The 284,897-nt window shown below is 33.4% G+C and overlaps 17 protein-coding genes across 37 annotated transcripts; 7 read left to right on the top strand and 10 right to left on the bottom strand.

The window, feature by feature from the left end:
- Positions 1 to 22,653: 22,653 nt before the first annotated feature.
- On the bottom strand, positions 22,654 to 53,241 carry LOC149482272 (LIM domain only protein 3-like). The gene is made up of 7 exons (XM_089704418.1): positions 52,908 to 53,241; positions 31,699 to 31,785; positions 25,855 to 26,092; positions 25,424 to 25,549; positions 25,183 to 25,324; positions 23,573 to 23,752; positions 22,654 to 23,391 (listed from the first exon to the last, which is right to left on the bottom strand). The coding sequence occupies exons 2-6, from the start codon at positions 31,742 to 31,744 to the stop codon at positions 23,603 to 23,605; spliced, it is 702 nt and encodes a 233-aa protein (XP_089560544.1). The 5' UTR covers positions 31,745 to 31,785; positions 52,908 to 53,241; the 3' UTR covers positions 22,654 to 23,391; positions 23,573 to 23,602.
- Positions 53,242 to 69,315: 16,074 nt separating this feature from the next.
- Positions 69,316 to 80,982, top strand: Xpc (DNA repair protein complementing XP-C cells homolog). Its single transcript, XM_089703881.1, has 10 exons — positions 69,316 to 69,896; positions 70,386 to 70,504; positions 71,180 to 71,447; positions 71,551 to 73,077; positions 74,565 to 74,839; positions 75,806 to 76,047; positions 76,665 to 76,890; positions 77,329 to 77,497; positions 77,846 to 78,000; positions 80,160 to 80,982. The coding sequence occupies exons 1-10, from the start codon at positions 69,500 to 69,502 to the stop codon at positions 80,349 to 80,351; spliced, it is 3,570 nt and encodes a 1,189-aa protein (XP_089560007.1). The 5' UTR covers positions 69,316 to 69,499; the 3' UTR covers positions 80,352 to 80,982.
- Positions 80,983 to 82,137: 1,155 nt separating this feature from the next.
- LOC149482269 (muscle LIM protein 1-like) lies at positions 82,138 to 90,225 on the bottom strand. 3 transcript variants are annotated; one of them, XM_089703882.1, is made up of 11 exons: positions 90,110 to 90,225; positions 89,386 to 89,519; positions 88,043 to 88,208; positions 86,877 to 87,003; positions 86,340 to 86,436; positions 86,046 to 86,130; positions 85,011 to 85,307; positions 84,779 to 84,911; positions 84,373 to 84,560; positions 84,053 to 84,209; positions 82,138 to 83,032 (listed from the first exon to the last, which is right to left on the bottom strand). In XM_089703882.1, the coding sequence occupies exons 2-11, from the start codon at positions 89,498 to 89,500 to the stop codon at positions 82,910 to 82,912; spliced, it is 1,488 nt and encodes a 495-aa protein (XP_089560008.1). In that variant the 5' UTR covers positions 89,501 to 89,519; positions 90,110 to 90,225; the 3' UTR covers positions 82,138 to 82,909. The 3 variants fall into 3 exon arrangements, with proteins under 3 accessions (XP_089560008.1, XP_089560009.1, XP_089560010.1); XM_089703883.1 differs by lacking the exon at positions 90,110 to 90,225 and adding an exon at positions 89,859 to 89,974; XM_089703884.1 differs by lacking the exons at positions 82,138 to 83,032; positions 84,053 to 84,209; positions 84,373 to 84,560; ... (3 more) ...; positions 86,340 to 86,436; positions 86,877 to 87,003 and having other exon boundaries at positions 88,039 to 88,208.
- Positions 83,244 to 83,865, top strand: LOC149482270 (selenoprotein F). The gene has a single exon (XM_089703886.1). The coding sequence runs from the start codon at positions 83,327 to 83,329 to the stop codon at positions 83,834 to 83,836; it is 510 nt and encodes a 169-aa protein (XP_089560012.1). The 5' UTR covers positions 83,244 to 83,326; the 3' UTR covers positions 83,837 to 83,865.
- Positions 90,226 to 100,497: 10,272 nt separating the features above from the next.
- Mp20 (muscle-specific protein 20 transgelin) lies at positions 100,498 to 102,571 on the bottom strand. The gene is made up of 4 exons (XM_089703972.1): positions 102,460 to 102,571; positions 101,961 to 102,172; positions 101,506 to 101,626; positions 100,498 to 100,986 (listed from the first exon to the last, which is right to left on the bottom strand). Exons 1-4 carry the CDS (start codon positions 102,487 to 102,489, stop codon positions 100,795 to 100,797), a joined length of 555 nt encoding a protein of 184 aa, XP_089560098.1. The 5' UTR covers positions 102,490 to 102,571; the 3' UTR covers positions 100,498 to 100,794.
- Positions 102,572 to 105,909: 3,338 nt separating this feature from the next.
- On the bottom strand, positions 105,910 to 144,381 carry LOC149482267 (uncharacterized). Its single transcript, XM_089703885.1, has 4 exons — positions 144,153 to 144,381; positions 135,895 to 136,091; positions 120,037 to 120,244; positions 105,910 to 106,806 (listed from the first exon to the last, which is right to left on the bottom strand). Exons 1-4 carry the CDS (start codon positions 144,379 to 144,381, stop codon positions 106,604 to 106,606), a joined length of 837 nt encoding a protein of 278 aa, XP_089560011.1. The 3' UTR covers positions 105,910 to 106,603.
- Positions 144,382 to 152,679: 8,298 nt separating this feature from the next.
- Positions 152,680 to 164,255, bottom strand: LOC149482266 (G1/S-specific cyclin-D2-like). The gene is made up of 4 exons (XM_089704075.1): positions 163,841 to 164,255; positions 162,190 to 162,405; positions 160,106 to 160,262; positions 152,680 to 154,765 (listed from the first exon to the last, which is right to left on the bottom strand). Exons 1-4 carry the CDS (start codon positions 164,138 to 164,140, stop codon positions 154,482 to 154,484), a joined length of 957 nt encoding a protein of 318 aa, XP_089560201.1. The 5' UTR covers positions 164,141 to 164,255; the 3' UTR covers positions 152,680 to 154,481.
- Positions 164,256 to 169,265: 5,010 nt separating this feature from the next.
- On the top strand, positions 169,266 to 170,215 carry APC10 (anaphase-promoting complex subunit 10). Its single transcript, XM_089703826.1, has 3 exons — positions 169,266 to 169,474; positions 169,566 to 169,802; positions 170,001 to 170,215. Exons 1-3 carry the CDS (start codon positions 169,378 to 169,380, stop codon positions 170,210 to 170,212), a joined length of 546 nt encoding a protein of 181 aa, XP_089559952.1. The 5' UTR covers positions 169,266 to 169,377; the 3' UTR covers positions 170,213 to 170,215.
- Positions 170,216 to 170,402: 187 nt separating this feature from the next.
- Positions 170,403 to 174,046, bottom strand: eIF2Bepsilon (eukaryotic translation initiation factor 2B subunit epsilon). Its single transcript, XM_089703825.1, has 10 exons — positions 173,822 to 174,046; positions 173,622 to 173,746; positions 173,347 to 173,538; positions 172,963 to 173,146; positions 172,627 to 172,871; positions 172,397 to 172,516; positions 171,992 to 172,302; positions 171,729 to 171,911; positions 170,991 to 171,271; positions 170,403 to 170,722 (listed from the first exon to the last, which is right to left on the bottom strand). The coding sequence occupies exons 1-10, from the start codon at positions 173,918 to 173,920 to the stop codon at positions 170,513 to 170,515; spliced, it is 1,950 nt and encodes a 649-aa protein (XP_089559951.1). The 5' UTR covers positions 173,921 to 174,046; the 3' UTR covers positions 170,403 to 170,512.
- Positions 174,047 to 174,312: 266 nt separating this feature from the next.
- Positions 174,313 to 178,891, top strand: LOC149482263 (BBSome complex member BBS7-like). Of its 6 annotated transcripts, none has more exons than XM_089703839.1 (15): positions 174,313 to 174,432; positions 174,949 to 175,072; positions 175,164 to 175,278; positions 175,369 to 175,498; positions 175,577 to 175,770; positions 175,864 to 176,044; positions 176,130 to 176,311; positions 176,468 to 176,585; positions 176,688 to 176,828; positions 176,913 to 177,142; positions 177,286 to 177,444; positions 177,520 to 177,629; positions 178,187 to 178,289; positions 178,378 to 178,499; positions 178,673 to 178,890. In XM_089703839.1, coding segments are annotated over exons 3-15 (1,824 nt in total). In that variant the 5' UTR covers positions 174,313 to 174,432; positions 174,949 to 175,072; positions 175,164 to 175,276; the 3' UTR covers positions 178,825 to 178,890. The 6 variants fall into 6 exon arrangements, 5 of the variants coding, with proteins under 5 accessions (XP_089559965.1, XP_089559966.1, XP_089559964.1 ...); XM_089703840.1 differs by having other exon boundaries at positions 174,370 to 174,517; positions 175,164 to 175,204; XM_089703838.1 differs by having other exon boundaries at positions 174,370 to 174,517.
- Positions 178,892 to 178,949: 58 nt separating this feature from the next.
- mRpS6 (mitochondrial ribosomal protein S6) lies at positions 178,950 to 179,552 on the bottom strand. The gene has a single exon (XM_089703841.1). The coding sequence runs from the start codon at positions 179,492 to 179,494 to the stop codon at positions 179,042 to 179,044; it is 453 nt and encodes a 150-aa protein (XP_089559967.1). The 5' UTR covers positions 179,495 to 179,552; the 3' UTR covers positions 178,950 to 179,041.
- Positions 179,553 to 179,898: 346 nt separating this feature from the next.
- tho2 (THO complex subunit 2-like protein) lies at positions 179,899 to 197,179 on the top strand. 4 transcript variants are annotated; one of them, XM_089703910.1, is made up of 30 exons: positions 179,899 to 180,043; positions 180,253 to 180,418; positions 180,495 to 180,736; positions 180,943 to 181,076; positions 181,156 to 181,412; positions 181,488 to 181,637; positions 181,868 to 182,037; positions 182,500 to 182,665; positions 182,747 to 182,916; positions 183,260 to 183,458; positions 183,747 to 183,994; positions 184,154 to 184,271; positions 184,535 to 184,667; positions 184,833 to 184,990; positions 185,170 to 185,426; positions 185,572 to 185,731; positions 186,444 to 186,692; positions 187,231 to 187,451; positions 188,608 to 188,776; positions 188,968 to 189,081; positions 189,242 to 189,347; positions 189,674 to 189,758; positions 189,939 to 190,008; positions 190,141 to 190,210; positions 190,635 to 190,675; positions 192,171 to 192,269; positions 193,162 to 193,219; positions 193,318 to 193,388; positions 193,613 to 193,662; positions 197,011 to 197,179. In XM_089703910.1, the coding sequence occupies exons 1-30, from the start codon at positions 179,976 to 179,978 to the stop codon at positions 197,042 to 197,044; spliced, it is 4,233 nt and encodes a 1,410-aa protein (XP_089560036.1). In that variant the 5' UTR covers positions 179,899 to 179,975; the 3' UTR covers positions 197,045 to 197,179. The 4 variants fall into 4 exon arrangements, 2 of the variants coding, with proteins under 2 accessions (XP_089560036.1, XP_089560037.1); XM_089703911.1 differs by having other exon boundaries at positions 193,613 to 193,667; positions 197,016 to 197,179; XR_016316690.1 differs by lacking the exons at positions 193,162 to 193,219; positions 193,318 to 193,388; positions 193,613 to 193,662; positions 197,011 to 197,179 and having other exon boundaries at positions 190,635 to 191,144; positions 192,171 to 192,261.
- Positions 197,180 to 198,657: 1,478 nt separating this feature from the next.
- ocm (over compensating males) lies at positions 198,658 to 209,104 on the top strand. Of its 4 annotated transcripts, none has more exons than XM_089704400.1 (7): positions 198,658 to 198,986; positions 201,872 to 202,171; positions 202,472 to 202,682; positions 203,262 to 207,180; positions 207,255 to 207,375; positions 207,498 to 207,599; positions 208,330 to 209,104. In XM_089704400.1, exons 2-7 carry the CDS (start codon positions 201,983 to 201,985, stop codon positions 208,519 to 208,521), a joined length of 4,734 nt encoding a protein of 1,577 aa, XP_089560526.1. In that variant the 5' UTR covers positions 198,658 to 198,986; positions 201,872 to 201,982; the 3' UTR covers positions 208,522 to 209,104. The 4 variants fall into 4 exon arrangements, with proteins under 4 accessions (XP_089560526.1, XP_089560529.1, XP_089560527.1 ...); XM_089704401.1 differs by lacking the exon at positions 198,658 to 198,986 and adding an exon at positions 199,016 to 199,724; XM_089704403.1 differs by lacking the exons at positions 201,872 to 202,171; positions 202,472 to 202,682 and having other exon boundaries at positions 198,659 to 198,986.
- Positions 209,105 to 211,712: 2,608 nt separating this feature from the next.
- Positions 211,713 to 246,119, bottom strand: Rab3-GEF (Rab3 GDP-GTP exchange factor). 6 transcript variants are annotated; one of them, XM_089703945.1, is made up of 38 exons: positions 245,792 to 246,118; positions 242,609 to 242,811; positions 241,704 to 241,884; positions 241,385 to 241,526; positions 239,630 to 239,762; positions 238,957 to 239,114; positions 238,230 to 238,480; positions 237,751 to 238,003; positions 237,364 to 237,490; positions 235,727 to 235,818; positions 235,159 to 235,378; positions 234,882 to 235,040; positions 234,388 to 234,598; positions 232,695 to 232,796; positions 232,498 to 232,583; positions 232,188 to 232,373; positions 231,598 to 231,717; positions 231,292 to 231,426; positions 230,362 to 230,562; positions 229,286 to 229,457; positions 228,257 to 228,444; positions 227,156 to 227,314; positions 226,810 to 227,074; positions 226,569 to 226,696; positions 225,905 to 225,967; positions 225,150 to 225,309; positions 224,587 to 224,924; positions 224,131 to 224,272; positions 223,727 to 223,854; positions 223,406 to 223,531; positions 223,066 to 223,107; positions 221,040 to 221,112; positions 220,828 to 220,874; positions 220,137 to 220,310; positions 219,527 to 219,778; positions 218,896 to 219,180; positions 215,981 to 216,096; positions 211,713 to 214,492 (listed from the first exon to the last, which is right to left on the bottom strand). In XM_089703945.1, exons 2-38 carry the CDS (start codon positions 242,708 to 242,710, stop codon positions 214,363 to 214,365), a joined length of 5,847 nt encoding a protein of 1,948 aa, XP_089560071.1. In that variant the 5' UTR covers positions 242,711 to 242,811; positions 245,792 to 246,118; the 3' UTR covers positions 211,713 to 214,362. The 6 variants fall into 6 exon arrangements, with proteins under 6 accessions (XP_089560071.1, XP_089560074.1, XP_089560072.1 ...); XM_089703948.1 differs by lacking the exon at positions 215,981 to 216,096; XM_089703946.1 differs by lacking the exon at positions 225,905 to 225,967.
- A 1,420-nt stretch (positions 246,120 to 247,539) lies between these two features.
- GlnRS (Glutaminyl-tRNA synthetase) lies at positions 247,540 to 254,592 on the bottom strand. Its single transcript, XM_089703844.1, has 12 exons — positions 254,392 to 254,592; positions 253,909 to 254,307; positions 253,689 to 253,806; positions 253,230 to 253,595; positions 252,860 to 253,047; positions 252,374 to 252,600; positions 251,973 to 252,109; positions 251,010 to 251,181; positions 250,461 to 250,698; positions 249,620 to 249,765; positions 248,287 to 248,476; positions 247,540 to 247,665 (listed from the first exon to the last, which is right to left on the bottom strand). Exons 1-12 carry the CDS (start codon positions 254,506 to 254,508, stop codon positions 247,618 to 247,620), a joined length of 2,346 nt encoding a protein of 781 aa, XP_089559970.1. The 5' UTR covers positions 254,509 to 254,592; the 3' UTR covers positions 247,540 to 247,617.
- Positions 254,593 to 257,126: 2,534 nt separating this feature from the next.
- On the bottom strand, positions 257,127 to 259,441 carry LOC149482257 (uncharacterized). Its single transcript, XM_089704105.1, has 4 exons — positions 259,390 to 259,441; positions 257,837 to 258,050; positions 257,649 to 257,710; positions 257,127 to 257,573 (listed from the first exon to the last, which is right to left on the bottom strand). The coding sequence occupies exons 1-4, from the start codon at positions 259,439 to 259,441 to the stop codon at positions 257,533 to 257,535; spliced, it is 369 nt and encodes a 122-aa protein (XP_089560231.1). The 3' UTR covers positions 257,127 to 257,532.
- Positions 259,442 to 263,334: 3,893 nt separating this feature from the next.
- LOC149482256 (ras-related and estrogen-regulated growth inhibitor) lies at positions 263,335 to 276,943 on the top strand. Of its 3 annotated transcripts, XM_089703912.1 has the most exons (8): positions 263,343 to 263,494; positions 263,665 to 263,773; positions 265,896 to 266,034; positions 266,117 to 266,253; positions 266,516 to 266,674; positions 268,990 to 269,142; positions 273,888 to 274,047; positions 276,304 to 276,943. In XM_089703912.1, the coding sequence occupies exons 2-8, from the start codon at positions 263,735 to 263,737 to the stop codon at positions 276,537 to 276,539; spliced, it is 1,023 nt and encodes a 340-aa protein (XP_089560038.1). In that variant the 5' UTR covers positions 263,343 to 263,494; positions 263,665 to 263,734; the 3' UTR covers positions 276,540 to 276,943. The 3 variants fall into 3 exon arrangements, with proteins under 3 accessions (XP_089560040.1, XP_089560038.1, XP_089560039.1); XM_089703914.1 differs by lacking the exon at positions 263,665 to 263,773 and having other exon boundaries at positions 263,335 to 263,494; positions 265,892 to 266,034; XM_089703913.1 differs by lacking the exon at positions 263,665 to 263,773.
- The last annotated feature ends 7,954 nt before the right edge of the window (positions 276,944 to 284,897 follow it).

Below are 284,897 nucleotides of genomic sequence, written 5' to 3'. Positions count from 1 at the left end.
AACAATTTAATTGATGATAAAATACATTTTAATAGATTTTTATATGTAAGATAATAAGTCTCATTTTAACAATTTTATTAATTCAACTGAATAAGCACTAATGGCAATTATTTAGTAGATGTAGTCTGTTGGTGGTCACAAAAAGGAATCGAAGAAGAAATGAGCCGTATCAATTTCTGAACAAACCACAACGAAAAAAGATAAACACGTAATACGTATCATGTATGCTTGTTTGTGTTTCTTTAAACAACTCTATATTTGGAGACAATGTCTTATTTTAATTTTAATTAATAGTTTGATTCTCACTTAAAGTTTCACGATGCAAATGTTACATAGTTGATAGTGTGTTAAGCGCCAAGCCACTGTATTGTTGTGTATTAATCGAATAACTCGGACTAGATGTGTTTGCAGACGAGTAGCAGGGTTCGAAGTTGTAAGCTTTTGAGTTTAATTCAAAACTGTAATTTGAAGGTTTCATATTTTTAAATACAAATCGAAATACTTTATTAATTCCTGCGGTGAGCTGTAACGTTTAAAGAGTACAAGTTAAATTATATTTGCTCTCGCTTTGCAGCTCTATAAATAAAAATTCAACATTTTGTTTATGAATGTGTATTAATTTTTTTCGAATGATGTGGTGATAGTGAGACATGACATAGTCATTCGTAAGTCAATTTCAATCATGATCGTTGTATTCATCATAAACTATATATGATCATATTATACAAACAGTGTAACTACACTGTTTGTCCCTAAATAGGCACATTTTTTTAGTTAAAATATATGTACATATTTAGTTTTAAGTACGGTACTATCATTGAAGAATATTACTATAACGGAACTTTTTTCTTAAATCGTCCATATCGTATTCGTGTAGTCTATAAAGGCAGCTCGTACTTATTGACCAGTTTAGAGATTAATTGTAATTTAAAACCGTAATTTGAAATCATGGAAATATAATATGTCCTACAATGCACTGGGTCGTTTTGTAAAAAAGAAAGATATGAGAATGATTTATATCGTATGTGTGGTGAGGTATCGCTTTACCGCTATGCGTTAATACGTCGTCTCGGATAGGTCGACCAAGTGAGTTAATTAACTGGGAGCGTGTAAGGCGACGCTCACGGCCGCTCTAATTGCGCGATTATTCCTCCGCGACGCCTAACTGCTGGATGAAATTTAATTAAAGTTTGTTGTTCAAATAGATTTAATTAAAGTAATGTTGTAGCGAGTGGCGCGCCGACGCCGAGCGGCTCAATCCGCGTGAGTGCTGCGCAACTTTTCTAATTCATTACTTCTGAAAGCGTTCCCGTGATGCCGAGCACTCTTAATAATTTGTATTGTGTAGTTATAGTCGTTTTAGTGAGATCCCGAGGAACTTGAGTGCGACGACTGTATCGCGACTCGTTGCCGGGCGCTTCTTTGATATCTCCCCGGTCTCGTGAGATCGGAGCGAACACTCTCGCTAATGGAATCAATTTCATAATTACCTATATTAAATCGTTTTCATAATCTATGCTAAGTAGCTTAGTAAGTAACGGTATCAGCTGAATTATTCATATTACATGATATTTCTCCATTAGGCAGACAGTCGGGCCGTTGAAAATTATATCGAAATGGTCTCTCGAATACAAATGCACGTTAAAAGCCACATTAAGATAAAAGCAATGTGCCATAATTCTTATTAATTATTAATAGGATTGTCAATTAAGGGTATATAAGGTTTAGGAGATCGTTCGAAAATAGGAAATATTTATCTATCCAAAAATAACAATCGTAGCAGCGATTCCGAGTGGCCGTAAGCGAGGAACGATGTTCGCGTCAATTACGGCTAATGGAAAACTTGAATTATGATAAAAGCTAAGCGGACGTTTGATGCTGCGTATCCGTGCTCGTATCGGCTCCGACGCTAATGACGGCCCCGCGGCGGCCGACTCTCCGCGGGCTTGTTCAATCGTCACGCCTCTAATTGCTTTTTAACTTAAATGTTACAAGTGCTCCAATGGATGTGATTTAAATTGCCATGCGTTATTTAATACAATAAAAGTTAACGATTTAACTAGCTGATAATTGAACACATTATTAGATATAGGTAATGCAGTTTAACAGTTTTCTAATTTGTCAAGTTTAGCAATGATGATCATTAAGCAGAAGAATCTATGTTTTTGTATTTTATAGCATTAAAAATGGAAAAATTGTTGCGATGCGATGTTATTAATGAAATAAAATATTTTAGGAGGTAATGATAATGTCTTCATACACAGCAATATTTTTTCATATAGCCACGACGCAAAAAAATGTTTGGTATAAATTAAATATTTTACGAAATTGTATAACAAGTCAACGGCAGCGCTGTGCCGATGTCCCGGCGCCCCGCCGACCCACAAAAGCTCTCTGTCGGGCAGCTTTCAGCCGATTACCCGCGACGCGAAGCCTAATTTGATTGCCGCTCGCCATCAATTACCTTACGACCACCGCAGCTTTTTATTTAGTTGGCCGTTTTCGCACGACGGCGACTTTTGCTTATAAAACGATTTATTGTACATGTTTCGGACGGCTTTATTGGCATTGTTCTCATTTGATTGTTCATTGTTCTAGACGGGGCACGCGGTAGAACAATTATTAAAAATTCTGCTGTTAGCAACGCACCATTTGAATTAAATAAACCTTTCATCAATTACGATAAAGTTGTTTTATAGCAAAAGGTAGGTCAGAGTATCCTTTTAAATTTGCCACACTTTTATAAATCATTATTTTTAATTGAGCACAGTGTAGCATACTTAATATCGATTTATTGTTGCAGGTAAAATAGCAAATATTTTGTTATAGAAACGGATACTTAAAGGTATCGATATTTTTTAACAAAGTATTATATGACAACTTCCTCGGGTATTAAAAAAGATATGACAACATGAACACAATTTTAATTAAGCTCGCGTAACGCTTCGTTGAATCGACGTCAATTAAGTTCTTGTGTGACTAGGTTTCCATTTCAAAAGTTATACTAATGAGACGCATGTGGAACAGTTAACTAATCCCTCATATTATATTTACAATTATTATATTTGATTGACTGATTAGTTACGTGCCTTTCAAAGTTAACTTAACATAAAGACGGTTCGTGAAATCTTTAAAGGTTCCATTCTCAATTTGAGCGTCCTTGCAAGTTTACGCATCTCTTTCACAAGTAAATTGCTCTGTTCCGTCGGAGGAGTCATAAAGAAAATTGCTATACAGTTGATAAATAATTTATCTGAAAGCCCACTCCAGTCACCGAAACATGCCCGGGGTAGCACTGCGTCTACTTCCACCTAATATTACTTTCCTTTTGTACAATTTTGCAACGGTGCCGTTCGCACGTTTCCTTCCTTTTATGGGCAATAAGTGGATGGCAATTATATTTATGGAGGAGGTATGGTTACGAAAACTAATTTCATTGAATGCTATTTTGGCGAAGTACATTTTATGTAATGAACTACAAGACTGTGGTTTTCGGTTGAGGGGTGAATTATGGCTTGCAATTGCAGACCATTCTTATTCCCGCTGGGATTTATGTTGCTAAAAATAAATAAAATAAGTACAAGTAGCTGATATTGTGATTATTATTTTTATTTTGTATATTAATATAGTTTTGTATATTTTAGTATGTGTGTTATAACTTATACACAGTGATAAGTTTATAACATATTTGTAGCAAATAGAGATGTAGAGTTAATATTCGTAGCATTTTTCATTCAAAGTATAAACTGCGAATACTAAAAATATACGAACGATCAAAATTGTACGTTGTGAAAAGAGTACACAGCGTAGGTATCCATATATAACTATTGTTAATTGGAAGAGTTAGGTGTGTGTATAGTTTCTGGAGCACTGGTGCCTAATTAGTGTGCACAACGGCTTCTCATTATGTTACGCTTGCCTTTAATTACCCGCACGAACGAACTCTCTGTACTTACCTATTATTTGATTCTTTATAATCTCATTTTTATCGCCCATTTATGTATCTGCGTTTCAAATTCGTATAATTAAAATGTGTAAAGCAATTATTTGTACATATTAGAAAACCTTACTACTTATTACTTAACACTATAATATTATTAATGTAATTATATCGAGCCGCAATAAGAAAGTTTAATGATAAATTCCTTAAAACAAATGTTAAATAAAGCTTTGTCACTAAGAACATAATTCACTAATTCACACTTGTGTTGATGAAACGTTAGAGAAACTGCATTGTATGAAATATAGTTGAATAACACAGTACGCGGAATTAGCAAGCCGGAGCCGGTGCTTGTTTATTCAGCTGTATTAATTAGCAGACAGGTGGATTACAGGGTAGATGAAACGTGGGCTAATTAAAGGGAAGGATATACCTCGCTACACTCGCTGCTGTGCAAACTAACGCGCGTGTGTATCGTTTTAATATTAGAAATGGGGAACGTTAAGTCACTATTATTATACATTCATATTAAAGTGTTTTTCATCACATGCCCACATTATTTTAATGAAAATATTTATTTATAAAAATGCGATTCTCTATCGTCTTCCGAATGGGTACTGTAAGTTCTTGCACATTATTGATACTTCTTAAAAGTCTATTGATGTATGGCCTCATTATTTAAAAATAAATATCTATACATGTATTTAAAAAAAATCATGTAATTTAAAGCAAAAAGTAAACTTTTATTAAAATTACTGTACACTCTACAGTACTGATGCTATTTCCAGCTATCAAAATCAAATAATATTTTCAATTATAATTTTATAAGCGTTATTGTACATAAATATAACGAACACAACGGCTAAAACAATAACAGTGTAATTGAATAATGATTGAGGGACAGTAAACATTCATCGCATCCCGTCTACGTAGAAGTCAGCGCAGCGAAATCAATTAGGTTCGTTTGCGAACTGCTCCAATAAATACTGCTATCGTTAATTAGAATCAATCGTGGGATTGCGTCCGACTCTATACTGAAATCACTTTGCTGTCGTGTAGGCGGCCTAAGCGTTGACAGCTATTGGCTTATTAACAAAGAAGCTAACAAACTTAATTGATACAATCTTTGTCAGATTGATTTATTTCGCCTATTCTGATTCGTTACAATGTGTGCTCGTATACAGAAATAGCTATTTACTTGCAAAGTTCGTGTGAATGTTAATTTGGAAATTTACTTGATGTTTAATTATAATTTGAACGGTGCGTATTATTATAAATATTAATAGCTTTTCTTTATGTAGGTAGTTAAAAGAAAATTATGTAGAGCTAGATAGCTCTACATAATTAACCACCAATATTAATGCATAGATATGCATTTATATTGGTGTAAATGTCATTGAATATTGTCTGTAATTGATTTATTATTTATTTATGCAATTCTTTTCCACTCTAAAATTTTTAAGGGATTCTGAAAATACCTACTTAAAATTATTATATAAATGATCATTAATTAGGCATTGCAAGAAATTTCAAGCTAATAAAATAGAAATAAGCAGACATTCGATACTCAAGAATAGTCGAAGCTATTTACAAACATCGACAAGAATAGCCTTAATGATTGTTAGTACTGACTTAGCTTAATTAAACAAGCCAGGAGTCGACACTCAGACGCATAATACTGCTAATTAAACGCGGGTTTACAGAGATCCGAAAAAGAGCCACTCAAACACGCTTAGCCGCTATTATTACAGTGTATTCAGGAGGCTCGGCAAACAGGCCCTCGTCGCTGAGGGTGCTACTCTCAAGTTTCGCGTTTAATTAGACAGATAGAAGCGCGGACGGGCCTTATTAGTATTGTCTACGGGGGCCCAATTAACACCCGGGTGGTTGTGGGTGGTTCCAAGTTCATTTTAATAATCAAGGGATACCCTCACCTTCGTTAGCCGAATAACAGGATCGGGTTCTCATCAGAAAAACGAACATGAACAACCCTACACCGTCGTTATCTGCTCATATTAATAAGCAAGAAAATTGTCCCGTCCAGTCCATATTTACCAACAATGTATTATTTATAAACAAAGCTAATTACGTGTATTAAATTGAAACTTTATATCCCTTTGTTCAATTAGTGGATTATGTTTGTTATTGCTAATAGGCTCACCACCTAATTTTCGCTGACAATCGCGAGGGAAACAATAATTAATTAGAGCTCTAGTGATTTCCTTTTGTTGAAAGCTAATGGCTTTATTCATTATTCCTCGCTTTTAATTATGATACAGAGGCTGTTGTTAATTAATTTGTGTGTGGGTACCGGGTAGTGAGCACTACCCATGAGTAGCTCGATCGTAAACTCCAGGCTAGTTGCTCTGATATTCGAAACATTGCAACGTATGCTACGTCTCTCTTGTACTTCTCCCTTTATAAAATACGAGAATATGTTTTGGAGTATTTCTTCCTTATTTCTAGTGAATATTACTTAATTATTATTCTGTTTTATTGTGTAATACCTAGCTTGTGTTCTTGAATTTGTTTTACACGATATCAATGTATTTTTTTTAAATAATGTCAATTAAATTAAAAATTTATAAAAGTTCCGTGTGAACTTATTGTAACAAAAGAAACACAAATAAAAAAAAATATAATATTTTTTTCTAAATATTTAAATGTAACTAGCAGTCCGCCCCGGCTTCGCCCGTGGTACATATTTACGTTTTCTCTACGTAAGAACCATCCTCGTACTTCAAGGAATATAATAAAAAAAGAATTAACGAAATCGGTTCAGCCGTTCTCAAGTTATGCGCTTACCAACACATTTTGGGATTCATTTTTATATATAAGATTATTAATATTGGATGTTTTACTACTTTTTAAAATCATTCTAAAGGTACCTATGTAGTATGTACCTATGTAATATGTTTCTAATAAAATAAAAATAGCCATTCTATCCTTTAGATGTCGCTAATATTAAATTCAACTGTAAAAATACAAGATCGTCGTTTTAAACTAAACTACACGATGTAAAAACTAATTAGTGAAACTCGCAGTTACTTGTCCAAATGCGTCATCATTAAACGCGACCGGAGCTAAGCTAAAGTGCGGATTAACCGTACTTGACCGACAACTTTGTAAATTAAATTGGTTCTGGGCTACGAATCAGGAGAAGTTCAGTTCTTATGATACGACTGATCACTAACTCTATATATAAACCGTTAAAACTTGTATTAATTACTTTTATACCTTTTACGTATTACGTTTATTACAAACCTCTCGGAATAAGAATTAAATGTCACTTTACCTTATCCAGCCTATGTGACTTGAACCACAAGTACATCGGAAAGGAAATAAAGTGCCCATTACGTATTTTGTAATCAGCAATTTTACAGCAGATTTCACTTCATTACTGAGTTATACAATTTCATTTAGCATTTTACAATACGTACCTTAATTAATTTGTTCTGACTATAAAATAATTATTTCAATTATATAAACTAAATTGAAACTCGTAAACTAACACTTTATATATAGGTGTAAAGGAAATACATATATTAATAACAAGATATCTAGGTAACAATAGGTAATACTAGGCTTACATAGTCAGTGCGCACTGTGAATAAATTTATTATGTTCAGATTTTATTTTATTTTATTAAGGCTCATTAGCAGCTGTACATAGATTGTTTTATATAAAAAAATACACAAAAAATATGGGACATGATGGACAACTAATAAAAAATGAGCACTGCTCAGATCAGCAGATTGCTCTCTACGAAAGAAAATGATTTGGAAATGCATTGCGTATATATAAAAAGTAAAAGATTAGATGGAAGCATACATGAATTTATGTGAGCTTGTCTGTTTGTCTTATAAAAAGAGCAATTTACATATTGCAACGTACATGTGTGCAAAAAAATAACAAATTATACGTGTAACGTGATTTTATGGTACATTCTTATAACACGCTACGGATGAGGCTTGGAGAGGCGAAACGTGCTTAGTAATAAGAAGCAAGTTACTCATTAAAGTTTTAAGAAAAGTTTTAATAGAGCCGACGAGCTTGCGCCTGCGCTTGCATAAGGTTCTTCATTTCTGTAATGATCTTAAAAATTATAATATATTTTAGTTTTAGCGAAAATGAATATTTAATAAATTATGCATAGTGTTGTGTATAGATAATAATATGTAAAGTATGTGTTTGAAAATATACCTATCCAATATCCATTAAAAATTGCGAACTTATAAATAGGTACAGATAAGCAAGAGAAAAGAGTTCAGTGATAAATCATATCACGATAGCAAGTGAAACGAACGAAGTAGCCTGAAGGTATAACATTTAAATATTATTAATATTAACGTGACCAATTTTCTATATAATAATCTTTATTTATGGCCCGCATCGAAAATATGATAATGTATCAGAACAAGATATTAATACATTTTTATATCCATTGCATTGAACAGGAAATATGATACATGTTAGCTTTAATATTGTAATATGCGATAAAAATGCACGAGCGCATAAAATTTTATGACAAAACCATCAACGAATCTTGCTTGTGAAAAAGCCAGGCATTATGTGTATGGCTTGTTTAATTGAATTTATTATCGTATAATAATAAAATACTACCTAACTGCCAAATATCAGGTTCTTTGGTATTACTTCGAAAACATGAAATTATACGAAACGATCATTTCAATTTTAATAGAGGCCGATCTGTGAGAGAATATTGTATAATTTTCTTATCCACGCACCATAAAAATAATATTAACATACTTATTTGTTTTCCTTTTTGAAATTGTATGAATATACCTAATAAGTAAGCATTTTATATTATTTCATAAAATAAAAGTATGCCTTGTTACATTACTTTATACTTAGTTCCTGAGATTAGCGCGATCATCCAAAGAAACAAACTCTTCAGATTTTTATATATTATTAGTATAGATTCACCATTATATTCACCAATTTACTAAAAAGTAATTGTATCAAAATTGATTATAAAGGCGCCGTAATAGTTTTTTGTCTTCTATTTATCAAGTCTATTAATTTTTGTGCAGAGATAGAAACCACTTCCCACTGCAGAGGGGAAAATATATTTAGTCAGACAGTATTAGGAAGATACATATTTATTCAACTTAGAAAATGAAGCACTTAGAGCTGATGCGCAACTGACATATCTGTTAATGTATTTTCCATTTTCCCATCATATCTTGTTCCCGCTCAACGTTCAGGGTGACCGATACCAAATACGTATATTTTAAGTGATATAAAAAATTAAGTATGTTATGGTGATACGAAAGATAAAAGGAGTTTGTTTTAACACGCTTTTTTAATAAAGTTTTTATGCGCACCTGAGACAATTAATGTATTTATAAATATTTTCTTTGGAAAAAATAGTAATCTATAATTTTAACGATTACTGCTTCTAATTAAATCAAATAAATAAATGTAGAGCAATGCTCAGATTATTAACTATTTTTATTGCATAATAATACATTTATTTCACAGAATTCTGCATCACACACTGCACACACGATCACAGAATTCTAAACGGAAATAATATTAAAATAGGCATGCTTTAAAATAACAATATGGATTATGGTGTCAATTATTTAGTAGAATCAAAACTTTAAAAATGAATGGTTAAAGACTAGTATTCTTTATATTATCTGTGGTTAAGTAACGATTTAATAGCAATTAGATAAGAGCCATAAAAAGATATTACCGTAACCGGTTTATTCAGAAATAGTTTTCTGTATAAATAAGATTGATTTTCTTCTATATAGATTCCAGATTATAATTCTAATACTTGAAGGTAAAAACAGTAAAAATAGGTTTTTTCTATTGTACAATAAAAAAAACCTAGTGTGTTATTACGAAATGCGTTTTGAGCTAACCTAGAAAAGAATAAGGTAGGTAGTTATCAAAGCCATATTATAAACTCTTATCCGTTGATATTATCTTATTGTTGATATATTTTATCCGTAAACTGAAATGGAATGAGTTGGTAGCAATTAAAATTTTATTTCATTATTTCATAAAGGTGCTAATTACAATTCACAGTTTTCACACAATTACAGTGCGAAACAACAGATTCACTAAATGTAAATTACAATAAAGGAACAAATTGACTTTGTAAGCTCAAAGCAAAAAGATGATTAAAATGGACGCAAAATGGAAAATAAGCAGTTGTTATTTAAAAAGTAATTAAAACTAATATTCGAAATGGGGTGGTGGGGTCCGGTCCCCACTGCATCGCCCCAGAGCGGTTGGCCGCTGCCCTTTTGATTGCGCATTATTCGCGTGTTTATACAGTTAGATCGCTTCCTAGATTGTTGCTATTGTGATAACGTTTTTTTGATCGCATGGTTCTGAAGGGAGCTTTAATTAAAAATGTTTGCTTAAACGAGTAAGTGGATCCCCGCGATTTTTCTGCCCTGCGTCTGTCATCCATTTATAGAAGGATGATTTGCATTTTTTATGAAGTAATAGTAGGCTAGGAATAAAAATAATACTTGAAAGTAAGTGATAAATCGCGAGGCTAAAGTGGATACCTACTGAGAGATAATATATCTATTAAATCTTTACTTAAGCTTTCTTAACTTGTCCCTTAAGTTAACTTAAAACTGACTTGGGCGGTAGAGATTAAATATTTTATTTAAGTTTCCGTAATCGAAAAAATTGCCATTTTATATCTGTACGTCCACCCACAATGTCGTCCATTCATCTCCCCGACGCATTTATACATTACTCACGGCTCAAGTATCCGATTATATAACACGCAAAATTTCAATTACAACTTGTAATTAGTTTTTCGAGAGTTTTTCTTTCAGAGAGGGTGAGAGTGGAGGTGCTGGTGTGGGAACGAGACAAAGGATTCAATCTCTCGTTTTCACACGTGCGTTGTGCTTTGAGTAATGTCCATGCCACTTATTTGATTATTTTTATGCAATCTGCGCAGAAAAATGAAGGATTTATTTACTGCAACTCATACAATGTTAATTAATTTTGCAAAGTCTGAAAAGGGTTTAATCAACTGTTATTGGCATTCTAGTAGGTACTATGAACTAATGTATAATGTGCATAACATCGATAATATGTAAGATAAAATGTGTTGTTTATGTTGCTAATTGCACGGAGTGGGCAATATTGTTCGTGACCCCTCATGGATTGGCAGTCTCCTTGCCCACTAATGCACGGAAGCCGGGCTATGCGAATTAATGGCAAGAATAATGGCGATCCCATTATGGATTGCCGCCAACATACTTTAGCCATGAAAAGAACCGAAAGTTACATTTGCGATACTCTGAATACTGAGAGCTTGGACGTTTCCCTCCCATGCGGGGGCAGCACAAGGATTGCAGTGGAGGTGATTTATGATTTTAAATATCTATATATACATATTTTTATTTAACAAAGTAGACACTTAATCTTCATGTTTTACCAACTCTGTCGTTGATTTTTTCTTATGTGATTATTATTGCTTTGCTTGTACTTTATTAATTTTATGAATTAAGGGTTATTTAAATAATAATTCGGTGAAATAGTTCATTAATGAACAGCGCAAGGTAATAAAATATATTGAATAAACATATAATAAAATTTGCGCTCAAGTTGACTCTACAGATTTAGCTGTCCATTGTCACAATATTCCATGTAGAAGTTTTAGAATAGGAAACTCTTTTGAAACAGCTTTTAAGAAAATTAAAGCATTAATAGTAATGATACCGATTGTATGCTTTAGGAAGGGAAGTGGGTTCGAAGAGTTTAGCGTAAAGATTAAAATCACTGACAATAATAGTGTAACATTAGTGTTAGTCTACAGTTTTGTTTTCTATTTGTAGGTATTTTCATTTTTTTTAAATAATCATACCTATTTTAATTTAATATATAATATACATAATATTACATATGCAAAAAAAAAGATTATACCAAATAAAAACGCCACTTATTTTACACTTAAGAGTTCAGCTTATAAGCTCTACATAATCTCAAATATCGATAGAAAATAATATTTTCTTCCCACCTGTTTCATAGCTTCCTCTTATTATGTTTAGAATAAATTAGATTATGTTTATTTGTCAGTTACGAAAACTCTAATATCTAATCTACTCTTCAAAAGCTATCATTTGGATTTGTTTTTATAAAACAACTGTTTCAAACAATACCAAAATAAACATAGGTATATATCATATTTTATATGTTATATTTGTCTAAATAAGCCAACACAAAATAACAAACGTATGATCATAAGTACCGGCGTCATTGTAAGAAGAAAGGTTCACTAAAGGTAGGTACGTCATCTCAACAATTCTTACATCCACCATCGACTCAGAGCTCGAAGGCCAGCCAACGCGCCTCTAATTGGCAATTTGTTCGAACCTTAGATCTGACATAATGATGCGACTTCGTTTATTTAAATGATTAGACGAAAAGTTCTTTGCAACTTTATAATACACCCTTAACGTAGCGTCTTATGTGAAGAACGGAGTGTCGTCTCATTATGCTTACGTCACTGTATTTTACAAAATCAATGCATCGTCTTTGTGAAGGAATAATAAAATATAATATTACGTTTAACACATAACTTTAAAAATTGCTGTGAGTTGTTAATTTTATTTACAACTATCTCTATATCATTCCTGTTATAATCCAACACGAAATTTATGTAAATTGTTAATAGGTATTATGCTAATAAAAAAAATGTTATTGTTTTCAAATTTGTTTGGCGATTATACAAAACTTGCATTCGACTTATATTAATAAAATTCCAAGACTTATAAATTATGATGGATTTATAATAATTTTAAGGGCCGATTTTTCAATGCTTGGATAAAACTTATTCGTCGAATAATGTATAAAACTACCATTTTAAAAACGTATTCTAATTGCCCTTATTTGACAGTTTACGTGACATTTTAATATTATCGTGTAATACTTTATTGGACGGATAAGTTTTATCCAAGCATTGAAAAATCGGCCCTTAATGGTATTCTAGGTTTATTTGTCAGTTACGTCCATCCATCTATTGGTAAATATATATTTTTGAATATTTTAAATATCTATTATGTCTGTATTATCAATTTGGGTTTATGACTAAGTATTGAACACAATATGTATTTGTTTCAGTTGTTGACTAAAGGACTCTACCACAGGACTCTACCCACTATAACGGTATATACAGGGTGTCCCAAAAAGTAGTGATGAACGGAAGCTGGGAGGTAGAGGACCTAGAGGGCTATCCGAATCACCCCCATGTGTGTTATGCAATTTTTCGTATTTTCGGAGTTATGACTCTTTTTTCAATTTTTCACCTATCGCCGAGTACGACGATATTTTCACTCATGGTGACATCAATTATTGCGGAAGATGCTTGATTTTTTTTTGTGTGCTACGCTGAAAGATAGGCCAATTCAGGATGGTAATATTTACTATCGTTAGATCTTTGAATGGAATAAAAAAAAGGATGAAATGCCAAGAAAGGTAAAATTTCCCGGTATGTTCACCACTTCAAGGGTCCGTAAAAAAATAAAATCACATAAAAAATGTTTTCCGTTTGGCTTTTAAAAACTTGCTCTATCTATCAGGTAGCTACCCTGAAAATTTCATTTTATTATTCAGAAGGCTTCAATCGAAAAATTGAAATCTAAATGTGGTAAGTGCAAAAATTTTATTAACATGATGATCATTAAAACCAATAAATAGGTGTTTAATTACCAGAATTTTTTAAAATGACCCCGCTGTTGCTCAGTGCAAGTGCGACATCACCGTAAAAAGTTGTCTTTTAAATGTCTGAATGCCCTTTTATCATTTTTAATGGTTTCTTCTGCTACTATGAATTTCCGGGTTATTTCGTCCAAATTGTAGCAGTCTCTCGTCTTTGTAGTATCCCCACGGAAAAAAATCAATATGGTTTATGTCCGGAGACCGTTCAGGCCAGGCTAAAGGGTAAAGATACCCTGAAAGATGGATTGGTCGTTGCAGCCTGCGCATGCGCCGGTGACGCTTGTCTTAAAACCTGGCCTCCACGGTCCCTCGACCTAAACCCAATTGATTTGTTTCAATGGGGATACTAAATAGACCTCGGCTACTTGAGAGAATGCCACAATTTGGACGAAATAGCCCGGAAATTCATAGTAGCAGAAGAAACCATTTAAAATTATAAAAGGGCATAAAGACATTTAATAGACAACTTTTTACGGTGATGTCGCACTTGCATTGAGCAACAGCGGGGTTATTTTAAAAAAAATTCTGGTAACTAAACACCTATTTATTGGTTTTAATGATCATCATGTTAATAAAATTTTTGCACTTACCACATTTAGATTTCAATTTTTCGATTGAAGCCTTCTGAATAATAAAATGAAATTTTCAGGGTAGCTACCTGATAGATAGAGCAAGTTTTTAAAAGCCAAACGGAAAACTTTTCTTATGTGATTTTATTTTTTTATGGGCCCTTGAAGTTGTGAACATACTGGGTAATTTTATCTTTCTTGGCATTTAATTCTTTTTTTTATTCCATTCGAAGATCTAACGATAGTAAGTGTTACCATACTGAATTGGCCTATCTTTCAGCTTAGCACACAAAAAAAATCAAGCATCTAGCGCAATAGTTGACGTCACCATGAGTGAAAATATCATCGTACTTGGCGATAGGTGAAAAATTGAAAAAAGAGTCATAACTCCGAAACTACGAAAAATCGCATAACACACATGGGGGTGATTCGGATAGCCCTCTAGGTCCTCTACCTCCTGGCTTCAGTTCATCCATACTTCTTGGGACACCCTGTATATTATATAACGGTATATAACCTATAGGTAGGACCGTAATGAGAAACTTTATTTCTCAAATACATACTTATCATGATATTTTGTTTTAATAAGGATATTTTCATTCAACTTTTAAATATGTAAAATTTGATGAAAGAATATTGCACGCCTCATAAGCGAAGCGTTGAGGTGGGTACTACTGTCACTTCGCGCAAAACATCTGATTTTTCAAACTTAAAATGTCTTTATGTATCATACATTGCACTTGTAAGATAATACATACACACACATATTAAGAAAAAACACTATTTTTAACGTTCATGATATTTTTGATGTCATTTTTGTTATTTAAACTAGTTAAAAAACAGTTTTAAAAAGTTCTGTCTTGGACGTCCGTGTGTCTGTATGTGCGGATCCTTTTTCTTGTTAACACGATAGCGACCGAAATACTTTACTAATCGAGTCTTTTTTTTTCTCTTACGCTTGAGTATGCTCAGGAATAGAACCCTTTCATTTTTCAGGGTCTGATTCGATGTGGTTTAATTGTTATTAAATAAACAAAAATAATAAGTAATCAATAAATATTTATTAAAAAAAAATTATGAGGCGTGCACTTTTGGATTTTCCAAATTATTTTAATTTTTCTCTTTATTTTCTTAAAACTCCATATGGTGAAAAAACAAACAAGAGATTGAAAATCTTTACATTAGAAATTTTATATTATACAAAAAAAATATAACGAAGGTATATTGCTACAAACCTACATATTCGCCAACATACTCAAATGGTAGAATGACCCATTAATCTTATAAACGATTTTTTTTCAATTTATTGTTTAAATATTTTAGTAAAATTCTAGATGGCATTTATTAAAATAACTTATTTTATTAGTTTATTTATGTTTCCATGCTATTGAATGAAGCGATCTACTAATCTAAGAACACAAATTTAAATAAATTAAGATTTTATTATCTTCATTTGCATCATCTGCTAAGTATTTAGAACAACGTTGTAAACACGCATAAATTATGTAAAATTTTTAAATTATGGACTTCTTTGACGTGGTCATCAATTTCGTTGCATCATAAAGCCGTGCGAATAATATTCGTATGTAATTGGATGTGCAAATTAAGTTTCAACTTTCTATTAATATCCTGCTAATATTCTTTTGAATTTAAATTATATGTATGAGTATACAGTGGAGTCAGAAGTGGTTTAGTTCGGTGTCGTAGCGCGAAAGTCGATTACACCGGTCATTAGCTGTCAGCACACGGACTAATAATAATTAATACAACGTTTTCAATAAAGCCTCGGGATAAGATTCTTTACAGCGTAGAGAAAAATCTGAAATTTAATTAAAAAGTTTAAGTGAGTTTTCACGGGCGGGCGTGCTTCTCGTGTTATAATAACTCAAGCGAATTCTATTATTTTTACGCGGCAATATTGCTTAGGATCTCTCATGATCTATATTATACATTTTAATTCTCACGACACTTAATATAATTTTTAAAATATATGCAAAAATACAGCTCTGTAACATCTAAATATACTGTAAAGAGATTGAATTTATTTATTTTTACACTTCTTATTTCACACATAGTATTAAATATATTATGCTCTGTTTAAAATAAAGCAAATAAAACATATGGACGACTGGCGTCATTATGGTGTGCGCCGGCGTCGCTTGTTACACAGAAATACGCACACATTTTTGTGAGCTCATTAAAATTACATTACTGCTCTTATTTAAACAGCAAACAACTAAACGACGCTCGTTAATGCGTCTCGTTGTTGGGAATTTTATGGACATTCCCAACGAGCGCGGTAAGCAATAAAAACATGTTAGCGACCTAATTATGAAGAATAAAACACACATGTTTGAATTTGTGTTCTCAAATGTATTCCAAACATCAGGCCGTTTAAACATCCCTAGCATTCTTCATTCCTTTGTATTTAAATGAAATTAAGGCTTCTTGAAATCCGTGGTACATTAATTTAGTGGAAATTGTTGTACATATCGAATAAACTTTTTGCATCAAATGAAGCATTTTAAAACGATAAATTATGTCTTTTATAACATACTCCTACCATTTTTATAAACACTCCAAACGGTTTACGTGTTTTAATCATGTTATTTTTGGACGAGAGAGTCGCCAAAACGACCAAATAAACGGAACCAATTATAAACTGATAATTTATATTATTTTCTGTGTCATGTCAATATGTTTCTTTAGGTAGGTTAAAACGCGTTTGCTTAACAACTTGATGTATTTTTAAGTGTTTTAAAAGATTATTGTTGTCAGACTCTTCGAACATTTTAGCCAATTAGCACAGTGCGCAAAGCCCAAAGTGCGTTTAACTTTTCAAACCCCAAATAACTTAAGTGTACGTGAGAGTTTCTGTTAAAGAATTAAGTGAGATTCTTTATTTGATAGGTAATTTACTGTTAAGAGCTTTATTACTCAGACTTTTTTCCGCAAACAAGCCATTTGCTACATGGCTTCATAACCTTGAACATAATTTCCAATTATCCTGGCACTTATTAAATAAGAACAAAGTGATATTTTTAAATATTTTAATTAAAGCCGTATAAAAATCAAATAAAAACACATTTTACTTTAAATAAATATATTTATTTACAGAATAACGGCGAAATGAAATTGTATCGGTCGATGTTTGAGAAAGTTTTTATATATTTACTCTCTATATTGTTAAGTGATAGACAAAACGTTTTAACCTAATTATTACATCTAAATAACGACAGCTCCATTTTTACATAAATTACATCATTCATTGTAGAAATTTTAACTTCCATCAATCTCTATACGTAGAGTTATTACGTACTGATTCTCAACGTATATGAGCAAACATCTGCGATTTAATTGTTTGGCTTTTTTATTTATTTGTCATTTAAATAATTATTTTGATCTGAAATACTTTCTATAAATCAAATGATATAAAGTAAGTTAATATTATATGTATAGCATTTCAATATTTTCAACTGCATCCGCTTGCTCACATTGAAACATGCAGATTTGAAAAACAAATGTTTATGTATTTACATTTACGACAGCAAATGTCATTTCTGTTTATTAACATTCTTAACATTTATAAAGCGACGGCGCAAGAAACGGAAATTATAGTCGACCTATTATTTCTAATTATAATATTTATACAATTATACTTATCTACATACCATTGCACCACGTCAGAGTACCAATACAGGTATTATCTAATAAACAAATAAAATATCTTACACGTGAAGATATAAATCCTTGCAAGGACAAATTATCTTTGGCAAAAATAACATTAACATAATATCTACGTAACCAATTTATAATGAAACTAGCTGTTGCCCGCGACTTCGTCCGCGATTACGTCGTTTTTCGTCATTCGTCGTTTAAAAAAATACGTGACACTTTATTTTCGAATGTTCTTAATTGTCTCTTATAAAATTTAACTAAATTAAAATTGAACACTGATAAGAAAATCTTAAAATCGGAGGAAATCGAAAATCTGAGGAAAACATGAATGAATGTGATTTAAATTCTACATTACTTAGTATTTCAAATAATAATCTAAATTAAATGTAGATTAACAGTTTGAGCGCACCGTTATAGAATATATTGTACCTAAGTATTAAATTACGTTAGTTTACATAGTAACAAAACAAAAACACGATGACTTTCTTTCGCGCTCGGTACCACAAACTAAGCATGTTAATGGTACGTGGCCCGCGTCACTTGTCCCCCCGCGAGTTCCCCTCCGTTGCTATGCGAAAATACATTCGTCGCCCTGCTGTAGAAAAAATTGTAATACTGTGGCCTGGGCGTTATAACACGCCCAGGAAGTTCCTGAGTGCCGATAGACGTCCGTCTATCGGCATTTATAACAATTTTATATTAATATCACCATTCACCATCTTGAGGAAAAGAACGAATTAACCTGATGAAACATGTTCTAAAATTGTCCTTACTCCACTTTAAAGCATTACAAAAATAACATACTACGTTAATATCGCCTATACAGAAGATGATCTGTAATCAATTGTGAGGTTATAAGCAAACCCACTTTTATATTTGTCGGACCCCACCACCGAATTCGTAGATTGATCTTCTATGTTTACCTCTAATCTAAGTCATTAAGACTATGTCGAAATCTGTCTGCAGTAAGAGGGGCCTCTCGCTATTCGTCCGTTTCCAGAGACCGAATAGTTTCAATTCTTAATCTTTCATTAAACAAACTTATTAATCGTTTTTGGTTCAATTAATTGTAATATTCGCGTCCTTACTCTAGTCATTGCTTATGCTCATGTTCATCTTCAAGAGATCGAATAATATTATGGTGCACCCTATCATTTGTCAAACGGTCTTCATATTGAGTAAAAGTTTCAGATTCTCGAGATAAAATATGACGGCCGTGATCAGCTGTGAGACATTATACCCTCTCAGTGAAGGTTTCGGTCTCACGGGATAGTACATGCCGTTCGCGGTCAGCTGTGAGCCGCAATTCTCGTTGTGAAGCGGTTTCAGGTTCTCGGCATAACACATGTTGTTTTCGGCCTATAGTAAGCCTCTTACCTCTAACGATTCTTGAGAACTCTTATTTCTCATTTTCTTAGCTTTGCTCGATTTTCGAGATAAAGATTTTTTAGGTGGCACTGATGCATGAAAATAAAAATTGAGTTGAAACGGACTGAGAGTGTTATAGACAAATATAATCAGAAAGCTTCGAACTCCTAAGCTATCGGAAGTTACACGTGTTATTGTGAGTCAAACATAAAAGATATATACATTTATGATGTCGGGAGATATTTTTTATATAATAAGGAGAACATTTCTTTCATACAATATGATTTCTGTGTAGCTTTAACTCTACTTTTACTGCTCTGCTCAGGAATATGTTAAATAATTGTACCAAGTTTCGTTTAAATCCGTCGAGTAGTTTTTGTTTCTATAACGGTTATACGGACAGACAGACGGACAAAAATTTTACTGTTTGCTTCGTTGGCATCAGTGTCGATCCCTAATCACCCCGTGATAGTTATTTAGGAAATATATTTCATGTACAGATTTAATATAAGTATACATAATATACATATTTAGATTCCAATTTCCATGTAACGTTAAATTCGACTATACAATAACTAACAGACAACGCAGGTTACTCTCGTTTCCGTTAGTTGAGGCGGCTACATATTCGGTCCTCATAACATCACTTTTAGTGAACGAAACGACAGCGCGGTTTAATTCGATGCCAATACCATCAGAAAAAAGGAAATATTTTTAATTGTGAAAAAATATTATGATTTACACTATTAACACTATTTTAATATAAAATATATGGCTGTGAGTGTGTAAAAATAAATCCAGCTAGTTTCACATCACACTTATGTTTATAATTAGCTATACGACATGAAAATATACATATTAATTACCAAGCAATAATCATACAGGTAAATACTGAACAAAAGTATTAACAGTCAAAGTTTATTTTTACTAACATTTAACAACATGTAAATGATGAAGAAATAATAATTATCAACGAACTAACCTTTTCTATAATACTTAACACAGCACATTTTTTAAATTATCTTGCTCAACTCTGCTCAAAAATTTGAGGGTTTTGTTGGAACTTTAATGTGTCAAAACTATGATATATCTAAACTACGATACAACTTGCATGCGGAAATGCTCATTACAATCTGCGAATTTAAAGAATAACTAATAACATACTATTCAATTTTATTGAGCTGATGAATATCTTTTGCCTGGAAAATCACCGCCGCCTAATAAATATACTGTGTTTTCTTATAAAATCGTAACATAATTTCTTTTATCTACTAAATTTTAATAAATAAGTTCTCTTTGTTATTTTCATCTAAAAATGAGCTTGAACTTATATTAGGCAAAAGTATACATTAAAATTTCAGGACCGCACCTTAAATGGGGCGCTTGGAAAATATGCCTACGGGTTATTAATAGAGAAATGATACACAACAAAGTTATGTTGGTTCCATTTTATTTATAAAATATAATGAAAATGGGCAAATATAAAACATATTATGTAAAATGATTAAAAATAAATAAATGAAGCAACTACGATTCAAAGAAAACATCTTTTTCAGTGTGAAAATGCTCTATGCAATCCTGGATGATGAGTATATCATGTACTCTCATCCCAGTACGGTCGATAGCCATAACGATAAATATTATAATCAGATAACAGCAAAGTCAGAATAAAAATCATAACTTGTACAGTTGTGAGTGCAAAATTTATGTTTCATTTGGCAATAACATTTTTTTCGGTACTAAAACGTAGTACTTTGATATGTGGTTGGCTGCCCCTTCTCTCCTTCCTAAAAATATCCTCCAAAATTACCCGAGATACTTCCAATGATTGAACCATACGTTGGACATTAACTTCAGTCAAAAATTGACGAAGCGGATGATTACTAATTTCCACTTAATCCTCGCTGCCACTATCTTCATCATCAAATCATCAATTTTCAAGTGGTGTTGTAAAATTGTCAGCAGAAATCGTCTTCCAAAGGCGATATAATTTTATGAACATTGAATCTGTAAATAAAAAATCAAAAGTTAACTGTAAATCTATAAAAAAAGCTACTTACAAATAAAATTTTATCAACAAACTACTGTTCCCAACGCACCTCAAAATCTTGTAAAAGTCAAAAAGAATTCATCATTTTATTATTTCATTCTAAAAGTGAAATATAAAACATTTATAAAACCAATAAAAATGTTGTGTGGTTTTATGAAACCACGGTAAAAGTGAAACTTAGGCACAAAATTATCGTATTTGTACGATAATTATCGTACGGTTCGACCGTCACGCGACATGCGCTACACAGACCAAAAAGTTTGAGACGATGTAATAAAAGTTTCACTTTAAAAAACATGAATTGCTATCATTATAAATAATAAATACCTATAAAAGTAACAACTTACCTTTTGTGGGAACGCATGGTGAAAATTCACAAAACACAAAGATTGAATTTGATATTTTTGGTTTTATGACATTCAAATGCTTTTTAAATATAAATTTATAAATAATAAATTTATAAAGAATAGAAACATTCGATCACGAAATTATGTGGGTTCGAGTCCCGCCTCGTGATCGAATTTTTTCTATTCTTTATAAATTTATAAAACACGAAGATTTTAAAAATGTAACCAATGAACACAATCAATATTAGATTAATTGTAATATTGCTCTGAGATTGTAATGGTGTCTAGTTTGACTTAAAATAATAAACATCTACCCTCACTTTTAAAAATGTAGTATATTCACACGAAATATAAGCGCACCTTATAGGGAAGGGAAGATATGGGTTAAAGAGTTAAATAAATAACATGATTATATTTAAATTATTAATTTTCAACAGTATTTTCAGTAGTGTTAACATGTAAATTGATTTGATTTTTACGAAATCTCATAGATGGCGCTGTTTCAGATTTGTCTTTATACTACTAAATTCATTAAACTGTTTCTCTGCCCAAATTACGTAAATGACATAGTTTTTATTTTGTAAAGCTAGATAATAGCATGGCTTACTCGAAACCAACATTTAAACATGAGTCTTTAGATTGTACGCTGTCGTAGTACACGGAATATGTAAGAAAAATAAAGGTTCACAGCTCCTCCCCCGAAGGTGATATCATGATAATATGTTTAAACTATCCTCACCCGACCTCTTAGGAATATTCATGCAAAATTTGAAGTAAATCTATGCAGTACTTTTCGAGATTAGCTCGGTCAAACATACAGACAAACAGACAAACAGACAAACAGACAAACAGACAAAAATTCTAAAAACTATATTTTTGGCTTCTATATCGATTATAGATCATGGATTATGTATTCTTTTAAAAAAATATTCAATGTACAGTTTTGACTTTCCTACGATTTTATTATATGTATAGATAAAAGTAAATTATATCCACAATAAAAGTTCATACCTTGTATGATAACAACATTAGGTACACTAGTGTACATAAATTTCATAACAATGAGATCGATTTCATCAATTAATTACATTTTGTGGACCTGACTCGTTGTATGAAAGTTCACTATTATGAAGATAAGGTATCTTAACTTAAACCATAAAAATATATGCATCTAATTATTTCTGTATTATAGATAAATACTCAGAGTGGATAAGAGGCTAAGCGCGAGACGTATTATGTTACAATCCATACAAGCAAGAGTTCGCGTCCTACCCACGCGAAGCTATCTTAACATGTAGACTCAAATCGTATACATAATGGAAATATCGTGTTCTGACAACGTTATCGCGACTCATCCCGGACATTTTCTAAAGTGGCCGGATCCATGGCCCGACTCTAGCCTAATGTACCTACTCCTGCGGTGCTTTTAAAGCATGTTCGTCGAAATACTATGATGTAATTTTGCACTTAGCCGGTTTTACAAATATCTCATACATCTAAAGTTTATCATTTGTCTTTAATACGAAATGCAGTTATTGAAGGAACGAAGTTGAATAATTGAAAATAAACGTGATGTATGGGTTTAATTACATGTTGGGGTTGTTACTATTTTAATGTAATAAAATTGCAACAAATTTCTTCAATTGGCTGATGATGTAATTGTATTGCGGAATTCGTACAGCAGTGCGCCGTCCCAATCTCTCAGTGCGGTTTCACCTGTTGAAAAAAGATACGCATTTGAAAATTAACACCACCTGAGCGATTTATTTATTAAAAGTACCTACTAGTTACAAAAATGAGACACCTAGCTATATCAATAACTATTTTAGATAAATATTTAGCATTAATTTAATATCTATCCCAATTGTTATCAGTAAGTGCAGGTGCAACAACCAACCGAGGCAAGATGTCGGCGCGGCATCGTCGGTCATCGCGCCGCGTCGCACACGTCGGGGTCGGGCGGGCTGCCGTAGCCGCTGGACGCGTCGTCCGCGCCCGCGCACCCGCCGTTGTCCTTCTCGACTATCGCCACATTGCCTGCGCACGCGGCGCCGCCTACATAACCACCGCTCGGTGACTGAAAAAGAGATTACGTTATTTTCTCCTGAAAATTTTTGCCCTTTTATTGCATTTAATGCAAATAATTTACATTTAATCTTATCTGCTTCATATTTAAAGCAATCCAAACAAAAATGTTATAAATAACAATTTTAATTTTACATCGACTTCTTAAACTTAAAGAACAATTCCTTTAGAATTAGTCATTTTATTATCCCTTAAGGAATTGCGGAATTTATTAAACAGACACGCTATTTGCTGGTAAAGGCATAATAGGCAACTCCTTTGTCGATGCTTGCCACATCGAGCGGACCACTACCTTCACTAAGCATTATTACAAATCGATTCCTTTTATAGATCCTCCCGGTGTATCTTGCTAGTAAAGCTCTACATCGATACAATGTTCCGTCAAATATTGTATTCGAAACTTTTGCAGTTTCCTACAAACAGTGTATCTCAAAGAATAAGTATTAGTAACGATAAAATACTTATGAAAACAGAATACTACTCTATTACATCCAAGTTCTAAGTATGGTGAGCGCAATCAAAAAGTCGATTAGAAATGTCGTGCGGCTGAATGGGTCCCCCTCCACTCACGCGGCTCATAAAATGAAATAGATTCCCCCACATTCGCATTCCGACAAGCGTTCGTACGAGAAAGATTAATGATCACAAAAGAAACATAATAAAGTGGAGATAGAATCTCCCACTAACAGTGTCCTTGCGGGAGGGGAGTTATTTACTTCACGGGCCTATTTTTTCACGTGCCCTTTATTCAGTATGAGACGTTTTATGCGTCAAAACATATAACTTCTTCGATTACATTTAGCTCGTCCAAATAAACAACATGGTGTAATCTGTAATGCTCGTAAATTGCAAACCGCGTAATAACTGAATGCGTATTAAATCGATAAATATGCATATAATAACGTTAATAATTGTCGAATGTTCCGTTCCAGAGATAATAACGTTGGTTATCGACTATTAAATTCACAATATTAATCTTACACCAATAGGCTCCGGCTGTTTCGAGTCTCACAAACAATATTGTTCCACGTAAGCGCTAAAGCACTAATAATTGCTCGGACCCCAGCGGGTGGTCGATTCGTGAGAATTGACAGCATGGTATTGTCTGTGTATCATTTATATATTTATTTGTCTACTCCAAGTTGCTACAGGCCATAAAAGTAATACAGGTGCAATTATTTTTTCCTTGAAAATATACATCATAATTGTTTATTTTAAAACGTAGCCGTGTAAAGTAGCAGAGGTAGAGAGTATTAAAAACTATCACATAATAAATAATATAAGTTAGTAGGCACCTGTCGCAATTCCTTACATAATCTATGAATTTAATCTTATTATAAGCGAACCACCGATAGCGATGATGTTCGCCTCTAGTCTCTTAATTTATGGAAGAGGATAAATAATGTTTGTTTGTGTAATCACCTGGAGTCCGCTGACTTGTCGCCGGATGTGAGCTAAGCCGCTAGGATTAGCGGCCATGCTGGCAAAAACTAGCCTCTCTTCATAATCATATTCGCAAAGTATTTTGTTGTCACATAGATAAAATCTGTCGCCAACGCAGAACCTGTAAAAATATTCAACGTTAGTCCACGCGAAATTTTTAAAATTGTCAATTCATAATAAATTGCAGTTATAAATTTTAGTAAGATATATGGCCAATTACCTGTGATTGCATTGTTGACAAGCGAAACACTCTAAATGGTAAACAAAACTCTTCGCTCGCATAACCATTTCAAAGGCGGGAATTACTTTATTGCACGCCACACAATTGCCAGTAGCACCGAATAACCTGAATCAAATATAATTATTTTAGTATTAAGAAACTTTAGCGAGTATGCGGGTTGTGGGCGAATCTTGATGGCAGGAGAAGATAAGATGAACATTTAGAGATTGGGGACAATTTTATGAAAGTTTACAGGTTTTTTATATCAGAGAATTGGACTTCATTATGTTAAATTTATTCAAAATCATTAAGCATCTTTTACAGTTATTAATTTAAATTTTATATATTTTTTAATGTATTTAAAAAAAGTATCAGAATGATTTTTATAATTAGGGACAAGAGTAATAATTAATAATAGTTTAAAAATTTACCTAAGATAATCTCTTTTGCAGAGCATGAGATCGGCTTTATAGTACAATTTGGAGCCAACTTCGCCGAGGCGACAGTCGCAGCAGCCGCATTTGAGACAGTCTTCGTGCCAGAACCGTTCCATCGCCTTCAGGAGGAACCTCTCGGTGATGACTTTGCCGCACTGCGCGCACAATCTCGCCCCGCCAGTGCTCCCCGTGACGCTGCTGTTGAGTCCATATTTGTTTTCTTCTTGCTGACCTATTAAAAAATGCCAATCAGTTGTTTTCAAACTAAAATTTTACTTGCGATTCATGTGCCCTACCGAGTTTCAGAACTTATATTTTAAGGAAAAAAATGGATACTCTATTTTGTAATAAATAAACATAGTCGTGGGCGTATGAACATTTTAATTACTGTAGCAATGAGGAAATAAATTAACTTTAGGTCATAATTCTTATCTAATTGCAACATCATAGCTAAGATTCGCAAAGCAGTAACTCATTAATTTAGATGTCTAAGAGGTCGAGGAGGTATCTAATGCATTCTGTTTCGCTACCAACTGGGATATAATAATTGTTCATAATACGCGGCTCATTATTGCATTTATGTGAGCACAAACGTTTTATGCTACGTAATTGCGTCAATTAATTCGAGCAGACGCGCACGGCGTGACGTTGTTAGTAGTTGTTGACGTCATTTAGATGCATATTTTTCTCATGCAAGAAAAAGTTGTAAGACTGAAATACGCTTAACTATATAGTCTGAACAGAAAGCGGCCTCAAATTTACCTTGAATGGCAACTATTATTAGTCAGAGCTATAATTACTTCAGCAACTTCACTACACCAATGATTGTAATACCTACCTATATCTGCAAATTAATATGATATCATTAACATTTAGTAATGGAAACGACAATGTAAATGAACATTTCAATGCTAATCAAAGCCATTAAAGTGTTTAAATGGCATCTGTTGGTATAAAATATAACACGACGTATATTATTACACGGAGATTATTAAAATCAATATAATTTGATTGCAAATAGCGACTGAACTTTCTTTTCCATTAGCGTGTATCTTGCGTATGTTTATTGAAATTACGAAGGAATACGTGCCGCCGCGCCGTGCTAGTAGTGCTGAATACAAATAATGTACAAAATAAATACGCCGTTAGTAAACAATCATTTCCAATTTATCGACGCACCGTCCTCATAATAATGGTGTGCACGTCAAACCAATCAAGGATCCAATTGAAAGGGTAACTAAGTGGACATAACTCATCGCAATCGATCACTTGCGCATCGTCCACCGCCGATACATCGCGTTTATTTGAGCCGACGTCGTGACAATAAAGTTAATTGGAGTATATTAATGACGGATCTTTAATAATAAAATAATAAAGATGACTTAGAGCCTTAGGGTGTCGCAACTCGCAATTAGTAAGCCGCGGGGAGCGAACGAACGACCGCCCACACGCTAGCACTGGCTTATTTTGTAGCCGTTTTAATTTATATCTCTTTAATTAGCAAACGTAAACAAAGAATATCTTACAAAAAATTACGTTGTACACCATATATCTTTCTCTTTAAATTAATTATGTATGAAATCATGTTTTTAGCTTATTCGCAGTGAGATTATGCGCACGTACTTGGAAGAAAAGTAATTATTATTAAATAGTTTATGTAGCTAATAAATGAGTCGTATTAACATTTCGTTCTCGGAAATGTGTTAATACCGCGAGATTGCTTGGATTTAAACGGGTAATTTTTTCACGACAGTGTTGGAATCCGTATCGAAGGAATGCTGGGGTTGGCTCCGTTTGATGCACTTGTTGGCGTGTTATGTCCATTTCGGGCCACGCATGTTGTTAATTCTGTAATTATGGATCGGCACGTTATTCTAACGACTACATCAGTAATGGTGCTGCGCAAACTCGTTCATGCTTAGGAGTTGTGATACTTACATATCGATAGTATTATTATGTTATACTAGATTTCCGCCCGCGGCTTCGCCCGCGTTTTCAAAGGAAAACCCGCTGCATAGTTCCCGTTCCCGTGGGATTTCCGGGATAAAACTTATCCTATGTGTTAATCCAAGTTACCCTCTATATGTGTGATAAATTTCATTGTAATCAGTTCAGTAGTTTTTACGTGAAAGAGTAACAAACATCCATACATCCATACATCCATACTTACAAACTTTCGCCTTTATAATAGTATAGAGTTAGTGGTATTCATACCAATTATGTTTATCACATTAAAGATGTTTCTGAATGTTTTCGTTATACTCGTGCTACTTTTTATTCATCTTGTTTACTGTAGGAATGCGAAACTATTTAATAAAAAAAAGTAGCTTATATAATGCATTGGAAAAAATGATTGTTATAACGTGATACATATATATCACTTATATGAGTATCAATTACTGAAAGAAGTTATATAGGTACCATATTTCAAAATACAAAAAAGTAAGTTGTATTAAGTTTCCGTTTCGTCACCATTAATTATATAATAAAAACATCTAAAGCTCTTTCAATGGGAAAGACGTAATAAAATAAATTACAATAGCTATGCACCTGTGAATATTAGCAACAGTGATGTATCGAAATGGCAATACATGCGTGTCTCCACAGTGGGTAACATTCCTTGGATTCAATTAAATGCCAGGTTATTGTAATGAACCCGCATCACGACCACTCCACAATCATTCCGTGCAATTTACAATCGTTTATTGCGTTTCGCAATTAACTTCGCCTTCCCATACTGGCACGTATGTGATGAATAGTCAATGTACGTTTATAACGGAGATATTTTCTACGCATGTATGGTATGAAATGTGTTTAAACCACAAAAGGCATCTATGGGAAATATTTACACTATGATAATGCATATCGGACAATGCGCGCTGCAAGAACACAAACATGCATTTCTTGAAACTAATTAGTTTTTTTCATCGTTCGTAATTCTATTATGTTACAAAGTTACACTCTTACAGTACTTATCCATTGTTATTAATTGTGTGCGCTTACACATTTTTTATCCTGCGTTACATTTATTATTTACTTAATGATTATTTTTTAATTGACTATTTCTTTTGTTCTAGGAATATTTACGTTCATTATTCTATTTCAATTATTTATAGCTAAATTAGTTATGTCTGTTAACGTTTTAAGAATCTTATTTAATTACTTGCAATTACTACGAGCAGTGGTGGCTCAGTGGTGAGACCTCGGACTTCGAATCGATAAGTCCGGGGTTAGAGACCGGGCGAGCGCGCAGGAAATAAATTGATTTTTCAATTTATCTGCGCATGTTGTAACATCACCACTGCTCGAACGGTGAAGAAAAACATCGTGAGGAAACCGACATGTCGAAGAATTAAAAAAAAAAGTTCGACGACATGTGTCATCCGCCAACACGCACTTGGCCAGCGTGGTGGATTATGGCCTGTACCCTCATAGGAGGCCCGTGTCCCAGCAGTGGGAACGTATATGGGCTGATGATGATGATGATGAAATTACTTGAGTATTAACTACAATTTTCCAAATATAATATCAGCAGATACAAATAAATAAATAAGTAAATATACGCAAAGTCCTTGACAAGCATAATTTATACTATTAGTTAACCCAACACAATTAAGAGCTGTCACATACAATTATCTAAAACAAACTAATATAATAACGGCATTACAATAATTATGCGGTCAGAGTTTAATATCAAATGCGTTCATGGTATATTTAGTTTCACTTGTCGGTCACTCATTAAACAATGGAGTTGATTGCGTTGTTGCGATATCCATTATGCGGGCTGTAATTAGATTTAACCAAATGCGGGTTTTGCCTTTATAATGAGTTGAACGTAAAAACATAACACGATGCTCGTTCTGAATAATATTAAGTACACTTTCTACAAAGAAGGAACGGATACTTCTGTGAATGAGTTTCCATCAAAGATAAGTTAACTCTTAGCGAAATAAATTTAAATAGGTAAATTTATAGATTAAACCCTTTATAAAGTTTTTAAAAGATCCCTTAGATACATGCTGATTTATTGACATAAATATGTTGATTGTGACAAAGAAAAATCACAGTCAATAATAATAATTTTTTTACCAAATAATAAACTTAATTCTGTTTTCTCTTGTATATTCCAATCTACCCCGATTCCCCGTTGGTAATATTTTTTGTCATTAAAAAGTACGAGACTGTCATCAGAGAAGTTTTTTTTAATTAAAATTATGAAATTGATATTGCCTTTACGCCAAGCTCGCTTCCCGGTTCAACCTTGTGAAAGTTTAAATTAATTTTTGAATTAAGCCTAATAGCAATGGTAAATGATTTCTAAGGAAAGAGTATTATGTTTGAGCAATTAAATTTTTAATTTTCTAACGACGCAAAACTCTGGGAATTGCTTTTGATTACATTTGTAAATGATGAAGGTTGTATTCGAATATTTCAGTGATTTGAAACAAAAAAGCTTACAGTAACTTCAGTTAATTTTGACAAAACAGTTACTTTAACCGATTTTATTTCAGCATTGGAACGCATACGTTATTGAAGGTGAGCTCAATCAAACGTTGAGTAAGTCAAAACAATCAACGTCATATATTATTTTCCGAGAGAAAAAGCTCCGAGCGCAACTTAAGCCTGACATAAGTGGGCAATAAACTTCAGCCAATTTGGAGATTCGCATCTGGAGGCTCTTATTAAAGCCCGAAAGTTAGTCCTTTTCATCCATCACTCGTAATACGTATGTGAGTTATTGTATGAAAAATTGAAGAATAAATTGAGTCGCTGCAGCAGCGGCGAGACATAAATCCCAACTGAGCCCTCAATATTGTTTTAAAGGGGAAGTGGCCATAAATTTTATCAGGGCAGGCCAGAGCCGCGGGCGCCACGTTTGCGCTCCGCATCATGCCCGCTCTGCTTATTCTCGTACCGATGTCTCCGTAATTTTCCGCTATTGCTTCTGCATCCGGCGCTCATGTGAACTCGATGCATTATTATTGCGAACAAATTGGACTCTTTCTCTTGGGCATATAATATTTCCATCCCCAAAACTTCATCTTCCGTTACCTAAAAACATTTTATATTATCTTGATGTATAAAATTGGCTATATTATTCAGAAGTTGATATCCAGAAAATATAATGCTTCGCTAAGATATTCGATTTTCCATCTCGACGAATAGCTTAATAGCTGTAGTAACGCAAAACACGATTTTGATTACGATAAGGCCGTAATAAAGTGCGGCGGATTTGAATCGCGGAGCTTTTTAATACGTAAATCATATTTTAAAATGCATAGGAATTGGGAAGTTAATTCCGTATTTATTAGAGTTATTCCATAAGACATATTTTAAGGAACAAGAAAAGTTATGATAAATTAGCTGAGGGTACGTCGTGGACCACAATAAAATTTCGCTTATTTTTATCAATACGATCTGGGTGTCGGACATTTCGCATAAATGTGATATTGCAATATCGTTCGTCCCCTTTTTAATATCGCGACGGACGTTCCTGGGCGGTTTATGGCACAACCCTTCCCGTTTTATTCACGACCTGTTTGTCCTAATATTATAAAAAAATTACGTCAGCGAAATTGGAAAAGTTGTTTCTTGTTATTTGAATTTCGCAATTGTCATTCACATAAAATGTAAAACAGAATGCAAGATTGCTTGGTTTATAATTTTATTATTATTTATTTATGTGCAAATTAAAACGTTTGGTTTAGACGAAAGTAAGTTCAATTATTATTATACGATACTTCATACTATCGATGTAGATAGTCGTTGGAACGAATTCGAAAATGATAAAAAATATGTTTTATTTCTTTTCGTTTGTGGTACATTTAATTTACTTACTTGTGGAATTATCAGGTTTATGCATGGCAGGCGGATCACGAATCATGATGGAACCGTCACTCGGACATTACACAGGCGAATTTTATTCTGAAACAATAGATTATTTCTTTAGAAATAATGAATCTTAATAATCAAAACTACTTTTAACAACATAACATATAATATAATTGACAAAGTCATGTGATCGTAATTCTTAAAAGAGAATTTGAGCCCTATACAAGTACAACAGCAACGAGCGACGGACACGGCGAGCACGCGTCTCGCAGTGAAACCTCATTAGAATAAACGATATCCTCTCCTTACGTCCACTCCATGCGAGACCTTATTACTCCGACAAAATGCCGTCAAACGGCAACAGCGGTCGCAGAAAATCATTCAAAATTGAATTCTCTGTACTAACATCAAGGTTTCTTTTAAATAAAACAGTCACGAATAAGCCGATATGCAGATTCATTGTTCTGTATATCAAGGATACAAGGTCCATTTTCAAATGATATGTAAATAACAAGCAAGAGCTAGAAGTAACTCCCTTAAAGGTTGAAACGTCCATGCAAGCTGTAAATTGAAACTCGAAGGAGGCACTAATAACTCTTGTGAGTTGATAGTTCAGCTGCTATCTAGTGAGGTTATCTATCCCACTTATTGTTCCTTGTATTTTATGATGACGGATACGTGCTTTTAATAATGCTGCTTATATTAAAACAATGAATAATAAATACCATGTCGAGATTACTGTTATATATGAATCATGGAAGTAAAATTATCACGTAACAGCATTTCAAAGGGGATATGTCAAATATAATGAAGTTTATTGCCAAATCGAAAATCCCATCAGCACCTGTTACAAAGGCAGCTATCAAATTACTCGCGACATATCCGCGGCGAAGCGAGCGCGCCTCAATCCATAAATATGGTATTCGTTATGCATTTCTCATATTCATGAATCCGTTTTATTGGCCTCAATAAAATATGAACATCTCAGAATGGATATGAGAGAGCGAGCAAATCTAATATGGATTGCTGTGCGCCGGATTCTGTCCGATTGGTGGGCGAAGATATAACCAGCTGCGCCGTGTGCCAGAGTGCCAAGTAAATTTTATTATTTTATGATTACTTAACACTTTTATTATTAATTATATTGTAGCAATATAATAGAATAATAAAAAAATATTTTATTGATAAATTGTAGAAACGTCCTGAGTTTTCACGTAGATATACATTTCATCAAGTAGAAAAAGATATAATTCCTGTGCGAGTGACAAGTTCTTTTCAAGACACAATCCCCTTTAATCCATAATACGAATTTAAAGGCAACTGTCACACTAAACCAGGGGTTAAAAAAGGACAGCTTTTCGTCGACGTGTCAAAAATTCAACAGAGCGCCAGGATAAGTGGAATGGATGGCAGCGTCCCAAGCCCGAATAAAATATTCTATGTCAAATCGTACATCACCGGCTCTCGACTTGTTCTCACCGAGAGTGCTTCGCGGAAGTCTCTTATTTATTCGCTTTTATGTCAGATACAACACGGTTCTTTTGTGCCCTTTCGATTTATCAACATCCATTAAGGCATTTTATGATAATACTATTTAGTTTAAATACATGAGGCCATAGAGTTCACCAGAATGCCGTGATCTTTAAATATCAATGTAGTTTATAGAAGTTGGAACTTATGCAAAATATATCGCAACGTGTGCTTAATAATCCTACCTAATTAATTAAATTAACCGGAATGTATACAAAAAAACACATGCAATTTGGGGAGTGCGGTAGAAGCCCATTTAGTCATTACGGAGGGGCCTGTGGCGACTATCTACATCTAGGTACATTCAGCAACCGCGTTATCAACGTGATCAATTAAGCAACATTACGTTAAAATTCACCCCAGCCATCAATTACGTGGTCGCTCATCGCGTGGCATATAATGGACATTACCGTTGCAGAAAATCATATTTAAATTTTAAATATTTAATTACCAGTAACGTGTTTATTTACATGAAATCGAATACTTTCGCCTGATAATGAAAAACTAATTTGTTAGGCGCTCCCTTCTGACTTTCCACTGATCGAATTCATTATTCAACGGTAGCGAGCAATTAAACCTCCACTAATCAATCTCAAACTTCAGCGAGAGCTGAACTCTAATCAAGAAAACTCCCATTCCGTGAAAGCTTTTCCAACAAAATTTAACGTAATTAAAAATGTAAATTAAATTCCTAGACGCTTCCACAAGCATCACGTCGGCTCGCGTCGCGTTGAGCGCTCCGGGCTTTTGATTGCAGCTAAAAGGTTTGGGATTAGTGCGCGAAAGAGCTTTCAGTGCATTTGTAGAGCTTTTAAGTGGGAAGCTTTCGCTTAAGATACTTACATACAATGTAAATTTTATGTACCACTTCGTAAATGTGTGGCATTGATTTGAAATAGCTTGTGTTATAATGTCGAATGTGTTGTTCTTACAAACATTTGCAAGCCTAGTTTTGTTATTAATAATGTAAATGTTAATAGAAATGAATTCTATAAAAGCGAAAGATATTTGAGTATAAAATTACGAAAAGGGTTGCAGATGGGGAGGTTGTATGGGTCAAACCAAGCAAGGAAGTTCGGTGTCCGGAAATAAACCGTCCGTAAAATTATCAATTTCAGGAGTTTCAGCGCTTGGTTTAGACAGTTTTGAATAGTTTAGCTTCATGTAACTCATGATATTTAAATGGATATTAACATACTTTAGCACGAAATTATGTTTAAGTGTCGTATTAACAATTATTATTAGTGCTTAAAGCACTGCTTGTTACTTATTTTATACTGCAAGGGGTGTGCTGGTTAATTTTAAAATGGTATATCCGAACTCAAATGAACGTTTAAATCGTGCTCTTTATAAAACAAAACAATCGCGTGTCAGCAAAATACGCAATGCCATCTGGGTGGGCGCCAAAACAATCACTGTTATTCAGTACTTAGTTGTACACTATGCACAATACGGTATAATAACACTTTGATATTTCTTTTTTATTTCCTTTTATTATATTGTAAGCGCTTTGTACTCCAATTTTAGATGTTGGCTCTTAATTTACACTCAAACAATATTTAGTGCTTGGGTCGAATTGTCCTAGCTATTACTTGTTTCTGAACACTTAATGAAACGTTTAAAACACCCTAGTAAAAAAAAGTAGTTTAACTATATTTACGCGCGATTTATAGATTTGAGAAAACATCTACCTACTTAAAAAACAATTACGTTAAGTAACTTAACACTATATCGTTGATATAATATTTTCCGATAGAGCTTTGATAAAGGTTCATATTATATAAGGAAAGGTGATCTCTATAAAAAAGATCAAAACATCGAGCTATATATTTAGTTTCCATATCACGCTCATCTTATAATGAACGATCGTTGCTCCCGAGTGTTGAATCTTGACCCTCCTTGGACTGCACACGAACACATTTAAACCCTCGCGCTTTTTGAACTGAGATCATCGCGACGCTCATCCGTGAAATTGATTCTCGACGAAAGAAAAGACGAAAAGATAAATAAAAAGGAAATAGGAAAACACAAGCCAAGATTTGGCGTGAAATTGTTTTTCAGCGCCCGCCCACCGCCGACGCGTCTATGGCTCCCGCCTCGAGAATTTCCCAATTACACAGTGTAAATGTATTTACTTCATTATGTAGGTTATGCGTTTATCTATTACGTAAAATGAGTTTCGCTAATGTGATGGATCTCTGTATTGTATACAAACAAAATCATTTTATAGAAATTTATTGTGTATTTAATTAATTTTCGATATAACCGATATTATTAAATAGAACAACAGCGTCAATAATAATATTGCCATAAAATATGTTATATTGATGTGTTTGTAAAGGGACTAGCATGCGGCTCCACCGATTTTGTCGGATCTTAAAACACTGTGACATCTCATCCACTACGTGATCCATTTGCCGAAGTAAGAAGCAATCTCATTCAATACCCGGCCTCCCTCCCCTCGCCTCGTACCCAATGCTATTAGGGTTACTAACAATGCGATACTTTGTGTGCGACGTATCACGAAACGCTATAAAACTTCACATTTCTCGTTAACAAGTTTTATAAACATGTTATTATGCCGCGGAATAGCTTATAAGCTTACCGGTATTCAATGTTTATTATTTTTGAACCTCAGTGTTATAAGATCTTTATACAGTTGAGATATGAATATAAAAAGCTAGAGAGAAAACTTTTATAAATCGTAATTTATATTCCTTAATATTAAAAACAATAATACAAAACATGACGCTATGCAAACGTATGTACGTTTTTAGGGTTCCGTACCTCAAAAGGAAAAAACGGAACCCTTATAGGATCACTTTGTTGTCCGTCTGTCCGTCCGTCCGTCCGTCCGTCTGTCAAGACCCTTTTTCTCAGGAACGCGTGGAGGTATGAAGCTGAAATTTATATCAATTACTCAGGTCTACTGTCCCTTGAAGCTGTGAAAAAATCAAACTTCTAAGCCAACGCAATCAAAAGATACAGCCGTTTATGCCGCAAATTTTCGACACTTGCAAGGGAATCAAAACCTACAGGGTGCTTCCCGTGAACTCAGAATCTTGAAATTTGGTACCTACGAAGCAACGTCTTATAGCATAGATAAAGGAAAAATTACGAAAACCATAAAAAACCTTGCAGGTTTGTACGGAACCCTCGGTGCGCGAGTCCGACTCGCACTTGGCCGGTTTTTATTTTTTACATTATTATTTTACTTGAAATGCCATCATCAATAATTAACAAGAACTAAAAATTAATTAAAGATAGACGTTTACTTAGTGATTGTTCAATAACGCTGCAAATATGAAAACGGAAAGTACAATGAAAGTCAGCTTTTGACAACCCTAGTTGCTATTCTGTTACGGTCGGTAGTATCGCTTTCCTCGATTGTATTACATTCAGCTGCCCTTTTCATCTACATATCGTTTTGTAACCGTCAAGACAATCACCGGCATGTGATACGGTGCTAGTACCTAGGTATCATTTTATATTGACTTAAGTGCTTATATTTATTCCAATATAAAAGTCATCACACTAGTCAAGACTACATTTATGAAGTTTTAATTAAAAAATAATTTATTAACAATCGTTTCTAGCCTGCAAATCTAATTTAAATTTAATTAAGACCAACGAATACCTATATACAAATGAAGTTATAGTAATTAACAAAAGTAATGCCAAAGGTAAATTGGATTAACGCGAATAATTAAGACTGAACATTTGTTTTTAAACATTGCTTTGAACTGTTTTAATGATGACTAAAGAAACTTTATTTAAAACTAAATAACATATAACTTTTATAGTCTACATATTGCCATATAACTGATAAACAATGTGTTATTTAAATATATAAACGTATTTCCTATATAATATAACGTGATACAACGACGACAAATTCGATCGAATGGAGTGCAAAAATACTCGTTGTCAAGTCGCGAAACTATGAATATGATTATCCATACCATTCCAAAGGCTATCATCCAATAACGCTAGCAGGTACCAACGGTTTCAAATCTTTTTCGTCCGTACCGAAATTGAATATTTATCCGGGTAGTATCTCTATCCGGGAACAATTTTTATGTAGGGGGAACACAATCTCGAGATATTTGGGAGGACCACTCCACGACGATATTGGCAAATACCTTGCCTACATTACCTTTATTGCCTCGCGAGGTCGCGTGCCCGGATTGATCTTATCTACAATCGTTCGCGTATTATTCAATGTTCTCGTATAATCCAACGCAAGACAATCATTATTCAATCTTTTTATTATCCTCTATGAAGACACTGGAACATATTTCCTATTTTTACGGCTTGATTTACATAGGTACTAGATTCGACATCAAATTCTTATAAACAAAACTTTTACTTTGCTTTTTTACTTTGCTTTAAATACATAAGCATAACATTTAGATTTAAGATTATTTAGATAGATATATTTTGTGTTAATATTATATCCATGCTGTATTAAAAATGGAAAACTAAACTATAAAGTATTATTTTTATATTAATGTAATAAAAAAACCTATTTATTTTAATATTTTCCCAATTATACGATACATAATTTATGTAGGTTACCGACTCAAGAGTCTGCCATAAGGTTGAAACTACAACGATATCGCAATGCTTTTCTCAACAATTTGAGTGCAATTTACGGATAATTGAACTCTACAATAAGCACAATTTATCGCATAGACCTGTCACTATGAATAGGTATGATTGTACCGCTGTGTTATTAATTACGCAGGTGTGATTGGTATTGTATTAATACAATATTTATTATCTAGCCTCATATTTATTCATTAACAAATTTGCCATTATTATTGTAAGAACATAGTATGTAACATTTAATTAAATAAATGGAAATCTGCATGAAATTGCCTAATATATATTATATATATAAAAGATTTAAGAAACATTCTGTAAATCGCATAAAATTATATTTTATATTCGCACGGCTTTTCACGCAGCCGAAGAAGGTTATTGAACAAATAGCTTCATCAACGTGCAGTCCCGAAAATGAATATTTATGCGCCGAGATAAAAATTCGATTATTTCGTTGCGGATACCAAATAAAGGTAGCGTGTAAACAAGCCAATCATTTAAAATAATGACTACAACGGCGGTGAAGCCCTATTAATAACTTGCATGCAATGAATCACAAATTATACATAACACGGAAGTAGGCCATATGCTTTTTAAATTAAAATTTGAAAATCTGTGGTCAATCTTTATAATTACTTGTTTTGCTACCGAAGTTGATTCCACGAACCACCAAAAAGCTGCGCATAACATTAGTTTCTGCAATTAAATTCAAATGGGCTCTAAAGCAATTTAATAATGGTGCAGCCACAGCGTTGATTGCAGTGCTATTCTTAATACATTGATATGGTATGGACCACAATAAGTCAAGTAGGGTTACATAAATGAGCATGCGTGACCATTACCAGTTAAGTATTTTAATGAGATTTAATAGTGTGGGCTTAAAGCTAACATTCCCTTGCTGTAGTGTAACATTGTCGGCACTTAAAGCCTTAATTGGTTTCCTGTATGTTTAATCCGATTAATGCTGAACATTTATAGAATAAAAAGTCCGGTTTCTATAACGTTAATTCTGATTGATGTGAAACGTGTCGCGTTGTCTTTGCCCATAAGTGTTTTGCTCATTATGATAAATATTATTATATACGTTTATGGTTCCTTATTAGCTAGCACTAATGGAATAGCCAATAGGGTTTTAATTCATGATGTGTTTGGCAACGAAATCGGTAGGTATGTAAATATTACATAAATTCCACTTGCGTAGTAGCGAAAAAATTTTAATGGCTTGGTTCGATGAGGTGAATAGGCTATTAGTTGTTATTTATAGACAGTAATTTGTTGTTTTCTGTGTGGTCAATGCGGAGGGCGCATAAATTCCGCGCGCTAGTGGTCGGCTGACACCTGTGATTGCATTTACAATGCTAATTCATGGCACAATATCACGTCATCAGCCGACGACACACTCGCCGTTTTCACAATCCCGGCCCGTGTGAAATAAACAGTAGCCATATTGTACACGTGACAAAATAAGCTTAAGTAGGAACGATTTTCTTAAATATCAAAATAAAAATAATTGCAAAGTATCTATATGCACCGTTAATTGATGTGATAAGCTGCTAATCGAGTTATCGGACAGTTAATTAAAAATTTACTTCCTTGGTTGCTGAACGAAAAACGAGCGTCGAATCAGAATCACTTAACGACTTAGTGCTACAAAGGGCCGGTTGTCGTTCAATTAAAAAGCTTTGTTAAATGTCGACTTCACACAGAAATGGAATCGACGCTGACTCAATGTCGTATACGTAGAATAAGGAATTACTCGCGTGCGGAAAGTTTTTAATTAAATATTCATCCGTTTTGTAATTAAGACGTGATTCAATTGGACTCAATGGAGGTTCGTGACTAACTTTCGAAAGAAATTCAAGGCGACTTACGCCCTCTGTAATTTATGTACAAATTCGTTTATACAACGGGATATAAATTTTGTGATTACTATTAAAATTATATACCTACTACTTACTAAAAAACGATTTTATTAATGACTTTTTAATTTATGAAAATACGGTCTATCAATTTTGTCAAGCTTATAATAGCCAATACTTAGTGATAATCACGGAAGTCGTTATCCGCATTTATGAATAAGCTGGCAATTAATATGATTCAAATATATTATTTATGGCGGTATATTCCAAGATCTGTGAATGTTTTGAAACATAACTCATGAGTTAATTAAAGTATATGATGTTAAATAACTTATTTCAAAGATAAAGTAGCGTTCATAAAGTGTGAATGTCTCCGCTTTGTATAAGCTCCTTATATTCATGTCGACTGCAATACGAAGTGGTTTCATGAGTTCACTTTCATCGCTATTGTAGCGCCTCTCGGATTCCGCGTTATGTTAATCCCATAACAAAGCATACCCTCAGTCGCTACCCAAGTGTCAATTATTGTAGAATAACATTTTTTTTATGTATGTACATCAAACAACACCACGTATCCATTGCATAAAATATGAACGTAGATGCTGGTCATAAGTTATGGTGAGAAGATTACTTAATTAATGAAATTATGAATATGCGAATGCCATTTAAACTTCGGTGTTATAGTTTTTCATAAATCAATATATTACCTATAATTTTACCTATAATTTTTAAATAGTAAGTTAACACATAGGTACACATTATGTTAATTATAATTATAGTAGTACTAGGCACTAGCTTTCCACCCGCGGCATCGCCCGCGCAGTCAAAGAAAAACCCGCATAGTTCCCGTAGGGTCTATGTCCCGGGGTAAAAAGTAGCCTATGTCCTTTCTCGGGTATCAAAATATATACCAAATTTCATGCAAATTGGTTCAAGTAACAGACAGACAGAGTTACTTTCGCATTTATAATATTAAGTATGGATTTGTCACTGAAAATATGTCATGGCCCAGACTAGAAAACCAAATTTGAGACTCTAGCAAACAGACCAATAATAAAATAAACATTGTACATTCAGGTATACCAAAACAATGTATTTTATAATGGAAAAGATAAGAAATAAAGAGATTCAAATATGATTAATAGTCATAGCGCTGATATGCGTTTAATAGAAGTTCGCCAAGGCATGTTCAATATACGTCTTGGTTATCTGTAAGTAATCCCAGTACGGTCTCGCTGTAATCTCCTAGACATTTAATTTCAGCGTTTTAAATGAATCGCTGAGCTCATATCCCGTCCGAAATCCTTGCCACGATTGGCTCGTTTCGCAGTTCGTATAAATTCTGAAGGAAAGTCATCTGCAGAATTCCAATAGCAGAATGCTGATGTCCAAATTTGTGATATATCGATACGAGGGCCGTATCTTGCGCGCCGCTGTTTATGAGATATTTCATAACGTACATAATTCCTGAGTCAAACATCATTTATTCGGAATCGTATAGAAACGTTTAACTGCGACACATGGTAACATAAACGAATTTTCCAATTGCATTGAAAACTATCTAAAAAATCTTTTCATTTCATATGACCAAGTCGAAATAAACTAATAATGATAGGTAGGTATGTGAAGCAATCTTCGAAGGACGAAGAAGTCTAAGCAGAAAATATTAAAACGTTTGAATAAAAATAGTAGATGTGATGTAATATAACGGTAAAAACTTGTCAAGAACACACTTTTCACAAGTCCCAATACTTTTGTTCATTCAATAACAATATATTTTAACACACTGATTGTCACCATTTAACATGAACCAAATGCAGAGTCCATTAAATGCTTCAAAGGCTCGAAGAATATAATTTGTATCCAATTCACACGGTTAAGAAAAGCAATTATCGTGTAAATGCTAATGACTCGTACAAAATTTTGAGATGTCGCTAATGAATTTTAAACGCCGGTCGTAGTAGTTGACTCTTGACGGTTTCATCAGAATTGCTAGAAGCAATTTACCAATAACAGCATCATATACTATCAGTTCTTAAAATAACCTTGCACTACCTATTTTTATTAAATGAGCTTTTTACTAAGATCTTGTGAGTTACAGTGCATTCAATCAAAATATATTTCTTACCTTTGTTGGCTTGAATATTACAATGGCATTTCTAACTTTAAAATAAAAATAAAAGAGTTAAAACAAATTCATATTATGTCGAAATAATTAGACACATGCTTGGAGTTTAGGCGCGCACCGAAAGCTCACTTGCTCCATAAACAGCCTTCCGTATTTTTCAATCAGAGAGCTGTCAAAGCGTTCTGACACCCTCATCCTATTGGCTCGCATTCGCCGAGCACCGAAATTGGTTTTCTACATTCAATCCATACAAAGTTTAATGTTATTCGTTTGCGATATCACCGGGATGCCGCCGATGTTTACCGACGCGCCAAATCATATTGGATTTGCAAACTTTTGTTTGCGGACTTTATTTCATTTCGCTGTTAGTTCAGGCTAGAGAATGTAATTTTAGATCGTCCTTTCGGCTCGCCAGCGGACTCCAAGACGTGCACGCTTTCGTCGTAGACGGCTCGGTTAGGTGTAGGTTACAAATTAACTTTGCCGGATATCGGCAGGAGCAGCTCAGCAACAGTAGCGCTGCGAGTGTTTATAAATTGAAGGGCTGCTACCTGCGGCTTAATACACCGCTGTTTCCGCTTCATTTCCGGACGCCGCGCGCTTTGCCGGATATTGCTTTTAAGGTTGCGCTGCAAGCCAGTGCTTTGCAAATCGCTATCCTCAGAGCAGCACCCCACGATATTACACTTTTCGCACTCCCGTTTAGGGAAAACGCACTCTATCCACGAATAGAAGCAAGCGTTTCTTTCTTAATTCGAAATGTTTATAAGAAACAATCCTGCCACATATCATTATTATTCAGTATCCCTAGAAGTATGAATGTAAGTCAATGTGTGTAATTGAATAAGAAATCGTGTAATCTACAGAACGAGATCTTACTCCGTATCGTCTTATTGTTATTGGTTACGGTGATTAAATAAATGAATGAACAACATTTTATAGAACAGTTTAACGCGAGAGTTATTACAAAAATTAATGTTCTCTACCCTAACCATTTTGAAATGTAATTTGCGTTGGCGTTTATAGCTTTATAATAGCAATAAAACAGATAATATCCATAAACATTAATTTTGTATCCCCACTTCGTATAAAAAGAATAAATCATGAATAGCTAAACAGATCAATATTGATTATAAATTGGAAAAATACATCGAATGCATTAGGTATGTAGTAACCGAAATAAAGCACTCACAATCATCAATGTATGTTACACATCCACTTTATTCTCTCTCACTCAGTGGTTACGCTGGAAATGAAATCATATGGAAACACGCTTTGATGGACAGTCAATTTAAAATGGAACACCAAGCGATGACATGCGCACTTAAATTTCAGCTTCAACCCAACGCTTTTACTAACATTATTTTGAAAACATGGAGTTAATATCGATTTTTTTTACTTATTTTATTGTCTAAGAGAATCGATTTATTAAACATAATCTTACTAAAGTATGTATATTTATCTAAGATAGTAATTTTTAATGAACAAAAAACAGAATTTCGTTTGTTGTTAAAGTGATAATGATGAGATTCTTTTGCATTATTTTATTTCCATTGATCTTTAATTAAATATAATGGATCGTTTGTGAAGATATACTGCGGCATATTATGTTAATGGAATGATTTCAAAAAGGCTGTTATCGAGTTATTACAATAACAAGAAAATAACGTGTAAAGTATGTTTATTTTTCTCGGATCCCTATATTCATTAACAAAATAAACATAAACCATTAATGTAAGCAACATGTTCAATGTTTTTCTGTTACTGGTGTTGCCCATATGTTTTTTTGTGTCGTGAATGTAATATTAATGAGCAAAAACATTTTATACTCGCATTAAGCATACGGTTTTAATTAGTGGCATTCAACTATTTTTACAGCGACTTTATTATCAAGGGAACTTGAAAGAAATCTGAAAGTAGGTAATTGCGCAACTGTTAATTTGATAGTAATTGGTCTCGATATAACTGGTTCTACGAAAGTTATTTTTCTTTAATACGTTTCGATGAATTTAATTATTATGTCTCACATTTATTATAAACTTTGTTGTGTGTACTTCCTTTAATATAAATGTAATTGTTGATTGTTTAGTATCTACTAATAAACGGTAGCAATTAGTGATACTTAAATATTTAAATACATCGCTTAAACGTTTTTTATTTGCTGGCTAATAACAAAATATTAGCTGGAAACGTAGTCTACAAACTCGTCTTATCGTTGTCGGCCTGATTCTGCCCGCCGGTACATACATTAAATCGTTTCCATTACTTAAAGTAGATTTCGATGTTTATGTCAAACGCAGAAGCGATAATATGGCAATTTATTATATTTATACATTAAACTAATGGGCGTAGGTCGACGATGCGTCGAGTAAAATTAATAAAGATAGAGCTTTTTATGCGTCCATTATTGCCGTGATAATTTTGATATTGTAGCCATTAATAATGTTGATTGTTCGATGTTTACAGTAAATTTAATTAAATTTTAACGATTTGAAAACATCAGCGCTTCTAAATGTAATAGTTATTGCCTAATTAAATTTATCTCCATTGTAACTGTAAAATTGATCCAAACCCTAATTATTATTTCCTCTATGTTGTTTATTTTATGATTCTAAAATTATAGTTATCAAAACACACAAAATAACCTACTAATATTTAAATTAAAAAAGATACTTATTAAATTTTCCGTAAAAAAAGTTTACTTTAAATAAAGAGTAAAAAACAAACAATAAAATAATCGCTTTATGAAGCCGCCATCACATGAATTAAATACCACATTGTGGGTTCTAATGAAAGCAGAGAATCATTAATTTATGCTCAGTCAAGCAGCGATTGTCATGTTACTTCCCACGTATTCGAAATCTAATTAACTTTACATGTATCTCTTCTATCTTAAAAACAGCGCATCAATAAATGTTTCATTATAAGTCGATTTCCTTGTCAAGATTATAAGGACAACTTTAATATCAAATTATAGACTAACAACATTAATGTATTCCAAGTTAACTGCATTTTCAATTTAAATTCTTCATTAATATTAATTTTGCAATTCGATTAAAATTAAAGCAACATTTCTGCAATATTATCCTGCATATCTTTACTGCTTATGGTAATTAATTTAAAGTAATAATGTTTCTTTTTTACTGCATATTTAAATTGTGATCATACAATTACAAACTCATAGCATCGAGTATATTGTTATTATTTGTATCTTTAGAACAGAGAAATCAAGTTTACATAGGTTTAATATATGGACCTATAAAAATCTACATTTTACAGAAACTAAAAGCATATTTATAATTTCAACGTAACAAAAGCAGGGTAAGTAATTAATAAGTAAGTATATGTTGAGGGATTTTCTCATTTGAATGAATTCTGGCTGATTATAAATCCTACGACTTACGAGCTAGTAGAGTACAATAACTTGGAGTTATGATTACGAAGGGTTATATCCCTTTAACAAAATAAAACCCACGGATCCCTTTTAATACGATAATGTGCCTCTATCTTGCTTCTGCAGTCACACACGACCCTCGTGTGCTAATTGAATTTAAGGAATAAAATCCAATCGCCCCGATTCTTTATTATTCAAGATCCAATTTGGATAAGGTCTGATCGGTCCGCGGGGGGCGGGCAGGCGGGGCAGTCGAGAATAAAATTGGATTTGTCACTCAAAACATAAGACTACCTTTAACTTTTGCAAGAAAGTATTGTGTATCGAACTGAGAATTAGAGATACTGGTATTGAATAGCATGCTACGTTTAAATTGAGGAAGTTTTTCTGTAGCATTATAGCTCTTAGGCCCGGTTCACACTGGTTTCTCTAGGGAATTGGAACGAGTCGAACTTTGTAGCTCGGAAGTGTTGGATCATTATAATTTTCGTTGAATGTAGTATCAATATATTTATTATTTATTATGTTATTTGCATTATTAAGAAAACCTTTTTTTAATATGGACAATTTTGCATAGTGAAAGATTTATCTAATAAATACTTAATAGAAATAAAAATAATAATTTATCGAATAAAAGAAGTAAATTAAATAAATAATAAATAATATTAATTTAAAAAGAAAGATTAATATTTTTTAATGAGATATTATTATAATAAGTAGCTGCACAGATGAATATAAAACGATCATTGAAGGCGCGGAAATTAAATAGCCGCTCATATCCGCCTTGTGAAGTGTTCTGACGCGTAACTCCCGAGTGCTGGCTGAGTTACTGATCAAGAGAAATGTGTTTGTTGTTCATTATGCAGTTTTAAATTAAGCAATATATTATTCAATAATTTTAATCCATAAGAAAATATGTTATAAAAAGGAAAGTTATCTTTTTATTTATAGTGTATAGTTAAATCTTAGAGAAGGTACTCTTGAAAACCAAACAGGCAATATTTTTTATAGCGACTCTACACAAACGACAGCTTCGTTTGTGTAGAAGCGGAAATTAATCATCGTAAAATATCATATTTTAAATTACCTACATTTAAAATATTTTATAATGCAATAGTTGTCCTTACAAGTTCAAAATCCTCCTTCCAAAATCCATTACATTTAAAATAATAATTATTATTATTGCTTCTTATGAAACTTCCTGATACACGAGAAAATTCCTTGAAAAGTTTTTAAATTGTTAATTTTAAATTTTTGAAGCAGATAAATTGGTCATTGTTTTACATGTTTTTTTCTTACAAAATCGTTTAACAGACAACTATATAAATATTAAAAGCACGTTCAACGAATATAAATAACGATAACGAATCAAGTAATACGTGTTCATTACTGTTTTAATTTGAATAATTGCTCATTAGTGTTACAATTACTTACAATATTTGCATTTTAAATACCCTTACATTGTTTTGTTCTATTTTTTAAGTAGTTATTTAAGTTAATAACCACATAACTTTCTCAGGTCTATTAACATATTTTTTTAATGTGAATTATATGGTAACCTATTAAAAACTCGAATTTCTATTACCCGAATCTTAAAACCCCGAAAACGGTTGTTAGAACTTTTAAAAGACAGATGTAATGAATGACAAATTTTTAAAATTCCTTTTTTAATTTCCCAGATGAATCAATTTCCAGATGCACCAAAACCAGATTTTTAAAAAGTATTTTTTTGTTTCCCGTATTCTCATAATCCAGATATAGTTATACCAGATTCTCAAAATACTTTTTTTTGTTTCCCATCGTACCATTTTCCAAATAAACTATTGCCAAATTTTCATAATCTTTTTATTTGGTTCCCATATAATCGTATAACAGATAAACTATTGCCAGATTTTCATAATATTTTTATTTGATTTCCATACAATCGTGATTATACCTTTACTATCGACTGAAAATAAACATTGTCAGTAAGTAAATTTATTGTTTTACTTGTCTATTACAGACCGGTTTTAGTGTCAAAGTCGACTCAGTAGGTTAGGTTTGAACTACGACCCCCACGCTAGAACTGACTCGCTATTGTTTTACTTACCTATTACAGAAAGGTATAAGTATCAAATTCGACTCAGTAGGTTAGGTTAGGTTTGAACTGTGACCCCCCATGCACGAGCCGAGCGAGCGAAGCGAGCGTGCCGCGGCAGCGGCCGGCGAGTGCCAGAACCGACTCGCTATTGTTTTACCTGCCCATTTCAGAACGGTTTAAGTGTCAAATTCGACTTAGTAGGTTAGGTTAGGTTTGAACTGTGACCCCCTACGCACGAGCCGAGCGAGCGAAGCGAGCGTGCCGCGGCAGCGGCCGGCGAGTGCCAGAACCGACTCGCTATTGTTTTACTTGCCCATTACAGAAATGTTAAAGTGTTAAAATCTATTCAGAAGGTTAGGTTAGGTTCGTGCTGCGTCCCCCTGGAAGGATTACGTTTTGCTGGATATCGTTTATTTGAATTTCAAAAATCTGGATATTGTTTGTCTGGATATCAATTAACTGTATTTCCAAAATTTGTGTTTTAAAAATCTGGCTTTCGTGCATATGGATTACGGTCATCTGGATTTTGTGCATTTAGATTTCGTATGTCTGGAACTCATTCGTCTGGATTGTAAAACGTCGTACAAATAAAGAAGTGGACAAATGAAATTCGGAGTTGCGATTATATGGCAAACAAAACTTCGAAATTTTAAAATTCGGGATTATGAACAAATGTCCAAACGTTTTCTGGATTATGATATTCGGAATATTAAAATTCGAGATTAAGATAGGTAACCGAATTATATTAATGAAAACTAGTTAATAAAAAGTTTAAAACGTTTTTCTATAATTAATATTTAAATATTTTACGATTAATGAAATATTATTTAAAAAAGTCTCTATAAATTTAATTTTATTACATGTAATTGAAAACAATACCTATAGAATTATAGATCCTTCATACTCATAATACTCGTGCCTATAATATAGTCCCTAAATCTAAAACAAATTAAACGGCGAGCAGGTGTCGCGTCGTTGAGAATTGGATCCCTATTATAAGTAATGACGATGAGTAAACATTTTAGAGAAAAGCACTCTTGTTAGTGTTGGCGAGCCAATTAGAAGTGTTAGGGACGAACACCGGAGCCTGCGCCACTCGCTTCTCGGTCGTCCAATTAAACTCACGCCCGCCATAGCGCCAGCGTCGTACAAAACGGAGTACCTTCGCGTAATTGTGTAAACCACTTCAAACAAACCTTCAGTTTTTACAACGCACCATAACAATGGATTCATGTCAGAAGCCACCGGAACTCTTACCCCCTTCGTTGGGTCTATACTCAGTGTAATCATTGACTTGTTAATTAAATTCGAGCAATTTTATCGCCAGTCACGATACAAAATTAACAAAGCGCTATTGCGACTGGATAGAGGTGATTTCGCGTCGATAAGAGCGCTCCGATCCGTACCGCACTTAGTTGTTGTTTAATTACAACAATAGTGGCCTCTAATGAGTGTTTGCGCTAATAAGCGCTGCAAAATGTAATCAACATGCCTCGTCGCTCTAATGAGCCGGGTTCCTGGCAAAAACAAGCGGTGTCGACATTTTACTGAAGATTAATTAGGCGCTCTGCCTATACGGGGACCCGGTACTGCCCGCGACGGAAACTCATGTGTTTCTAAGTCTAACTCATTACTTATTTACATACCCCTTTAATGGCGTGAGCTCGTCTCGTAACAATTAATATTCCCATACTATGTATACGAAGACTTCTTTCTTCGTTTTTAATGAAGTATCTAGTTAGCGACGACAAAGACATAACTTCTATTGACAACAAAGTACACAAACCTGTAAACGTCGTTAACTTAAATAAGCACGTTTGATTACGTCGTAGCTAGCTACCCCATTAAAACTTAACGAGGGGCAACCCCGGGGAAAATAACTAACCCAATTTCCCTTTGCCGGGAAATCATTAAAAGTCTTAAAAGGGTCTTTTCATATATTTTTTAGCCGGGAGCGTACGGGCAAATAAACACATTTTACATAGGCGGACAAACAATTCTTAACGAGCGGGAAAGTAACGAGCTTGGTCGAGCGGAGTGTCCAGGTTCCTCCGAGGGCATCCTGCGCGGGCCGCGGACGACATTCGCCATAATTGGGCGCACATTGGGAGTATTGCCGGAATTGCGCTCGTTACATGCGCCTTCCCGGCTCCCGCTGACATCACACCTCTGATTTATCGCGCAGTATATAGCTGCGACTCACCTATATTCCTTTTATCAATATGCCCTTGACGTCTTCATTGTTATAAACGACGATCAGATAGTTTATAATAATTTGAACATAAGATACAGGTTCATAGAAACTGCTAATTAGGAATATGAATGCTACTTTAATACCGAATGTTATTACACACAATAGGTACAAGGAAAAAATAATAATTTTCCGATCGGTTTGAAATCGGGTCCGCGGTATTAGCAGCATAAGACTAATGAACGCTACATGAATCTGCTATCCTTGACCTGATATTGCATCAAACTCAATGAAATAAGCGAAGTACTCACCCATTTCCTAACTTGAAATTTATTAACTTCTCAATTAATATTTTTATCATGATGTAGAATAGGTGTATAATATTATGTACTAAGTATAAAGCCTAAAATTAAAAAAAATGTAGGTATTCTCTACCATGAAAGTGTAAAATCTACAATTTTTGCCATCGTATGGATTTGGATATTCTTAATCGACAAGAAAGATTTATTCTTTATTTCTTACCAAGAAGTAAAATGGATAATTTTGATATGTTTATTTTAGGAGTCCTATTTTACAAATAGCCTTAAAAAATGTTAGTCTTATTTTAAGTTTTATTTTTAGGAGTATTTACTTACACTCAATGATCATTAATTACACATTAATTAATTATTATTGAGTCAAGAATTACGCTGAAGAATATTTGCTGAGGACATACAATTGTAGGAAAAATAAAAAAAATATGTAGGAAAAACTTTTAAGGCTTCTCTTTAGTCCTTATGGGACAGGCAAATTAAGATTTTTATTTTTTACTGTCAAAATCGTAAGTATATAATTAAATAAAAAATAAAAACTGAAGTCAGGTATTGTATGTACCTTTCCAGTTTATTAATAAGTTTTATAAATGCAAAGTTGTGTAATGATCTTGCGCATCTTTAATTAGCATGTAAATTATTTTCCATATTGTACACAAGAATTGTTTATGATTACTCAAGAATATATTTATTACATGAGATAAACATTAATCGACTTCTGTATCAGGCTTCTTAATTAATTATTACATTTTCCAATTAGCCCGTTGTTTGCGTTCACTGTTTAATTAATGGATGTGTGCTGTATTAGTGTCGGATACAATCTGATTCGAGACTCGTCGGCAATTACCGACGACTACAAAATACATCGAATTCCACGTAATTGCTGAGAATATTACGGCACTGAACTTAATTGTTCTCGACTTAATTAATTAAGCTTTTGTTTCAAACTAACAGCAAAGTGTAGAGTTGGCAATTCTAAATTGGATCTTGTAATTACCTTATCCTCTATTGTATAGAAACAGTCTACTTTCAATTATATTTGAAGCTTATTTAATGAAGCCAATTACACTCAGTTTCATGTTAATCTTTGTTACTTTTAAGACCTTTAATGTGCTGCTTTATTTAATATGTTTCTATTGATAGATATTAAATACTGATACGACTAACATCGGTAAATAAATATGTATGTGTAAAACAAACAAATGGGTAGGTACTCTTTAGCCTTATATTCATTATAAAAATGAAATCAATAACTTAAAAAATATACTTTTATTGAAAATTAAGTATAAGTATACATAGTGTATAAAATCCAAATTGTTAATCTTTATTTTTTAATTGTTTTCTTAAAATAACCCAAATTACTTTGAGACCTCGCTTAAATGTGATACTCAATATGGGACTACCTTTAATTAATGCGCTGTCAATTAATTTAAAAAAGTAACCATCGTACTGGTTAATTGGAAGGTATCATTATGTCGTTGCTTAATGACGTAATATCATTAAATTGATAAATTTGATCATTGTTACTTGTATGACATTTAAATTGTATTTCAAGAACGATAATTTTTTATTGTTTTGTCATTCTCTATAAGATTTACGGACTTGTTTTCAATTAATACTCGTTATACCTACGTACAAAACATTGTTGTAAAAACAAAGCGAATTAAAATTATTTTAATGACCTTTCTGCGCGTTATCTGTCCGATGTTATGTTCATCCCGGTTGCTTTTGCTGTATTTTGTTCTCATTAAAAGTATTCTCGTCTGCACCTGTACGATAGCTAGTAAACCCTGGCTTTAATTAAGGTACAATAAGTAACATAACAAGAGGCAGACGTGGCGGTGCATCATTATACAGTGACATGGGATCGCATACGACACCTCGCTAATCCCCTACTACCGTGTACATGCGAACAGTATATTTTTTTTGTTTTTACTAACAAGGGCTGTTGTTTTGGTACAGCAAAGATGTCAATCTTGACAATGTAATTGGTTTTTATGGAATTGTTATAGGATTAAAGCTTTTGAAAATTATAATCACATTTGTGATATTTTGAGATATTCCTAAATAAAATTCAAATAATCATGTGTAAATTTGAAGGACATGCAAATTCTATGTAGGTATGTATGTATATAAAACATAATAATCTTTGAGAAAATAACAGTTTTTATGCCATCTGTAAATTATAATTTTGGCCATTAAATTCATAAATTATCTGCAGATATGATGATTTGGATAAATGTTGGATATAATGAATGTTTTATATATCTTCGTTATAATATTTACGGGTGAATTTTAATTAATTTCTTTTTACATCAATATTTAAAACAGCATTTAAAGTTGAATGAATAAAAATAGAGCTTTCTTTGAATATACATATTTTAATTTATATGGAATATCATATAAAATATTATTATTTGAAATGCTGATAAATAGCGAAAAATAGAGAATGTATGTGATACCTGATAAGTGATAACTTATTTTAAGCATCAGGCTAACTGCTAAGGAGCTTTTAAGAAACGAAGCGAAAAGTATTCGGCTCTCGTTCTCTATGACGAACAGAGTAATTTTACGCGAGTTCAATTTATTAGCGCTCCCATAGTGATGTGATTTAACCATTTAATGGTGGCTATAAAAAATTAAGCAAGTGGCACTCAAGGTGACAGCTTCTTTACACAAGCATTTAAATGTGACGCATACGGCATACACATCACATAAAGTAGGTATGTTTTACATTTTTTTGTGAAGTTTCTACGTATTAATTTATGATTTTAAAGCTTCTTAAATGTTCCTCATATTCATCAATACATTCATAACAATATAAAATGTTTTAATTACTTAACATTTTTTTTCAGGTCCTCACCTATGGGTGATCGAATATAGGAAATTGGCAATCCATCCATAAAGTACATAAAAATATCACAAAATATTAAATTTCAATTCTTTCGAAAAGTTTTAAGTACTTTTAAAACTATGAAGATTTTTTTCAGTACATATGCAGGTTACATTAAAAAAATCAGTTATGTACTTATAACAACTAACTAAATATAACGATAATTTTTTCGTAATATTAAATCAGATAAAAATATTATAACATATAATTAAAAACATACATACCTCTAATAATTCTGTCTTGCGTTATTAACCCACAAGTAAGGTAATAAAAAATCCAATCTGTCTTTAACACCAAACAATCACGAAATACAAATACACAAAACTTTTTATTTATCAATCAGTTATCAGTAGAGTCACGTAGGGCTCACGCTCTACACGGCAAATATTAACAGTCCCAAAGAGTTAAAATAGTTTGTAAATGCTTTCGTGAAGCGTGGAAAATGTTTACAGCGAACTGAGCGAACGATGAAAGTTTGCGGACCGAAATGAGCGAAACACACGTGCTCACTGATCAACGACTAGCAGCGGAATGTCGGCCGGAGTCGCCGTCGACTGGCGAATGCAGGCGCCCAGAGCGCCGTGGTGTGGGCCGGAGGGCGGGCGACCGAACGCGGGGTGGAATGGAACAACACTCTAATCTAATGATGGGGTCGAAACACTTTAATGCTTTAATTTGAAAAGTACACTAACAATGCCTTTCAAGTGCTTTATATTATGCTTTTATTACAGATCCGTAACGTGATACTCGAATAAATATTGACCGTTGAATTTATATTATCTATAAAGCTGTAGAATAATAACGTACCTAACTCGTTTATATTATAAATATAACAATAGCCGACGAAGTTGTTTATGTTGTCAAATAAACAAGCCAGATATAACAGAATTCTAAGAATTGCTATCTAAATTCAATTCCACCTTTTTCTTCATACCCCTTGTGGAAAAGCAATCTTCTTTACTTTACCGTCTACAAATTTATGCTGGTTCATATGTCCCCCCGTCGCACACCTCTAGAGAAATGGATTCGATACTGTGATCCGTGTAAATTTTTAAGCAACCGGTGGTCAGCAGGATTCTTAAGACGAGCGAACGTCAGAATGTTCGTTCACCGTCGTTGAGAATTTAATTTCCACGGGTGGGCCGCCCTCACCGCCATTGTCCGCTCAGTATTTCATTATGGCTCGAGCTTTTCTATTAATAAATCACTCTTCGCTTGCGCCGTTTAATTACGTCCCGGATCCGACCATCGTCTGATTACAGTTTCATCGAACATCTAATTGGGAGTGCAGTCTGGTCGGGAAGGGTACGTGTGTATTCTTTGTTCGAAAGATATTACACTGCGGCTATTACATCGGTTCAGGCGAAGATTGCTGAATTAAGCTTTTATTGCTGACTTTAAACTACGTCTGTTGATTAAAATTGTCGGACTTCACATATTAGTTAGTTATATACTGTTGCGTGCAATCTTAATCAATCTTAACGATTTACTCATAAGCAATAAAGTTTAAGCCATGTACAACGGCACTTTCAAATGTTTTTATAGAACTCTCTCAACGTTTCTTGCCCTTACTAATAATGAAAAAAACTAAGAATGTGCTTATTAAAATACATATTATCATTCATAATTCGTTACATTATTAATTGTACGTTATTAAAATGCACGTCTTATTTTCGATGAGAAAAGCAATTATGAACTTAATAAAATAAGAAATGGTTCATAATGTCCTTCCTAGTCCCTTAGTCTCCGTAATTAGTGAATTCCACGAACAATAGCGATTATACATAATTCAGATAGTATTTTATATTAACCGGTTTTGTTAAGAGAATGTCAATTTACATTCCTCGTGCAATGTAGAGCTATCTACTGTTTAACCTAACAATAAATCTAATATTTGAAATCCAGCTTATTACCAAGAAGGAGAAAAATAACAAGTACGTTTTTTTGCAAGTCATAAAATTAAATTGAATTATTCCAATAAAAACGTCGCCTTCCATTAAAATGTACAGGGATTCGATGCGGTTGTAACAGCGAATAGAGCGCGTGATACCGAGAGTCGTTATTCCATTTCAACGTTACATGCGGGGTAATTAGTGTCTCGAATTTAATGTAGAATACGTGACGTCGAAACTGGCGGTTCGACATAGTGCCTCAAGACCTTTTTTAATTTCCTGAAACGCGAAACGCGGGCGCGGCGGCCGCGCGGGTACCGGGCCGCCAGTTTAACTTATTGCCACGGTTAACGAGAATACGCCGCTGTGTGCCGGCGAAATTGAAGGATTTACTTCGTGTCCCTCCTTTATTAAACGAATTGCACACTCGTTCGCTTCTTGTGTGCGTACACTATACGCAGTATGCCGAAATTACATTTCACATGAGTCGTAATAACAAGGGCGGACGTAAATCACGGCCATTATTAGTTTCTCCTGTTGCCCGCGCCATTTGTCATTTTATTGATGCATCAGACGTGACATAACATAAATAAAACTGTGGGTTTCATATTAAAATATCACAAAAATTGTCATGCGCGTGATATGAAAAGAAAATCGCAGTAATTATTTTCATATTAAAATGTAGAGCAAGATTGCAAGCGAAGCTCAAGCGTAGGTCCGAGCCCAAGACGCAATATCACCGGACTTCCTGTAAGCTAAGCGTATCGCTTAAAGTTTCGCAATATACGCGCTCCGAGCCCGTCCTTTATTAAAAACTATTCTCACATTTTTAATTAAAACTTGTGTTCCCCCACTAAAACTTTATTTAAGCAATAAAGGCGGCGCAATTAGCGGCGCTGTCCCCGCCGGCGACTTTACCTACTTTTTCTCTGCTTTAATGAGTGTTTTTTAATAAAGCCAGAGACTGGTGCAAGTTTATTAATTTAGTTTAACTCGTGTCACGGCACCGCTCCAACACTCCTGGCCTGCAGCGCACGCTATATCCCTTTTCGCTTATTTAAATCTGGCTTGTAATAAAGTGCAAAAAGAAACGAATATTGTTGTTTTATTATTTATTAAATCTTTGTTTAATATTTGTTTACTATTAACGAACTAAAATCATAAATGCGGATGAATGTACGGATTCATATTAATACTCTAATAAAAAACAGATTTCAAATTTGGAATAGTTTTCGAATGTGCTCATATTGTATAATTTCTGAAACTTTTATTCAATGGTTTGAATTGTCTTTATCATTGACTGTAAAAATAAAGCCAGAATGATAAACGATCGATTTATAAACTAAAATAGTATCGCTCTAAATATCAAATCAAAAGTCACATCCTAAAATACATTATGAGTCTAAAGTAACAATCGTTGTCGAGCAAACTAAAAGCCTGAATGACGTGCGCCCGGTGCAACCCCCGCCCCGCGAAGTGTTCCGGCCATAATTACATTCCCGTGTCTAACAAATGGAGAATCGGTGTTGATTTGTGTATAGACTTCGTGATCCGCTCGGACTACGCCCGGCTCCAGCTTCATACTGTACATCTTCATCGATATTCTTTACGGATTTTTTTATCTCTACCTATTCAATTGGTAGATGGCAGGACAAAAAAGTAGTAATCGAACAAAATTATCCCACATTCGAACCTAAATATTTTTGTTATTTGTTTTAACTATTAAGTTATAGGTAATAATTGTACATTGTAAAGTTTTTAAATTACATTAAAAATTAATATGATTAAAAACTTCTCTAATTATTTTCCGTACCGGCTAATTTCACTTTAATAAAAGAGCGTTTCAACTGACGCATTAAAATAATGAATGCATAAACACTGTTTCTAATGGAAAACGGTGTTAAAAATGAAATGCTAAAGAGCGTTATTGTGAGGGCGTTGCATGCGGGGTCAGTAATTGTTCGTGTATGAACCAAGTGTAAAACGAAACACTCAGCTAGTCGGCCTAAAAGCTTCGCGGCAGATTGGATCAGCACACGAGTTTTCCATTACGTTCTTTATAAGCTTTAGAAATTATATTACCTTATTTAGTTGCCCTGAATACTAGACTCTGGAAATAATTATAGCTGCTAGGGCTGTTAAATTAATAAATAGCCAATGAAACATAGGTATACGTGGTGTGGTATTGATTACCTTTCATTGTTTAGATTTTTGATAGTAATTAATATTGTGTTCATTTCAATTAAATAAATCACAATTTTATGTATTCCTTTCATATTCTTTACAAATTAATTCGTAATTTATTCAAATCATGACTATAATATTGATGGATAAGTTGATTGTTTGTAATATGTACATGATCCTTGCGAGGAGTTTGGGTTTTCCATCGATAGCTCTCTTCGGGGAGCCGCGAATATTGGGTCCACTAACAATGTGCGTCTTTATAAGTTTTTAACGAGCACGGACGGTATAAATTATGTGCGGTGCGGGCATTCGGTCTCGTTATCTCGCTAACGGCGCAATAGCGGAAGCTTAATGTAGCGAAGCCTTTATTGTAGCCACTTACGAGTAACGCGCTACTATTCGATGTGCCTTAATTCATTTAAGTAAATTATGACATCATTTTACATTCATATTAACGCGTGTAATTGACGTTTACGGTAGTTAAGTATACATGGAAGAGCTTTTGTTGTATTCATAATGCTTTGTATTTAAAGTAATTAAATTTAGCGTAAAGAATATTTGAACATTATAAGTGAGGTTCCGAAGAACTTGATATACACTGTTCCATACAGTTGAATTAATTTTAACTGGCAAATTATTATATAAAATAGATTTATAATTAAGTTTTGTAAAAGGAAGTGGCCTTGGTTATCATAAACTGAAAACAGATTACATATTAAGATAACAGTTACTCTCAATTTGAAAGGGAAAAAACTGACATTTTATTAATTAGCTTGACAACTGGTTCTGACTTTGAAGGAAAAGAAATGTTTTTCGTTTTAATAATCAGACCGAAATAACACATTTAATATTATAAATGGTAATTTCATTAAGCGTAAACAGGATTATTGCATGATTCTAGAGCAACATTCAACTTTTGCTTTAATACGGAAACCATTAAGGGCGGTTGAAAGTTAATAAGTAATTGGTACTGTAATTGCTTGCCAGGCCCGTATTTTATATGTGATTATAAAAGCATTAATGATATTTTTCGATGAAATAAATAGCTCATGCTATCTGTATAACAATTTATTTGAAATAGTCATACATATTTAGCTCTATATATTTTGAAGTGTTTCAATTAATTGTTTTATGTAAAATTATACATATATTTAAGCGTTCATTAAGAAAAATTTATCACAAATAACCTTAGAGTAAATGTTAACTCTACCATGACTACCTTCCGATCAGACCGGGCTCATAGGTAATAAACATATCTACATATAGGTACGTTAGATCGCTTAATAAGTAGATCGTATATTTGTGGTTAAGTTTCTGCTGTAATTTATGAGTGTTCTTAATTACATTGTTGGTACATTATTACGGGGGCTACATACGGCCCTGGCCGGCCTCCAGCGGGGGCGTCACGACTAAATGAAGGTTACCTACCCTGCAATTAGTGCTCCGTAGTATTAATAAAGAAATCCCTTAATTCTTCTTTTAATAAGAAAATTCTCAACGTGTTTGAACCAACGAGAAATCATTAGCGCAACTTAACATTAAGAGCATAACACTTTACTAATTGATGTAGGTGCGATATTTATATTTAATGACAAGTCTGATTGAATAAGCCGTTAATGAATCGAGTGCGAATTGGTTAATTACTCATTTGCGTTCATCAGTGATCAGTATATATAATTGCTGTAACGTTTATAATTCTTGCAATCTTACGTATATTTTAACTAACGTCAAGTTTTTGTTAGTTAATATAAGAGATAAGTAGAATAAATCAAACACAAGAAAAGACTATATAGGGATTTTTTTTTTACTATTTTGTCTCTTAGGTCATTACCTACTTTTGCATTACATTACATACGCAAATAATAGTCATAAATAATAGATCTATAAAATAATTTTGTCTGGCAGCGTTCAAGTTTGATTAAAAATACCAATTAAGATTACGAGGTTTTTATTTCGTTTCTAATCAAGTAGTTAATTAGGATTTAAGTTAGCCGGCCCGCCGCGTGCCGCGCCCGGCACTGCTGTTACTTTTTGATGTTACTGTGTTACTGTTGTTACCCGGCACTGCTGTTACTGTGTATCTTACACTGATAACTCAGTTTCTTGATAAAATCTTGAAATTCAATTAGACAAGAGACTATTTAATTATGATAAACATTATTACCAATAGAATCGTGCAATTTTAAGACTACTTTTAAACCAAACGTGAAAAAAAGGCTTAACTAATCTAATCCAGTCTTTGCTTGTTGCTACCCAATAAATACAACATCAAAATGTGAGTATTGGATAAAAAAAAATAGTATCAACAAAACTTACAATAAAAATAATAAGTACCTACATAATAAAACGGTTAGTACCATCATATCATGAAACGGCTAAAGGGAATAACAATTCCATAAAATGTTAGTTACAAACTTAACCATCACCCGCGTAAGGCTTGGTAAAAAGCAACAAACCAGCATATTATGTATCCCGTTTTAGTAGCGGCGAAGTAACAAATCAATATTTGGAGTGAGTGCTTTTTCGTGCAATGGAGAAGCTTTTATCTGGACAAGGGCCGCGCGGTAACGCAAACACTCAAAGACAGAGACATTCACTTTAACATAACGCGATTCCTCCACGTGCCTCCACTCTCTTGCGTATTGAGAAAAAGTGCCTGATTCAACATTGAAATCATTCGTACCTTTTAAGGACGATGTTTAAATTTTTATTATACTTAAAGTTATTTTTGCTTGTGGACATTCATCGATCATCTTGTATAGAATATTAAGAACTACAATTTATATTTTTTTTATAGAATTAAATAATTCATTAATTACAGTTTTTATTTTTATTTTTAGGACTGGTTTTATATTTGGGTTTCTTATTATATTAATGAAATGGCTTTAATTAACATGACAGTCTTATTCGGAGTTTTTAATTAAAACTTGAAGGTTATTTAAATTTATCAACAAACATATAATTAATACTGATTCGGAAATTCATTGTCTATTTAATAATCACGAACCGGAAAAAATATTTAATTAACTCTTTCGATGGCGTGGTGAGGTTTAGCCAGTACAGACTTAGTGGAACTTTACCGCAAGCGTTAATTATTATCTGCGAGAAGTGCTCTTTGTTTAGTTGCCAACTCTAAATTAGTTTTCGAAATGGATCATTCGCACCCCCTTGTGTCCCCGCACCCGTCCTCGCCCGTAGCCGGTAATTGGAACGTTCTGAGATGACACCACTCGGCTGCCTCTAATCAGTTAACAAGATACCCACTACATGCTATTGTTATTCCTAAGACTGCATTTAATATAGAATATACGATTTTGCCAATTACTTCAATTGGTCGTGAATTAGGGCATATTTACATAATCCATTATGTAAGCTTACGAGCTTTACGTGACATATGGTTCATGCAACTGATGAACAAACAACATAAGATCATTGCTTTTAAAACGTATATGTTAATAAATGGTAAAGTGAGGTTTCTACATTTGAACGCATTAGAATAACAAAACCTTTTAGCACCGTAATCCTATTAGATGCTCACATACGAAATGCTTTACGATTCCAAAAGTGAATGGAGTTACTTTAGCATCGTGCTTTATTTGTTTTTTGTCGCTCATAGATGGGTATGGGCACTTATCTCTGGAGTCTCTTCATTAAGTCTTTGGTGATTAAGGCTCATTAAATTTCATTATAGCAATGGTCCCGCAGAGCGCGGCCGGCCCGTCGGCGCTTAGACGGATAATCTCCAGCTGTCAGGGGCTAATGCGTTTTAGAGTACGTAATTTGAACCGGCGAGATCGACGGTAATTAAAGCCAGTAATTAAGCTAAGTGATTATTGTAACGATTATAATGGAACATAGCCCAACTTAATTATTCACATAATATCATAGAAAATGGAATAATAAATTTTTAATTTAGCAAATGGCTGATAATAATTAACAGTACCTAGTTCATTTTCTTTAAATTAATTATTTGCACAGTTGCAGTTGAAAATGTTTACTTAAATAAACATGTTTTGATTTTTTGATTCTATTTAAGGTTTTCGGTTGAAGATGAAAAAAGCTATTACATATAAAATAATCCCTACATTAAGCTTATAAAATAATACATTAGGAAGTGATTATAATGTGCACAAAAATAATATTATACAGTATGTTAGAAACTAAGTATTACACTTTAGTAGCCATATAAATAAAAATTTATAAATTAGGGTTCTTTCAGATTCGAAGAAAACGTAATTGAATACACCAGAGACCCAGTCTAAACTGAAAGCTTTATGTCACTTCAATTTTGTGTTAAAAATAAGTGTGCGCTCCTCAAGTAACCCGGAGGCAGGGTAATGTATTCCCACATATACATAAGTGAAAACATTTTAAGAAGCTCCACGGACCCACTGCATCACCCCCGGGGTTAGGGCCTAAAAGCACTATCTCGGAGCCAAAGCCTTACAACTCTTCTCAAATTCAACTTACTTTGCTCTATGTGAAGGTGCTTGTGCTAACGCTAATATACATCGTTCGACACTTTTTGATAGTTGATTGTTAGTGTAGAATAATCTTACATGAATATATTTTATTGTTATTATATTATACTCTTTAATTATTCGGATAATTTATAAGGATCTGTTTGAAATTATTATTTTATTACTGCTACTAGATAAAACAATAAAAAAAATCCGCAGTAGAAATGAATGAAAGATTGGTTACTGTTATATTAAAATAAAAACTATATTAATTGAAATGTAGGTACCTTTTCTAATTAAAAATTATATTATTTTTATATTGTGCTTATAATCTATCAGCCTCTTTTTATTAGTATTGTATAGAGGTCCGCGCCGCAGTCCAAAAGCCCAGCGGCGGCGCGCCGGGTGCGGCACCCGGCGTGGCGCGGCGTCGCCGGCGTGGGCTAGTTATTTTTAAAGTTATTAGGGGGTGGGCGGGCAGTAGAAAAATCTCTCTTTAAGTTTAATAAAAAAATATTTTTATTAAAATCAAGTAGCTTAACTATTTAGTGATGAACATGATAATTATAAACATTGTCAATAATTTTATTGGCAATGTTATGTCAGAGCAAGCAAAGGAGCAGGTGGGCCACCTGATGTTAAGTGGTCACCACCGCCCATAAACACTTGTAACACTAGAAGTGTTACAGGTGCTTTGCCGGCCTTTTATGGACAAATAAGCTCTTTTCTTGAAGGCCCCAATGTCGTAGTTGTTCGGGAACACCGCAGGTGGCAAATCGTTCCATAGTTTCACCGTACGCGGAAGGAAGTTGCGGGTGAAGCGGACAGTGGTTGAGCGCCAACCATCCAGATGGTGCGGATGGAACTGGTTTTTACGGCGTGTGGTCCGGTGGTGGAACTGTGCGGCTGGTAAAAGGTGGAACAATTCCTCAGAGCACTCCCCATAGTAGATTCTGTACAGTATACAGAGAGACGCAACGTCTCTTCGCACTGACAGTGGATCGAGCCTATCGGAAAGCCTACGGTCATCGACAATTCGAGCTGCTCGACGTTGGATGCGGTCAAGAGGAAGGAGTTGATACTGTGGGGCTCCGGCCCAGAGATGAGAACAGTACTCCATATGCGGTCGCACCTGAGACTTGTACAGCTGAAGTCGTTGGGCCGGCTTGAAGTACTGTCTCGATCTACTGAGCACACCAAGTTTTTTCGAGTCTAATTTAGCCTTCGCTTCCAAATGACTGCGGAATTGAAAACATCACTCGAGATTTCAACTCCGAGGATTCCGATTTTCAGCGATATACTAAGGGGAGTACTCTTAAACCGATGTTCTACGACAAATGGGGTCTTTTTAGCGGTGAACGCGCAAACCTGTGTCTTTAGGGGATTGAACTCGACAAGATTAAGTTCGCCCCAATCCGAGACTTCTTGGAGAGAAGACTCGACTTCAGATACAAGTTTGTTTCGACTCTCATTGAGGCTTTCCTTTGAGGTGTTTGCACGGCCGGGATAAAGAGCATCCCCCGTACTGTCGTCTGCATAGCAATGAATGTTACTGATTTGTAACAAATCAATGGATAAAAATAATTTTGTTAACTTTTGAAGGATTTAGACGCGATCTCTTCGCAGTTAAGACTAGCCCAGCTACAGAAAAACGCCTTTCATTTGGCGTGCTTGTAGCTGAGATAGATAGAAGCGATCGCGCTAATCCGGCAAGCCAAGGAAAAACAACTTTATTTGTTCCCAGAACTTAAGAATGTTGTCCTCTACATCTCCTAAATCTGAAGGGTTAGCCGTAGCCAAATATCTCCAACACTCTTGAGCGACGTCGTCATCCTCATCAATAAATCTATTGAAGTGTTTTTTGGCTAGCTTTTGGAGTAAAACATCTGGCATCGATATTGAAGACATTGTCTACTATATCGATGCGACGTTGCCGTGTTGTAGACAACAATGCGTGCGTGACACATGGTTCGCGCGCAAAATTTGAACTCGGCGCCAATTTTTCTGAGACCCGGCGGCGGCGGCGGCGCGCCGGGGTCTCTCGGCGGCGGCACGCCGGCGTGGCGCGGACCTCTAGTATTGTATAAAGTGATAAGGATGTATTAATGGTCTGGAATACTTCGATTAAAACACTTCGTTCGCAGTAGGTACATATGAATTCACATAACGAATTCAAGTTTAGCGTCCCACACGGTGGCAGAGGTTTTCACTGGGGCGAGTGGTGGCCCGATTTAAATCACTCAAATCTTAGCACGATGTTGGATGCAATTAGAATATGATAATTAATAGTGTCATGATAATTTCATTTGATTATTGATTATTTCATGTGTAGGGTGATTAGGTAGGTAATTGAGTATTTATCGTGATTTTCAATAAATTCTCGCTTTGAAAATCACGTTTGGATGAAAATAACCGGCTAAGCAATATCGACGAAAACTTTGAACGTGGTCACATAAGTAACCAATAAGACGTAAGTATCATAACTAATGATGAATCCTACACCACCAACTTGACCTTTGGATCAATCTTGGAAATGTATGTATGGCAAAATCACGTGGCATTGTACGCAAATTCGAAAATGGCTCTAGCCGACTGGCTTATACTTACAGATATTTATATCATTTACAGAACAATATATTCTCTTTCCTTTTTTTTGTCTAAAATGAGAAATTAACATAAATTTAGATACCTATCTAATAACAAACTAATTTTATTTGTCACGTACAAAAGATATGAATGTTAAGTCATAATATCAAACTCTCTTTGAACATTTATGCCTACATATAAATACAGGTTGTTTTCGAATTGTGGTTTTAACGAGAAATATAAAGTCCGGGCCTAATTCAGATCACACCGTTAAAACGTTAGGTATGTTAGCGACGTCGGTGTGGCGGAAGCGAATCTCGATGTTTTGTAATGGAGCTTTTTAAAATTGAACTCGAACTTTTGTCAGACACTTTTAGCCATGCTGAGATACATTTAAGCTTTTTAACTTTTCCACTCCGGTAATGTATCCTACTCTCCTACCGTAGGGTTGACAGAAATACTTTTTATTTCAATGAGTTGCCTACATTTTTGGGTATACGTATAGATACATACAATGATGTATATATATTTGATAATGACTTCTAATAAAAAGGCAACTTTAAGCGACTTTTTTCCTGTTGTCGACAAAGTAAACATTTTGCTTGCAAACCATTAAGTAAATGCACTCAGCAGTGCATTAATATTGCATTTCTAACTCCCCTTGTCTCATATATTTGAAATCAATAGTGTCCATTGCCTGCAAAAATATATAATATTATTATAAGAATAAGGCCATTTTCGTTGTAAATGATAGAAAAAAATATTTGCAAAAATGTTATTTGTCACTTAGTAAAGATGTAGCAGAACATTCATTTTCAAATATTTATAATTCATACTTACTTTACACGAAGACGGCAAATAGAAAACGTTATTAAGTTTGGAATCTCTTTGTTTTATAACTGCTTTGCGTTTTTCCAATAAATTACTGTTGAAAATCAATACGAAAATGTAAGTAATGTAGGCGCTTAACGGGCCGCGAGCAGGACTCCTGAGCGGATCAGCAAATGGAGTGCTTCATGCATAATGTAGCACCAACAGAGTGTTGTTTTGAAGCATAGTGAATTCGTTATTTTCATCACGCCAGGTGATGTTCACGCATCTCATGTAACATTTAACGACATATCAATAACTCCACAATACGGCCTTGATATCCGAAGACAGTATGCCCCGCAGATATTTATACGTCCTTACAGAACTTTAATAAATGATAACAGGAGATAACTGGCACCTCAGAATTAATTAATCCACTAAGAGATTGCATCTAAAAGCCTTCTCTACCCCACCTCACCCCAGTGCGGGGTCGATCCGTTTCCAGCCACTTAAACTTCACGCGCCGCGCTCTAGCTTCCGTTTTAATTACAAAATTAATTCAAAATGTAATTAAAGTTAACAATAAGGCAGCAAACAATTGAAGTTATTTATGTTAGTTTATGCTTTATGTTGGATACTACTTTCAGAACGGTTTGAAAAGCGACCTAAAGTGCTCAAATATAAGAATTATTTTTCGACTGCCACCTTGCCAAATATGTAGGTAGTAGGTATGTAGTGCTAATTGCAAAAATTCAAATTTGGTGGGTATCTTAGTATTATCAATATAAAAAAATATATTTATTTCCTAGCTCGGTTGCTCATAGATACAAATAATATCTACTATTGATTTATATTTACCTATAAAATTACTAATTTTAGGCCCACTCACGTGGTCTCAAAAAAACAGTTGTTGTTAACAGTTATAATTACCTACTGTCATATACTTAAACTTAATATTATGTCACATTTTTTAATAGCGCCTATCTATTGGAATTGATAAGTTTCGGATCGATTCAAATATTATCTTCCTGTGGTCAAATGATATATTTTACTGGGATATTAAGGAGCTTATGCCATTTTCTATCTTCCTAATAGAAACTAAAATCATATAACAAAATCGCTGCGTTGCGCCCGCGCCGTGAATGAAATTCATACAAACAAACATACCTACTTACTTTCGCATTTATAGTATTTGTTAGGAATCAAGGAAGATTCTGAAGAGGCTTCCATATATTCTTAGTGAAAAGTTTAATTATGGACACATAATATTATCACTACTTATTAGAAAAAGAACCTACCGCTTCTGTCTTTTATATATAGGTAACTTCTATCTATTCATCTAATTCATCCACTCAACATTGCAAGATATACAAGCTATAAAGCTCCGTTGAAAAGCACTTAACGGAATTGATTCAGACAATTTACTATTCTTCAAACAAACACAAAACAGTTTTCCATTAGTGAAATTTAGATATATTTTTTTATTAATTTACATAGAAAAGTTCTAAAGCTCCATCACAAAGTTTCGGCCTTTAGATTGCAATTATCTTAGGCAATTATAATAAGACCTGATAATGAGTAAATTATGTGAGAACTCTCTTATGTGTGAGTTGTGATAATATTTTTGTAACTAGGTTTAATATAGGCTTAGAATACCCAAATTACCCATCCTATTACTATTATAAAGGCGAAAGTTTGTATGGATGTTTGTTACTCTTTCACGCAAATACTACTGAACCGATTACAATGAAATTTAGCACACATATAGAGGGTAACTTGGATTAACACATAGGATAGGTTTTATCCCGGAAATCCTACGGGAACGGGAACTATGCGGGTTTTTCTTTGAAAACGCGGGCGAAGCCGCGGGCGGAAAGCTAGTAGGAATATATTTTGTTAGGCTGCCTTTCCATCTGCAAGAAAATTTGCGCAAGAAATGTCCGACAGTCTGTCTGACAGCAGCTTGCAAGTCTACTTGCAGGTGGATATCGTCCAATTTTGTTACCTGAATTTAAATTTTTGACATGCTCAACATTAGCTTAACATGACCAAAAATAAGATATATCATCGTAATAAATAATCGGAATCGTTACCAAAAATTTCTATAATATCTTGATTGATTAAAACAGGGATTTTAAAGAGTAATAATTGCTATAATCGGTGAAGGAAAACATCGTGAGACGTGAGGAAACCGGCATGTTGAAGTGACCATAGTACTCATTATTATCAGGACATTGGGTTTAACATTAAGCTAGATTTATTCAAAAAAAATAATAGGGATGTTTATTTAATATTCATAAAGGGAAACAAATAAATTCGACAGTCAGTCTTTAAAAATGAAATAACCTCTATTACTCTTAGATAGATAGCATCTTTCCTTTTTATAATATTGGTGATAGGTAGGTACCTACTGCAAGCCAACAAAACGAGTGAGAGAATTCAAAATTAGGTCTTCCTATTATCTAATGCTGTCGCGCTATGCCTCAAGCCGCAAATTCGACGTTCCGTAGTCCCCTGTTTCCTCCTCCAATACTGGACCAATTTAATTATTTTTTTTATAATTTAGTAGAGAAAAGTATGATAGTCTATGTTCCTACGTTTTGCTTTTTTTATATAATGTTCAAAAATTAGTTTTATGGTAGACGGAACATAACGGACGGACGGAAAATTTGTCCTATTTCTTACGTTTTGAAAGATTCATATCTTTTTTAATAATTAACATATGACAAAAAGGAAAACGTAGGAACAAGGATACCTAAAGTTACCAAAGATTAATAGTAAAAAATATATTGCTCTAGTGGCATAATCCAGGGAGGAAACAGGGGACTACGTTTGTAATTTATTACATGGAAAAACATTGAGGTATTATTATAGAGAGGACACCACGAACAAAATCTGTGTAATAAGCGCGGCGGCGCGGGCCGGCTAGTGAGTCATACACTTTGTAGATATTCTGCCTCTTATTACTTATAAATTAAAACCAATCAATGTAACAAATAAATATTGTTTATCTTATTAAAAAAATATGTATAAAATTATCAATTAAAACCAAACAATGTAACAAAAAAATATGGTTTGAGACGATTGACTCTAACTCGTGTTAGAAATAGTGTAGTAGCGATGCCCTCTCTAGTACGTAGTACATAGTACCTCAATGTGGAAAAACGGCTCTTTTGTTTGCTCTTAAGACAAGATACTATCTTTTCTCTTCTACAAAAATCTACGCCCTACGGAGTTAAACATTTTGTAGTCCACGTGAACAAAGCCGTGGGTGGAATTCTCGTGTTAAATTAATAAAATTTAAGTTTAAGTGATAGGGATACTGCATTCGATCCCGTTATTATATTAATTAATATTAACTGTTCATAATACCTATAATATTAAAATATGTAAAGTAGACTTCAGCAACAACTAACAAGGATGCTCGTCATAGACCGTAGGTACGAGGTAGGTATTATAGTAGGTAGCAATGAAGAATGTTACTAGGTATGCCAAATCCCTTGAAATTGTGTCTCAGTAAAGCCTGTATGTATACAAATACACTAGTTTTTGTCGTAGTCAAAAATACCAAGTAGTTTTGATTTTATACGCATTCAAAGTTTCGAAAAATATCGAGTCCCGCTAATAGTCACGTGACCGCTTGTGACGTCACGTGACCGCTTGTGACGTCACGTCACAACGCGCCGCGCGGCCGCACCTCCGCGCTTAGTATCAAGTCGGCAGCGCTGTAGTAGGTGTTATAGCTTGCGCAGTATTTTGATGGGTTTTCGTCCGCGAATTTCGTTAATAGTCCAATAATTGTAATTATTCTTCGTTTAATAAAATAACAGTCATGCCAAAGTTTCATCTTTATTTAATAGTTTCTCAAAATATTCTATACGATTGCGTTTTTGCACTGCTGATCTCTGAGGTTTATCTTCATTTTCCTGCTGACATTTGAATTTGTGTGGAACTTAGATACCCGGTCCTTCCCCCGACCAACTTATATTTTAGTATAGTTCTCCATATCATTCTCAACTTAAAACAAGAAAAAATCTTACTAGCCATCTACCTATACTTAGCCCATACGAGCAGAGCAGAAGCACAGTCTAGTATAGATTAAATCTTGTATAGAAAACAAAGGATAACGCAAAACAGCTGCAATGTTCTCAAAATATTATAATATGTAGTACTATGTAAGAACACGGAAAATTCTGACACCAAAGGTTTTGCACCTCTGACCATTTTTTGTTTACGTCCTTTGCAACTATAAAAAACAGCTTGTTGTATTTTTACATTTAGGAACAACACATGATTTTCTGGTATTTGGATTGGACATTTTTAAAAGTATTTAATTATAATATTCGACGGCACGGGCGCGCGATCGCTAGCGGACTGAGTGAGCCAGATTGAGCGTGTTGTGGTGTGACGTCACACCATCACCGGGCGTTTACAACTTGTTTTACTTCAATCGGAAACTAATTGACGTATCGAAGTAATTTTTTCACTAGTATTTTTTATTTTTGACAGAGAATATGGAGGGCTAATAATCAAAATTAGTGAACATTCTCCATTATAGGTGCCGAGTAGTCTAAAAATGTACATTGACATTTACATTGACACGTCTTTGGTTATCTGTATTAACATAGGAAGATAAAACAAGAATTCTGTTATTTCGTAGGTAGTAACACTATTGCGTTAATGTCATAATATGTCAAAAATATAACAAGTTCCATAACGTTTTGCTCCAATCAAATTTTATATAATTTTATCAACAGAAATGCTATTGGCTGAAGGTTTAAGCTCACATTGTACAATATTTCACAACAATATTTAAATTCGATCAGTTCTGAAAATTAAAAATATTGTACATCCCTCTAATTTAATTAAAATACCATTGTTGAAATGCCTTCAACAAGGAAAAAAGTTATAAAAACTGTATACAAAGACGAAGATGATAGTGACGCAGACGCGGGAGATTTTAGTGACTCTGGTTCCGAAGCCATTATTTCAGAACATTCAAGCTCGGACGAAGAAGAAGAAGAGGACTACCATAATGCTTCAGAATCCGCGGATGAATTTAAAAATAATAAGAGAAAAACGAATAATGTTCGTTCATGTTCAAATAAAATGTCCAAAAAACCCAATAAACTTAAGTTTACAAAATCGCTTCTCAATGCTATTGAAAAACAAACTGAAAATAACACTGAGACGGATATGAGTGATATTCCAACATTTACGGTAAAAGATTTAACTGATGCTGATAAACTGCTACCTTCAGTTCTCAATCTCTCTGAAAGTGGTATGCATTTTAATCTTTATATGAAATTATTAAAGTAAACTACAGTAGCATAGTATACCTAACTAGCACTAAGCTACTGAAGTTTTCAAGATCTCAAAATCTAAGCATTTTTATACTAATAAAACCACTTTATTGATTTATAAGTTAAAACTAAATAAGTAATAGGTTATTTTAAAATGTAATCAATCACTGATAAGTAGGTAGATTTTAAATGTTTTTACAGTTATAATTAGCAAAAAAACAATGTGAAGGTATTTTCTTAATTGGATCCAACTATACTAACAGGATAAGAATTATCATTTAAACCCCTTATTTATTTTCAATGATTGTATTGAACCGAAACTTACAATTATTACAACCCTGTAAAACAAAAATTCTGACAATAAAGGGAGCGACAAGAGGAGAAATCTGGTAGCATTGTGTACCTTTGAGTATGTTTCACTTTAATATGTAAATAATTAAAACAAAGTCTATTATTATGACTTTCAGATAGCAGCGATGATGATGAACCCAAAAAACGCATACAAAAGAACATTCCAAAAACAATATTTACCAAAGAAAATGAAGATTCAGATGATGACAAAAATTCAAATGTGGAATATAAAGATGTTAGTATAATTTATTTATAACTAGCTGTGCTCCGCGGTTTCACCTGCATTGCTCTGCACCTGTTGGTCTTATATATCCATGATGATAATTTCTTGCCTGCCTTGCCTTGCCTTCCTTGATAACTGGGCTATCTAACACCGAAATAATTTTTCAAATCGGACCAGTGGTTCCTGAGATTAGCGCATTTAAACAAACAAACAAACTCTTCAACTTTATAATATTAGTATAGACTAATGACCTGTCACCTGAGTATTCTTCACACAAGTATGCAGTATGTGCAATGAAGATTGTAAAGCTATAGGATATCATTATTTGCAAGTCTGTGGTAGTAAGTTAAATTTATACTTCAAAATAAGCATATAGCTCGACATCAACATTACATCTATCTGAATATTAGAGTACTCAGTCTGTTTGTAAAGCGGCCACTCACAGGAACTATATTCTATTGTTTATATGCAATCGATTATATTATATGCAATAGATTATAGTTCCTGTGAGTTTTGTCCGTCATGACTTTCTATAAAATAAAATATCAATGATAATTAACAAATAGTTAGCTCATTTCATCAAGATAGTTAAGTTTATTGACTGAATTTTAAACTTAATCTAATGAAAATTTATAGCTTACAGGTTTTTATGAAATTTTGATACAGTTGAGTTTATGATTGTTTTAGGTGTGGTCAAATAATGAAAAGCAAGAAAGTGAAGATATTGCTAAAAAGACATTTTTAGAACTGGAGAAACATAAAAATAAAATTGAGGAAACTAAGATGTCAATTGAAAATTATACTATGAAACAAGACAAGAATGAATCAAATGTTAAGGATCTTCTGGCTCTCGGAGAGGAAGTTCTGCCAGGAAAAGCAGTAAAATCTAAGAAAAAAACAAAGAAAGTGTTAGATGACAGTGAGTCAGAAATGGAGGATTGGGAAGAAGTAAAAGGTAAAAATTTTGTTCTTAATACTGATGCGAACCTGTTTTTTTATATGTGTGGTCATGTATTTATGTATTATTTTACTATTAAAAACCTGTCAAAATTTTTCAGAAAGCAAATCTACAATACCACAGCAAGGATTACAACTTGTAGTAGATATACCAGATTTAGTATGTAGGAAGTCAAAAAAGGTTGATGTAGAAATGATGATGAAAAGAAAAATAAATAGAGTAAAAAAAGAACAACAAGTTTTTATGCACAAAGTACATGTGTTGTGCTGGCTTGGACATGGAAATTATGTTAGCAAAGTATTAAATGATCAGTCAATGTTGGCAGCTGCCTTATCTTTGGTACCTTCAAAGGAATGCTATCCTGGTGAAAGAGTTGATATGAAATATGTTGAACAAATAACATCATGGTATCATGACAAAGTCACAATAAATCAAGACAAGCATGAAAACAAATTCCGTCCGAAAGCCCCCGCATTGATTAAAATTTTATTAGAACAAATTAAAAAGAGAGTATTCACTACAAAGAAATATATGGTTTATGTTTTTGTAGCTATGCTCAGATCACTTGGGTTACAGTGTCGAGTTATTTTCAATTTTGTTACATTGCCCATTAGGCCTCCCAATTCTGAATTATGTTCATTATCATTGAAAAATAAAGATGCACCAGAGACAAAAGATAAAGAAAAAGAGCCACAAAATAAAGTTACAAAGTCAAAGAAAACAGGAAAGAAAAATATACCTCAATTGGATGGTACCTATGATAGTAGTGACAGTGATATTGAAATGGAAGATATTATGCAAGTGGATGGTAATGATGATTTGCCATCAAGTAGAACTAGAAGAACAAAAAATGTTGCAAAAAATAATAATAAACATACTATTGAGGATAATGAAGAAAATAAGGATGTCTCACCTCCTAAAAGATCCAGGAGAACAAATACAAAAAATACAAATAAAGTTGAACCCACTATTGACACTCCTCAGAACACAGAACAACAAAGGGCTAGTACAAGATTAAAAGAGCAAAAACCAGAAGCAAATACTAGTGCCAGTAGCAATCCAGTAAAGCCAAGAAAGTCATTAAGTCTTAATCGCCAAAAACAGGATTGTGACAATATTGAGGAAAGCAATACCACCAAAAAACCAAGTCGAACTACTAGAAATACTAAAAAAGCGCCCGTGTCAACAGAAAATAGTAATTCTGTAGATCCTCCAAAAATTGTTGTTACAAATGAAAAAAACGAAACCGTATCCAGCAAATATTTTGAAAATAGTGACACAACATCAAAAGAAACATTGCAAAAGAGAAAAAGAAATAAAACGTCAGATCCGCCCACCAATAAAAATGAGATTGAGAAAGTCAAAACAAGAACAAAAAGTGCTCCAGGATCTACAATTAAAAGTAAATATTTTGATACAACTGGTTCACCTAAGGAACAGAAAAAGACCACAATAGGCCGAAATAAAAAATCGGCAGAATTATTAGAAGACTGTCAAAGGATTAGCCATAGAGATATCAAACAAGAAAAACCAAACCCTAAAAATGATGTTACTAAAGATTTGGTCAATATCATCAAAAAAAGGGTCAGAGCAGTAAAGGAAGAATCTAAAGTAGGAAAAGTCAAAGGTACTGTTTAGCATAATTTACCATTTAAAAATAAGTTGTTGAATTCAAATTAATAAAAACTGCAACAATTCAAATACTTGCAGTAGACTTCTCATTTATGTATTGAATACCGACATTCTTTTCTTTATTACTATTCGTAAAATGGCTACTTGCCCTGGTTGTTGCATTTACTGCTATAAAAAACAATTAATCAGTTTCAGTGGTTACCTATCTTAATCTCGAATTTTAATATTCCGAATATCATAATCCAGAAAACGTTTGGACATTTTTTCATAACCCCGAATTTTAAAATTTCGAAGTTTTGTTTGCCATATAATCGCAACTCCGAATTTCATTTGCCCATTTGTTTATTTGTACGACGTTTTACAATCCAGACGAATGAGTTCCAGACATACGAAATCTAAATGCACAAAATCCAGATGACCGTAATCCATATGCACGAAAGCCAGATTTTTAAAACACAAATTTTTGAAATACAGTTAATTGATATCCAGACAAACAATGTCCAGATTTTTTAAATTCAAATAAACGATATCCAGCAAAACGTAATCCTTCCAGGGGGACGCCGCACGAACCTAACCTAACCTTCTGAATAGATTAATGGGCAAGTAAAACAATAGCGAGTCGGTTCTGGGGGTCACAGTTCAAACCTAACCTAACCTACTGAGTCGAATTTGACACTTAAACCTTTCTGTAATGGGCAAGTAAAACAATAGCGAGTCGGTTCTGGCACTCGCCGGCCGCTGCCGCGGCACGCTCGCTTCGCTCGCTCGGCTCGTGCGTAGGGGGTCACAGTTCAAACCTAACCTAACCTACTGAGTCGAATTTGACACTTAAACCTTTCTGTAATGGGCAAGTAAAACAATAGCGAGTCGGTTCTAGCGTGGGGGTCGTAGTTCAAACCTAACCTACTGAGTCGACTTTGACACTAAAACCGGTTAATGGACAAGTAAAACAATAAATTTACTTACTGACAATGTTTATTTTCAGTCGATAGTAAAGGTATAATCACGATTGTATGGAAATCAAATAAAAAGATTATGAAAATCTGGCAATAGTTTATCTGTTATACGATTATATGGGAACCAAATAAAAAGATTATGAAAATTTGGCAATAGTTTATTTGGAAAATGGTACGATGGGAAACAAAAAAAAGTATTCTGAGAATCTGGTATAATGAGATCTGGATTATAAGAATACGGGAAACAAAAAAATACTTTTTAAAAATCTGGTTTTTGTGCATCTGGAAATTGATTCATCTGGGAAATTAAAAAAAGGAATTTTAAAAATTTGTCATTCATTACATCTGTCTTTTAAAAGTTCTAACAACCGTTTTCGGGGTTTTAAGATTCGGGTAATAGAAATTCGAGTTTTTAATAGGTTACCGTTTCGGTAATACCAATAATATGTGAATGCTATTATATCAATTTAATTATCTTTATTCAATGTAAGAACTATTTCTATTTAATCTTCTCAACATTATTCAGGAAAAATAAAGCAGGAATCAGATGAAGACAGTGATTACTTACCAGTTGAGTCACCAAATAAAAAAGATTGTGACAGTGATGAAGATTTCAAACCAACTAAAATAAGTCCAAAACCAAGTAGTAGTCGTAAAATGGATCGTCGTATTGTTTCCACCAATGACGAATTACCTGCAGACCGTATAGATGTCTGGTGTGAAGTATTTGTAGAAGAATTAGAAGAGTGGATAGCGGTTGATGTCGTTCGCGGCAAAGTTCATTGTACCAATGAAATTTATGTAAGTATTAAATATGTGCCTAATAAGTATGTCATTACTAAAAACATGCAATTACAATAAAGAGCGCTTATTCAATTTAACGCAAGTCAAAATCTACTCGATCTATCGTAGCTTGCGCTATCCTTTTACTATGAACAGCAAAGGTCAACAGGAGAGCGCCCAGAAACGTGTCCTCTCTCTGGAAAGGCTCGCTGCCGACTGATTTGAATCAGGTCGCGCGCAGTGTTTTAAAAAAATTGTAGAAAAATAATAGAGATACCTTAGTTGATTTTGTAAATTTTATCTTATAAAGAAGACATTCTTTTATTGCAATATGTATAAATTATATTCAATTAAGTCAAATATCTTGGTGAAAACAATCATTTTGTCGACTATAATTTCTAAGAAAATTCATATTGTTCGGATTTTAATTTCATAAGTTAGGAGTCCAAAATAAAAAAAATCTTTTAACTAACAACTTTAATAAAGATTTTTGCAGTTAGTTAAAAAAAATTGTTTGTTAGATCTGTCAGCAATTTCAGATATTTTTAGCTTCGAAATTGACACTAAAAGTGAAATCAGCAATCATCGGCTCAGTTATCTTGATGTTATTCAGAAATACTGTATTAATTGAAAAAAACTCCTAACAACATAGACGATAATATTTCCTAAAATTATTAGTAATTCAAATGTTTGTAAGATAAGTGGTTGATGGACAATCTGGTTTGAAAAATCACATATTTGAGCCAAACAGCGCACGGACCGCGTGCACGGTCTTAACCTGACTCTTCTTACTTTGCTATTATTTTATGTAAGAGAAATTATGAAGTTAGGTACCTACTTTAATAAATATTCATATTATTAAAGTCTCTGGATGATTTGTGCTATCTGCTTAACTGCAGTTGGTTAGCATGCAGGATTATGGCATAATCCTTCAGGAAATTAAGTTTGAGTAGAAGACTTGAATTGATTTGTTTTAAATTACAGAGCAAAGCCACACACCCAGTGAACTATGTTGTTGGTTGGGACAATAATAATTATCTCAAAGATTTAACGCGAAGATATGTACCGCACTGGAACACGGTGACGCGGAAACAGCGCGTCGAAGCAGATTGGTGGAATACTGCTGTTAAACCATGGTTGGGACCGAAATCTGCTCGAGATAGGGAAGAAGACGAGAGACTAGATAGAATGCAGCTAGAAGCACCGTTGCCGAAGAGTATAGCAGAGTATGTATTGTTGACGTGACAACGTCTTATAAATTGGTTTGCCGGGTGACACTTCAAGAAACTGCGTTACGCTCCGTTCACGTTATGCGCTCACAATGTGAGGGAGTGAGAGGCACGCGTCCCTTCCACTCGGGCATGGTTAGCCCGCCTAAGAGCGAGAGAGACAGACATAAAAAGTCGTTGTCACGTAAAACTTTCGCCCGTATACCGACTTTACAGGCAACCAATTTTTTTTGAAGTGAAACTTTTTTAGGCATGTTGAGAGTAAAATTCCAAGGTCGCGTCATGGCAATACCATCACACCATGGAGTAAGGCGGCGATTTTGATATCTATCAATCTTGCCAAAGAAGTTTCACTTCTGACACGTGTGCTCGGCACACACTTTTTTTAAGTAGGTGTATAATAATAACAAATAGCATTGCAACAAGCATAAAGTTTAGAAGTTTAGAATAGAAGATAAACAGGCAATTCCATACTTCTTTCTCTCTCCTTTTTTTCCATACTGTCTCTCTGTAGCTTAACAACATATGACTTTGTTATTTTTGTTCTGTTTATCTTCTTTTTAATCATGAGTTTTCGGTTTAATTTACTTATTTACGTATAAAAAATCTTACAGGTACAAAAACCATCCACTATACGCGCTCAAGCGACATCTACTTAAGTTTGAAGCCATCTACCCTCCCGATGCGGCCGTATTAGGTTTCGTACGAAGCGAGCCGGTGTATGCGCGCGAGTGTGTGTATGTGTGCCGGTCGAGGGACACGTGGGTGAAGGAGGCGAAAGTTGTACGCTTGGGAGAGAAGCCGTACAAAGTTGTTAAGGCCAGGCCTAAGTGGGATAAGGTAATGACTAACAAAAAATAATATTAAAGTGAAACTTTTATTACATCGTCTCAAGCTTTTGTAACTTTGTGTAGCGCATGTCGCGTGACGGTCGAACCGAACGATAATTATCGTACAAATACGATAATTTTGTGCCTAAGTTTCCACTTTTACCGTGGTTTCATAAAACCACACAACATTTTTTTTAAATAGATAGATAATTAAGCATATTAAGTTGACTTTTATATGTACAGAATTTGGAAGATTAGTTCTAACTTCTAACAAAATTATCGAATTATCTTACCATACAATAGTTAATGTAATAGTCAAGAAATAAATAAACTTTCAAGTTCATTTGAAAATGTTCAGATATTGCTTCTTATATTATTCTTAATTTTTTTTTTGTTAGTTTGCTATTATGGACAAGTTTGGTTTAATATTTTTTGTTTACTTTTCCAGCTTTCCAATAAAATGATAACTGATAAACCACTTGAGATATTTGGACCTTGGCAAGTGCAGGACTATGAACCACCTACGGCTGAAAATGGAATAGTACCAAGAAATCCATATGGAAATGTGGAGCTTTTCAAAGCGTGCATGTTACCTAAAGGGACAGTTCACATTAAATGTAAGCATGAATTAATATTATTTCATCCACACACACACTTCTAATTATCCACATACACACTTCTAATTATTTAGAACACTAACTGCAACCAACCAACTTCATATTATATTTCCATGGAAATATTGACACAGCAGGAAGTCAGAAAGATGTCCAATCTAATTAATTTCCAATAGATCTTCAGCACCGTTTTATTATTTTATCTATATTTTACAACTAAAACATCATTTATTAGTTTTGCATGAAAGTTAAGTTTCTTATCACAGCTTACAAGTATTTTTTTTTAATTATTAATTAATAATGACATAGTGGTTCTTGCTTAATTTTACATTATTTTTTATCCGATTTTAGTGCCTGGGCTGAATAAAGTGGCGAAAAAATTGAACATTGACTGTGCTCCCGCCATGACTGGCTTCGATTTTAATGGCGGATATTCACATCCTGTGTATGATGGTTTTGTTGTGTGCAAAGAGTTTGAAGAGATTATAACTGAAGCCTGGATAAAGGTATGATCACTAGACTTTAATATTTTTTATTTGATTTGGTTATGGTAAACTCCAGCTCTTCACCAAAATTTGGCTATCTACCACTATTTTTAATTTATGTCTTAATTGGCCGGAATATGAGGCTAAGGGGGCGTCCATAAATTACGTGAGTTGTTTTAGGGGGGGAGGGGGTCGAGTAAAATCTCATCTAACCTTACGTTGGGGAGAGGGGGGGTGTCGGCAAATATCACGCATTTTTTTTTAATAGGCTATTTGACAGTATAAAAAATAAATTACTTTTTTGTGTAATCCATATATATATAAGGTTTTTGAAGCGATTTAAATTAATAAATGATATAAATAATAACTTATTTATTTATAAATCGTCGAGAAAAAACATCATATTTTTTTAAATTACCACGTGACCGAAAACATCCATGATTGGCTGCATCTGCCATGACGTCACAGCGGCGTAAATAACAAGTGATCCCAACGTTTACTCTCGTCGTTGCTGAATTTCGCTTTTGGTTTTGTTTCTTGTATAACTTATTTCTTGTGATTCAAGGTGTCTGTAATCAGTTTTGTTCTTTATATGTTATTTTTGTTTGTCATGGAACCAAATTTCGAAAAAGCAGACAGTAGAAATCTACCTAATGTGGACGCTATAATGGTTGGCATGTTTAAAAACAACCCAGATTTTTACGCTCCTGAATTGAGAAATGTGAAAACAGCTACGTAAGTTAATATTTCAGTCGTCATTCATTACCTTTTTAGTTAAATTTACCTACAAACATGAATCACAATAGCACAATAATTATGAAGTATACATTTTTTAGGTTATGCCCTTTGTTTTCATTTCAGCCCTCCAGTTTATAGGATTGACGTGTTTGTATTGATTATTTTCAATATCAATACAAACACGTCATCATCAATTTATATAATATATCATTATCTAACCTCAAGCAGGTAAGAATGAGACGATTTATACTATGTATTGCAAATAAAATAAACTGCCTACCTAGGTATTCAACACCATACTTACATCGAAGTGGTCTTCACAAAAAAATATAACTGTTTTAATTGATATATCTAATATCACTTGGATTTCTGCGAGCTAACTGAAACTACTTTCTACGCATTTTTATATCTTTTGGAGCACATATAAATAGTTTGTCAGGGATTTTAATAGTTGTATTTCTTCATCCAGGAATTACACACTATCTATAAGAACTCATTTTCTGGTTTTTAAACAGATTAACTTAATTATACTATAATTAAAACAAAAACGAACAATAAGTACTAGGAGCAAGTTGATGTTTACGCCGCTGTGACGTCACCATGGTCGCGAGACGCCATATTCTTCAAAATTGTGTTTTGGCGGCATATTTGAATATCATGTTTTTATTTTCCATTTTCTCAATTAATAACTACAAAAAATTAAGAAACATGTGTTTTGTGTGCTCTATAAACGTATCTTAATAATTTGAGACAGTTTTCAAAACCTTGTCAAATAGCCTATTGAAACGAAACAAATTATACTCTTTTGGTCCATTTAATCCAAATAACATGCTTACGATTTTAATGTTACGGTTAAGATTTAAATATTCTATTGTTACCTTGTTATAACACTAAGGGCCGATTTTTCAATGCTTGGATAAAACTTATTCGTCGAATAATGTATAAAACTACCATTTTAAAAACGTATTCTAATTGCCCGTATTTGACAGTTTACGTGACATTTTAATATTATCGTGTAATACTTTATTTGACGGATAAGTTTTATCCAAGCATTGAAAAATCGGCCCTTATTATAACTTTCAGCAATATTAATTACTATTTTTAACTAGTCGTAAACAAAAGCACGAAGCAATTTTTTTTTCTTTTTAAAATGACAAATAAACATAAGAAACCCACATTTTGAAAAACCTCACGTGAGATGGGGAGATGGGGGAGGGGGTTCAATAAAATCTCATGATATCTCACCGGATGGGGAGGGAGGGTCAAAAAATGGACAAAAACACCTCACGTAATTTATGGACGCTCCCTAATTGATTTCATAAAATATTAATCCAATATTAAAAAAGAAGATTTATAAATTTATAGAATATTGTATACTATAAATCTATTAATATTCTATATAGAATATTAATAGATTTATAGAAAGTTGTTTATAATTTTAGGACCAGGAAGAGACAGAAAGAAGAGAACAGGAAAGAATGGAGGCGAGGGTGTACGGCAATTGGAGACGCCTTATAAAAGGATTGTTCATACGGGAAAGACTTAAGGCTAAGTATGGATTTGAAGATCCCAGCACATCACAAGTTAAAAAGAAGTCTAAAGGACCGCGTTTCGTGATCAAGAAAGGGATTTAAGTAAAAGTACAAAAGTTTTTTTTAATATGGATTTACATGTTTTATTGTTAACATCACATAGTTTCTAGATCTTTTCGCTTTAAAACTTAATTTTAGTACTAGTGATAAATGTGATAAAATCACATTTTTTAAATGTCCAAGTGGCTATTTGTTATTGTTTTTTTTTATAATTATGTCCAAAATATTTTATCCTTGAAGCAATTTATATCTGTGATTCCTCTTAAAATATACCTGTTTTGTAATGCTGTGCATAATTTTAAGTATTAAGATTTAAAATAAGTCGATCGTAGTTAGATATAATATGGCCATATTTTAGGCTTAGATTATATTGAGGTTTGCATACTATCGTTTATTTAGTTTAACACAATCATATTATTAATAATAAAAATGAGTTCAATGTATGACTATGATTCAGTGTCTAAAAAACTATCACTGCATGCATCATGATGCTGAGGAGGTCGAAAAGTGAAGAATGAGAATCGTAATCGTATGTTATTTTTTATCTACTGAAATAATGCTTTTAAGAGAAAAAATAGCTATATTCGGAGCTGCGCTCTCACGCGACGTTGCGCGTTATCGCAACCGCATCGCATGACAGCAGCAATTGCGTGCGACGTTGCCACTCCTATATTATAAACAAACACTGAATACGCGCGTGAATGCAAATAGATTTTCTAATTATTAATTGATAATGATAATAATCATGGAATTGGTTTTGAAATAGACTGTACTGTATAATTTTTAGTGTTTTTAAAATTATAAATTAATTTTTTGTTATAAATTATCGCGCTAACGCTATTATTGTATTTTCGTTGTTATGTGAACAGCCATACAATTTTGTCACGAGCCGCCTCTGCTCACATGCAATGTTGTAGCTCGCAGCTCTTGGTGGTCGTCATATACACGTCCTTAAGTATATTTAAAATCATTGTATTGTAATTGTAATTACGGGTAAATATCAAGAATATTGAAACTGAATAAACGGTAGTACATAATATGATCCCGAAAAGTATTCTATATCGTAATATTAAACCGCCTAAATATTTGTTTTTGAAACTATTGGTTATTTCAAAAATATAAAACCAGTACAATCTTTCGTGTGATAAGTTGAAGAAGTGGAGATTTATTTTTACTATAATATTGAATCTTTTTTTAATGTAAGTATTTTATTTTAACGTATTATTTCCTGTGTCTGTATTTTTATGTTTTAGATTATAACCATTGGCTTAGCGTGCATTACATTTATCTGTTCGTCGGGAGATAAGATTATAGGTTGTTATTATTTCGTAACAGAAAATGCTGCGCGGTTTGGTGGTGGCCCAGACGAACCCGCGGGCAAAATCAAGTATATGTTCTATAGATCATGTGTTATAGGTTGTAACCCATATAATCTTCCTCGGGTACAGTGGGCACCTAACTAACGACCTTTATGTTACATAAATGAATTAATTTTGCTAATTTTTACTTCTACACGTTAAGGGGTCCCTGTAGGCTCCTTACATACCTAGACTGCTAATGCCGCGAAAGCAGCTACGCCACTGATTGTAAATTTATGCCTATGTTGGATTGAAATAATTGAATTGTTGTGAAAAAAAATTGTTAATGATTTATCTTAATGTATTTTCAAACAACGTTATTTTGAATAAAAATAAATGTTTGCATGGTACTTGAAGAATTTATTGTCACTGGTAATACATACATTTTATCAGTGGCGTGAAAAATTGCCCAAGATATATAAAACAAGGAATACACATTCAGTTCCTAAAGGTGTCAAATAAATAAAAGATTTGTTTTTTATGCGAGTTTATTTAATAAAAAATGATACAATTATGTTTTATAGCCGCTTAATAATAATTGCAATAAGCTGTCTTAACTTTAATTTACATTATTGTAATGTGCAAAAGCGTCAAGCAGTTGTTATTAGATATAGCACAGCTTATTGCTGTATAACAATAAAGTAATGAAAGACGATAGTATGTACAAATCTTTGGTATAATAATATACTAATGATGATGTGTCACTTCAGATCTTCACAGTGAGATCTGGTCGGTCGAAACGATTGCACAGTGCAATCTTATCCGCGTATACAGGATAGTTCACCTCATATCAAAAGCGATAATAAGGTACAATCACAATGCCGTCAACTAATTTATTTTTTTATTTTTTATATATTTTTTTAATAATAGTATATTATTATTTATAATAACCTTAGTTACTTATTAAATACTTAAATACCTATGCATTTTATATAGTCTAAAATATTTTATGACGAATTTATAAACTAAGGGCCCAGACACATTCATCCCAGTTTGTACATTAGGAAAGGAATGTAACCTTTAATTTATATTTTCTTTCCATAAAATATTTGGTCTTATACAATAAAATACATAATTATATCTATTTATTAAAATAGTCTCATATTGTTTTATCAACCATTATTAAAACCAGTTTAATACATGGTATGATGAAAAGGTAGCCACATGACCCAGATTATATTCCTTTCATGCTACCTATACCGTTCACACTTAAATCCTATAAAGTCCAGCTTCATAGTTTATTTAGGCCATGGTTAATGTGCCTGCGCCCAGACCGAAACCTACACCCTTAGGTCCGAAGTTCCGACCGTAGCATCCGCGGCAGTAAATTTCACCATTGGGCCCATCATTCAAATTCGTCGAATCCTAAAAAGAAAAAAAGATGGTTGTAATATATTAATGAATAATATTTTAATCTTCATTCTAAAATGAATGAGGTATTTAATACTTTTCGATTCAATATTTTATTCTTTGAACCTAAATAATACGATTAGTGAAATTATTTAGATTTTAGCAATAATGTATCTGTATTTGACATCTGTCACTGTCACAAATGTTGGTCGTGGTTTTAAGCTTGATTGATGATAAATGTTTGATTCGTGAATGTAAATGTTATCGTGTGACTATTTTTACTAAACTTTTAAGTTCTAAATTATAAAAATGATACCGAGTGCTTTTAAATACTTTATATTCACAGCCACTGTGTTATGTATCGTTCAAAGTGGAATTGCAGAGTTTTCTACTGAAGATTGTGCATCACTTGGTTTTATTAAATCAAATCTTTTATGTTCATCTTGTGATCAGTTAAAAGATTTTAGCTTAGAGCAATTAGTAGAACACTGCAAGCAATGTTGTCACAATGATGAATCTGCACCTAAAGAAAAGAAATACGCACGAGCTATTCTCGAGGTGTGTACATGTAAATTCCCGGCTTATCCACAAATTCAAGCATTCGTTAAAAGTGACAGACCAGCGAAGTTCCCTAACCTTCAAATAAAATATGTACGAGGGCTGGATCCAATTATTAAACTGCTTGATAAAGATGGTATTGTTAAGGACACAGTTGCAATTGAAAAGTGGAACACTGACTCAGTTGAAGAATTCTTAAATACTCATTTAGTCAAAGAAGAAGATGAGGATAAGGGTTACTTAAAAACAAATTTAATTTAATATCAATATACAACTTTATATAACTTGAATTGTCTTATTATTCCCTGCCAGCTATTTAGGTATTAGGTACTTAAATGTATTAAAATTTAGTCTATGATAAGATTTAAAAAAAAAATATTTTTAATATTTTATGGTTCAAAGTTGTTGTCCTAATCAAAGTCCTAATACTTTTTTCTAAAATGTTGTAAATAGTTCTTTTATTCTGAGAACACTTACAAGAGATCTGTGGCAGTCTGCACATGAGAAGCACCGTTTGTGCCATGTGCCATTCTTGGAGTTCATTTGTTCAGCAGCATACACTGGGAATCCACAGCGAGCGCAGCCTGTCTGTCCTTTAACTGCTTTAGCTCCAGTGAATGGGAGTTGCTCAGTGCTATAAAATGAATATTACATTTAGTACCTACCCATAGTTAATAATATTAAAAACTTGTGTTATCTTCTAACAAACATATCCAAACTAAATTCATAAATACATACATAAAACAACATTCAATATTCTTATACAAATCTTTAAAATTTTCAAAGTAGTTACTTACTATGTAGTGGTGGGTTCAGAGTCAGTTGATACAAGAGTAGGGGCATGGCCGTAGCCAAATCCTTTAGGTCCAAAGAGTTTAGCGTAGCAAGACCGACAGTGGATTTCTTTGTCAGGACCGTCACAAGCTAGCATGGAATCCAATGGACGGTGGCACTCAGCACAGTTGAAGCATTTCTTGTGCCACATCTGTAAAAATAAAAAGTGTTGAATCTTTTCATTCAAAAGCATTTTTTAATATTATGTAATGTAAAGAAATGATAATCCTTTAAATTTGAAATTAAATTTATAAGGATAAAGTTCAATGACACTTGAATAAGACTAAAGTTTCGTAAGCTTAAAATATCTCAATGATGTATTATAATTGTAAATCCACTTTATCATACTACATATGTATTAATACTTACAGTGCCCTTGGCCAATTGTTGTTCAGCGGCAAATACCATTCCACCGCAACGTGGGCATCCTTGTCCCTTGGGGGCTTTGATTGATGTTGTGTCAGGATTGTAGAACGGGCGGTTGGACGAAATCTCTTCCTCACTATAAAATTGTTTAATTTTAGTAAATATTTCATAGGTAGGTACACTTTAAGAGCATAAAAGTTAAGTTATAGTTGTGCTTAAAACTTTCAAGACTTACGATAGTCCGTCAGTTTGAAGGAAGCCAGATCCGCAAGCAAATCCATATCCGTGAGGTCCCCAACGCTTTCCGTAGCAGGTCTTGCAGTAAACGTCTGAGTCTGGTCCATCGCAAGCGATAATCGAGTCTAGTGTCTTCATACAATCGTGACACTTGAAACATTTGCGATGCCATTCACGTCCCTTGGCCAGAACTTGTTCTGCTGCGTAGACCACGCCACCACATCGCGGGCAACCCTTGCCTGGTGGTGCCTGGATAGCGGCAGTATCAATCACCGTTGTCTTGGGTGCGTGATCGCTATAAATAAAACAAACTTGTTAGTATTTTTTATTTCTTTATTTTAGGCAACAAAAACAAAATTTTAATTTTGAAGTAATTATTAACTTTATCTACTTAAATAAAACTAAGTATGTATGGCCCCGTATGCATAATTCATATTGTCTAATCACTATGTAATGTTTAATATATGTAATTACAATTAAATCGCTAGTTCCAATCCTAAAAATAATTTTGTACGATTACTGAATGACCGCTCTGCGTATATTACGTAAATAAGTATGCAATGGAAACAAAGGTCGTGTGTGACCTAATAATAAAGAAAATAAATCGGTGGAATCTGCATCGGATTAAATATGTTGTAAGCGCGTGGCAAGTCGTCCATATTAAAATTAGTCGGTTCGAGAACGGACAGGGTGTTCTATTTTAATATTGGCACGTTGCCATCTCTTGTTTGTATTATAAGCTGTTTTTATGAAAGTGACTATGCGATGGAAATATCCTAAACCTGTCTGTAACCTGAGAATTCTTAGGTACCTACAGTCTTGTTGCCATTCAAACAATCTATAAATAAACTCCTTATTTTACAATATTTTTCAGGAAAAATACAGTATGTATTTGAGCAATCTTAAGCAACTGTGAATTTAAAACCCCAGTTTACCTTTTCATAATCTAATTGTCAAATAAACTCAATTGTAAAGAAAGTTGATTAACCTTATGAGTCATTTTATTATTATCTATTCTAAAAAAAATCCTTACCCATTGGCGTAAGGGTCGCTCTGAAGAACACCGGCACCTTTACCATAGCCGTATCCCTTAGGACCGAACTTCTTTCCGTAGCACACTGCAAAGAAAAATATTCTTATATATTTATCTTGAAAAACTTTATCTTTATCATTACAAACATTGACAATCATGTAACCTTGTAACATTGATTCTGTTATGAAATTGAACTTAAAATAAAACATATTCATGAAATATTATCGACGCTCAGAAAGACGTTATTTTTAAATAATTAGGGTAGTTAGTAGATAAGTCAATGAAGGAACAAACCTTTGCAGTAAATGTCTTTATCAGGACCCTCGCAACAGTTCGTGGAGTCCAGCCGCTTCAAGCAATCGGCACACTTGAAACACTCCCTGTGCCACGCCTGGACAAACAGTGAAGACAAAAGGAGTAAACAGGGGCATCATCACAAGGAACATGCGGGCAAGTTACATATAAAAAATACGCTTGCGGTTATTATTACATCGCTTGGGTAAACCATATCCAGGTGTCAAAATCATGAAATACCTCGACAATATATCTCTTTATCTGGCCCGTCACAATGGATCATTGAATCAAGTTGTTTGTGGCAAGTTACGCATTTGAAGCATTTTTTGTGATAAGCCTACGACGAAATGTTCTATTTTAGATGAACTCACAACTCAATTATTAGGTATGGTTCAAATATTGTGACTCGTTTATAAAAAGAAGAATTAATTTTAAACAACTTAGGTATGTAGTTGAAATGAGTAGACGCAACATCCCATTAGCAAGTAGAAATAATTAAATAATATTTAAAATTAATAAGTAAATATTATATCTTACCTTTCCGCGAGCCAACATCTGTTCTGCAGCATATACACAGCCGCCACATCTTGGGCATCCTTCACCAGGTGGAGCTTTGGCAATAACGCGTGATTCTAAGCACGCTCCATTGGTTCTTACGCCCCCTCTGTATATATTGTTTTAGAGTTATTATGTGTTCACAATTGGCAAAAGTGGAGATTGAGCAATTATGACGGAAGAGATGTTAAAAGGCTAACGGGCTCCAGAGCTCTCCAGTAGCCCCTACATATAAATTCATTTTTTAAATTCATCAAACGAATGACGGCGAAGCAGATGAATTCGGCGGCGCACCTCCGCCGTAATGGGAGAAGGTAAGGGCTCCCGGCCACCCGCTCCGCATCGGCCCATTTAATTCGGCCACTCCGTACAACAACAGCTATGCTTAACGATTTAGAGGGCGCTTTCCTTATCCCATCACATACATTGATCAGTTTAAGAACATAGTAAGCGTTAGCAATTATTAATAAGTGTCAATTTGTAGCAAAAGGTTAATAAGAAGAGATAGTGTGACTTTCTAACATGCTCTATTGGTGCGTAACGAGCGTTTCGATGTCGTGCTGAGGCGTTACATATTGGTATTCTCACCGTTGCTCCACTGTGTCGGGGTCACCCCGATTGTAAGGGAGGGAAGGTTTCGAATAGGAATGCGCTCGTGCTGGCGGGAGCCCTCCAAGGGTCGGTTAGGACCGACGCCAGGCACGGCCGTACTCCCACTCATTTCAAAATTTCAAGCAATACACAGAGTTGGTAGTCGACTCTTTTATTTTTTTTCTCTTATAAATTAAAATATACCGATTAACAAAATAAATTAAGCGAAGGCGAATAAATAATCCTAACTAATTTATATTAAGAATGACGGTGACAAGGTGCCGCTGGTGGGCCGAGATGTGTGTCGGCGATCCGCTAGCACTGCTGGACGACTGCTCACGATCAATTCCTGTTGCGACATAAACGGAGACTGATCATGCACGTGTAAGGCAGCGCAAAATTTACAGCCGAGCGCGCGCTTTCTACTTTTATGAGTTTATGTACACGCTGTTAATGTTGTTACGTACGGGCCTATAGGCCGGTCGTCTAGCGACCATAGATAAGGAAAGACCCTCAGTGGCGCGGGCGGCGGGAGTGTGAATAAAATTATTACTCACGCGTTCTCGCCCTTCAGGTGGTCTCCGCTGTCCATGGACAGGCAGCCAGCGCCACCACCGAAGCCGTATCCTTTTGGTCCGAATTTGCGCGCATGGCAAACTTTGCAGAAAAGTTCACCTTCGTGTTCTGTACAGTTTGTGGAGTCCAACAACTTCTGGCAGAGACCTAATTGTAAACAATAGACACCTTGTTATTATCTATTATAGAATAAATAGCATGGGTCATGGTCAATCACTCATGTGGGAATTTCGAAAAATAAAATGAAAATGTTAGGTAGTATTGGGATTTGAAACTTTATCTTGCTGCTGGTGACGTCAGTAAAACAATTAACACAATTACTATACAGCCTAGTGCGATGCAATAGGTATAATATCTTCTAATACAATGAATGAATTAATGAAAATAATTATAATCAATATATTATATCATTTTTATTTTGCGGTGTTAGAAGTTAAAGTCCTCCGTAATTCATTAAATTCTGTGCATATCGGGTCTAAGGTCTAAGAATCGAACAACATCTAGGTGTTTTTCATACCCCTGAGTAATAAGAGAAAGGCAGAACAACGTTTGCCGGGACAGCAAGAATGATAGGTATAATATATAATTGCTAATATAAAATATTGTAGTAACGTTAATGAAAAGAAATGTTGGTACTTTCTTAGAATGTTGGATAATTAGGGACCTAATAGAGTGACTCTAGTTGACTCTAGATAGAGTGCCAATAAGCTTTACTATTATTGCGGTTAAAGTATTACGGAACGGAAATCTGAGATCGTGAGTTGAGATGAAATATATTACTATTTCATAAAATTACATTGTAGCTGCTATGGACATTTTTTTTTTCAAATTGTTTGCAATTTTAATATCAACATCTTTAACTAAAACTACGTTTTAGCGAAATTTTATGTAACCATTCGATGCATATTTCGCAACACAGGATATTAGGTATAAAGACTATCCTTCTTTTATTTACAGAAATGACATGTAGGTTTCGTATCTAAGATAAGATTTTTTTCTCATTGTCTTTTTAAAATGATTAATTTAGGTAATTTAGGTAATATCTGTTTCAAATGTCTCTTTCAACTTTCTGTGATCATTAAAATCTTGGGATCTTGGGACTCAATAAATGTCTAAAATCCTGTGTGCTTTATGTGTGCTATGTACCATATTATATTATACTTTCATTCTATTTCTTCATATAGGTACTTACTACATTTATTTTGATACTTTGTGTGCTTAATAGTTTTCGTAATTCAACCATCGTAAACTTCGATCTGATTTTTATTTTTTGTCCATTTTTCTTTTGAATTAAAGAAAATTAAAGTAATGAAAGTAGTCATACCGCATTTGAAGCACATTTTGTGCCACTTGAGGCCACCGGCGACGCGCTCTTCCGCCGCGTATACGGACTTGCCGCATTTCGGACACTTGGGGTTATCTGCTGGTTTGAAAGGCATTGTGCTCGCTTAACTTATCCTGGAAAACAAAGTACATTATTAGCGATTTGCCTTGTGCTTTTGATTTTATAGCCTTGCGTTTAAGGATGGCGAGCTTTTAGTTTTCAGTTAAGATTGAAGTAGTACAGGCGATATTGATCGAATTGTTTACGTTGGTTTAAATGCAATACTTTATATTTTTATTTCGAATGCTATGTGTGTCAAAGTATTTCAGTGGCAATAGGAATGATCGTAGGCATCATTGAACAGATGACAAAATCCATTCCGAATAATGCAATGTTCGTTGGCTTATCTCCAAGTCGCCTGCACCACATCCATCGTATCCAAACTGACACTATTGCTCAACAAGCACATGTACCGAACGATATGCTAGCTCCACGGGCCCCCTTAGAATGCTACTAATATTTTACGTAAAGAACACGTGAAACGTAAGGCGGGCGGCGCGTGGGCTGCGGTTACAACGCTCCTAATTTGGGCCGTCCAGGTAAAGTTACGCCACTGGAGCGGCAATGCATCGTTATTAATAGACCGCATTAGGAAGAAGCAAAGTCACTCGCGATAATGCTATGTTATGATTAGGTTTTGATATCACTTTCACGAATCACGGACCTGTTCGTCGTGTCGCTACGAGAGTCGAGCTCCCGAACGCGTGTACAGTGCAGGGCGTTGTTGCCTAGACTGTTGTGCGCGGAGGTCGAATGATGCGCGAGGGCAGAGCTCCACCGTAGTCTATGCGCGGGTTGCACACGGCCCCAGTGGTGGGGAAGAGCACCGCCCTCACAAACAGTCATCACCACCCTCACACCCACCCTAACACTAAGCATCCAGAGGATACTTCATACTATCTCAAACGAATATTCAAGAAGTCATCTTTCATATAATTCTCTTTTATGGAAGTAAATAGACAAGTAGTTAGTTACTTCCTTTTCAGGTGAAAATTATCTTAGTCAATCGATATCGCGAAATATGTTCGAAAGAGAATAAGTAAGTCGTATAAGTTCTAAGATGAAAATTTATTGGGGATCCGTAAAAATAACGCATCTTCAACAACAATTGAGTATTCATATTACGTTTAGTTAGTCATTATATTGAATTGATTCAATTAACTATAAGATGTCTAGCCAAACATACAAATAAACATCAAGATCCATCATCCAAGTTCCAAGGATGGCATCGCTAGTGCATGCAGTAGTACGGTATGGTAGTGTGGTAGGTATGATGGTATAATGTAATCATGGAGAGATTATTGATACTTGACCAATTTATACAGTTTTGAGATTCAATACAACCCTTTTATGAACATTGTACATAAATATTGTAAAATATTGAGTTTGTTTATATTTACAGTAAAATGGCCATTCTATTATATACAGATCTCAGACTGCATCGTCATTATTCACTATGAAGATGTGTGAAAGAGTTTTAGTATTCCCACATTTTTTAATTCTGATTCAATCATTTGCATAATTTATTCCGATATAGGTCAGTGAAATAAAGCAAACTGTGGTAGAGTTTGCAAGAATACCTATGCGTTAAGATATATCGCTTCACATTGCTGAAAATCTTTATAGTCAGACCAATGCCCACTTATATTTATCACGTAATTCGTTACATATGAAACCGATATTTATTGACTGAAATTTTTAACATAATGATTTGATTGTATTTATATTATTTATATGTTGATTAAATCTTTATAAAGCTTTGTAATATAATTAAGTTATAATTAACGATCCGCCCAGACTTCGTGATTCAGCATCTGTATTTTTCAAAATTTTAAAATAAATTTCATATTTTGATTAAGTACCTACCTAAGGAAACAAAAGGTAGATGGTATGTTATGTTAACGCTTGTCTTAATCTTATTATTACATACTAGCGGTCCGCCCTGGCTTCGCTCGTGGTACATGTTTACGTTTTCTCTACATAAGAACCATCCTCGTACTTCAAGGAATATAATAAAAAAAGAATTATCGAAATCAATTCAGCCGTTCTCGAGTTATGCGCATAACCTTGAAGTACGAGGATGGTTCTTATGTAGAGAAAACGTAAACATGTACCACGGGCGAAGCCGGGGCGGACCGCTAGTCTTATACAGGGTGTCCCACTGTTGGTATACTAAGCTCAAAGGAGGTTATAGTTTTGAATACGCTGAGTACGTAAAAAATAATTGAAAAATTCCTGACGCATTTTTTTTTCAAAAAGATGAATTCTTAAAACTCTATGTGTACACCCATAACAAGCAACCCACCCAACTTTGCCACCAGCACGTGAGCTATCGTTTAAGATTATGTTTTCATAGACAAAATGCTCACATTAGAGGAGCGATATATGCCGGCTGCGCGAAGCTAGAGAAGAAAACATAGATTTTCAGGAAAAATTTAGCGAAAAATTTTTGATGTAATTTTCTTTTTTATTCAATTATAATTATTAGGCTACATAATATTTAATTTGGTTTGAAGACGCAGGTACCATACATATAGGTACTTGTATAGGTATTTAGTGTAGGTTACCTACACACCAATTTGATTAGTACTCATATTAATTCCAGTGTCTTTATTTCGGGACATTTATGAGATTTTTCATTTTTGTCTATATAAGGCCATTAATTAATTGGTTATTCAATGGATTAAATTAGATATACAAAATATTGATGACTCAGATGCCTAAAACAGTTACATGTTACGAAAATAAATATACAATCTATTATTGTTTGAGTCATAATTTTGGCAAGACATATCATACACAAATCAACAGTGAGCAATTGTCACAATGAACATTGTCATTTTTCGATTAGACAAAACGATATTATCACAGTGCAGTCATCGTGGTGATGCCTAGAACTTGCACTCATCACGACAGAAATAAACAACAAAATATACTCTTTATTACGCACACAATTAGTCCAGTACTATGTCACATCTTATAATGCCCCTGCCAACTTCAGCACACCTGCCTTACTATTAATATTTTTTAAACAAAAATAACTTCTTACGTGCATTTTGCAGATACATTGTAAATTTAAGGTAGATTATATAAATACTTATTATACCTATATTCTCATTAAACAAATAGGTACTTACTATTTCTAACTGAGGTAGGTACTAGGTATGATCTCCGAACCGATTATTCTTTATATTTCTTCATAAATATTATAAATGTATAATTGATTTAGGGAAATGCCTACGAAATATATTATGTACTCATCTAAAACAACACTACCTAGTATAGTATTATATTATAATCTATCTGTGATAATACTATATTTTCTTAGAGAAATCAAAAAGAATCCAAATATAGGTACTATATAGTCAAGTGCAGTCAAGTTATTACGTAAGTAGATTCACAGTCGTGTCATGGTGAAATTCCTTATATGTGACGTGTAGCCGGCACAATCTGTGACCATATTTGTTCAATAGGTAGGTTATAAGGTATTGTCACATGGCATGAACAGCTGTTATTTCATATAAGTGCATCATTCATTCGTTTAAAATTCCTTAAATCACAACAGGCAGCAGAACTTTCGGCCATAGTTCTATTATGTTTTAACTAAGAAATCATTATAATCAAGAATAATAAATCATTATCAAATAAGAAATCATTATAATAATTTCAAATGCATACAACATTATATATTTTCATCTTGCTGTAGGAATCTACAAGTAACTATAATCTTCAGTTAGTTGACCAGACCATTGACCAGTTAACCAGGCAAGACCTTAGATCAGAACGACTAAAAATGTCCATAAAATTAAATTAATTATAATCCGCCATGGAGTGGCAACTTGCAAGATGTAGCAAAAGGCAATTAATATAACTATGAATAGATGATTATATGATATACATAATATATAGAAACTATCGATTTTTCTTGTTATTTTACCGGATTGATTGCCGGCTCCTTGTTACTGGAGTTAACGCATAGCAAGCGCAACGCAAGCGTACCATCAAGGAGTCATCGGAGACTGCATTCCGACATTATACAATATACCTATATGTCTTTCACGACATAGTAGGCTGAAAATATTTTTGTCCTTAAAAAAATCGGACAGTAAAACATGTAAGAGACAGGAGTCACAGGACTGCGCTCAAATCTTACTACTTATTTGCCCATTTGTCCCCGTAGCGAATGAGGAATCACTTTAAAAACCGTAGCTAGAGGCAGGAAATCTTAGTTATTAGTATTTCGAAACAATCTATTTAGTTTGCTTCGGAGTTCAGTACTGAACGGGCCAGTATTACTACTGTATAATTTTGTGGTACTATTTAGCCCTTTCGTATTTAAACTTTGTAATTTTTTCCAGCGATATATTTTTTTAAATTATCTTGGATGAAAAAATATTTTGTAAAATATACCTACTATCAATTTACATGTTTATAATGTGACCAAAAATATATGAAAATTTTTATATTTGGCACAAATTCAAGTTGTCAGTCTCGATGGTATCCTTTGTAAATTGGCGTTTAGATAATTTCCTCGGATCACATAAACATACAAATTGTGATTTATTTTAGAGTGTGATGAAACACGCATGTTAAATTTATAACTATAATCCTATATAATGTTATTTATTATTGTAACTTCTTGCAAAATTTAATCAGTAAGTAGAAGTAGGTACATACTTAGATAGTCATTCACGTATTTAATGAAACATGATAAATGTATCCCGGTTAAACATTTTTTTATATGAATTTAATAAAAAAATATGTTCTTATATTGTTGCATAGCACAAACCAGCTTCCATGATTGAATGATTGTCGATGGATTTCTGCTCAAATAACCGTACCGTATATAATAATCGATTACGCCTCTACGCGAGGAATGTTGTAGAATCGAGATTAAATAACATTCAGGTGTTTACGGCTCACTTCGCAGGTGTGGTGGATCTCTGTGCAAAAGCGTGTGGGCAGAAGCAAAAATAACATGGGAACCCTCTGTTACTCAACGTACACTGAAACTCTTCAGAGTATTACTCATACTTCGGTAGGTAGAGTCACACCTACGCTGTATCAAAATTTTCAGACACTGCTTTTAGACTCTACTATTTAATGCGTGAAGTTTAAGGTGATTACAGCAGTAAAATAACATTTTAATTACAATGACGGCTGATTCCGTTTATTGTGGATAATATATTTTAAAATTTATGGTGTTGTCAAAAATAAATTCGTGTAGGTCATGTGTAGTCCAGTATAGCACTGGTTAAAAAATTTATATTAAATCACCAAAACAACATTAGTTTTTTAGCAATTGTATACCTATTTTAAAATTACAAACATTTAAAATATAACTGAGAAATTTTAAATTATTATTAAATATCTTCCTTTATAACGTATGTATTTACTATTTACTTTAATACTATGATCATTTCAATCAAAGATACAAATCGTTACTCGACAACATTAAAAACAAGCATCGAAAATTTATTATTTTGCGCTGGCACCTCTTGTTGTTTTCAATTTCTATAATTTATCTTGTTTACACTAGTATACAAAATATCTGCTTTTTAACGATTTATTAACTCTATCTATCTACCAAAGATATAAAGATAGTATACCTATTGGTTTGATACGTGTGATAATATCTGGATCGTATTTTTGAATCTTTGGTTTTATTTTCCTATAATAGATCCAAGGAGAATTAAAATTCCACGAGACAAATCTGCCTTGGAAAAAGCTGATGGAATTTTACCTGGCTTGAACTCGCTGACACGCTCAGCGCGTGCGTCATATTTAAAATTCAAATTACGGCTCAAAGAATACTTTGGAGTATGCCAAAAATCTATAGCTATTACGATGTCTACGTTTAGGGTATGGAAATCTATCAACGCAAGCGTAGGTATAAAAACCAGTTGCAAATAATAATATTATTACTGCTTGCTTTTTCTCATCGATAAGTGCCTGAGTCATTGTAACATGACGCCTGGAGTTGTGGCATTTATATCTTTATGTAAATTTAGATGCCAAAATGAAATTTGTTCTTTGAAGACGAAATTGCTATATTTTTATGAAATCTATGAACATTTCTAAAAGTTTCGTTTCCTAGTAAGCTTAATAAATAGCTTAAAAGCTTTAATCAAAAACGCACTTACTTACTACTTATCTGGAGTCGGCTTTAATTCAGTTAGAAGAAGTTTCATACTATACCTATACAAAGTAACTTTTACATTGCATAAACGAGAAAGGATCCCAGTATATCGCTTGACGATTAATAATAATTAGGTAAAGTTCTTCACATAGAACGTAGATATAGAAAATTACAACAATGTAGGTACTGTCTTAACCTGTTTAAGAAAATTTCTAGGTATCCTTTGAAATATGTAATCAATAACTTTTTCACAGGAAATCCTTATTTTTCGATTATTACGCATTATTCAACAATGTGTCATTTAGTTGTTAAGAATTAAATAATGGATGTATACCTTAGGTTAAGGTACTAATAATTATAAAATGAGCTTTCGATGTTTATTGAAACCGTTGCGCCATAAAATTGCCTAATAAAATCCAATGTTCATTATTTTTAAGAAAAATCGACGTCGACGTCGTCTGAAGTTTGTTCTATTTTCAGCAGAGGATTATAAATATACCTTCACATATTATAAAATCGAAGATGTCGTCAAGATCTTCTCGTTATTTTGGATAATGATTACATGACTATTTACTAATGTCTGCTATTATTAGTCAGTCATGTCAAGCAAGATAAAATGGTGCTCATTAATCTATTTATAAACTTACTTTCATATAATATATAGTGTGTAGTAATGGTCGATTAATCAAGTGGCTGATAGCTAAATAGCTAAACATGTAATGAAGCGCAACGTCTTTTCTATCTATATTTGTGAATGTATCCCTTGAAAACATCTAGGGCAGAGCAACTAGGATTATGAAACCAAGGAGCTGAGTGTGTATCTGGGAATTTCTTATTTTTTATTTAGTAGGATGACTTGAAGAAAAGTAGAAGAGGCAAAATAATGATCAACGTTTACATACTTTTATTTCATTTGTACAAAATTAAAAATGTATATTTCAGTTCGAAAACATCCTGCCCCCCTAGACAAGTGGCTTTCTATTAGCGTAAAGTTCAATAGAATAGATTATGAATGTATGAGATTGACGTTTGATTACGACGACGACGACGATTGATTACGTCAATCTCAATCTAGGGGGGCTGGTTGTCCACTCACTCTATAATTTAACAAGGAAGTATATAAAATATAGGTACAAATTGAGCGCATTATATGTCAGAGGAAAATATTTTGTTAAAACAAAGTTATTTTTTTCCATATTTTTAATGTATGTATTACAAAAGTCGAATCTTATTTATCAAGAATGAAAAGTGGCAGCGAGTTGCTAGTAACGGTAGGTATAATGTCCATCTTTCCGCAATCGGAGCTATAATTAACCCGCATGTGTTCCTACTACGGACAACCAACACGCTGACACGCATCAATTTAGTTTTCATGTGAATTCCTTAAAATAGATGCAACATAATATGTAATCGTATTGAGTTTCCATATTTTAGTTGTGTAGACAAATGGAAAAAAGAAAATTTAGATTTCTTTTGTTAAATGAAATGCATGGTTCAAAAAATACCTTAACGTGAAAATTCGGTGTGTTCACTGTTGGTATGTACTAGTGTTTTAGAAACTCTTCCTAAACGACTGGACCGATTTCAATGAACTTTTCATCAATTGGATCGAGAATGGTTAAGATTTACAAGTCTAACGCGAGAAAAGAAGTAGATATTAAACGTCATTAGTTGATATTATAGAGGGAACAATATGAAAATGTCTAATTGCATTATTAAAAAAATAATATTATAAGTACTAAGTTTATGTTCAAACGATCAAACTCTATTTGCAAAACGTTTTTAATGTATACAAATTATTTTACCTCTTCGCCCATAGGCTATTAAACTAAAAGAATAATATATATTTTTCTCTTCTTGTAACCAAAATTCTACTTAAAAGGATTTTTTTTTGTATATTCGGTTGGTATAATCTGTTGGTAACTTCTTTATATACTCCTAAGTGGTAAATAATATAACCCATCTCAAAAAAATATAAACATAGTATAGCAAAACAACGTTCACAAAGTCATCTAGATACTGAAGTTGGCATTATATACCGCTCTATATTTTGCCGGTAAACAAAAATAATTTGACAGGTAACAAAACAAAAGACATACACATTTTCCAAAATACTTACTTGTGTCTCCATCTCGTTTCTAACACTAAAACTATTTACAGTCTAGTAGGGCCAGCCCTTGCACAACTCCATCTCACGGCAGCCAAGAGAATTAAATACTCTTGGACGAACCCATGCGCCATCTGTGAGCAGAGTGATCAGTGCGAAAGGCTCCGCGGCTGGCACCCGACTGGCAGGCTTCAACATCGCCGTTTCTATTAATACCTTCCCACGCTGAAATCGAGAACGGCAGGCTCAATCCTATTTTCAGGTTTCGGAGCGCTATAACGAGAGTAACGGGATCGTTGTACTAGATTCTTAACGATTTACGTCGTAACGACGCTCGTCGTTATTTCGAGATATAGAGCACGTTGTTTGATTTCGGCACCAGATGGCGGGCTAATATTAGCTAAGCGTTCATGTTTACTTGTTCAACTAATTTAGTTTTTCCAGAACGAATAGCTTTCTGGACTATTTGAAATATTAATGTGTCTAGAATAATAATTGCTTGGTAATAATTTTGCATCGTTTTCTGGCACTATATAGTTATAATTGAAGTAAATATCGACACGAGGCCACTTTGTCGCCAAAAGCTAATTGGTTTCGTAAATATTTTTTTTTTACTATTTCCGACATTTCCTTTTTAATAGAAAGATAGAAATGAAAAATATTTATATAGCATATTTAAAACTAGCATCACATTCCTAACATATTTAAACACCAATCTTAACATGTAGAGTTTTATTATTCACTAGATTAGGCTCTATCATACCAACATTTTATTTGGTTTTTTTACAGATAAACATAAGTTGAAATAAATAAAATTTTAATAATAGATATTTTAAAGGTCAAGGTAAAATAAGATATTTTGATGATCAAAAAATTGAATTTTAGTTGATGAAAAATATAACATAATGTAGGATATAGTTATACCTAGTTTATATGGAAGATGAAAATCCATGGAAAGTTATCGCCATATAGTTATACAATCTGCTTATTATGTAAAATTAAAATGTTTTATTGGCGTGATTTTATAAGAGCAACCAATAGATTTGCTGTGTTACATTGTGTTATAAATATTATTACACTTTTTATATAAAATTAATGTTATGTTCAATTCACTAGCTAAAACACGTCTACAATAATTCTACCTTGCTATTATGACAACTCTACAACACTTTATATTTATGACTCTATAATAATATTGTACATGTTCGTAGTTTATTATACACGACATAAAAACACCACGGCAGCATTATCGGTATTTATAATATTTATTTACCTATGTAAACTATCAATTAACGTTAAAATTTATTTTCAAACTTTACTTTTTTCTAAGGTGTAACTTTTATATGCGCCTTTAAATGTTTAAAAAAATCTTTTAAATGCATATATATTTTTTAACCTGTCACTTTAGAACATTTATTACTTGCAACTATTTTAAATACTTCAAATTAGTGCCAATTTGTAAAATATATTAGAGTTTTAAACACAGCGCGTGCAGTGATTTAAGAAGGCGCCCTCTAGTAGATGTATTAAAACAACATCTTGCCTAATTAATTAGTATGGTGTAGAATATAGATAGGACAAAAATAAAAAATAATTAATATGTAAATCAGTATGATATGTGCTTATAATTTTCAGATATCTTTGATTTGCTTTAAAAAAGAGGTAAAGAGCCATGTTTGATTAATCTACTCAGCATTAACATAATTGTAGAGTCTTATTATTTTCGAGTATAACACAGTATCTTATGTGACCTCTTCTTGATATCTTTCACGATTACATAACTTTACCATAATGCAATATTATTAACTATTTTATTTCTCCTATTGAAGGGTTTTATTTGTCAAATACTAATTAATTACCATTTATCTTACCGTATTTGTCAAATAATGATAAAAATGAAGATACTAAGAATAATCAATAAAATGTTATTTTTCAGCGGGACATCATTACATTACAATAAATAATTGTTAATAAATAAATAAACATTGTGTACGGAAAGTACTTTTTATTTTTTAAGATCTTTACAGCCTGTTTGATAGGAGAATCTATTACGAATATAATACGAAGAACCTCGAAGAACTTATAAAGAAACAACATTTGTTTAGAATACTCTGCTTTTATTTTTCTTATAAGTGTGACTTGATTTTAGATATTAATCAAAGTTTCAGCAATAATTGCCAACCTTTTTATTTATGTATATTTATAATGTATTCAACAAAATCTACTAGAACAATTTGAAAAATTCTTTCATCAGCAGAAAGCCTTATATTTTTCCTGAGACACATAGGCTATATTTTATTTTATATTGTTATCAGTCCAGGCGGAGACAGTCCGAGCGGTTTGTAAATAACATAATATATTGTAACTACGTACTTATTTTATAGAAATAGTTTTTAAATTATGGATGTCTATTGTCTACTGGCTACTTAGCTAGTCCATATAGTTATAAATATTAAAAAAATAAAGCAATCTCGATGTATTATGTTATACCCACATTTATTTTATTGTACTCTAGTCTGCATTTACTCTATGTATATTCTTGTTTAGGTTCTTGTATTATATAATTGAATTTATTTTTCGTCATTACATTTTTTTTCAATGTATACACGTAATTATAATATATCTAAATTCACTTTGTTGGTCATGTTTTTCCGTTTTCATAAAATAGATTCATTTACTATAAGCAAGAGCATTTTATAATGTAATATTGTGTTGGATGTATTTTAAATTGTATTTGTAATTTTTTTTTACTATACAGCCAATTAAATATTTTGGTATAATTTGTATATTCAATAAAAAGTCAAAGTAAATAAATAGTGTTTTATTAAAAAATGATATCATATTATTATAATGGAAATCATATAATTTCTTAATTCTAAATACGAAACCAATTTTGCGCAATATGGAAGTATAAGACGTAATTACCAGGTAATTTTGGTAATATTCAGGTCATCTTGTCCACAAACAAGAGAACTCACAATCTTACACATCACGCTTGACTAGTATTTAGATACATGATCCAACAGTCTTATCATAGCGTCCACGTTCACACAATGTTGTAAAATTTTCTTAAAACTAGTATCACTTTGTCCCTGCGCAATGTTCACTTGCCGAGGAGGATCTTGCGGCCAGCGCCAAGGTTCTGGCCGGCCTGGGTGGCGCCCTTGTTGCTTCCAGCCTGGAGACCGATCACGGTCTGACCAGCCCTAAGCACTTCTTCAGAGAAGTCACGCTTGCACTCGTCAGAGGGCTTGGGGCCTAGGGAAGGACCGGTGAACTCAGGGTGTCTGTAAGTCTACAAAAAAAAATCACGTTAAAGGAAAATTCCAATAATATTTATGTAATAACCTCGATCAACCTCGGTTCACACACGTGACCTTGGATATTTGTGAAAAGTGAGGTAATGTTGCAAAAAGGTCGTAAATCTCGGTTGTTGGCAACGATTCAACTTCTCAAATTCTAAACATGTCTTGAAAGAAAACATTTTGTAAACGCGTCGTTTGAGTATTATGATTCAACATACTAATGCGGGTTTATGGCAGGATATGAATTTAGTAGTTTAAATATTTACATTAACATTATCGTACTGAAATAACTGACTCGGTCTTTTATACTTCCTATGATATTGTGATGCTTTGCTTATATGACCTCTTCTAGATATCTCTCACGATTACATAACATTACCATAATGCAATATTATTAACTATTTTATTTTTCCTATTGAAGGGTTTTATTTGCCAAATACTAATCCATTACCATTTATCTTACCGTATTTGTTAAATAATTTTAAATAAAAAAATAAATCCATATTTACCTCACGGCCCAAAGCGAAGAGTGTGCTGACTACTTGAGCGATGTCCTTCTTCTCCCAAAGGTCCACAGTTTGGAAGACGTCTATGTCAGCGACGCCGTAGGCTTTGATTGCGGCTTGGAAGCTGAAATATAAGAAAAAAATATGAAATTTCTGCTTCTTTAATCTCTATTTTTAGGCTGTAGTAAAAACTACTAAAACTTTACTTTTAAAAAAAAAAGAAAAGGAAAAGTTATGTCTATTCCATTCTCGTATGAGTTTTCTTTGTAATATTTAGTACTACATCATATAAAGATAGTAGAGCACAATAGTAATGTCGGCATTGAAATAATTTTTGGTGGAATTTGAAATTTTTTTATGAGGTTGCGTTCCTCATAAAAAATATCCTAAAGAAAAACCTCACCTCCAGGTGAGGTTTTTATTTCTGGCTAGTCTTGAGGACAATCTTATTAACTTACTTGGTGATGTTCTCCATCATTTTGAATTGTCCACCAGAGGTGTTGATTTTGTTGACGGATCCAGGCTTGATCTTGTTGATAAGCTGGCAGAGGACAGTTCCGTCCTTAAGGACATCTTCGAACGCCTCGCCAGGGGGGAATTTAGCACCAAGAATGGTTTCGATCCACTCCTGGCATTCTTTCTCTTGTTCAGGGCTGCGCTTGGAAGCGAGCTGTAAAATTTCCAGTGTTATTAAGCTTGTAAATTATTAATTAAAGAATTTTTAAACTAATTTGTAACTAACTGCATTTGTATTAGGTTCCTTTTATTATTTACTGATTTTAATGACTTCGGAACAAAGAAATAATTTTCTCTAAATTATTACAAACGCTGGCACTTGGCATGGTATATGCGGTTAAAAAATTGTAGTAAATAACAATACATGAGCGTAAAGATCGTAAAGATGTCAAGGCGAATTATTAAAATAAATTATTGTAGTTTTCTAAAAAATTTTCTCACCTTAGCGCGTACTTGACGTTCGAGAGACATTTTCTGGTTTGTTGTTGCTTGGCTTCTAAATGTGTTAGTTCGCCGCAAAAAGCACCGATAGACTGAACTCCTGAAAGCTAATGCCACGTATTTATAGAGCGTGAGGCTGCGCCCTTCTGGAAAACTCTTATGAATACTTTACGCCATCCGATGTCGAATCCGCTACAAATATGATTCTGACTCAACAGCCTCTAGCTGAAGGCGTTACACATGAATTATCTTATGAAAATAGTTCCAATATTCACAATCAACATATTTATGATACCTACTTGGAATAAAGAGTTGAAGACCTACGAGTAAAAAGTTTTAAAATGTAATCAAAATTTTTTTTTTTTTTATTTTTCATCAAAAATGATTATTATAATGTTTTTATTTGGAGTGATATTCCATTATTGTTAACTCAGTTCCTAGGTAGGGACTGATACATAACACGCTTCAAGACTGAAATTAACTGTTAACTTTTTCGAGGCACTGAATTCTCCAACAGGTATAATATCTACTGTTCCAACTTAAAAGTTTTCACTATTTTCGTAGATTCTTCTATCGATCATTTTAAAGGTATATTTTTAATTTATTTTAATTTTATATTGGAAATAGATGCAATGTCTTATCAGTGTAACACAATTCGTTATGTGTATAGATAAGTAACTTTCATAGATACCTATGGGTAGGCAAACTTAACAACGGCCAATGATCTATATACCTATTATTATTTTTATTGTAATAAATATTTCTATTTTATTATTAAAATTTTAAAAGGTGCCGGTATCTTCCATCATTTCGATGATAAAGCTATAGTCATAATGATATACCTACAGCTTCAACAATATCTTTAACCGCAATAGACAATGTAACTATGGTTAAAGCTCTTGAAAAAATATTTGTTTAAAAGATTTTTTATAGAAACACTGATGACTAAAATTTGAAGCGTTACGAGAATTTTTATGACCCACCGACTATATTATTAAGTTTCAGAGTACTTGACCAATTTTTACTAAAACGATCATTCTATTCCTTGTTTTGGAAATAAATCTATATTCGATACTATTCTTCCACTTTTGCTTATTCATCAAATAACTTACAAACAATATCTACAATAGTAATATAATATAGTAGGTATAATATATATAAGCGTATATATATTCGACAACACCTGTAAATAAAGGAATGTACCTTTTGTGCCCAACCTCCTACGCGTTTATTTACTGCCATAATTTAATTAGATCGCCACTGTTAGCATTTGTCACGTTGTCATATCCACATGTTTTAAGATTTACATATATTTGTTACGACAAAATGCTTATATGTATGTCTTCATACATTAACGTCAGGGGAACATGAAATTGCAAGGGAGTCTTGAAATAAGTGCCTATGACTTTCCTCCTAATTTGACAAACTGTTATATTTAAATTAGCTTTATTTCACAGTTCCATTCATCACCAATTTTTTATATTTTTTTTTATAATGAAAGCTCTCTCCTTATTTATTATATGTTTGGGATACTTTATAATGAATTTCAAGTAGCTACTAAGATAATAGACATTGCAAAAAAACATCATCACTGATCGCATGTCACGAAATATGAAGATATCTGGCTATAATAGCATGAGGCTAGTACAAAAAAAGAAATTATATTTAAAGGTACTAAAAAGAAATAAAGGTAAATTTAAAAGTATAAGTGTTGCGTGGTGTTGCTAGTTGCTATACCCTACTACCTTACTCTATTGTATGTTTGTCAGCTTTTACGCCTGAACCAAAGCACATTTTCATTACAAATTTCATCCATGATGAAATTTGGTAAACGTGAACTACGCAGCTAGAAATCAAACATATTATAGTACTGCTATGAATAATCTAATAAGCAATAACCATTTTCCTGTAGCTGTTAAATTGTTTATATATTTTAAAGAAATTACGCCATGGCGCTAAAATAGATAAATGTTTATACCTAGGTATCTGTGTTCGATAATGTTCGTCGATGTAAACAAAGAGTTTAAAAATAATTTCTTGGTTACGAAGCAATGCAATCTGTGGAATTATTTTAAAATCTAACACTAATAATAATTCTTATCGTACTATTTGATGGCAATACGAGATTAAACTATTCCTAATATGTAATTGCTTATATCGCATCCTTCACTTTATAATATTCATTCCATGACGAGCCATTATGTACTTGCTTTTTTCTGTATTCAGCACTTAATATAATACGATAACCAGCGACCATTCGATCCATAAAAATAATTTCTTTATCTTTTATTATTTGCTTTTTTCTTTCCGATCCTACGCAAGCAAAACAAATAAATATATTCCATCTATCTCTCTAAGTATGAAGTTTCTGTAAAACCTAGGTAATATTGATAAATGAACAATTTTCACGCAACATCGTGAAAGATTGCTCAGAACTGAAAACCATAAGCATTACAAAGTGTTACATATTCGGTAAATAAGGGCTATTTTTAGAAGGTCATAATAATGTTGGTGCGCCCCGGCACGCGTTACTGAAGAATGCCAAACGCCAGTCGCCGCCCACAGCAGCTTTTTTCAGTAGTCGTTGACTTATCATTGTCGCCCGAACCCACGCGCTATACGGGACGGCTTTATGCACACGGTTCTAATCACACCGATATCAATCATGTCACATGGTTTTTCTCCACAATCAGCCATTATAGTATTCTTGACATTGGGTTCATGATAACAAATTTAATTTATTTATTAAATTAAATTTAGTTTTACAGGTTTTTAGTCCTAATTTGAAAAGCTTGTATGTTATTTCTTATTTCGGACTTTCATTTAAATACCTAAGTACTTGATAGTCATGATTGCAAAAAAAACATGTTAAAAAATATTTAAGCGCAGTATTTGTATTCAATTTATATAAAAAAAAATGTTAGAAAACAGCTACATTTAATCTATTTTAGTGTTGAATACTAACTAAATACTTAAAACATTATAATCCTATTGAAATCAAGTTTGAACTCTACAATGTTTGAATCAGAATATGTGACAACCAATGTTTTTAATCTACAGTAATGTGATAATTAAATGTATATAGAATATAATCTGACATCGCATAGTATGATTTGTAGTTTTATTTCATACACTACAAATCATACTATATGCTTGGAATGTTAATTAAAACAGTAATCTCTAATAATATGTATAAGAAACAGCGTCGGAATGTGATTCTTTAGACATACCGAAGGAAATCGAGTTGGTATAACAAAACATATAAAATGTAAATTAAATTAAATTCAAAGACATTTTATTAATTTCTTTATTAAAACACCCTCCACAATTTTCTTGTTAACGTTACACTCATAGTACAATTCTATGTACTAATATGCACAAGTACTTATATACAATGACTTAATATACACAATATTTACAACATTGTTTATTATAAGTTCACATTTTTACACAATTTCTGTGAACATCTATAAGTAGTAGTAGGTTAATAAAATTTCAAAAGAGTTTGGCATTTATAAATAAATCTCTGATAAATAAATAGTTATGCAATAACGAAAGCCTCTACAAAGATTGACTAATTTGATTATAATTAAAATGACTAGAGTATTGTTTAAATACTTTAACTTATCACATATAATTTATTTGGAATGATTTCGCTTTAGTTTAGAAGTATACAAGAGCGTATACAATGCAATTCAATATAATATTTACATCTACTTATCACACAAAATTCGAATTCCTTATATCATCCCTAACACCGTCTTTCATAAAAACTACAATAGAGAGATTTATTTCATTTAACATGATTTATATTTCGAAAAGACGATGTAAAGAGATAACTAAACTACTTAAATATATGTAAGTATGTGATCCTAGAGAACTGCACTTCAATCAAAACCTTTACGTACTTGGAATCGATTTATCTCACGTTAACTTATACTACAAATTAAATAATTTTAATTAACTACAATTTAATGGACACGAATGTTTGGCACTTCAATATTTTCATTCAATTCGCAGTCTTTTCGAAATTCACTTTAAAATTCACGTTACTTTTAGTTTTTACCACATTTGTGAGAGTCTTCGTTCATGAATTATATTGTTCGTGGCATCGTGATGCATTCATTTAGAAGTAAAACGCGGATTAGAAAAGATGGTTGTTAGATTTGGCCAATGTCCCGAGGTGGTCCGAGAGTAGATAGTTGGGTGGTGCGACTCCTAGGAGCGGGAAGCCCGAAGGCTGCCGGAGGAGGCCGCAGCCTCCAGCCCACTTACTGCCGCCCACGCCGCTCACAGGCGGCTCGGCGCCACCGCCTACGCCGTTCAGTTCCTCACATAACTTGTTTGCTGGAACAAAATCACATGCTCTATGTTTAAAAATAATCCTATGTGTTGGAAGTAGTTAAGTTTTTTCTAGTCGTTACAATAATCATGAAAATATTAATAAGTAACTTATGCAGTATGCAGTTGAAAGTATAATTCATTAAAGATTGAAAATATGGAACCTATTTAGATAGAAAATAATATATTCGTTGAAATTTCATTCGGGTGCACCTTTAAACTGTGTTCTTTGTTTTTAAACGATTATTTATAAACTAGCTGTGCCCGCGACTTCGTCCGCGTGGAATAGTGACTGCATAGTAGTTACTACTTAACACACAATTATTGAGTAAACACGTCTTGAAACACGTACTATCATATACAACTAAATTATAAGTACATACTTACACATTATTATAAAGTTAAGAAATAAAATAAAAAATAACACAAAAGAACTGTTAGTAAAATTTATTACTAAACTGAGCTATAAAACTTAGGTACAGAAGAGTTCAAAATTTCCAGGATGTGGTTAGTCTCCCGCTCCCATATTCCTTCTACTTTCACAGACTTTCAACTTTTCCCTTTCATCCCTAGTAAATGGCAGAACCGATTTTGATCTAAACCATGTCTAATCATACCTATATATTATGTACATGTCATATCCTTTCGTTTGGTACTCCATTTGGATTATTTATCCCCACTATCACCCCTAAGGTGCCCTATACGTAATAAACAGATTAACCAATTTTGATAAAACATGACTAATTGTAATTCACACGTCATTTGATATGCCGCTTGATTATATTATTTGACCACATTCGATTATTCATTCCCACTTTTACCGCTATAAATCAATAAATGGATGAACCGATTTTGATTAAATATGCCTCATCATACTTCTCACGTCAGGTCATGCCCTTTCATTTGATATGCCACTTGGGTATATTATTTGACAACTTTTATTCCCACTTTTATACCTATATCCAATAAATGGATGAACCAATTTTGATAAAATATGTCTTATTGTACTTTACACGTCATGTCTTTCATTAGATAAGTCACTTGAGTATATTTGATAAAATTTATTTATTTATTCCCACTTTTACCCCTATATCAAATAAATGGATGAACCGATTTTGATAACATTGGACTACTTAATTGTTTCTGACAGGTCGTCTTTTTTCATTTGATATATCACTTGGGTATAACAGACAGCATTCGTTTTTCTCATTCCCACTTTTGCCCTACATATAATTATTGGATGAACCGATTTTGATTAAATATGCCTCATTATACTTCTCACGTCAGGTCATGCCCTTTCATTTGATATGCCACTTGGGTATATTCGACAACTTTTATTCCCACTTTTATACCTACATATTATATCCAATAAATGGATGAACCAATTTTGATAAAATATTATGTCTTATTGTACTTTACACGTCATGTCTTTCATTAGATACGTCACTTGAGTATATTTGATAAAATTTATTTATTTATTCCCACTTTAACCCCTATATCAAATAAATTGATAAACCAATTTTGATATAATTTGACTTGTTGTTTCTGACAGGTCGTCTTTTTTCATTTGATATATCACTTGGGTATAACAGACAACATTCGTTTTTTTCATTCCCACTTTTACCCCTCTATGTATAATAAATGGATGAACCGATTTTGATTAAATACCTATGCCTCATTACACTTCTCACGTCAGGTCATGCCCTTTCATTTGATATGCCACTTAGGTATATTTGACAACTTTTATTGTCACTTTTATCCAATAAATGGATGAACCAATTTTGATAAAATATGTCTTATTGTACTTTACACGTCATGTCTTTCATTAGATACGTCACTTGAGTATATTTGATAAAATTCATTTATTTATTCCCACTTTTACCCCTATATCAAATAAATGGATGAACCGATTTTCATAAAATTTGACTAATTGTTTCTGACATGTCGTCTATTTTCATTTGATATATCACTTGGGTATAACCTACATTAACAACTTACATTAACAACTAACATGCGTTTTTTTCACCCCTATATAATATAATAAACAACTAATGTAACAAAAAAACGCATCTAATTCGTATTACCCGTTAGCGAGCTACGGTGGCACAGACAGACACGCAATACACACATAGCGGTCATAACACCCCTCTTTTTGCGTCGGGGGTTAAAAATATAATACCTACGACATAATTTCAAAGACCTTTTATATAGAAAATTTACCTAGAAGTAACCATAATGCTATTTGTGCAGGTTTTAGACTTATGAGCAAAAATCTAAATAAAGGTCCTTTGACCCCCCCTACTACCCCCTCAGCATAACCCCCCCCCCACGCTTGGGGACTTTCGATATGATCATCTGGACATGTCAAGGAATAACTTTAGCGTATAATTTACGTAATAAAGTAATTCATGTATAGAATGCCTTAGCAAATGTTCGCTGTGATTACTTAAATGGTCATAACTTTTTTATTTATGAACCGATTGACATGAAATAAACACTAAATGTTAAATGAAGCTTACCACAATATATTAGTGAAAACCGCATCTAAATCGGATAAGCCGTTTCTGAGATTAGCGTGTTCAAACATACAGACAAACAGACAAACAGACAAACAGACAAACAGACAAAAATTTTTTTAACAACAGTTTTGGGTTTGGGATCGATTTAGTAATAACCCCTGCTAATTTTTTTTTACATATTTTCATTGTACAGACACCACTTTTCTAGAATTTTATTATATGTATTGATAGCTGTGCCCGCGACTTCGTCCGCGTGGAATAGTGACTGCATAGTAGTTACTACTTAACACACAATTATTGAGTAAACACGTCTTGAAACACGTACTATCATATACAACTAAATTATAAGTACATACTTACACATTATTATAAAGTTAAGAAATAAAATAAAAAATAACACAAAAGAACTGTTAGTAAAATTTATTACTAAACTGAGCTATAAAACTTAGGTACAGAAGAGTTCAAAATTTCCAGGATGTGGTTAGTCTCCCGCTCCCATATTCCTTCTACTTTCACAGACTTTCAACTTTTCCCTTTCACCCCTAGTAAATGGCAGAACCGATTTTGATCTAAACCATGTCTAATCATACCTATATATTATGTACATGTCATATCCTTTCGTTTGGTACTCCATTTGGATTATTTATCCCCACTATCACCCCTAAGGTGCCCTATACGTAATAAACAGATTAACCAATTTTGATAAAACATGACTAATTGTAATTCACACGTCATTTGATATGCCGCTTGATTATATTATTTGACCACATTCGATTATTCATTCCCACTTTTACCGCTATAAATCAATAAATGGATGAACCGATTTTGATTAAATATGCCTCATCATACTTCTCACGTCAGGTCATGCCCTTTCATTTGATATGCCACTTGGGTATATTATTTGACAACTTTTATTCCCACTTTTATACCTATATCCAATAAATGGATGAACCAATTTTGATAAAATATGTCTTATTGTACTTTACACGTCATGTCTTTCATTAGATAAGTCACTTGAGTATATTTGATAAAATTTATTTATTTATTCCCACTTTTACCCCTATATCAAATAAATGGATGAACCGATTTTGATAACATTGGACTACTTAATTGTTTCTGACAGGTCGTCTTTTTTCATTTGATATATCACTTGGGTATAACAGACAGCATTCGTTTTTCTCATTCCCACTTTTGCCCTACATATAATTATTGGATGAACCGATTTTGATTAAATATGCCTCATTATACTTCTCACGTCAGGTCATGCCCTTTCATTTGATATGCCACTTGGGTATATTCGACAACTTTTATTCCCACTTTTATACCTACACTAGCTGTTGCCCGCGACTTCGTCCGCGATTACGTCGTTTTTCGTCATTCGTCGTTTAAAAAAAATACGTGACACTTTATTTTTGAATGTTCTTAATTGTCTCTTATAAAAATTAACTACATTAAAATTGAATACTCTGATAAGAAAATCTTAAAATCGGAGGACATCGAAAATCTGAGGAAAACATGAGTGAATTTGATTTAAATTCTACATTACTTAGTAATTCAAATAATAATCTAAATTAAATGTAGATTAACAGTTTGAGCGCATCATTATATAATATGTGCCTAAGTATTAAATTACGTTAGTTTACATAGTAATTTTACTAAAAACACGATGACTTTCTTTCGCGCTCGGTACAACAAACTAAGCATGTTTGTAGATGTTTGTGGTACGTGGCCCGCGTCACTCGACCCCCCGTGAGTTCCCCTCCGTTACTATGCGAAAATACATTCGTCGCCCTACCGTAGGAAAAATTGTAATATTTTAAATTCGAGAAATATTGATTTCTTGTATTCGACTATTCGTTGTAGTCGAATACAAAATATATTTGAAGAAACTTAGGTTGGCCTTCAGGCAAAAGGGATCCTATCAAATGATAAACTTGACCTTGTATCTTAAAAGTAAGCATGAAAGGATCCTCTGATAATTGTTGAGCACCAAAGGATCATTTAAAACGCACTACTATAAGAGCGAATATTGTCTAAGAACTGTTTAGATTGCACATGTTCCTCTAAAAGTAGTGATTTCAAAGGTTCTGGTGTATCTTCAAACGAAAGCCGACTCCTTACTCCTCTTTAAAGCATTACAAAAAGAACATACTACGTTAATATCGCCTATACAGAAGATGATCTGTAATCAATTGTGAGGTTATAAGCAAACCCACTTTTATATTTGTCGGACCACACCACCGAATTCGTAGATTGATCTTCTATGTTTACCTCTAAGTCATTAAGACTCGAAATCTGTCTACAGTAAGACGGGCCTCTCGCTATTCGTCCGTTTCAAGAGACCAAATAGTTTCAATTCTTAATCTTTCATTAAACAAACTTATTAATCGTACTTGTCTCAAATAATGGTAATATTCGCGTCCCTACTCTAGTCATTGCTTATGCTCATGTTCATCTTCAAGAGATCGAATAATATTATGGTGCACCCTATCATTTGTCAAACGGTCTTCATATTGAGTAAAAATTTCAGATTATCGAGATAAAATATGTCATTTGCGGTCAGCTGTGAGACGTTATACCCTCTCAGTGAAGGTTTCGGTCTCACAGGATAGTACATGCCGTTCGCGGTCAGTTGTGAGCCGCAATTCTCGTTGTGAAGCGGTTTCAAGTTCTCGGCATAACACATGTTGTTTTCGGTCAATAGTAAGCCTCTTACCTCTAACGATCCTTGAGAACTCTTATTTCTCATTTTCTTATCTTTGCTCGAATTTCGATATAAAGATTTTTTAGGTGGCACTGATGCGAGTGAATAAAAATTAAGTTGAAACGGACTGAGAGTGTTATAATCATCAATCATCATCATCATCAATACATATAATAAAATTGTGGAAAAGCGATGTCTGTACAATGAAAATATGTAGAAAAAAATTAGCAGGTGTTATTATTAAATCGATCTTGAACCCAAAACTGTAGTTAAAAATTTTTTTGTCTGTTTGTATGTATGTTTGTGCACGCTAATCTCAGAAACGGCTTATCCGATTTAGATGCGGTTTTCACTAATGTATTGTGGTAATCTTCATTTAACATTTAGTGTTTAATTCATGTCAATCGGTTCATAAATAAAAAAGTTATGACAATTTATAAGTAATCACGGCGAACATTTGCTAAGGCATTCTATTGTACACTGTACAGTGTACGATAAAACGTAATTTATCTGTTATACGCTACAGTTATTCCTTTACATGTCCAGATGATCATATCAAAATTCCCCAAGGGTTTGGGGGTAAGCTGAGGTAGTAGGGGGGGGCGGGGTCAAATTAACATTATGGTTACTTCTAATAGGTAAATTTTCCACATAAAATGTCCTTTAAATTATGTCGTATTATATTTTTAACCCCCGACGCAAAACGACGGGTGTTATGTGTTTGACTGCTATGTATTTCTGTGTGTGCGTGTGTGTGTGTCTGTCTATGGCACCGTAGCTGGCTAACAGGTAAACCGAATTAGATGCGGCTTTTTTTTTGTTAGGCAGCATATTTTCCGACGCTGGTTTTTAGATAAATTGTATCAAAATCGGTTCATCCACTTATTATACCTACATAGGGGTAAAAGTGGGAATGAAAAAAATGATATAATAATTTATTTTTAAAGATCGTCGGGAAGTTTATGAAATTATTTATTCCTTTTTCTATACACTTTTCTTCGATTAAACGGTTTAGTTACGTGCTCCCTCTCTCTCTCTTCAGCCTTTAGTTACGTGCGTGAGACAGGAAACATCTAATTTGGATTTGTTGCTGGATTTGATAAAAATTGAGTATCGATTAAGCTGATCAGTGGCTACACCATACATTATTAAAAACATCCATTTAAGAAAGGAAGGAAATAGAATATGCTCCTCTCCCCTCCTGGTTCCTAAAAAATAATATGACATAATTTAAAATAAATTTTACGTAGAATTAGTTAGGCATTTCTTTTTTGATTTTCGATATTATATACTAATCATAATTTTTAATTACAATATTATGTAGTAACTATTTGGTATAGGTTAGGCATTTCATTTCTTGATTTTCTTTAATAAGTTGGTACGTAAGTTTTTTAGCTCAGTTTAGTATAAATTTTAATAACAATTCTTTTAATTATTTATGGTAGTACGTATTTACTCAATAATTGTATGTTAAGTAGTAATTCAGCATGGGCGTAGCCACGGTGGGGCTGGGTGGGGCGCTTACCCTGGCTTTGATCTGGTAGGTACCAATTGTGAAGTGTAGGAAGAGTGGGCGTGGGCGTTGGCGTGGGCCTGGGAGTGGGCGTGGGAGTGGAAGCATGAAAATAAAAACAATTATTCTTGCCCCACCCTGAGCCCATGGTCATAGGTCCCATAGTCACTATTCCACGCGGACGAAGTCGCGGGCACAGCTAGTAGACAAATATAATCAGAAAGCTTTGAACTCCTAAGCTCAACCATAAAAGATAGACATTTATGATGTCGGGAGATATTTTTTATATAATATGGAGAACATTTCTTTCATACTTGATTTCTGTGTAGCTTTAACCCGTAGGTTGCACACGCGACGAAAGCTTAAAAATGGAGTTACTGCTCTGCTCACGAATATGAAAAATAATTGTACCAAGTTTCGTTTAAATCCGTCGAGTAGTTTTTGGTTCTATAACGGTTATACAGACAGACAGACGGAAAAATTTTTGGCGTCAGTGTCGATCCCTAATCATCTCGTGATAGTTATTTAGGAAATATATTTCATGTACAGAATTGACCTCTACAGATTTAATATAAGTATATAAGTATACATATAATTAGATTCCAATTTCCATGTAACGTTAAATTCGACTATACAATAACTAACAGACAACGCAGGTTACTCTCGTTTCCGTAAGTTGAGGCGGCTACATCCTCATAACTTCATTTTTTGTGAACGAAACGACAGCGCGGTTTAATTCGATGCCAACACCATCAAAAAAAAGGAAATATTTTTAATTGTGAAAAAATATTATGATTTGTACACTATTAATACTATTTTAACATTAACACAAAATATAAGACTGTGAGTGTGTAAAAATAAATCCAGCTAGTTTCACATCAAACTTATGTTTTTAATTAGGTATACGACATGAAAATATATTAATTACCAAGCAATAATCATACAGGTAAATACTGAACAAAAGTATTAACAGTCAAAGTATATTTTTACTTACAACATGTAAATGATGAAGGAATAATAATTATCAACAAACTAACCTTTTTGTATTATTGTTTATAAATATAAATTCATAAACAATAAATTTATAAAGAATAGAAAAAATTCGACCACTAAAGAATGCTGGTTCGAGTCCCGCCTCGTTATCGAATTTTTAAAATACGAAGATTTTTAAAAATGTAACCAATGAACACAATCAATATTAGATTAACTGTAATGGTGTCTAGTTTGACTTAAAATAATAAACATCTACCCTCACTTTTAAAAATGTAGTATATTCACAGTTCACACGAATTATAAGCCTTATAGGGAAGGGAAGATATGGGTTAAAGAGTTAAATAAATAAATAACATAATTATATTTAAATTATTAATTTTTAACATTGTGTCCAGTAGTGTTAACATGTAAATTGATTTGATTTTTACGAAATCTCATAGATGGCGCTGTTTCAAATTTGTATACTAATAAATTCATTAAACTGATTCTCTGCCCAAATTACGTAAATGACATAGTTTTTATTGTGTAAAGCTAGATAATAGCATGGCTTACCCGAAACCAACATTTAAACATGAGTCTTTAGATTGTACGCTGTCGTAATACACGGAATACGTAAGAAAAAAAAAGGTTCACAGCTCCTCCCCCGGAGGTGATAGCATGATAATATGTTTAAAAAAGCCTCACTCGACCTGTTAGTAATATTCATGCAAAATTTGAAGTCAATCTATGCAGTACTTTTCGAGATTAGCCTGGACAAACATACAGACAAACAGACAAACAGACAAACAGACAAACAGACAAAAATTCTAAAAACTATGTTTTTGGCTTCTATATCGATTATAGATCATGGATTATGTATTCTTTTAAAAAAATATTCAATGTACAGTTTTGACTTTCCTACGATTTTATTATATGTATAGATATTATATCCAATAAATGGATGAACCAATTTTGATAAAATATTATGTCTTATTGTACTTTACACGTCATGTCTTTCATTAGATACGTCACTTGAGTATATTTGATAAAATTTATTTATTTATTCCCACTTTAACCCCTATATCAAATAAATTGATAAACCAATTTTGATATAATTTGACTTGTTGTTTCTGACAGGTCGTCTTTTTTCATTTGATATATCACTTGGGTATAACAGACAACATTCGTTTTTTTCATTCCCACTTTTACCCCTCTATGTATAATAAATGGATGAACCGATTTTGATTAAATACCTATGCCTCATTACACTTCTCACGTCAGGTCATGCCCTTTCATTTGATATGCCACTTAGGTATATTTGACAACTTTTATTGTCACTTTTATCCAATAAATGGATGAACCAATTTTGATAAAATATGTCTTATTGTACTTTACACGTCATGTCTTTCATTAGATACGTCACTTGAGTATATTTGATAAAATTCATTTATTTATTCCCACTTTTACCCCTATATCAAATAAATGGATGAACCGATTTTCATAAAATTTGACTAATTGTTTCTGACATGTCGTCTATTTTCATTTGATATATCACTTGGGTATAACCTACATTAACAACTTACATTAACAACTAACATGCGTTTTTTTCACCCCTATATAATATAATAAACAACTAATGTAACAAAAAAACGCATCTAATTCGTATTACCCGTTAGCGAGCTACGGTGGCACAGACAGACACGCAATACACACATAGCGGTCATAACACCCCTCTTTTTGCGTCGGGGGTTAAAAATATAATACCTACGACATAATTTCAAAGACCTTTTATATAGAAAATTTACCTAGAAGTAACCATAATGCTATTTGTGCAGGTTTTAGACTTATGAGCAAAAATCTAAATAAAGGTCCTTTGACCCCCCCTACTACCCCCTCAGCATAACCCCCCCCCCCACGCTTGGGGACTTTCGATATGATCATCTGGACATGTCAAGGAATAACTTTAGCGTATAATTTACGTAATAAAGTAATTCATGTATAGAATGCCTTAGCAAATGTTCGCTGTGATTACTTAAATGGTCATAACTTTTTTATTTATGAACCGATTGACATGAAATAAACACTAAATGTTAAATGAAGCTTACCACAATATATTAGTGAAAACCGCATCTAAATCGGATAAGCCGTTTCTGAGATTAGCGTGTTCAAACATACAGACAAACAGACAAACAGACAAACAGACAAACAGACAAACAGACAAAAATTTTTTTAACAACAGTTTTGGGTTTGGGATCGATTTAGTAATAACCCCTGCTAATTTTTTTTTACATATTTTCATTGTACAGACACCACTTTTCTAGAATTTTATTATATGTATTGATGATAAGAGTACTAAGAATATTTCTGCAGTATTATTTGCTTAAAAGTGCAATCTTGCTAGTTCATGTATATTTACAAATTTAGGCAGAAAATTAGTAAGGATATACAATAAGAAATCCTATTAAAAGAAATATTCATATATGTATTAATAAAAAAATGAACAAGACCCAGACACAACTAATCGTTAGGGCGCGTTCCCACTATGTCGTAACGACTAATTTATCGTTCGACGACTGTCGTCTCTACCTGTTCCCATTATAACGATTGTTTGTCGTCAACAATTTTTATCGTTTAGCGACTGTCGTATCTAGCTGTTCCCATTGGATCGCGACCACATTTTATCGTTTCCTGGGAGTCGCTTTGTCGTTTACACATCATATCTAGTCGCCTCTGCGTTCGCTTGGTGATTACTAGTGCGTTTACTCTCCTGAGTTCAATGGACGTTATAGAGTTGCCGTCCACGATTTTTTATCGTTTTACGACTGTCGTGCTTGCGTTCCCACTGTCACGACAAAGTGTCGTCACTGCAAAAACTGTCGTAGACGACAGTAAATTGTGTCGTTCTAAATGTGAACACCTCCATTTAAACATATAAGCCACGACACTTAAAACTACACGATTATCTGTCGTCACGACACGGTGGGAACGCGCCCTTAGTGATTAAATATGTAGAGACTAGAGACATAAACTATTAGTTAACTAGTGTGTACTATAAATCAGAATAGTGCTATACAAATAAAACAGTCGATGCATTCAATCTGTCCGAATATGAAATCAGGTTGCAGTCGGAGTGGTAAACACGAAATAATCGTGTTAACACAATTAGGCTCTAATCACCTAATCCTTGCTATGCGGCTCCGTTGTTTATTCAAGCCTGAGTGACAATCGCGCGAACAATTAGCGCAAATGAGCCGAAGTGAAAATCTGGCGCGGGTGGTGGCGTGGCGGGGTGGTAATGTGATTAATGCCACAAGTCCGCCATTATACGCCGCAAACTCTCTGTTCTAGCCCGCTGCCTACCGCTCTAATTCAAAATAACACTCGGTACTACCATGCTGCAAAACTCAGGTACCTACATTGCCTTACTTGGATGCAGAATTAAAATGGTTAAGAGTGTTGCCACATTGTCTTTTAGAATTTGTAGAAAGCTAAGATGTTATGCTTAAGATGTTATCATGATCATAAAAATAACGTTAAGTATGAATTTCGTGAAGATATGAATGTAAAATAAAAACGTTAATGTTTAAGTAAACTGAAATTTCAATTCATTCATTAATAATATATCTACTTCGTCTTAACATTCACATGTAATTCAACTAATCGCTCAATGAACGCTCATTGTTTCTAATTAAATTTACGCATCGATTTACAATTAAAATGTTTCAACAATGATTAAAATACCGTCGCTGCGTCAAATGGCAATCGAACTTGACCCAGATTCCTTTGTTCTATTTTCACAAATTGTGATACCATTATCATTGAAGAAGTCGCCTTTTCAATGCATCGTCTAAATTTAAAATCTATTTTGAGGACTTATATTTATATCGTTGTAATCAGCCTTGTTATTTTCTCCCACGCGAGTCTTGTGTTCAACGTTGCTATTGGTTGAGTACATTCAAATGTTATGCGTGATTCATCCGTCTATAATTTCAACAATCAATGTTTATAAAGACGTAAAAATCGCTGCTCAAAATATCTCACACTATTATAGAGTGTTTAGGTTTAAAGAATCATTTATTCTCATTTAAAGACTTAAAGCTAACTACATGAGAATAACATAACAAAGTAAATAAATAATCTAACAGTCGTCCGGGCACAGCTATTCCAAAGGTAGGTGTTTTATTCCAGAAGTGATTGGTCAGTGTTTAACTGAACTGTTCGCTAATATAATTCCCATTAAATTTGTGAATTATGCTCTAATAACTTATTATAATTCTGTAATGTTTAACGCTGTTACGCTGACGATGTAAATCGCTAAAGACTAGAAAATATTATAGAATAAGTATCAATTTTTATTTCGAATTTAATATCTATTAGACACTAACATTAGTCAATGATTTGAAATTAAAATTCGGAAATGAAAAAAAATGTTACGATTTTTATTTGACCAAAAAAACTAACATAAAACTTCTTAAACCTATCATCACTACCTAATCTAAATATTAGTAAATAAATATTTAAGAATTATCTACGCAAAGCATAAGCCGTTATGAAGAGGTATATTTTCCACTAAAAATAGAAGCGGGTAATGACGATGATGATGAACACAAACCGCAAAGGTCATTTAACTCTTACATATTATAAACTCATCGCAATTTATACATGACAGAAACGAAGAGAATTCAGCTCAACTCACATACTTTTTATATTTTTAGCTTGAGAAAATAATATTTCTCAAGAACACCGAATAGCGAGGATTTCCACGAAATTCATCAGCAACATTTTAATTGTCCAACGTTATAAATGACCGTTCATGAAAATGTTAGCGCAAGACAAGAGATAGAAAGTTAATCACAATTAATGGTTCATTGTACATTCTATACTCACGGAATGCGTTGATTTTATTAGTAGGTACGTATGTTAATAATGAGTATTTTTAATAAATGTGAGCTTATAAATGAGACAAAATTTGGAACTCTAAGTATAATGTAAAGGTTTCCAAACCGAGGCCTAGGTTGAGATAATAAAATTAATCGAAACCAAATTTTTTAAATTATTTTTAACAAAAAAGCAGTTTTCAAAATAAAATTAAATGTTTTGTCTTCTTTCTTTCAAAACGCCAAAAAACCGAATAATAATTATTTACAACTCGTTCGGAAAGCAATTGCTACAAAAAGCTGTAGCTCTACAACGTTTCTTGCCCGATCTTCTTAAACATTGCTCCTTTAAATACAATGCAATATGTAACAACATTAATTCACATACTATGAACTGTCCTCTTGTTCTTAAACAAAGTTATAAGTCTACGTTTGAGTGTATTTTTTTTTTAATTCCGAAACAATTCCAATATCATTATTTTGATTGAGTGCTACGAGCTACGACTTCCTGCAACTTATTTGATATTATAAAATTGGGGATGCACTATTTTCCTGCGCTTTTTTACGCGGGTGAAATACTTATTGCTCCATGGAAAAAAAATAAGTGCATAAGGTTTCAGTCAAGAATCAGTATAGAAAGGGGAAAATTACCTGCAGAAGTAATAGGCTTCAGATCAGGCGGTGAGAGGTGTGGTAAGGAGTGGTGGGTTGTTTGCGAGGGTGGTGGAGGATGCGGTGATGACGCTGGTGATCCCGGCTTATCCCTCTTCCCCTCCGCCTTCACTGGCGTCTCCCCGGCTTTCTGCTGCGCCAGCCGCTCCTGCTTGCGGAACTTTGCGCGCCGGTTTTGAAACCATACCTGAAAAATAGATGTGTTTGAGGTTAATAAATTCTCGTTCTTTTGGTGCTTATCGTTTATCCAATTTCCGAATGTGCGTATTGTGTGTATTATGAATTATGATAATGATTTAAAGTTGATGAAATTACTATTAATACTTTTTCGCCTATATTAAATGATCAACAAGCATTCAATCTATTAACAAGCATTCAATCTATTATAATATAGTTCTAACTATGAGATATTTATCATAACTGGGCAGTTAGCGCGTCACACTGTTAGAATTTAGAATATCCTCGTAAACATTTTGGCTATGAATATCTTCTGAGTTCTGATTTACAAAGCAACCGAAGTAATTATCTTACCGTGCACAGACTATTAAATGAGATTTGGTACATTAACATTGAATAGTCCGTTAAATTCAAAGGTCTGTCTATTAGTGCATGCTTAAATTAACCAACGTAATTTTATGTGGAATACATAACACATACTAAAAAAAAATCAAAACAGTTGAAGTAAGATTTACATACAAAATCTCGAAACAGACAGCTATAAAAACTTGAATCCGAACGGGCTTGCAGAAACGCATCCTCATAGCACGAATTTTAATGCAAACCGTTTTATATTCGTTCCAATGCGCGCAAATCCGAATTGATCGTAATTCAATTTCATGCGAGAGATAATTGCAACTGCCACTGGCGCTGATTGGGCAATGTTCGAGTAAAAAACGCCTCGTCACGAGTATCCCACTGTCGACAATCATACGCACGCACTGTTTGTTCATCCACGTCCTCTCTGATGATGTTTGCTCGCTTTTATGTTTTTTTACTTAATTTAATTTATTCGTCTCCCTTACTAATAAAGTAATGATACATTTTAATACAAAATATATGAAAAATTAGATAATAGATATTCTTAAACACGTTTAACGTTAATACACGTGACGCATACGTACAATCTGCGTAATTCTTGGCAGTGATATTGACCGACGTTAATGAACTTTACTGTTCTAGAAGCCGAATAAATACTTCATTATTATACCAATTCGTCATATCCAACATTTGGCCATACATCATGAATACCTTTCATCAGACGTCTTCAAAACTCGTGTTAGTCATGTAACTATTAGTTATCCACTACAAGTTCATCAAATGACTTAACAATTGTATTTAGACTTTCTCATCTATTTAATTTGTTACTTATTTATGTTTATACCAAATTTTTCAATATTGGTCCATAATTTTTTTCATTTTAGCAGCAGCAATACATAAAATATAATATGTAACAAAATTAGCAGTAATGAGTAACACATTTCCTAATTACAAGGAAACTTGCAGCCATTTCAATATCCATAGGTAACGGACACTTTATGAGACGTTTGACATTGGAATCGAAATATATCGGTAGCAGTAGGTAAAACGAAGGGTATAGTTTGTCTTGTGTCACAGCGACCGGCACCTGCTATGCATCTTGTGAAGGTGCATCCGCACTACATCATGCACTATGACATATGGCAATCACAATTATGATGCGAATACTTGGCAGTTGGCTCGAGTCTCCCCACATCTCCCAAACCCACATATGCAAATATACATTAGAACAACAATATAGCTGGAAATTGTTCTGGGATTGTTAAATTTGTTAAAAGCAGAATATAAACACACAAATTATTATAATTTATGGTGTGGTTAATTTAGTTGACTTCCATTTGCTCACTATGTAAGAAATTTTATGTAGGTAATCTGTAGAGTTCACAATCACGACTATCATTTAACCTTTATTTTAATTCGTTCAGTTGATCCGTTCTGTTACATTTTACATAATTCAGTATTAAATATATTATGTATCTTTAAACATGCTACGAGAAGAACAAGATGATTACAATGTGTTAACGTAAATGACAATGTTTTAGCTGAAAATTGTACAAAATATTTCAGAAAAGAAAATAGACTCATTAATCATTATCATAACAGTGTAGTTCACTGATCATCTCAAGCTTTGTTCACGAAAAAAATAGTGTTATTATGTGGTTTGCTGGCAAATGAGTTAAAGTATCGATGGATAGGTTTAATTTATTACATATTAGATTCAGTATGAAGCATAACTGATGTATTCAACGGATTTATTAGCGTATTTTATTACACAAGTACACATGGCATTTTTGGGGTAATTGTTTTACTAGTTTTATTGTGATTAAGGAACACAATATGTAATCTCCTAAATATATACATATATAACACAAGTTATTTATGCTTTGAATATTTTCAACCGACTTCAAAAATGTTTTGAAACGATGTTGATGATTCTTTCTTTATTTGCAAGATGTGATTTCCGTGATTCCATACAATTTGAAGTCAGTTAAGGTTTTGTCAAAATATTTATAAAGAATATAGATCCACTTTTTGTTTTTTGCACATATTATGATACCTAGCGTTCTAACATACGAACGGCAAGTTGTGAACGGCAGAGGCCGTTGCTTGCCGTTCGTCTGTAAGAACTCTAAACAGCTAGTCAGTTTTTGTAATAAATTATCGGAAATCCTGATATCCCTAATATTCCTTATGTATTAATATAATATTATAAATATCTCTATGTATCTCTTCTTTACGCCGAAATTGCTGAACTGATTTCCATGAAATTTGGTATAAAAATAGTTTGAGATCTGAGGTTTTATCGCGGAAATCGCATGGAAAAGAGAGATATGTGGTATTTAATTTGACTACGCGGGTGAAGCCCCAACTAAATCTTGTAGATTATAAAGATTAAATAATGTGACATTACAGGCTTGTTTCTTCAATTACTTCTATTATTTAAAATATTGAAGAAAGATAGCAACAATTCGCCCACCTGTACCGGATCAAATTGAGCTCATGGTTGATTCGATCACGAAATAAAAGATTTCTAAAGTTGATCATTTCCCTGAAATCTAAGAGAAAATCAGTTCTTCCAAGTGTAAAGGTCCCACGTACGTGCCCAGGTTAACCAAGCGGGAAGGCTCGCCGGCGTCGACTAACGAACGCGCCTCGCTTGATTGGAGCTCGCGGGTCACGGACTCACGGAGCGATCGCCCAGAGCACCACGCCTTCCGCATTATTTCCGAATTGGAAAAAATCAAAGCTCCAACGTATGCGGCATCCGCAAACAAACAAATAATACAGAACCACCGCCAATACAAATGAGTAGCGATACGATATACGGCGAGCGGAATGCGAAGTCGCTGTGGATCCGAGCGTGGGCTCGACGCAAATAAACGTCCGCCGATGTGTTTGTAGAAATTTGTTGCGATGTTTATCGAATGAGATGCGTGCCTCTAATGTAAATATTGCGTTACAATTTACTGGTATTATTTCCAATCATTTTATCAAACAAAGCTGACATTTTAAGAACAAAATGTTATGATCCTACGATGTAGCTTAAACCCACATAGCTGATTCATAATAGTTAATTAATAATGCTAACCAATACACAAGATAAACTACACATAATATCTCAATCAAACGTCCTTTAACGCAAACTATATTCCAACAAATGCCAATAATAAATAATGGCAATGGGCAATTAAGCTCGGGGTCAGAACAATCGGCTGGGCATCGAAATGCACTTTGCAAATGAACCAAATAGGGCGGGGGCGGTGCGGGCCAGTGAAATGTAATTAAACACGAGATGCACGCGCTCAGATGCAGCCTCCGATCTGTGCCAGATGCGATGCTGATAAGCGATTGTATCATCATTAATGAAATGAAATTGATTAGTGTTGCGTTCTATTATTTTAGAATGTTATTGGGTAGACTAAACTAGTGGTAACCAAGAAACAAACAAAAATAAACATGAAAAAAAACAATTCATCTAGATTTTGTTTTAACAGATAAAAATAAGGAGAGAGAATAATTAACAGTATATATCAATGTTTAATTCAAAAGAAAGAGAAACATATGATGTTAAGTGATTAAATGCACGTAGTAGGCTTTTGCAAGTAGGACTTATAAACCGTGTTTAAAAACGTTTTTTCAATGGCACTTCATTTCATTTACAGAAAAACCCATTGATTAAACACACTTATTTCTCGTATATGACTTATTTCCCGCAAACAAAATGTATTGTCACAGAAACAACGTGTGTTGACAGTTCAACCGTGGACACCTAACACAAACCGCGAGGGTAGTTTGTGCAAACAATGGCGAACAACGGTTTAGTATTAAAATAAACAGAGTTTCGCATCGCCATGTGCGCTCTGACGGGCGAACTGTAAACAGCGGCTAATGTATTCAACGGAACCTTGCTGCCAAACTTCACCAGTCCTCGCCGAAACTCAAGCCTGTTAACAGTTGAACGTACCGCTTTATCTGAATATCATAAATGTTTCAAATGCTACTGACATACCCGAAATACAAGTACCAAAAACGTAATTTTCTATTCAATAAGCTCCATTTCTATCCAAGAAATACAGCTTTATCATTTAAGGAAGCATTTGCTCAATACAAAATGGGATAAGTATTTGCTTAATAGTAAAATATAGGCACGATTACAAAATAATCCGTAAAAGTAGTGAATACTCTCACCGTTTTTCTAGTTGCAAGACATGAATAAATTTAAAAAATAATATTTAACTATAGTACTAAAAATATACTTTAATACAATTTTAAACACATAACAAGGTTACGTTAAGTTACAGAACCGCAACTGTGAAAACGTTTGCACAGTCTATCTGTACATAGAGGTCGGGTCGAGCGTCTTTATTTGACACGTTGTAACCATCGAGGCGTATGAAAAACGAGAGGCCGCGCGGAATGATCTAATTGTATTCATTAGCCGGGACCGGGCGCGCAAATATTGGCTGAAGCCGGCATAGACTCGCCTGGGGCTCTCCGCACTCCGCCCTGAACCAACGCCTTTCATCTATATCTGTAGAACTCTCTAGATTAAACTCTAGGAAGGTGCTTTTAAATCTTTATTTTATGTGCGGTTTAAGGAACAGCGTGTTCTTTTCTCGTTGACTTTTTCATTTATTCGTCTGGAAACGTTATAATTTTCTCTAAGTAATTATTGCTATTTATACTTTAACTAATTGTTACGATTTTTCATCACAATATATTCATCTTTAAGAATATATTGATTTTTCAACTAGGTACTAACTATTACCTAGTTGAAAAATCAGAAACATATAAATAACTAAAATGTAGCATATATCAATAAGATCTAAGAATGTGAAGTAAAAATATAGTAATTTACAAGCAATGTCGGTAAAGATTAAAAACCAGTAACAAAGTACAATTTAATAAACTATTTATCCAATAAAAGATAGCAAAAAGTTAATCAGTCGTCAGCAGAGCGGCCGAGCGATCAAACACCAAACACACCCTCCTGTTTATACTTAGCGGATGAAAAGGCAACATCGAACGCCCCGGAATAATATTAGCTACCCTCAATAATCCATCCAACTTCAACATCATAATTTCGACTGCCAAAATAATCTCTATCACCATCAATATAGCCTACATTTTAGCTTGCGCAAATGTAACTTGTTAAGCCATTCTATGATCGTAAGTTTTTTTTACTAACCGGTAACATGTGTTAACATTTGCTTATAATCCAAGATTAACACATCATAATAAAGAGATGAATACGTAGTTTACTTAGTCCGTATGTCGACGCTATTCAACAGTATTTAGTGAACAGGTCTGTGCGATTAATAAATACAGTGTTAAATAAATAAATAAAAAATCAAAACTAAAGTTACATCTTTATTCTAAATATCACGGACCTAGTAATTTCTCTATTCTCATTCGTTTGAAAATAATGCCACTAATGAGACGAGAACATCAAATTAATATTTACAAAGAATAACTAACAATATTCCGTCAAGGGTAAATGATCATAATCATAAACATTATTATTTCAAATTAATTTCTGTACGAAAAGCTCTTATCAAAAGTGTAAAAATCTTTAAACCAACTTTGATCTCTTATAGATATCAATTGATAAAGATAAGCTGTAGTCTTACCACATACCTACCACAGAAAATATATTACTAGTAGTCTGACTGTTAGTCTACACTGGTTAGGTAGAGTCGCTACAAAAGACAATTCCACCTAAAAAAACATTCTCAAATTTAATTTCATCAGATCACGTGACGCAGCTCCTTTTTTGTAGCAAGTCAATGAATTTTTAATGTTCCTATGTCCTGGTTGCAAATAGTTGGCCAGTGTAAGCCCGCGACAGATGTGACCCTCGTGAAACACGCTCCATTACCTACAGAACTGTATCCGTGGACCGATCCTTTCATAAACATTTTTATTTATGTTACTCAAATGTGCACTATCACTTCTATTATCACCAATATTTTTTTACGCTTGATGTAAAATAACATCATTTCATTGATGCATTGATTGAATTTTATTAAGTTTACTTGTTCACTTGTCCTTAGCATTTGTATAGTAAAATTTGGGAAATGTATGTGATATTTTAAACTAGTTACCTATGAAATCATATTATTCTATATCACTTAGCAAAGATTTTATCTACGCCTCTTCTTTAGAAATTAAAAAGATAATTAACTAGAGCTGATAACTAAAATCCATATAAAGCTCTATCCATAAAAATCTATAACCTACACCAATTTCAAACACAATAAATCATTCGCTGATTAACCCGGCACTTCCATGTTCGACATTGAAATTAAAAATGGTACAGATTCGAATCAAATTGACAGATCACCGTGATCATGCGTGCACGCTTCCGAGACAATACGCTAATCAGTTGATCTAACGGCACGTGACACGGCAAATAAGCGATACAGATCGGCAGATGTTACCTACAATCATTGAATACACCCTTGTACTAATTTCTCGTCGCACTTAAAATTAAGGTCAAAATTTGTACTATTAACTAGATGATATTATGAACTGGCTTCATAGATTTTTAATTCGTACAGAGTTACAATGTAGCTCTACATTTTTAGGGCTAGATATAATTTTTTGTATATAAATAGTATTTTATTTTTATGATATAATAATTTGAAACATACGCTTTTAGCACTTTACACATTTCACCATAAATACATGAACCTATTTTAAACTGTTGTTTTTTTTTTTTAAATAAATGAGTTTTATTTTTAGTCTTGAAGTAAGTATAAGGTATGTAGCCGGATAAAAAATGAATTTATATAAAAAAAAAATCTCATGTATTTATTACCCATGCAATCATCCATGGCTTTCAAATTTTAATTCATGTTTTTGAAGGTACTTAAACAACCAACAGATGGATATCTCATATTTTGATAGACTCTCAGTTTATTATATGAACGGAGTGAGCGTTAAATGATTCGAGAACTGGTTGATTAATGTACTACGTGGGGAAGAAAAATGAAATAATGTATTGTTAATGCGCAGACAATATCGGCACTTGTCCCTCGCACTAAATGGTTTGTGAACGAAGCCATCGTTACGAAGGGGTCAGAATCACTTTAAATAACGATTCGACTACGATTTTTTTAATAAATGTGATATTATAATACTCTTGATATAATATACTAACTACAATAATATATTAATCCATCAGTCCTCGGAATCACAGACACAATAGAAAATCTATTGTGTCGCGCCCCGATCGGGGCTTACGGTGGTCAATGGGTTAAAGTGCAAAATTGTAGAGCTCAGTTGCCAATTGTAAATTTTGTTTTTATGTAGGTTTTGAATACCTTGTATTAGATAATATTTTCTGTTGAAACTACCGCAGTACCTTACCCTTCTAGCTCCTTAAAGATTTCCGCAAAACAATTCGGCCATAATAGCCATATATTCATATCGTACGATAGTTTTTGACATTTCGCCTATGTTCCCCTCCTATCCATTTGGGTAAGTTATGTGACATTGCTATTTTATCTTTTACATATTTGTGTGTATCTTAGTGTATTCGTGTAATAATACCGACCGAAGTAATAAGGAACCAAGTGAATATCTATTTGATTAGTTTAAACCATGTCTAAACCTACAAAATCTTTATAAACTTCTTAATTGTATACTTTGTTACCAACTAAAATTAATATCAATTTAATTAACTTCAAAATTTAAGAGTACATAACATTTTCATCTTTAAAATTAAAATAAAAGGACCTTTCCTTTTATTTTAATTTTATCTGTTAAAAAAATACTTCTACCTATAAGTAACTAATAGACTACAGGCCCGTGTTGAAAAAATTATGGGTCATTTGACCCACCAGGTGACCTATCTAGAACGATATAAGAGCATAAAATAATAAGATTCAGCACTATGACGTCACTTGTAAGCTGTCCACCTGAGTGCAGATGAGAATTCGAAGGTTCAGGTAGAGATTTTCTCCCCTTGTCTCCATGATTTTTGTACGGCGTTGCGGAATAATTGATTAAAAGTAGTATAGAAATAGTATGACACAGATGCCGTACAAAATCAAATGACCAAATTTACCCCGGCAACTGTCGAAAAATAAAAATAAATTCCGACTTTGTGGACCACCATTTTTGTACGGCATCTGTGTCATACTATTTCTATACTGCCATTATTCCGCAACGCCGTACAAAAATCATGGAGACAAGGGGAGAAAATCTCTACCTGAACTTTCGAATTCTCATCTGCACTCAGGTGGACAGCTTACGAGTGACGTCATAGTGCTTAATCTTATTATTTTATGCTCTTATATCATTCTAGATAGGTCAGGTGGTGGGTCAAATGACCCATAATTTTTTCAACATGGGCCTGTAGTCTATAACTGAATACTTTACCATGAACACAAACTATAAATAATTTTCATAACGTGTGAAAGTAACGCATAAGGGTGCACTCACACACATCAGTCACCGTCACGGCACCGATGACTGATCGGTGACGGTTTGTGTACGTATCCACAAACACCAGTCACCGTCATGTTGTCCGTCAGTCACGTCGCCGGTTTGACTGAATCATTGAACACATACATCAGGTTAGTCAGTGATTAGACGTGTGTCACGCTAGAGAACATGTAGCAATTATTGACGGTAGCACGACGCTGACTGAACTGAGACGTGACGGCACCGGGTGAGTGGGGATAAAAGTATGATACATGTATGGAAAGATTATTTGACGTGCCTGACCGGTGACGTCACTGATAGATTTCGTGCCGGCGACTGTCGTGTGGGAACAGAGTCATACTAGAACTATTGATACATATTTTTTTTTAATCCTGTCCGGTGACGTGCCGTGACGGTGACTGATGTGTGTGAGTGCACCCTAAATATTACTATAACTCCCTTGACACTCTAAAAGTAATTCCATGCCGTATAACAATTTTCTCCATTGAAATTGTAGTTTTATTTTATAAGGGATGCACTTGATCCCATGGCGTCTCCAGGGACTGCGCAAATCGCGAGCTAAATGAAAAATAATTGTGGGAATGTAACATGTCTGATGTCCCTCTTGAAAATAATCATAACTGATAAAAAGATTTTCTCACGTTTAATGACAAGGCTATAAATATAACTTTATTGTGGGTTAAACCAAAACATAATACTGTGGTTTTATATCCTACTAATATTGAAAACGCGAAAGTCTGTGAGGATCGAGGGATGAATTATGCTGTCACGTAAAAACTACTGAATCGATAACAATAAAATTTGGTTTGTAGATATCTGAAGACCCAAAATAAAACATCTAAGGCTACTTGTTATCCACTATAGTTATTCATTTAAAACGCGGGTGAAGTCGCGTGCGGAAATCTAGTACAAATTAATGATATTATCGATCGAATACAGTCCTTTTTTATTTTATACATTTTATCTTTATAATAATTTAGTAACTTAACGTAATAATATATTATATAAGTCCTAGAAGAAGGTTGACGCCTTTTTTTAATAAACTTTTAATATCAGATAAATTACATTTTTTATATCTTGATAATTTTAACAAATAACAAATACATGCTTATTTTTAATGCTGCTACAGCATGAGACTATGAGATGCACTAGAGTATATCTACCTATATCTACCCTAATAATACTGTTGTTGATGTTGCAGTGTTTATAATATAATGAAACCGATGAAGAAATGTAGAATAAAGTAAAGCTTTTTGTACAATAGTATGTATCATGTTACCTATATTTAACCGTGTATTGTGTATTGCCTAGTATTGAATTGATAGTATAGAATATAGATAGCCAGAGGCGGCTCGCCCTAAGGAGCGCTGGTGCAGTGAACTCCCATAAATAATTATAATAAAATCATACTCCTTAATTTAATTATTAACATTAATTATTACTATTTAAAATCAATCGTAATCTTTAAAACTACTGTTAATATCAATGAATATATCCATCATTCCATCATCCCATACACCTGTATAATACCTACTGTATTATGTAACGCGCGAAGCGGTGCGCTCACGATTGCGCTCCAATGAAAAAAGATTTAGTACATTTCCTAATACGAAATCCAATAGGAGTGAAAGAGAGGGTTTTGCCAGAGCCCTGCGCGTGAAACAAAAGATTTTCTATGGAAAAGTAGCAAAATTCGGTGCGCCGCACCCGCAAACGTTGCCGGTTCGTTTTTACCGCCCGGCAGGACAGCGATTGCGACGTTGCCAGTTGCTACGTCTATAATATAAACAAACACTCGACTCTCGAGTCAACTTCAATGCACGCGCGCGATTCATGCAATTTTCTAATTAAAATTATAAAATACGTGTTGAAATAGCCTGTACTTATCAGTATTACTTGTGAGTGTTAAAATGAACAATAATTATAATGTGGCGTTCATTAAAAAGTGTGATAAAACGTTACAAATTCGGCTTGAATGTAAAGCTAAGGGACCGCCACGGCCTGAACTTGATCTTACGCAAAAATGTACGACAAAAACGAAAACATAATATGCGCGTGTGTTTAAATCTGAACAATATGTAAAAAAAACCGTGGTTGTGTGGTTGTGATGAAAGCAACAACAGATATTTACGAATGTCTTGTCGCTTTAAGTTATAGATATTTTTGCACACCAAAAAGAAAGACGTATGTAGGTATTTCCTTTATAGGTAATTTTTTTGATAAATGTACTGCTTTACACCATGTATTTTCAGTGTTTTATTTCAAGTGAACACCCATAAAATTTTGTCACGAGCCGCCTCTGTAGATAGCCAAATAGAAATATTTTATTTTAATTCTATTTTATAAATATGAATATTTATATTATGAATTGCAATACGAAAATCACTAAATTCGCTACGTATTTGTGTATCTATTATAGATTATTTTACTGTCGCGGAATATTCATTCAAACTGTAAAAAGATGAGGGTAATAACTTTTGAGGGTAGAATCGTATTAAGATAATAAGTTAATGATAAATGCATTGGGAAGTGCGGAATGACACCTCGTATCGTCTCCGCATTAGCAAGCCCTCTATTTCCATTTTAATAATTTTAAGTGCTCTCTGCTCTATATTCGAATGAGCTTATTTATGGATACTTTTCTAACGATTTAAACAAAAATGTACCATTGACATTATTTATGGCATTTTACTACGAGATAGTACTATATAAAAAAACTTTCAATTGAGGTCTATACTTTCTACGGTGATAATAGGTACTAATTCATGCAAAAATATTGTCTTTATTCTTAAAATAAATTCATTATTTTCTTCCATATTCTTGACCAGACATTAACTATTTAGCTTCCCAGTACAAGGACCGCCGAAGTCAATAATGTGACAGCGGAATAAACAGAATAATATTGCAACAAACGTCATGTAGGATCGCACGCATCCCGTGGGAGACACAGGTCACGGGCTAGGACGTAATCGTGCGTACGATCGCAGCTTCCCACGATACGATATACTGAGCTACCGTATCGAATGTCACGCCCTTCATGTGTATTAACGCACGAGCCGTGCTTTGACATCCTCATTACATTATCAACAAGCTTTTTCCACGATAGTACCGAGCAGATAAGGAACTGTGTTAAATTTGATTATTGGTAAGAGATAAATTATATAATGTGCTTATGTGTACACACCAATATATGAATCTATTTTTATCCTACAGCGAAGCTTTTAAAAGAATTAGGATTTTAACATGCTTTTGTCTTCAACTTCTATATATCTCCTATAAGAAATATAATATCTGCAATGCTTTTTAGAATTTTAAGTAACAATTTAGGTAACATTTATTTTCTTTTGAACGAGCAACGGAACCTATTCTAATATCCCCGCTAATTGTAAAGAATATATATTCACAGTGTCTCTTTGCTACTTATTTCAATCTCTAACACCCAAAATGTAATCTACATAATATCTCATATAGGATGAAAACGTCAAGCCAACGTTAAGTGATTACTAAGCCTGCCGCGAACCGCAATCAACGCTATTAACTACGGGTCCTAGTTTCATTTAGAGGTCATTACGTTTGACAAACATTCAAATAAAACCACAAATCATTTTGGTAGAACTTGGCACAGTCTTCGTGTAATAATTAGGGCAAATTGTGCTCATTTATGACATACGAAATGAAGAAATATAATGTGTGAGTTTGGAATTAATTGTTTCTGAAAGTCGACTATGCTTTGCACTTTTTACGAGAAAGTAATGAGATTTTGATCTGTACTTTTATGTAAAAACATAAAAATAAACTATAAACATCGTGAAAAGTAAAAACTAGATAAAAGAGATGTATGTTTGTACCCTGTGTTTGTACCAATAAAATAAGAAAATCAAAACGTATTAACAAAACATATATATAATATACATAGGTATAAACTTGTAATCCTACTAATCCGGTGCGATCAGATCACATCACAAACAATGCAGTGCATTAATAAAATTTCATACCCCATTAAAGCAAGTTATAACAAACAATTTGTGGCAAGTGCGTCGAATCGCACGCGCAAGCTCTCGAGGCCGCGTGGCAGGCACGCGCGCGCGCCACCTGCGCGGCTGAGGGCTGAGGGAATCATTGTCGCATGTCATGGGCCTATATACAAATATATGAAATGTTGTTTGATATCACGGAGGAGATAATATTAAAATATTTATAATTTATTATCTAAATATTAATCAGAATATTGAAAAGCGTTGGCACTATGTAGAGCTAATTCATTGTAATAATTTCTTTGAATTGCCACGTATACCAAAAAATATGAACGAATTTTAGAACCAGTAGAATTTTATCAAAAGAGTGAGTCATCAAAATAGATAGATATCTCCTAGATTAACCAATTACAAGAAAGTAATTTTGTGCCATTTCATTTCATAGTTGAGCTTCCATGAAAGAAGAATACTTATTGCATTTCAGCTAATTATTTTGTATTAATGAGATAACATTCAATGTTACTAAACAAAACAAAGAAACAACCAAATCTAATACTGCAAAAGGTGCAACGTTATTCCAAGCAGCCTTTCGGTCCCCAGGGTTCCTGAGGTAAGATCTAAGACATGGAGCTGGATTGACATTTTGCTGGCATTCCCGCCGGTGGCTGTGTCAATCTTTATTGCATAGCTGGGGCATACAGGCCGCCGTCAAGTGTCATATTGTAGATGACCAGCACTCAGACTATTGGGACAAACCCCTATAACTCGAGTGAGATTATAAGATGAGAAATCGTATTGCAACAAGACATTTTTGTTTGATCGTAAAAATGAATATGGATAGAGCAATAATCACGAATTGGTTTTTGAGGCGAATTTATAATTTATATTTTGAGTAGTGGGTGAACCTATAATAGAGGTATAAAGTTTATTGTTTCCAAAAACCAAATCTTTTAATTTGAAATCTTTGCCCAATAAGAATAATTTGTATCTGAGAAAATTTATTGTATGTAGGTATGTAAAGCAGTAGAAATGAATGAATTAAAGTAAAACATTGTATTACATTGTTCAATGTTTTAGTTCTACGTTACAAAAGTAAATTATAATCGTTACTACAATTCTCCCAAACCATCTAACCTGCAGCAATGAAACCAAAACATTTGTAATCACATAGATATTTATCGACTCGGACGGAACCGTATCGTGATGGATTAAATTGCCCTGTCCCTATGACAACGTGGGCACGGAAAAAACACCTCGTGTATTATATACCATCTGGTCATTTTTCAAGTGATTCCTTTTGCTCTCCATTCGCAGGTGGCCTTGCTTTTATTATCTACTTTTATATCAGAATTTTATGAAATCACGATAAATAGGTAGGTTGGATATTTGGGCTCCTACTTACTAAATATACGTATATCTGTACGATTCTGTACACAAAAAATATCATACTTAAAGATATATTTTAATGTTTCAATTGAAAAACCACTATAATTAAGTTTATGTTCAATAGAGAGTTGCTCATGCATTCATAAACCCAAATAAAATTGACCAATTGTTTAAATTAAACAAATTAATTGGAAATTATTCCATTGAAACTTAACCAAAAACAAAATCACAAACAACAATCAGCTCACGGTTGTCGAATAAATAAAAATTATTTTATTACGAATATATTTCCATCGTACACTACAATGAATACTGTATTTACCGCGGGTCGCATCCCAATTTTAATTGTAATATGTGAATTCGTATTTTGCAGGCGAGTTTTAATTATCAGGAGTCGCGCTCGCTTGAGTTACGCGACCGCTCACAATATTTATGGCAACTCCCGACCATTCCGATACACTTTTTAACGTAATGAGCGCTTGTTGCTAGCAACATTCTACGGGGGTGCGGGTGGCGCGTGTATATTGCTTTACGATTGTTTTTCCATTATGTATTATGTGTTTGCGGTACTTTTGTTTACTTTGCTTTACGTGGGCTTCTGAATATTGAATATACGGCAGTTCGTTACAGATATTATCATCTGCGATATTATAGCCGTTTGTTCTTCTAATTGCAACATTAACAATTCAGTTGTAAGAAAATTACCAAAAGGTATAAATAATTTCTTCAGTTTAGCAAGCAAAATAAATACCATCCTAATTATTTATTTACGTCAGTACAGCAATAGTTTCCGTAGACATCGTCAAAAGAAATATAAGATTAGGATCGGCGAGTCACAAGCTAAATCTATGTGATCAGTTGTACAGGAAGGCGCGCAAGTAACCCGGATCCGTTTAAATATTCAAAAGGAGAACACGTCGCAGTCGAAGCGCCTTAAATAAAAATGAGCGCCTATTATGAAATTAACAAATGCCGCGGAATGTCTGCTACATTTTTTTCCACCGTTCCCGTCAGCCGCGGCCGAATTACCGGACACTAATTGGACTGTGGAAATGCAGTGACGGACGGAAAAGCAATATTTTTTTATTGCTCAACGTGAATATATCCTAAGTGGTTTGATTATTATGGCCACATTTACGCCTACTGTAGAGCTATGAAGGGACTTGTCCCGCAATACTACAATTAATAGAAAACAAATGATGATTTACGTTAAATATTATGACGTTATATTATATTATGTTGCTTTTATAATATTATTTTACTATTTTTGGGATACTTTGCGCCATTTTTTTTTATAAATTCCAGTTACAAACTATTATAGTGGAATGTTTCAACTTATGCATTTTTAAAACGTAGATATTAAACTATTATCGTCATATAATCTTAAAAAAAATTGAACCCCCTGAATATACATTCCTCCAATCAATCACTGTAGAAAAACAGAGTAGTCCCTTCCTTAATATATGTATATATAAATATTTTTTATTACCTGTACTCTCGCTTCTGTTAAGTCTATTTTCATCGCAATCTCCTCTCTCGTGTAGATATCTGGATAGTGTGTTTCTTGGAATGCTCTCTCTAGTTCTTTTAGTTGTGCTGATGTGAACGTTGTCCTGATTCGACGCTGTTTCCTTTTTTCGGTTAAGGATCCCTCGTGGCCGCCATATACTTTGTACGGTAAGCCGGCTGTTGACAAAAAACATATTTAGACATACAGCCAACATTGAGAAATCGGTGTATTACACGACTCATAATGCTAGGCATTAGAGAGTGCACTACCACAGTATTACAATAGGAAATATATTGTAATACTTTAACTCTACCATTGAAAAACTATTTATACCCTGCTTTAGCTACTTGTACTAACTGTTTAGTGTATTATACGATTGATAATACACGTAATTTAGTTTAGGGCCGATTTTTCAATGCTTGGATAAAACTTATTCGTCGAATAATGTATAAAACTACCATTTTAAAACCGTATTCTAATTGCCCGTATTTGACAGTTTACAGGTGGCATTTTAATATTATCGTGTAATACTTTATTGGACGGGTAAGTTTTATCCAAGCATTGAAAAATCGGCCCTTAATGTAAATACATTATGATGAATTAACCTTCAATTAGATTCATTATACTAAATTTATATATAATATAGCGTGAGTATTCTAAATGAAAAGAAAGAAAAGCTGCAGGATGTATTATAGCGGCCATTTTGTCTCCCCTCCGAGAGTGCGCCCTCACCCAATGTATAGGTACCTACAAATTCAACAATATACCCTTGTATTTATACCTACATTTAGGTTACACAAGGTTTGCTATTTAATTTGCATACAAAATTTTAAATTAGTATAGCCTCATTTTTATTAGTCGTGGTTAGTTATTTTATGGCACAAAAAACTTTTTTTAAATAAATATTGTATATTTACATATTATATTCTATTTTATACATTTACAGCAATTTTATCATATTTTTTAAATTTTTATGATTTCGGTCTGATTAAATTGAATAACTACAGTTTAAGTACCATCCGATTTTAGTATTATGTCTTGGTTCAATATTATGCTATAACATTTATAAAAAGTTTCGGGGATGGCTAATTTCAATCTAAAATTGAACTAAGTGTTCATAAAAATTGGTTGTCTGAATTTCTAGATTACAAAGGTTATATTATGTTGAGTTCAGTAGAAAAACTGTAAGGTAGGGATGTCGCGTGGCATCCGTATTGATCGTAACTCGTAGCCGACGCTACGCTAGGGTGCTACGACTGAAGAAAAACTGCACATAATTATCTAACGGAATGAAAGAAATTCTGAATTATTATGTTATTTAGTTGACTCGATTTGTATTTAACAATCCATCCGTGTAGCAATCTTTAAACTCTTATAATGCTAATTAATTGTAAATTATTTGATGTCCATGTCGTAAATACTCTCTTAGATGCTTTTGTGCTTTGACAAAAAATAGCAATATTATCATAACCAAGAGGATTCTGGCACGGCCCTGACTGGTCACGGCCGTGCCATGTATGTATGACGTATAAAATTCTGAACATTTTGATATTCAATTAGCGAGTTGTACAAAGCATAATGGGCTCGTATTAGACATAAGAGACGCGGACATGCGGCGGGCAACGGAAGACCGCAGACCGCACGCGCACAGCGACAATTACCTCAAATGAACCGGAATTAATCGAGACTCGCTTCTTGGCCGAGCTGCGGTCTCATTTGCATTATTAATAGAGGGTGCAGGGGAAGGAGGGGAACCAGCGCTATGTCTCTGCTCCCCGCCCGCTCGCAATTTGCGGAACCTAATGAAGAGGATCTTCGCAAGATGTTCCATTCTTATGATCTTTAATTTGAGTTTCCAGTTCGTAGGTCAGAAGGGCTCGCTCATTGTTATTGCTACTTCTAATATCCGTTTGCATGTTACATAATGATTATTATGTATATTTCTTTTACAATAGATTAAAAGAAGGCACATAATTCGTAACGACATAACTCAATATTATATATACTACGATCACTTTATCTATTAGATTTCTATTTCTGTTCTAAACTATCTTCACTGATAAGTCTTTTACTTGATCTATTACATAATCGTGTTAATGTTACCTATATGTTTACATCCAAATAGTTACGTATTCCTAACATTCCTGATGATACAAGGGAGCACGTGGCACTAATTAATCGTCAGAGAGCGATTAATTCCCAGGTGATATGATCCGTGACTTATTCGACCCCCTAAGCACCTCCTCACGAACCAACAACAGCCTTAACTAATTACAGCGAGGTGAAACTGCCTGCGGAGAAACGAAGAAAGTCGAATATTATGTAAATTTTAGAATATTAAAGAAGGAATAATCAAAATTCGTGCAATGTTCTGTTGACAGTAAAAAGTAAGGGTTTTATTAAAATATAGTTCACTATATTCTAAGTGAATCGGAGTTGTTTTATCTCAATTTATCCGAAATGCTTGGCATCATTTTTCTCGCGTCACGCAGAAAGTTTGTAGACATCCATAATGCAACCTACGTCGACGCGTCATCGCGGCATATTGCGCTCAAGCCGCGGGAAGGGTTACTACAGATTAATGGACATTAAACGTAGACATATCCAAAATTATACTACTGTATAGCAATATTTCTTTATTTTTTTAATCCTATCACTTTAATGTTGTCGAGATAATCAATTGAAATATTGTGATGTAAAACGGCTATAAAACACTTCTAAAAGTAATGCACGAAAGCAATTTATTTTATATTTGCAAATAAACATGTGGGTAAATTTACGTAATGGTAGCTATAAAATTTATATTTTCGAAGACGAAGTAAAGTGTGGTGGCGTTCGGAGCTCATAAATATAAAGAATAATATTTAACTGCTTTCGTATTGAAATGTATCTTATAATTTGATAACAATTTTAGCATTAGATAAAATGTATAATTATGTATCATTTTATAGGTACTGTATGTCATATCATATATACAAAACGAACAAGCAAAAGTTGAGATCATTTGCTTTTACTTGAGCGCCACAAATACATTTGTAAAAGTTTTCTTTCCGTGTAGAATCTCTAGAATAACATAACATTGTAGAAGTTACGATCGCGGCTTACGTACGACACAGTTGAACTGTAAGATATTGCCTTTTTTATGGCCCACTCAACTATAGTATACTTTGCTGGGACAGAATAGATCACATGATGCGATAAAATATTGCTCTCGGTCCTGGCAGCAAATCGAATTAACCCGTCCACTTGCATGCAAAGGCGAAGGCGACATGAGAATAGAAATTGCGATATTGGTTTAGGATGGATGCCGGGATACGCGGTTTTCCCTTTACATCAAATCAAATTGAATAAATATCTACTGGCTATGTAACATTGAATCCGAATTGTGTAATGGCACTTTTATGTAGATATTAACACTATTTAAGTGAATTATGCAAAATGTGTAATTTTTTGTTTATTTATTTGAAACTATGAGCAATTTGTTTCATAATTTATAGATATAAAAAAAGCACTAACTTAAAAATTACCTATATGAAAACATATTTTTTATTTCAAAATTACCAATTGAATCATTTTTTAACAGTTTTATTTTTATTTCTCTATTTTCCTTAAATAAATTACAATTAACAGCAAAATACTCACTAAACCTTATTAACGCACGACAATTAATACGCCAAGTTATAATTAATTTCTGTATGATTAACGGGAATAATCCTGGCTTACTCAAGATTACATGGACGCCTGAGGTGAATTATTGTGTTTCGTGGGTTTGGGTCTTAAGGAGAGACCTTCTAGCGGCGAAAATTAACGAACAATGAACTTTAACTGAATTATATGAGAAATTTAAGAGACAAAGTTCTTTACAAAAACTGGTGATAATGTTTTCGATTTTATATGCGTCGAATAGCATTTAGTTTTGACTGCCATGTAAGGTTTTGTTTGAGAAAGCTCTCTTATACTTGGGTGTCCTCCCCTTAAGATTCTCGCGGACGCCGCTGCCAATTAGGGGCGCAATCGCTCACGCGGCAAGAACTTGGCGCCCCGCTGCCCTCCGCCCCGCCCAAAGCAACTACTCTTTGTTACAGTCGCCGCAACCTTTCGCTTCCATACTCGTTCGCGGAATGAAAACGATTTTACTTTACAACAAATTCATTTCAGTAAAGTTGGAGTTTGTTGTTAATGGAATTACGACTAATTAAAATTGTTTACTGCGGCAAACACATATGTAGGTAGGTACTTTACATTTTTCGTAATAAAGAATCTTGCATATGAATGATTTAAATATGAATACACTACACTAAACTATTATACCTACGTCATTTTACAATAGATAGTATCGCATTGAAATAAATTCTGATACCTTCTTTAAAATTAATAATGGGCCACACTTTTAAAAGTAGGATGTATCATACAATATAGTCTTAATTTAGATAAAAAAAATGTTTAGTAAGTATTAAACTTAAACTTCTCTAACTCTCCGTTCAATCCTACTAATATCATAAATGCGAAAGTTTTTGAGGATGGATGGATGGATGGATGTTTGTTACTCTTTCACGCAAATATTACTGAACCGATTACAATGAAATTTGGTATGAAGGTAGCTGAAGACCCAGAATAGGATTTAGGCTATATGTATTTTAACACAGAAATCCCACAGGAACGGGATCTATGCGGGGTTTTCTTTGAAAACACGGGCGTAGCCGCGGGCGGAAATCCAGTTATGTATATATATTTATTTTTGAAGCCATATAAAAAGTGATTACCTATACTATATCATTTAACACATATTAAAGTGACAGTTTATAGAAAACCGTTGTATCCCAAGTATGATGTTATAAACATACTAACTTAATTAGTATTTTTATTTTCGGTTAAAAAATTGTAATTATATATAATTAAAATATACCTACATACAATAGTTTACCTTGTAATCTAAAATAACTTACGTCGGCTTCAATACAATTCGGTAGGTGACTGTTTACCACAAAGCGGCCTTATGTTGTCCACACAATTATAATCTCTAAATTAACAACCAAATAATCCAGATAATAGAAAACAAAAGGTTTTTCCATTTATAAAACATATCTGTAATGATAGAATTGTAAAATAAAAACATCATCAGGTGTTAATAGATTAAAATTAAAACATTGATCCAATAATAATTTGCAGAAGCCTTATTTTATTGTTATTTAGTCGTTATATTGACTTTATATTTGTTAATTTAAGATATTATGCTATACATAATAATACGGTTTATACCTAAACAGATGATACTCCGAACTTCCTGCAGAAGGAATTTATTATTTTGAATCTATGCGCTGAAAGGGTAAATCGTTCGTATTTTATCAGTTCCCTACAAACATTTTACATTTTTACCGTTACAATAAATATTTAAATACGTATATATATGGTAAACCGCACCCTCTTATTTCATCTTTTGTCTGCTATTCTGAATATAATAAAATTTTAACACTAGTAGATACGGACAGTACAGACTAAATCTCTTGTGATGACAATAAAAAAAAAGGTTTTGGAATAGGACCAGTTAAAATGTCACTACAATAATTCACCATAAAAAATGTTTAATCACAGTTAATGCTATTTTAACTATCTAATACTTTTGTATAAACTGTAATAAAATTCTATTCAATTCAGGAGACAGAAAAATTCCATTTAATTTTCTTTAGCCCTCTCATGATAAAATTATTAAGTTAATTTGAAAAATAAAAGTACCTTTAGAACTGCAGAACTTTTTGGTTGGAACTGCAGATATAGAAAACACTTTACCGACAACTATACATCCATACTAATACATTGTATTATATTATTAATTATGTATTATAAATGCGAAAGTAACTCTGTCTGTCTGTCTGTCTGTTACTCAATCACGCCTTAACTACTGAACCAATTTGCATGAAATTTGGTATAGAGATATTTTGATACCCGAGAAAGGACATAGGCTACTTTTTATCCCGGGAAATAGGATAGGTTTTATCCCGGAAATCCCACGGGAACGGGAACTATGCGGGTTTTTCTTTGCCTGCGCGGGCGAAGCTGCGGGTGGAAAGCTAGTATTCTATAAATATAATAAATATTCAATGTATGAACAAAACATGTATTTATTTATGAATGCCCTTCGAAACTTTTTTTGTTAAAATTTTTTACTTAAACACGCATACTTTTTAGTTTTTAGAGTTCCGTACCCAAGGGGTAAAACGGGACTCAATTACTTAGCCTCTGCTGTCTGTCTGTCTCCAGGCTGTATCTCATAAACCGTTATAGCGAAAAAGCTGAAATTTTCACAAATTATGTACCTACTTCCGTTGCCGCTATAACAAAACTAAAAATTAAAAAAGTAAATATAAAGGGTCCTCATAGTACGGAACCCTTCGTGCGCGAGCCCGACTCGCACTTGGCCGGTTTTTAATAATAATGATGTGAAAGCATATAAATATTCTTAAGTTATAAATAAATACAAAACCTTTACTAAAATTTTGCTTCAGTTCAAGTTGGTTTTTCATAGGTATAGTAACCGGGCCTGATGAAAAAAAAATACAAGTAAGTACCTATAAAATAATATTATACGTATGAAAGTATAATATGACTTATACGTGATTTTACTTATGAAATGATTGGGAAAAAGATCTATTTTTTTATTAGAAACTAGCGGTCCGCCCCGGCTTCGCCCGTGGTACATATTTACGTTTTCTCTACATAAAAACCATCCTCGTACTTCAAGGAATATAATAAAAAAAGAATTATCGAAATCGGTTCAGCCGTTCTCGAGTTATGCGCTTACCAACACATTTTGCGATTCATTTTTATATTATTAGATGAGAAAAAGTTGTAATTAGAACTGGAATAATTTAGTTACACTTTCTTACAAAAAGTTCTAATCGATTTAACTGAAATATATTATATTTATACCTACTTAATTACAGATATAAAAAGGATTTATTTAAGATTTTTTACCCAAAATAGAACAGAGGAGGGATAAAAATAAATATTTTCGTCTCAGAGCATTATGTCCTTTTTTCACAATATCGCTATGCTAAAATAATTACCGTTCATATATATTTTTTTCTAATATAAAATATCTTATAGGTAACCAAGTCATGCCTTTTAATTACAAAAACGTTAACCATAGTTATTATAGAAAGGTTGATTACATTAATTGAAGTAATTAATTTCTGTAGATACCTACTAGATAACTTTAAGTGCTATAAGAGTTAAAAATTATAGATATTCCGCATTATACTATTTGAATAAAAATAACCACTAATTTATAAATTATAATATTTGATCAGTTGCATTCTTTACAAATCGAATAATAAATATTTTATCTGTTTCATGATCATCATTTGAAACACATAAATAATGATCATAAAACAGAATTATTTTAAACTAGAGGTCCGCCCGTGGTACATATTTCGCAATAAAAGGTAGCCTAAGTCCTTTCTCGGGTATCAAAATATCTCCATACCAAATTTCATGCAAATTGGTTCAGTAGATTAGGCGTGATTGAGTAACAGACAGACAGAGTTACTTTCGCATTTATAATACTAGAGGTCCGCCCCGGCTTTGCCCGTGGTACATATTTCGCAATAAAAGGTAGCCTATGTCCTTTCTGGGGTATCAAAATATCACCATACCAAATTTCATGCAAATTGGTTCAGTAGTTTAGGCGTGATTGAGTAACAGACAGACAGACAGAGTTACTTTCGCATTTATAATATGTATTAAGTATGGATTAGTATGGTTAATGAAATACTCATTTACTATTTAAGAACCAAGTATAACCTACCTACCTAACCTATTGATAACGATGTTTTCAATATATAAAAACGTAGACACGATCATTATAACAAAATATATATCAAGGAGAATCGCATTAATACTCAAATATTTAAAATAATACTTCATCGAATCTATCAATTCTTGCATCTGTCTTAAATACCCATTTTCACAAACGAAATATTATGTTTTAATGTTTGTTAACTATTTTTAATACAATTAAAATGAATACAAAAAAAATACAAGCTACAAAGCCGTAACAAACTTGCTACGCGCTACGAGTAGTCTCGTAGACGTCGTAGCAAAAGAATTATGTAATTAAGCTAGCTTTCTTTCTGATTTCACAATGAAAATGATAATATTTAGCTTAATTTACTGTCTTTATAAGAATTATAATATAAAATCTTAAACTGACACTTATTTCAATGAATTTAACTACTTACGTTGTAAATTCATAGCTGGCGGGAAGATGTGATGATTTCTCATAGCCGCGTCTTGTGGTCGCGCACATTGTGGCGGCGGCGGCTGATAGCGCATACCCTGGTATCGGTAAGCAGCCTGGGACATCTGCCCGCAGGAAGCCAGCTCGCCCCAAGACAGTTCACCGCCACCCGAGCCGAGACATCCACCTTCGAATCCACTGCCGGCACCGCTCAGATACCCGTACTCCATTTTCAGCGATATAAGACACTATCTAACATCTATTAAAAGAGACAATTAAAAGAATTTGAGCGCTGAAGATGCAGCGCGCCGCGCGGGGCGCGTGCGACTCTTGTAGGAAGCCGCAAGGGCTCACAACCGCATAATTGGATGAGCAGCGAGTATATCGAATTATGCCGATTACAGATGGTATCGGATCTCGAGGATAGTTTTTGCCAGCGTGGAGGACCGCGCGCTCGCCCCACTCGAAATCGAATGATAAGCCTAATTCAATAAGGGCGAGCCTCGAGGAGGGGGCGGGGCCGCACCCCTAGACAGGCCAATGGCCGGGGCTGCCGGCTCGCCACCGCCGCCCGATTGGTCGCCGGCCCTCCCCACCCCACCGCCAGGGGGTGCGTGTCACGACACTTGTCTACTTTTCTTTTCGCCGACAGTTCCTTTGTCATTGAGGAAAATAAAAAAGTTGTAATTAACGATCCAGGTACGTTGCTAATTAATGGCTGTTGATCTTTAATTGAGATTATCTATTCTTGCACTCGATTTGCAACGATAACTTTTTATTTAAACGAACTTGAATTAACTTCAACTTTGTTGATGACCATCAATAACAAATATTGTATTTTTAATGTTCATGCAAACTTCAAGAATTTAATTTAAGTTTAGGTATATAATAAATTGTGGTGCGAAAAATAAATCTATCTTCGAGGATCTTTTAATTAAAAAGTTGAGAATTATGATTTAATTTATCCATATTTAATTATGCACGTTACATTGATTATATATACAACTAGCGGTCCGCCCCGGCTTCGCCCATGGTACATGTTTACGTTTTCTCTACATAAAAACCATCCTCTTACTTCAAGGAATATAATAAAAAAAGAATTATCGAAATCGGTTCAGCCGTTCTCGAGTTATGCGCTTACCAACACATTTTGCGATTCATTTTTATATATAAGACAAGATACAGCGTTTATGCTGTTACTGTTTTGTATTGTTTCTTTGATTATTAATTATCTAATATGTATTTTTGTTCTACTAAATTAAGCTCTATAATGACCAAACCTTACTTCTTTACCATTAAAACTATTTATGTACTAACCTTTTTTGTTTTATTTGTTGACCCACTATAAAGTTTATTTCGTATTATAAAATTAATCATAAATCTGTTAGTTAATCATGATAAACATATTTCATAGATATAAATTAAAAAACCTTTGAGAAAGTGAAACTAAAATGATTTGTATACAAGTAAACAGATTGAACAACACTGATAAAGGGTGCGTGAGAATATGACGCGTATAATATTCGCAATATTAGAGCGAGTGACGAGGCCTCCCGGGACCTCGCCACACGCTCCGCGAGTTCGCGACTTTATTTATTATTTATATTAATTTTACTACGCCGCTTCCCTTGTTTTATTTCTCTTTTTTAATTTTTTTACGAGCCGCTTTTGGATAGAATGTTAAGCAGTGACAGATTCGTGATATTAAACATTTTTGAATCGTCTGTATATTGTCGTTATTTTTGTTTGGTTTTACTTTAATATTTATACCTCGGGCACAATATTCGTATACCTATGAAAAATCTTAGATTAAATTTCTTGTATGATTTAAGACCAAGGCTTTATTTCATAATCGAATTTGCCAATATAGCCACAGTACCTATTACAATTTTTCCTATAGCCGTCACGTAAACACACATTAGACACACAATTAGACTGTTTCATATATTAAGTTGGAAAATTAAAAATTACAAAATAATTAGCTTCAAAGATTGTATAAAAATTCTTTTCTTCACATAAAACCCTGAACAAATAAGAAAATCTTTTTAGTTAAGTACGGCGACATTTATATAAACATTGCACACATACAGCAATCCTGAGAAAGCGGAAAACAAGACTTCGGTAAAATATGTGATCACTTAGCGACCTGCAATCCAAACAACTGCTGTGTAGTTTTTCACTTTCCTTGATGACGACTTTTTCATGTTATGTTGACTAGTTAGGTGCTCTTTTGCAAACAATTTTTTAATTGTAACTTAAACTTCTATAAAATATGTTAAAAATTTTGTTGTTTTATTTAATTCTGTTATGCAAATACGATTAAATTTAGCAATTTATTTACTCTTCAATAAAACTATACATAGAAAACTTATTGCTAATATACAAAACAAAAAAAAAACAGTTTAGTTTATTAGGCGGCCTTATCACTTAGAAGTGATCTCTTCCAGGCAACCTGGGCAAAAGGTAACAAGCTTACTGAAATTACGATGGTAGGTAGAACAAAAAAAAAACAAGATAAATAAATAAATAATAATAATTAAAATAGATATACAGGTAGATATATAAATAAAGATAAATATAGATGAATATACTACACTCGAATATACACAATTATATTTTTATTAATAATATGTATACAATTTACTTATATAAGTAACTATAAATTATTAGCCAATTTTATTAGGTCCGTTAAGGATAATGCGTTTTATACATAGGTAAAATTTCAGAACAATGAATAAAGAAAATAGGCTAAGTAAACACTAATCTTTCTTTGTGTATGGAGATACTTACATATTTTAATTCATGATACACAATATAATGGTAGAATCTTCCTGCTGTTGACAAGTGAAGTTTACGATATCGAGAAAAGGCTCAGGGCATTCACCTTCCTTCATTGGAAAACAGAACAGCGTCCACAATAGTTCCAGATGCGGTATTGTCAATAAAACGACGAAAGTCAGTCAGAGATATTTCATGCGAGATATTTGACTCGTCACTCAAATAAAAAGGAACGTTTAACATCCTGTAAATCTTCAGTCCATATCATATACAATTAATCAAAAAAATATAACATGGTATGTGAACGAATATATCTATCTAACTCAATTTCACAATATATTCGTCAAATTAATACAAGTAGGTATTGATCTACGACAATGACAATAACCACTACCTATAGTATTTTTATCTCTAGAACTTTGTGTTACTTGTTCGTTACACCACTTCTAACTCATAAACTGAAATGATTTTAATGGTGTCTCCTCTTTGATTGTGATAATAATTATTTAAAATTTAAAATATTAAAAAATATCTATTAATGTAAGTCCGGATTGAGCAACTAGTTTTCATAAAAAATCATAGAGAAAATGACTGCACTCGATCCTGCAGTGATCTTCTAGCAGAGATCTAATCTGATAATGCGGTGGTTATGGCCGGGATGCGTGCGTCTTCCCCGCCTAATTCAATTTGCGCCCTTGAGCCACATGCTGCGTTGCAAGTGTCCCCACACTCGTTCACTGTTTTTAATTAACGGACGAGTAAACGACTTATGATTTCTTATGGTGATTAAATTGATGCAAACAACGCCGTAATTTTTGATTAAATTAATGCTTTGTTGAGGTCAAAGCACAATATTTTTATAATGTCATCTAAAATACTATAGTAGAATAATTAATAAACCTACCTAAAAAAATTACGAATTATCCTAGGCACATTGTGACTTGATTATGTTGGCACGATCCTTATTAGGTAAAGCTTTCAAATGCCAACTTAAAAATTGTATCAATGATATGATGACTATTTTAGAAGTGTCTTGCATTAGGATCCAAAATAAATTCCGAAAACGTTTGTAGGTAATATTAATATAAACGTTTTCAATTAAGATCGATTAAATTTAAACCATTATTATGAATACTCAAATAATATTTCGAGGATTACCAGTATCAATAACTGACCCCGCTCCAAAATGGCCTAAGCGTAATGGTGGAAAAATAGGAGGGGGTAGAGGGGAAAATCGCGATGTGGGTGCGATGGCACAGCACCTGAGCCAGTGATTGATGAGTTCCGCCATCGCCATGATTGCCAACTCCCTGCCAACATGGTATTCTCGTCAATGTCGGAAAAAGTACATAATGAAAAATTAAATGTACCTAACTGCGTCAACGTCAGTGCCCGTTTAAAATTTAAAAAAAAGACACGAAAATATTTATCAATATATCTACCACTGTCCTTTATTTTCAATCGTTGAGTGCAGAAAAAATGTATAGAGAAATCAATTAATTTATTACAGAACATACACATTAAAAGACATAATTTATATGTAATATATTTATTTATTTTTCAGTACAACATTCGTGAATGTTCTGAGATAAGTCATATCAAATTTAATATTCCATTGATAACTACTTAACTAATACTTATATAATAATTAATACATAAAAAAGTAATATGCAATTTCTTGTCCAAGTATACTTAGTAAATAATAAAAATCTGAAAAACTTAGCTGGTTTTCAGCTTCATCTTAATCATTCAGTTTTACATCTTGTTTATAATATAATTGATCATTAAGTGATTGTTATTTATAAATCAGTTTCTGAAAGTGCTTTTATGAAGTAAGTGCTCACAATGACTATCTAAAAACCAATAAAAAAATATTAGCTAAAATGGGTAGGTACTGAAAACTTTGGTTTAACGCGTTTTAGGAAAACCAAAACAGATGGAACTTCTAAATAATTTTGTAACTGAATAATAATATTGTTTGATGGCATTGCCTTCTAGCATACCATATAAAATAAACTGCAATATTCATCTTAATTCTTCTATTCATTCTATGTCATTTACTGCACCGAGCTTACAAAGCTTTAAGCTGCTTTTGAATGTTACGCAACAATAATAAAGTTAATTAAAATTATCACACTGCAAAGAGCTCAAAATATCGACTTGTCTTACAATATTTTTTTAGGAAATATAATATATTATGCCTATTGCTTTGTTCTATATAATTCTGAAATGGTTTCATGATTTATCATAGTTTATTCGTCTTTATTTCTGGAAATCATATTAAGTAGGTATGTTTGAAATTTCTAAATACTACACCAAATACATAGTTAGTTGTACATGCTAACGTAAAATTTCACTATTAATTTCCGTAGCCAAACAGTAAACAAACAAACGCGTCTATTTGCCAAGTGGAATTTCGATAGCTAGAACCAACCTAAGATCAGTGAAGGGGAAGCTGGGTCTCCACCTCCGGCGGACCGAGGTCCTACACGCTGCTTGTCAAAGTGGCCGACGGCGTGTTTGAACAACTAATGAGCGGCTCCCCCGAGACGGTATGTTTGTCCCGACGCCCCGAGTGTTCCTCGCTTAGCTTTTTCGATCGCCAGAAATTGTGGAATTTCCTGAAGATATCTGTTTGCTGTAGTCCGATCAAAATAAGTGTGCATTCGGAATTGGCGACAAATTAAACCAGATGGACATGATAAAATTTATTTTATTGATTTATTATGTCAGTAGATAATAATAAATGTCATACCATATCCTTCGTGAAAAGCCACAAAAATTAAAAACATTGATAACGTTTTTAATTTCACACGATTGTAATAGCTAAATGCATTCACGTTTCATTTCGTAAACCTATTTGTATAGTCATGCACATACTTACTTATTTTAATTTTAATTTTATTATAAAAAACGTAATTTACGATTTAAGTATAACATTTTGAACTGAGATAAATCAGAAAGCTCGCACCTCATCTGATTCTCTCTGATGAATCTGATTGATTTTTCAAACGTTAAAAAGTATGTAAAACACAAAAAATTGCGAAGCTCTCAACAATTAAGCATAATTAATCTGGTGCAGGTTACCTAAAGCAAAATACATAATATAAGGGACGAATAAAAGCGCCATCTACACTGATCAAATTGAAACAATGATCTATACAAACAACATATTTACATAAACATGTTACATGATTATTTACAAAACAATAAAATACCGGAAAAACTATTATCAATCAATAGAACTTTGAAAGTACTTTCAGGAAAGCTGAATATTTTAGAAACAACTGCTGCTGTTGACTGCTCAAGTATAGGTACATAACAAAAAAGTGAGATTGAGATACCAAATAAATATTTTAAAAAGATTTAATATATTTAAAGCTTTCTGTAATATCTACTATAATATATCTTTAAATTAATGTGTTTACGACCGATATCGTTATAAATCACATTTTTATAAAGAATTTAAATGTGATTTATATCTATTTTTATTTCATCTATCTTTACGACAATTTTGGACGTATGCCACTGTGACTGGAATACCACTAATATCTATACTGATCCATACAGTATTGTAACTGTACTGTACTGTGTAAATACTATGATTATAGCGCCATCTGTCCAATATGAAGGGAACTCGATGGTACTGAAAACAGGGTTACATCACCAAAAATAACTACCTACAATAAAGGAAAAAGCGACATCTACAGAAGCTTTTAAAAAAGTTTACACTCATTTCTGCAAGATGTCGCTTTACACATTTCATAAAATAAATAATGCAAAATATATACAGGGTGTCCCATAAAGTATGGATACACTGAAGCTAGGAGGTAGAAGACCTAGAGGGCTATCCGAATCACCCCCATGTATGTTATGCGATTTTTCGTATTTTCGGAGTTATAACGTTTTTTTTTTAATTTTTCACCTATCGCCGAGTACGATGAGATTTTTACGGAAAATGCTTGATTTTTTTTGTGTGCTAAGCTGAAAAATAGGCCAATTCAGTATGGTAACATTTAGTCGTTATCTAGTCTAGTCTATCGTTAGATTTTTGAATGGAATAAAAAATTATTTAATGTCAAGAAAGATAAAATTACCCAGTATGTTCACAACTTCAAGGGCCCGTAAAAAAATAAAATCACTTTTAAAAAATTCCGTCTGGCTCTATCTATCAGGTAGCTACCCTGAATATTTTAACTTGAAGACTTTAGCGGATTTAAAACACGATTTATTCATAATATTAGTAAGCCGACGTTTAACACTGCACTTTACAGCGAGCGTAATCACGAGGAGACAGTCTCCCAAAAATCTTTAATTCTTAAATATTTCCTTGTTTTTTTTTCAATGATAGACGTCTATCCTATCGCCTATCGATTGGATTTTTTTTGCAAATAATTCCATTTATATTATCACTAGCGGTCCGCCCCGGCTTCGCCCGTGGTACATATTTCGCAATAAAAGTTATATTATGGTTATGTTCTTTCTCAGGGTCTAAAGATTATCTGTGCCAAATTTCATCAAAATCGGTCCAGTAGTTTATGCGTGAAAACCATACATACATACATACATACAAACCTTTCCTCTTTATAATATTAGTATAGATAAACAGAGAAAAAAATATATTTTTAGTTCAACTCTATCATCCGTCATCCAATGAACTTTTACTCACTATAATAAATTTCATAATTAAATCAATGTTTGAAATTAAAATTAAAGACACAATAAAGTAACTAAACCAATAACTTAACACATACTTTAATAATATTAACTACATTATGCTATTATATTTATTTTCCTTCTTATTATTACCAATGGTGACTGGTTCTAGGGTCTTACAAAACAAAATACGAATACATATAATATACGTAGACTGATATATTAACGTATAGGTACAAAGGGTCCAGCTGTTACTCCGGTTTTATTTATCTAAAATCTTTATGAAACATGTACAAGTTGTATATATACTGCATGTATGTATGTAGTTAGAATTTGATCGGGGATTTGAAAGCTTAATCTTCTTCTGCGTTAGTAATTCATACTTCACTGTTCATACATCAATGTTTATTTATTTTTTTTTGTATTTCATCTATTTTTAAATGTGTAAATAGGCTTGTAATAGGTATCTAGAAAATAATATTTTTTGATGGCTTACGATCTGATCAGACATGGCGCAGCTCATTTTGTAATAATATTAATTATTGATTTATTATTTTCACAGAATTAAATTTAATTTATGAATACGTACTTATTCGAAAAAAATAAATAAACACGAGGTGAATTCGTCCATCGCATTGCCACGTGGTGAATCGCTAATTATTCCAAAACAGAGTAATTATTCTCAGGTCTTTATTATATTAACTTTGTTTTAATTTAACGGCTGATTTTATTTACCAACGATGTTAATTGTAATAAACGTTTTTTAAAACTGAACATTATTCTCCTTAATTAGATAAATATAATTTGAGTTTATAGAAATTATAGTACTGTCTCTATCACTTTCAAATAAGATTCTTTATTGTTTCATTTTTGTTTAAAATATCGACTTAAAAAGTAACCTCGTAAAATGTGGGCTACCATAAAAAAGAAATGAAAAAATATAATAAGTAAAATATAAGCACGGCAGTTTATACGATTACTCCATTTAAGCCATGAAATGGAATCAGAAACCTAATTATTGAGTGATATAATAGAGGAAATTCAATATCTCCTTATCAAGTTTTCGAAATAAAATATGATGACTTGAAATAGGATGAAAAAAATACTTCATTCGTGTTTTTATATTTTATTTCTTTTAGGAAACTTCACAACATTTTCAGCATAACTGTACACCTTAAGTTAGCCTAACTTAGTTGTAGCAACTAACATAAACGTATATAAACAAAAAATATTTGTGCTTTATTTTTACATATTATGTGCCAAAAACAAAATCCTTTTTAAAAAAGCCCTTCAATTAAATGTTTCATAATTATATACATATTAGTAAATGTAAAATACGCTAACATTGCTAGTTCAGTGGGTTTTGGTAACACGTATATAATAATCAAGGAACGAATCTTGAGTTAATGAAGAGCCTTTAAACATGAACTTTCATATTTTTTTGGAAATTTTCAAGAGCTTTACCATCGGTTGTATTAATTAGCTTAATCAAGACAGCGTAACGATAGACAATAGACACGCCGTGCCACTTCGATGCTTCAATTCCCTCTACTTAATGTTAAACTTTACACAACACATTAAACTAACGAATGATATAAATCAATTATTTATGAAGGTTTCAATTTGCCTCCACTGGTTCGAAGATAATATATAATGAGTATTACAAATAACATATCATACACTTATCAACATTCAACAACTAAAACGGGAGTGGGTACAATTTTGGTTGCTGCATCCTAGTTTAATTTTTAGAAACAATACAACGTACAAAGTGTACTTCATTATTAAAGGGAAAAAAAATATTCTTAGGCAATAAAAATTAGTGGTTTTACTGTCCAAATTAAATGTGAAAGGCAAATTGTCGCGGCTTATAAATCTAAGTACAAATAAAGTATTATATTAGTAATTAAATCTACGAATAAGTTTGGTCGATAACAGGAATGTGTAAAACATGTGACTAGAATTTACTAAAACTTAACATCGACCTAAATAAACATTACATACTTTAACATTTTCACTCAAATCAGTAAAACTAAAAACTAAACACATTATTCTTTACAGACATTTCATTGTTTATTTGGAATTCGCTAACTGAGATCCTATTTCAATAATAAATTATGATTTACTATGACACAAAATAATCATCATAATAATGTCTTTTATACATTGAAACTATAAATTTTATGTATTAAATTCATACAAATATTACGTACATAACTATGTCATAATATGTCCTCCAAAAATGGACGCGTAGGTACATTTCGAATATTTGGCTAGAAAATGCTTAAGACGAAAACAGTCTTACTAAGTATGTATAATTTTTTGGAGTAATCGGAGATCATAATTTACAAAAAAAATCCTTATACCTAATATAGCTTACGACTCCATTATTTGAAACACCGTCAAACTGATTTATAATAAATAATGTACCTAATATTAACAAATATACCATTAATAAATAACACAAATCTACACTAGTGCTTTTAAATAATAATTTGAGATCAATGGACGTTTTTGCGACGTTAGGTCCGTAGTATTGAGAAAAACAAAATAAATAAACTGTTTTTCAACCAAAAACTTTTGTTGTACGCCCAGGTGCAAGACGAAAAAAATGTAACAATGAAATCTTTAGAAACTGATTTCATCAATGCCGATGAGATCAATTGACTTATACGTGATAGCTTCATATCTATGCCGAAGAGGCAATGAGAATATTGAATTTGAGATTTGAGTAATTGCCAATTATCAATCAAGATTTTAAGAACAAAAATAATAGGTAATTTACTGCATACGTATCCGATAGACAATACTCATTCATATTTGATTATCTTTTATACCTCATGACATTGATAACGGTGCAAAAAGACACATTTTACACTGTAGCCTGAATATAAAGTCAAAAACGAACATCTTGGACATCTGTAGGCGTATCGGGAAGTTGAGTCTGGTCTGATGTCGTTTGCTTCACGGGTTGAACGTGTCTGGCCCTTGGTTCTGGAGCTTGGGTCTCCCTAGCAAGGACTCTTTCCACGTGTCTTGCTACCAATTCTGCGGCAACAGGCGGCGATCTCGTGAGCAAACACAGGTCACTCACAGACATACGTACCCTTAGACCTCGGGCAGCGGCTGTGATACACGCCACAGCAATAAGAGACGGGGGTACTAGTAGAAGCTCAGTTTCTGTTAACAAAGAAAAAATGAATTTAGTATAATATAGTATTTAGTATAATCTACTCAATATGTTTTTTTAAATGAGTAATAACATTTAAAAACACAAGTATAATCACTTAATAAAGGTACATGCATAAAGTTACGATTTTTATTTTTATGGCATTCTTTTAATACAAGGATACGCCGAGCGAGGTACGCGGACGCAGGTAAAGCGCATCTGTTGTGAGATAATTACTTGATACAGACAGGTGGCACGAGCACCTTGCATCTTAGCGTCCTTGCGTTTGTTTTTATTTAGGTCCAGTAAAACACTAATAATATTGTGAATATCTCGCTTCGATAAACCGATATGACCAAAAATGGCCGAGTCAATCGCAATCTTGCCGGTACAATATCGAAGGGGTCCCAAAAAATCGCGTTACATTTTGCACAATACTAGCTACTATTGTTGTCTGAGAATAAGGAAGGAAAACTGCCAGCTGCCAGATTTGTGCATTGCGTCCCCGTCTGCATCTTTGTGTTGCGTAGCTTTGGGAACAATAGCGGGAATATAATAGTAATTTACATCTTACGTCTTCTAGTCAAGGGCACAGCTGCAAATTTTGCTAGGGACGGATAAACGAACCAATTGTTATGAAAGGAGTTTTGAGATCGATATTTATAATCAATAACGATTTATTAGGGTCAATGTTAACAGTTATGTTAAATATAGTATGAATCTTTAGTGTCCTTAATATAACGAATTTAAAATATAACAAAATTTGGTGATTTTACATGTTTCCGCTTTTCCTGTTAATCTGTAGATTATAATAGGCTGAAACGTTGTGCATCATGTATATTTAAAAACCATCTTATCATACAAAACTGACCACAATATCATGGCACATCATCATTAAACCACATTAAGTCAGTGAACCTATAAAGGTAGATGCGTCTATATTCCTAACGGTGAAGGCAGGGCGATGGAGCATAACAACGTGGTACAATTTTACAAGAAGTACTGGGTGTTAGCTTGTGGACTGAGGGTACGCCAAGACGGCAGATGTAATAGCACCTGGCACGACCCTTCCGCTCGCTGCCTCCAAGTAGGTAGCTACAGGGTCACTGCCCACCTACACCCTTCTTTACTCTAGCGTGCCCTTATACGCTTCTTTACGCTGCATAGTTACTTTCGTTAAAGAAAAACATGAAAACACGCCATTTTAACGTAAAAAGGTGTCTATTAAATGCTAACCTCAAGTTCGTTATACGTTAGGGTCAATAACAGTTTGAACTTAACGAAACTGATTTTAATATATTTATTGACTAACATTTTAACGGACTTTACAAAAGAGATGAATTTATCATATACCTACAATACTTATTTATAACGAACCTTAAATTAATTGATCTAGCATTTAGTTGAATACTTTCTTTTGGTATCTTGTAATCGTATCCGTTTACAACACAAGTTAAGCACTTAAAACTAAATATCCACATATGTATTTGGAAAATAAAACTGATGAAATTTTACGTTGATCAAGTTTAATTTTATATCCCATTCAACTGAACGAAGGTCATTTCCATGCATCTTAAAGTCGAATGATATATACACTGTGTATGTCTTATAATATAAAGCTATGATTTAACTTCACCACGTGGTCGGGTAATTTAACAAACATATTCAAATAGCAGTTGCCATAAAACAAAAAAAGGCTGCAAAGGTTATAATTACACTGAATAAATCAAAAGCATGTAATGTGGGGAAATAGCGGATTTGGGCATTATAAAATCCCAACTGATAGCGAGTCTCGTATCAGGCCGTGATCTCGAGCACGGTCAACGGACCGAGGCGATCCGTTGCGCGACAGGTTGCCTGTCAGTTGGCCTCACCATCTGGTGACGCACGCGCTAAGGGGCCACGCGTCTAAGACTACACCCCCGTCTTACCCTTCTAATTACACCAGCGAATGTAATCAACCTCCACTAACAGACTTTAGGAACCGTTAAGTTCCGTTTCGTAAACCTGTCTCGCCCTAACATCGAATGGGGCGAAACATCAACTCTTCACCTTTACAAACAAAAGCAAATGTGCAGGGGTTGCAAATAGTAAATGTCATTATCTAATTGTGTGAAACTAGTTCTAATACCATATATCTTATTTTTGCAAGCCGTTAACTGCTCGAAGAGGGTTCTTAGAAATCATGTTTAAATTATTTCATTCGTTCGATTGAAGGCAATTACTCATAGATATTCAGGATACTATAATTTGTATCGTAAAACGTCGGGTTGTGCTTTTGTCATGGAATAGATCGGAAGTGAAGAAACGGAAAGAGATTCGGTTCAACAATCTTAAAGTATTGAGATCAGAAACTATCTTCATTTCGGGTTAGATAGCTTAGGGTTGGGACGCCAGGTGCGCCAGGCGACGTTTTTGTTGGAAGCCCTTTGTCGCGTAGAGCGGGACAGGCCGACTTGAAAAACACAATGGCTACGGGACGTCTTCGCGCATTGTCGGCATCTCAGCTGGCGCGGTCCCCTGCGCTCGACAACTAGTCTCATAAGTCACAGCGACCGTGACATGGTTACTTGAATAATTATTTGCGCTTAAAAGCATTCGACTTGATTAATATCGCTCGCTATCGTCCAATTTTGTTAATTATAAATGATATCACTATAACTAAGCACTACCTATAATATGTTTGTCGGCATCAATAATATAAAACTAAACTACTTAGTTAATATTTAAAACTTGATATGCACTATAATCAACTTTGCTGTATTAGTTATGCGTTGCTGTAAACAAAATGAATTATGTAATATGAAATGGATACCTATTGTGCTAACTGCTAAGATAATAGTAGCTCTATTATCTTTGCGATCGTGTTTCAAATTTAACATTTATGGGGGCTATAAAACCTACATTAGGATAGGTAGTAGGTTAAGGGTTAAGAAATGTTATTAACCTGTTCACACCTCCAATATTATCCAAACAGCAACCGGCAATTATTTATACAACTTTACTTCCGTTGACCAATAGCGCACGTTACGCACATGTCCTTTTTAGGGTTCCGTAGCCAAAATGGCAAAAACGGAACCCTTATAGTTTCGTCATGTCCGTCTGTCCGTCTGTCCGTCTGTCCGTCTGTCACAGCCGATTTACTCGGAAACTATAAGTACTACAGTGATGAAATTTGATGGGAATATGTGTTGTATGAACCGCTACAAAAATATGACACTAAATAGTAAAAAAAAGAATTGGGGGTGGGGCCCCCCATACATGTAACTGAGGGATGAAATTTTTTTTTTCGATGTACATACCCGTGTGGGGTATCAATGGAAAGGTCTTTTAAAATGATATAAAGTTTTCTAAAAAACATTTTTCTTAAAGTGAACGGTTTTTGAGATATCAGCTCTCAAAGTCGTAAAAAGTATGTCCCCCCCCCTCTATTTTTATAACTACGGGGTATAAAATTCTAAAAAAAATAGAGGTGATGCATGCTAATTAACTCTTTCAACGATTTTTGGTTTGATCAAAGTATCTCTTATAGTTTTTGAGATAGGTTGATTTAACTGTAATTTATTATATTTGCTGCTACGGAACCCTTTGTGCGCGAGCCCGACTCGCACTTGGCCGGTTTTATTTTGTACTCGAATTTCATCAAAAATTATGCAAGTGTTATACTGCAATTCATATTTGAATAAATAACATGTAAATGTTATTTTACTTATACTAGAATTAATATAGTTACCTACTTTCAAAGAATGCCACAAAAATTTAGTGTGTGAAATTAGTGTTGAGTTTCAATTACTACTAATCAGTATAGTTGACATTTAAATTAGAGAGGCTGAAAAAATACCCGAAGCTCAACACATGCCAGCCATAAATAAAATATTATCTAAATACTCTCCGGACCATAGGGGCGCTTCGGGTTAAGCACCGGTCGTCAGATATCCTATCCATTGTTATCTTCATTATTTTTAAAACAGTTCATAAGATCCTTGATATTTTATTCCTCCTATCCATTTTTGGATCAATATCTATTATTTCTTATTATGAGACTATTTAAATACAGTACGCCTTCTTAAGGAACATAATATTTTGTGAAGTGGAATTTAACGCTGCACTGTATGGCTAAAAGTAGATACACAAAAGTCATATTTATCTTTGCTCGTCTACAGAATAATATGTTAATAAACTAAAATCACTGTAAACAAAACCAGATCAGTGTATTTAAAAATAATAACGACAGCTAATAAGAGAGAACGAGTGTTTATCCCCAGGCGGGCACATGGTATCGTAACTCGTATGTCATAAATCAGATTGCTTCGATAACATTATGGTTATGTTTAACCAGTTTATCAAAATATCCTTTAATATTTTTATCATATAAATTTCACAAAAACAAATATGTTTCAAAAGCGCCTATTTTTAGTGAACTCTCATGAGTAAAGAACTCTACTGCATTATATTTTTTCCAATATGTTGTAGTTGTAAAGTTTTTCCTTCCGAAATAACCACGATCATCCTGTCATGATGAAGTGATTAAATTGAAAGTATTGCCACATATAAATTTAACCTCTTGATTTATCAGAATAATCATCATACAGTGTGCCTATATAATCAAACTGTAAATTTAAACAAATTGCAATAATTTCTATGTAAGTGGACAAACGTAGGGGTCAGTGGCAGAGGGGTGTCGGCACAAGGTGTGCGATATCACGGCACGGGCATGTGCGTTCCGATACTCCGACCCTCCGCCCTAAACACTAAATACTCATACATGACCACTCGACTGCACGCACTTTAATCGCATTACGCAACAAAGGGAGGTACGATCATTCACAACCCCCGTTAATCGGTAAAAAATGTCGAACAATGTAATTGTACGCCTATCCTAAAATATTTCGACTCTATTTTTTTCTTTTGGTGTACTTTTTTAGAAGTTTTTTTTTCTAACATTAAATTTATATAATATAAAAGAAGGTAAAAACGACTTCAGTTTATACGTTGATGTTGAAAAGGGGTAAATATGAATACCTTATAATTAATTAGTAACTAGATAGGTAGGTATATGAATTAATTTTTGAAGACAAAGTAGTTCAATTCTGTGTATAAATGAAGATTTTAGCATATCTACCATCAAAGTATGTATTTGAAAATATATTGCGATTATAGTAGGACCTCTTATTACTACATAATATACTCCATAAAATTCCATCGAACCTATAATGTTGAGTATTATCACATCTATTGCGTTTATCGATTTTCAATAATCACCATGAGCTCAAGGGCAGTCGTCGTAATTTCCACCCGCATCTTATGACAACGACAACTTAATTAGAATAGTATAATTTCTGGAGCCTTACCTGTATAACATACTGAAGTGAGTGTAAGAGCGTGTGTCCGTATGAGAGGGTTCCCTCGACCCCAGGGCACTCTGGCCAGCATTGGCTCTACAAAGTCAAATGCTGTGGCGATTGATAGCTGCCAGTTCATACGTTGCACCAACATCATTTCCCATTGCTGTAACAAAGATACCGTGTTATTTACCGCTCAATTTGTATACTTATAATACGATTTGAATTCAATTCTACATTACGTAACATAAATAACAGAAAAGACTTTTTATTTAGTATGAATCAAAATACTAAATCTCCTTAAAATATTCTTAATAAAAGTAAACACAGGATATATAATTTCGTCACAGTTGAATTTTCACCGTCATACACGATGGAACAGGCGGAAACCGCAAAAAATAGCGAATTCACGAACAAAAGTACAAGAATAGGGCAAACCAGGAGAACTATCGAATAGGGAGGTTCTCGTTGGGAAGCTCTTTAAAATAATAAGGGTGGCCTAATTGTGTGTGTAAGAATCTGTGTGAAACCTTATAAAATCTGCACATTTAAGGATGTTCGCATGAACGAGGACTAATTAAAAGAATTCAGCAGTAAGCTATTTTAAAGAATAATAATACCCACATCGTACATAATATTAGATGATAAACTCTCGTTGCATGAATAAATACATAAACTATTATCAACAACATCTTGTAAGACCATACATTTTAAAAACTTCCCACGCAGTTATTATAATTTGGATCGAAACACCAACTGTTCATAAAGGTGGCCAAAGACATGGGAACATACCACTAAACGATCTCATTACCATGCATATCGACAACTTATCTATGGGATCATCGTATGAATTAATTGCAAGGAAATACGAGTACCCCCACAATACCATACGGTACACGACATGCCTTCAAGTAGTGGTCACATTCTCACGGCATCCAATTAAGTAATGCCAATAAATAGATATCATAATTTGAATATTTTAGATTACTTTGTGGTTATACAAGTTTGACGTTTTCATATTATGATATGCTTAGATTAATGATAATATATATGATACTTACTTATTACTTACATGAAAATGTATCGTAAAACTTGTTTTTTGTTATCCCTAGAATTATAACGAAAATGACTTGAAAAAGTCCCAGAGAAAAATATATTTATTCAATTTTTTAGGCATTTATCACGTAATGGTAAACTGCAGAGGGTACGAGTAGCGTGAGAATAATGTGACAAGTCAAAAGCTCACGGGTGTTACCGAACTAATTGGTCGAATCACACCTGCTTTGCCGCACACCATATTCAAATTATCAACATAGCAATTTGCGGTTGTGAAATCGATTACATGAAGTAAATTATGAACATACCTACGAAGGAGTAAAACTGATAAAACCCGAAGAAAGACATCCTTATCAGTTGATACATCGGTATGTCACTTCCCACATTTCCGTCGGAAGCAGTGTCTAATTGTTAAGTGCTTTCGTCACACGCTACAGGAGGATCGTAAGAAAATAATAAGTGTAGTCCCCCAGAACGCATACAATAAGCATTGCGGAAGAAGTAATAACAGGAAACTCATAAGGAAGACTGAGGAAACGGGTAATATAAAGGCGGACCCCCAAGGGGTGAAAGAGTGACATTTGACTCAGCTAATCGAGTTCACTCAGTGTAATCAAAACAATGTATACCGTCTTGCGGTCGTCGCAGGATGTAAGGTGTGTGCCTGTGTCTTGGCGCGTTAACTTTCAAATCGACCTTTTTTGATAATGATCCAACTAATTAAATACTTGCTAGAGCTAGGAAATAAATGATCAAGATAAGAAGGCTATACAATTTTGTTCTGAAATATATTTCTATATTTATTTATAAAAGCTCTGTGCTTAGAGTTACAATATACCACAGGATTTACTTTTTAAACCCAAGAAATACCGGATAAAACTGAATTGCTAATTGAAACATATTAAAACGGTCGTCAATTTGCATTTGCCGTGATTAACAAAACTTTATGTCTAATAAAAGCTCGCCTCATATGAACCGATGACAATACAAAAGATGATACTTATGCAATTAAATATAAAATAGAAACTGAAACTTACTCGAACTTCATGTGGGAACACCGAGTTGTCCGTGTAGGCACATAGAAGGTCGATGGACAGTGGATGGCATTGACGGAACTTGGAGGCTACCAGCAGAGCAGTGACCGCGAGGAGCTGCAGCTGCTGGCGCGAGATGGCGACCTGCGCCAAAAACCTGTCCACGTAGCTCACGGCCAGCGGGAACACCTGCTCCTCACATTGCTGCTCTTCGCAAACCTGGGACACAAAAATTGTTTTAAATATAGATTTAACTGTAATCATCCATAAAATTGCTTAAAAATGTCATTCAATTGCGGCTGATACTTTTAATTTGTGTTTGATTGGGTTGAAAAACATTTCTTATGTTTTCCATTATCGTAATTTTATAACAAGTTTTCCCTAAAAGCTATATATGTATAACATTCTTCCCTATATATAACATATTACGTGATAATTCGAATCGAATGGTGTCACACGTAGTATGTTTAGCTAAATAAAAAGAAACTAGTGTTTATAGGTTACACTCGCTGAACGGCGGTTAAGAACGTTACAGAATATATTAGGATTTAATGCCAGAGCCTTCTTAGGTTATAGCTATTAAGATTCCCTTGCTCATCCAACCCGAACTTATTTAACTAAAAAAAATTACGTAAAAAAGCTTCCGTTCAACGAACAGCAATTGTAAAGCCTCATAAAATACACACGTGTTCTAGAATCCATTCTTTACTTTACTTGTAGGTATATACGTTAACCTAGTCGTAGGTAAAAAGTAAAAAAAAAAACTATTAGTTGAGGAACATTATTAGGAAAAAATACTATCATAGCACTATAATCTGTTTGTCAATTGTCAATAGATATCCCCCCTAAATTTTATTATGTAAGTATATTTAGTTGTAAATATTGTTACATAAATTCCACACACATACTTAATGACCACCTGCATAATTAATTGATTAGTTGTGTAGGTATTGAAATTTGAAAATACAGTCAATTGAAAAAAAATGAGTCATCCAAACTTATATTTTAGTTAGGTATATGGCAAGGCTATAATTAAAATCAAACATAATTAGAATTTTTATATTCAAATATTATTCTTATATGAATTACTTACTTACTAATTATTATTATCCGTAGGCTTTAATAAGATCACTGATTTAGAATACGATTATCTGTTATCGACATTTTAATTATATATATTTTTAGATATAAAATAATTATACTTCACATTAATCTTATTAAAAAAATACTAATATTAAATTTGGCATAAATATTAAATATTTAACATAAAAACAATTGCCTATATGCAAATGTAGGTATAGTTTTTTAAATAAAAATGTATTAATACCTTTTCAGAAATAACAAACATGAGGGTAGTTACATAATTTTAATGAGTAATCTACTATTGTCATGACAAATATGTATTAGTTATGAAACAACGCTTTCTTCTTAAATATCTATAAAAATAATGATAGTAAAACTTTTGTTTTGAAAGCTCTATCTTAGAAAGCTCGGAAGCTTTTACGCCGCTTACAAATTAAAGGTCATTGACGTCAACTTAATCAGCTGTTGACGGAAACAGTAGGCGATAGTTTCAAGTTTCTACAAAGGGACATGATTAACATAAGCATTGTAAAGGCATGCTTCACATAAAAATATAAAAAAGCTCACGTACCTCCAACATCCATGTAGTCACAACCTTCCGCATAAATGGTTGTATATCTATTTGAACATTTTGAAAGTAGTCCGTGTGCAAAGCGTGAAATCTTTCCAGAGACAGAAGGTTGGTGAGAAGGTGTGGATTCCGGTCCAGGGCCCGATCTGGACCTGCGATGCACATATCTGCTCGTCCACTGCTGTTGCTATTATTTCCAGAATTTTGTAGATTCTCTCCGCACGATAAATCCATTTTCCACACCAAAACACTTTTTTTCACAATGTCCTTAAGTTTAACGATGAAGTTCGTAGTTGGCATAGGCACGATATTAATGTAGCAAAGTACGTAACTCGTAAGGGCACCGGCACAAACGGCACAGCCGGTCACCGAGCGACCAAAAACACGAGTGCGGTTTCGAAATGTCAAGGAATGCGCGTGAATAGTGAGCACGCTAGTCGCTACCCCACCATGCCTCCTTTGTGCTTTTCAAAAGTTCTAAGACCCTTGCGGACCCTATTCAAGATACACTTAATTATACTCGAGACTTACGGTTTTTAAAGTTACACTTTGTATGACAAAAATTAAGGTTTCATGTTGATTGTTGATACATTATTTTTTAAAGTCCATACTATGATTTGCAACTTAAACGTAGACATACATAACATAATATGTATTGAATTAGCTAGCTTTTTTGTGTTTATATGGTTAATATGAAATTAATATACTTTTTTTGGAATAGCCATTAGACATTCAAGCATAGTTAAACAATGTCAGGAAAATAAATCGGTAAAGGTTCCTGAACATATCTAGTAAACTCTCACTTATTCAGTTTTCCATTGACGAGATGATTGAAGAGGTTGAACTTATAAATAAATCATTATTATTAAATACAGGTAACCATATGGTAGGTACATATGTTAATGTATATCTATAAACTTATAAAAATAAGTAATAATCTAAATCAGCAATAAAAAGTCCAAGTAATTCACATTAATTTATTACCAGTCAAATTTATTTCTACATATTATTACAAAAAAATTAAAACCCATAACAATTACACAACAGAGGTCCTGTTTATTCAGAGGGCGCCAGCCGGAGGAGGGCCGAGGGCACAGCTGCGCGTGCGCCGGGTGTTCGCGATCCGGTTGACATTTTTATAACAAATCCTGACACACCTGATCTTCGAAAGTAGTCATTATTTTAATTCCATTCACTCTTAGAATTCCTTTGTTGTAGTACACGTGCCCTCCCAAAATGTATTTAAATGTATACGTGCCACATCATAAATATTAACATGTAAGGATTCTTATTATTTTTAATAAAGTTGTACTTTTCTAAAGATTGTTTTAATGCCATATTATTTAGCTCTTAAACTTTCCATTGTAAAAAGGTATGTGGGTACAAATACACTTCCAATCGGTCAGGAATACCATTCCAATAAAACCCGCTGTTCCGAAAGTTGCTAGAGACGTAGCAAATGCGGTAAGTTGTTCTATTTGCTTCTTTCCTAACATTTGTGAGTAAACAAAAATATATACTATACTATAAAATATAATATCACTACTCGCGTAATCCCTTGCCCAAGTTTACTTTAAAATATTTCAATATCACACGATGTAATCTCACGAGAATTTACGCTGTCTTTGTCATAACTTTTTTCTCTATTATAGTGACGTTATAGACTGTGTTATAGACCTTAATATTACTGAATTCTACCTTTTTGTTATAACTGTTTAATAGATAATTCTAAAGATATGAACACATGAAGGACCTCTATATAGTATAATTATTAAAAACACTAAAAAAGTATTTTTTTTCTTTTCCATAAGAAAGGCGAGACGATAAATTACTTACGTCTTCATCTTCCTTCAGTCTACATATACCTACTTAGAAAGCAGATCGAATTGGGATAATGGGTCATTTTCAAAATATTTGTACGTCACGAAATTGTCAGTAAACTGTTTCGTTAGGAAATGTCAGGAAGTTGTAAAAGTAAGGCTGTATTCAGAATAAGGTAATATTACATATAAAAAAGTAAGAAGTCACTAGTTAAAAAAAAATATATATTTTTAGTTACAAAATAATCAACAAACAATCAATTTTTATAATTCTCTGTTTGCTTTTCCTTTTCTTTTCTTCTATCATTAGCTTCTTTCCATTTTTGTCTTCGAGCTTCTTTTTCACTGTCTAAGATCTGATATTTTTCTTTGTCTTTGTTTCACTTTCTCGAGGTGTTTTTTCCTTTTCTTTTCATATTTTTCAGGGTTTTGCTTTTTTAGTTTTTCAATGTATTTTTTTGCCGTTCGGCACCGGTTAGCGGCATTCTGAAACTAAAAAAAGCTGTTGGATATATGTATTTTGAATAAAAATAAAAACAAAAGTAAGCATCACTCGTGTGGGTGGAAAAGCGATCAACACTAAATGCAATAAGGCAAGCGTTATCCCATCAGAAACCACTTGTAAAATTGGAGGCCAAGACTCACTGATCCGCTTTCACTATAAAAAAGTTATCAATTCCCAGGAAAAGTCAAGTCCCTAAGCCCGACTTTACTAACCCTACATCATGGTTTAAAAAAGTATGGCCTGTATTTACAAAAAAATAATCTTGAGAGATTTATTGTTTTTCTCCTTTATTATTATTCGTTACATTAATTTAACACACATTTCATACTTTACACATGAGACCACAGCTTTACCGTCTACAATTTACTGACGTCAGTAAATGTCAAGAAATTGTTCGTCAGTAACATGTAAAAAATAACCTAAGAAATACTTTTACACAAAACATAATCACATTTACCATTAGATTGAAAGTGTAATCTATTACTCTAGTCATAATTTAAGTATATTACAATTGCGGTAGGTGAATTCTTCAAAATGTACTTACTTTTGTTGAGAATACGTCGTTAGGAAATTGTAACTAAATTTTTTGCACAGCACACTACTGGACTTCTTCCATGTCTGGACGACGAACAAAATGGCGGCGCGTTAATGTGACCTTACTTTTCGTGACATGAGTCCAGTGTTGCCAATGATTAGAGTTAGATTCCTCTTCTTTGTGATACAAGAAGTTGGTTAAATATGTCAATAAATCAGTGTCACGAAATTGTAACGATTGATAGGGACATTTTTATAATATGTAATTCTTCGTTTATTTAAGGTAATTTAAATAGTTTAATCTATCAGATATAACACTTCAAACATTGCTTTTTAATTATGATACAAAAAAATAGGAAGTTTCATACAAAAATTCTGATAAAAATATTGGTTTTCATTGTCGTCCACATAGGGGACAATAAAAAAATGTATGGAGCTTTTTTTGTTACTTTATTTTCACATTAAATTTATGTAAGAATTTGAATCGCAATTCATTGCTTTTCATCAGAAATGATATGCAGTATGCTTAAGTTTAGTCTGTAAAACGTTAACAATGATTTATTTCAGTCGTAACCATATTTTTTTCGAAGGTTTTTTAGGGGGACAAACATTTTGTAGTAATGTACAATTATTTTGAAAACGACTCTACTGTAATGCTAGTGTGTAACAGGTGTATTGAAATAAATAAATAGACATAAAAAATGTTGTGTGGTTTTATGAAACCACGGTAAAAGTGAAACTTAGCCACAAAATTATCGTATTTGTACGATAATAATTATCGTACGGTTCGACCGTCACGCGACATGCGCTACACAGACCAAAAAGTTTGAGACGCTGTAATAAAAGTTTCACTTTAAAAATAATTAAAATAAATATGATACCTGCATAAACTACTATAACTACTAATCATATTTATCTTCACTGTATCAATTTTGTTTCATATAATTATTGCTGTTATAATTATTTGATCGCATGCATCATCAGAACCCGCAACCAATTACTGTTTACTGTAACCGCTAATTATAAAGTTATCAATTTGTCAACCCTTTCCCATACAGTTTTCTTAATAGAGCTATAAACTCAATTGTGAAATTTTGATGACCGACATTCCCACACGAATTAAGGTTAACCTAATATCGTAAATAGCTGATATTATTTTGTACGTTTTCATGTAATTAATTATTCTAGTAAATTTTAAAAACTAAAAAAAGAAATTCCATTTCAGAAGTTCTATACCCGGCTCGGCGAATGATGATCCCTATGACAGTTCGTCTTAGTGATTGCTCGTATGATGGGTCGTGTCGATACTTTACTATTTTATAGGCAAAGGCGTGGTTTGCATTCAACCACGTCGGTAAACATGTTTTCACAATTATTATAAACTTAATTTTTATATAACCTATACCCGGCTCGGCGAATGATGATCCCTATGACAGTTCGTCTTAGTGATGCTCGTATGATGGGTCGTGTCGATACTTTACTATTTTATAGGCAAAGGCGTGGTTTGCATTCAGCCACGTCGGTAAACATGTTTTCACAATTATTATAAACTTAATTTTTAACTAAAATTAAAGCTTAAGCATGGAAAAAATGTGAACTCGTTTCAATTATCGAAATTTATTTATCGATACTTTCCGCACTAGTCGATAAATGCCAACGATGTAAGTTTTGTAGGATGTAAACGTAAAGTCAGATTGATATATTTTCTCGTAGATGTTAAGAATTTTTATAATTCCAACGGAATATCAATGTAATGGCATAAAGCTACGTAAAAATTAATAAATGCTTTTTTTAGACGCCTCCAATACGTTTTTAATTTAATGGTGACGCCATTACAAGTTTGTCTCTTAAGAATAAATGTCAGTGTCATAGGAATCATCATTCGCCGAGCCGGGTATAATCGACATTATTTTTTATTGTTACCACTTTGGTTCCAATTCAAATTTCGAACCTAAGCCGGGCGGGGCGCAAAAACGACCGAAAACTTTAAACGAAATGCAACTTGTCCTCACTAGAGGACATTTCATTTTGAGGAGGATTTTCTTTTTAAACTTTTATGTTATTTTTATATCTCAAGAAATCACAATAACTATCTAAAAATGCAGTGTATGTTTGGAAGAAGCAAATAGTTAAGATACTAGAACAAAATGAGAGTATTTTTTGTAATAAAGCTCAAAAAGTTTTAATATGAAAATTGAAAATGGTCATATTTAAACAATTTATTCAAATAAAAGAGATTATTAACACAATTTATAAATCTACTAAGTAGTTTCTTCCAAAAGTGTAAATGTAATGTATTGTAATTCGGTGGCACGTAAATGTAGCGCTAAAAGAAATGTGAAGGGAATTACTGCGCATATGCAATATTATAATCACAATAGATGCTATTTTATATTATAATCCCAAAATTATTATCCTATCCTTAAGTTGTGCCAATCAATGAAAAAGTATCTCTTCTTAGGTTTTAAATATTTGCGTACAATAGGACGCATCTGTCGTAAACAAATCCGTTTGTCATTTGTCAACTGTCATCTGTCAAGATACACTGTCAACTGTCAAGTGTCATTTGAGGAGTGTGGACTATTGATGTTAAAAAAATGTTTGTTGTCTCCTTACCTCCAATTTCAAAATAATTTTTAGACATTTTTGCAAAGTAATAAGTGAAATCTATTTGAGTAATGACATCCGAAAAGGATCCATTGGTCAGTGAAAGATCAGGAACAGTACGCGAGGTAGGCAACCATGCTATATGGAGTCTATCATCTTGTAAACCAGGTAGGTAATAACAAAATATTTACAAAACTTTTGAAACTAATGAAGCATAATCTGAACCACCTTTTTGTAACATATTTTGTTTAAATTTTAGGATTTGGTATTGACCAACTAAGAGATGATTGTATGGACACATACTGGCAGTCAGATGGACAATTACCTCACTTAGTGAATATTCAGTTCCAAAGAAAAACGATGGTTTCACATATTTATATTTACACGGACTACAAACTTGACGAGAGTTACACACCTAGTAGAATATCTATCAGGGCTGGAACCCATTTTAATGATCTGCAAGAAATTGAAGTCATTGAGTTAATAGAACCAAGTGGTAAGTTAAGTTAAAATTGTATCTTTTGATTTAAATATTAAGTAAAGAATTGAAGGAATTTTTTTTATAAAAAATAATAAAACATGTGAATTAAAGATTATTACAAGCAACATTGTTAGATTGTGTGTCTAAAATATACTTTGCTAAGTAACTATATAATAAAGGTTGTTCTTTTTTTTATTCCACGTATTTTTACAGGTTGGGAGATGATACCTATTAAAGACATACATGAAAGACCAATAAGAACTTATATGATCCAAATAGCTGTTCTCAGCAATCATCAAAATGGAAGAGACACACACATGAGACAAATTAAAATTCATTCACCTTGTGAACCAACATCTTTTGATATTAATAAATTTAGGAAATTCTCAACTGTACAGTTTCAACAATATGCTACAATAAGATAATTATTTTTAAAAACAGTTGATTCATATGTAAATGTGCATTGAAATACTAAAATGCTATGATCTGAAGTGAATATTGTAATTAAATATGTTTCTAGATTGTAATGATTACTTTTATATAACAAAATATGTTTTACAGTCCTATCATATGTTAACTATTTAAGAGATCTTAAAAAATCAATAAAAGACTTGATTATATTAATCGGTAATTTAATTCCACTTTAATAAAATACACATAATTGCTTAAGTTTTTATTTACATTTTGACTGTATTTACATACAAAAATTGTACTTGGAATATATTTTAGTCAGATTCTTCACTCTCCTCGCTGGCCTCTTGAAGCCACTCAAAGAACTTAATTAGTGACGTCTGATTAACAATTTCACTTTCATCCTCTTTCAAATCTTCATACCACTCTAATAAAGAGTCCTCATCAATTACATCAGCATCATACAGTAGATGTAACACCTGGCCTGCTTTACCATTGAGCCAATCATTTTTAATACAGCTATCCTATAAATTAATGTTGAATTTAGAAATTTTTCGATTAAGAAATTGGATAATTAAATAAATTTATTAGTTTATAGAAGAAATCAAACTCAAAGACGGATTAAAATTTCTGTCTATTGATTTTTCATGCATATTTTTACTAAATTTGTTTCACGGAAATTCTTAATATGCGATTAAATATACAATCTGCTAATTTGATTAACAAATTATCTGGTTAAAAGGTAAAAATACTGAAATAGCTTAATTTTTAATCATATAAAAATGCTTTTACCTCAACAGCTTTCAAGCAATCCATAATAGCAGACTTGGTCTTGATATAATTGGCCAAAACAGGATGGAAAAATTTCAGTATATCCTTAACTGTTACAAGGACATTTTTGCTTTCCATTAAAATGGGCAAACTCAGTAATGCCCTTACAACAAAGAAGTTGACCTCATGTAATTGGATATTATAAGCATATCTTGATGAATTGATCTCCAGAATTAGATAGTCACATTTAAGTTTTTCTTCATAACCTCTAGCAAGACTGTCAACCACTTCTTGTAGGAAAACTGTAAAAAACCAAGATTAGTTAAGTTAGTTAGTAAGTTAAGATACAAAATATCTTAATCTTATCTTAATACTATTATAAAGGCGAAAGTTTGTATGGATGTATGGATGTATGGATGTTTGTTACTCTTTCACGTAAAAACTACTGAACCGATTACAATGAAATTTAGCACACATATAGAGGGTAACTTGGATTAACACATAGGATAGGTTTTATCCCGGAAATCCCACGGGAACGGGAACTATGCGGGTTTTCCTTTGAAAACGCGGGCGGAAATCTAGTTCAGATTTATATTTTATTTTTACCAGAACAAGACAAAATTCATTTTTTTGTGTGATAGAACACATTAAATCACATCACTATGTCTTATATGTTTTAAAGATGTAAGACTAATTTGAAGCCAATGATACAATCACATGAAAAAATAGATTTTAATCAAAACACATGGCAACACTTACTATTTGTGTCATCTGGGACTGGAGAATTGGGCAATGATGATTGTGCACTAGAATCTGACGAGTAACATGATTCACTGTCACTCCACTGTTTCTCAAACCCAACTAGTTCATCATCACCATCACCAGAAGACTCATTCTCCCATTCTGTACCACTTTCTGAGGTTGATTTTGATAATATTTTTTCTGGAATGTACATAAAATAATTGTATTATATGAATATTCTACATCACACATTTTGTTTTAGCAAGTAATTTGTATTATACCACTGTTATCCTTGTCTGACTTCTCAATAATTGAACCCTTCAATTTACTGCCTGCATTAACTTTTGCACCTACAGCAATGATAGCACCTTCAAGGATGCTATTTTCTTCTATCACACAATTGTCATCAATAAAACTGTTCATGATTTTACAATTATCTTTAATAACAACATTATTCATAATGTGACTTCCGTGTATAGTCACATTCTTTCCTATGTTACTATTGTCTCCAATTACTGTTTTGGAAAGTGATGACATGTCACTTGTATGAGTATCAGATCCAATTATCACATCTTCTACCAGTGTGCAAGACCTGAAATGAATATAAAAATTATAAGTATCAAATTGATATAAGATTATTAAGTTTGCTATACAGTCTAAATAAATTGTGAATGGAAGTATATTACCTGCTTAGGACACAATTAGTCTTTATATAATTATGCTTGCCCATGAAGGCATACTGGTTTTGATAGAAAGATCCAGTCTCAATTGACAGAGGATGGGCCCAACGATGAATAACATCCATACTGAAACAATATGTAATATTGAATTATTTTTAATCTTCTGTTAGATAATGCAGTTATTGTTATAATAAATTTCAGTACCAACTGTATACATAATGTAAGAAAATCCTTACCAAATAATATGATATGTTTTCCAATTAGTCACTGCAGCTGCATATTGATTGCCTTTTAAAAGAGTGTAATACATAGTGCTGGCCAAAATATCCTCATTGATGAGCAAACCATTGATAAAATCATGTCTATTTTGGAAATCAAAGTTATCAGAGAATAGAGGGGGGACAGATGGTGAACATAATGCAATACTAGCATCAAGTAAATTATGATGCAATTTTATCTCAGAATGTTGTAAAACACAATCCTGAAACATTAAAAACCTCAATTATTCTTTCTATAATATAACATAATTTTGACTAAAAAAAACATTTTATTAAAAAATAATCAATACATACCAATGGCAATGAAATTGTTGAATCTTTGCATTTTGGTTTGTACTTCTGATACAAAAGGATCTTTTTAGATTTACCATCAGCTGCTACAAATATAGACTTGTCATTGCTAATAAGGGGATGGTCCCATGCAAGCTCCTTATAAACCAGGGTCATTGCGGCCCCTTTGTCCTTTTTACATGTTTGTCTATATGTAAAATAAAAATGTTGTTATTATATTTATGTAATATGTATTAATGTGTATTGGTACAAATAAATGTATTTTCTTTCTTTCATTCATGAAATGTTACATCATTATCAAAAACAAATAGAGTAATATTTTGAAATATTAAGCAATGAGAAAAATAATGGCAAATTATTTTTAGTTCATTTACCAAAATTACTTACTTATGTTGCTCCAATAAAGCAGCAAAATTTACATTTGTGATAGTGTTGACTCCTAACAAGATGAAGTACCCTCTTATCAGGCCAGCAGCATCAATTTCTCGCATAACATCACCTCTTGTTTGACATGTCTCAGATGATAAAATTTGTACTTCCATTGAAAATGTCCAAGGGACTTTTTCATTTTTACAGTTCCTAGGAAAAAGCACAATATTGAAATACTTTTCTTTCAATATAAATTTTCCTTAAAAAGTTACGATATATATAGAAAAACCTACTTTATATGGTCTCTGATTTTGGCTGGTTCTTGGCAAGTAAATAATATGACTTCACCTACTCCACCAGCAGCAAGAGATTCCAAGACATAATCTACAAGTGGCACACCGGCGAGAGGCAACAAGCCCTGAAATAATACTTAGTGGTCAAAGGAAAACAAGCTCATATTTATTATAAAATGTAAATGATGTAGCCAACTTACCAAAGGTTTTTCATTAGTAATCGGATTGAAATTGTTGTTAAATTCATCCATAATTACTACGGCTTGAATAATATTTTCTTTGTCGCCCTCCATAGCCATTTTTTATGCTTTTTTATTCAACAATCCTCTAAATAAATAGAAAATACGATATGATGTTAGCTATTATTTTATTTGGTTATGTCTTATTGTCTTGTGTCTAAACCATGTCTAAACTCTGTCTTCTGATTTCTGTTCAATTGTCATTTGTCACTGTCAGTGATGTCAATATTAATGTGTCAAAAAATGACACCTGGCAATTGCCAACAGGCAAAAATTAATAGGATAGATCTCTTTCTGTGGATCTCTTAATGCTTTATCTACCAAATATGGCGAAAAAATACTAAATTGTTCTTAATTATATCTACATATTCGACGATTAGTTTCCTTAAGTAGCAACGTAAAATATCATAACATTCATCAACGTAAAACATCTTTAAACTATGCTTATCCTATGACCTATCCTATCGTAAATCATTTTTTTTTCTTTCAAATGATGCATGTTAATTAATAATTTATCTTTTGCGATTCCAGCGGTAAAAGGCAAAAGCACATTTCTATTTTTATAACAATGGGTAACTTTCTCTCTTCTCTATTCAAAATGAGATATTCTCGCCCATAAGATACCGGTCTACTACAGAAACTACTTATTATAGATAGGTATTTTCTATTATTAAGATATCTCTATAATGCTTGTTTTATTAACATAATATTGATATTCTGCCGTATACATAATATTCATACGTAGGCAACGCGATTAATAACAACATAAACTTATCGTTTTCAATGTTGTTGCTTTAAACTCCAGCGTTACCAAGACAGTATCGATTTTGATATTTTCTTGAAACTTGTTGTTTAACATTTTTAATTTAGTCTACCCATAATGGAGTACGATTTATCACGGATTGATTACATCCTCTGCGGAATTACATATCCGGAAACTTTAAAAATACTACCCAGTTTAGGTGATAAATTACAACAAAAAGTTAGCACTCTTCCTCTCTACAATATATGCTCATATTATATTATTAACTTCAAACTACTAATAATAGTATTGGTAATCTCCAATTAAATCTTTGCTTTGTATTTAGTTTGCAGTTGGTGATAAAAGCGGGGTTCTTCAATGTCTAGCGATAAAGGATGAAGAACCAGTCATTCAGTTTAAGACATTGCCGGGGAAACCCATAACTTCTGTGCAATTAGCAATTTCTACGGGTGATTTAAAATGACTACCAACTTATGAAATTCTCAAGTCTCCATTAAAAAAATATTTCTAATGTTGTTTTAAAAACAATTATTGTTGCAGGTTCAAACGTTGATAAAATTTTTGCAGCGTCAGGGAACGAGGTGAAGGGTTATACAAGAAAAGGGAAAGTGTTTTTGACTATTGAATCACCAGTTTCTGAAACAATAACCTCTATGTACACGTGCCGTTTTATATTTTATAACTTTGTCTTCTTATTACTTAATTAAATTCGCATAATTTTTGTTAAAAGCATATGTATTTACAGGTGTGTTCTCGGCAACGATTTGATATTATGCAGTGGACGTGCAATTACTTTCTGTAAAGATTTTCGTGAAATTACAACTTTCATGTGTGAAGATAGAATTTTGGATGCTGCTGCATTCAAAGCTGTAAATGTAAAGTATATAGTACCTCCTAATAATCACTCTTAAACTGGACATATTTAGAAAAATAATGTATTATCCACCTTACAGAGCAATCGTATACGATTACTTCTGCTTATTGCCAATAAAGGTGCAGTGATTGTAGAAAATGGTCATGTTATTACTCGCATTTACATTCAATCAGGGCCATCCCGCCTTTTAGTACCCCAGTCAATACGTGCCACTGATATTTGTGCACTTTATGGAGCCGCTGATGGATCTATTGGAATTATTTCATATAACGAGTAAGTTGGTAATTTGTCTGTTATATTGTGATAAGAAGTATGTATAGAAATCGCAAGGTTAATTAAACTAACGCCATTAATTTGTCGAAAAAGGTCACAATTAACAAGTAAATGCTTGGAAGAAGGACAAGGACTGGGATCGGTTATGTGTGTTGGTTGGTTTTATAATCATGTTGGAACACATGTCGCTGTTGGTCGTCACGATGGATCCATACAACTCTATCTAATAAATCCTGAGAAATTTGACGAAAAACTGCAACTTAAGTTTACATATGTACGTAAATAATATAGCACGTAATTTACTGTTAACCATAACACATTTATTGTAATAAATCAGAGTTGAAAATTTAACTCCATAGTTTTGCGGAGAACCAGTTACATCTATTTCTGGAGGATGCATTGGTACTGATGAACCCGAATTATTGGCCGCTACATTCTCTGGTAGAGTCTTTGGACTTAGACCTCGTCGCCTTCTCTCATCTACATCTGTTCTTAACAATATTCCCGCGGATGCTCTCGCATCACGAAGACTTAAACTCGAGTAAGATGTTCTTATCTACTGCTATTAGTCTTTACTTATATACCAATAAGAAATCTTTATAACATCTTGCTTTATGTAAAGGTAGTATCGTTTAGGTACGTAACTAGGTACATAAATATATACTGCCTTTATTAATATTCTGTCTATATGAAACAGAAACGAAGTAGCTCGTTTGGAGAAGCAAACTGGAAATGAACGAGATAAGTATCAGAAAAGTACACGATCGCTACAGAGCGGCCTATCTATGCCACCCTTGTTGGATATACAACATGAGGTAACACAAAACTTCAGATTTAGATCACTTAGAAAATCCTTTTAATTGACTTCATCAATCTTTATTATTTACACAGCACAAAATCACATCTTAATATTTTAGTTAACGGGAGCTTCCAAAAACGGTTGGCAAGAAGCTAGAATAATATCTGCAGTACCCCTTGATATGTTATTCATATATTGCAATAACAAACTTGAAATACAAACGGAAAATGCAGCCGTTCTTAGCATTTGTCCATCTCAGGTAATAAATTATCTAAATATTTTATTTCTCTTGAAATAAAACTACCCACAATTTAGAAATGAAAATGATTTCGAAAACTTCTAGGAACGAAGGTCTTCGGAATTATTAGCAACAATAAGATGCCAAGCTGGAACGAGGCGTTTATGGATACAAATGCGATATTTTAAAGATATTTCAATTACGGAAAGTGTAACGGTTTTCGTTTACGTTTTGCCGGCGGGAGCACCACGAGTTGCGAGACTCGTAAAATTAAAATTACCCGTATTGCCGCACTATTCGCTGCATACGGATGAAAATTTAGAAGAATCTAAAAGGTAAAGCTTTGCAACTTAACCAAATAATGTGCAATCCAATAATATCAACTTCTTCACATATATATTATCGACCGAAATCATCCGACAAACCCAATCATAAAGCTTGCAACGAACCTGAAATTTTAATTAAATTAAACTTTCAGGTGTTTTAGCGAAATTCGAGTGAGAGGTAGTTTCTCAGTAGCTGAAGTTACGTCGTGGCTCAGCGAAGCTTTGCCAGATACGCTGCCCAAACCTGCTAATAATGTAATTTTTTTTCGAGCTCATTCACTTTTAGGAACATTGTTAATTTGTCAATATCAGTAAGTAAAGTTCTTACGTAATGACATACGGCGTAATTATTAACGTTATTAAAATTGCACTGATTTATTTTTAAGGCGCAGCTCAGCAACTTTTAGGTCTGATAATGTATCAACTTTGGTTCATTTACGAGATATCATTTTAAACTGTACTGTGAAAAAGGGATTACGAGTGGATATTGCATGCGGTATGTATATTTCATTAAGAAATCTATAATATTACTAGCGGTCCGCCCCGGCTTCGCCCGTGGTACATATGAAAAATAGATGTTGGCCGATTCTCAGACTTACCCGATATGCACAGAAAATTTCATGAGAATCGGTCCACCCGTTTCGGAGGAGTATGCAGACTAACATTGTGACACGAGAATTTTATATAGGTACTAGCGGTCCGCCCCGGCTTCGCCCGTGGTACATATGAAAAATAGATGTTGGCCGATTCTCAGACTTACCCGATATGCACAGAAAATTTCATGAGAATCGGTCCACCCGTTTCGGAGGAGTATGCAGACTAACATTGTGACACGAGAATTTTATATATAAGATAAGAAGAAAGATATGACATAATATCAAATGCCTGTTTGCATCAAATGAATTATGTTTTGTTTATTATTTGCTTATTTCATTATTGCATCTTCATTAAAACATTAAAATATATGCCCATTTAAAACGGACATGTTACATAATTCATCTAGTTATAATCTAATATACCTAATGATTAAAAAAAATAGTTTCTGGTTTTCAGATGTACCCGAGTATTGTTGTATAATGGCGTTTAGAAGTATTAAAGATTTGTTGATTGCTGAACATGGTAAAACACAAGAATTAAAATTAAAAGAAGCCTTGAGGTAAATTGTATAAATAAGGTATTATTTTGACCTAAGTCCAGTAACAAATATTCTGAATAATAATATTCTCATTTTTTTATTGTTTAAGTTCTTTGGATCTAGATGCAAATACAATCAGCACTGAAGGTAAATCAGTACTTTGTAGTGATTATCTACGGATATTGACATCACCAGAAGCTTCAACAGAAAGTTGTTTTGAAGAAATATCATGTAGGTACACATGTATATATAACACATATCAAAGTATATACCTTTCTAAATTTTCTAAAATTCGCTGCAACTTAGTAATATTAGTTTCAGCTTAATATGAAATAAAGTTATGATTATAAACACTTGAACGTTTGTAATAAATTAAAAAATAGAATATTTATTGTTATTTTTAGCAGCCATTAAGGATTGGTACAAAGACTGGTGTAAACTTTCTATGCAAAAGAAATATAACAACCATGACCTAATTCAACTCGAAGAGGCTATGCAAACCTGCAGGTTAGACTTTGTTGAAGAAATATTTTCCATAAGAAATCAAGATCTTTAAAATTGTATCCTAAAAACAAATAGAAATAATAAATTGTTGAACATGCCTTGATGTTTTATCATTTAAATCTGTAAATATAAACGGAAATCATAAATGGCCATAAAATATATTATAACAATGAAAAGTAGTTGTTTTTAAATTAATTTATTGCTTAAACCATAATATCTACATTAAACTACATCCAAATTATTAATATAAGTACTTACAAAATACATAACTATTTTTGGAAAGGATAATAGTCTAATCCGGAGTTGTACTTGAATTTGTGTGTAAAGCGATTAACTTGTGTTTTTCCAATTTCAATCATTTTTTGAACTTCTTTGCGATAAGCAGGTGGCAGTAATTCCTCTTCAAGGGTGCACTTGTTGTCTAAATCTTCATTTACTTTAAATACATGTTGTCTGATTACGTCTACATCTCTTCTATACTCTTCTTTTAAATCAGCCACCACTTTCGAAGCGGTGTCAATTTTGAATACGAAATAGTTCGCTTCCTTGTGTACAATGCCATGAGCACTAGATTTATATGGCATAGGGCGAAATCCTAAATTTTCGATATTTCTTATGATTCCGCCCCGATCAAAAATTGCATTGGAGACTCTCAATAATGCAGTTTTAAGCTCCACTTTTGGCATCGCTCGAATCATCATAGCTAACTCGTAAGTTGGCATTTTAAAGGGTAGAATTAAGAATAGTATTACAGTTGAAGACTGAAGTAGATATTTAACTTTAGAGCTCTATGCTTTAGAGGTTAGCAAACAAAAACCTATACTATGATAGGCTCAATGATAGGTACCTATGTGTATGTCAAGTGATAAGTCAGAAGTGTCAACTGTCAAGTGAGGTGACATGTGTATAATCTATGGTTATGACTTATGTCACAAATGGGAAATTATTATTAACTAGCTGTGCCCCGCGGAGCTCCGGTGTACCTACCCGCAGTGCTCTGCTCCTGCTGGTCTTAGAGTGATGATTTATATAGCCTATAGCCTTCTTCGATAAATGGGCTATCGAACACTGAAAGAATTTTTCAAATGACAGATAACAGAATCTATAGACTATAGAAGTGGATAATTTAAATCAGTCATGGCTGCGGCGTATGTTGTATTTTTGACTTTGTTGTGAAATTTCGCTATTTCTTAAAATTTAATCATGACTACTCTAACTAAATTTGTATCGGACTATTGTAAGACGTGGGAAAAGTCAGGCAGAGACTCTTTGTAAGAAAAACTACACTTGTTTAAGCTAATTCATCATAAAAACCACATGTTGATCTGTTTAGTGAATAACCTTTTGATTATACCTTGGGCAATCAATACATTTATTGTTATATTTAAGAGAAGTGCCCCTAATCAAAATTATAATATAAATAATATGAGAGTATTAGTATAGCTATGTAATATTTTTTTACTGAGATGTTTTTTTTCAGTGTTAAGTTACTTACACAACACATTAAAGATGAAGGCAAAAGTCCTCTTTTCACGAAATCTGGTAAACTTTCGGGTCTATCGCAGAGTATATACGATTTATTGCTTTGTGCCTTGAAAGGGTATCTCAAAAAAGATGCAGTTATATCTGTACTTCGTGAAATAGCTGTAAGTTATAAAGATGTTTTTATGAATTGAAATGATTACATACATTACAAAATACTAATAAATTGTAATATTACAGATGTTACATGCTGATATGCCTTCAATTTTGCTGGATGTTGTATGTGTAATAGATGCAGAAACATCGCTGAATGTACAGAGCGAAGAGAGATCTGTTTTCTGCTATTTAGTACGTGAATTGGAATCTTTCATGTCTGACAAATTGCTAAAAGAAAGATTAGAAATTGAAACCCTTCAAGATGTTGGAACATTGAAGAACAAAATTTTTTATACTAAGTTCATCAAGATTAAGACTAAACTATAGTAAGTAGAATATGATTGTTCAATAAAAAATATGGAATCTACTTTTGACTGTGCTGAAATATCTGAAACCATGGGAATTTCCTTTCTATAAGAGTGAAGTTGTGGGTGGTCTAGTATGCCACAAAATTATAAAAAAAATCTACTGGCATCCCTTGGTGACAAATGAATATAAATGTAATTATATCTTTATATGTATTATTTTTCAGCTATAAGCAACGTAAATTTAATTTGTTCCGTGAGGAGAGTGAAGGATATGCAAAACTCATCGTAGAATTAAATCAAGAGATATCTGAAGATACTGACTGGAAAACTATTTTGGAGATTATTCAATCACTAATTGGTATTTTATAAAAAAATATTAGTTATTGTTGTTATTATTTATTTGTTTGTATTTGGTTATATACTTAAATATTTTTCAGGTTGTTTTAATTTGGATCCTAATAGGGTTTTAGATATTATATTGGAATCCTTTGAAGCACGTCCACATTTAGATAACTTATTTATTACTCTTATAAAGAACTACATGTGTGATCCTCAAGTAATATCGGAGGTGTTAGGGTTCAAACTAAGTAACATGGAAGTATTAGATACTTATAAAGAGCCCCCGAACTTAATAACTATAATAGCTTTACTTTTGCAACATCAAGTTATTGCTTTGGATGATATTTATCCATGGGTAAGTGAACATTAATTAAGTTTATTTATTTTACATGAAATTTCACTTTACATAAAATATTTACTTTATTTGTAGCTACGTCCTGATGATTTAATAATGGCCAAAGAAGCAGATAAGGAATTGAAGTTAGTCCAAGAATATATTCGTAAATTAAATATAGTTTCTACTAAAGGACCACCTGCTAATGGGGCCAATGACTTTATTGAAGACAAAGCAGATCCACAGGTAAAATCGTAATTCTTTTGAATTATATATTTGAGAATTGTTGATCTTAATAGGAATTGTTGATGTTTTTAAGCTATGTATAATTAGTTATTGTATGAAAGTAATTATGAGAAAAATCTATTATTTATAAATTATAGGAAATGAATTTTTAATGTTGCATTCATGATTTTATTTAGTAAGTGCAATAATAAAAATTAACTCAGTAAATATTTTTTACATTTGATAAACAGGAATACTGGGCTAATCAAAAATTGGTGCTTAGTGAAGCTCTTATCCGCGTGTGCGCATGGCGGGAGTTCTCAGCTTTATTCAGTCGCCTTCATGTGTCAGCCATGCCAGCTCGACCAGCCAAAGCTCTTTGTGAAATGCTACATGCTGTTGTTGAACCGTTATATAGATCGTAAGAACGTTTTCTCTCTTGTGTATTTATATGCTTCTTTTTAAATTATTGAAGTGAGACCCTTGAGATACTGTGTATATAATATAGTATAATGTTAGACGTAACTTTTGATTTAATATTTTTGTGGATGAGTAGTTGTCAATATATTGGTCACCGTTTCCTGTCCGAACATGCTTAGCTGTCGCATACTATAAATTGCCGCGTTCCTTTGTCTCGTGGCGCATTCGTACGAATCGTGCCTGGGGGCTCGGACGTTGTTTAAACGACGTTTGACCCAATTACCTTCACTTTGCTAATAGCCGTTGACTTGCTGCGATTTGTTAATCAATTAGGTAGCTGTGTAGAATCGCAGTACATTTTTATTACATTCAAACTAATATTTGTACCTGGCCTCGCGTGTTATTTCTTATAATAAATATATTTTTATTTTTTGAGTCCAGAAAAAAATTATGATATTTACAGACAATGCCGAGTAGCACCAAAAATAATGGGCACCCCAATACCACCACTAAAGTCAAATTTAGCTCCAAAAGACTGTAAGACATTTGAAGATATGAAAGAAGTGGTTATTCCTGCCCTGATTTTGTTAGGACCAGCTCTTCATCATGACCCTATTCTGATGTATAAAGTAAGTATATAACTGGTTTATCTCGAATACTATTTTTTTATAATATACATAATTAAAAAAAATATATTTTTAATTTCGTAGATAATACGCATATTACGTACGTCGCGTTCAGCGAAGGGAGATCCTCTACAACATGAAGCATTAACAGTATTGGATGCAGCAATTCTGCCTGCACTCACATTGATGGAAGGAAATTGTTGTATGGCCGAAGAAGTGTACACTTTACTAAAATTGTATTCCTATCAGTGCAGGTGAGATACAATTCTAGATATATTTATTATTTTATTTGAACATTTTTTTGTCTGTGCCTGCAAATTGCGTGGAAGTCGATAAGATGTGGTTTTCCGGCGTGAATCCTTATAATTGCCTAACGGTAATCCCAGACCCATATACTGGCTTTTAACATCTATATTTCAGTAATTCAGTTAACTAAACAAATACGAAGATACAAAAAATAGGTAGGCAGATAAGTTTCGTAGAAGTTTGTTTGTGCCACTTAACTTTTTACGTATCTATTACTACTTGAAAAAAAGTTTTTGTTTCTTTTTTAAATATAAACAGACATGCTTCAATCCTATTTATATTATGATTTAGGTATTGCTTGTATGCTCGGTGGAAAAATGAATCTGGTGAAAAAATACCAGCCCTGATGCGAGTACGCGGAAATTCACTACAGCGAATAAAACATATCATGAAGAGAGTCTCCAAGGAAAATATAAAACCGCAAGGACGCCTGATTGGAAAACTTTCGCATGCTGCACCTGCTTTTCTCTTTGATTATATGCTTTTACAAGTAAGTTCACATTTTTTTCTTAACTTAAAAAAATGTATATTTTTTAAATATTATATAAATAAAAGTGTTTCGTATCCCGTAATATGTGTTCGCGGCTAACTTCCGAGCCACTACACCAAATTGAAAGGTTGTTTTATTTCTAGCCAAGCCAAGACAAGGTTTGTATAATTAAGTGATAATTTTAAATAAATCCTTTTGTCCCGGTGCGCGCTTTTGTAAAATATAAAAGTATATAAAAAAAAAACAGATAATGATTAACTGGCAATTACAATGTTTATAATTTTCTAGATACAAACATATGACAATCTTATCGGACCAGTGGTGGAATCGCTCAAATACCTCACGTCACTATCGCTAGATGTTCTCGGCTACTGTCTAGTGGAAGTACTATCAAGTAAAGGGTCAGCTACTGGGGCGGCTCACCCACCTTGGTTACAAGCGTTAGCCGCTTTCGCCGGAGCTGCGTATAAGAAGCATAATATTGAACTAACTGGCTTGTTGCAATTTGTAGCGGATCGATTGAAGGCCCAGCAAAGGTTATTTTTTATTATTATTTGAGGGTACTTGCAAAAATTGTAAACAGAAGCGGAAAAAATATAGTGTATTTGAAATATTTTCCGTATTGGTGTGGCTTCAATTTGTTTGCCAATGAGTTATTGAAGGTGTTAAAAATTAATAAAATAAAAAAATTGCAGTCAAGATCTTCTGATTCTAAAAGAGATAGTACAAAAAATGGCTGGAATTGAAGCAGCTGAGGAAATGACTCCAGAACAATTAGATGCCATGGCAGGAGGAGAATTACTTAAAGGAGAAGTAAGTCTATTTATACTATAATTATAAAGGGGACAACTTTGTATTTTTGTGTGTTTGTATTGAATAGGCTCAAAAACTACTGGACCGATTTCAAAATTTCTTTTACCATTACTTCGAGGGATTCTTCCGAATCCGTATAGGCTATATTTTATCCCAGAATATGTAAATATGTACCACACGACCACTAGTTATTAATATAAAAATATGGTGCTTCTTTTCAAAGTAGCAGTAAATGAATTATAATTATTGCTTTATATTTGTAGGCTGGATACTTCTCACAAGTACGAAACACAAGACGTTCCTCTGCGAGGTTAAAAGATGCAGTGGTGGGCAACAATCTAGATATAGCACTTTGTATTTTATCTGCACAACAACGGCATTGCTGTGTGTGGAAAGGTTTGTGGTGTTTATTCAAAATTATGTAAAATTTATCTTTTGAAAATAAAATATAGACAGAAATGTTTCATAACCTTCAATTTTTATGAAAAAAAAAAACGCAATATATTTTTGAAAAAAAATATAATATTTTCTTCCACTGTCAAAATAATTTTGTTTTTCTAGATTCAGGTGAAGAAAATACGAACGAAGCGGGTGGTTCTCAGTTGAAAGTAGTGGGTCGACTTGCGGACCAGTGTCAAGATGCGTTAGTGCAACTGGGAACGTTCCTCGCGTCGTCGCACGCGCCCGACGAGTATGCTGCGAGGTTGCCGCCTTTACCGGTAAGATTATAAAGCGACGTTGCCACGTTTCGGAAAGAATGGATTGTATGAAAATTATTGGTTTATTTTTGTTATTACTAAACAGCGATGAGTTGTATATTGTACGTCATTTTTTTAAAATTGTAATGCATTTTGTAAATATTTGAAAAGGAACTTTTAATAAATAAAATATTTTATAGGAATTACTTCGTGATTACCACGTGGACGCCGATGTGGCATTCTTTCTCCACCGCCCAGTATTGGCTCAAAAAATTGCTGCAAAAGTTGAATCATTGCGAAAGAGCTCTGATAGTAAATCGGACTCTCAAGAGAAGAGTATAGAACGCTATAATGTCGCGTCTAAGGACGCTCTAGAGCCTATTGTAATATCTATCACGCCATTGTTACCGAACAGAGTCTGGGAAGATATTTCACCAGAATTTTATGTGACATTTTGGTAAGCATCTTTTCAATAAACATAAAATATAAAACGTAAATAATTTTTACTCTGTAATAATAAACATTATTTGATTTTTTTTTATATAAAATCAGATTATGTATTTTTTGTGTTGTTAGAAAATAAAATTATTGCTCATTATCAGGTCATTATCAATGTACGACTTACGTGTACCAGTAGAAAGTTATGCAAGAGAAATAGACAGATTAAAAACGGCCGCTGCAAGTGCCGCTAGAGATACTTCACAGGGTACAAAAGGGAAGAAAGAACAAGAAAGATTTAATACACTAATTGAGAAACTACAGGTTCGTATTATAATTAAAAACTAACAAATAATTGAGTAAAATGAAATGGTGAAGAAACCTTAGCTGAATCGATTTAACATTTTTCATAATTATTTCTCAGTAACAGAGATAGATATATGGACATACATAGGGAAGAAAGAACAAGAAAGATTTAATACACTAATTGAGAAACTACAGGTTCCGTATTATAATTAAAAACTAACAAATAATAGTAAAATGAAATGGTGAAGAAACCTTAGCTGAATCAATTTAACATTTTTCGTTATTTCTCAGAAACAGATATAGATTTATCGACATACGTAGGTGTTTCTCATGTATCTCAAACGTCGATAAAAACTTTCATTTATTTCAAATCATAAACGCCTTGCTTGCGTGCAATTTGCGTGATACTCTAGTAACCAATAAAGCTTTCGTAAGCATATAAATAAAGCTTTTCAATAAGGGTTTTAATAGGATATAAACATTTTTGTTACAAATAAAAAAAGACGGGTTGCACTGCGGGAGTGCCGGCAGAAGTGAAAACTTGATTATTAACGTTGAGCATGTTTGATATTTTGGAATGGTATCCGTCTGACGCTTTTTCGATCAGGTCACGTGTCCTGACGCGAGTTTAAGATTTTATACCCATTACAGAAAAAGTGCTCAACGCCGCTAAAGAAGTTTTCACTTCAAAAGAACATGTCAGTAATATAAACCTAAATAAACCAATCAGGAGGAGCGTCGCCGTCAAGAGGAGCACGTGTCTCGCGTCCACGGGCGCCTGTCCCGCGAGTGCAGTGGCTGGTTCCCCGCACGCGCAGCCAAGTCCGCTAAGAACGAAACAGTCACCCGCCTGATGCAACTCTGCCTGTTCCCGCGTTGTGTGTTCACAGCAACGGACGCGTTGTACTGCGCGCAGTTCGTGCATACTGTGCACGCGTTGAAAACGCCCAATTTTTCCACGCTTTTGTGCTATGATCGGGTGAGTGTTTTGAATTATGCTGTGTATGTGTAGTTGTGTGTTTTTTTATGTATAATAGGACTGCTACGCGTAGACTTTTTTATATTAATGTTGTCGTTGCCACATGTTCCTTAACAGAGTTTCAAATAAATATTTTTTTACAGTGGTGAAAATATTGACTTCTGGATTTTGGCTTTTTATAGCAAATCCATACTAATATTATAAATGCGAAAGTAACTCTGTCTGTCTGTCTGTTACTCAATCACGCCTGAACTACTGAACCAATTTGCATGAAATTTGGTATAGATATATTTTGATACCCGAGAAAGGACATAGGATAGGTTTTATCCCGGAAATCCTACGGGAACGGGTTTTTCTCTGAAAACGCGGGCGAAGCCGCGGGCGGAAAGCTAGTATTCTATGTATTCATTTCAAAGTTGTTGTAACTTATAAGTTAAAGTGAGTTTTTGTATGTTTGATACGTAATATTGTTTTTACTACAGATAACCGTATTTACTTTCCCTTCCATACCTTATCTATCTGTACCCTCCCATCGCAGCTGTTCTGCGACATAACGTACTCGGTGATGTCGTGCACGGAGGGCGAGGCGGCGCGCTACGGGCGCTTCCTGTGCCGCGTGCTGGGCACGGCCATGCGCTGGCACGCGGACCGCGCGGCCTTCCACGCGGAGTGCGCGCACTACCCGGGCTTCGTCACCAAGTACCGCGTGTCCAACCAGTTCACGGAGGCGAACGACCACGTCGGATACGAGAACTACAGGTGCGCTTATTAGAAGAGACCATATTTTTGAAGTGAAAACTTCTTTAGCGGCGTTGAGCACTTTTTCTGTAATGGGTATAAAATCTTAAACTCGCGTCAGGACACGTGACCTGATCGAAAAAGCGTAAGACGGATGGATATCAAACATGCTCAACGTTAATAATCAAGTTTTCACTTCTGCCGGCGCTCCCGGAGTGCAACCCGTCTTTTTAACGTGATAACGTTTTTAAAATCGTTATAGTCGGTCATGTTCAGAAACTTGTGTCACACCAAAACCTCACGAGTGCGACCGCAAGTATAACGAGAGAGACGCCGATCTCCCGTCTCATCTCGAGCGCTGCCACCAATAAGACGTTATCACGTAAACATCTCGATCGTAAACCTACTTTACAGACAACCAATTTTTTATCTATACTATGCTAATATAATAAAGCTGAAGAGTTTGTTTGAACGCGCTAATCTCGGGAACAACTGGTCCGATTTGAAAAATTATTTCAGTGTTAGATAGCCCATTCATCGAAGGCATAGGCTATTTATCATCTCGCTAAGAAGAACAGGAGCGGAACACTGCGGGTAAAACCGTGGAGCACAGTTGGTTTTGTATAAAAGAACATAACAGCCTCATGCGTGCCTTAAATATAAAAAAAGTTTTAAAATTCAAATTGACCCCATAGCATATTCTATTACTAAAAAAACAACATATAAAACAACAATCTTTTAGTTTTGGATGGTGTTCTTGCAATAAAGTTCTTTTAATCCTTATTTACAATTTTTAGTCTATTTACTTAAGAATCCATATGAAGCAAGCAAGAAGTATACTCAAGCACAAAAAATATTAAGGAGATCCCATGATGTTCTGACTATTGTTGGCACATAATCTGTATCACTTTACGTTCTTACCTTTTCGCGATCTCAAATATTAAATTTATGAGTTCAAATAACATTATCTTTATTCCCTATAAAATTACTAAAACCACGTGCATTGGTCCTTCGAGCCGGATCCTTCAATCCGTAGTAGAAAAATTGAATAAAACTCACTTATTCGGTTCCCATTTTATTATATAATTTACAAATCCAATTATTTTGCATATTGATATTTGTTTTTACTTATAATAATATAAAATTAATATTTCTATAATTAATATCTATGCGCCAGGCACGTGTGTCACAAATGGCACTACAAGATCACGAAAGCGATGGTTGTGTGCCTGGACTCTGGCGACTACGTGCAGATCCGCAACGCGTTGATTGTGCTCATCAAGATATTGCCGCACTTCCCCGTGCTGGCGAAATTGGCACAAATTATCGAGAGGAAAATTGAGAAGGTAATTAATATTTGAGAAATAGTAGTAGGTACATAATCAATAATTATGTTGAAGCCAAAAACTTGTGCACCATGATTAAGAACTTTTACAAAAACTACATCTGAGAAATATCTATAAAATTGTGAAATTTTTATTTGGAAAATAAATTGTAATACGTTTAACCAAGTATATTTTTTTTTGTCATAATTTAGGTTAAAGAAGAGGAAAAGAACCAAAGACCAGACTTGTACGTTCTGGCGACAGGGTACAGCGGTCAGTTGAGAAATAAAGTTCCCAACATGATGAAAGAAAGCGATTTCCATCAAGTGAGTAATGTTATTAAAAATATTATCAATTAGTATTGTGGTTAAATCAAAAAGGTAAGTCTATGTTACTACTGAATTGCATTGCATTTAATTCAATACATCACTATAAATTAACGTTCTTTCGAATTTCATTTGTCCAATAATTGTTTGAATATTCTAGGTAGTTGATCAGCAAAAAGCAAGCGGCGTGGCTCAAGTGACGGCCGTTAAAGAGGAAACTAATAACAAACAACAGGAAACCGTGGTTTCGCCCGTGCAAACGACAGGTAAAAAATATTTTAAACTAACTTGAAAAAAAGGAGGAGGTTATTTAACTTTATGTATGTTACTCTTTTACGAAAACAACGAAAAAAAAAAATGTTGTGTGGTTTTATGAAACCACGGTAAAAGTGAAACTGTTCGAACGGTTCCGAACACTGCTTTGTGTAGCGCATGTCGCGTGACGGTCGGCTGCCGAGTAGGTGCGATACACGCGACATGCGCTACACAGACCAAAAAGTTTGAGACGATGTAATAAAAGTTTCACTTTAATTATTTAACTTAAAACTATTCCGACATCATAGTAGATGTATGATATTATTTGTTGTTGTAGATTCAGAGAAAAAGGAATCGAAAAGCAGTGATAGACGACGCGATGAATCAGATCGCGATAAGGAGACTAAGCGCGAGTCTAGATCGTAAGTATCAATAATCAATATGAAATAGCATATGAAAGGTCGTAACTTTTGTATTTTATTGTGTACCCTACGAAACACTGTTTAAAAAATATATTGGCTAACAGTGATTTCCAGTAATAATGCCCTATTCAATACAAAATAATGTTTCTCTAAAATAAGTGAATTTATCCTTATTTCTAGGTCATTGAAGGAACGGAACAAAGAAGAGTTGAGAAGTAAAGATAAATCTCCAAGAGAACGATCACATAGAGTAAGTATTATACATCGAAATAAAAGTAAATTATTGTAGTGAGAACTTGTAGAAATTCACGGATCCTAGTCGATCATAAATATTGTTTTCGGATTGGTATAAAGTTAAATATTTATTTTGTTTTTTTTTTAGGAGGAGCGCTATTTGGAAGCGATATCACCACCTCATGATCACCGTCATCCGTCCGATGACGTAGATCGTGGTAAGTCTTACTGTTTACGTTATTTTTGTAAAACAAATTTATATTGTTTTATTGTTTCAGCTACGATTGATAATAACATGGAATATTATGTTTAAGAAAAATATTATTGAAAAAAACCTTACACCTACTGGCACAGCGATGCGATGCTATGCAATAGCTTTACCGCGGCAGTCCTCGAGTGTCGCTATTTTTTTTAATTCCTTTTTTATTGTAACGTTAACATTATTTGCGATTGCGCCCTAGTTTTAGGAAGTTATTTATTATGTTCGACCCAACTACCCTCAATTTATTTGGGCTAAGAACTGACTACATTAATTAGGCAGGTAGAATTGCAGATTGGAATATTTTAACATAATACTTAATGTGAATTTAATTAATGCACACCTAGCCCCATTTTCTAACATACAGTTTTTAACATTCACAGATGTGAAACGTCGTAAAGTAGAGAGCAGCGGCAATGGCAAGGTGAGTATCGTTGTAATAAACCGACCCGGACTCGCGCCGGACTGAGGATTGGGCTCGACGCGTCACCTACCAGGGAAAGCTACGAACTGTGCAGTGATCAGACTTAGTGACTATCAGTGATAAACGTAAAATATATTAATACAAAAAATTGTAAAATATAACTAAAAATACCGAAGAAGATTCGCCCCATGTTGCTACTGTTGCTGTCCGAGTGAAATGCAGAACTCTGCGCGGATAAAGAAAAAGAAAGGAAATTATGAAGTGGAGTTGCAGATGTGAATTTTCGATGAAAAATCAAGATACAGAAGATACATATTCGTTAAATGGAAAATGGAGATCAAGGTGCAGAAACGAAAAAATAAAACCCCTGAAAATTAATTAAAAAATTCAAAACGAGAAGCAACATAAATAAAAATAAAACAATCTTTCAAATTCAACTCGTATAAATATCAACGGCGCAAAGATATACGTAAGTCAGCCCAGCCCAGTCGAGCAGTGGTAAGGTTTTTAGTGTATTACGTTATTGAGTCAAACGGTTCAAAGAATTAAAATGAAAACGTGTCAAGAAACAGATAGAAGAACGTATACGACTCAGATGTTTAAAATATAACGTGTAATGGTGGACTTCGCATAATCTATATAAGTTGTCAACATTCTGCTACTAACTTGAATAATTGGGAAGAAATGTATTAATATATCAATGGGTAATAAAATATATCATCACATGGAGCATCAGAAATCATGGAAAATATTTGGAAATTAAAAGGAGATCATCATGGATGAGTGAGAACTGACAAACATAAAGGGACAAGCCCAACAAAACGAATCGACGAAACGCAAGCGGTAAAAATTACAAACTTCTCAACTTCTAAATAGAATGAAAATTTTGTCAAATATCATACGATCCGATAAACTTGAAAAAAATCGAACAACACCACCAACTAACCTAACATAAAACTGTTGAAAGCGAAGACATTAAAAGACCAGCAGCGGTATTATGAAAACAAATGAAAAGAAGCAATAAGTAAACCAAGAGACCTCCTTGCATTCAACTATTCTTGAAAAATTTTCATAAGAGAAAACATCTATATGATTCGAAGAAAATTTTCAAATATGATTTATATCATAAAATAAGGCATATATAAAACCTAAAACCAGTAAGAAGGCGGAGAGTACACTACGTCCAGTCGAATCTTTAACCTTGTCTACTTCAAATTTACCATATATAATCGTCAGACGATAACTTCAGGAAGTCGGCAGAAAACGGATGTACCTGATTACCATCATCAACAACAAGTTCCCGCTCATAATTCTCTAATATGTTGTGGCGGCAAACTGACACCTCGAAAACATAGAAGAAGAAAAGAAAATATTATGAAGCTTTATTTTAATTCTTTGATCCCTTTGACTGATATTTGTATAAAACTTATAATTTGAATGATTTTTTCAATGAATTATTTTATAGATACATTTTAATATACTATTTTATAAGCAGGGTAGTAAAGACATTGAGGAACGATCACCTGAAAAGGAGAAACGGAAAACTAAACTTAGAGGCGATGAGCGTAAAGAGCGTAAGATAAGCCGTAAAAGGGTGAGTAGTCTTTAACTTAACTTATACTTCCTTTCTGTATTAACCGCTCACTTACATTGTTTTCCGTCTTCATAAGTATTCTGTATCAAAATAGGTCCATCACTGATCCATACTATTCGTTTTTACTTGACCTCCATAATCACTACATAGTATAAAACAAAGTCGCATTCTCTGTCCCTATTTCCCTATGTCCCTATGTCCCTTTGTACGCTTAAATCTTTGAAACTACGCAACGGATTTTGATGCGGTTTTTTTTAATAGATAGAGTGATTCAAGAGGAAGGTTTATATGTATAATAACATCCATTAAATAGTAGAGAAGTACTGTTATTCTTGAGGTTTCTAATGTGATGTCGTAAATAATTACATTTTATCCGCTTACATTGCAAACGTAGGCTGAACCCTGAAGTTTTATCAAAATAATGTACTAAGTATTGTACACATTGAAAAGGTCTACAGAAAAGTCTGCGATGGCATATGTCTATCTCTTATGGATAACCCACAATAACTTTTTATTGTCATTTACTTTTTACGACAAATAATGGCTAATTTTCGAAGCGATTTTAACCAATACAGCATTAATCCTTAACCAATTAAATACCTTGAATACATTGTTCATTTAATATAGATCTATATGGCCCTTTACACCGTATGATTTAAGTGAATATTTTCGAAGATATTACAGATTTAAAAATTGCGGGGCGTACCGTTTGCGGCGGTACCGGCCGGCCGGGCCGCTATGTTTTTATATACAACGTTAAAAGTTATTCTGTAGTGTATTTAGTATCAGCATTGCACCCGTGCGAAGCCGGGGCGGGTCACTAGTAAGTTATAAGTTGCTTGAAGAAACTTAAAGTTTTTGACTTTATTAACTTTCCTTTTTTTATTATTAGGATAGGGTCGAGGACTCATCTCTTCTTGAACAAAAACGACGTCGCGATGAACAAAAAGGTAAGGAATATAATGGTAACCAAAATATTATGTGAAGTATCACCACGTGGTTTTAAATAATTTTGTAATGATACAAAAACACCTGTTCCGTATTTCAGTTGTAATTAAAATGCCGAGTCACCAAAATGGATCGCAGGAAGATCACCATTATGAGAAGTATCATAAAAGGGTGAGTGAAATTCCAAGAAGCAATTTGAGTTTTAAGATTAAGAATAAAAGAACTATTATAAATTAAATTTAATTAACGATCTTTTTTCAAGGATAAAAATTAAGGATAGAGACAGAATTTTCCCCAATTAACTCTAGTGTTAAGTCTAAGTTATTTTAAAGATAAAACCACAAAAATAAAGCATCATCAGTTTTGTATATTGTTATTTATTGCCTAATTTTCAGGAGAAATCACCGTTCCGGGATCGATCACATGAAGAACCCAGAGATAAACAATATCCTTTTAAAAGAAAATAATTTATATTAAAACTTAATTTTATTAAGGTCTGTCAATTGTCACTTGAGGAGCTTCGGAACAAAAACCGCTAAATCCACTTTCTAAGATTTTTGACAAATCGGAAAAAACGTTTTATTTCTTTGTTTTTTTAGGTAAAAGAGAGTAGAAAATCTTAATATATCAACATTAGCAACATTGTTTGGTGGCCAAAACAACAGATTCGTGTGTGAAGTAATAGACGAAAAAAAAAATAAAAAAAAATGGATATAGCGGTTTTTGCTTAGACTATCCGGATTTATCGTTTTTTGAAAAAATCAACTAAGGATTTATCGCTATGTGAAAAAACCATTAACATTTTTGGTTAAAACTAAGTATATGAGGAATTAAATAATTAAAAATTAAAAATTGATATATCGGTTTTTGTCTCAACCTTATAAAAATCTATCAAATTTATGTAGGATTTATCGGTTTCTGTTAAGATATCAATTTTCTTTTACCTCATCAGTGGATTTATCGGTATCTGTATAGATCATTTAACTTGAAGCGCATTTTTCTACTAGATTCATCGGCTTTAGAACAGATTCAATAAGCTTATCATGTAAAATTATGCAAAAGCATCGAAATTACAAAAAAAAAAAAAAAAAAATACAGCATGTCGTTTATCGGTTTTTGTTCCGACCCTCCTCACTTATAATACCACAAGAGCTTCAAAATTATCGGGTATTTTCCGATAGGTTGCAAACAAATGAAGGAGTCAAGTTTTTAGTCAAGGTTAAAAGATCACGAGCGCGAAGCGCGATTGATTTTTCCTAAAAAACTTGACGACTTTATTTGTTTGCAGGGAACCTTGAGGGAAATGCCAGATAATTTTGAAGCTCGTGTGGTATTCGGGGGATTATTTTTCCGTCCCAAATGTCGGCCAATAATTTCACAATTGAATTCAACCTGTCAGTTTGACGTCAACGACCAGAGAAAATTTTCAAAAAATTATCAGTATAATACCATGTAGGTTGTACCACGTGACGTCGAATGGTGCAATTCTATTGGTCGATATTTGGGTCGGAAAAATAATCATAGGTATTGCAGGCAGTTCCTTTTTTCTGTTTTTTTTTTATGTAAAGAACTATACTACGGAATCTCAAGCTAATTCCCATTCCGTTTGTATAATATCCAATCTTAATATGTATTATGTAACTACCAATGTCCAATTTTGGTAACTAGGATGCTTTTTATGTGTTATCTGGTCCTTTCCCCTGACTTTATGATTTTTTGTAAACTACCAAACAATCGTTTCTAATAAGAAATCTTCTCTTCTATACAGGGTGTCCCACTGTTGGTATACTAAGCTCAAAGGAGTTTATAGCTTTGCATACGCTGAGTTCGTAAAAAATACTTATAAAATTCCAGACGCATTTTTTTTTAATAGATGGATTCTTAAAACGTTTAAGATTATATTTTCATAGACAAAATGCTCATATTAGGGAAGCAGTATATGTCGGCTGCGCGAAGCTAGAGAAGAAAACATGGATTTTCAGGAAAAATTTAGCAAAAAAATTTTGACGTAATTTTGTTGTTTAAAGGGAGGCTCCCTAAATTTTATGTGAATTTGCATTATTATTCTGAAACAGGCACATATACAATCAAAATGGAACTTTAGTATATGATTTATTGGGTCTTTTTCTTTCGATGTACAAGAAGTTACGTAATTGACAACATTTCAAAATTTTAAGCTACTTATTTTTTTATTTTAATGAAAACTAGATCAAAAATTATTATACACGTATTTTTTGCTTTTTCTAAATTTGGAAGTTTTCATTCATCTTTTTGAGTTTTAAAATCATCTCATTCTAAAATGTCGTAAGCGCCAAATGACGTCATACATACGGAGGAATACATTTTTTCCTTTGCCACATACCTAGTTTAAATTAAAAAAAAATCTTGACAGTTTACATTTTGGCACATTTGTCACTTTGATTCGCCAAGCTTTGTAAATATTGTTATATTTTGTTATTTGCTGATCCAAATTTTAAACAAAAGAAACTTATTCACAAATACTGATGATGATGACTTCATGCAGGATTTGTTAAGGGGTGCTGAAAATATCTGGGAAACAAATATACTATCCCAAAAACGTTGGAAAGTGTTAAATAAATACAACTTTTAGTAAGTAAACAAAGTCTTTTATTTCAAGAAAATTATGAACACTATAGGCACTATTTGTATAATATAAATGAATTAGTCCAACTCCAATCAAATAAATATCACGCTAATGAGATTAAATTAGAAAACCAAAACACAATAACACGATTTAAAAGTTTGTTTACATGAATAATTCACAAAAATGACATTAATATGAAATTTGACACATGCCATACCCTGTAAATGTCAGTGATAGTTTTTTTTTTAACTTTTTTTAAATTAGGCTAAGGCGCATTTTTATTCCTCCGTATGTATGACGTCATCATCACATTTATCGTTTTTATTTAATTTCTCTTAAAATATGCGATTAAAAAATGAAATAAATTTTTTTCTGTAATCGCAAGAGCAAAATAAAGAAACGGTTTTTTTCTTTCATGGCCTTATAAAAAATGAAATGTTGTCAATTGTAACATTTTCGCTCGATTCATTTTTTATTCAAAAATTATGCCTTTTTTAAGGATTATTACATTTTTTTTAAAGATTTACTTGGACTTTATGTCTAAAATAAATGTTAACAGTAAGAAAATAGAGTTTACTATCGAATCCCAAGATATTTTTTCTCTAGATCAATTATTACTTTAGTTATAAACGAAATAAGAATTGAGACTTACTTTTCGAGCTCGAACGCGATCAAAGAGCGCACGCGATATTCAACTTTATTACTGCGGCTGTGTTAGCGTCTAGTACCGTAACCGGTCTCTCAGTGCCAGAAATTATGTTAATGAGCCTCCTCTATAGTATTTTTTTCGTGATCAGTGTATGCAAAACTACAAGTTCTTTCGCGCTTAGTATACCAATAGTGGGACACCCTGTATAATAAAAATGAATACCCAATTATTGTGTTGCCAAGCGCAAAACTCCACGGCTGAATCGATTTCGTTAATTCTTCTTTTATAATATTCCTTGAAGTACGAGGATGGTTCTTATGGAGAGAGAACGTAACACACAAACCACAGACAAAGCCGGGACCTACCATTAGTTGTTGAATAAAACTTTTATTCTACGTTATTTGTTGACAACAGCGTATCCCATTTTTTTAGTTTTATGTCAGTTACCTTTTCTTACTATTTCATTGCTATTTTTTAGTCATTTTATGTGATAAATATAAGTATGTAATTGTATCTTGATTTCCTTCACTGAGTAACACTAGACGATCAAATGAGTCGAAGATCAGAAGATAATGCTGGTTTTCAAGATCTTATGACGACAGTGACGACTTTACCTAGTATATGAACTAGATATAAGAAAATGTACTAGAATATACTGACAAACAGTATGGAAGTATACTGCAATAAAATAAATGTCCACAATACAAACTAAGTAGTTTCATTTAATTTTTGTAACAGTTATATTTATACCATTCTACCATTTTTATAAATTAAGGTTTTGAATAATCTTATATATAAAATTCTCGTGTCACAATGTTAGTCTGCATACTCCTCCGAAACGGGTGGACCGATTCTCATGAAATTTTCTGTGCATATCGGGTAAGTCTGAGAATCGGCCAACATCTATTTTTCATATGTACCACGGGCGAAGCCGGGGCGGGCCGCTAGTCTAAGAATAAAATTCATGTATCGTAATTGAGAAGCCATAATAAATATAGCTTGTATTCTAGTTTAAGTATAATAAAACGGTACATGTTAGAGAAAAACTTTCAAGGAAACGTTGAAAGGCCATAAAATTATCTACAAGTTGTACCTAACTAAATCCTTTTTTTCTATTCGCAGCCATTTTCGAGCTACATCCCATGAAAGGTGAAAAATTCGAAAACTTTATTTTACCAACTTAGGGTGCCCGCAGACGACCGTTTTTTTCTCCGTTTTTGTTGTGGATTGTAAGAAATGACGATGATGATGATGATGATGAGCAATCTATCGGTACCGGTCACAAGTTGTACTTTTAAGCTTTTTGGAAGAAAAATAAAATAAAAAGTTCAATTATCGTAACTACCCTAATAAAATTCAATTCCTCCTAAACGCCCCCATGGTTTTCTCAGATAAAATCAGTCAATAAGGATATTAACCGACAGCCTTAGTCAATAACCTTAATAACCGTCAATAAGGATATTGACTGATTCAGGGTTTTGACTGTAGCACACTGCACATACAAATATTATTAAGCTGAAGAGTTTGTTTGTTTGAAGGCGCTAATCTCAGGAACTACTGGTCCGATCTGAAAAATTCTTATTGTTAGATAGCCCAGTTATCGAGGATGGCTATAGGTTATAATATATATTCATGCTAAGACCAACAGGAGCGGAGCCACGCGGGTGAAACCGCGGAGCGCAGCTAGTAATAATATTTATAGATGTAGAGATACCGTAGGTTCGTACGTAGGTCTGAAGTGACTCATCCCTTAAACCTAGTTTTGAAATAACGTAAACCTTTTTTTAAAGTCTTGGATGTATGCTACTGCCCTATTTTAAAGCCTTGGATGTATGCTACTGCACCCATAATGAATAAGGGTTCTTTCAATTTTGTCATCGATTCATTATTATGAATTATATATAAGAGCTGTTATCATTATCGAAGAATTTTAAGGATATGTACCTACTTTTGTTTCGTGAAATTTTAAAACTAAGGTGAGAATCTAACCAATATTAGGAAGATTCAAATGAGCGTTTTATAGGTTTAGGTTATCACATTTTTCCATTATGCCTTTAATCATAGGAAATTAGAAATTTAGAAAACAATTTAAAGATATTTAATATTTTTCACGTAAAATAATTTATCTGTGCTCCTTCTAATAAGGTGATAATGCTGACATAGATGTCAATAATTTGACGTTGAACTGAACATGATTTGGCCTGTCATCCACATCCAGGCGTCCGTAAATATAAGGGAAGAAGTGGTTATATTGGAACCAACGCCTTATTTTCAAATAAATATCTAGTTGAGATTGTGAATCAGATTATAAATTAAATTTATTTGAATACAAATAACGTTTTAATAATGTTAAATAAATGATGTAAATAGATTAGGTACCGCATTAGGCACATCGAGTTCCGAGCTGTTCATTCTGCCATCTTGTATAGACTATCACGTGATCACTAATGTTTATAACGAAAAATAACCAAACGCCACGTGGAGTTAGCCGTTTTATTTTTTGATATACATACAGGTACGCATTCTTTATTTAAAATTATAGTAAACAATTAAAAACATGGTGCTGTTAATTATCCACATCAAAGCCACAAGTAGAGTAGATTTAGATGTAACAGATAATTTAATAACTGTACGTAGACATGACAGCATTTAATAATTGCACAATACACGATACAAAAATATATTTATAAACAAATAAATAACAACAAATAAGAAATCCATAGATACAATTTGTGCAGTGTATTGTTCACCTGCACCAAAAACGTTTCAATTTGTAAATCTTGTAATTATATTTTTTTGGATATTTATAGAACTCTCATTAAAATTTAATTTGTATTTTAGATAGAGTAACTGAAACCTTGTGTATTATTTACCCTTCCTATTAACAATAAAACAAAAAATAATTTCTTTTCCGCACCCAGGATTCCCTAGAAAATGTTTGTCTATGGTACCCGGTGGAATTGACAATAAATCAGTATGTCATTCAGTGTTGTTATCAAACGCTCAATATTCATTATTTCAATGCCTAGTAAAATAATAAATATTGATTTAATTGTGTATAACCAATAAGTTTGTGGAAACTTAAAAGAATTAGAATTTCACTGTGCAATAATTATGATTAATGGAGATACATTAGTGGTGATTCAACATTTTGAAAATGGCTATCAGCCATTTTGTTTTGTTGGTCACGTGGTTTGAAGTTTACTGTTTGTGACGTGGATTAGTTTATTTTTTTAGTATTCTGAGCTCTGAGGTAGGTATATAAAATATAATTATAACCCCTCATCAGTGGAGGAACCACACAGTGGCAGGTGTAAACTTTTGCGGATCTGTGGGGGGGCCACAGTGTGGTTACTTCGTGACCAAATACAAATCGTCTCTAAAATCTTATTAAAAATCATTCTAGTTCCCTCTAACCTACCGTGGTATATACAGAATAGAAAGAGCTACCTATAGAATCACATGACTTGCCTATTTGGTCGGTTTACTAACGGTTTTTATGCTGTCAAAAACACGGCACTTCAGTCCACTAACTTTTGAACATGTTTTGTAGAAAAAATATGTACGCATGGTGTATGAGATTTTTAGCTATATTATTAGGAATATATGTAAGGTTTCATAATTAAACTAAATTTTGTTTGAAAAATGTTTCATTTTTATAAAATAATCAAAATTAGTTGACATGTCAGTATTACATTTTTGACCATCAATTAAAGCTTATTTTTATAGCTCACTTTATACATGATGAATACTATATAGTCGGAAATTTAATGAGGTTTAATTATTTCTTAAGTTTTCTAGTACTTTTCATATAAAAAAATAGAGAAATCGCGATTAAAAAGCACTAGTGTGCTTCACCTGGATCTGTCTGTGGATGAACCACAGTGTGGCCCCACAGATGCGCACATTCCACGATGGCCGCGCCCCACTGACGAGGGGATAAGCGTAATATGTATATTATAGGAAGAACGTCTAAGTTCTCTATAAACTATGTTTTATTATTTATTAGTAATATTATGTAAATAGTATGCCAAAACATAAACCGACCTTCTATATTTTCTTCTTCCTTCGGATTTTTTTTTGTTATACTTAAATTAATTATTTTTGTATGAGTGTTGCCACTTGCCACCTTTTTTTATTTATCGTAGCAACTAACGCTTGTGAGATAAATAATATATGTAATAGGAAGTTCTGTGAAAATTATGATTTACGTATTTTCGTGCAAATTCGTACTTCATTCGTCGTCGATGTACTTAACAAAAAATTTTTCTCGTATTATGATTAGTATATTTTTAAATAGATTCGCTTAATTATTAAATTTAAAGCATTTATTTATTTTAATTATTTTCTGATCTATCTTGTCACATGGTTTATATTTTTTAAGCCATTATTAATGCGAAACGGTACCCTAATTTTGATCACACTTGATCATGTCTCAATGTAATAAGTGTTTGTTGTAAAAATAAAATAAAAATTATAAGCAAATTCAAATATTTACCTTAAGAGGGGGTTGAATATCCTTCTATCCACGTAATGTTAGTCTGTGACCACGCCTATCTCAGGCATTTTGGTCCACGGACAGTGTGTGAAGACATGAAAATATTACTGCGCGTGCCTATGTGTACGTGAGTGCGGTGCGAGTGTATGTGGGATGAATTGTAAATTTACGCTAAAAATGGCCTATCAGAAGATTTATGGGAAGAGGTGGGGTCTAAAAGATACAACACACTTCACAACATATATCAATATTACATTATATCAGAAATGGATAATTGATTATAATCAAGCGATAAACGCACTTTAATAATGTTTCATGCTTCTTGCAATAAATGCATAGTAAATATATGATTTTTTTTTGTTAATTTCATTGGTGCGTTTAAATATTTAAAGTTCTTATTCTAAAAAATGGAAGATGAACCACATACCTACTCAAACGCGTCACGTGTACCTTTTTATTATAATCTAAGGATACACTTATCCATTTATCGAATGGTAGTTATTGTTATCTACCTTCAATGCCTTGAAAATTCTTAAGGCGCGTTGAGAGTAATATCTTAAGGTCAAGTCATGACAATAGTGTGACGTCATGGAGTAAGGTGACGATTTTGGTATCTTTGAATCTTGCCAAAAAAGTCTCACTTCTGAGTTCTGACACGTGTGCTTGGTACACACGCTTTTTTTGCGTCTATATTCAGGTACAAATCTACAATACGAGCTGTCTATTAGCTAATAGCGAGTCTGATAACGTGCATTTGGGTATTTGAAAAAAAAATTGTGAGAAATGGATAGATTATATATACTTATGTTAGTTTTATAAAAAACTCTTTTTTTGCTATAATTCAAATTTCAATTTCAATATCAGTTACCTATTTCTAAATACAAATTAATTTTTGAATCCAGTATCGAAGACACGCCGACAACTCCCGAACAAACCCGAACGCGTGTGACGTCAAAATGTTAGTTTTCACTCATGGCAGTTGAAAAAAAAAAATACAGTGTTTTGATTGAAAAATGTCGAACCTCAAAAGTTATCGTTCTTGTTTTGTACCATTATGTACGAATACTACAAAGGCAACTCCTGGAAAAATGTTTTTAAATGTTCCCCAAGATGTCAAACGTCGAAATAAATGGTTTCAAGCAGTGCACCGTGATAATCCCCAAACAAAATCGAATTTTTTTTGTTGTGAAGATCATTTCGATGTAAGTATTTCTTAATACCATTCCAATTCATAACCTTATTTATGATTTGGAGTCCAGTTAAAAATCATAGCATATTTTTTTTATTGATATTTAAAGTGCTTAAATATATGTATTAATAATTAATTATGTATCTTAATCTAATGAATGGGATTCAATTTGATATATATATTATGTATTTATATTTTTATAACGTTCGTGGTTATGTATTTGACTTTTATCTTAAAATTTTATTTTATGGTGGTTTTTCTGTTGTTATAATAACATATAAATAATTCATAAGATTTCTGTTTTTTTTTTCAGCTGAAAGATGACATGGAAAATTATATTTATTATACAATGATGGGAGGTAAAGCAAAGATTAAACTTGATGTGATACCACACAAGTTTGACTGTCAACCTAATTGTAAAAGACAAGGCAAAAAAACGGTTCTTAGACCAGCTGCAGAAAAACGACGGAGACAACAAATCATACAAGAAATTTTAAATGAATTTTCAGAAAATATGGAAATTGGTAATCCTCCAGAACCAAACATTGATGCCGTTAACGCTGTACTGTTATTAATTAATAGCTATAACATTATGACGTCACAACTATGGGGACCAATCATGGCGCGTTTATAGTCACGTGATCTTTATTTAAATTTCAACAATTTTTTATAATTAATTTACAATTGTTAGAATTAATTGAAAAAAAAATAGGTTTTTTGCATTAAATATCAATATTATTAATAATAAAGTTTTAAATATTTATATTATTGTAACTATAATAAAATACATAAAAAAATATTTTTTTTTCAAAAACCCAATTTCGCGTGATTGCGTTTCAAATATCAATATCAACACTTCTTAATATAATTTGACTATTGTTGAGACCAATAAATGTGACCAAATTACATTTTAACGTTATCGCTATCATTGATGCTTTACAATTTTCTTTAACACTATCACGGTGTGACCGCTATGGAATCTGAAGGCACTTCGCCTTCAAAAGCCTTCAGGGATAAATTATAATTTTGCATCCATATATTCAAAACAAATTAACGCCAAACTATTTTTTTTTCTTTTACGTTATTTTAGTTATTTGTTTCAGGTAGTATAATGGATGACAACAAAAAAGTTTTCATCTCTGATATCTTGCGAGCTAATAACAAGTTAAACAACAATTTATACGACTTGATACATATTGTACCAGCGAAGCCTCTACCTGCTGATATTTCGAAAACACCTTCGTGTGATTTTATTCCAAAGTGTGACAAATACTATGTATCAAAGAAAAAAATAAACCAAAAAGTTAAAACTGTTCGTAATATACGAGTACAGTTTGAAACCGATATCTATAGTGATTTGAATGCTGAGTTGGATAAACAGCGAAATGTATTACTTCGAAAAATAAGAATTGGTTCGGCTAGAGAAGAAGCCACAAAAAAAATAGCTAAAACTATATTAACAAATGATTTTCCGGTATCTAAAGATATTTGGCATATGGTGATTAACCTAAACCCTGAAGGTCACACACATTCTTCTCAATATATTCTATGGAATGGAAAAAATATTCAATTAAATGGCAGTAAGGGTGGAAGGAATAGATTTATTTATAAGTATGATCTTGGAGAAAGTCAAGACGCAAAAAAATCCGCCACTAAACGAAACGTAATTTCTCATAGAAAACAGCTTCTACATAACTCACTATTTGTTAAATTCAGACCTGGCCCTCTTTCGAAAAAGAAACTGCTGGACTCTTCCTATCAAAAATTTCAATATGGTAATGTCAACCTGGTAAGCCTACCAAAGCCAGCGTTAGACATCCAGCCTTCTTATGGAGGGCAATTAGGACCAGAAATGACCACGTTTCTAAATAAAACTTTTATGAGAAACTCGAATGGGGAAATTACTGAAAAGTGGGCTGACTTTTCTGTTTCCGTATTGGGCAGTAATAAAAATGGTTGCCCGATACAAACCCATCAAAACAATATAACTTTTGATTTACAATATCAATGTTGTCAAAATAGAATACTGATGAGGAATTCAATATTTCATAAAAGAGTGAATGCGGTCGATTTAGTTTTAAATGAAGAAAGTGATGTATCTAAAGAAGTAAAACACGTAATGAGCAAAATTCTAGATTATGTAGAATTTAATTTAGAATACGACAATTTTGTTAAAACAGATACAAATATGATTACAAATAATTCATCCAATATCGGAGATAAAATGGGCCTCGACAATTCTTTAAAAGATAAATATAAGAAAAAATATGGTGAATTAGACCGACTTGATGTAACTATAATAAAAATACCTGGAATTGATAATGATAGCCAGAAGACATGTAATAAACTATATTGCACGTTAGGCTGTATATGTGAGTCCTTAGAATTCCCTTTTAACTTAAAAACACACTGTGGTCGCTTAGAGTGCATGTTTAAGTGTGTATGTTCCTTTTCTAAAACATGTGATAATTTGCAATCTTTACATGAATTAATCGACTTGGATAGTAAGATATGTAATTCCAAACTAGCAAAAGAAGAGCAAAAGTTTCGTCAAACTGTAGTATTATCCGGACAAGGTAATATTGTCTTTAATTCCCAAAAAAGAGATTGGAAAACATCAAAAAAATATGCCGATTTCTATAGCAAAATGTGTTTAAAGGTGGAACGAAAGATTATGAAAGAGCTACGCATTATAACCCCAAAACTTGACTGCAAAAATATCGAGCCTTGGTGTATGGTTCACAATTTGTATAAATGTTTCTGTAAAGGCAAATTTACGGAAAAGGCTATACCCGAAATTATGGTCCAAACAATGGAAGCCGATAATAAAGAAGCCGAACCAATAAATTTGATTCCTGACAAAACAAACATTAGTTCTAGTGATTCATCTGATGTAAAATCTAGATTAAGAGTGCGATCAAAGCCACCTGAAGAAGTTGAAGTTATGAAGGAGAAAGTACCTGAAATATCCTATAATACTGAAAAGTGCGCAAGAGTAAAATCTTACAAAGGTAGGAAATTTCTTGATGGTTATTATTCAGAAACAAATAGAAAAATTTTGGAAATGGAGAAAAATGATCGAAGTTTGTTAAAAAAATTATTAACTACAATTTACACTACCGAAGAAAAAGAATGTTCTCAAAATTTGCATACTCTAGAAGTCGGTCAGCCACCATCCAGTCTAAAAGAATTGTTAAATAATGTGGTGCAGAATCAAATTGAAACAACATCCACCGAGATAATTGCGGATTCTTTCCAAATGTCACAAAATGCTATGCAACGTTTGCCTAATAAAACAAAGTTAGTTGCATGGTTAGAAGCTAGTTATAAACAATACAAAGAACGCGCTGACAAAGGTATTGTAACAACGTCCCTAGATCCACCTAAAATTGGGAAAGTAGCCTTGTATCCCTGGGAGTTCATACTAAGCCGATATCGTGAACGAAAAAATTTGTTTTTAATTACGAAGCAAAAGCCGTATCGTATCCTTATGGCTGTAAATACAAAAAATACATTTTTTGAAAGCTGCATTAATATTAATGATATTGCTTTAACTGAACTAGAAAGATATCCAATAACTGTAAAAAATTTACTAACAAATGCAACGGATTTGAAGGACAATTTCTGTATATTGTGTGGATTATCACAATGCTGGGAACTAATTGGGTCCGTAACGAAAGTAAGCGAACCCAAGAAGAATGAGAAAGCATTAACTACATTCAATTGTGATAGTGATAGTGAAGACGAACTTAATGATTCAGATAAGGAATCATTAAGTTCTAGTTTTGCGGAAGAAAACTCTCAAGAAAATTGTATAACAGGAAATGCGAAAAGCTTACAAGAACAACAAAACGAAATACAGAACATAAACGACTCCGATTTATCAAAATGGTTTGTAATGACAGTTGAAAATGATTTTAACGAAATACATTTCTACAAAAAAGGGTTTTTTGTCAAGTATGATAGTGTAATCAAAGCTATAAATGTGTCACGTGTGTCATGTAAAACCGTAAGACTGTCTTCACAAAAATGTGCCACTCCTCAGACAAGCCCACAGTTTGGAATTTATGCTATACCCAATGAAAATGATCTTAATGTGTTCATTGGGCCATACGAACGACACGAACCACTTGGTATAGAAACCATAAAAACTGATATACCTAGAGATAATAAAAGTCAAACTAGAGGAACTTGGATCATGGTAAATAAAGTGGACAATGAAAGAATTATTGATCAACCGCTAGCCTTTTTACCAGCGACGTATGGCAAAAGTGATATGATTTCATTAGAAAACGAAATGGTATCTGAAAAGAATAACCCTAACCAAAAAGAACACATACCTACTACAAGTACACCAGAAAAATATTTACTCCATAAGAATAAAGAAGACAAAAAGATCATTAAATTGGTGAAGCCTATTAAAATAAACAAAACTAATAACATATTTAACTTTATAAAAACTTGCTCAAAACCATCTGTCTCACAAGAACCTAAATTTCTTGAATCTGGTACGAGTCCAAATCAAGAAAAAATACCCGCCTCTAGTATTTCAAATAATACTGTCGGAAACAGTGATGTATTAAAAAAAAATTATAAGCCAGTTGCTGAAATTGCCCCTCAACTTAAGATTGTAAAACCTAGGAATGAATCAACGTCTACTTTCGAACCAAGTATGTTTATATTGAAGCCAGAAGAGATTAATAAGAGGTCGCTGCTTGGTCAAATAACTGCTGAAACTCGTGAATCAGAACAAACTGAAGAGTCTATGGAAATGGATATTGAAAACTTTTTAGCAACTTCCAGCGTTTGCAAAATTTCAAACTCTGATGTTTTAATAATTTCTGACGACGATGACGACCAACATGATACAATCAAAAATGTTTGGATACAGCCTACAAATGTTGAAAATCTAGGATGGATTTCTGCAAAACGGAATATCAACAATGATGTATGCTTCGAATTTCCTGGCTTTAAGTGTACCGACTTCTACCCGGAAGAGGAAGCATTTCGGAAGTTGAATTTGTAAGTAAAATAATCTGTAACACAAACAGTATTATTAACTATACCTGTTAACTAAAATAAAATAAAAATTTCAGGGTATTTTCTAGAAAAGTATATGTACCAAAAAATTTTCAAATGCAGTGGGAAGTGGTTGAAAATCAGAAAGATCTAAAATTTAAAAAACAGTTACAATCACAAGATTTGCGACCAGAACTTGTAAGTTTTTCTAACACTATTTATTTTACAGACTACGATTTTATAGTAATTTAACTTTTAAATTTGATGATCTTAAGACTAATAAAATAATATAGTACTTGTACATAATTAAATTCTTATAGGTAATGACAAAACGAGGTTTACGACATAAACAAGAGTTGATGCAGATACTTAAATATAAGAAGTTATCAGAAACGGAACCCAAAGCCGTTGAGTTCATTAAAGTGAGTATGCATTTTTTCTTTAAAATATTCAATTAATACAGTTAACAATTCAATATCAAAATATACAATTATACTTGTTTTTGGGATTTACTTAAGAGGCCTACACCACCGAAACTAGCGCCACCGAACATTTTATTTTTTTACTCCTTAACCAGATCAAATTTAAAAAATCTAGCTCGGTACTTTGCTAGTATATTACTTGTAGTATTTTTGGTATTACTTTTCACTATTCTAACTGTTCATTATTCTAGAGAACTTTTGATTACCGCCAAAAGTGGCCACTTTTGGTAATCAAAAGTTCTCCTAATTTACCGAATGCAAAATAATGAAAAGTAATACCAAAAATACTACAAGTAATATACTAGCAAAGTACCGAGCTAGATTTTTTAAATTTGATCTGGTTTAGGAGTAAAAAAATAAAATGTTGGGGGGGCGCTAGTTTCGGTGGTGTAGTCGCCTTAAATGTTACTTACAAATATTGTAAATATTCTTTCTATGATTTTAAGTTGGTGGACAATAGTAAAATACCGATAGATCATAAGAAAAATTCAGTAAAAAAAATGAAGTACTTCGTAACTATACATATAGAGTTGTTTATGAATATTTCATATACTCAGCGTATGCAAGTTCCTTTGAGCTTAATACACTGACGCTCTGTATAAATTATTATTACTTACTTAATAATTTATCAACCTTTATGGTAATACAAATAAAAATTATTTTCATATAGAGGAGACAATTAATGATGGAACTAGAAGATGCTACGAGTGCAATGCTAGAAGATAATACTAAGAAACTTTTGAATAAAACAATCAGCAATAAGGGTGTTTTGATTAAAACTATATCAGACGCGAACAAGCACATGAGGGAGGAAATGTCCGCGAAACTTAACTCGCTCTTATCTGATTCTGATTCATCTTGAACATTACTGGGATATAATTGCCAACATAACTGGGATAAAATATGTTTATAGGTATGTTCATACAAATACCTACCTGTAAATTTCTTGTGACTGATTTTCTTTAAGACTGTTTATTTTTTAATCATTGCGTTTGTACAAATAACGTAATAACAGCCTATTGAGATTAGAGCGGTATCCACTACCGCCGCGTTATTGCGATATGTATAGTATACCATCGGTACGGGATAAGTCTCTATAATATACTACGTAAGAGATTTAATCGCGTGCCATCGGGATACCGCTACCCACGCGGTGGTAGCGGATACAGCTGTAGTTTGAATAGACCTCAAATATAGTATTATAGAAGAAAACCTAATAATAGCATAAACTCTGAAAATTAAATTCCAAAAGTATTAGATTATTTTTTATCGGAATAAAACATGATCGTTGTACAAACCTTTTAAAATAATTGACACTAAACGACTAGGTATATGTCACTATGATCTCAATGTGAGTTTGAATTTAGTAATAATAATAATAATTGATCCTGAAACCCTACTAGATTTTTTTTTCGACTCTATCAAAATTCCTCATGTAATAAATATAACTACATTAACTTTAGTTTATTTGTAGTAGAATTTTTCTATAATATTAATTTTTTTGTTGTATACTTTTAAGACATAAACTGTGCTATCAAGCATTATGTACCTACCTAAGTTAAGTATGTACCTATGTACCTAAGTTTCGGTATTCGAATACTTTGTAAGTCTAGTATGAACATGTGTGTAGTAGAGTGTATTTCTGATGTGATTCCTTGTATAAAAGTCTTCATTTTTAGGGAGCCTGGAAGATGGTATTGAAAAGTAAACGTTATGTTGTTATTCTTTACTTAAGTTAGAATAAGTTTATTTTATATCTTGAGTTAAATTAATGGTTTAATAAAAGCAGAGACATTTAAGTTTATTTTGTAAATTTTGTTCAGTGTACACTTAATATAACTATGTAGCAATAGTAAATATAGTATCATTTTTAGGGTTCCGTAGCCAAAATGGCAAAAACGGAACCCTTATAGTTTCGTCATGTCCGTCTGTCCGTCTGTCCGTCTGTCCGTCTGTCACAGCCGATTTACTCGGAAACTATAAGTACTACAGTGATGAAATTTGATGGGAATATGTGTTGTATGAACCGCTACAAAAATATGACACTAAATAGTAAAAAAAAGAATTGGGGGTGGGGCCCCCCATACATGTAACTGAGGGATGAAATTTTTTTTTTCGATGTACATACCCGTGTGGGGTATCAATGGAAAGGTCTTTTAAAATGATATAAAGTTTTCTAAAAAACATTTTTCTTAAAGTGAACGGTTTTTGAGATATCAGCTCTCAAAGTCGTAAAAAGTATGTCCCCCCCCCTCTATTTTTATAACTACGGGGTATAAAATTCTAAAAAAAATAGAGGTGATGCATGCTAATTAACTCTTTCAACGATTTTTGGTTTGATCAAAGTATCTCTTATAGTTTTTGAGATAGGTTGATTTAACTGTAATTTATTATATTTGCTGCTACGGAACCCTTTGTGCGCGAGCCCGACTCGCACTTGGCCGGTTTTATTATGTTTCTTTGTGTAACACAATTTATAATTAATAAAATAATATAGTTTCCTTCATTTGTTATATTATTCGTGATTGATGATTAGGTATCATTAGTGGGTATCTATTCATGTCAACACCAGTTAAACGTATACCAGCATTTATGTTGTTAAGTATGCCATTATAATATATTCATATTTTAAGTTAGGAAATTATGTGTACAATGTGCAAGGAATAAAAATGTAAACATCTCCAAATTATTAAATTTTGTTATCTGCCCAACAAATCTCATCTGTGATAAATAAAATAAGTTTTTAAAATTATTGGTTGTTTTATTCACGGACCTCTGTTAGACTACTTAGGTTATATTATTGAGAATACTTTTTAAATTAATATACCTAAGTTATTTAAACCTAATGATACTTGAGATTTCAAAAGGGGTTAATTTAAACGAGTTAAAGTTTTAGGTGACAAAAAATATTTACATATTTGGGGTTTCAAAATTAGGTACTTACCTACTATTTAAGTGAGCGATTTTCTACGAGTAATGAAAAATCAAAAGAACAGCGACTAACAAACATTATAATACGAGTTACTTATATGTCGTGGCCTATAATATATGTGGCATAGATTCGCATTTCATGATGTGGCCAACATAGTTTGACCAGATCGTTAAATCGTCAATGTTTCACGATTTTGTCATCCACATTTGGCAAGATCGTATAAAATATAGGGAGTATATTTAAGAAATTCAGTCTTTCCACGTTTGATTTCCGTAGTTTTGTGTAGGTGCCTATACATTACCATATCTATTTTAAGGGGAAGAGATTAAAAATAAGTCATTATCTATTAAATTTAGAATTATTGGCTGTATAATACCTACCTAACTACCTAATATTAATATTTTTCAAACAATGACTAACTTACTTCTTTATTGCTTAGTCATTGATCGTATAGATAAACAGAAATTCTCTAGTACTTAGTACTTTCCCTCCAGGCCGATAGAAAATTTCTACATACAGGGATGCAACAAATATAGTAATTTACAAAAATAACATGTTTGTTAAAAATTTTCATCTGACTATTCAGCTGAGTGTCGTCCACCACAAACAAACAGACAAGAAATTCATTGTTTTGAGGAATATGATGCAAGCTCGAGGTAATTAGTTTCAATTCATTTTTCCTTATAAAGCATTTTTTACTTTCGCCCCGCCCTATAAATGTTGAGTAGGTATATAGGTACGCTCTGAAACAAAACTTAATATTCGGATTTATGAGTGATGCCAGTATAAATATCCTACCTAAGCTAGAGCAGATAGTACACGTACAGAGATAAAACGTGGTATTTTATTCTTAATAACGGTTCTTTATTGCACTGTGTGCATGAATACTACTATAAAAAAGTAAGTACCTACATATTGTATCAATAGTTCAATTATAAAAAGGATTACAATAGGGTAAGTTAATATTCCATTTGTCACAAACTCACAACCCTAGCAAAATTGGTATGAATTTTGCACATTGATAGGAACTTTGTCTCTGTAGCATTTATTTATTCTTGTGGTATGATGTTCTTGTTTTGGCTTACTTCACTAAAGAATGGGTTATGAATAAAAGACACAGAATATTTTTAAATTTTATTTAAATAAAAACCGCTACATGATAAAACCCTGAATTCTTTATTTTCCTGAACCTGAACAAAAGTTCGACGTAATGCTGAACTTTAAACTTGAACATCGGTATGAACTTCTTATGTATATCTACATAAGTATTTTGAATTGAATTTTACGTTTATAATACGTTAAAAAGTAACGTTTACGTTTCGGCGTTTCTTTGTTTTGGACATATAATATAACATTAATTATTATTCACAGATTCGAAAATGACGTTTTAAAAACGAGTAAATTAATTGTAGCGAGGTATTGCTATATGAATTGCAACATTTATTTAACCATACTACTAAATACACAAAGTACCCACATTTCTAGTATAACTCTCTATAAGGCTGTAACAGTAATTTGCTAGCTTGTACACACATTTCATTCTTTTACTATGAAAATATACTTTATTGCCATTATTGATTATAAATTATCATCTATCTTAACTTATTATAAATATAAGATTTTATACGTCATTATTGACCACAGATAATATAATACCATTTTTTTTTATATTTTTTGTCGATGATGATGTATGTGGATATTTAAGTGATGAATGTAAAGTGAACGCGAAGCTTGTGTGACGTGTGTAGTGTGTACAATATAATGTATCTGAATTGTTCTATAAAAATACTCTCGGTTAGGAACTACATATTGCCAACTCCTGCTGTAGTATATGATTAAAATAAACATAAAATAAATTTTATACAGTACCTAGATACTGATAATATGTGACTAGACTATGCATAAATATCATAAATAGGTAACATATGTATTATTTGTGCACATGATAAAATTTCAATATCATTATGCACATGCGTTCAATGTGTAGTACTTATATTTAGGTACAATAATTCTCTATTTGCAATTACGAAATAATCTGAGAAAATTTTATACAAACAAATAGTACTTAGTAGTTATATTGTTAATTTACATAAAAGTTAATTTCGAGCATGACCTGTCAAAAATGTTTTCATGAATTTCCTAGAATAATGTTACACAATATAATATTTATTACATCTTGCGGAAACAAGACAAAGGTCATAAGTTCATAACGGATGTTATTTAAAATAATCTAACTATTCTAAGTATAGACACTTAATATAATCAGTAGGGCTCGAAGATGACGTCTTGAATCTTCAATCTCATAAAAAGACAATGTAAATGGAACACAATGATCTTCAAAGAAATAAGGCATTTTTTTTACGCTGACGTCAGTCATAGGTGTAAGGTATTAAAAATGTAGACCTAGAAGTACTTTTGCGGATAATGTTGATTTATCTTTTTTTATACATTCTTTAAACAAAAATTTTAGATTAATGCTCAGGATTGTTTTTAAAACAACGAAATAAAGATCTCTGGTAACGATCATTTTTCATGAAATTTACTTTAATAATTTATTCCGTTGTTTAAAAAATGAAGAAACAGGTATGATCATAATAAATAAACAAGAAATTAATGTTGCCCTTGGTTTTTTTTTACAAATTAAACTGATAAATAATTCTTGGTTACAATAAAGATACACTGCATTCTTCAACAATTGGTTATAAAACGATAAACAATATTGATTTACAAAACAATACTATTTTTCAGTATTAACCCGACTGTGCCAGAAGGAGAGCTATATTTTTTCAGTATTTTAATCTATTTATATAGTACGCTCTGTTACGTAACATTAAGTGTATTTTTTATGAATCGCATAGGTATAGACGTACTATCAAAATTGAAGCTAAACAATCGTATCACAACAACAAATTGTGTATGGCTTACATAACATAGTATAAAGAGAACAAGTAAGTTATCTACGAACAAAGGTACATCACGCAGTTTGTATGTACGCAGAGCGCTTGGCCTCGCTTCACGTTCATGTAGTACGCAAGCTTGACGCACGCACACAACGCCGCTCGGTTCCTTCTCATGGACATTGAGATATACATATGGAGACGACACCGCCTACATCACTTATGTTCCGCTCAACATAAGCCATATGGCTTAACTGCACGCTCATTTTTTATTTGTTTTAAAGTGAAACGCATCAAATATGCCTTCGTGTGTGTTATGATTTTGCACAAATAATACAAATAATACGGAAAAGTGACTAACATAACTTTTCATCGGTAAACTGTACCTACCTAACCTAACTAGATAATAATTTTTAAAACTTAGTTAGAGCAAAAAAATGGAGCACAGATTTTGTTCGTGGTGTCTCCTCCATACGTAGTAATATGTATTATCTCAATGCTCATGGACCGTTCTCATGAGGGCCGCGTCTTTACTGAGAGCGGTGTTTATTTGTACAATTATTTAAAATATCAACGTGACAAGTGACAACCTTGCGCCTCGCGAGTTTAGGTACCGTGCGTTCCTAAACGCCGGGAGTCGGCCTACTTGTTCTCTTTATACTATGTACATAATCAATACAGCTGCAGTTGATATCGTCGGCGTATGAAATGTTAGTCTAATCGCGTTGTGTGGAAGGTCGGCGCGGTATTAAAATAAAAGATGTTTAGACACAGTCGGGTTCGTGTTTCCTATAAGTACGTGTATATACGAGCGTTATGAGTGCTGAAGTTCCCAATAAGATATTGTCAGCGTATGTACTGTAGTAATGTTAGTCTAATCGCGTTGTGTGGAAGGTCGGCGCGGTATGACGAACTCGTGGTGCGCGCTCACGAACGGGTTGGTGTGCGCGAGCCCCGCGCCCGCTGACTGCCGGGCGGGCGCGGCGCGGCGCTGGGGGGACGATCTGTTATGTCATAACATATTACCATTTAATTCCTATAATAATGTCCTATAATATTTATATTTAATTTATTGTATATGTTACAGTCAAAACCCTGAACCAGTCAATATCCTTATTGACGGTTATTAAGGTTTTTGACTAAGGGCGTCGGTCAATATCCTTATTAACTGATTTTATCTGACAAAATCAGTTAATAAGGTTATTGACCGACACCATTAGGCAAGTAAAACTCGCTATTGTTTTACTTGCCCATTACAGAAAGATTTAAGTGTTAAAATCTATTCAGTTCGTTGGTTAAAACCTATATTGACTGAATGTCTGCTCTTTAAATCATATATATCGACTGGTTCAGGGTCTTGACTGTAGCATATATGTATAACATGTAGAAAGATAAAGAAATACAATATAATATATTTACCATATAACATGTTATTGTATTTAATATGGAAAGAAGATAAAATGCAAGTAAGAGTGGTTCTCGAGAAAGGTAATATATTATAAGGTATATAAAATTGATTAGTTTTTTTTTCACTATACGCATTTGTCCAAATATGTGCGTACATATTTAGATAAATGCGTCTACTTTTATTTACAACATTACAGTCATAACGATATGCATCAAAGCTTGTACAATAAATGAAACAACTAATACATTGAAACGAAACATAATCAAAAATACAAAATACAAATAATAATACATACATATTATAAATGAGTATTCAGATACTAAAAAGGGAGCGTTCAAGTATTACGTTACGATTTTTTAAAGATTTTTGACCACCTCTCCACCCCCTTGTAACGCACTGTAACATTTTTGTTGTACCCTAGTAACGCATCGTAAGGTTGTACGAGATCCCCTCTTGAACGCCCCCAAAGATATGGTGTTCATTACACAATATTTTTTAGTCATGGCATTCAAAATCACATTCCTTAACGCTAAATTAGATCTATATCAAATAACTTCGTTTTATACAGTACGTACATTATAACATCAAATGTCATCTTTGGATAAAACTAAGAAAATACGTATAAGTCCTATAATAGCGTATAAGTGTCAACTAAAAACGCATAAGCATAAAAGTGCACTTTACTAAATTCATTGGAATAAAATAACAGCATCTCGTACTCGTCTGGCTATTCTTTCAAAAATTTACCATAAATCAAATGCTACAACACCAAAAACTATTCTCCTTTCTAGGAGGACTAACATGTAGTGTAGTAGTATGAGGTGACGGTGAGCGAGGTGCGCTCACCGTCACCTCATACTACTACACTAAGGGCCGATTTTTCAATGCTTGGATAAAACTTATTCGTCGAATAATGTATAAAACTACCATTTTAAAAACGTATTCTAATTGCCCGTATATATTGACAGTTTACGTGACATTTTAATATTATCGTGTAATACTTAATTGGACGGATAAGTTTTATCCAAGCAATGAAAAATCGGCCCTTAATCATGGCTACGAACACAGAGCTATATAGCTTTACTTGGGCGAGGTGTTGAATTCGACAGCGGACATTTGTCGCGGCGGTAGGGCGGGGGGGGCGGTACTTGGAGCGGGACGCGCGCCCTCGCTAGTGACTGCGCCCACTCGCGGGGGGATCTGGGGAACACCGAGATACTTGACTATCCGGGACCCGGGTATTGGTGTAGTGTGGTGGTACTTGTGTGGTGACCGTTATTTTAGTTTGGAATGTATTTGAAGTTAAATAAACAAGAGATACTTGACTAGGTATCCATGTATTGTTGTTACTTATTTTATTTATGCTTTATTGTACATACATACCAGGGCAAACAAACTTAGACTATAATTTTATACAATAATAACACACGGGCACATATGCACGAAAAGGCGGCCTTATTGCTCAAGAGCAATCTCTTCCAGGCAACCCTGATTGTAAGGAATGTTGAACGAGTACGCGTTGGCGCAAATTCAATGTCTAAATTGATACATTGTACAAATAAATAATTTGTATACAATACAAAAGCCATAAAATATAATAGAAAAAAAAAATAAATAAAAATTATATACATATATATAATATTAAAGTATTATATTTAAAAATAAATATATACAGATAACATAAGACATATAATAAATATGTATATATAAATACATATAAGTACTAAATATACCAAATAACACACAAAATATTATAATATAATAAATGATGTCTCATACAAAATATCATATCAAGAGATAAAATTAAATATAGCAACACAATATTATAATGATAAGAAATGGTTTTTAACCAGAGCTTTAAAACTACTAATATTTTTCGCCCGCCTGATGGATTCAGGCAGAGCGTTCCAAAGATGTATAGCACGAACAGTAAATGAGGAGCCGTAGAAATTTGAGCGATGAACCGGTGTAGAGAGAGTTAGAAGATTGGAAGAGCGAAGAGAGATAGAGCTATTTTCACTAACACCCGTATTCACAAACGTTACTGTGAGGTCTCATAGTAGGCATGGACGCATAGGGGTAGCAAAATCATTTCACAAACAATACTTAAGTGGTGAAGCGCACTATGCGCTCGTTAAACTGAACGCACAGCTAAGCAACTTCGTTAGCTACTTTAGACAACGCATAGTAAACCAAAAACAGGCCACGTGTACAAAACGAGTGAAGTTATATTATTTTGTCGTCTTATTTTGTTGTTACTTTCGGCCTCAAAATGGATTATAGCAGTGAAGAAGAATTCGATTATTATATTAACGATAGGATATTTGAACAAAGGACAATAATAACAAGAAAAGTGGTACGGGACTTTCAAGATCCTTTTGATTAATATAGTTCGGAAGAGTTTAGAAAACGTTATAGATTTTCGAAAGATGTTTATCATGTTCTTTTGCCACTAGTTATTAATGATTTAATAAAATTGACTGAAAGAGGCTTACCAGTGCCGCCAATGTATCAACTGCTGATAGCTATAAGGTTTTATTCCTCCGGAAGTTTTCAGATAAGTTTTAAGAAAACACTTACCTATTTATAATTTACAAATAAGTAATACATTATTGTATCAAAGAACCTACCTAACAGTAGGTACAGTTTCAAGAATTTTTCAGAATTAAGTATAATATGTAGGTAATAATTTATAATCTTCATTTACAGATGTTTACGGGAGATCTTATAGAAGTGAGCCAGCCGTCAGTTCCAAGAATTGTTAAAAAGGTCTCTCGGCTCATCTCACATCTGCATGAAAATAAAGCAGTTTATAAATTTCATTGTCATTTACTCCTGTCAAACTCTACCATGAACTTAGCAATACAAATGGACCAATCACATGTCGCCATTTTACGCAGTGCGTTTGCTTTGCCAAGCATTACTTAAGTTTTGTCTATGAATAGAAAGGCTCGATGATTGGAACGCACTGAGAAGTGTTACCCTTTGCACAGTGTTGATGCTTTACTTAGGGAAGTACTGTTTGTGAATACGGGTGTAAGATAACTAAACTGATTTTTAAGATAAACAGGTGTTTTAGGGTCAAACAGAACACAGTACAGAAGCTGAAGTATGTGGGCGTCCCGGCGAAGACGGATGGGGAGCCAGTTAAGTTTTTTGCGATATTCCGAGACATGGTCAAATTTACGCAATCCGAAAATAAATCTAATGCAGAAATTTTGCAGCCTCTCAAGGATGTCTAACTGGTACTCAAAAAGATCAGGGAATGAGGAATCGGCGTAGTCAAGGAAGGGAAGCAGAAGGGATTGGGCTAACGCAATTTTGGTGGAGATCGGTAGGAAGTTACGCAAGCGGCGCAACGAAGATGCACCAGCAAAAATTTTCTTGCGAATTTGCATGATGTGCTCCGACCAAGATAAGTTCTGGTCAAGGTACAAACCAAGGCTTTTAACTGTTTTGCTGAAAGGAATGCGAGAACCATCAACCACAACACCTGGCAAGCAATCCCATTTAATTTTGCTCATAAGCGGCTTACTGCCAAGTATAATGATTTTAGTTTTTACGGGATTTACCTAAGCCATGTTCCTTGCTCCAATTGACGATGGCTGCGAGATCAGAATTAGTACGGAAAATCGCTTCAGGAAGTTACTTGTGTGGTGACCATTATTTTTTCGCTTGGATTGAAATTGAAGTTAAATAAAATAATATAAAAATACTTATATAAACTTTTTTTTATGATATTTTTTCATAACTTCACAGTAAAGTGGTGTTGTGTGATGAAGCATCGCCTTTGCTTTAAATAACTACTAAGTACGTTTAAATAGTATGGATATTAAATATAAAAAATATATATGATATATCAGTAGTTAACTTGTTTTATTTGCACAAAAATTACCGAACATTATAATTGTTTTCGCTTTAAAAAAAACATGTACCTATTGTGTATTTCGCATTGAATGACATTATAGATGGCAGATTTAAATCTAAAAACAAACCAACCGTGGGCGGGTCGGGTGTCCTGTGCGGTGAGCAGTGCGACATGGTGCGTGCGAGGCGCAGCGCGGGCGCGGGCGGGGGCGGTCGGCGCGGGGGCAGACTCTCCGTGCGACTCACACCTCTCTCACTTCTCTCTGCTCTCTCTCCCCTTTCTCCCCGGTCCCCTCTCTCTCCTCTATCCTCCCACTCGCTTCGATCCCCTCTCTCGCTACGATCCCGGTCTGCACTTGCACCGCTCTCGTCCCGCCTTTCGATGCTTTCGCGCCTTTGCGCTTGACTTACGTAATCCTGATAGGTTGAGAGTAAAATAATTTAAGTATCAAAAATTTTAAATTTTATTTAGGACTGATATAGAGGACGTGCTAATATTATCTCATGTAAACAAGTCATAAAATTGAAGACATGAGTATATGGTGAAAGAAAAATACAGGTCATCAAAAACAAAGCAGACATCTAGTATCTTCATGTGACCATATTTTTTTATTCACAAGACTTTAAAACAAAATTTTAAATTGAATAATTCACTAATGTATAGCAGTATGTTTTTTTATCACATCCGTTTGTTTACTGTCATATGAAACATAAAAGTACATAATTTTATTTAACCCGAACTAAAAATCATTAAAGTACTAACAGATCTTGCATCAGGGCGCTCAGGCAGAGAACGTGGCGGATGCCTGTCGGGGCGCTCGACACGCTCGACACGCTCCACACGCTCGGCACGCTCCACACGCTCGACACGCTCCACACGCTCGGCACGCTCCACACGCTCCACACGCTCCACACGCTCGGGGCGGTCGGGCAGCGCGCGAGGTTGCCGGTCGGGCGGGACACGTGCTTTCGCGCTTCTCGACGCGTCTTCTGTACGAGAGGCGTCTGCTCTCTCCTTGTTTTGGAAAGAAATATAGATTTTTTTAACAAATACCCTCTCTGAACAACAAACCGAAAGGATAAATTATACATATACATTACTATATGTACAACAGCGTTAGAATAGACAAAGACGCATTTTAATTTTCAATTGGTAAAATAAGCAATGATTTAAAATATAATTCTTACATATTTTTGTAATAAATCAGAATATATAAACATACGTAAATTGCATTATTTCGTTCAGTATTCTTTAAAAAATCTAAAAAAACATCTTCCTACAGAAAACAAATATTTTGCGTATCAAATTCAGATTCTTTCGATAGTGATAAATGATTCAACAATGAAAATAGTGGTCATTGGTCAATACATACTTGAGGTATTTGGGTAGCCGGTGCCGTACGAGACTGAGCATGCGCATTGTCAGCGTTCGGTTGCGGAGTGACCGGTGGGATCCTAGCCGCTTGCTCCAGTATAGCTTTCTTTTGCTCTTGACCCGCCGCGAAGTACGAGAACACACACAGCACCGCGTAACATATCTGATCCGCCTGAGAACGGAATTAAGTTAAACTTACCTTTACCTTAAGTTGCAAATGGTTCATATTATTTGATAAAAGAAACGCAAAGCTGTTGAGATAAAAGTGGTGATACACGGTTTTACTGTATGTATAAAAATAAATGAAATTCTCAAGGACGTAAGAATGAAAGCGGTTACGTAAAGCGAATATGCAGTAGACAGTGAAACTGAATGATTTAAACGATGGTCGAAAAAAGACAAAGGCGAAGACGTAGAAAATAAAATTAAAGCGATGAAAGCGAGAAAATACGTGAAGAGAAAAGAAAAAAAAATCACATGTACATACTTCAGAGGTATGAAAGATAAGGTGCATAGCTCATATCGGTTCCATCAAGTTGAACATATAGATAGTACCGAGAAAGCCATATGGAGAAGAAACGATGGAGTTCAAGCACTACTTTCTCTGCCTACAACATAAGACGACACGGTCAGTGCGAAACGAACACAAAACGGATAAGGCATTCAAGAGATACATTCAAAATACTTGCCATGACCGATTTGTACTTGCGTTGAGTAATTTGTCTCGTCTTGGGATCTGAAAAAATCGATGTGAAGGTGATTTGAGAGATTTTGAAGAAATAGACCTGGATGAGATATCAAGGAACTTGACTACGTTACGTTGTATTACGTATTCTACAAAGTGAAGTGTCATAAGAGTTAGAATCATCATATACATATTATATAAATAATCAATACTTACTGAATTCTTCTAAAACGAAGATACCGCCGTTCTGCGTGAAGCACTTTCGAATGTGATCGAGCCGCACAAAGAACTGAAAAATAAATTTTATTCTGATACACTTGATTTTCATTAATGTGATAAGCTTCTACGTGAATAGCTTAATTTTAGCGTGCACACTTGGCGTATTTTTTCACATTTCAAAACAAAATCTTTTCATTTTAACACACAAACTCTTATTACAAACAATTGAATACACGGCTCTGCAAATCATAATGTTATTTCAATGTTTTTCAGATATACGTTTGAAATTGCGTTTCATCTAATAGTTTAAACATGCGGTCATTATTATTTATAAATGGAAATATATTTGTTAAACATCTATAAATATAAATATAGCGTCTGAAAGAGCCCATGCAAACATGCAGGCACTAATAAATAAGAAAGCAAAACACCAGCACTCGATTCACTAATTTCACATGACGTTTTTCCAAATTCATAAAGCGATATCACAAAAAATATCAGTGACATTAGTGTATCGATTGTAAAAAATCAGGAGGATTAGATACACATTTGCTACGTTCAGCCAAACATCTAAAAACTGGATACATAGAGTGTGTAGGGGGCGTGGGCGTGCGGTGGAGGCGAGGTCAGGCGGCGGGAGGCGGGAAGGGTGCGGGGAGCGCGGGCGGAGGGCCGGCAGAACTTGTGAGATGGCGAATGCTCTACGACTGACCTCGTCGCTAGTGCGCTCAGCTGAGCTCCGGCCGGAGGGACCTAACGCGGCCGAACGGACCGACGACGGATCTGAGACCGCTCGCCGGACGATCCGTGAACGTATGCAAGCCATATCGGGTGCGGTTATGAACAAATAATAAACAAAGGGCGTCTATGTGCATGCACGACGGCGCCCGGGCGCTCGCCGCACTCGGGAAAACTAAAACAACGCTAATAACGGCTAAAACAATCGGTAAGCCTCAAACTACAAGTAAAGCCCTACGACCTCGAACGATCATCGCTAATGCACACGCTACGTTGGCCACGGGGTCAAAGGTGGTGCCGATCATCGTAAGGGCCAGCCATTACTAGGTTATGAACCACTGAATACCTCGAAATCCTTCAGCGGAGCGGCGCGGTCGGCGGGTCCGGAGAGAGAGGGAACAGACAAAAACATGATATTAGTTGAAGGCGGCCGAGCGCTTGTCAAGGACCATCTCAAAAGTTCCTAGCGGAGCGCCGCAGCGGGACGGATGATGCAGACAGATAGCACATGCACAAATCATTGTATATCGAGTATGGATACGTAAATCAGATGGACAACGTTTAACCTTAAATGTAAATAACAAAAAAAATTGGCTAGCTATTACATCGAATTAGTAATAGAAAATATAAAAATTCTTCGGCAAAAGCTGCATTTTTCTTAAAAAGATATACGAAATTAAAATAGATTAAAATAATTTTAAAGGAATACTGTATCGAGTATATTTTTTTGTATTATAAACAAAGAGGTAATAAATGATATGCTATAAATATTTAAACTGAAATAAAAATAGGAAAGTTTGAGAGGTCCTTGCATGGTCTTAATATCGATAACAATGGGTCTATTTTTCTAATACAGAAGTTATCTGGGGTAACAACTAAATAAGTACTACTTATACTTTTAATTGCTGTACAGATTATTTATATAGAAAAGTTGTCCTCCCTATTGGCGATATTGATATCGAAATATATTATCAATATATTTGCAATGCACTAACGTCACCATTACAATATAGAAACAATGAAGCGGCCAGCGTGGGACAAAGCCCCTTGGCATAGAACATCGTTTCTTCTTAGAACGACATTCTATAAACAAAACGTATTAGTACTGAGACATCCCCAATATTAAGCAAAAACACCGATCGATACCTTACCTTACGAAAGATGAACATTATACCAAAACAATCGATTATTTGAATTATGTCATTGCCTTGGTATATTAAAATTTACGTACATACAAAAGCAGATGTAAATGAAATATTGATAATATGATAATTGTGTGACCTACCTTGCTGTGGTGGAACAGGAGCCCGACGCCTTCCATGCAAACCTTTAATGTAGCAATTTTAGGATTAGACACTCACTAAAATATTTAATAAGTAATTTTTTGTAAAATGCCTAGGCAGTGGATCAATTATATTTAAGCACTTTCTATGAACGATATAGAAATATACGACGTGCATGATAATGTTTTCTATTTCTAACAGCCTAAATGCTCTAAATTGGTAATGATATTATTTTTAACTTTTAAATATCAAATGGCTACTAGCATTATATAATCATCATAAATTTTTAAAGGAAAAATAATAGAATTATTAAATCATAGATTAAAATTGAAAAACCGAGACCTGTATAAGACCTCCTTCACCGGAAGCACAATCTTGTACTGGGAATTCCCCTCCCAATTCCGCTGCTTCTTGACGCCGACCGCTTTTCTCCATTGCTTCTTTGATGCTATAGTATAACGCCTTGCACTATGAAAAATAGGTGTTTTTATTAATTTCATCTGATTTTGTCGAAATTACTTTTTTCCCGATTCTCTTCTATAGAAGCAACCAGAAGGTCGTGGTAATCAGTTTAAAAAATATTATTCATAAACACTTGTAAAAATTTACCCAGGTAAATTAAAAGGAGTTTGAGTTTTGAATGATTAGCAAGCATGTGTATACCTTCTTCGTGTAATATTTATGTAATTGCGTCTGACCACCGTTCTTCCTCCAAAGGCACAATACTCGTATTTTAGGGCTATAAGTCATGTTGACTAGTCTCTCGTACCACCATCTTTCAACGATTGTTCCTGAAACATACATAGATTTTATTTAGAAATAACCTCTTCTGTATATCATTAAAATGTTTTTTCAAGGATGAGGTTCCAAATGAACCAAGAGAACGACAATTTTTAGGCTTTTATAGAATAAAAAACATCAGTAGACGAATTATGTTTATTTACTTTACAACTGCGAAATCTTGGACCACTAGGCCAATAAATTTCTTCCCCATAGTTTCCTGCAATGTAACTACCCTTGTTGTGAGTTAAATATTCCAATTGTTATATAATTAGTACTCTTTTTACCTTGCGTAGACCGTAGCACGAGTCCATCAGTGCGCACTTCCATGAAGCGCAATGGACCGCCCGCATCCCGTTCGTGCACTGTGAATGACGCGCGACGAGCTTGACGAGATCCTAATGCTTTTAGTTCTATGTCGTTGCCGTGCTGTAATTGGACAGTTAATAAGATGATAATTAAATAATAATAACAAAGGAAAACCTCGACAAAGAGTAACAAAAATCTTAAATAATTAGTAACTAATTTTACATTCTCATTAACATATTTATTTACAATCTGGGAGAATTAGTAAGGTGATTTACACAATTATTGAAGTTTGTTTTATAATTTTTAATACCGAAATATCTAAAATTTTCGCGGATGTTTCGCAAGGTTTCTTACAATGTTTCAAAACATACTTTATCCTTTAAAAAACTGTTGTATAAATTATTCTAAAAATACTACGTTATCAACTAACTTACCAAAGAATGCACAACATCGAGTAGGTGATTCACTTCCTGACTGTAAACTAGCCCAATATGACTTTTAGCCAGCAATCGTCTCACTTTATTCCGAACGATATCAGCTTCTACGTTAAACAGAACCATTGCTGCAGTCAGGTTGTATAAAGATGTAGATAATAAACGATCTTCCTCGTGTTCTAGACGTTTCCTTTCAGTTTCACTGAGACATTTATACCGCTCCATCATTTCATTGGCTCCTTGATCCATTCCAATCATGTCTCGTTCTTGACTGACTGCATCGAGGAACGCGTCCTCCCAGAACTGCATTTGATCCCATAAATTTGATCTTTCTTTACCTATTTTGAAAGTGGAAATTGGTTTTTATATGGTCACAAAACTGTAGGAAATTTAGTAAAATAATGACGAATAGACGACTTCGATTTTTAGCTCATTTCCCGTATATAGGTGTATTTCAGTATTTCAATAGTTTTATTTATTTATTTATCGTTTCCAAGGAGATTTTGGAGACTTCATTAATAACATTTTTAATAATAATATAAATAATTTTATAACTAATTTACCTATCAGTCCCTGGTACAAGTACGTTCGAGCGGTATCCGGCGAGGTCAGAGGTGAGGTAGTTGGTATTCCAACTTGCGGCTTGTAGCTCGTTGCAGACTTGGAAGAGAATACACTCGCCGTTCGAGGCTTGTTTGGGTTACCGCGGCAAACCTGGGTAAACTTTATTCTCTGTATTGACACGTATCATATTGGGAAAATATTTAATAAGAAAATGCACTGAAGACTGAACTGTTGTGAGGCGATATTTAAAATCTATTAAAAATTGTTATAATTTTTTTTTCTTTAACTTTTTCAGCGACACTAGAAGTGAAGTAGTTGCATATCATTTTTTTATTAAAGTGAAAAGAAAGTAGAGATAAAAATAAGCATAGATTTTATGAGAAAAATTAAAAGTGAGATAACATCGAAATAAGTCGAATATGCATGCTTTATTGTACATTTTATATATTGATATCAAATATCTATATTTTTTTACGTTGCATTCCACAATTCATAAACAAAATCCAGGCTGTAATAAAGTTCATATTGGACAGTATTATACATCAATACAAAAAGATCGAAGATAGAAAAATGGAAATATGGGCGTATGCCAAAATACTGAAGCAAGCACATTACGAGTATAAGCGAGAGTCATGAATGAAACAATGATACGATTTCGAAGTATCAGTGTCGAAAAATGAGTTCGATGTGAAGTCAGTCACCGGCGTAGAAGTGCGAACACTGAGAGCGGTAAGAAGCGAGGTCTACGACTTACATCGAGGAACATTGCGTCGGTACCGGGTGGGTGGGACTGTGGGCCGCCCTCCGCACCCCGCGCCTGTGCAACATATCACGTCAACCTAACATTCCTAATAATAATAATAATACGGGCATTTCTCCGCAACTCGACGTCAAGCGCCTATTTTGCGTGAAAGAGGGAGGTGGGGGAAACCAGCTAAAACTGAAACCACCCGAGCTCCTCCATGAAGCCAAGCAGCTTGTGAGGGCTGCCAAAGGCTTCGGGGAGGGACCCGGGAGACCCCAGGCGTCTCGCCCTGTACTCCGCAACCCCCTTACATTCCATGATGACGTGGGCTGCCGTTTCCTCGGTCCGCTATGCATGCTCTGCATAGCGGACTGTCTGTGATCCAAAACCTAACCTAACATTCCTATACTACCGCTAACTATTCACACCTATTATTTCCTTTGGGATATATATTTTGCACTCTATTCCAAAATTACCTATGGATTTCTGGGAATTAATTTGGGGTCATGATTTAGACGTAAAGATTATATGGGTTTCGTATGGATAGATATGTAAGTATTATTAGAGAGTTATTGACATAAGCCATGCTAAGACTTTTATACATAGAAGGCTACATTTAACAGATAGTTCCCATGCGATAAGAGCGGCCCCTCGCCGTTTGTGTGATACTTACGTCAGAATCGAATGAAGTTAGTTTACTGAATAACAGGTTACGTTTTGAGTTCAACATGTCTTTGAATATTTCTGTTGTAGTTGCACCCTCGGTGGCGTCCATTTCGGGGTAGTTTAAAACTGGCATATCTAGAAAACAAGAAAATAAATATAAAGAATGATAAATTCAGTAAATAAAGGTATTTAAATGAACATATGAGCTTTAAATATTTCTAAGAAAGTATATCCTCCAGTGTACTTACCTGACTGTGAACTTTTTCTCGAAGACGGAGCAGACGAAGGAGTATCCATATCTTGTCTATATTGTTCAGACAAAGCGGAACCTCCCATCCCTCCCTGTTCCAAACCAGCTACTTCCTTACTCCAATAGTGAGTGTGCGCCATTTCAGTTAGTTGGAATACTGATGCCATTCCTCCTAAACCGAAATTGGAATACGTGTGCTCTAAGCCATGGACGACTGCTTGAAGAACTTTCAGCATCCCTTTCCAAACAGGTTTGCTTACAAACTGAAAGAAAAAAGGAATCAGAATAGATACAATATTATTTCTGTATTGATATATTTCACAAATAATTTATTTTTCACATACCACATCTTCCACTTTATCATTAGGTGTAGTTTTTCGGTTTATATTTCTGTTCAGTTTACTGAGTACCATGTTTCTATAAGACTCGTCTTCCATTAACTTCTTTAATCGGTTTAATTTCAACCATCCCACACCTTCTCCTTCTAACACATGCTGAATGAGCTGTAAGAAATAAATAATGATAATTAATATTAACTCTGTAATTGTAACAGATTTTTTATGAACATTTCTTTTAACAAAAGATTATATAACTTCCATAATGTTGTACGTATTCCGCTAACAGTTTCTTTGTAATAAAGATTTATTTATTTATTTAATTATTTATTTGTAGCCTACGTAAGTAACTTACTATAGTAACCTTTGGCTCGGTCAGATAATACATTGTATTATTATTTATTAATACACATTTTAGCTTAAGTGATTTTACTTGTAGACTGGTAACACAAAAGAAATAGAACCAAGAAAATTTGGGCGGCGGTTATTTTACCCTAAAATTCAAACGAGTGGCTATACTCAATACTTAAATACATTATTTAGATCCCCGTAATATGTACACTCACATCATTAAGAAACGCTTGGTTCTCAGTATTCGGCGAGCGCGGCACTCGCTGCCGCTCTATATCGTTTCAAGAAATGAACTAAAGGTAACCTATCCCCATAATAACACTCACATCATTAAGAAACGCCTGATTCTCGGTATTCGGCGAGCGCGGCATTTACTGACGCTCTATATAGTTTCAAAAAATGAACTAAAGGTAACCTATCCCCATAATATATACTCACATCCAATGACTCTATTATACTAGTAGACGCGGCATACGCCAACATCATTGCACTAAAAAACAGCGTAATTAATACATACCTACTTACTAACGCATTATCACCAATACAGTTGTTCTCTCTTTCACTCTCACGCACGAGACATAATACATGTCTCACTCATGTACTTCGTAATAACAACTGCCGATTAAAATATAAAAAGAACGTCCAGCCACGACGCTGAATGGGGCGTGACTAAGTGAAACTCGGGCACATAGCTGAGTTTTTTCTTGCCAAAATAGAGAGCGGGTAACGTATCTAGCTTTTTTATATATCATAGCTCACATCATTAAGAAACGCCTGGTTCTCCGTGTTGGGCGAGCGCGGTACTTGCTGTGTGGGCGCGGGCGTGGGCGCGGCGTGGCGGATGAGCGGCGAGCGCTGCACCAGCCCGCGGGCGCCCTGTGAGAACGGGCCGAACGTGGCCGACAGCGGGGCGGAGGTAGGAGTCTCGGCTGGTCTGGCCTGCTTGCCTGGAAGGTAAGTGTTACTTGGATTCCCTTGCCTATAAATAGATCGATATACAGGGTGACTGGTAATTCGACGTGATCCTTCAAAGGGGTTATACTAGAGGTCATATGCAAGTCCAGTTAACCAGGGGTCAAAAATGGATGGTTATTGAGCTATGACGGATTTTGATATGAAAATTTTCTGCCTTTTTACCAAAAACAATTAATTATGAAAAAGCTATTACACTGTTAACATTAAATTGATTTTTGAAAGCCGAAGAATCAGCGATCAGTTTAAAAAAAACTTGCCCAAAACTTTCATCACCTCAAAAAGAAAAGGGTCATAGCTCAATAACCATCCATTTTTGACCCCTGGTTAGCTGGACTTAATTTGTTGCAAATGACCTCTAGTACCCCTTTGAAGGATCACGTCGAATTACCAGTCACCCTGTATATTAATTGGCTGGCTTAATTGATAGATAAATAAGAGTGGGACGGCTCGGTGGTGGAATTTTGGGCGTGATAGCTGTTCCACCGATTGTATTGCCTATTCAGATGAATTTGCTAAATCTGTTTTATAATATCTAAACTTTTCGAGGAGGAAATATTAATTAAGTACGAGAAGCCTACTCGTTACCTCAATCCGTAGATTTAAAGAAATGGATCAAACAACATTTACCTGCAAAATATTCTAGATAAACGCATCCTAACTAGATTTCGGCAGCGACAAAATTTCAAAATTTCACCACATCTAACGATGCAAAGCAGCAAATTTTAACTACTCTAATGAAACACCAAAAGTTCTCTTATAGTCTTTCGTGTAAATTATTCTGAATTCTAATTGAACATATCAAAGAATAATCACCTTTAGAACCAAATAAATCGCTAAACATGCTCGAAGTGGAAGCAGCGAGACCGTTCAGATCAGAACTGATGTTAGAGAAGAAATCCCGATGCGTTGTGGCTAATAACGTTGTCGTTTGTAGAGCGCCGGACTCTCTGCGACCCATTGGTCCAGGACCTTCTTGACTTTCTCCCTTTATTAAATATAAATTAGAATTAAAATTAAACACAAAGAAATTACCTAATGAATGCTATAAGTTAAGCAATAATTGTCAACAATTTCGACGTCACAGAATTTTTTAATGAAAAGCAACTTCATTTTAATTTAAGGCCGTGTACGCGGTCCGTGCGCTGTTTGGCTCAAATATGTGATTTTTCAAACCAGATTGTCCATCAACCACTTATCTTACAAACATATGAATTACTAATAATTTTAGGAAATTTTATTGTCTATGTAGTTAGTTAAGAGTTTTTTTCAATTAATACAGTATTTCTGAATACCATCAAGATAACTGAGCCGATGATTACTTGATTTCACTTTTAGTGTCAATTTCGAAGCTAAAAATATCTGAAATTGCTGACAGATCTAACACACAATTATTTTTAACTAACTGCAAAGATCCTTATTAAAATAGTTAGTTAAAAGATTTTTTTATTTTGGACTCCTAACTTACGAAATTAAAATCCGAACAATGTGAATTTTTTTAGAAATTATAGTCGACAAAATGATTATTTTCACCAAGATATTTGACTTTATTGAATATAATTTATACATATTGCAATAAAAGAATGTCTTACTTATAAGATAAAATTTAAAAAATCAACTAAGGTACCTCTATTATTTTTCTACAATTTTTTTTAAAGTACTATAAAACACTGCGCGTGACCCGATAAAAATCAGTCGGCAGCGAGCCTTTCCAGAGAGAGGACATGTTGCTCGGCGCTCTCCTGTGGACCTATGCTGTTCATAGTAAAAGGATAGCGCAAGCCGCGATCTATCGTAATAGATCGCGGAGTTTTTGACTTGCGTTAAATAGAATATGCGCTCTTAATAGTCTTAGTTTTTATGAAGCTGGCTGTAATAAAATAAATATTTACCTTCAACAATCCCTTTTTAGTAGCGGCTTCTTTAGCACTCTTAGTGAGATCTCCCAAAGTGGACTTGCCAACATAAGTGAGATCTTCAAAAGTATTCTTGCTCATTGCGCTTGCAGTTTTGCTCGCTTCTAAAGCAGACTTCGAGGCTTCTTGAACACTTTTAGATGCTTCTTCAGCTGCTTTTTTGGCGTGAGATGTTAGCTAAAAACAATATTGAACATGTAATATACCGACACGTTTTATATTATTTAATTTAATGTTTGTAAATGTTAAAAATATAAAGAAAACGTGTATTCGCATTCAGTAAAGTGCATATTTAGTGAATATTCTAGCATGTTACTATGTTTTATTCCACTCCAATACTTCTAAGCAATGAGATGAGCAGAAGATATATAATTAATTAATGTAGCCTTAACGGTGCTAATATAATATAATATACCTTATGTAAGTCCAAAATAGTAAATATTTTACATTGCACTATTCTATCAGATGGTTAATGAAAATGTTATACAGTATTATGTGTTAGCTATGTGAGTAATGTAAGTAGTTGAATTATTTACGCATCATTATATGTTTTCTACAAAATTCTACAAAACTGCAGCACCTAACGGATACCTTATCGAAGGGAGCAAATATGTTCTTTTCCTCTCCTTGCTCTACTTGTCCTTTCTTCAAGTTAAAGCAAAAATTAAGAAATACATTTTTACAGAAATATGTATTCTACAAATTTAACAACATATTTTTATGAACCTTCCAAAAAAATATGTTACCTAAATTTGTTTTCATCATAAGTATTCCTTTGTCCACCAATTACAAATATAATGCTCTTTGTATCAAAATGATTCTTATAAAATAAAACTTCTACGACAACAACCATCTTGCAATTGTCTTAGTTATAGGACATGAAATAACAATATTGTTCTACTTTACCTTGTCCATATGAGCCAGGAGTCCTTCTTGACTGCTCTGCCGAGTGGTTTCACGTACTAACTCTTTAGCCTGAGCTGCGAATTGTTCCAAGAGCGAAGTCTGCGAAGCTTGCCGTGATACTCCACTACCAGAACTCTAAACGCAATTAATGAAAAATTAAGAAAATAATAATGTTTTTTAACATTTTTTTCTGAGATCGGAAAGAAGTGTTTCAAAAGAAAATACTACGACACTACGGTATCCGAATATAGAAAAAGAATAGTCTAACTTGTCATGCATCGAAACGGATCAGTAAGCCAAGAATACCTTAGTTCTTGTAGCATATTGCGTCCTATGTGAGGGAGTATGATCGGCTCTAACAACGGTAGCCGGTGTGGTGGTAGAATTGGAGTCAGACTCCCGACCGAAACTACCGCTGTCCGTGTCCTATAACATATATGTATATGTTATGTATGCTTTTCAAAATAACGAGTCGATTTCGCTTCAGCTCTTATCATTATCAACCGTACATTTAAGTTACCAACTAGGGGTGCAGTTTTTCAATAATACTGTTATGTTGAAAATCAATCGAACTCCACCGTTAATTTTAGTCACCTGTACTTTTTTAATCCCTACTTATTTTTATAAATACCCTCATAGGAGGTTCGTGTTCCTGCAGTGGGAACATGATATATGGGCTGATGATGATGATTATGAATATTATAAATGTGAAAGTAACTCTGTCCATCTGTATCTCTCTTCCTCACGTCCATGCCAATGTAGCGATTTGGATGAAATTTAGTACAAAAAAAGTAAGACCTAAGAACGAACACAGGATGACACGGGAACTATGCGGGTTTTTCTTTACTATACGGACCAAGCGGAGAGTGGAAAGCTTTTATTGAATAAAAACTTACACTCTTTTTAACAGGTGGTGCATGATCAGCAGCATCATCTTTGCCTTCTACAACTTCGTCCTCAGACAAATCGCTATGTTCAGAACTAGAGCCGGAAGGTGATGGAGATGTAGATTCCCGCCCTTGTTCTTTGCGTTCCTCGACTTCTTCATCTCCAAACATGAGTGACGATGGTGGGCTATATACCTAAATAAAAAAAGCATTTCTAATATTATATAATACAAAAAAAAACTGAAATCTTATAGAAACAATAAATTAAATACACCAGTGCAGTTGAAATAAGATTATGTATGCATAAATTTATGCTTACTGTTTTAGGATCGAGAGACGAAGAAAGCGTCATTGGAACTTGTACAACAGCGTTATAAGTTTCTCCGACAACGTGTTGCATACCACCTGAAAATTTTCAAATATTGAATAGAACCAAAAAGATATGAAATGTAGAGTTATTAAAATTAATAAATAATTAAAGGTATTAAATTTAAGAACATAGTATATAGTTTTTACCTGGAGATAGATCTGAAGAAGCCATTTCCGAAACAAAATCACTGAGAGATGAATAAGAAGAGCTCGTGCTTTCTGCTCCATCTGAATCGGAACCACTTTCATCTGAAAGTAATCAAATAGAATCAATACAATCGTAGTTACATAAATTTTTAAAATTTGTGTTAATATGATTTTCTCTTTACTAAATCCTTTATTTTAAAAATTATTAGGTCAAATGTCAGATAGGGTTATAGCTTCGCCATTTAAGTCGATAAAATCAGCTCACTAAACAATTTTTATTGGCTTTTAATGTTCCTCTTTTTTATATTTCATATGTTCTCACCAGTGGGTTGATTCTCCTGCCTCTGTAACTGTCTCAGGGCACCATTAAGCGAACTTCCGTCATCCCATACAACGAAGCGTAAAGTATTGGCGAACCATTTGGGCTTATCGCCAACCTGCCGAGGGTCTAATACGCCCGTTTGTACGCGTAAGAAAGCCACGTTGTATGGCGTTAAGGGAAACAAAGCGGTAACCTATTAAAAACTCGAATTTCTATTACCCGAATCTTAAAATCCCGAAAACGGTTGTTAGAACTTTTAAAAAACAGATGTAATGAATGACATCTTTTTAAAATTCCTTTTTTAATTTCCCAGATGAATCAATTTCCAGATACACCAAAACCAGATTTTTAAAAAGTATTTTTTTGTTTCCCGTATTCTCATAATCCAGATATAGTTATACCAGATTCTCAGAATACTTTTTTTTGTTTCCCATCGTACCATTTTCCAAATAAACTATTACCAAATTTTCATAATCTTTTTATTTGGTTCCCATATAATCGTATAGCAGATAAACTATTGCCAGATTTTCATAATCTCTTTATTTGGTTCCCATACAATCGTGATTATACCTTTACTATTGCCTGAAAATGAACATTACCAGTAAGTAATTTGTTTTACTTGCCCAGTACAGAAAGGTTTAAGTGTCAAATTTGACTCAGTAGGTTAGGTTAGGTTTGAACTGCGACCCTTACGCACGAGCCGAGCGAGCGAAGCGAGCGTGCCGCGGCAGCGGCCGGCGAGTGCCAGAACCGACTCGCTATTGTTTTACTTGCCCATTACAGAAAGGTTTAAGTGTCAAATTCGACTTAGTAGGTTAGGTTAGGTTTGAACTGCGACCCTCACGCACGAGCCGAGCGAGCGAAGCGAGCGTGCCGCGGCAGCGGCCGGCGAGTGCCAGAACCGACTCGCTATTGTTTTACTTGCCCAACAGAAAGGATTAAGTGCTAAAATCTATTCAGTAGGTTAGGTTAGGTTCGTGCTGCGACCCCCTGGAAGGATTTCGTTTTTCTGGATATCGTTTATTTGAATTTCAAAAATCTGGACATTGTTTGTCTGGATATCAATCAACTGTATTTCAAAAATTTGTGTTTTAAAAATGTGGCTTTCGTGCATATGGATTACGGTCATCTGGATTTTGTGCATTTAGATTTCGTATGTCTGGAACTCATTCGTCTGGATTGTAAAACTTCGTACAAATGAAGAAATGGGCAAATGAAATTCGGAGTTGCGATTATATGTCAAACAAAACTTCGAAATTTTAAAATTCGGGGTTATGAAAAAATGTCCAAACTTTTTCGGGATTATGATATTCGGAATATTAAAATTCGAGATTAAGATAGGTAACCAAACAAAGCCTATCAAAAGCTCACCAGTGGGCTGGTTCTCCTGTCTTTGCAGTTGTCTCAGGGCACCATTAAGCGAACTTCCGTCATCCCATACAGCGAAGCGAACCGGCTGTAAAGTATCGGCGAACCATTTGGGCTTATCGCCGACCTGCCGCGGGTCCAATACGCCGGTTTGCACGCGTAGGAATGCCACGTTATGGGGAGTGAGTGACCATTCTGCTAGGAACTCTACTGCCTGTGGCGGGATAAGTTTATTGTTAGTTTTATATTGTAGAGTATGAAGTAAAAATACATGTCTGTATTGTCATGTCTACCAAGAGAGCGTCGTTTGTAATTAAAGTTCACATTCACTGTTAAAATATTATTAACAATTGAAGAGTGTAAGTTTAGAGATAAAGGGTGTGGCTATTGGTCCTTTTCTGTGATTTTTCATTGTTATCTTTGAGATATTTTTTTACTCGTTTAAAGAAATGTGATTAGGTTTATAAAAATTGCAATGTTATCTTTGAGATTTTTACCTGTGTCCTGGCAAATTTGTTTAAAAAGGAAGATGTTCTAGGACGTGACCGAAGAAAGCTGTTGATTTGAAACGCAACAACTGGTCTGGGGTATAATCGCAACGTTCGAGTGTGCTCCATAAAGTTAGCCAGCACATTCTGAGAGTTGAAGAAACGGACCTGTAAAGAATGGTATTATTTAGTTACTGCTACATCTTGAGCCTAATTTCTTATGTCAGTTAACTACAAATGAATTTAACTGAACATATTATTGCAAAATTATTTATTTATTTTGTACCATTGCAACTCTAGTAGCCACGTCCACGGAGTCCACATCGTTCCCATAGATGAGCGGGTTGAAGGGCTGCTGCGGGGAGTGGGGCGACGCGTGCGACTGCGGCGAGTGCGCGGACGCGAATGAGTGCCGCTGCGAGTGAACTGCACTACCCACAGATACTCGTCGACTTTCTGGCGTACTGTGCGAGCCTTGGATGTCTTTGAACGTTGGGTTTTGGACTCTGTGAATCAAGGCATGGTAAATGTACTCAAAAATTGTATTGAATTGATTCAAACGAATTAAGTCATAATTATTTTTTGAAGTCGGTTAAAAAGTGCTCGATTTGACTATAGAGGTATTTTTCACTTGATAATTACTAGTAGCACAGCTCAAACATTTTTTTTTATTTAACAAAATAAAAAAATAAATCTCATTGGTGAATTTTTTATGACAGGTCATAAAAAATTCACCGTGTTTGAATTATGCACCCATTCCCGAATAAATATAGTTGAAGTAAGCTCAATTTATTAAAATTTTTGGCATTAGACTAATCTTATTCCATATTGTCAAACGAGAAAAAGAAACTTACTTGAGTGTAGCTCCTCCGACACTATCTCTTCTTGACGGCATAAGGGGCGCGGCTGCTTGTTCAGCAGACGTGTTTGTGAGACTGCTTAGTGCCTATTAAAACAAACAAAATTATAGACCCAACGTCATAAGATTTCTGTATCACCCCATATTGAAGAAGGTTGAGATACACGTTCAACTGAGGAAATACATAGGTCGTAGAACCTTCATATTATGTCTATATTATATCCTTCCTTTTCCAAAAACGGCATCCGATGCAAATGTAATAATCCTACGATGCAATCTAATGGATGATTGCTATTATTTATCTACTCGGTATTCGTAAGACCATCAAAATTCGAATACCAACTATACCCACCTGGCTAAAAAACTACAATCAAATCAATCAAGCGAAATCTTAATATCTGTAATGTCCTACGCAAAACAAATAGCAGTATAGTATAAATACAAAATCCAAAGAAATAACAATATTTAACTTCAAATAATATTGGTTGATGTTTATCCAATAAAATTAAAAGAGTAAATAAATAGCTTGTAAGTCCATCTAGAGATAGAAGTAGAATAAATTATTACTATGCTTTAAACTACTTTATAACCTACGTCATACAAGTAGGAGCACTTATCTATCTACACATTCGTACAGAATAAAAATACCGACACCCACGCCATAGAATGTGTTGAAATTCAGCTCAATACATAATTTATCATGTTTATGTACCTATGTTTATAAAAGTTTCAGTCATGCCAATGTGTATATTTACGTGGGGGACGATAAATACTTTGTTTATTTTAAACATGCTATTTTATTTAACAAAATATAACGAAGGTAATCGTTTTATAAATTACAATTGCTTTTTATAGTATAATTTTGGCAAATTATATGTATTTGGTAACCATTTTATCATCCAACATCTATTTATTAGGCCAATAAATGGTATCTACTAACAGAGATATCTTCAAACTTAATATGCTTGATTACATCAATAGAAACCAAAAGTTATACTATAGCAATGAGACAAGCAAGCTATAAGGGCAAAACAATACATTTCAGACCTAAGCACCTTTAATCAGACGTTTAATTTATTCAGCGTTTATATAATATGGATTGGTTTATTGTTATAAGTATTTTATCTAAGAGTCTGGCACAAACTCAACCAATGCAAAGTGTAGTATAGTAGTATAAAGTGAAAGTGTGCATGTAAAAAGAGTACAGATATTTACTCCAGTTCCAGCTGCCCCCATGAGTTGCATAGCCTAGTGCGACAGGGAAAAGTGAAATGTTTCGTTAGTGATTCTAGGTTTAAGGTCAGAGAAAAGATAGGTTAAAGTTCACAGAAACACAAGTATCTTAATAGACCAGATTCGATTGTTAAAGGTTAGTCAACAATTAAAAGACACCCAAATTAACTCAGAGAATACTTAAAAAGTTTGATTGCAGCAATGTCCTTTATATTCTTTTAACAATCGAAAGTGCGACATAAAAGTGTTTATTGTAAATAAATAAATGTTCTAATTAAACAAATGCATTCAATGAAAACGGCCCAGCCACATTTATATTGCACTTGAGCGTGTGCAGGACAGATAAGGTGACAGACAAACACTGAACGATTATACATTTTACACATATTATTCGCATACCTGTTTCAAATGACTCTTTAAAACTGAACTTTCTGGTTCCGGGAGTGGCGGAAGATCTTGATCGGATCCAGTTGGAGACGTTAATTTGGTTGCATCCAGATCCACCAACCAAATGTCATCTGGTAACCTAAAAGGAAATTGGTGCACATCATTTGATAACGGAAAATGTATGTTGACAAAGATAAGAGTAAATTTTAAAAGATACGGATAGCATATTATTATTCAGAATGAAATGATTCTGAGATGAACAATGAGTGAGATAGCTTTACTCACCTTTTTGTTACTTAGAGGCGATCGCATAAGTCTTAATTAGGTTTCAGAAATAATTAATTATACAAGTTTAATAGAAGACCTGTATTATATTCATCAATCAAAAGCAATACTCACTTAAAGTTCTTCTTATACTGGAGGAAAGTAGCCGGAATTCCAATCAAGAATGGTGTAGGAGCCAGTAGCAATTGTTCTGCACAGCTCATACAACTCGGTAGCAATGGTATCGCTGGGAACATGTACTCTAACGGGTACAGCATAGATACCAGCGCCATTACGGACATCGACAGGGCGTTGTAATCACGCGATTGTACTACTACTTTGTTCTCAAGGAGAATTAGAGTGAGCACTTTGAGGCAGGTATCCACACCTGGTAAGGAAAAAACCAACATTTTTTTTAGTATAAATGAGTATGTAGATATATTTGCTTCAATAACTTAAAATTATCATGTTCAATGTGAAACTCTTCCACCAAACACGATCTGAAAAACACAATATTATTAAGCAAGAATGTAAGTTCTTATTTCATTTCTATTTTACAGGCAGTGACTTTAATATAACGTGCATTTCCTATTCTTATATCTTCGTTAACTTACCAAGCAATTCCAAAGGCAAGTGCAAAGGGAAGTCCACAAGAGTGAACCGCGTATGATCGGGCAGCGCAAACACAAGCGGCGCGTGTGCAGTATTGGACAGAACTTCTAGTTCCACGCGAGTTTTCCCCGGCACTGGCACGGGTGCGGAGAGCAGACGCAGTATCCATGTCTCGATCTCCTTTACGTCGTGTAACACTATCGTGGGAGTATTGTCGTATGCTTGGCCAGTTAATACGGACCATACTGTATCTCTGTAAACGAAATTAATACATACTTAATATTTGTTACTTTTAAAGTATTACTTATAAGTTTGGAAAGGTCAGTACACTAATTTGATTTTTTTAATTTAATCGTACTAGTTTACTGCACACAGATAAAAAATATCATTTTTTGTTATCTGTATACACGGTATACAATCTATATTTCTAACAATTTTATATGAATCAAATCAGTTGGTTTGCAAGAAACAGTTACAATCATACATTTTTTGTTTCTTTTTTCTTTGGTTCATTTGACTCTCACTTTTTGTTTAAAATGTTTTCTTTTTCTTAATATTTTTGTTTTAATTGTAATAACTGTCTTAATTATATTCTTTTGTTTTAATTGAGTTTCTTTGTTTGTTGACTTTGGGGAGTCAAAAAATGTTTCATTCGTTCTTACAAACTTTCAGCTTTGATAAAATTATAAGGAATTGTTTCTATGTGAAACTCACGTAAAAGCAACTCACCTAAATATTTGTCTGGACGCGCCAACGCGTCGCGGACTGGAAGACTCATTACAGGCATCTATCAACTTTTTAAGGATAAATAGGCACTCTCGGAATGTTGAGAAGAATGGATGATGAGATAAAAGACAAAGGGAGGTTAATGAATGATTACGGATACGCTGAAACAAGAAAATAAATAGCTGTCAAATATATAACCTTGAAGACAAAGGAACTAACTAACTAACTTCGTAGACTCACTATAGAATAAATTCAAATACTTATGTTTTTTTTTATTAAAGCTCGCGCGCCAAATTTCTGACAGGCCAGTAATTTTTTTTTTCATGGAATATGAATTTTATTTAACCTCTTTGGTTGCGAATTTTTTTTATGCTATTATAGTTAATTATAAAAATTTAAGAAATTCGTTACTTCTTTCCTTTCCGTGGAACTTGCATTAAATGATTAAAGTTAAAAATTTTTTTTTTTTTTTAATTTAGCAAGCATACATGCACGTTGGTTAAATGACCCGTTTCAAATGTTTAATATATTTTAACCTATTCCACAAATTCTAAATTAGGACTAGAGAATTTAAAAAATTATTAATTGAAAAACAGTAAAATTACATATCTACAGATATCTGATTATCAGATAAGCAATCAAATAATAAAACGTTCATTTACATTCAATAACTAACCTGACGTTTCCTAGTCGCCCGTGGACTAGGCGAGTGTTCACCGCCACTCTCTGAGTCGGGTGCAGGCGCCAACCGCGGCGCGCTGCACTCGCGCTCCGAGTCGCTCGGCGCTAGGTTGCTGCTCCTATAGTCACTGGAACGAATGCTCGCTTCAGTTGTTGACTATATTTTTACTGGTAACCTATTAAAAACTCGAATTTCTATTACCCGAATCTTAAAATCCCGAAAACGGTTGTTAGAACTTTTAAAAGACAGATGTAGTGAATGACAACTTTTTAAAATTCCTTTTTTAATTTCCAAGATGAATCAGTTTCCAGATACACCAAAACCAGATTTTTAAAAAGTATTTTTTTGTTTCCCGTATTCTCATAATCCAGATATAGTTATACCAGATTCTCAGAATACTTTTTTTTGTTTCCCATAGTACCATTTTCCAAATAAACTATTACCAACTTTTCATAATCTTTTTATTTGGTTCCGATATAATCGTATAGCAGATAAACTATTGCCAGATTTTCATAATCTCTTTATTTGGTTCCCATACAATCGTGATTATACCTTTACTATTGCCCGAAAATAAGCATTACCAGTAAGTAAATTGTTTTACTTGCCCATTACAGAAAGGTTTAAGTGTCAAATTCGACTCAGTAGGTTAGGTTAGGTTTGAACCGCGACCCTCATGCCAGAACCGACTCGCTATTGTTTTACTTGCCCAATACAGAAAGGTTTAAGTGTCAAATTCGACTCAGTAGGTTAGGTTAGGTTTGAACCGCGACCCTCACGCACGAGCCGAGCGAGCGAAGCGAGCGTGCCGCGGTAGCGGCCGGCGAGTGCCAGAACCGACTCGCTATTGTTTTACTTGCCCAACAGAAAGAAATTAAGTGTTAAAATCTATTCAGTAGGTTAGGTTAGGTTCGTGCTGCGACCCCCTGGAAGGATTTCGTTTTTCTGGATATCGTTTATTTGAATTTAAAAAATCTGGACATTGTTTGTCTGGATATCAATCAACTGTATTTCAAAAATTTGTGTTTTAAAAATCTGGCTTTCGTGCATATGGATTACGGTCATCTGGATTTTGTGCATTTAGATTTCGTATGTCTGGAACTCATTCGTCTGGATTGTAAAACGTCGTACAAGTGAAGAAATGGGCAAATGAAATTTGGAGTTGCGATTATATGGCAAACAAAACTTCGAAATTTTAAAATTCGGGGTTATGAAAAAATGTCCAAACATTTTCTGGATTATGATATTCGGAATATTAAAATTCGAGATTAAGATAGGTAACCATTTTTACTACATAGATTATAATTTTGCCTCGAAATGGGAGAAACGAGCTTTTAAATGCATACCAAAAAAATTTATAACAATCTCACTTATTTTAGTGATGGCGAATGAATGTTTATTTAAAGTAAAAAAATTTGTTATAAATGTTTTACTATTGAAATAAACATAATCGTTAAATACAATGATTAAGTTATAGTGCAAAATAGTGTTTATTCCAATTTGAGTAATAATAGAATGAAAAGAAAGCCAGCTTTAAAGGTCAGAAAATTTTGAAGAATCTCACTTATTTTTAGTGCTGCAGAAAATTGGCGTTTCTTTAAAACAAAAACTGTTTTTTCTTATTAATGCTTTCAATTATTGAAATAAACAAATTAGAATGAATTAGTTAAATAAAATAGGGCAATTAGGGACATTAATAAAAGAGAATATTATTAAATGTATGTATTGTAGGTAGACGTAAAGAATGTTCACCTGGAGAATGCAGAGTCAGAACTTCTTTCCATAGATTTGCGCCAAGACTCTCGTCTCAATATTCCACGCTCACGGGGACCCGGCGGCGGCGCGCGCTCCACCGCACGATAAAAGTTCACGCAAATCCCGTAACGGGTTTTACCTAACAAATAGCAATTAAACTTATAGTTTTTTTTTAAATAATGATAGCTAAGAATGACATAACATCGGATTTGACCCATTTTCATAGGAATATAACAAGCCTAAGAGCATATTATTTTCCTAATGAGGAAAGAACACTTGATTAACTAAAAGAAAAGTAAAGTAGTAAATTTCTTACCCGAATCTTTATCCGTGAGCGTAAAAACAAAAGACGTTGTATCTCTAGCTGCAATATGCGCAAGCTGTCGCCTTTGTGCCACCGACACACATCCTTCAGGCTGACAGAAATATACCATGTCGAGTGGCAATGGAAAGTCGTCATGGTTGGTGAGTGGATACCGACGGAGAAGTTCTGGTGCCTGAAATAAGCCAGAACAAATAATATGCATTAAGACTCCCAAGCTTATTTGGGCTATAAAATTAAAGTGATTTTAACATAAATAATAGCACTTAAGTAAGTATTATGTTATATGTAGGTATAACAAAGCAATACTTTTACTGTAACTAGCTTCTGAAAGCCTATGTTTATTTTGGAAAAAGTTTTCCGTCGAGGCGAAAATCCGGGTAGCCCGAAAAATGAAAGCAGACGAAGTTGTTGAAGAATTAATTATTATAACCTATTTGTTAGTTCTATTATTATATAGTTATTAATTAATAAAAGTGACGTTCAAGTACTATGAAATCGATTACCCATTTCATTTATGTAAATTTTAATATTACGTTAACCTTAGGACATAATATGTACTTCATTTACGTAGAAGCCACCCACTGAGAAAACAATATTACATCAAAATAAACTTAACATTGAAATTGAATGTAAATATTTCAGGTTTGCACAATAACCCGTCAGTTACAGATAATAGTGCAGGAGAGACATCAATACATTCTAAGAATAGCAGAACACAATTTACTTTAAATATTTCAGAGCTGAATTTGAATAAATTTGCATAAGTTCTAATTCTACATTTAGAACGAAACTTATCAGAAATAAGAAGTTTTCTACCCACACATAAATCACGAACTAATAGACTAGATTTTTTATAATCTGCATCTATTAATTATTTTATAGAAAACAAAAATTACCTGTACAGGAGCTAATCCTTTTCCAGTGGTGTAGGGTCGTGCCCCAACTATAGTTAGATAATCCACCAGACGCGGACATAATTGCTGCTTTTGAACATCCATGCTCGTGATATGCTTGTATTATGTCGCCCGAATTTATACAATAGAACTACTGTACTCATACTTCACTATAATATTGCTTGACATCATTATCACTTGAATATCTATAACAAAGAATTGACGAATTTCACACTGACATTGAAGAGTCAAGAGTGGAATAATTAGTATAGCAGTTAAGAAACTTGGTTTAGAAATCAATATTTAAAATGGGACATACAATATTTAATACTACAGAAACTCGCTGCCCTTGGCCGTATTTCCTGACCTAATTTCGCTTCAGTACTTCCGTGGCAGGGTGTGTGGCGAGAGTGAGGATTAATTGAATAATGCAATAGTTAATGTCAACCTGAAGGTTCTATCACCAGTAAATTCAATATACCTCTTTATTGTGTCCTGTTTATAGGTTGCGGGTATTAAATTGAGTTCGTTTTATAGGTTTCCTTTCTCAACACCGCTTTACGATCAGAAGTTTCATCAAGGGCAGTAAAATATGCAATAAACAATACCTTTTATATTTTACGTGGGTAAGGTTATATTGATCTTGGCGCCTTTAATATTATGTTTTCGCTATCTCATAACTTTAAAAGAAATATTATGAAGGCTTCGCTGTATATAAATGGAGAGGTAGATACTAAGATAGGGCGTATTCAGAAAGAAAGCTTGAAACTTATAAGCGCTTATCGGCGCTTGTCATGTTCATATATTTTCCTGCGCGGGTTACCAGCACTGACAGGAAAATATATGAACATGACAAGCGCCGATAAGCGCTTATAAGTTTCAAGCTTTCTTTCTGAATACGCCCATACTTACTAAATCTCAATGAAAAGAATGCATCTCTAAAGATCCTGATCTGATTTAAAGAAGTGATAGCAATAAGTTTCTATTGATTTCATTAATAGAATAATGCGATGAAATCGCCTTTGCCTATTGATATATTGACGTCATTTCGCTATATTCAAATACGTCATTCTCTAGTGAGAGAGATAATAAGTGAAAGCTTTGTTTCCATACAATTAGTCATGCTGTTTCATATTGGTGACGTCCATGGTAATGTTAGACGGGCGTAGGTGGAGGTTATAGGGTTATAATAGGCTTGAATTAGCCAGCAATTGATCTTTTCAGAGGTCATATTATAATATATTATAGTATACCTAGTTGTCGTGAACTTTACATTTTTCATATTATTTTTAATTATTAGTTAGTATTTTTCAAAAAAAAACTATACCTACTTGGAAGAATAATCAGGACAGGTCATATACTATAGTTAGTTATTTTTCATTATAGCTTTTAATAGAGAAATATATCGAAAATATGAAATATATGTGACATGTAAAGATATTTGATTTGATTCCCTACAAAGCAAAACTATTTAATTTTTTTGCAGATTGTATTGTTAAATGATCACTGGAACACCATGTATCTAGGCCAAAAGACCAGTACCAACTTCTCTCTACGTTTACGCCAACGTAAAAATAGACTGAAAAAAACTAAATACTTAACGTTAAAAATATTTCGTGAATAAAAATAGAAAACTTTTTAACATAAATAGAAAAGGAAATACGCAATTTACGAATGCCGATATGCAAATTTTGCCCCACTTGAGTAATCGCACCAGCATTATGGCGTTGAGTCCATGGTTGCTGATAACACCAGATAATATGTACCGGATAATGCATATATAAGTTATCAAAGTTTACAACAGGAGGGAGTTTTAATAAACACAACGACCTTTTAAATGTAACTATACATTGAATTAAGTGTTGACATGATTTTTATAATGAATTAATATTATTTAATAAAAATAATAACATAGTTAATCATTTTTAACAAAAAAGTAAATTGCCTTCAAATGGTCGGAACTACACCAAACAATTACTAGTTAGGTATAAAAATAATAACTTAGGTATAAAAATAATATCACCTGGAAGGTACCAGTTTTTTTTAATCATAACCGATTTGGTTAACCCTTTGTTAACCCAGAGGAAAGTTCTGAGGTAAATAACCAAAAAAAAATACAGATGAATTGAATGCCTACGAGGTTTTCAATTCGTCTTTAGTATTTATTTTTATTGTCTGTTGTAATTTTTTTAAGTTGGTTGAAAAAAAATTAAAATTAGATTTATCCCATATACCAGCTATCATGATTTTGCGCAGATATGCTTCGACATTAATTCGTAGATTAAAATATAATTTCATTCGTCAATTTACTAATCCTTAGGGGCTGGGATTTTAAGACATAAAAGATCCCTTATTCAGCATGAAACAGGGTCCATAAATTGCTTAATTTTACCTTGTAGGATTATACTGAATTTGAATCTGTTTTATTCATTAGATATCATTGATATCCAACTTTATGGAAAATTTATTACGATTTTTTTTTAAATTTCAGGTAAAAACAAACGTTCCAGTTCTTTTTTGGTAAAGTTAAATTTCTAAGCAGGTAAAAAGTTATACTCTATATTTTATGTAAATATAAGTTATAAGTACCACACTTTAAGATCAATAGAAAAAAAAGAAATAATTACTAAGTTCATACCAAAAGCCTTAACGTCATACGAATATAAATAGCAGACGTTTTCAGATAATCGGTTGCAGACGGTATTGATTATTCAAATTTCTATAACCAAATATGATCTTTGGATACTCATACAATGAACCACTTGACCTTGAACTGAACGTAAGAGAAGTTTTGTATAGCATCTGCATAATATATCCTAGATACATACATCAACAGCGAATATGTTTAATTTTGTAATAATGTTTAAGGATAAAAATTAGTTCTATTAGTATATTTTTACTACTAAACTAACATATATTTAGCGTTACAAATTTACGTACCCAATACCCATCCCCCGGTTTAAGCAAAAAAATCGAGTAGGTAAGTTTAGGTAAGTATCTAGCTTCGGCTTTTACTGCACTACACTCTATATTTTTAAAGGAACGTGAAATATAATTAAAACGATTAAGAGCAGAATAATGTAAAAAGTTACGTCATTCAACGTTTAGCTTTTTCGTAGAAGCAGTTAAAAGAGTATTTCTGAACCCTATTTATGAATAGTAGAGTGCAAATTATGTGGGACTTACCTCTAACTTATATTGCAGCGGCTCGCATTGTTTGTTCTACGCGTTATTTGCTTGTCGCACGCGAGCGTAATTCGTGCGGTTAGTATTTTAGTAGGATATGCCGCGTAGTGCATATCGCGAGGCCGCGGCTCGAAGGCGAGTGTAGTGACATGCGCGGCCGCCCACGCTCGATAACGCCCGCCCTTGCGCTCTACGTATCACAAACACTATCAGTCCGAGGCCTGCGTACAGTCGCCCTTCACGACTATACACACATACTTTACACTCGTCCCCAGGCGATAATTGATTGCGGTTACGATGTCTACGTAAATAATTAGACGCAAGGATAGTATTATTTATCATGTAGCGACATATTTCGCCAACAAAAACATAAAATAAATTAATAAAATGAAAGCTTTTATTTCTTAGACACGAAACGTTATTTACAAATAAGTTTTTTTAAATATTTTATATAATTTTATCAATGCTACACGCCTTACTCTCGTAATTCTTAAAAAAAATATCATAGAGCTTTTGCTCTAGGTAAACTAATTTTTTCAATTGTGAAGGCACTCCAACGTAATCTGTTTAAGATTTAATAGCTATATTTCTTAACATATCGAAGAAATTACAATAAATAGATGGAAGATTTAATTAACCGTTCATGTTTTTAATAGTATGTAAATTAGTTACAATGAATGAAAGCCAAAACCGGCAATTTTACATAATTAACATAATTTCTCTTAATATTAGTTCTAAATTCTAAGATCATCATTATCAACCATCGTCAATACGGTTCAACAACTTTTCCAGATGGGAAAACAAAGAAAGCATTTGTATTTTACAAAATCGGTCAAAAATGTCTACTTAAAAAATGTATTATAAAAATGTATTATGTGTATAATATTAATGTAGACGGGTAAATAAAGTTTCCATGTATATTTTTATCCCGTAATATCTGCTGAAAGTGTAGGTTATAACCTACACTTTCAGCAGTACATATATGTACAATCAAAAAATATTTGAGCAACAAAAGGCTATATTTTTAGATCAAGGTCGCGTTCATGGATAAACTTGCTATAGGCGTGAACGATATTCGATATTTCACTTTATGTAACGTATTGATTTTTTTTTGTATTCTTGTGGCCATTGGGCCACAAGATAATTGTATCTATGAAAATTTTAGCCCAAGTGATGTCGTTAGTATTACAATTTTTAGTGCTAATCCTTTTGATTATATGCCGATATGCCGTATCATTTTATGAAATATCTCTTATTTTCTTCGCCCACTTTGTCTAAAACCTGATTCATTATATACTAAAACCTCTTGAATCACTCGTAAGTATCTATTAAAAAAATCGCATCAAAATCCGTTGCGTAGTTTTAAATATTTAAGAATAAATAGGGACTGATAAAGCGACTTTATTATAAACTATGCAGTGATGATTATATTTATAATAAGTACAATAAAAATCTGTCTTTATAGAATACAATTTCGTGTCGGGAGATATTCAAGGAATAAATAAACGTGAAATGGTTTTTCTTTTTTACTTTGTCGTATTTTTTACGGAAATCTAGGTCATCAGCTATCTGTGTCTTGAATAAAATATAATTCAACGATAGGCGTTTTTATTTAAGAATCGTATGAAAGAGGAATTTATTCTGCGGGAGAAAGACTAGTTATACCACGAGTTATACTATACTAATCATATTAATCTTTTATGTTTCAAATCACATGAATGAAATTACGTAAAATAAAATGCATAAAATTTTATAAATAATTTATTTCACATAAAAATTACAAAACGGTTACATAAAATTGACAAATATTACAGTAACAACAAACATTACTTCCCGCTGTCTTCTTTCAGTGACACCGTCCTATTGAAAACGATCTGTAAATACAAAAAAAATCATTATAATTTAAAAGTTATAAAATTAATAAAAAAAGAACACAATTATTTGATAGCCGAAGGTTAAAAATAAAATATTGTACCTACGACTTAATTTCTTTCAGTTAAATGTCTTCCACAAACTTAAATCACTGAATTTAACTTTCACACAAATAGGGCAAAGGTGAAATAGGTTTATTTCCACGCATGACATAACCACTTTTGCAGTTTTAATACGCTTCGTTTATTATAGTTATATAAGCGAGGGAAATAGCTGCTAATGCAGCGCAAAATTTATTCTGGTCCATGGAATTAAACTTAAAACTTTCTAATTTGTAAAATGAGTTTAGTATTGCGAAATTTTTGATTTTGTTATACTTATTGCAGGTAACTTTAGAGGAGCTAAATCAATTTAAAAATTTTTTTAACATTATTTTCAGATCTTAAATTAATAATTATAGTTTACAGTACTTGCAAATATAAGACATTAATTTCATCTTATAATACCTTTACGAAAAAAATCAACAACTTTAAAAATTTGACAGATGTCTATGATCATAGACAATTGCGACCATAACCAACCATCACATGTAAAAAACATTTCAACTTCAAAAGAATACTCACATTAGACGAATCAGTATCGGGATCGACGGAAAAGTATCCAATCCTCTCAAACTGGAACTTATCGTACACTTTAGCACCTTTGAGTGACGCGTCAGAAAACGCGCGTACCACAGACAATGTATCGTTACGGCAATCGGAGAGAAAACCACCCGGCACTTCCGCTGGGTCTTCGGGGTTTTTGTGTTTGAATCTGTGGTAATAAAGAATATATTTATAACATACTAACGGTCCGCCCCGGCTTCGCCCGTGGTACATATTTACGTTTTCTCTACATAAAAACTAGGGATGTAACGATACATGATTTTGCCGATACGATACAGATACCGATATTTGTAGTAATGTATCGGCGATACCGATACCGATACCGATATCGATTGCTTGGTAGAAAAATAAATAGTGAATTATGCATAAAAAGTTACCAACATTTAACAGAGACTCAACTGTTAATCGTATTCTTTTAAATAAAAATTCCAAATCAAAAAACAACAAAACCATTTATTTTAGTATTATTATTTTACAAAGTAACAAACTTTAAGTAATACACATACAATCAGTACCTAATAAAAGTTTACTATTGGTAGAGTTTTTTCAGAAAACAAAGTGCGCACGCGCGGGCGGCCTCCCGCATCGTTCATTGGGCGCGATTTTTTGAATTGTTTGATATCGGTATCGGTTGTTTTACTATCGGCGATACCGATATATCGGCTTGCCGATTATATCGGCCGATATATCGGTATCGGTATCGGTATCGTTACATCCCTAATAAAAACCATCCTCGTTCTTCAAGGAATATAATAAAAAAAGAATTATCGAAATCGGTTCAGCCGTTCTCGAGTACCAACACATTTTGCGATTCATTTTTATATTATAGAAGATAATAACCTTATTGAGCGGTACGCTGTCTAAGGGGGGTATGCGAGCGTCACGAAAAATCCTCACGACACTTTTGTTATAGTGCGTAGCGCTCGGAAAGCGTAGTAAATTAGCCGGCAATTGCACTTGTATGTGCAATACTTGTAAAATTGGAACAAAAAGTAACGCATAAAGTTGAATTTATACTTTTTAGTAGTTTACGAAGTTATATAAATTTAATTTTTTAAAGAGAAATATATATTAAACTAGCTTTCCACCCGCGGCTTCGCCCGCGTTTTCAAAGAAAAACCCGTTCCCGTGAGATTTCCGGGATAAAACCAATCCTATGTGTTAATCCAAGTTACCCTCTATATGTGTGCTTAATTTCATTGTAATCGGTTCAGTAGTATTTGCGTGAAAGAGTAACAAACATGCATACATACAAACTTTCGCCTTTATAATAGTATTAGGATTTACTTACAAAGGTTCATACAGTCTCACTTCAACACTGATTGGCTGAGACACCCAGTGTATAAAGGCTTTGGGTTTCTCCGCTGACTCAGTCGACTCCGCCGTACATTCAACCTCGATTACTTTGCCGCTGTCGTCTTTGATTATTTTCGACACCTGGGATAAAAAAATTAAGATAACTTTAAATTTAATACTCTGTAACATTTTCTGAATATACTTTTTCTTGTTCTAAAATCTACAGAAACTATGTACTTATTTCAGAAATAAGTATGTTTTTATTTAGTAAAAATAGAATAAAAATATACAGCATATCGTTGTAAACTCTTAATTTCGAAGCATCAAAGCGTATTTTGTAAATTGCCACACAATGGTTTTCATCACAGAATACTTCAAAAGTATGTCAAGCCTAGATTATCGCGTGAATTTAAAAGGAATACAGTACTCAAACTAATGACAAAGTAAGTAGATTACAGCATGTTAAGCTAATATTTTGCATGATATTGAATAAAAACAAAGTTAAGATAATGCTTTTAAAAAAGGCTTATTTGCATTTTCATTTTATAAATTGATTTAAAAAGAAAAAAAATTATTGATTTTTTAATACAAACTTTTTACGCTGGGCCATAATCACAAATACCTTTTTATTTCTTAGATACGCAGGAAATTTCGAATTTATACTCAAGACCTATTATCGCAGTTATAATGTTTATGAAGCGGAAATAAATATACAATTTAATTATCATTTTTCACATATGTGCTTAAAGTTAAGCGTTTGCTATATAATCTTTAACTAAAAAAAGCTCCCAAAGATTGTTTCCCGCTTCGCCTCATTTCAGATATCAGTTCCTTACCTTAATAATATATCCTGCATGTCGCAAGCCCACACTTTGATTTGGCGTGAGTCTACGGTATCCCTTCTCCGGTTGTTCCTTGAAGTCACTGGCCTCAATATACAAAGTTCTATCCAATACAACTTGGTGGGAGCTCTTATTAGGTTCGTTGGGGAAATCAGGCACTGTTACCGAAATTGGCTTGTCACTTGGGAAATTTGTGATTGTGATCTTCAGTGGCTCCAGGACAACCATTACTCTGTGAAAGATATGAGATATAAGAAATTTGTCTGTGTCGCTGGTTTGACAAAATAAAAATGTGTAAATGTCCAGAACTAAAACATTTTTTTAATGTGAACACAACTTGAATTCTTCAAAAAGCTTGTACACTAAGTAATAATTGTATTTTATAAAAAAAAACAATATATAATTTTTGCTTGTTTTTATAAGAATAGCACGAATATACCCTTTGTATAAGATATAGAAACTTAACTACTCATACAATTTGTTGTTTCAAAAACTTATCAAATGGTCTCTTCATAATTTTTTCAACTTGTGTAGGTATAATACCTAGGTGCAGCAGTATTGAGATGATCCCGTACAGCGGCATCCAAGAGCGCAGGATCGACCGCCCCGAGCGCACCGGTCACGCCGAGCGCCGCACAGAACGCGTTCACCGCGCCCGCCGGCACGCCGCGACGACGCAGCGCCGTCAGCGTGAACAGGCGCGGGTCGTCCCAGTCTATACACAGGGAGTAGTCAATTAATCCATACTAATATTATAAATGCGAAAGTAACTCTGTCTGTCTGTCTGTTACTCAATCACGCCTTAACTACTGAACCAATTTGCATGAAATTTGGTATAGAGATATTTTGATACCCGAGAAAGGACATAGGCTACTTTTTACCCCGGGAAATACGATAGGTTTTATACCGGAAATCCCACGGGAACGGGAACTATGCGGGTTTTTTTTTGAATGCGCGGGCGAAGCTGCGGGCGGAAAGCTAGTAAATATATAAACTCAAACTCAAACTCAAACATTCATTTATTCAATTAGACTACTAATTAGTAGCACTTTCGAATCGTCATTACATAGTATTTTTAACATTTACCACCTATATAAAAGGAACTCTGTCTATTACGCTTTCACGTTTGAACCACTAAACCAAAATACTTTAATCATACTTAGACATACTTTGTATTTAATAATGTGAAAATTGCTTTGTTTGTGTTTCGCCACAAAATGAATAAAGAAGACAATACATACTATGCATTTTGGTAACACTACAACTTGAAATGCGAAGGGCCGTTATACAATAAAGTGAAGATACACGAGCGAAGTAACAGGACAAAAGACAGTGTTTGTAACGCATTTGAAAAGAAAATAATGCATTGAGGCTATCCACATTAATATACAAGATAAATTATATATTATGCTAGCCTAGAAAACAGGAAGAAGCCAACAATAAAGAACTGATGATAATGATTAAATGAGACACATTTTATTAAATATGCATATTGAATATACATACCATTTACAATGCCTTCATCAATAAGTTTTGCAATCTTCCTTTTGGAGACAACAGTGTAGTTAACATTGAGTCTTCCATACTCCCACTGCACAGGGCAGTAGATATCTAAGGCATTACACAGCCAGTAATATGATGACCTAAATATTTTTTGAAAATCTTATTTTATAAATTTATAGAAAAACAAATTCTTTACTTATATATTTTTAAATATAAAAATAATACGATATGCAGACACAGTGTTAAAAATTAACATTAAGTATGTAATGCATTTATTAACCGTAAAATAAACTGTTATTTATATTTTTTTATCATTATATTTCAATATAATTCATTTTATTATTTACACACTAATATATTTAACACAGGCATTTAGAAATATAAACATCAGAATTATAACCAACCTCCTAGACTGAAACTCCTTAGTGCACAAAGAATGTGTAATATGTTCAATGCTATCACACAAGCAATGTGTGTAATCATAAGTAGGGTAAATACACCACATATTGCCAGTTCTATGATGGGGTTTGAACTTAATTCTGTATGCTACTGGGTCTTGTTTACCCTCTTCTAGAGTAATTTTCATTCGTAGAGTAGCTTCACCTTCATCTATTTTGCCATTTTTCATATCCTGAAAAATTATGTTTCATTCAATTATGCCCAAAATTACAAGATGTTTGACATAATATGACAAAACATTTCAATAAAATTACTACAGAAAAAGCAAATTTCAAATTAATGTTCATGCAAAAGTTAAATTATTAAATGCCTACAATTAAATGCCCATTAAATGCCTACAATGTAAAGAAACTATAAACATTAAACAGCATACTGTATAAAGGTGGTGGTTTAAAAAGTTCATATTAAAATTAAATTATAACCATTCTTACCTCAAACAATTGCAAACTTTCTTCAATAGGCCTGTTACGCCAAGGTGAAGGTGGAGGGTTAAAGCCCTTAATTTCTTCAGCTTTTTGATGACACACATATGCCAAGTCTTTCTTTATTAACTTCACAGCCCATTCGTACAGCTGATCAAAGTAATCAGAAGAATGAGTGATTTTGTATGGCGTATAACCTGAAAGTGAAAATATGAACAATAACATTTATATTTACAATTTTTACATATTATGTCAGTATTAAAATGTTATATCTCCATCTAAATTACAATTATTAAATGCAGGTAATCCAAAACATGTTAACTTCATTTTAATTAAAATCAACATGTTTATGAACAATTTAATAAAAATTGTTATTTACCTAACCACTCTACCATATCCTTGATGCCAACAAAGAATTTCTCTTCCTCCTTTTCAGGATTAGTGTCATCATATCTTAAGAAACACAATCCATCATGAGCGGCAGCATATCCAAAGTTAATATTGATTGCTTTAGCATGACCAATATGTAAAATACCATTGGGTTCAGGAGGAAACCTTGTGCGAACCTTCCCACCAGTAATTTTGAGATGTTCTTCCAGTAACTTCTTTGTGTTTGGGGTAACTACATAGCCATCACTTTTGAAATTTTCACCAGGCGCATGGAATGGCAACTTTTTCATCAATTCTGATATTGAGACAGCTCCACCCACATCTGGTCCTTCATCAGTTTTAGTAACTTTTGCATCTGAAAATTTTTCACAAGACAGTTATGTTAAAACTTTTTTTTATTACAATATTAACTAATCACTTATATTAAAAATATAGAAAATTGACTAACCAGAAGCATCTTCTTTTTTAGGTTTTTTATTGGTTTCATTACTAGATTTAGCTTTTTTATCAGCTTTAGGAATTGGAGCTAAATCTGCCTCGGTTTTGGGTCCCAAAAGATCTAGTATCTGTGAAACAATAATTGCTGAAGTAATGAAGTATTATATAAAATAATTAACTACTTTCTAATTCTAGATATTACTCTATAAAATAAAATAAAAATTCCTTACCTGCACATCAACTTCATTCTTGATAGCTTTACCATCAGCCCATTTTAAATCGGCTCTTACAGCTTGCATTACAATCCCAGAATTAAATCTGTATCTTTTTTCAAGTAATTCATCTTTATATTTTGCCATATGCTTCTCAACAGCCTGTTCTACTTGTTCAGGTGTTATTACAACTCCTACTCCACACGCATTTTCGAAATCCTTACTATTAATATTTTCTTCACTTACATGACTGAGAGCATAGTCTAAGGCGGCATCAACTCGCAATGTAGAATCTAATTTGCCCTCAGCTATGTACTTACATATAAAAGACAACTTGTTGGCAATTTGCGGTTTAATTTTAGTAGCCAGATGGTACAAGAGTAAACCTGCTCCAGACGGTATTTGGTCTAGTTGAACCTTAAAAAACACAACAGATGTTTAAAACCAAAGGTAATTGCACTCAATTATAGTATTAAATTTAAATATCGGTACATTTCTAACCTCACTCAGAATCTGTAGTAAAAACTTGGTAACGTTTGCATTTTTTATTGTTTCTTTTGCCTTCTGCTCACTTAAACCAATCTTTTTAAAGTTTTCAATTGTTTCCTCTGGTGTCATTTTAAATAATTATAAATTATTTATGTTAACTTCATTAATTAAACTTATAAAAATCCCAATATGTTAAGATTTGCACTTTGCAGAGATGAATTAACAAATGACAATTGACAAATCACAGACTGCAGACAGATCACAGATTCAGAGTGAGAGGTCTAAATTGACAATCTACGATAAACTGTCAATGTCACTTGATTTTTTTTTTTTTGAAGATATAATAGCCTGGCTGCAAGCCTTTTAAGCCAAGTCTTATTTTTGTATTTTTCCTTCTTTTGCCTTTATTTAGATCGTTCCAACAGTGTTTTTTATATATTTGTATAACGCACTATAACACTTTTTGTTTTTTAACAAATCACACAACTGACGGCGCGGCGGGAGGAATCACTTACGTACTCTACTAATGTCACTTGATATATTATTATGACAAAGTTTTGTTATTTGTACCACTTAAAACAGTGCTCCCATTGTCGCTGGTAAATAAAAGACCTCTCAAATAATGACCTTTAGGTAAAGTCGTTTACTGTGATAAATAATTGGCTTAATTATTTATTGTACAGCATGAAAAAAAGAGCGTGTGTGCCGAGCACACGTGTCAGAAGTGAATCTTCTTTGGCTAGATTCAAATATACAAAAATCGTCGCCTTACTCTATGACGTGACAGTATCGTGACTCTATTTAACAAAATATGGTAATTTATGTTATAAGTAATGTAAGCTCTTGCTGTGAGAAAAGTTATAGCTATTAAATAGATATAAATCTTTATTTAATATACTAAAAATCCATTAATTTCCTTTCAAGAAAGTACCTACTTATTCCAGTGTTTGATTAGTTTTCAAATATTGCACATTACTGATTACAGAAGTGTTACCTCTACATTGTACTTGGTACCTTTCTAATGGCACTCATTAAATTATTTATTCATGAAATTAATTTTCATACATTTACACGGTTACAGGAATTAAAAGCCAGGCCAGGCCTATTTTTTTGTTTTCAAATAAAATGTAGCCATTTAGTTGGCCTAATATTAGTCTATCACCAAATAAAATTTTGTGAAAATCTGCCCAGTAGTTCTTACGTGATTGACGCACATAAAAACAGACAAACCGACAAACAGCCATACAGAAAAAAATATAGCAATTATTTTATTTAACAGTAATGTTACTGTTTTTTTTTTTTATTTAAGTAGGTACATATCAGTATATCACATACAAGTGGGTAGATTCCTTAGCAAACATCGCGCCGTCCGAAAAAGCCCCCAAGTTTAGGCCGACGACATTTGAAAACGAAAATGTTTTACATATTATGCCTTAATTGTCATACATACATAGAAAAATTTATTAAAGTGAAACTTTTATTACATCGTCTCAAACTTTTTGGTCTGTGTAGCGCATGTCGCGTGACGGTCGAACCGTACGATAATTATCGTACAAATACGATTATTTTGTGCGTTTCACTTTTACCGTGGTTTCATAAAACCACACAACATTTTTCTTACATATTTTCGAGTTTATAATATTATGTAGATGGTAGTAGGATAGTAGGATGATACGAACAATGAAATTCGAGGACCAATGGATATGCTACTTCTTTAATAAATTCATAATATAAATCCTTATCCTATCCTTTGAATCTGATTATATTATAGTAATACTCCAACAATTAATCCAGAATCCAGACCAACAATGGTCTGGCACATTTTTTAAGATATTCCGTATCGTGTATGCGTATCGTTGTTATAGTCAAACCCCGAATCTCGGGCACTCGTAGGTTGGACTGGTCAATCCTCAGTCTGACAAAATGACTTTGCCAAAGCTTGTAAATGTAATATTTCGGCTTTTTACTAAACAATTTTCGTCAAACCTGGGAGAGACTCATTTGGTCACGCAAACGTCAAAACACAATTTTATTAAATCGGCGATTGACCAGTCAAATTAGAATTAGGTATGAAAATATGTCTTATTTCCGTATATTTGAAAGCATTTTTCAACTTGTCCGCTTAAGACGATACACAAAAAAAATCCACTGCTTGGCGGGCGGAGTCTAATAGCTCGCTATCGCGAACGCGGGTGTGCGCGAAGTCATTCTTGCAAACTCGCCGCGCTGCCGCTGGCCGACTCGGGACAAACATGTATGGAGTCGTCATACAGTTATAATATTGTTATACATTTATTTAATTGTTGATTTATTAGTTTTATTTTCTTGCTTATAAACAAATAATCTTCTTTTTAACAACTTCTTAGACATTATTAATAATTATTATTATTTCGTAATGTTTACTTTATTACAAAATAATACAGGTTATAATAGGTGCGGTCGGAATGATATTTTTTTAAATAAAAAAATTGTTTTAAAAAAAACACAAAATATATTGACGCATGTATTTATTTTTTGCACTCTATTATAATTGTAATTATTCATTACAAATAATCAAAATAAAATAGCCAGAACAAAGTTAGGCCCTGGTAGGGTAGGTAGGCAGGTACAGCAATGTGAGACGAACACTGGCTTATTTATACCAATAATAATGTATTATAAACATTAAATTAAGTTTACAACAAAAATACATAATATTAGCTAATGTTATATTATGTTTTTTTTTTATTATTAATGTGAAAAGTGAAAACGAATCAACCAATCATCCCACAACAATGAAATGTGCACACAAATATTCATCCAAATCGGTTCATGTGATTAGGAGGAGTGACTGCAGCGCCATCTTCCGGGCCCAATTGTGTTTCCAGATCACCCAGGAACTCAATTTAATATACTTACACAAAATTTTTCGAAATGAAAACTCACATTACTATGTAAATATGAATATAAACCTGTTTTAGTACTAAGCAATTTCCCGCACAGGTGTAGTAAGTATAAATGAAATAAATATCAACATCAAATTCTTTATACAACATACTTATCTACCACCTACTAAGAAATGTAATTCTTGAAATTTTTTCGTATTTTTTTTAAATATAATACTACTCCAATGAGCTCCTGTTCCATATTACGTCCACCATACTTCCACTAAGTTCACCATGATTTTTTATTTCTTTGCACTTTGTTGCTTTTTGCTAAAAATGGAATCATGCGATAAAAAAAAGTAGAGCGTTGATAACATACATTTTTGACTGAATAAAGGTACTTACGAAGGAGTGGGTTCACATTGTGAACAATCAGTGGGTTTATTTTCCTTCTGGATTCCGGATTTCTGAAAAGATTATCTATGCTATAAATGAAAAAATCTTACACATTCGTTATGTACTTAAAACAGGGGTACATATCAAACATCGTCTATAATACAATTATCATCAAATTTAAAATAAAACCAACTTACTTCATTAATTTGTTCCAATTGTAAGCATTCTTTTTCCTCCAACCTTTATGTTTCTTCTTCTTATTTTCTTTATTGTCCCCATTTGTCTCATTTTGTCTTATCGTGTTGTCACCCTTTGTTACGATTGCGCGAGCGACACAAGTTCCCCGTGTGACCGCCGTAGCGGGAATGACTCGTGCAGCGATCGGGGTAGGAAGGTAAAGGGCGGCTCTCGCTATATTGGCTGGTCGCGCGCTAATTTCAAGTATTTCTTGTTTATTTCAAAACCATCGCATATTTCAAAATTCTAAATCGGTAGACGTATAGGTTGTATATTTCATAGTTAATATCCAAAAAGTCGTAACTTTACGTTTGTTATTTTGAAGATGCCAGAGATTAAAAAAAAATAACAATGACAACTTTGTATTTTTTTTCTATCGAGAAAATATCATGGAATCATGTTTCTAAAACGGTAGACGTATTGTGTTACTATTGAACTTTCTTGTCAAGAATTTTCATCACGACAACTTTAATAATATAAAAATTACGAAGGTTTAAAAAGGGCCGTAAATGTTAGAAAAATTAATTCATCACCTTAACTCTGCCGGTTCTGACACCTGATTGGTCAGTTTACGTGATTTTGTTACGATAGCTATTGCCAAAAGTAAGATAAACTAGTCCTTCCGCGAAGAGATTGTGTTTCGTAATTTTACTATACCATCGTCACACCGATTTAAATATTTAGGTACCTATATAACGAGAGGCGATGAGAGTTGACGGCAAATTATGCAAATTGCGTTAGGATGTCATTACGAATAAGGTTAAAGCCAAGTTAAAGCACCAATTTCCGTAGTGTCCAGTTATTAAAAAAAAATAAGTTAATACCGTCCGCATCATATTTATAGAACTTTCTTTGTTTATGAGATATTTGAAATAATCATCGAAACTTACGTCGAACGTACTATGAGTAAAATAATTAGGGAATAGTTAAAAAATAGATATGATAATATTTTAATACGAGAGAATCTAAAAAGTATGATATACCTGTAGTTGATCAGTCCTCGAGATTTTTGAATTGAAACTTCTTTAGGCGCGTTGAGACTTGAGAAAAAAATTTCAAGGTCGCGTCATGGTAATACCGTCACGTCATGGAGTAAGGCGAATATATTGGTATCTTTGAATATTGCCAAAGAAGTTTCCCTTCTGACACGTGTGCTCTACACACACGCTCTTTTTTTTACTTTAATCTTTTTCCCTGTAGGTACCTACTACATTTTCAGTTTTGATATTATGTTACACAAGTTATAAAAAAATTAAAAAGAAGCGTAAGAATTCGGTGTAGGTACAGTATAGGTAACATTTTCTTACTAAAGTTTTCTGAGAGCGGATCACTTCAACGATGTAGAAATCTTAGAAACTCATCCGTAAGATTAAAGATATAAATAAAAATATGTAAGCAAGTTAATACTTAATAGGTATACCTAAGTAGGTAGAAATAGCTATAAGATAATGTTATTTCGTTTATTTTTCATTTCAGTATATTTCAAAGGAAAATAAATACCATTGAAAATTACAATAGATTAGGTGCAGTACCGCCTTCCAGTTCCCTCTCGTTGTGGGCGCCATATTATAATTTATAAGCAATGTATCAAATAGCGCCCACTTAATCATCACTTTCATATGATATATATATGTAACTAGAGGTCCGCCCCGGCTTCGCCCGTGGTACATATTTCGCAATAAAAGGTAGCCTATGTCCTTTCTCGGGTATCAAAATATCTCCATACCAAATTTCATGCAAATTGGTTCAGTGGTTTAGGCGTGATTGAGTAACAGACAGACAGACAGAGTTACTTTCGCATTTATAATATTAGTATGGATATATATGTAACTAGTGGTCCGCTCCGGCTTCGCCCGTGGTACATATTTCGCAATAAAAGGTAGCCTATGTCCTTTCTCGGATATCAAAATATCTCCATACCAAATTTCATGCAAATTGGTTGAGTAGTTTAGGCGTGATTGAGTAACAGACAGACAGACAGAGTTACTTTCGCATTTATAATATTATTAAGTATATTAAGTATTAAGTATGGATATGTATCTGTCACCGGAATATAACAAGATCCGCAAATTTATTAATTTCCTAGGAAATTTAAAAACCGCATTTTCGCATAGGTACATCAATTTGCGACGTCTAGTGGTAATTTTATATTAAGGTGATGAATTAATTTTTCTAACATTTACGGCCCTTTTTAAACCTTCGTAATTTTTATATTATTAAAGTTGTCGTGATGAAAATTCTTGACAAGAAAGTTCAATAGTAACACAATTAACGTTTTAGAAACATGATTCCATGATATTTTCTCGATAGAAAAAAAATACAAAGTTGTCATTGTTATTTTTTTTTAATCTCTGGCATCTTCAAAATAACAAACGTAAAGTTACGACTTTTTGGATATTAACTATAAAATATACAACCTATACGTCTACCGATTTAGAATTTTGAAATATAGATAAGTATGTTGTATAAAGAATTTGATGTTGATATTTATTTCATTTATACTTACTACACCTGTGCGGGAAATTGCTTAGTACTAAAACAGGTTTATATTCATATTTACATAGTAATCTGAGTTTTAATTTCGAAAATTTTTGTGTAAGTATATTAAATTGAGTTCCTGGGTGATCTGGAAACACAATTGGGCCCGGAAGATGGCGCTGCAGTCATTCCTCCTAATCACATGAACCGATTTGGATGAATATTTGTGTGCACATTTCATTGTTGTGGGATGATTGGTTGATTCGTTTTCACATGAGCTAATATTATGTATTTTTGTTGTAAACTTAATTTAATGTTTATAATACATTATTATTGGTATAAATAAGCCAGTGTTCGTCTCACATTGCTGTACCTGCCTACCTACCCTACCAGGGCCTAACTTTGTTCTGGCTATTTTATTTTGATTATTTGTAATGAATAATTACAATTATAATAGAGTGCAAAAAATAAATACATGCGTCAATATATTTTGTGTTTTTTTTAAAACAATTTTTTTATTTAAAAAAATATCATTCCGACCGCACCTATTATAACCTGTATTATTTTGTAATAAAGTAAACATTACGAAATAATAATAATTATTAATAATGTCTAAGAAGTTGTTAAAAAGAAGATTATTTGTTTATAAGCAAGAAAATAAAACTAATAAATCAACAATTAAATAAATGTATAACAATATTATAACTGTATGACGACTCCATACATGTTTGTCCCGAGTCGGCCAGCGGCAGCGCGGCGAGTTTGCAAGAATGACTTCGCGCACACCCGCGTTCGCGATAGCGAGCTATTAGACTCCGCCCGCCAAGCAGTGGATTTTTTTTTGTGTATCGTCTTAAGTAACGGATGTCTAATTAACGGATTCCGGTGATATATATCTATTATCCATATAATCACGATCGATAAAAGGAGCTTTCGTTTAAAAAAAATCTAACAGCAAGGAGATTTTTTTAGAATAAAAATCTAGAGTTTGAACCGCAATCTTCAGAATTGTTGATAATCTAGAGAGTAAATAAATAACCGTGAAAAATTTCAAGAACAAGTTGATTTTTATTAAATATAGTTAGTTAGTTTAAGTGGGAACATTTATATACAAAAATATAATAACTAATTGTCATCATTGTCATGGATGGAGCTTCTTTAATGTATGTACTACCTTTGTACTACCCACGTAAGTTATTATTTCGATCAAATGTTTATTTTGCTCGAATAAATATAATTTGTTGTTGTTTGTTTGTAAAAAGTTCCATATTGTAGAAGCCTTATGCTTTCACTGAGCTTTTATTACGGCCCTGATTAGAATATTATTAAGTACGAGTGAGTCACTCGTACTTAAATAGTTGTAAAAAACCCGTTAGCTACCGTTATTTAACTAAATTTTTGGTTAGCTACCCATAAAGTGCGGTAAATAACGGTTAGTTATCCGACTGCGACCTATAAAAATGGTACTGTGTTTTGTTTTTTTGTAAGTCACTTAACTAAACTAAACACAATTTTAGTATCTAAAATATTCATACTACAAACCTATACCTATAATAATAGGACTCTCAGTGGAGTTTCGTTTGCAAAAATAGCGGACCTAAATCTGACTTCTGATATATATTGTATAGATCCCAGACATCCTATAGACAGATGTTGCCAACCAGTTTTGTGATCCCCCTCCACCCACCCCGGTTATTAGGTAAATATGGCATACAAAGAAAAAAATAAAAATTTCCAAAAGTCGTACAGACTGTACGACCATGTTTTATTGTTATCAGGAGTGGCGGTGTGGAACTGAAACACCTGATAATTTAGATTTAGTTCACACGATACGAAAAGTAGAAAATGTTTAAAAATATTTCAGTCCAATATGAAACAATATTACATTGTTTGATATACTTCGTCCTTACTTAAATTATGGAGGCGATAATAATTACTCTGTCCGTTATGCTTTCTAGACCCTACTACCACAGACTAATAATAATATACTACGTATCTACTACAGATGCGATTTTGAATTACCCTGATTTACCCGCATTGGTCCGCTCCTGTTGTTTTAGCGTGATGAATTATTATATATTATATAATTTCCTAGCTCGATAAATGGGCTATCTAACACCGAAAGAATTTTTCAAATCGGACCAGTAGTTCCTGAGATTAGCGCGTTCGAACAAATTCTTATTAGTATAGATTACTTTTATAACAGTAATAATATCGTTGATTATTTCATAGTCACATCTTATCAATACACCTTAAAAATTCTACTAGTTTATAGTTAATAATTTATTAAGCTATTGCATAGCTTCTATCGCGGGCCTTGAGCGCGGGGACCGAATCGAGAAATTCCGTAACGAAAAACCTCACGCTCCCCACTCCGACGGGCTCGGAGGTGTGGCTTAAAGGCATAGCATGCAATAGCTTTACCGCAGCAGTCCCCGAGTGCCACACATCTTTTTTTTATTTTATTATATATATATATATATACCTAACTAATTGCTGAAAGAAAATCGAAAAGAAAAAATATTCCATATAAATTTGTATTAGGACATAAATTAATCTTACTGATCTCTATGATGACATTATACAACAATAAAGTTTAAAGTAAAAGTTCTAAGAGTTATACGTAGATATTTTTTACAAAAATAATATATCTCCATATTATCAAGCTTATAAAAGCTTCGCAGAATAAATTCTAATTTTAGATTGTTTGAGATATTATATTGTCATCTCATCCTTAACTTTTTAATGAGGAAACCAAATACATAGGTACCTACTTGAAATATTGAACCATATTGTCTTCTAAATAAGTAGGTATGTGATTTTCAAAATATTGGAAATCACGTAAGATCGTAAACAGATTTTAGCATACTTACATATAGTTCCCTTATCCCTATCAACTCATATATATTTATGTGACGTCAATATTTTATTTATTACTAAAGGAACGAAGCCCTTAGCGCCTAGAGGTAATAAAGACCAAACTACACCGCAGTAACCAAAAGCAGTAGCTTACGGCGGTTGCGGCGATTCACTCGTGTGTTTGCTCTTGAAATATTGTTTGAAAATTTACCATCGAATATAACATAGATTTATCTCTTCGATTTCTTTAAAATGTGAATGAAGCGATGGACCCTACTTTAGTAAGTGAATAAATATATTTTTTTCTACTTATTCTTTTCAGCATTGAAAATACCCTATGTTTTTACTTTACCTACTCCATATGCAACAGAAATATTCATATGAAATCTTAAAATAAAAATTCCTACCTGTTTTTGCCATTTCAATTTTCAGTCACTCTCATTGGTTTCAGGAATAATTAATGAATAAAATGTCGATAATCGGAAGTTATTAATTATTTATTTACATGTTGTATAACATGTATGATATATAATACGGACTGCTATACATACTTGAATAATGTAGGTATTATTTACTTTCTTTAGATTACATTTTATCCCAAAAGATTTTTTTAAAATATGTATAATTATTATATAGTCAAAAAATATTAATTGTTGTTGTTGATCCTCCGGACGGACAAATGACCGTTCCCACCTTGTAGATTCCCGCGGTTTTAACCTAATTTCCTATCCATCAAAAAAATATACAAAACGATATATGTCGGTAATTATAATGTATATTTTAAATTTTAATGTTATACTTAGCATCTTCTTTTATTCGTTTAAACGGGAATTTAAAGATCTAGTAATTTTATATTATATTCTCTTGATTACGTTCGTTATTACATATTTTTTTATTTATAATCGTTTTCCATATATGTACATATAATATTTACATACATGTGCGTATTTGAAAGGTAATTGTACGCATCAGACGATCGCGACGATTTCAGTCGCGTGGTCCAGTCAAAAATAGTTTGATTACTAAGAACCAGTGTAGTATCATGAATAATTCAGCAGATGTTACAAGTTATCATATCGTATATAATAAAAATAATGTTTTGAAAACACCACTGAAAGTTTTATGTTTACAATAACGTTATTAAATATACTAATAATAGATGATGACGTGTTAGATAGAGCATATAGTATTATATTATTAGATTTTTATTGAATATAGGTAAATGTTTTTTATATAATTGTTGTTGACCTAAACTACTCCAAAACGGGCTGACCCACAATATGATTTTTTTCTTTACATACCTATTCGGTAGATCTGAGAGTATTTTGTACGCAGTAAATTATTTTTTATACCCATATGACGGAAGAATGCTAGAGCAGATAGTGTCTTATGTTTATAATAAAACATATGAATACGTTTATAGTACGGAGCATTTTTATTGAGACACAGACCACAGATTTTCAATAAAACTAGGTACCATTCAGGGCGCCGCGGCCGTTCATTCCCACAATTCAAAACATTCTTTTTGAGAATTTACATTTCTATTTGAGAAATTACAAGTTATGTTTAAAACATAACACAACAATCAATTGCAAATTAAAATCATAAATAAACTGCGAAAAGTTTTTAACCCATCACGGTTTTCCATTTCAATATTAATTTTCCTACGGCCCATTCCGATAATTAAATATGTAACCCTCATTAAAACAAATAAACAACACCGTAAAAATATTGTGTCGTCTGGGACACAAAATTGCAAACAATGATTGCTAGATATTAGATATTTAAAACTCTGCTTCAAGAAAATGCAGGTTAATGCGCCATTTGCTATGGAAAAAAAATGGCGCGTGATTCAAACTTTTTGATTGTCATGGGTCAAAGTTACCCCCTTAGGCCAAAGTAATACGATGTTACCGGTAAATTAAAACTTAAGTTGGGTTGAGAATTTCTAAAGCTTTCCTGGATATAAAGTAAGTATCCCATTTATAAGTTCTTTTTCATGATTTTCAATTAGATTATAATATATTACTGATATAATAAACCCTATCTATGGATTATATCAATGTATTAAATTACAGGTGCCCTGAAATTATGGGCTTTATTACTTTCTGTACTGTTCAAATATAAATTAGATTCATTATTGTCTATGTATTGACCTCATGTTTATTATTGTGAGTAGGCTATATGTGAAATTAAAGTAAAGAAACAAAGTAAAGCATAGAAGTACAAGCAGCAATTTGGTATTTAATTGTTCATATTAAAAGTAAAAACCGGCCAAGTGCGAGTAGGACTCGTACAACCACCCTCGATTGTGCGAGTCCTACTCGCACTTGGCCGAATAAACCTATTTTTTATTATATTACGTAACTACTTACTAACTTTAAATACATATATGTATATACTTTTAGAAATTTTTATTTAATCTTCTATAAAAAAATATCTGATAACATATTATATTGTATAACACCAAATATTAATTTCTTGAACTTATGCTTTTACATTATCCTAAGTAGTCACTTTTTAAACTACCGCCGATGTAGAATGTTGGTGGGTACGGGGGTACCAAATAAATACATATTGAGTCATAGAAGTGGCTAAGTCAAAATATTATTTTTATGTTTCCAAAACAACATGAATCATAACCGTTGTATTCGTTTTCATTGTAATTTCTGTTTCAGATAGTTTTCAAAAATGGCTACATTAGTTACAATCAGTTCGTCAATGGCATCCCCTAAGTCTTCCCTCGCCAAGCTTGTACTGTCTCCTAAAACTAAACCATTTAAAGTTATGGTGTTGGGCCAATCGGGTGTTGGGAAGTCTGGTAATTATCAAGTTCATTGTAATTAAAACATTTTATTAAATACGGATATTTTAAAATAAATTCTTCCACATGCTTTTTATAGCGTTGGTCGTACGATTTATAACTCGACGTTTTATCGGCGAATACGATCCCAATTTAGAGAAGATATATGCATTCCAAACAGTAATTGACAACGAAGCGGTTTACTTTGAAATACTCGACTCAGCTGGTGAACCTCACGTGAGTAGATTCGATATACCTATATATCTCATGAGAAGCATCAAACAAATTTGTAAGTCGATTATGATATCTATCCGCTAGATTAATTAGGTACATACCTATTGTTATCTGAATAGTTTACCTCATAAAGTTGGCACAGGAAAGTAATATAATGATAACGTTACTATTAACCACAGTATCAACTACCTATCCAATACAATTCGACAGGTAGCGTCATAATTATTCAAGATTCTAACCTTTTTTCAATTGTGATTTATTTCAGGAAAGTGAATTCTCTAATATAGAGAGTAACATCAAATGGGCAGAGGCATTCATCTTAGTATATTCTGTAACAGATAAATGTTCTTTTGATGAATGCCACCGGTTGAAGTTTTTAATAAACTATAATAAGAGACGACGTAGGCTTGCCTCGTCTATAAAGGTCAGTAAAATAGGGTAGTATGACCTCATTTCTATTATTAATTCCATCTATAATTATTTCATAAGGACGTGTCCAAAGTTGCAAATATCATTAAGCGCATAATTTTCTAGTTGAAATGCAAATAGAGCAGGCTCCAAGGAGATGTTCGTTTGCATAAATAGCGGACCTAAATCTGACTTCTGATATATGTATATTGTATAGATCCCAGACATCCTGTAGACAGATGTTGCCAACCAGTTTTGTGGTCCCCTTCCCCGCACCCCGGTAATTAAATATGGCATACAAAGAAAAAAATAAACATTTCCAAAACATGCCGCATGGGGTATCAAATGAAAGAGCTTATTGAGTAGATCACGAATATATAGCATACTATAACATTTCTTACACTTTCTCTAAGATTTTTTAGAAAATTTACGAAAATGCTCCATTTTTGAGTTAACTTTAAACCACTAAAGATTGAAAACTCATGAATATATTTCTTAAATTATTATTCTAAATGATTAACAATAGTCCATTGTTTACGATTCAATAGTTCGTACAGTGAAATAGTTGCATGGGGGAGTGGGGGGAGCATTCAAAGATGGCGAGTATATTTTCAAGTTTATGCCAGAAATAAAGGCCTAATACAAAAATATCGGTGTCAGGGCTTAGAATAATTATCTCTGCACTGTCTTTGTGTTTGACAGAATGAAAAATATGGCAAAAAATTCTTGAATCAGCCTCTGTGTGATTAGATTTGGCATAAACTTGAAAATATACTCGCCATCTTTGGATGCTCCCCCCACTCCCCCATGCAACTATTTGTACGAACTATTGAATCGTAAACAATGGACTATTGTTAATTATTTAAAATAATAATTTAAAAAATATATTCATGAGTTTTCAATCTATAGTGGTTTAAAGTTAACTCAAAAATGGACCATTTTCGTAAATTTTCTAAAAAATCTTAGAGAAAGTGTAAGAAATGTTATAGTATGCTATATATTCGTGATCTACTCAATAAGCTCTTTCATTTGATACCCCACGCGGCATGTTTTGGAAATGTTTATTTTTTTCTTTGTATGCCATATTTAATTACCGGGGTGCGGGGAAGGGGACCACAAAACTGGTTGGCAACATCTGTCTATAGGATGTCTGGGATCTATACAATATATATCAGAAGTCAGATTTAGGTCCGCTATTTATGCAAACGAACATCTCCTTGGAGCCCGCTCTAAAATTGATCCGTTAGCAAAAATCTACTTTTAATTAATAAATCCGCTTCACTGTTGGTGGAACTTTCATAACAAGGTTCGTATTTCCATTGTTTCTCAACTTCACCGTAACATAAAGATATCTCATTTCCTAACATTTTGAAAGTGAGGAATAAATACAACAGATATTATTGAAAACTTTTTGTCCCGTGAACATTCAATGGGACTAAAAAGTTTTTACATTTCTGTGTGAGTGAATCATTCAAATTTATATTTTACAAGGCAAAGGCATTATTGATTTGCATGAATTAATTTTAAATTTGAGCTGTTAAAATTATACAGGGTTACTTGTAAAACACCGGCAACCTTGCAGGACAAGATAGCTAACATCATAAGTAACAACATTTGTTCTACGACTTTTGATAATTTGTTAGATTTTATTTTCATACAAAAATAAATATTCATTTAATTTTCCGTCTGAATATTATAAACTCTACGCCTCCCAAAAATTACGTAAACAAAAAGCGAACGAGAGGGGGAAGGGGGCGTCGCGTCGTCCATCCGATAATGAATAGAACATAGACTTACAAATGTTAGGAGAGTACAATAAAAGTTTAAAAAATCGTTTAAAAATAATTTATTGCGTTATGCCAAAAGTCGTAGAACAATTAATGTTGTTACTTATGATGTTAGCTATCTTGTCCTGCGAGGTTGCTGGTGTTTTACAAGTAACCCTGTATATTTTGATGAAGTTGGAACTTAGTAACCTAGAGTACCCGAAAGGAAGAAGGAGCTATAAAATTCCCACCTATTATTATATTCTGTCAAATATAATAATACCATGTGTTCGCTGCCGCGACTTGCGTCGTTTTCATAGAAGGTGGTTGAAAAATATGGCTTTTGATTTTGTGAATAATGTTTATAAAATTTAGAAATTTATTGTCATTTATTTACGTTTGTCAAACCCTCGAATTTTTGATTGAATTCCACCACTGGTCCATTTTCACAGCAGTGGCCCCTACTGCAAGTTCACTGTTGTATGGCTATTGCCACAGACTAATAATAATATACCTACTACGTATACAACTATTGCTGTTTAAATAAAGCTATATAAAATTTTAGGACAATATTCATGAAACTCCGGTAGTCCTAGTTGGCAACAAGATAGATCAAGTTGGCGATCGTATGGTGACAACTGAAGAAGGACAACGCCGAAGTAAGGAAATAGGCTGCGTTTGCTTCCACGAAATATCTGTCAGAGAAAGTATTGATCAGGTACGTTTTATGAATATGAGATAATTGTATTTTAGAATAGCAATTGTAGTTACAAAATGTTGTAAACACCATCTCTTGTTCTATTATGTCTAGTCCAATAATGGATAATTTATATAGATATAATAATTGCCTTTAGGTACCTACTTTGAAATGAAACATTAAGGAAAAAGTTTTTAGTCTTCGTTCGTTATGTGATATCAAAGAGAAAATTCATTTTCTCTTATTTTCATGATGTTCGTACTTATTTTGTGTTTCCTTTACAGAGTTGGCTAAAAATACCCTTTTATTTATTTTAATTAGCAGCTTGCCGCGTAACCATGATTTGTTTTAGAGAGAAATTATTACGTCGAGCAACATCAAAGAGTTTGGTTAAAAGGTAAACGTGGTCTACGTAAAGATGACATAAATTGTAATTAAAATTAATTTACCGGAAAATGGCTTTTAAAAAGAAAATTAATTAGGTTAAATACCAAAGTAACGACACGTGCATTCTACCAAGTATTTTTCAATAATATATGGACACTAAAAAAAATGTGTGGCTCTTGCTACCTAAGTTTAGGTACCTACAAGTTGCGTTTTATTCAATACTAGCTTACCGCCCGCGGCTTCGCCCGCTTTGTCTAAAACCTTATAAATTATATACTAAAACCTTCGTCTTGAATCATTCTATCTATTAAAAAAAACCGCATCAAAATCCGTTGCGTAGTTTTAAAGATTTAAGCATACAAAGGGACATAGGAACATAGGGACAGAGAAAGCGACTTTGTTTTATACTATGTAGTGATAGTGTCATTTTTCATAAATCATAATTATTCATCATACCTACTATTAATTAATCCCATTCCTAACTCAAATAAGTTATCAAATTAATTTATGTGGTATGTAGCTTAAAATAAAAAATGACATTCATTTAAATACAGGGAAAGTACCTACAAACATAATATTACCTACCCATAAAATCATCTAGTTACCCACTATAATAACGTAGTAAGTGAATAAAATTACTGATATAAATATTTTAACGTCGGTGTTTTATACTCTAAATAATTATGATTGCTATTTGCTACGCGTACGCTAGCAACTATTAAACCTATGATTACTCTCTCTATTTTGTGCCATGATTGTAGCAATTAACATGATGAACATAAAATGACGACTTATGAAAACTTTTAACTGTGCTTTGATGTTGTCACGCCACACACGTGCTTCGGGAAAAGTGAGAATATGTAGGCATATTTTCAAACTTGAAGTTTCAACGTTCGTAAACCTTATGTACCTACAAAAAAAAACAAAACAAAGTATATTTATACATTTAAAGGCAGAGATGTTTTCTCACTTATAATACCACAAGAGCTTCAAAATTATCGGGTATTTTCCGATAGGTTCGTTGCAAACAAATGAAGGAGTCAAGTTTTTAGTCAAGGTTAAAAAATCACGAGCGCGAAGCGCGAGTGATTTTTCCTGAAAAACTTGACGACTTTATTTGTTTGCAGGGAACCTTGAGGGAAATGCCAGATAATTTTGAAGCTCGTGTGGTATTCGGGAGATTATTTTTCCGTCCCAAATGTCGGCCAATAATTTCACAATTGAATTGAACCTGTCAGTTTGACGTCAACGACCAGAGAAAATTTTCAAAAAATTATCAGTATAATACCATGTAGGTTGTACCACGTGACGTCGAATGGTGCAATTGTATTGGTCGATATTTGGGTCGGAAAAATAATCACTTATAATACCACAAGAGCTTCAAAATTATCGGGTATTTTCCGATAGGTTCGTTGCAAACAAATGAAGGAGTCAAGTTTTTAGTCAAGGTTAAAAAATCACGAGCGCGAAGCGCGAGTGATTTTTCCTGAAAAACTTGACGACTTTATTTGTTTGCAGGGAACCTTGAGGGAAATGCCAGATAATTTTGAAGCTCGTGTGGTATTCGGGAGATTATTTTTCCGTCCCAAATGTCGGCCAATAATTTCACAATTGAATTGAACCTGTCAGTTTGACGTCAACGACCAGAGAAAATTTTCAAAAAATTATCAGTATAATACCATGTAGGTTGTACCACGTGACGTCGAATGGTGCAATTCTATTGGTCGATATTTGGGTCGGAAAAATAATCACTTATAATACCACAAGAGCTTCAAAATTATCGGGTATTTTCCGATAGGTTCGTTGCAAACAAATGAAGGAGTCAAGTTTTTAGTCAAGGTTAAAAAATCACGAGCGCGTAGCGCGAGTGATTTTTTCTGAAAACTTGACGACTTTATTTGTTTGCAGGGAACCTTAGGGGAAATGCCAGATAATTTTGAAGCTCGTGTGGTATTCGGGAGATTATTTTTCCGTCCCAAATGTCGGCCAATAATTTCACAATTGAATTGAACCTGTCAGTTTGACGGCAACGACCAGAGAAAACTTTCAAAAAATTATCAGTATAATACCATGTAGGTTGTACCACGTGACGTCGAATGGTGCAATTCTATTGGTCGATATTTGGGTCGGAAAAATAATCACTTATAATACCACAATAGCTTCAAAATTATTGGGTATTTTCCGATAGGTTCGTTGCAAACAAATGAAGGAGTCAAGTTATTAGTCAAGGTTAAAAAATCACGAGCGCGAAGCGCGAGTGATATTTTTCCTGAAAAACTTGACGACTTTATTTGTTTGCAGGGAACCTTGAGGGAAATGCCAGATAATTTTGAAGCTCGTGTGGTATTCGGGGGATTATTTTTCCGTCCCAAATTTCGGCCGCCAATAATTTCACAATTGAATTCAACCTGTCAGTTTGACGTCAACGACCAGAGAAAATTTTCAAAAAATTATCAGTATAATACCATGTAGGTTGTACCACGTGACGTCGAATGGTGCAATTGTATTGGTCGATATTTGGGTCGAGAAAATAATCACTTATAATACCACAATAGCTTCAAAATTATCGGGTACTAGATTTCCGCCCGCGGCTTCGCCCGCGTTTTCAAAGGAAAACCCGCATAGTTCCCGTTCCCGTGGGATTTCCGGGATAAAACCTATCCTATGTGTTAATCCAAGTTACCCTCTATATGTGTGCTAAATTTCATTGTAATCGGTTCAGTAGTTTTAACGTGAAAGAGTAACAAACATCCATACATCCATACATCCATACATCCACACATCCATACATCCATACAAACTTTCGCCTTTATAATAGTATTAAGATTTTCCGATAGGTTCGTTGCAAACAAATGAAGGAGTCAAGTTTTTAGTCAAGGTTAAAAAATCACGAGCGCGAAGCGCGAGTGATTTTTCCTGAAAAACTTGACGACTTTATTTGTTTGCAGGGAACCTTCAGGGAAATGCCAGATAATTTTGAAGCTCGTGTGGTATTCAGGAGATTATTTTTCCGTCCCAAATGTCGGCCAATAATTTCACAATTGAATTGAACCTGTCAGTTTGACGTCAACGACCAGAGAAAATTTTCAAAAAATTATCAGTATAATACCATGTAGGTACCACGTGACGTCGAATGGTGCAATTCTATTGGTCGATATTTGGGTTGGAAAAATAATCACTTATAATACCACAAGAGCTTCAAAATTATCGGGTATTTTCCGATAGGTTCGTTGCAAACAAATGAAGGAGTCAAGTTTTTAGTCAAGGTTAAAAAATCACGAGCGCGAAGCGCGAGTGATATTTTTCCTGAAAAACTTGACGACTTTATTTGTTTGCAGGGAACCTTGAGGGAAATGCCAGATAATTTTGAAGCTCGTGTGGTATTCGGGGGATTATTTTTCCGTCCCAAATTTCGGCCGCCAATAATTTCACAATTGAATTCAACCTGTCAGTTTGACGTCAACGACCAGAGAAAATTTTCAAAAAATTATCATTATAATACCATGTAGGTTGTACCACGTGACGTCGAATGGTGCAATTGTATTGGTCGATATTTGGGTCGGAAAAATAATCATCAATATTCAACAAAAATTCTTATTGCTTTCTGATTAAACACGTGACACGTTCACACGTCCGATTCCTGACACGGGTTAACCGTTAAAGTTTGTTTGCGACGATGAATAACAATTACCTAATCCTTCTGTATTTCGATCGTTTGTCTTGGAAGGATATTCGGCCTTTCAAGTTGTTAGTCTACATTAGAACATCGTAATCCGTATACATCAGGTGTTCAAGTATGCACTAGCTTCAAAAATATTGATGCAGAAAATATAAAGATAAAAAGGTATTTTGCTCTTTATTATTACGCGTAGGCCGTAGAGCAAGGGTAGAGAGTTTTCATATGTTTTGTTTGTTTATTTTTATCTTATTTTTATATCCTTTGATGTGTAACACACATAATTGTTGGGGTCCTATCGAGCTTCGAGGAAATCGTTGTTTTATTATTTTGGTCGTAGTCAAGCCGATACCATGTGGGCCGTTTCACCTATTTTCTTATTTGAGAAATTTTAGGTATAATTATTTTTGAATATTGTAGAGCGTAGCTGCTACATGCGTAGCGCATTTTCCCATTTAATTGTTTAATAGTCATATTTATTCGAATTAGATTCATTCTGTGGGTTCATTAATACATATATCTTTTGATGCTAGGAGATGCAAAAATAGAGACATAGGTAATTATTTTTGGATTCCTTTCGACCTCCACGGAAATTGATGCTTTATTAAGTACAAATTTTGTTTTCAGTCAAATGATGTGTGGGTTTCCAAGTATCTTCAATATTTGATAAAATGCTGCAATGATTATACATATATTATTACAGGTATATGGCGTATTCAGAGATGCCCGTCGTTTTTGGAGGGTTGGCAGTAAATGGTCCAGAGGCCGCAGCGATACTGACCTGCCGACTTCGTTGGGCAGACCACTCTCAAGAGCAGCCTCCGATACTACAGAGCCTACAACAGTTTCGGCTACGTCTCTTTGTAAGTGGTATAATATATCTCATTTTATTATTATTATGTCTGTGTAAACTGCCGCGGTAAAGCTATTGCATGCTATGCCTTCAAGCCACACCTCCGCCCGTCGGAGTGGGGAGCGTGAGGTTTTTCGTTACGGAATTTCTCGATTCGGTCCCCGCGCTCAAGGCCCGCGATAGAAGCTATGCAATAGCTTAAAATTACAGTCAAAGACGGCACTAATTCTTACCTTCAAATCGAACCACAGTAATAGAAATTAGAATAAAACAATCTCTATATGTATACCTAATAGGTATACATATAGATTCATTTTTATAATAGGTACGAAAAGAAAACGTAAACATGTACCAAGGACGAAGCCGGGGCGGACCGCTAGTTCTAAATATCATCTAATATGACATTTATTAAGTCTGTACAGAAATCCAAAAGTAATAATGCGCATAGAAATCTTCGTCACTGTTCGGCAACTGTCATATTCTCGGAGCGTCCGAAGATGATATTTATATAGAGTGGTTAAATGCATTTTTTTCATGCATAATTTAGTAAAATTATGTGTTTTGTGCTAAAAGAGATTAATATTGATTTGTAAGTAACGATTTTGTTTCGATAATATTCATTGTAAGTAAAGAGCGAGGATAACCCCACGATTGCGAATATTCATAGGTATTATCTTTGTTGTATTGATTTACTTGGAAAAATTTATAGTACTTTTAAAGTGTCTTACTGAAGCTGGTGTAATTATGGAAGAAAAGAAGGTTAAAATAACCCAACACTTATATTGTATAAAAATATTGTTTTCAAACACAGGTTTATATTTAAACCATATAAATCTAATCATTAAAATCTCAGCTCAAAAGTATTTACAGTACTGATCATTCTTCAATATTATAACATTTACAAAAAATAAAAACAATCAAATCAGGGATTATCTTTATTTCTGACATTTTGGATACATCGGAACTTTCATTATGCTCTTCTTCATTGTCATTTTCCCTACTGCCATCACCTGTGTAAATCATTTCATCGATTAATTCAATTCACCTTTAAAAACAAAACCAAGAAGGGTATGTAATAGCAGCTCTATATAATTCCACATAGAGCGAACGCGTGCAGTCACCACCAATATTTAAAGACAACTGACGGAATTTTTCAGTTTTTTGACTGACAGGCTACCGTCACCTACCGCCCGATTTGTTTTTGATTTTGTATGACCGTGAATTGACTTCTATTTCTTTTGAACAAGGTGTATAATGCATTATGCAACTGCATTGCTTAGGGCTCTTACGATTCAATGATTCGAGTGTTTTCGGAAATGGCTGGTTCACACTTTGATTAGTGTGAGTGCAGGTGATTAGTGCGAGTGCAGGTGTGTAGTCCGAGTAGTGTCCAATTCAACTGCGAGTGCAGGTGATTAGTGGGAGTGCAGGTCAATGGTGCAATTCGCGACGCTACACACTACGCTAAACACTAAACACTAAACACTCGTGTCCAGACGTGTTTAGGCAGGCACACTGCGAGTGAGGGGGAAGGGAGGGCGCGCGGGACGTGGCTACTCGCAGTCCACTCGCAAAAAAATAGAACACGCTTCTATTCACTTTACTACACAGCCTACTAAACACTTGCACTAAACAGTCGCTGTCCACACGTAGTTACTAAACACCTGCACTAATCACCTGCACTCGCACTAATCAAAGTGTGAACCAGCCAAGCGTTGATTTGCATGCGCATTATTAATTTTGGAGTACTGTATAGCTATTCAAATTTTAACAAAAAGATTATATCTCTCTATTGAAAAACAATGTAATGGTATTCCATCCAATATGGTACGTCTTTAACGCTGATGGATTTTCTTGAAATGAATAGAATCGTCCTTTAGATTGTTAGTAGAGCTCATACGGTAACCTATCGATAAGAACAAAGTCATTTCATTAAAACGAACAAGTTCCAATAAATAACTGAGACCTGAGTTTTGGGCTAAATTGAAATTACATAGATAAAATACCTATGCGCTGAACAAAATTACAGCGGTCGATAAATTTTTATGCCGTCGATAAGTCGATAGACTATAAGATAACATCGAAACTTCTGTTTCGACTAATATTAATGAATGCATACTTAAACAATATATTTTCTTCACTACTGTAAATATTAAAATACAATAGAATTTCACAGAATATAAACATGAGAAAACGAATGCAAAACGAAAAAAAAATAGGTACCTACTGTGTAAGTAATCGTAGCATTATTTTTAATCTGTTTCAGGCCGTCGTTGGACCGAATTTGATTTCGAGGAAGAAGAAAAAGAGCGAGGCGTGATTCGTAGCGATTCAAATTCCTCCAGTGAGACTATTGACGAATTTCGCGCGCGTGCTAGCACGGATTCAAGACTCCCACCACGACCTACTAGATCTCGACATCCTCCAGCCACCAGACCTCTAACTACTCCCGTTAGACGAATGAGCGTAGCAATGAGGGGCAACAGTTCCAGTACATACTGAAGATATTCATACTAATATTATAAAAGTAAAAGTCTGAACCAGAGCATCGAATTGGATAAAATATGGAAAGAAAATAGGAGATCAAACAGGCTGCGTTTGTTTTTTCAAATGTTGAAAGAAAGTTTTTACTCGTAATTTACCATGAAGGGAGAAATTATTTATACATACTAGATCTTATTCTCGATAAACCACACAAATATTTTTTACAAAATCGTTGTGAAATATTTTTACATAAAATACAATAGTAATGATTTACATCTAACAAAAAAACAGCGTTTGATTGGAGCCAACTCGTTATGTCTTAAGAATATGTATTATTTCTAGGATAAACTATGTACATATGTTAAACCCAAAAAATTATGCATTTAAATTACTAAATAAGACGTTAAAAAAATAAAGTTATGTTCAATGTTAAGGTAGAGTTTTTATACACCAAATCATTGTATTTAATTTAATTTAGGTACTCTGTGCAAACAACGAACTGTTTCAAAAGTAATTCTATTTTGTTGTGAAATCTGCGGTAACAGTTCAGATTAATCTTCGAGAAAGCTCCCATTTTTACGTGAACTCTGAAGAATTAAAATGAACCTGCATTTTCCTAGAAAACAGTGAACATAAATAATACCCCTCATTGCATGCATGTCTTGTATTTGTTTTGTATGGATTGACTTTATGGGGCTTTGTTTATTAGTTTAAAAATATAAAAACAACTAAATAGTTGCTAGTTTTCATCTAATTCCTATAGCAATTTCCTTTGACTACGCGGGGGGAGCCTGTCGGCGGAAAGGTACTCCTTATAAAGCCTCTCAAAATATCTACTAGTTTCAAGATTACTTTCGTTATTCAGGAAGTTTATTACATTTTTAAGACTAAACAAAATCACCGATTTGGATGAAATTTGCTATTAACATCGATGAACCCAGGGTCAAACAAAGACTACCTATGTTTTATTTTTTCAAATATCAAACTCAAAGGGGATGAGATAGGGAATGAAAGTCTGTTATTGTCCATGGTTTAGTTCCCGGGCAAGAAGCTTATATCTAATACACTGGAGATTTCAGTATGAACAAGTTAATGGTCATAGTGCAATCTCCAGTGTATTAGATATAAGCTTCTTGCCTGTTCCCGGGTAACTTTGGGGCATAGCTACTATGATATAGGTTTAAAAATAACGAGTATTACACATCATCGTAATTCAATTGATTATCTTGACATAAATTATAAATCAAAGCGAACATAACATAGCAACAATCTAGGAACGCAATAATTACTCATCAGCAACTAATGCTCAATTTTATTGGCATTTATGTGATACCGTAATACTCTGTAATATTATAATGTGATTAAATGGTTGTTTTAAAGATAAATTCAGTAATTAAACATTGTACATAGGAAATAAATACAATGTGATTTGTGTGTAATTTTTGTAAATATTTTATATTCAAACATTATGTAGCTATATATATATACAGTGTGTCCGGACATGACATACCGATATTTGAAGGGGCTATTCTCCAGGTATTTTTATCGACAATTCAACCCCTCTACAGTTCCCTACCTCACCCCCCTCAAAATGGTTTTCGAATTTTTTAAAGTATGTTTCATCACTCTTATCAATTAAATTTGTTTAGTGGTCCCTAGAATAACTTGTTATTGTTCAAATAAAACCAAATTTAGTATTTTGTGACACTCACTTTCGAAGTTATTACAATTTTCATAAATTCACTATCCGAATTGATAGGTTTGCCATTTTGAGGGGGGTGAGGTAGGGGACTGTAGAGGGGTTGAATTGTCGATAAAAATACCTGGAGAATAGCCCCTTCAAATATCGGTATGTCATGTCCGGATACACTGTATAAAATTTACTGAGAAATTCTAATTACTTTTCAATACAAAATTGCTCTAATAATGAGAACACTAAAGAGATTCCTGTTATTCTCATCAAATATTTATAACTTGTATTTTACTGACCGTGTTACCGAATAATAGAGCTAAGAGAGAATATACGGGAAATAAATAGCACTGTAGGACTAATAATTTTGTATTTATTATGGTAGGGACGGCGTGGGCGAACATTGCAGGTCTCTGAGGTACCATGAAGGAGGTTGTTTATTATTGCGTTACTACTTCTAAAGTTTACTCTAAAAGAATTGAAATAAAAAACATACCTTTTTTCTATTCTTCACAAACTGCAACTAAATATAGGAATACTTGAATTCAATAAAAATGATATTAAAATGAAAATACATACAATTACATACATTTCTCAAAAATTTCATGTTTTCTTATAAGAAATATTATGAATTTTATTTGATTCTTAATTGCTTTTTCGTATACATTTTACAGCAAATTACCTGCGAAGAGTCAAGAGTCAATAACCTAATTATTTTGAATAAATGAACGTTATTCTGATCGAATTATTTCACTCTACATTGATGACTAGTTAATCCAATAGACAAAACCGAATAGTAAAAAGAGATTATAATTTATAATACACAAGAAGTACACAAGTATATGTGCATAATTGAACTAGCTATATTCCATGCACGATAAAGACGAAAATTCCGACACGATCGGGGAAAAATCTTAGTACCTACAAACCGGATCAACATCAACTGTATTCTCCATCCAAAGCACTGGGATTCACCAACTATCAATACCATGGGATTGACTTTTAAGTAATCGATTTTAAGTCCTAACGATATTTGTTTGAAAAAGTGAAATCATACGTCCCTTGTGGGATATGGAGCAGACGCATTGTGAGATGAATGATGATCAGTGAAACACATAGGTATTATATGCAATTACATCTATTTCACAGATCGATTTTTTTAATGGATATTTTTTTAATGGTAATCTTTCGGTATGCTGATCAGTTGTTTTTTTCTAAAGAATCTAATCCAGGATCCCTCGACTCTACAATTACGATGGATATCTACGTATTATTCAAAGTTATAGATAAAACAAAATATATAACAATATTTTGTTGGTGTACCTATATTATAAGGAGGATTGAAATATTAATATGAAATATTACAATATTGTAGTGAAAGTAAAAGTACTCAAATCTTTCCTAAGGCGAATCCAAAGGTCATATTATATTCTAGAGGTTTTCGGTGTAGGAACTTCATCCGACCTTTCTTCAAATATTATACATATATATATATACCTAATTCTGAGGATCACGAATTCACGAGTAAGCGTAAGGGTAACTTAGTTAATTAGCTAAGAAGAGCCCGTGTTGCTAACATATTTTTTGGGAATCATATTTCTATAGATTATTTTTCAAAAGATTATTTAAAGTACCTTTATAATCACAACTAGTTAAACGGTCTTCAATAACAATAATTAAAAATAAATTGGTAAAATATACGATTTCTTTGTGGGTGTTTAAATAATTATATTTACCGCTACGCCAAGAATATATCCAGAAATACAGGTAGTTCTTACAAAATATGAGTGGTATATACCGAGGTCAGTAATATTATTTATATACATATGACCTGACATAGTTACTTAACCGCTTCACTGGAGGTAGGCAACCGACAGTCTTGGTGATTCTATTGGAAAACTACTGACAAGGAGATCCTAGGGTCAGAGACGCCACGTGTAGAGATTAGTGTTATCACAATTATTAGTGGTATTTTGTTTATTTATTTTCACGAGAAAGCTCATTCTTCTTGACCCTGGTTACTAATAGCAGCTATTAAAATGACTTAAGTTCAGCTTTATCATGGTTAATCATATACCTATTCTTTTTTGACGTCATTTGTCAGAATATATTATGTAGAGCTCCCTATTGTTAAGGGCTTGGTCTAGTAGTGCAAACAAATGCATCCTGTCATCCTATATGTAAATAATACAAATGTACTAAGGGAAAGTTGCTCCACTTAATTTTTAAAAATTAAATCATTCGTATGCATAATTTAATATTCGTAATAAGTACCAAAAATGACAATTTGAAACAATTTTCGTGAAAATTACACCGGGTGATTTTTTTTTATCAGTACACAAAATTTGCGAATACTTTCTATTGATATCTTCAACTTCATGTTTATATAACTGATCAACTTTTACAAAGAAATTTGGACGAAATATAAAAAAAATAAGCTTTCCATACAAAATGCATAACTCTATACATTTTTTTCGACCTAAGTTTCTTAGTGAAAGTTGTTCAGTTTAACTAATAAAACGGATAAACAAATTTTGTATATAATAAAAAAAAATGTAATGTTTGTGTTTAAAAATTATAAATAGAAAAATACGCAAATGAAAACAAAAGATATTTATTTCTGACTAGCTTCCGCCCGCGACTCCGTCCGCGCGGATGTCGGTCTTCGCGTCTTCTACAGATTTATTATATTATGTATAATATATAGATTTATATTGATAAACCTAATAAATCTTTTGCTAGCATTCTGATGCCTTATCGGTTGCACTGGATTTATCTCTCTTTTTTTTTCAATCGCTTGAATGATATAGGATGGGTCCTTGATGGGCGTCGAATGCTGAAGTCTCGAATCAATCAATTCTGAGAGTAGGCAATTTATGTAAAATCTTGATAATGGTCCATCATTTTATTTTGCCTAAACGTTACATAACTTTTTATATATTCTATTTTTAACGAATGATTCACTCCAGTCCAAACAGCAAATAAGCAGACTTCTGCTTCTGCAACGTTTAGTTGCAGAAGCAGAAGTCTGCTTATTTGTATTTTAAAAGTGTTATTTTTTGCATTGTATTTCAAATATTAATTTTTTTATTTTTAACCGCATCTTCCGCATTCATGTCTTTTGCCGGAATTAGACATCTAACTTCTACTAGTCCCATTTTCCCTTTTTGATATGGGAGTGTATAAAGTAAATTTTTTAGATATTTCTCGTTATACTTTTAAAAAGTTATTATTGTCATTTTGCTCATTAGGTAAAGTAATTTCGATATTAGTTTTAAGTTTTTTGATACCTGCAATAATAACGTCATAATCGCCTGCACATACTTATCGATTACATCCTGTATACAATCCACCATCCACATTCATAATGTTTTCCTGTCCTCCTCTCCTTTACGCTGTTCACCGATACATTTGAAATGAGTAAATCTGCTACCACTGAAGGATGTTTCATTGTGATCAGCAAATTTTCACCACTGTTGTCGATTATTTGTTTTTCATTTTTAATCAGCAATTGGGAATCATCAGTTTTGTTTTTTGCAGATTGGTGATGTACCCTAACAATACGTCGAAAAGGGAAAGCATCAACGAATTATCGTTTTCGTCCTCTTTTTTTATTCTTCGCGCCTCTGTTACTTCTGTTTGTTTAGTTCTCAACACCCACTGAATGTTATTGTGATCTTCCATTACATCTGAGTTTTGATGATGTGATGATAATCCATTCGTTTTAATTTTGGTACTTAGAGTTGGTAGACTAAACTAGAAATGGCGGACTAAATTTGTCAGCGCGTCTGTAAGATCAGAATATAAAACCAACATCCTGTATTTAAGTTACAAAATTAATAATCAAACAACATGCCGCTACGTTGAAAATGACTAGAAGAAAAAATTAAAACACCTCGGATCAATTTTGGAGTAAACAAATCATTTTCCCCGTATGGGGATTTCCCCGGATGAACTTGGGAAGTTCAAGTTCTCAATACAAGTTTATATTATATTTCGTATTTCTCAAACGAAAAATAATCATTTTTGGAACTTCAAAAAAATTATATTATAAGAAAATTTATGAGCTTACTTTAGTTTTAAAGAAATATACATCCCTTTACTAACACCCCGTAAAATAAAGAAATTGTTGCCAATCACCTTTGCAATCAATTTGGTTTCATTAACTTTATGTTCGAAGATAATTGTTTTTCTAGTAGTTACACGCGTATTTTTTTCGTTTATTTTCCATATCGAAATCAAATGTTTAAAAATACGAATATTTGCACAAAACTAAGATAAAAATAATCAATTAACAAAAATATTAAATTTAATGAAGTAGAGCAACCTTCACTTTGGTATGAAGGAAAATCGAGCGTAGAGCACACGTCAGAACGCTCCGGCCCAAGGAGCGCGACTAAAGAAATTCGCTAGGATTTTTCCTAATTATTTTAAATATTTTTTTAATATTTAAAGAATTATCAAAATTCAAAAAAAATTTTTTTTAAAGGATTAATACTCATTGTTCTTCAACCAACTCGAATAAATTAATGGAAAAAATAACTTTTAGCAGTATTTATCAATAGATTTTGTAAGGCAAAAAATGGGAAATTTAATGAATTTATAACGTTCTAATTAAGAAAATCATAAGTTTTTCGGCAATTGTATTCAGCAGTTTTTAATAACGACTATATAAGGATAATAATGCGCTGATCAGATTGTGTAAATTGTAATCGGTTGCAACGTAGTGAGTGCACAAACTTAGCTCGAAATGTCTTTGGGGGAAAGAGACTTATCTTGAAGGCCTGATTAAGGTAACATAAAGTAACTTTATAAATGTGAAAAAATTCACGCGCATTGCGTATATAACACTAATTGATAAACAAGAAAAAAAAAATCAGTTTATCATTTCATTAGCCGGGAAAAAATTGTCAAATAACTTGTTGAAAACGCAATTTTGCTAGACTGCAGCCTTAACATAACCTAATATAAAAGATTAGGTACTTTGAGATAATGTTGAATTGACCTCACAGTTCAGGCTGACACGAGTAATTTCACTTGGATAACTAAATTAAACATGGTAGAACATCATAAACCTTATAGATACACTATATTTAGAAAATTTCGAGGTCGAGGCAACAAAAGAGAGAAAATTATGTAAAATATTATCGTACGTAAAAGTACGAAAATCTCATCGAAATCCAAAAAAGGACTCGTGTGATAGATAATTTCTAAGTATAAAAGTTATTGAATATAAGACGTACCTATTAACTATTTAGTAATCTGTAGGTACCATAAGTACGTACCTACATTTATTTATATTTAAATTATTTATGCCCAAAAATTTCACCATAGGTATTACAAAAATGCAAGGTAGTATTATTCTTTATAAAGAAGTAACTAACAACTGAAACAAAGTCTTTAATGTTAGCGAGGGCAATATTCGACAAATTGTATAACCTTGTGGTTTGTTGCAACTGTGCCCTAAGCGACTGCAGCCCATAACGCCCTCCGTCATAAATAATCACCCAATCTTCTTACATTGAGATACAAAGTCCACTCTTCGCGATCAACATTGTATGATATATAGAGAAAGCTAACCGAGACTTTGATGTTTACATGTCTAGTTATTAGTAAACTTTATGAAATGATTACCCTTGTAGTAGATATTTAAGTGCCATAAAGTTTTTTACTATCGCTTTTAAAAACTCTTTGCTCTTCTTATAGAATTCTTATTTATAGACAGATTTTATAACAGGATAACGTTCTAAAATATTTTTTCTCATTTTTAATTATCCAATAGGAAGAGGAAGAAGGATGATTTTTAGCAAAATATTGCAAGCTGAACTATAAATCTTCTTTATCGTAGATTTGTATATAAAACCAACCTATTAATCGCGACTTATCTAATGTTATATAAATAATAATTAGATAATGCTTAAAGACGCAATGTAAGCAAACTCCTATTCATGTAAGTATTAATCCGTCTGGACTGAAAATTTGATCAACGCGCTTATTCCGTCTCAAGTATGATAAATGGTAGATTGTAATAGATAGTCTTCTTACGTATGCATCTCATTGTGGCCGTGTTGCATCTTGATGTTGTTTGTTTACAAGGACCACGTGACTGGCGCATGACCAGAGGATTTATAGGCTGGTTACTACTGGGGATTAGCGTAACCGGGTCGCAGCGTCTAACCCACAGACAGCTACTCGTGTTCATCTCTATTCTATTTATATCGCATTCGGTTACAGTGCACTTCGCGTTTGTACATTGGTGCAATTGCATTCGAGTGTCGACAATAATACGCAACCACAATGTACTCATTTCTTGCAATGCGTTTATCTACACTTCAGTACTTTGCTTACTATTATGTCTGTTGTATAATAGTTGATGGAACAAGGATGGCACTCAAACTCAAACTCAAACATTTATTTATTCAATTAGACTTCTTCTAGAAGCGCTTTTGAAATGTCATTGCCGTTCCAGCCTTTTAAGACGTCCACTGCAGGACAAAGGCCTCCCCCAAAGATTTCCATAACGACCGATCACCAGCTGCAGCGGCCTGACTCCAGCGGCTCCCCGCCACTTTGATCAGGTCGTTAAAGAGCTCGTTCGTTCGTCCACTTTTGAAATGTCATTAGGTACCTACATATTTTTAACATTTACCACCGATTCGGAAAGCAGTATCTACGGAGAAGAATCG

Source organism: Colias philodice, chromosome 15 (genome assembly GCF_061535455.1).
Source record: "Colias philodice isolate Cphi_HAF_F1 chromosome 15, ilColPhil1 Martin Lab GWU primary, whole genome shotgun sequence".
NCBI lineage: Eukaryota > Metazoa > Arthropoda > Insecta > Lepidoptera > Pieridae > Colias > Colias philodice.
This window is presented reverse-complemented; position numbering and strand designations above follow the sequence as displayed.

Excerpts from the sequence above, each read along its gene's own strand:
- Mp20 (XM_089703972.1), bottom strand. The coding sequence starts at position 102,489 with ATGTCTCTCGAACGTCAAGTACGCGCTAAG. Across the intron at positions 102,173-102,459 it reads AACGTCAAGTACGCGCTAAG|CTCGCTTCCAAGCGCAGCCC; the intron begins GTGAGAAAATTT and ends GAAATTTTACAG. Across the intron at positions 100,987-101,505 it reads TCTTCGCTTTGGGCCGTGAG|ACTTACAGACACCCTGAGTT; the intron begins GTAAATATGGAT and ends TTTTTTTTGTAG.
- ocm (XM_089704400.1), top strand. The coding sequence starts at position 201,983 with ATGTCGAACCTCAAAAGTTATCGTTCTTGTTTTGTACCATTATGTACG. Across the intron at positions 202,683-203,261 it reads TTCAGAAAATATGGAAATTG|GTAGTATAATGGATGACAAC; the intron begins GTAATCCTCCAG and ends TATTTGTTTCAG. Across the intron at positions 207,600-208,329 it reads AAGCCGTTGAGTTCATTAAA|AGGAGACAATTAATGATGGA; the intron begins GTGAGTATGCAT and ends ATTTTCATATAG.
- eIF2Bepsilon (XM_089703825.1), bottom strand. The coding sequence starts at position 173,920 with ATGGCTATGGAGGGCGACAAAGAAAATATTATTCAAGCCGTAGTAATT. Across the intron at positions 173,539-173,621 it reads AAAATCAGAGACCATATAAA|GAACTGTAAAAATGAAAAAG; the intron begins GTAGGTTTTTCT and ends GCTTTTTCCTAG. Across the intron at positions 172,517-172,626 it reads AAAACATATCATATTATTTG|TATGGATGTTATTCATCGTT; the intron begins GTAAGGATTTTC and ends ATATTGTTTCAG.
- LOC149482256 (XM_089703912.1), top strand. The coding sequence starts at position 263,735 with ATGATATATAATACGGACTGCTATACATACTTGAATAAT. Across the intron at positions 266,254-266,515 it reads ACTCAGCTGGTGAACCTCAC|GAAAGTGAATTCTCTAATAT; the intron begins GTGAGTAGATTC and ends GATTTATTTCAG. Across the intron at positions 266,675-268,989 it reads GGCTTGCCTCGTCTATAAAG|GACAATATTCATGAAACTCC; the intron begins GTCAGTAAAATA and ends ATAAAATTTTAG.
- LOC149482267 (XM_089703885.1), bottom strand. The coding sequence starts at position 144,381 with ATGGAGTACGGGTATCTGAGCGGTGCCGGCAGTGGATTCGAAGGTGGA. Across the intron at positions 120,245-135,894 it reads TAACAGAAGCGAGAGTACAG|GTATGGTTTCAAAACCGGCG; the intron begins GTAATAAAAAAT and ends TCTATTTTTCAG. Across the intron at positions 106,807-120,036 it reads GAAGCCTATTACTTCTGCAG|CAAACAAGTTATGTGAGGAA; the intron begins GTAATTTTCCCC and ends ATTTTGTTCCAG.
- tho2 (XM_089703910.1), top strand. The coding sequence starts at position 179,976 with ATGACTACTCTAACTAAATTTGTATCGGACTATTGTAAGACGTGGGAA. Across the intron at positions 184,991-185,169 it reads CGAGGTTGCCGCCTTTACCG|GAATTACTTCGTGATTACCA; the intron begins GTAAGATTATAA and ends AATATTTTATAG. Across the intron at positions 185,427-185,571 it reads GAATTTTATGTGACATTTTG|GTCATTATCAATGTACGACT; the intron begins GTAAGCATCTTT and ends GCTCATTATCAG.
- LOC149482269 (XM_089703882.1), bottom strand. The coding sequence starts at position 89,500 with ATGCCTTTCAAACCAGCAGATAACCCCAAGTGTCCGAAATGCGGCAAG. Across the intron at positions 86,131-86,339 it reads TAAAGACATTTACTGCAAAG|TGTGCTACGGAAAGAAGTTC; the intron begins GTTTGTTCCTTC and ends TTTTCTTTGCAG. Across the intron at positions 85,308-86,045 it reads AGCGACCCTTACGCCAATGG|CGATCACGCACCCAAGACAA; the intron begins GTAAGGATTTTT and ends TTTTATTTATAG.
- mRpS6 (XM_089703841.1), bottom strand. The coding sequence starts at position 179,494 with ATGCCAACTTACGAGTTAGCTATGATGATTCGAGCGATGCCAAAAGTG.
- APC10 (XM_089703826.1), top strand. The coding sequence starts at position 169,378 with ATGACATCCGAAAAGGATCCATTGGTCAGTGAAAGATCAGGAACAGTA. Across the intron at positions 169,475-169,565 it reads TCTATCATCTTGTAAACCAG|GATTTGGTATTGACCAACTA; the intron begins GTAGGTAATAAC and ends TTTAAATTTTAG. Across the intron at positions 169,803-170,000 it reads TGAGTTAATAGAACCAAGTG|GTTGGGAGATGATACCTATT; the intron begins GTAAGTTAAGTT and ends GTATTTTTACAG.
- LOC149482263 (XM_089703836.1), top strand. The coding sequence starts at position 174,741 with ATGGAGTACGATTTATCACGGATTGATTACATCCTCTGCGGAATTACA. Across the intron at positions 174,843-174,948 it reads GTGATAAATTACAACAAAAA|TTTGCAGTTGGTGATAAAAG; the intron begins GTTAGCACTCTT and ends CTTTGTATTTAG. Across the intron at positions 176,586-176,687 it reads TGTTGGATATACAACATGAG|TTAACGGGAGCTTCCAAAAA; the intron begins GTAACACAAAAC and ends TTAATATTTTAG.
- LOC149482272 (XM_089704418.1), bottom strand. The coding sequence starts at position 31,744 with ATGATTCGTGATCCGCCTGCCATGCATAAACCTGATAATTCCACAA. Across the intron at positions 26,093-31,698 it reads TAAACCTGATAATTCCACAA|GTCAGCAAGAAGAAAACAAA; the intron begins GTAAGTAAATTA and ends ATTTTTTAATAG. Across the intron at positions 23,753-25,182 it reads GACAAGTCAGCGGACTCCAG|TCACCGAGCGGTGGTTATGT; the intron begins GTGATTACACAA and ends TCTCTTTTTCAG.
- Rab3-GEF (XM_089703945.1), bottom strand. The coding sequence starts at position 242,710 with ATGGATGTTCAAAAGCAGCAATTATGTCCGCGTCTGGTGGATTATCTA. Across the intron at positions 232,584-232,694 it reads TTCTTCAGATCTATCTCCAG|GTGGTATGCAACACGTTGTC; the intron begins GTAAAAACTATA and ends GAAAATTTTCAG. Across the intron at positions 220,875-221,039 it reads CTTCGTTTTAGAAGAATTCA|ATCCCAAGACGAGACAAATT; the intron begins GTAAGTATTGAT and ends CGATTTTTTCAG.
- Xpc (XM_089703881.1), top strand. The coding sequence starts at position 69,500 with ATGCCTTCAACAAGGAAAAAAGTTATAAAAACTGTATACAAAGACGAA. Across the intron at positions 73,078-74,564 it reads TAAAGTAGGAAAAGTCAAAG|GAAAAATAAAGCAGGAATCA; the intron begins GTACTGTTTAGC and ends AACATTATTCAG. Across the intron at positions 78,001-80,159 it reads TAACTGAAGCCTGGATAAAG|GACCAGGAAGAGACAGAAAG; the intron begins GTATGATCACTA and ends TTATAATTTTAG.
- LOC149482270 (XM_089703886.1), top strand. The coding sequence starts at position 83,327 with ATGATACCGAGTGCTTTTAAATACTTTATATTCACAGCCACTGTGTTA.
- GlnRS (XM_089703844.1), bottom strand. The coding sequence starts at position 254,508 with ATGACACCAGAGGAAACAATTGAAAACTTTAAAAAGATTGGTTTAAGT. Across the intron at positions 252,601-252,859 it reads AAAGTTTGCAATTGTTTGAG|GATATGAAAAATGGCAAAAT; the intron begins GTAAGAATGGTT and ends ATAATTTTTCAG. Across the intron at positions 252,110-252,373 it reads AAGGAGTTTCAGTCTAGGAG|GTCATCATATTACTGGCTGT; the intron begins GTTGGTTATAAT and ends AAAAATATTTAG.
- LOC149482266 (XM_089704075.1), bottom strand. The coding sequence starts at position 164,140 with ATGCCAACTACGAACTTCATCGTTAAACTTAAGGACATTGTGAAAAAA. Across the intron at positions 160,263-162,189 it reads TGTTCCCACATGAAGTTCGA|CAATGGGAAATGATGTTGGT; the intron begins GTAAGTTTCAGT and ends TCTTTGTTACAG. Across the intron at positions 154,766-160,105 it reads CACTTCAGTATGTTATACAG|AAACTGAGCTTCTACTAGTA; the intron begins GTAAGGCTCCAG and ends CTTTGTTAACAG.
- LOC149482257 (XM_089704105.1), bottom strand. The coding sequence starts at position 259,441 with ATGGCGCCCACAACGAGAGGGAACTGGAAGGCGGTACTGCACCTAATC. Across the intron at positions 257,711-257,836 it reads AATTGGAACAAATTAATGAA|AAATCCGGAATCCAGAAGGA; the intron begins GTAAGTTGGTTT and ends TAATCTTTTCAG. Across the intron at positions 257,574-257,648 it reads CAATGTGAACCCACTCCTTC|CAAAAAGCAACAAAGTGCAA; the intron begins GTAAGTACCTTT and ends TTCCATTTTTAG.